Consider the following 288,358-nt stretch of genomic DNA (forward strand, 5'->3'; position numbering starts at 1 on the left):
TTTTTCTTTTTTAAAAAATTTGTATGAGCTATTGATGGACCTTTGTTTTATTTATTTATTTATATATGGTTCTGAGAATCAAACCCAGTGCCTCACACATGCTAGGTAAGTGCTCTACTACTAAGCCACAACCCCAGCCCTCATTTATTTATTTTTTATTTTTTGTTTTTTGTGATACTGGGGATTGAATCCAACCACACCCCCAGTCCTTTTATTTATATTTTATTTTGAGACAGGGTCTCACTAAGTTGTCCAAGTTGACCTTGAATGTGTGATCTCCCTGCCCCACGCTTCTAAGTAGCTGGGATTAACAACATGTGCCACCACACCCAGCTGTCCTAGCCATCTTGAGGGCTGCTATCACAGTGACCTCATGGAGCTGCTGAACCAAACTTGGACTAGAAGTCAGTAGCCGACTTCTGCTACATAGTCTAAGAAATTCTGGTGTTATTGAGCTACAGATAGCCCCAAAGTATTCCTTCCAAAGTTTCTTTTTGCTAAGGTAACCAGTGTTGGATTCTATGATTGACAACCAGAGCCCCAGACTGAGGCTAGAGAGGCAGCCAAGACCATCATCCTGGGTTGTGGGCACCCTCCCTGACTCTCACTCTGAACCTCACAAACCTGGCCTGGTTTTCTAGAGCTAAAGAACAAGCACTGCGAGGGAGAGGAAGTCTGGCTTTTACATGTGTAAAAAGCTATGGTTAGTTAAAATTAAAAAGGAAGCAAGAAAAATGCTTGCAGTAATGATATGACTGGTTCTGCTTGCTTCTCCAGCTGGATCTGTGGCTGAGCTCCTACAGAGCAATGGAATTCTTCTTCTTTCTTTCCTTCCTTGGATTCCCAGATAAACCTGGGGATTGGGCAAACTCCAGTAGATTTGTCCATGCTTTGTCATTGGGATGGCCAGTATCTAGAAGAATCTCTGAGGTTCTGACCATGAGCCAGGAGGAGGAAGAATTTATACAAATTTGGTCTCCTATCAAAAGTAGGCTAGAAGATCAGGATACACTGAGCTTTCTGTTGCCTGCATGCGGGCCCTGGCATGCTTTCCCATTTCAGAAGAAAGGGAGCCTTTCTAAACTCACACCTCTGATCTTCTGGATCAGCTAAAGCTGGGAACATAGTAGCTGGGTGGCCACAAAAGCTGGAGCATCATTATTGCCAAGCATGGTCATTATGTTCTGGGGAAATTAGCACACTGCCCCGTGCCCAAACTTGTGTCATTTGCTGGGTCCCAAAGGCACACCTTCAGAGGAGTAGGCTGTGGAGTGGAAATTTATCTAATGAATTATGTTCATTCAATCTTATATTCTCTGCAATGCAAAGAAGCAGCAGGTAAATGGGAAAATTAAGCATTTCCTAGAAATTTCTTAGAAATAAGATTTATTTAGCAATCAACTCCATCATTGTCTTAGGTTTGGACAAAAGGGTGGAGTGGGAGAGAATGCAGCAGAATTCTACATATGTGGCTCTGCACACATATGTAGGTGTGATATTTGACAATTTCTCTCTTGCTAAATCTCAATTTTCTTCTTTGAAAGAAAACAAATTGCAGGGAGCAGTGGCACATGCCTGTAATTCTAGCAACTTGGGGTTGATGTAGAAGGATCTCAAGTTCGAGGCCAGTCTGGGTCACTTAGGAGACCCTGTCTCAAAATAAAAGAGAGCTGGGGATATAGTGCAGAGGTAAAACTCTTCTGGGTTCAACTAGTAAATCAGTACCACAAAAAATAAATAAATAAAAATGTTAAAGTAAATTGAAAGAGAGAGAGGGAGAACAAATTGAATCACAAAATGTCAGATGTAAGAAGGACCAAGAAATTTGTTTGGTGACTTAATATGTAAAGTGGAATGCTTTTGGCAGCAGGTAACAGAGGACCCAACAAAAAAATAGCTTGAACAACAAGAATATATTATACCACACAATGAACTGAGATGCTGAATGGTTCCAGAGTTGGTCAATTCAGCGGGTCTGTGATTGTACTTCTGACACCATGATGACACAGGTTCTTTCCATCTTTCCACTCTACCAGCCTCAGGTGTTGGCAACAGTGCCTCCTGGTGGCTACGTGGCTAAAATAACTCCAAGTATCACTTTTTCACCCAGCTAGTTGAGGAAGAAAATGGTTAGCTTCCTTCCTCCTTTCCTTCTTCATCTCCTTGCTTCCTTTCTCCCTTTTTCAGCATATGGAAAACTTTCCCAGAAACCTCTCTCCACACCACCCCCAGAATCCCCCCTGCATCTCACTATCAGGTTGTGTCACATGCCCATGGCCAAACCAATCCCTGATATGGAGAAAGGAGTGACCATGGTTGGCTGAAACCAATAACCTTCACCCCTTGGGCATGGGAAAAAGTTCCATGAAGCCCAGGGAGAAAAATGGGAAGAAGTGTGGATGGGGATGACTGGATGCTGGTTGGGTAGGAAACAAACTCTGGCACAGCTCAGCTCTTCCTCTCACACAAGAGGACCTGAGCCTGAGAGACATTTCCTCTCACCAAGTTCCACAAGAAATGGTGGCAGGCAGTTGGAGTGAACTCAGTTCTGACTTTTGGACAAGCCAGCTATTATAACTTGTTGCTTTTAATCTCAAAGGGCTCAAGCCAAGAACTAAAACTCTGATTCTCTGTGAATTTTTTTCCTTTTAGAAACATCTTAAGTCCATGGTCTAAGAGGTACTGAGGTTCCTGGGGCTGACAAGGGGTGCTCTACCACTGAGCTACATCCTCAGCCCTTTTTATTTTTTATTTTGAGACAGGGTTTCCCTCTGCTGCCTGAGCTGGCCTCAAATTTGTGATCCTCCTGCCCCAGTCTCTTGAGTTGCCTGGATTATAGGCATGTGCCACTGAGCCCAGCAGAGAGGTAATTTTCTAGAGCTGACGCAAGCCCTTGAAGCTTGTATATCCCCAAGCCCAGGAGAACACTAGCGTGAAGTTGGTATGGTGGAAGAAGCAGACAACAGGTTCAAATACCACCCCTGCCTCATCTGCTGTTGGCTGATCCCAGCAGAATACCCTGGTAGACACTGGCAGTGGTATTTCTGCTGTGAGAGTAGCAGCCCCTAAGGTACCTTGTTGGTGAGATTGTATCAATCAGTGGCCAATCAGGAAAATGGAAACCACAGTTGTAGTGAAGAAGATTAGTCACAGAGGTGTTGAAGACCTGGGGGAGCAAAAGCATGATAAGGGTGTAACCCAGGAATTAGGAAGCTATATATCCCAGGAGCCTACACACTCCATTGCCAAACTGCTAGAAGTATCTCCCATGACCCTTACCCACACTACTGCTGCCATTAACCCAACCAGAAGGTCTTATTTATTTATTTGTAAAATAGGAATGATAATACATGTATTTCAGAGTGGTGCTGTAAAGACTCAAGAAGAAAAGTACTATAAAGGACTTTAGCACAACATCCAGAAGCTTAGAATGATCACAAACCCCCTTCATCATCATGGCCATTGTCAATTACCCCAAAACTTCTGACAACGGCTTTTGCAACAAGTTCTTGGGCCCCTTTGTATCAGGGTCTCACAGTACTCTTCTGTGGGCCAACTGGGGCTTTTGCAGATCTTTTACTAGGATTCCCAAAAGTTCTCAGATTTCCACGATACCAGTTATGTTTTCAGTCTCATGAGAGAAAATGTAAAATGACAAAAGCTTGCAAGAATTCCATCACACCTGTGACTGCTTTCATAATTGATTGAGCTCCTTAGAGACTAATAGATTCCTTGAAGCACTCTCCTCTGACCCAGGGCCACCTCCTTCAGACTGACAACCTTTCTGCTTGTGTGTAGAACCCCATTCTTCTGAGCTAAAGACTTAGTCATGGTTGGCAAGGTCCTGCACGCTCTGACTTTATCCCTTGCTCATCCCTCCACCTCATTTTTGCAACTTACTGCCATACTTTCTTTTCTTTTCTCTTTACTCTCTCCCCACCTCCCTTTTTCTCCCTTTCTTTCTTTTTCTTTCTTCTTTTTCTGAGGCAGGGTATCACTAATTTGCCTAGGCTGACCTCAAATCCTGGACCCCGAAGATCCTTCTGCCTTACGCTACCACCAAGTCTCTGGAATTACAGGCACAGCACCACGGCACCCAGCTCCAAGCTTTCTATTCTTTAGACACACATCTAGGTCCTCTTTCATTTCCTTGAACACACCTGCTTCTTCTTCCCATTTTGATCTTTGTACTTTCTCTTACCTCTTCCTGGAATGTTTATATATATATTTATTTCAATACTTCTGAATCATCCTCCTGGTATAGATGTTTTTGGTTGCAAGAGATCAAAACATGGACCCAAGTGACTTAAGCAAAAAACAGAAGTTATTGCTTATTAAAGCTGAAAATTCCAACTATAGTTCTAACTTCAGGTATGGCTTGATCTCGGGCCCAACCAATAACATTAATACTTGTTAACTCTGAATTGGTTCTTGTGCCCATCTCAACCAATTGCTATGGCCACCCACACTAAACATCCCATCCAAATAATTTGAGCTGATAGTTTAGGTGACTGTGGTTTCCCAGAAGAAACTCAGGTACAATTATAGAAGGATGAATGGGTTCAGGGCATGAAAAATAGTTGTCTTCTCGTGTTTCTGCTCAGGAAAAGCCTTTTGGATGCTCACTCTTTCCTTGTCCAAGATGAAGTCATTTCCTACTGTGATACACATTCAGAGCTTGTACATCACGGCACTCATCAGCTTGTAATTACATTCTTGTGAAATTGGATGATGCCCACCTTCCATACCAGACGTGAGCTCCAAAAAGACAGGGCTATTTTTTTCTTTCTTTCTTTTCTTTGTGGTTGTGAATGGAACCCAGGGCCTCATACATACTATGCAAGCACTCCACCCTTGAGTTACACCCCCAGCCCAGACAGGGCTGCTGTGTCATCATTGCATTCTTGGTGTTGGCCTGGAACCTATCTGCTCAATAAAGAGTCTATACATGAAGAGATGAATCTGGAAGCCTCGTTGGGACTAGAATCAGCCTACTTGAGTTTCCAGCTGTGTCATCACCTAGATATCAAGTTTTCCATCCCCAACTAGCAGACTTTGGGACATTTACCCAGCACATACCTCCCCTGGGAGAATGACAATTTTCCCATGGGACCTGTTCAGCCTGAATTCCACAACTTAGGATGGATGATTCAGGCCAGAAGAGGGGACTCGGTGAATCAGAAGAAAACTGGGGGAAAAGGAGGTTACTCTGGATTAAGAACTTTAAAAAGAGTGATTCATGATCATTGCGGCTGACATTTTAAAAGGCCCAAATACTTTTGGTAACCAGTGTGCTGCTTTGCAGTTTGCCTCCCATTTATTCTGCGAATGAAGCAGCCCACAGTTGCTCTGGGGTATATCATATTTCACTTTCTGCTTCTCAACCTTCAGTGATGTTTGGCTCCTCAGTTTCCTGTATTTAACTTACCATTGCCAAAGTTTATTTTCATGGAAGCTCTTAGATAGTGTAGACACATTGGGCTTTGAGATCAGATAGGCCGTAGCGGGCAACTTGCTTCTGACATCTGCCAAGGACGAATTACTGAACCTCTCTGAGTCTCCATTCCCTCCCCAGTGGAGTGAGGACAATAATGTCAACCTTGCAGGACTTTTGGGAGATTTAGATGCAGAGGTTTCTATGCAGTGTGAGCTCCAGGTTTAGCCTATGCTATGGGGGGATGGTAGAAAGAGTGAAAAGAAGCATGTGTCTTGTGTGAGGGAGGAGAATGGGGAAAGCAGCCCAGCTCTGGTATCTCTCTGTCCTGCCATGGTGTGGGTGTTAGTCTGAGTCCTCAAGAGGAAGTCTGTGGACAGAGCTGGAAAGGCTACTTGCCCAGATGTAAATTCTGCAAGATCCAGGTGTGCAGGGCCTGGGAAACACTGTGGGACTTCTAAATGGGACTATAGGGGAGGGAGGCTGTGAAGGAGGTATAGGGTGGGCAGCCATCCTGGTTTCCCTGGGACTGAGGAGTTTCCTTTCAGCATTAAAATGGAGACACAATTGGCCACCAGTTGAATGTGTTATTTCCAAATGGTGCCTGGAACTGAAGAGCTTTAGCCCCTTGAGGACTCCAGGGCCTAAAAGATTTCCTAGCATAGAGTCAGTGCCTGGGGCCCAGCCACCAAACTAGTATGGGCCACCAGGGATGGGGATAACAATTTGGGGGACAATATAGCAATCTCCTTACCTCTTCCCAGTCACACCCAGAAATAATTGGCTGAAGTTTTGCAAGAAGTCAGAGGCCTAGGTTAGTAGATGGGGGAAGACCTAGCGAAATTTGGGTTATGAACACTATGGTGTCATCAGGTCAGGCCTGAGGAAACTTGGGTTCCATATAATAGTCCACATAGTGGTCCACATAGTATTTGGAACTTACTGTGAGTTAAAAAAATTTTTTTGGTAATATGGATTGAACCCAGGGGCATCCTACCATTGAGCTAAATCCCCAATCTTTATTTTTTACTTTGATACAGGATCTCTCTAAGTTGTAGAGGCTGACATATAACTTATGATCTTCCTGCTTCAGCCTCCTGAGTTAGCTTGGATTACAGCATGTGCCACCGCACTTAGTTGATTTTCATTATTATATTTACCAATTCGTTATTTCTAGCGTACAGGAGCAATAACAAATCCTTTTTTTTTTTCTTTTTACTTTGAATCTGGATTCTTTAGAGAAATTCTTTACCTTACCTCCTGAATTGTTTCCCAAGAATCTTGGACATAAAGCTGTATCAAATGCTACTAATGATAAATGCTATCTCCAGGGCCCACTCATGTATTCTAGTTGCTAGAGTACAGTCATGTCTCATTGTACTTGTCAGAACATCTAGACAAAATGAGATAACAGTGATAGTTGTTACACCTTATTTATTTCTGATTCCATTAGCAATGCTCCAGTGAAGTGTTTCTTGGTGTTGGGATACTCTTCAGAAGTAGTCCTGCTGAGTTCCAGCTCTGAGGGGTGATCTAGTGATTCCCTATTAATAAACGTCTCAAAAGCTCTTAGCTGGAAATAGTCCTCATTGTATTATCATTGTTGTTGTTGTTATTATTATTATTATTATGTATTGGGGATTGAACCCAGGGGCACTCTATCACTGAGCTACATCCCTAATCTTTTTATTTTTTATTTTGAGACAGGGTCTCCCTAAGTTGCAGAGGCAGAGGCTGGCCTTGAACTTGTTATCCTCCTGCCTCAGTCTCCTGAGTCACTGGAATTATAGGCATGCACTACAGCCACTGGCTATCTTTTCTGTACTAAAGGAGCATCTCTCTCTCTCTCTCTCTCTCTCTCTCTCTCTCTCTCTCTCTCTGTCCTTTCTTTCTTTCTTTCCTTCTGGACTGAGGATCAAACCCAGGGCCTTGTGCATGCTATGCCAGTGTTCTATCACTAAGTTAGACCCTCAGCCCTTTTTACCTTGAGATAGGGTCTTACTGAATTGCCCAGGCTGTCCTTGAACTTTCAGTCCCCCTACTTTAGCCTCCCAAGTTGCTGGGGTTATAGACCTGCACCATTGTGACAAGAGGCATCTTTTATTTAAAAAAAAAAAAAAATTGTAGTTGTAGATGGACAGCATGACTTTATTTGTCTGTTTTTATGTGGTGCTAAGGATCAAACCCAGGGCCTCACATATGCTAGGCAGGTGCTCTGCCACTGAGCTACAGCCCCAGCCCCACATCTTTCTATTTTTAAGAGTCCTTATAAAGGACAGACACTTGGATTTTTATTAAATCATCATCCCTGGTCCTATAAAACCTCAGTGTCCTTCTCTATAATACAGGGTGAGGGGAATGAAGGAGTGAGAGAGATAAGAACAACCACCTGACACGGTTGTTAAGAAGAATGAAATGAGCTATACACATGAAGTACTTGACAGGGAGTCTGACACCATCACACTGGCAGGTGTCACTGCTATCCCAGATCCCATATGGGGGCCATCTTAACTTCTCCTCCAGGCCAGGAAATCTTGTACCTCCCCTCTGCTAATCTCTTCATAGAGGAGTGGCCAGCAGGGAACCTAGCCCCCAGAAGCCAAGTTTCTTTTCAGGTAGCATTTGGTGGAAAGCTTCAGGTTGGCCAGTTAGAAGACTGGAGAGGTGGGGGAAGGAGATTGCCCTCAGAGAAAGACCAAGAACTGGAGGAGTGTGGGTGTCTTGCCTCTGCCTATTCAGTTGTAGGACCTCAGTGCCTCACTGCCCCATTGTGTGGCATGTTTCCTGAAGAGGTGGTCTCTGAGGCCAGGCCCACCCAGCAGGGTCAGCTCAATGAGGTGCAATGACTGGGCTTGGTGCAGAGTGAAGAGAGAATTCTTGATCTTAGATCCAACATGACTTTCCTGAACAGACCCCATGAAGGTCTTCTGAATCACCACAGAAACCTGCATACTGCTTCTCTTTCCTATATCCACTTTTGAGTTGGGGGTATACAGGAAGTAGGCAGGACCTGCTACATAATTTGTGGGATCCAGGGCAAAATAAAGACATGGAACCTCTGTGTTCAATAATTATTAAGAATTTCCAAGATGGTGACATCAGAACATTAAACCAAGAGTGGGGGTTCTTCTAAGTGCTTCTGACTGCACAGGTGTCACACCCATGAAGCCAATCCCAGGCGGCAGAGATGGACATGTCCTGGAACATTACATATTAAGAACTTGGGATAAGGAACTTCCTTTTTGGAGTGGAAATCAATAGTGTAGTCATGGGACTATGCATATGAAGACCTGGGGCTCCTAAGGCCATGGAGGAAAGGGTAGATGGAGCCACAGAGCAGGGCATGTGGGCAGGTATTAGGGACAGCACCTTTTGCTGGAGGTAGAGGAGTCTGAGACTGTGGGAGTTAAAAAGGCCATTCTGAGAAAGGGAGTCCACACTGAGTTGTCACAAGTGCTCCAGGCAAACTATTAAGAACCAAGGTCTGGAGCCAAATAGAGGAGGTGATACACATACACATATGAATTTTGGAGGTAGATGATACATCCTCCTTCGATCTTACCTACCCCACCATTCTGGCCTCCAGCGGGCACTGCTCCCTATTTATGGTTTTGGCCTAAAGGTGGTCTCTCCCAGTCCTTTCTTTACCTGAGAAAGGCTGGAACATTCAAAAACATTTTATAAAGGCTTGGGGATATCGAGAAATAAATATAAGAAGGCTAATGAATCCGGAGAAGATGACCAAGAGAGACTTGCCTTTGAGGTTGGTTAGACCCCTTTTTCTGGGGGCACAGAGGACAGCCAGTCTCTCGACTGCAGTTGGACATTCTGATTTTATTTCCCCTTATGTCTTCTGGAGCTTGGAAGTGGGGTACACACCCTTCACTTTAAAGAGTTCACAGAATGACATTCAAGAATGTTCACTGCAGCCTGGTTTGTAATATCGTAATAGTTACATATGTGCGTGCACGCATGTGTGTGTGTGTGTGTGTGTGTGTGTAAAACATTTAATATTGTGACAGGTCTGGAAGTGTACAGTCCAAACTGTTAACAATAATTATTTCTATGGGGGGGGGGAGGGAAAGGGAAGGGAGAGAGTTTCCTTTGCTTCTGCACACTTAATATACCTTTGCTTAGTTTGAATGTTTTACTATTGTTCCATCATGTATTCATGTGTAAATTGTAGGATATGTCATTTTAAAACAATGATTTAAAAAAAAATTTTTAAAACAGAGTCCAAGTTGCCCAGATTGGTCTAGAACCTGTGGTCTTCCCACTTCATCCTCTGCACTAGCTGGGATTATAGGTTACTGCCACCGTGCTCAGCTCTAAAATAATGGTGATTTTTAAAAAATATCACATTATACAAAATTTTGAAAGTTAGGGAAAAGAACCTGATGAAGTTGGAAAGCATAGATTCATAGAGATATAGATCCTCACGGTAATTTTATTTTTTCCAATGGTTTTTAGCAGTCTGGGGTCAAGAAGGTGATGTTGAATGAACCCAGAGGAAAGTGGGAAGCAGAGATGCAGGGGGCTCAGTAGTTACTCTAGGCCTTTGATATTGGCTAGCCTACTTAATCTCTGTGAGGTAGATATCATTAATCCTAGAATTAGGGCAGAGAAAAGCAGCTCAGAGAGATGAAGTTAGCAACCCAAGGTCTAGGAGAGGGCAGGTTTGGAATTCAGACCTTAGTGCCCAAGAGTTCCTCCTTGGGCAGCCTCTAGTACAGTTCAATGGGGTCAGGTGTGGGGGGACAAGTGGCAGCATAGGGAAGTGGTACTAAGACTGTCTGGGACCCAGCATTCTCATGTGTCTAGTGATCTGGCCAAAGGGGACTTTGAGCACTGAGGAGTCTCCTGGGAGTGGACTGACCTGTAACATACAAAACTGAGACTATTAGCTGGGCAGTGGGGGATGGCCTAGGTCCCATGGTTTGTCTCCCTTTCCAGTCCCACTGGCCTGAGTCCTGGAGTAAGAACTGAAATAGACATTCAGTCTATTTGTGGGGGGTCAAGCTGCTCTGTTTGGAGTCCCTACACCCAAGTGAAATGGATTGGGACTGCTGGTGGAGTGTACTCTCTGTGTGCTACAGAAGTTGGAGGCATGGGGGTGGGGATTCTTTATCTGGCCTGGGAGGCCTCTGGCTACTCAGGAGGCTCAGTTAGTTGGGTGGTGCTACATTCAGGGAGGCTTGGGTTAACTTTTGTCAGTGTGATTCTTTGTGGTAAAAGTCACTGAAGCCAGTGGAAACTCCTTTCATAGGGTAGTGTGCTGGGACCTCCAGGTGTGTTTTTGTGTGTCCCCAGAAGCAGACAGATGATTCCTACCTTTACTAAGTCTGGGGTCCCCACTGCAGAGCATGAAATCAGTAAACAGGCTTTCTGGGAACAGAGGATAAATGACCAGCTCAGGAGGGCAGAAGGCAGCCAGGTAGTCAGTGAGGTGAGGGGCAGAGCACAAGCTGTGCCAGCTTAGCCCACTGCCCTGCCCTGGGCACCACTCCCATCAGTAGCATAAGGCTCTGGGACAGAGAGGAGGGGAGACAGGAACCCAGGTCCAGCCTGGGAGGGGAGGGCCAAGAGGAGTGGAGATGCCTGGAGCCTCAGAGGCTTCAAGGTCAGTGCCGAGTCCTCAAGGCCTGACTTCTAGGTGGGGAGGGGAGAAGAATGAGAGTGCGCTTGACTTCTATGCACTTAAGTGACTCAAAGCATTTTCTGCAGGAATCACTCTTTACAGAGATCTAGACTCTACCCGGAAAAATTACCTCTAAAATGAATGGTCAAAGGCAGAAAACTCTCTACAATTTAGGTGGAAAAACGGGGTGACATTAAAAATCTTTTCCTGTTTTTAAGACATCTTCATCAAGCTAGTGGTACTTTTATACGATAGGGAAGCATAAATATTATTGCTTAATGTGGTTTAACTTGATAATGGAGCCACGTGCCGGTGGTTTGGGCCAGTCTGGCCAGTAAAGAGGGATAATTGCATAGGGCTGCCCTCGGGCTGACCTTTTTACTCTGCAGCCGTCGGAAAAGTTCGGTGACCTCTTCAGGCTGAGAAGAACCAGGATCGAGGGGCATCAAGTTTGCAGCGGGATACTAGGCACCAGGACCCTCTGACAATTCCCGCACCGCGGCCTCAGGGTCTTTACAGGAACGGGTCTGGTCCAGGGCGGCGCAGAAAAACAATGTGAAGGCCAGAGACGAAAGCAAGGGTCCCGTGCGCTGGGGGTGGGGTCCCAGCGGACCCAGAGCGCAGGGAAGGCAGGAAGCTGCCGTGAAATACAAGATGGACATCCAGAGGCGCCTCCCTCCAGCCAGCAGGAGATGAGCCCCAGTCACAGAGAAGTTAAGTGACTCGCTCAAGGTCACACAGCTAGTTGGTGGCAGCGTGTGTAGGGTGCTGTTCTGACAATGCCTCTGGGGTCCTCAGACGTCCCAGTCCTGCACAGCGGGAGCCTCTACCCTGGTTCTGATTCTGCAAGCAAAGGAGCCCCGGGGGTCTCCTACTGCAGGCCTAGTTCTTTGGTTAGGAGAGGACCGCGCACCAACCTGCCACGAACAGTAGTTACCCAGTCCCGCAGCCACCCGACGCCAGTGCAAGCATCAAGCGTGGGGATCCGTTCTGGGCTTTCCGAGCAGCGTGCAGAAACAGCACCAGAACCTGGAGTGCGGCGCCCTCACTGACTACTCACTACCAGCGCTAGGGAAAGTCCTCCCACTGGTTTCGGTCGAATGACAGCTCCAAGGCTCAGAAAGTGACATGATCGTCACGCAGCCTTGAAGTTATAAGCAGGGACAGAACCTGCAGGTCTGGGTTCTGATAACCCTGAGCCAAAGAAGAGTGTGTATCCTTGGGCAAGTCTCTTCCCATCTCTGGAAGTCAGGCAAGTGCCCCCGCGGTCCGGGCTGCGCATGCTCAATCGCGGGCGGGGCCCAAAGAAGCGGCGGGCGCCCAGCTGCTTTGCATTGACGCCAGCAGCCGCTGGAGGTCACCACTGGGGGCTGGGCGCGGTGTGCTGACTGCAAGACCCGGCCGGGAACAAACCGGAGCCGGAGCCGGAGCCGAAGCCCAAGTCCTGCCGCCCTCAACTCCCGCCGCGCGCAGTCGCTCTGCGCTCCTCGACGGCGCGGCCCCAGGCCCCGCTGGAGCCAGCTGCTTCCCTTCCCGCCGGGCCGCCAACACTGGCCTCTCAGCCCTGAAGGCAGCAGCGTGTGAACAGCCGTCCCTCACCGTCGCTAGACCCAGGGGCACTTTTCACGGGGCAGCGGGCCGGCAAGCGGGGTCGGACCCGGCGGTGGAGGCGCAGTGACCGGCGAGGCGGGAGAGCATCTCTTCGGCCTCGCGGCTCTCCGGAGGGCGGCGTTGCCAGCGCGGCGCAGGCTGTCCGCTCGAGCTGGGAGAGCGCGGATCTCCTCCCCGAAATTCCCCGGAAGCGCGGCGCGTCGCGGCTAGCACGGCGATGTGAGGGAGGCGGCGGCTCCCGCCTCAGGAAGGGCATGTTCGGAGGGGCGGCCGCGGCGCGCCGCCCGCCCCAGCGCCCCCTCTCCGCTGCCGCTGCCGCCGCCGCCACAGCCGCCGCGCCCGCTCCGCGATAAAAGGGCGGCCGCTTTCCCTGACACGAGACCCCGCTCGCCGCCGCCAGCTCAGGCGGCGATGACACGGCGCCCGCGGCGGCCCCGAGGCGCCGGGCGGGCCGTTTGCTGACCGGACCGCGGCAGCCGCCAGCGTGTCCGCCGCGCCGCCGCCAGCATGGGCTGTGCGCCGAGCATCCGCATTTCCGAGAACCGGGCGGCACACAGGGGCGGCAAGGAGGCCGAGGACGCGCCGATCCCTGCGGCGCCGCGGCAGCCGTCCGGCCGACCGCTCCTCCCTCGCCATTCGAAGACAGACGCCCAACCCGGGCCCCGCGGCACCGGCCGCGCGGAGAACGAGGCTCGCGACGGCACCGGCGCGCAGGTAAGGGACGGTGGGCCGGTGCGCGGGGACACTCGGGCGGCGAGCGGCAGCTTTCCGCAAGGGTGGGCGGGCGCCGTCTCATGCCGCCGTGCTTCTGCCGGGAGTGGGATGGCCTCGACGAACCGCAGCGCCTAGAGGACCCACCGGGTTCCCGGCCCGGGATCCACGGGGTTGCGCCTAGGACGCCACCCGAAGAGCGGCGTTGGTTCCTGGGTCGGACCCGACGCCTGAAGCAGCAGGGCCGGCGGAGGCGCCAGAATCAGTTCCCCCCTGGAGGGAACGCTCAGGGTATTCTGGCGCGCCCCGTTAAATCAGTGCGAACTTTGTTCTTGAGGTCCCGGTGGTAGAAAGGGAAGGGCGGCTGACCCTGGGAATGGTGCAGGACCGTCACCCTGAGTTTTCCCTCTGTCAGCTTGGACATGCAGTTGTAGTTTTCCATTTTCTTTGGGACTATTAAAATGTAATCTGGAACATCAGTTTTGATTTATTGCACATGTATATGAAGTTCGTGTTTATTAGCATACATATTGTATTTAAAGCGTGTGTAATTAGAAAATACTATCCAAAACGCGATTTTTGAAACATTCAGCAGAACAAAGTTAATCTTTTATTAAGCAGTCTCACTGGGACATTTTGTGACTGTTTTTTCTTCTTTTTTTCTGCCTTTTTTTTTTTTTTTTCTTTTAAAATTATTGCGTGTCTTCTCCACGTATTGTCTTGGCTCGCGCTTTGTCAAAGTTTCTAGACTTAAGGTTTTCTAAAGGAAATATGAAAGAAAAAGAGGGGGAAAAGTTCATTAACGCACCAAGCAGCAGTTTTTCCATTTTTCTGATTTGGAATTTTAGAGCTAGCACGCATGCATTGGTTTATGTTTTATTAAATTAGTAAAACAGAAAACTTTGGTGTGCTTGTGACTGCAGATGGTTGACAATCATCCGTCTCATCATTACCCATTTTTAAGAGTCATTTGCAGACGTTTTAATTTCCTTGATTACCTAGGACTGCTGATCTCCCAAATTGAAAGGCTATAGTTTGATCTACTGTCTTCAATTTCTAGTAGTCATCATACTTTCTCTATGAAAAAGGAAAGTTTTTTTTCAGTGTTGCATAACTGAAGTGATTTCTCACTCCTCCCTTACTCTAAGTGAAAACTCTACTTTGTTCTCCTTATCAGAAGTTGAAGTCCCTCAATAGATTCTTTGAAGAAACGTGTGATTATTAGATTATTAAGACACTGCTTTTTATATCAGTGGGAAGCTTTTGCATTAAGCCTAACTAACTGGCTTTGAAAGAAAAGCATTACACAGGTGAAGTTTAACATGAAAACTTTCAATTCGAGCTTTTGACCCAAAAGCATGGTTATTTTGCATCAAGTAATATTGAACTTTTAGATTACCAAAGTAGCCCTTTTAGTAAGAAGCATTTGGTTCTTACAGGTCTTTTTATGGCTGCCTGGATGTCCTTAAATTCACTTAGTGTCTTGTAAGCCTCTCCAGTCCAGCAGTTTACTCTACATGCCGGTAGGTCCCTGAGTTTCCAAGAGTCTTTATTTCAGATATTCTGCTTCCTTGACAGACCATTTCCTTCTTTTGGGGCCAGAAAATAAATTCATCCTTATAAGTGCCTCATCTGGTGGCATGTGTATAGTAGGTGCTTAACAAATGTTTAATTTCTTTTTATTGTTCACTGAATGATGTTACTTTTTCAGTCACTGGAATGTAAGTCCATAAAGTCTCTAAGATAGAAATTAAGATTTTTTTCAGAGGAAGAGTCAAATTACAAATAACATCACAACCCAGATGTAACAGTTCCTCTTGAGTTGTACACATTGATGCCACATCTCAGTTATAGATATTCGTGTTTGAGCATATCAGGCAGTTATAGCAGAGATAGACTTTTTAAAAATTCAGTATTTTTTCAATTAAATTAAGATATATGTGTACTCAGGAAATTGAGAATTACATGTTAGAGAAGAAGATAAACTTCTAGAAATTTACCAAGATCAAATTGTTATACAATTATTTTGAGTTTCTTTATATTAACATTCAAGACCCAGTTTTAGTTTATTTAAAAGTTTCTTCTTAAAAATGCAGTAAGTTGGACTGGGGTTGTGGATCAGTGGTAGAGTGCTTGCCTGACCTGCATGAGGCACTTGGTTTGATCCTCAGCACCACATCAAAATAAAGGTATTATGTCCATCTACAACTAAAAATATATTTTTTGAAAAATGCAGTAAATGAGTATATATTTGAGTGGATTTCAACAAGAAATTCAGTGGGAGAAATTTTTTTCCTATTCCTGTAGCTTATAGTAAATGGCAGTTCCTCAGTGGTGAGGAGATTGATAATTAAATGCATTTTCAGATTAAACAGTATGTGCCCTATACTGTAATGTATTCCATGTATGTTCCATGGAGCAGTTTGTGGTCTGTTAAGTATTACATGACAAAATGGTTCTATAGTCAAATCAGTTGGAAAATACTGGCTTCAACTGTTTAGCCAAAGTTCTTTCATGCAGGACTTGTCAGAGAACTTAATTTCTTAAAATAGCTTGTGAATCTCAAGTGGTGTTTAGTGTGTACAGCATTTCCCAAACTTGTTTGATTATAGAGCCTTTTTCTTGAGTTATATCTTGGGTAGGCCCATGTTAAGACCTGATTCCTTACTTGAGATGCCAATATTCAAAGTACAGGAAATATACCTAACAGTAAAACTCAACAAATGTAATTTACTTCTTAATGATTCCAAAGGTACTTTAGGATCTTATAGTACATTAGGCTAAGATGGCTCTATGAACTTTTTAAAGTATTACTAAAAATACTCTCTGGCTGTTTATTCATTTCAGGAGTTATAGTCTGTGTGGTTACAGATAATGAGTGCTGTGTTCAGTTTGAACACTTACAGTTTTGTTTATTTTTAATCAGTGTGAGCTTTAACTGTAACATTTCAATATTTTCTTGTCAGTCTGTGATTTACTCCATTTCCCTTTTCCTTAACTGGGACTCGAATTGCCCTTGAAATGTTCACGTGTGGGGGGAGGCCTGCTAGAGGAGACCCTGGGCTCACCCTCCCTTGATTTTTACAAACCCTCAGTGCACTACTAATGGTTGGTTCCCCTGCCCTAGTTACACCAGTCAGCTCAGTGAGGTGGCAGTCACAACTGTTTTGCTGTGTCCCCCAGGCCTGGAGCATAGTAGGCCTTCTGTAAACCTTCGTTGAACTGGAGGATTGTGTGAACCAGGCTGTCCAAGTGGAAAAATCTACCTAGCTCATCTAAAGGAGAAAGAGAAACCAGTTTTAACTAGAGTGAAGGCTGTAAAGTTTGGATTTGTTTTGTAGAAAACACTCTTCAGTAAAATCTCTTATTCCACCCTGGTAAGCAACATTGATTTCTCTATAAAGATTTAAGGATTAGCCCGGCTGAGGGGCAGCACACCACAGGTGACTGATAAGATGCAGAAACACTAACCTCTGACCAAGTGTTCGAACGTTTGAGGGCTCAGAATCCTCACTCTTGTTTGTCATACTATGTTCCCTTTTTTTTTCACTGTCTCCTACTGTCTCGCTAGTCTTCCTCCTTGCTTTTTCCTACCATCTCCCTTTCCTCCACAAAACGGGCCAAACTAGCCATTTTATTGAAGAAAGTTCAGTGGTTTCTCAGTGTTTTTTAGCTATCAAATACACTTTTTCATTTGATTTTTAAATTTTATTTTATTTTGAGACAAGGCCTCACTAAGTTACCCAGGCTGGCCTCACACTTAGAATCCTCCTGCCTCAGCTTCTCTAGTTGCTGAGATTGTAGTTGTGTACCATCACACCTGGTTGCCTGATCTGATCGTTTACAAGTTGATTAATCACATTTTAATATTCACCTAAACTAATTTTTCATGTGTGTGCGCGTGTGTGTGTTGTGTGTTTGGGGGGGACTGATTTTGTTCCTCAACCTAGAGATCTTTTGACATTTGATAGGACTGTGGAATTACTGAAAGCTTTTTTCTGAAAGTGTACTTGAGAAAATGATATTTAATTTTCTTCTTCTGTCATAAATGTCTATAATATATCTCTGGAGCTCATGGTGGTGAGTTTTATCAGTGCATTATGCCTTTCAGTATATAGGATCAACTATCTATCACGCTTAGCTACAAAGATTTTTTTACATTTTCTTAAATTCCATTATATATATAGAATGTTTGCATTTGTATCACATATGTTTTTAGTGCTTATTATCATTACCACCAGACCTTTACGTTTGATTTTTAAGATAGACATTATGGCACAATTCTTTCAGCTCAGACCTACCCCAGTACAACCTGGACTCTTTCCTGTTGAAGTGAGGGTTGTGAGGGAGCCTGTGGTCCCTTCTTGCACCAGTGTTCCCTTTGAAGTGGCTCTGACACTGGTTTTCCCTTGGTTGGCTTGCCCATTTGGACTGGATTCTTAAACAGGGAAGGTTCATGATGTGAGGCCACAGAGTGAGGCAGATGTCTCAGAATAACCTAAAATGCCTTAAAGGACAGAAAATACACGCACATGCACACACACTCACATACATACATATAATTAAAATAAACAAAACAGAAGAAGTTACTTAGGATATGAGTAAGTTCTTAGTCTTGCCCAAGGATTGTGGCTTCAGCCTGGTTTTGCAGTATAGTGAGGCAGTAGGAGGAAATGGACTCTGAAGTTCTTAGAGTGCAGACTATTTTATTAGTAATACCCACCATTTCTTGGATGCCCTTTATATTGTAAGCACCTTGCTAGATTCATCTCAGATGTTCTCATTTAATCCTTGAAACCCTATTTGTGGCTGATATCATTTCCCTTTTGCAGATGAGGCCCCAGAGGTTAGGTACTTACCCAGGGTCATACATTTAAGCTGGGATCAAATCCATTGTTCCTGGCCCTCATCCTTTTGGTTGTGCTGTTAAGTACCTAGGTTGCATTGCATCTTCCATTCTTTGGCCTTCTGTTAATCTGTAGGTATCTTAGATCACCTAGCGTTTTAAGTAGGCATTCGGAACTTGCATCACCAGGATTTTAAGTCTTCACTTTGTGGAGAATTTGGCTATAACCCTATCTTAGGCTCCTGTGTTTGCGGAAGTTGTAGCATCTTCAGCCCTATTCCAGTTAACTCCTGAAGTTAGCCATCTTGTGACACACTCTGGTCTGTCCTCTTTGCTGTCTGAAATGGGGAATCCCTTGGGACTCTGCCTTCTCCCTCCTCAGGCTACAGATAGCCTTCCTTAGCCAGGAGCTGGTTCTTCCCACTGTCCTCTGCCAAGTGTGCCTTTCCCCCTCGGCCTGCATGTTGGCATCCTCTAAGAGTAATTAAAGTCCAGCTGGAAATTTTCCTGAGTCCCTGGTTGGGCTTGCACTCTTTTCTGTGTTCTTGAGCCTTGGACCTTCTCCTGTAGCCTTTGTAAGCTTAGAGTTTCTATTTCAGGTCTTCTCCTGGATTGTAGGCTGCTTGAGGGTAAGGGCTATGTCCTGATTTCATTTCAGTTTCTAAATTCTTGGCATACTTAGTAAATATTTGAATAAATATATCAGTTTCTGAGGCTGTCAGTGCTTCATATTCCCCAGGTCTGTCTCACCTTGTTTAACAAAAATTGTGAGGATGTGTTATATGTGTTTTAAGAAAAAAACAAAATATCCTTGAGCCAGTGATTAATCTACAGGGTTATTAGAAAAGCTTTTGCCTCTAATTTTGGCAGTGTTCAGGTTAAGCAATGTTCTTAGGTCCCCTCCTCTGTTCTACTTTTGTTCTGCTCGTTTGGTAAGAAGAGTGGTGAAATATCATGTTAAGAGTGTTGTTTTGACAAGTTTTGTGCTGCAGTTTCTTAGCTACAGCCATGATGTGCAGTTTGACCATCCACGCAGACCAGAAGGATATTGCAAAGTTTCCAGAACTTTGTGGATGACCTCAAGGAACTCCAGGATGGTGGGTTGGAAATGCATCTTTGGTTTGTTGAGTTCATCTCTGTCACTGTAGAATGACTGCTTCAATTCCTTTCACTTTGCTAGTGGGCTCAAAACAATTTCCATGTTGTTCTGGGATGTTTGGAGTTTGCAGCAGTTCCCCACTGAGCTGTTGAAGAATACAGGAAGAGGAGCCAGAGACTTAGGTTTAGGTCCATCAGGCATTGGCCATGTGATATATGGCAAGTTCTGATCTTGAGTTCTCTCAGGTGTAAAATGAGGTTAGAATACCTGAATTGTAATGAGGATTACTTAAATAATCTCTGTGAAAGTGTTTTGTGAATTCCAAGACATTATCACACATAAGAATTGATCATTTTCTCAGTCACCTTTCTTTTCTTCTTCTTTTTTTTTTTTTTTGTGGTACCAAGGGATTAAACCCTGGGCCTCTTGCATGCTAGTCAAAAGCTATACCACTGAGTTACATCCCCATCCCTTTTTATTTTTATTTTGAGACAGGGTCTCCCTAAATTTCCCAGACTGACTTTGAACTTGTGATCCTCCTGCCTCAGTCTCCCAGAGTAGCTGGTATTACAAACATGAAACTACCCAGATATAGTTACCTTTCTTGTCTCAAATATATCTATGTACACTTAAAAAATTTTTTTTAGTTGTAGATGAACACAATAACTTTATTTTGTTTATTTATTATTATGTTGTGCTTGGGATCAAACCCAGTGCCTCACATGTGCTAGGCAAGTGCTCCTACCACTGAGCCACAACCCCAGTCCCTCTATGTGTATTTTTAAATGGAAATCTCATCTTTTGTGTATTTCTCTTTGGATATTTTATTGCAAAAAATTTCAGACATACAACAAAGTTGAAATAATTATACACCTGTATACCCACCTAGATTCTACTGGTAATCTTTTTCCATATTTGTTTTATTTTATCTATCTATCCCTTTATCCATCAATCCATATTATTTTTGGGTACATTTGCAATTAAGTTCCATTTATCAGTATAAATGCACTTCAAACAGTTCAGAATGCATATAATTTACTAGAGTTCAAATTTGTTTTTTTAGATGAAGTTACATAGTAAAGTGTACAAGTCTTATATGTACCATTCGCAATTTTGACATACATATGTGTATACTTACATAGCACAAATCTTTGTTGAAATACAAGTGTATCATCACCCTGAAAAGTCCTCTCTTCTACCCCCCTCTTGGGACCAGGGATTGAACCCAGTGCCTCTTAACCACTGAGCCACATCCCAGCCCTTTTTATGTTTTATTTTCAGACAGGGTCTTGCTAAGTTGCTGAGGCTGTCTTTGAACCCACTAATCCTCCTGCCTCAGCCTACTGAGTAGCTCAACTGTAAAGTTCTCTTATGCTCCTTCCCTAGTCCTACTCCTATTCACCAGAAACCACTGTTCTGAGTTTTTCCATTATAAATCATTTCTGCCTATTCTAGACTTCATATAAATAAAATCTTAAATATGTATTATTCTTTCGTGTCTTATTTTATTCAGCAGTGGTAGAGCACCATCCCCTTCCCCCTAAAAATGTTTGGATGCCAGCCTGGGCTGTATAATTAGAATTGTCTCCAAGAAAAAAAACAAGAATAATAATAAAAGTTCAGTTGCTCCCCATTCTTTCTCCTTATTTGATATTACCAGCCTTAAATTTAGCCTTTCTAGTAGGTTTATTGTGGTATTTCATTGTGGTTTTTATTTGCATTTCCTTGAGTACTTTTTCACGTGCTTATTGATCATTTATATAACTATCCTTTTGAAGTTTGTAACACTTTTTAATCTAAAGGAAATGTAAATATCATAATCTCTGGGTAGGGAAGGACTTATTCATGAGCAAGTTACACAACGGATTTACCATAGGGAAGTTCAGCTACTTTAAAATAACTTCTCGTCAAAAAGTAATGGAAAGGAGAGCCACTGACTGGAAGGACCATATTTTCAGTATCTAACGTCAATAAAGGATTAGTTTTTAAAATGCATATGGAATTGCTGGGTGCAGTGCACACGCCTGTAATGCCAATAACTCTGGGAGGCCGAGGCAGGAGGATTGCAAGTTCCAGGCCAGCCTCAGCAATTTAGACACTGTCTTAAAAAATAAAAAGGGCTGGAGAGCTAGCTCAGTGGTAGTGCCCCTGGGTTCTGTCTTTAGTTCTAAAGTAAACCAGTCAATTAGTTAGTAAATAAAGGAGTTCTTATAAGTCAGTAAAAAAAAGACAAGACTTGGAGAGACATTTCTTTAAAGAGGAAATCAGATGGCTAAAACTTCTGTGAAATTATGTTAATTGGGAAATGCGAATTAAAACCACAGCAAAATAGCATTTTACATCCACCAAATTAGCAAATAAAAACCTGACAGTATTTTGAGGAACTCCTGGACACTGTAGTTAGAGATTTACATTGTTTGAACCGCTAAATTGAACATGTGACTCTGTGGCCTAGCAAGCTTGAAGTCCATCCTAGAAACACTTACACATCTTTACTGGAACTGTGTCCTAGAATGTACATAGCAGCATTGTTTTAAGTCTGAAACTTTCCCATAAAACTAAAATGTCCATCAACAAAATAAAGGATAAAGCGAGTTGTGATATGCTGTAAGAAAGGAATACTTTACCACTGTGAAAATGGATTAAAAGTTCAGGTATAGTTCTAGATTCATCTCAGTAACTTAATGTTGAGAGAAGGAAGAAGTTATGGAAGAATCTATAAAGTACAATTATTTTTATTTAAAAATTTCTTTTTTATTTAAAGCTTAATAACTAAACAATACATAGGAATATGTGCATACATAGAGATGTTAAAACTATGAAGAAAATCATAGAAATAATTACTGTAAAATTCAATTAGACAAAGTTTATTTTAAGGATGTAAGTGGTTAACAAGTTGAGTGCCTAATATAGAGGATATAGAATATATCAGACTCTGCCTTCAGGGAAGAATTTTGTTCTTTTTAGGAAAATGGGAGAGGTCTCTGACCTTAAATTGACTGATGGGCCCTGAGGAATGGAATTGATGTGTAAGGAGGAGGCAGAAGCTTGGTCTGAATTGGTCATAAGGTGCAGAGAAGGCAGATTTTTGATTTGAACTGAGAAGACTGGGAGGACCTGGGTGAGTAGAAAATGAGGGAAGAGGGTGTCAAGGGAAGTGGTGGCTGTGGAGATCATGAGGAGGCTGCTGGAATAGGAGGGAAGTTCTGAAAGCCAGGATGAAGAGTTCCAAGTCCATCCTGTAAACCTCAGAGAGCTCCCAAAGGCCTTTCATTTTCAGCAGGGTGGTTATAGGATAATCGTGTTTTATGAAGACACCTCAAGCAGGAGGTATGACCAGGTGGTTTGGGAAAGGAGAATATGAGTGAAGGAGAAACAGAGGCTGGGGACAGATTGGATTTGGGCAGGAAGAGGTGGAGAAACGGGGAGTGACTCAGAGATTTGGGTTTAGCAGCTTAGAAGGACTGTGATAACAAGCCACAATTTGTACAATGCTTTATGGTTTACCAAATGCAGTTTTTGTACATCATCTCATTTGATGTTCCCCCAAGCTCCTATGAGGTAGAAAGGAGGGATTTTTATTTTCTCTATTTAAGACTTAAAGAAGCAAAAACTCTCCAAGTTTGTGGTACCAACTACAGAAACAGGTTCACTTTAATAGCATAGAGTAGATACTAGAGGAGAGAGAGTTTAGGGAGTTTTTTAGAAAACCTTTTTCAGTTTTTCTTTCTTCATTCATTTTATAAAAGTAAACATTTACTTTTCCTCATTTTGCTCATTCCACCATGTTTATTGCTGAAACTTGAAACATACAGGAAAGAACAAGGATCACTTAAGTTGTGAAATTACTTGAATTGCATGGTCAGGAGACAACCTCTCATAAAATGGCGTGTTTCCTTCCATTCACGTATATTGCTTTAAATAACTGTAATTAAAAACTTTTAAAAACAGTTTTGTTCTTTAGTTTTAGGAAACCTTTAGCTATTATTTCTTCAAATATTTTCCCCTTTCTTTTTTTCTCATTTCTCTTCTTTTGCAGCTCCTTCCCAAAGAGATTTAGACACAGCTTGATCTGTCCTCCATGCCTCCTGCCTTTCTTTTACTTCCCCTCTTGATGCTGTCTTTGAGAGGATTTCTTAGTTCAGTCTTTTAGCTCACTAATCCATTCTTCAAGGCCTACTCAGTTCCTTAGCCTATTGGATTTTAAATTTGACTAGTTTTGTGTTCAAGATTTATGGTTCGTTCATTTTTCATAATTTTTCATTATTCATGTTTTATGGTTACAACATACTTCCTTATCCTTGAGGATATTAATTATACTCACTTTAAAGTCCTATTCTGATTGCTGTTTATTTAAAACATTTTTTATTGTGGTGTAATGTGGGCAGCAAAGTATACAAAGTCCTTAAGTGTACAGCTTAATGAATTAATACCTTTGTATGCTCCCATGTAACCATCACTCAAATCAAGACACAGCATTTCCTGTACTCCAGAAGGCTGCCGGAGGGCTGCGCAGTGGTTTTTAGAATTTGAAACATTTTATTATGAAAAACCTTAATTATAGGGCATTCTTCATGAAATTTCTCTGTGTACTCCTTTATAGCCAATGCTTATATTTGGCATTAGAATTTTGTTGTAATTGCTTTATTGCATGTATCTAGCCGTCCTTTTATTGCTACACTTTTTCTTTGACACTTTTTTTTAGAAATTGCAGATGTTAGTTTTGAGATAAAGTTTATATACAATGAAATGCACAAATATTTAATATTTATTTGCTGAGTTTTGACAAATGCACATATATATTTGTGTAATCCAGACCTCTGTCAGGTACGTGAAACATAGATGAATCTCATTCTTATTAAGCAAATCTTTTTTCCTCAGGATTCTTTTCCCTTTTGATGAATGTGTTATTTTCTAAATTGTACTCATTTTGTATTTTTATGTAACTGAATCTTCCTCCTCTCGCTTTTTTCGTTTGATTTCTAACATATCTTTTTTCTCTTTTTTTGAGACATGGTCTTGCTAAGTTGCCCATACTGTCCTCAAACTTACGATCCAGTTACCTCAGCCTCCCAAGTAGCTGGAATTATAGGCATGGATGTTATTTATTCATTTTTTGCCATTCTGGGGATTGAAATAAGGATCTTGTGCATGCTTGGCAAATGCTTTGCCCCTGAGCCACACCAGTTACACTTTAAAAAAATTGTGGTAAAATAAATTTATCAAAAGTTATTATTTAAACTATTTTTAGGTATACAGTTCAGTATACCTTAAGTATATTCACATTTTTATGCAAGCATTGCCACCATCCATCTTTGGAACTCTTTCATCTTGTAAAAACTAAAATTGTATACCCATTAAACAATAACTCCTAATCCTCCCTTTCCTGCCCCTGGCAACCTCCATTCTACTTTTTGTCTCTGTGAACTTGACTATTCCAGGTACCTCCTGTAAGTGGAATCTTACAGTTTTTGTTCTTTTGTGACTGGCTTATTTTACTTAGCATAATGGTGTCAAGGGTTGTGTGTCAGATTTTTAATAGTCCAGTTGCTTATTTTAATGTTTAATTTTGTGATTATACCGTTTTTATCATCAGTTTCTTTTTAAAATTTTTTTTGTAGTTGTAGATGGACAGAATGCCACTATTTTGTTTATTTTTGTGCTGTGCTAAGGATTGAACCCAGTGCCTCACACATGGTAGGCAGGTACTCTGACATTGAGCTACAGCCCCAGTGCTGTCATCAGTTACTTTTGAAGACTAAATAATGTTCCACTGTATGTATGTACCATATTGTTTTTTAAAAATATTTTTAGTTGTAGATGGACACAATACCTTTATTTATTTTTGTGTGGTGCTGGGGATCAAATCTAGTGCCTCACACGTGCTAGGCAAGTGCTGTACCACTGAGCTACAGCCCCAGCCCACCACCTTGTTTTTTCATCCACTGAAGGACACTTGGATTGCTCCCACCTTTTGACTATTGTGAACAGTGCTGCTGGGAACATGAATTCCCTTAGTTCTTTTGGAAATATATCCAGAAATAGAATTGCTGATTTTAATTTTTTGAGGATCTGCCGTAAGTATGTACTATTTTGCAATGTTTCGGCTAATTATACTTTTCCATTTCACTAATAATAATAATTTTTTTGTACTGGACATTGAACCCAGGGGTGCTCAATCACTGAGTTACATTCCCAGTCCTTTTAAATTTTAACTTTGAGACAGGGTCTCACTAAATTGATGAGGCTAGCCTTGAATACATAATCCTCCTGCCTCAGCCTCCAGACTATCTGGATAATAGTCATGCACCACCATGCCTGGCTCATTTCAGGAATTTATAAAACATTTATCTAATATTCATATCATACCATATAAGTATTCCCTATGATCTCAAAAATGTCTTGCATTTCATTTGCTTATGATCCTTCTATTTTTTTTTATACATATCCTTTTTAAAGAGACCTGGCCAATTAGATCACAGCTTGCTTCTTTGAGCTGTCATTTAGCCTTCTACTTGCCATATTTCTTGTAAACTGGTAAATGTATTTAAATTTCCTCATCCAGTTAAATATTCAAGTTAAATATTTTGGCTAGACTATATCATTGGTCATTCATGAATAACATCAGAAGACACACAGTATCTGATCAAGCCACCAGTAACAGATGTTCAGATTGAGGAGGTGAGGAGGATGATAGTCTGACCCCTCTGTTGTTAAGTACCTCTATGGTTAGGTGAGTATTCCTGAAAGGCACAGGTGTTAAAGGCTTGTCACCAATCTGTGGTACTATTGGATGTGATGGATCCTTTAGGAGTTGGGCACTAATGGAAAGAAATTAGGTCATTGGGGCATGCCCTTGGAGAAATTGGGACCCTGACCCCTGCTTTTGCTTTCTCTTTGCCTCCTGGCAGCTATGAGGTGAGCAATTTCCTCCTCCATTGCCATGCTACTCCATTGCCATACTGCCTCTTCTCCAGCTCAAAAGCCAAGGTGCCAACAGATCATGGATTAAAACTTCTCAAACTGGGAGAGAAAATAAACTTTTCCTCCTTATAAGTAGTTTAGCTCAAGGATTGTGTTAAATTGAGAGAAAGTTGACTAATATAGTTCCCTTCATTTGACCTGAAAGTGATCTATGTGCCATTTGTCACTATACAAAGATTCAATTCACCATAGACTGTTCACCTATGGCTTACTTACTTTCTTTCTTTCTTTTTTTTTTTTTTTTTTTTAAGAACCAATTGGTAATCCTTATCTAAAACAACAATTTTGATTAGAGTTAACAAGTAATATTTCCTCATCCAGTTATTTTCTACATTTAATAGTTGATGTTCTTTTGTACAGTAGAAGTGTCCCTCATAAGTTGGGTGGTTTGATGACAGTAAACTATCCCTATTGGAAAGGCAAGATTAATATTTTTTTTTGCTTTAATTAACAATTTTAATAGTAAGGGGTTATTGCCTCAAATGGTAGAGTATTATTTTTTTCTGAATTTCACTTTTCTTTTTTATTTAATTGTGGACATGAATTTATATTGGTTGGATGTATTTAGATCTATTACAATCTTCCTTTTTTTCTTAAGACTGAAATTGTATTAAAGTACCTTTGGCTAGTCGGAGCTCCTTCAAGTTGACTTCTGTTTTTTTTTTTTTTTTTTGACATAATCCTATTAATCTTTGAAAGCATAAGCATCAGTTGTCCTAGTCTCAATTTGTATCTTCCTTGTCCTTGACCAGGAATGAACTTTTCTCCACGGTGTCCTGGTTCCTTTCAGTGGGAAATGGTGTTGAAAACTATACATAGGTGCAAGGGGTACTTATTACTCTAGAAGTGTTATTACTTGGGGGGCCATTTTAATGGCTGGATCTGGAAAATCTATATAGTAAGACCTCCTTGAAATATGTATTTATATTTCAATTTAGGTTAATAGTTCAGTTGCTTATTTTAATATGTTTGATTTTTGTAACGTGTCATTTTTTCTCTTACATGAACTTTGGGTTTGTCTTCCTTGGCTTTTAAACTTAAGTGCTTGTCTATCAAGATACATAATAGTTAAGTATTGGGTTATATGTTTTACAGTTTTTGTTTTATTTATTTAATTTGTTCATATAGTTTTTATTTGAAATTTGAGCATATGATGTGAGGGAAGGATCTTAGCTCTTTGAAATAACTAGTTATTCTAGCCCCTTTTATGTGAACTGTTCCTTTTTTTCTCCAACAGGTTTGTACTTTTATATTTAACACTTCTTTGGGTTATCTATTCCTGTATTCTTACTGAAGTGATTTCATTTTTATGACTTTATATCATGCTTTAATAGTGTCTGATAAGGTTAATCCCTTTACTTATACCCCATTTAAATTTTATTATTAACTCAATTCTTGTTTATACTTCTTCCATGCCAATTTTATTTAATTATTTGGTGCTAGAGATTAAACCCAGGGTCTAGTGCATGTATGCCAAGCATGTGTTCCACTACTGTGCTTACACCCTACCAATTTTATAATAGTTTTGTTTTACCTGCAGATTTGTTGGTGATGGGGGAAGATTTTTGATCGTGTTAAAGTCAAACCCACTGTAATTTGGGAAGAATGAATAACTTTAAAGTTGTGGTAGTTGTGTAGTTCATTTTCCATTGCTGTAACAGAATATCTGAGACTGAATATTTTATAAAGAAAAGAGGTTTATTTAGCTAACTGATTTAGAAAGTCTTGAAAGTTTGAGATTAAGTGGCTCCCTTGATTCAGCTTCTGCTGAGGGCCTCCTTGACTGTATCTCGTCATGGCTGATGGCATCATGGTAGGAGTACATGTTACAGGGAGAGATCACATGGTAAGAGAGGAAGCCAGGAACTAACAGGATCCCACAGAAGCTACAGTGAGGGTAGTGAACCCATGACCAAATTGCCTCCCAAAGATTCTACCACTTCCCAATGTTACCACATTGAGGATCAAGCTACCAACACATGAACCCTTAGGGGATACACCCACACCATAGCCAAACCAATAGTATTTATTTTCCTGTCCAGTGATGTGACATTTATTATTCATTTATCTTATTTTATATATTTTCATATGACCGATATCTTTTTAGGATGCTTTTATGTGGTCAGAATAGTTTTTCATTAACCCTTTTGTTTTGTTAGTTAGATAAAATATATTGATAGTGTTGAAAAAGCTATTTTCTAAACATCCTTATAGTTTTTCAGCAGATTGTCTTCATTTTTTGTGAAATGCATACATAGTGTAAGTGTATAGTATTTAGGATTATTAGGATCAATGTTTATGTTATTACCTGACTGATAGTTTTGGGTCTTTCTGAAGGAATACTTTTTTAAATTCTTTTTTGTTTTTTTATTAGCATATTGTAGTTATACATAATATTGGGTTCATTTTGACCATTATACAAGCATGGAATATATTTACTCCAATTCAGTCCCCAGTACTTCCCTTTTCCCTTCCCACTTCCCTCCCCCTGTTCCTTTCCCTTTGCTTTACTGGTCTTTATTTATAGTTTTTAAAAATTAGTACACTAATTAATACACATAAAGGTGAAATTCACTGTGCATATTCATATATGTACAAGGATAGTTTGTACAGTTTCATTTCACCATCTGAAGGAATTTTTTTTATTTTTTATTTTTTGGTACCAGGGATTGAATCCTGGGGTGCTTTACCACTGAGCCACATTCCAATCCCTTTTTATTTTTTATTTTGAGACAGGATTTTGCTTAGTTGCTGAGGCTGGCCTCAAACTTGCGATCCTCCTGCCTAGGCTTCATGATTTGCTGGGATTACAGGTATACTCCACCATGCCTGGCTTGAAGGAATACTTGTAAATCTCTGTTTTCTTACTTTATTACTTTAGATTTTTAGAAGATTGTTAAATAATGGAGTTATTATTATTATAATCATCATGTTTTGTCTCAATGATATTGTGTTCAGTTCTTCATCTTAAGTATGTGATATTATATATCATATGATTTAAATACAGATGATATGATGTGTTTTATGGACCCTGTTTCCTTTCTTCCTTCCTTAATTTCTTATTTTTGAGTTGGGGTTTTGTTTTGTTGCCCAGGCTGGCCTTGAACTTGTGGGCTCAAAGTGATCTTATTACCTCAGCCTCTCAAGTAGCTGGGATTGCAGGCATTGGCCATTGTGCCCAGTGTGGACCCTGTTTTCTATGAGCAATTTTGAAGTCAAGTGCCAAGTCTAATGGGGTGCCTTTTTTTGCTTATTAATGAGATAATCACATGCTTTTTTGGTAATTATTGCTGTGACATGGAGTATAAATTGATCTTTTGGTACTAAAAATGTGTGCATTTCTGAAATAAACCTCCTTTACTTGTCACAGATAATACTTTAAAAATTTTGAAATGTACTGTTGAGCTAGGCACAGTGGCACTTGCCTGTAATTCCAGCAGGCTAAGGCAAGAGGATCTCAAGTTCAAAGCCAGCCTAACCAAAAGCAAGGCACTAAGCAACTCAGTGAGACCCTGTATCTAAATAAAATAAAATATAAAATAGGACTGGACATGTGGCTCAGTTGCCGAGTGCCCCAAATTCAATCCCTGGTACCCCCCCCAATATTGTTGAATTCAGTTTGTAATGACTTTAGATACAGATATGCAGTTTTCTACATTAATGAATGAATGCAAAGTTATCTATAGTTTCACATTCTAGCAGTAAACCCTTACTAATATTTTATTACATTAATATGTATATTGTTGATAATCCCTTGCATTCTTTTTTCCTGAGCATGTATAGTTTTTTTTTTTTAATATGGGGGATTGAACCCAGGGGGTTTAACACTGAGCTATCTCCCCAGCCCTTTTTATTTTTATTTTTATTTTTGGTACTAGTGATTGAACCCAGGGGGGTTTAACCACTGAGCAACTTCCTAGCTCTTCTTATTCTTTATTTTGAGACAGGGTCTTGCTAAGTTACCTAGAGCCTTGCTGAGTTACTGAGGCTGGCTTTGAACTTGTGGTCCTTCTGCCTCAGCCTCCTGATTTGTTGGTATTACAGGTGTGTGCCATCACACCTGACACATGTATAGGAATTTAAAATTAAATTTTTTTTTTTTTTTTTTTTTTTTTTTGCTGTGCTGGATATTAAACTCAGGGCCTCAGGCATGCTAGGCTAGTACTATACCACTGAGTTATACCACTATACCTAAACTTAAATTTTTAATTATGAATTTTAAACTAATTTTTTTTCATATTATTTTATATCTTGATTTTTAAATTTAATAATAAATTGTAGCTAGCTGTTTTCAAGATCATTAAAATTTCTTCAAAACAATTTATATGATGCTAACGCTGCCATGTATATCTTCCTACAAAAGTATGCACATATGTGATCATTTTCTTGAATTTATTCTTAGAAGTTGAATTTATTTTTAAATCTTTGATTTAGAAATCAATTCTGTTAGGTCAGGTTTTACAACATTTTGGGGCACTCTGCAAAGAAAATGGATTATATTTTATTAAAATTTATTTATAATTCTGGCTCAGATAAGTTATATTTTCTTATTAAAATCTTTCATTTTCTCAACAGTTTTATTCCTTAAGATGACCTTGACTTTACCATATCCAACTTCCTTGTTTTGTGGAGTAGGGACTTGAAAGCCTAAGGCATTTGGAAACATGTCTAAGATCACACTGCAAGTATTGGCAAAACCAAGACAAGAACCCCAAGCTAGCACTTGCTGCTTATTTCCCTGGTACTGTTTATATTTGTGAGAAGTAGATTAGAGATAGGTATTTTCTCTGGTCATTTCATGAGATGCCCAGGTGCCAAACTGCATTGCTCTCCTAATTCAGTTTTGGGAGGTGTACTGTTGTCCATTGGTTTTGCTGTATCAGAGGTGATAAAGAAATTGAACACCTGGAATTTCAAACTTGGCCATAGGGAATTTCTTCATTATTACAAAATGGCTCTGTTTTTATTTTAAAGACCATTACACATATTTGTTTTTCCTTTTAGTTTGCAGCCTGAGTGTATGGAGTTGGAGTTGGCATGCAGTGAAACCTACAGCTTTACATAATCATTCACTGGATATTTGGCCAGCTCTTTTACTGCCTTAACATTTTAGATAAAAGCAGGGAGTCTTGGTTCCTTTTTCTCCCTTAACCCTTTAAGCCATGTCTTTTAATTTTTCTAAAGTTAAGAAGTAGGATCTTGAAAAGCCAAAAGTTCCAAAGGAGGTGAACTTTGCCTTGAGATAAGGAAGGTAGGTATGGCATCAGTTTGGCCCTGTGGTCCAGCAGGATTATCAAAGTCTCAGAAGACCTCTCTGGCGATCATTGATAGTGAGCTCTATGACCTCTAGAGATTAGTTTTCAGAGGCGGAGAGTTAGAAAGTATTCAAGTGGTCTTCTAGTTTCACTTCTTGAACTCCATTATAGGTATTCTTTCTTTAATTCTCCATTTACACAGAGAACTCTAGTTTGGTAAATGTTTGTGATAAGGAGGTCACTAATTCCTTATTGAATAATAAAATATTTCCTCATTCATTCAGCACATATTTTTTTAGTGCCTACTGTGGGCCAGGAACTGTACTAGTCATTCGCTGGCCAATGTGAATATGAGTAAGATGTGTGCTCCCTTTTTAGATGATCTACTCACTGGAGGATAAGCTCACCTCTAATTGTATGTGTCTCCTTTGCCCCTGGGTTCCACAGTGCCTGTTCAGAATCTGAACATACTGTTACTATCATATTGTCACAGGGGGCAGGGGAATTGGAATCATAAGATTTAGGTTTGAATTTTGGTTTTGGTACTTTTTTTAAAAAATATTTTTTTAGCTGTAGATGGACACAATGCCTTTATTTTATTTATTTATTTTTATGTGACACTGAGGATTGAATCCAGTACCTCATATTTGTGAGGCAAGCATTCTACCACTGAGTCACAACCCCAGCCCAGCTTTGGTACTTTTTTTAACTGTGTAAATGCATATAGTTCCTTGTATGGAAAATATGGTTGAGATAATGTATGGAAACATAACTTCTAAGCTGTTATTCATCATAGGAATGATAGACTTTTCTTGAATTATCCAGAATTGTTTTCTCACCAATGGGTCAGTGGAGAAGGAAACTGTTATAATTCTTTCAGTACTGCTGAATATACTGATAATGGAAAAATAAACAGGGGTTGCATTGCTTTTCTGGCCTGTAAACCAAAAAACAATTTTCAGTGCCAAAAACTTGTTTGTCTTGAGAGGCCAAGAATGTTTCTACAGTGTAGGACAGTTCAGATCCCACGGTGAATCTCTTGGATCATCACAGTTTGGGTTTAGGTTGGGTTGTTTATGAGCTAGCTTTTCTACGATGTAGTTTGCTTACTGTCTTCATTTCCTGCTGGAAGTGGTCTCAGATCAAGGCTCCTATGAGCCTGCGCTTTCTGTGTGCAGACACTTGCCAGTCAGGGCAAGGTGCCTTTCCCATATCCAGGCCTGGACAGACCTCTGAGCATGGCACTCCATAGTGGGCCTGGCTCTACCCCATCAGGTCAGTGTAGAGCCACCAGCTTCTCAATGATGGCTGTGAAGGCTTTGCCCCTGTCCTCAGTATTCTTAGCTTTCTCTACTGCTATACAGCCAGTTTGCTAAAGTAATTTGTCTTTTTTTCTCTTTGATGAGAACATTTTCTGTAAGCTCTATTCTACTTTATCTATTTTTCTGAATAGTATGTTTTCAGATCTCATTTCTGTCAGTGAACCAGAATCTAATGCAAAGGTTCAGAAAAGGAACAGAGTAAGCATTGCAAACATGGTTGTGCCATAGCCCTGCTTAAAGCCCTCTGTGACTCCACCTTGTCACAGTCATTCCTCTCTTTGTCCTCCGGGGCCCAGCCTATTTGGGCTCCTGCCACCTGTCCAGCTTTATCCTGTTCTGCACACACTAAACACCTCAGGTACTCCACAGTCAGTGATTTCTGGACATTTCAGCCATTCCTTTCTCTGCTGAGAAATTCTCCCCAACTTAGCAGAACAACAAAAGACCCTTGGTGAAGGTAGGGCTCTAGGAAAGAAGTAGGTAACTGTTAGAGAAGTGTTTTATGGTTGGAACAAATCCCTTTGAATTTTGTATTTGTGTCATTTCTGTACAGAAACAAAGCAAGACTAAAATAGGATGAAGGGTTCTGCCGGGCAAGGTCAAGCGTACTCAGGATGGGGAGGACCTGGGGCTGCTCTGGGTGTTTGTCCCTCCTAGCTGTTTGGCTATGGCCCAGAGAACAGATGGATGTTGTAGGGGTCAGAGGAGGGTGTGGATGGCATCTCTCTGAACTGGTGTAGTCTGATGCTGCTGATGTGGCCTACCATGTGGGGCACCTAAAGAAGTTTTCCAGTCATTACAAATCAGAGATCTTCTGGAGTGAATGGCACATTGCTGAGTATTGAGTTATGAGATTACTGCATGAGCATGTGGGACAAATAGACTTTTCTGTGATGAGCTTGACACCAGTTTTTATCTAGCTGTGACAACTTATTAAAGCATAGACCACTAACCTGGAAATATGTTAGAACTGAGATAATTTACCTCTTTTTTTTGGGTTCAATAATTTGCTAGAGTGACTCAGAATCTTGGAAAACAATTTTCTTATTAAGTTGGTAGTTGATTATGAAGGAAATATTAAATCATACACAGAACAGGCAGATGGAGAAAATATATAGGGCAATATTTGGAAAAGTCCCAAGCACAGCAGCTTCTGTCCCTGAAGAGAGTTAGGTGTGCCACCCTTCTAACACATGGTGTGTTCATTTTCAACAACTTGGAAGCTCCTTGACCCATCTTTTTGGATTTTTATGGAGACATTATTACAGAACATTATTGAGTAAATCCTTGGCCATTGATCTTCAGCTCAACTTTCAGCCCCTTTCTTCTTTTCTCTCTTGTCTTTTGGGAGGGGTACCTGAAAATTTCAGCCCTCTACTCACCTGGTAGATTCCCCTGACAGCTAGCTCACCAACCTATGATTATCCAAGGGATTTTTATAAATCACCTCATTAATAAACTCAACTGAGGTTGAAAGGGGCTTGTGATGAGTAACAAAGGTGCTTCTACATCTTGATTTTTCTGGAGTTGCTCCAGAGTTGTTTCAGGACAAAAGGCTAAATATTGTAACAAAAAGAAGTTGTTAGGTAGGAACTGTACTTATTTCTTATTATATCCCAACTATACTTTGGTATGTTTGTATTTTTCATTTTAATTTTTTGAGTTTAGTGAGATGTCACACGATTTTTTTGTTTCTTTTACATGTTTTAAAATTTTAATTCATGTCTGGTACTTAATAATTCTGGTGTATTAAGTTGTGCCATAACTGGAAATATATGGCCAGGAAAAATAATAAAATGTATGGAACTGAGAGTTACACAGTCGATTATGTAGCGTAGTCTTTTTAAAAAAGTTCATGACTAGTTATTATGAAAATCATTTAACTAGGAGTGATTTCTAAGGCAGCATCTTGAGTTTCCATAAAAAACTTAGAACCTTCCATCTCAAAAGAAGGGATTATCAACAAGAGGACCACATTCCTCTGTATCCAAGTACAGTGGTTTCTTCTGTTCATAAATCAGATTTGAACTGTCTTTCATTTGCTTCTCTTACTCTTCTAACTCCAAGGGTTTATCTGAGACTGGAGTTACAGTCTCAACTTCATTTTCATGTAGAAAGCTACAAATCATGTTGGGTCTATAGGAGAAATCAATAGCTTTCATTTGTAGCCATTCTGCCCCACCAATGTTTTCTTCTCTTTCCTTCTTTTCTGTCAGAAGAGTTCTTGTCATGCTGCACTTCTTCATTGTATGGTATTTAATATTTTAGCACTGCGTTATTATTGCCTTCTGCATCTGCATTTTCAGTGTTTTCTTCAGATATAACATAGGTTCTAAGAATATTTTCATATTCCCCAGCAAAGAACATAGCTATCCAGTTGTAGAATGGGCCCATTAATGTCAGTTCCCCAAATCTTGCATTTATTTTCACATTTGTAGAGAAAGTTTGAATCAGTAATTCCTAATAATTCCACTAGAACAAACTGCTTCTAAGGTACCTTCCCAGCACTTCTCCATTCTTACTGTGATGGGTTTTTTGAAACTCTTCCTGATTACATTTGTCTCTCAGTATGCACAGGAGAATTGGTTCTAGGACTCTTCCCCCAGAACAATCTGTTTGTGTTCAAGTTCTATATATAAAATAATACAATATTAGCATATAATCAACACATCATTAATCATGTCTAGATTACTTATAATACTTGTACATGCTGTGTAATAGTTGTTTTACTTATTGTTTAGGGAATAATGACAAGTATCTGTACACATTCAGTACAGATGCAGTATTTTTTCTTTTTATTTTCTATCCATGGTTGGTTGAATTTGTGGACACAGCCCACAGATACAGAGGAGGCTGAATTTATATTGGTCAGGATTCTTTTGACTGCAAGTGACATCACTCCAGTGTGTTCTGAGGCCAGAAGAGGAATTTGTGGGCTGTCATAGTCTGGCTTACATAAACAAACCAAGGGAAGGACATGGGTTTGCTGGCCCCGAGACAAATGAAACCAGGATTTGCTCCATCTTTCCCTTTTAAGTTGTCTTCTTTTTCTTGGGCTGCTTTTTTTTTTTTTTTTTTTTTAATTTTTATTGTAAACAAATGGGATACATGTTGTTTTCTGTTTGTACATGGAGTAACAGCATACCATTTGCATATTCATACATTTACATAGAGTAATGATGTTTGATTCATTGTTATTTTTTCCTCCCCCCCCACCCCTCCCACCTCTCTTTTCCCTCTATACAGTCCCTCCTTCCTCCATTCTTGTCCCCCTCCCATCCCCCATTATGTGTCATCATCCGCTTATCAGTGAGATCATTCGTCTTTTGGATTTTTGAGATTGGCTTATCTCACTTAACATGATATTCTCCAATTTCATCCATTTGCCTGCAAATGCCATAATTTTATTATTCTTTATGGCTGAGTAATATTCCATTGTATATATATATACCACAGTTTCTTTATCCACTCATCAATTGAAGGACATCTAGGTGGGTTCCACAGTCTGGCTATTGTGAATTGAGCAGCTATGAACATTGATGTGGCTGTATCTCTGTAGTATGCTGATTTTATGTCCTTTGGGTATAGGCCAAGGAGTGGGATAGCCGGGTCAAATGGTGGGTCCATTCCAAGTTTTCTAAGGAATCTCCACACTGCTTTCCAGAGTGGCTGCACTAATTTGCATCCCCACCAGCAATGTATGAGTGTACCTTTTTCCCCACATCCTCTCCAACACCTGTTGTTGCTTGTATTCTTGATAATCGCCATTCTAATTGGGATGAGATGGAATCTTAGTGTAGTTTTGATTTGCATTTCTCTTATTACTAAAGATGGTGATTGGGCTGCTTTTTGCTGTACAGTAGGAAACAGTTTCATTTTGTAGCTTATGAATGGAGATGCTCTTTCATAAATTCCAACTTGAAAAGTCCAAAGGAGGAGCCAAGATGGGCCTAGCATGGAACACCTACCTGCCTGCCCCAGTGGCCTGTGGGTGGCTTCCATGATAGGCAATACCTTTCACAAAACTGGGCATTTGGAATTGGGAGGAATACCCAGATGAAGGAAGGGTCAGAGAGAACAAAGCTGCCCTTGCACTGGGATTCTGCCCAAGCTCCCAAATGCTTCTCAGTTTAAGAATTAATGCCACTTTTATGTATAATGACAGTCATTCTTTATACTGACTCAGATAGTTTGCATTGTTTGCTAAGAGACAGTTAAGGATAACTCAGCGGAAATTTTCATCAATTTTTTGACATAGAAGCCTTCTCATTTGACCTTATCTCTTATCCCGCATAGTTTGCCTAAAAAGATATTTAATTACTCTGTTCTTCATTACTTCTTTTTTTACTTGGTACTTTCATAGTTATTATTTGTTCCTAATTCTTTTTTTTTTTTTTTTTTTTTTTTTGGCATTCCAGTGAAGATCATTGCATCCTGTGTTCTAATTCTTAAGCTAGGTATATTTTGGGTGGGTCATCTACCCTTGTGGATTTTAATTTCTTCACCTGTTAAGAGAGGCTGACTGTAAGAACAGATTGAAAAAAAAGACTCAACCTTGATACAAGTCTCGATTATGTAAAGTTTAAAATAGGTATTTCAGGTAATCATCTGTGGCTCTGCTGTCTTCAACACATGGGTCCCAAAGTCACTGTGCTTCTCAGTCTCGGCAAGCTCACAGAAGGCCAAAGAGCATGGAGGGTCGTGGGTGAGAGGTTTTCCAGAACCAGGTCTGAAAGTGGTCCATATCAGTTTGTTCACATTCTGTTGGTCACATGGTCATACTAACTTCACCAAAGACTGGGAAATGTGGTCTAGTTGAGTGTCCAGGAAAAAGAGGAACTGGGTTTGAATAGCTAGCCAGTTTCCACACTTCTTGGTAACATTTGTTATTTTCCCTCCTTTCCCATACATGGCAGTTGTGTAGTTTGGGTGGAATTGAGCTCACTTCCAACTCCAGGGTGCATGCTCACATTCTCCTTGCTCCAGTTGTTGGTTCAGTAATAGAAACATGACCCAGGCCCGGGCCGGGCAGGGCATGGAAAGCCTCTGGTCCCAATTAGTAGTTCAGGGACAGGCATGTGAGGCAAAATGTCCCAGTTGCTGTGAAGTGGTGGAGGGAAACACCACCACACCACAATGGCCGAACCAACTCTTGGAGAACAAGCTTAGAGAATTGCTGAGTTAGAGTTGGAGTCCTGAAGCCCACAAGATCTGATGCAGACTTCGCATTAGCAGGAGCCATTAAATCCACTTTATCACATGATAATTTGAGGTTAATTTTCTTTGCTTGCAGCCACAAGCATTCTGATTGATACAGTTGTCTTATAAAATGGAAAGGGAGAAAGGATAGAGCCTAGGTCTTAAGTTCCATATTCCTTTTTTTTTTTTTTTTTTTTTGCGGTGTTGGGGATTGAACTCAGGGCCTCACAGGTGCTGTACAAGTGCTTTACCACTGAACCACATCCCCAGCCCCCATATTCTTTCATGGCTGACATTTCTGTGGTGGTTTCTGAATATTCGAACATACCCAAGCAAGGTCTGAATTGATGGTGTCTGAGATACCCACATCCTTGGAATTACAAGCAGGGATCATTCCATTATTTAAAATTCTTCTTTTAACAACCCTTATATAATGATTTCTCTTTGAGTAATATATAGTTCTTTTGAAGAATAAATTATGACATTTCTACCAAAATGAGTGGAACATAGACACATGATTTTTTCCCCGGTGTTTTGTTTTAGCAGCTTCTCTAAAATTTGTCTTTTCATCCAGCAGGTGTATATAATAGACATATCATACACATTGCAGAATGCATTTGGCGTATAGCTGTATATTATCTCTGTATTAGTATAGGAATTTTAATTTTTTGAGTTGAATGTTCCAAACCCTTTTGAATAGTTTGTCAAATTTGTTGATTTTATATAGGACCTCCTTTGGGAAAGATGCCCCATGTGGTTCCTGAAAGAACATTTGGAGAGAATCATGTTGTATTCAGTAAGGCAGTTTGAATAACCTGCAAAGTGTCTAGGGACTCTTGTCTAAGAAACTCATATGTACAACCAGAAGCCCCTGGCTCAGCACACAGACACATCATACACCTGTGGTAACAAATATATGCCATCAAGATTTAGCCTGACTCATTCCTCAGAGCATAGAGAACAGCAGAGAGGTGACACCTCAGCAGTGGAACTCCCTTACCTGGCTTTGTTTCAAAAAGGCTTTGAGGTAACTTCAAGAATACTTATAGTAGGATTAAAAATAGAAAAGGGAATTGGGGCCAAGGGAACACAATGGGGGCTAATCAGTGCAGTCAGGAGTTAGAGCAGTCTGTGGACGTACTTGCCACAGGGACATGTATGACTGTCACATTTGGCTTTGAGTTTCCCATAGCCTCACCAAAGAGGAAACTTAGCAGTAACTCAGGAACAGTTGTTTCTGAGCTGAGACCCAAAGAAATTGTTCTCTTGGGTCCTTTTTGCGGGACAGGGTGCTTACCAGTGTTCCCCTAATAAATATGTGTTTATGAGGAAAGGAGTGATCAGGAACATGGAGAGAGCACCCAGGCAGGCTTGGTGCTCAGCCACCATGGGACATTTTGCATTTATGTGCTGTTTTACAAGGTTGTGTGATCTCTTTCTTCAGCAGTACTTGGCCACCCTAATGTCCACTAGCTATTGACAAGGCAGATGAGAGAACAGGAGTGAGGGGACTGGATTTGACAGAAGTAACAGGCATTAGAAGGCACTTAGGGGCCTAGGAAAACAGGTGAAGATAAGGGCTAGGAAGCATCATTTAAAGGGGACTGGAGGTTATGGGCTTAGCACAGTGCCTAATAGCTGAGCACCTTTAATTCAGTGTGTGGTAGTGAAGACTGCAGAAGCAGCCAATCACAAAAGTGCAGAAATAGGCAAAACTGAGCTGTGCTGTTAGAAGTCATAGTGATACTGGAAGGGGATTCTGGGGACATCTGGTGTGCTGGTGATCTTGCTTCTTGATCTGGGTGGCTGCTGGTTGTACAGGTGTGTTCAGTTTGTGAAGATGCATCTACTAGTATACTTATGACATATGTACTTTTTGTGTATATTAAATGAAATGTAAAAAAGGGAAAGAAAGTAAAAAGGAATGTACACTTTGGCGCCAGACCACCTGTTTTCATGTGCAAGCTCTTGTCACTTTATATCTGGGGCTTTGGGTAAATTTACTTAACCTCTCTGGCCTCAGATTTCAAATCATGTAAAATAAAAATAACACATACATCAGAGGAGTGTCATCAGGATGAAATGAGTTGATACATGACAAGCATATGAATAATGCCTAGTTACATGGTAAACACTCCCTGAGTATTAGTGTTTATTAGTTATTTTTGTTAATAATGGTTATTATTATAAATGAGAATGTTTGAGGGAGAGCTGATGAATTGAGAGATTGTGGTCAGAGATTGCTCCTTGACATTCTGCCAATTGGTATCTGGGGTGTAACTGTGCAGGGGTGCCCAGAGTGGGATTGGGCTGCAGTCACAATCAAAGGTAAGAAACTATGAGGGGGTGGTGTTGTGATATGAACCTTGATGTTGCCCAGAATGATGGTCAGAGTTGGGGTGGAGAAGACTGAACTTGGGGTACTCAGGTCCTTAATGAATGTGAATGGCCTAGAGGTCAAGGGAAAGTGGTGAGGGTGGCATTCCTGGGTGATGTGACTCAGAGGGCCAGGAGTGGAGGGCCTCTTTGAGAGTGGTAGTGGAGTGATCTGGAGGAGTAAGTGTAGCTGTGGCCTTTGCAGGGTCTGATTCCAGGACTTTCCCAGGAGTCTCTGTGCCTGTGTAGTTAGTAAGCCCAGGGTGGTGTCAGAAACCAGGAGACATTTGCTTTTGTGTCATTGAAATATGGGTAATTACATCTGTTTCAGTGTTTTCAGAATTCCATTCTCCATCCTCTGATACCTGTAATGGTCTGCCTGGATCCCTGTTTCTACCTTTCCCTGGAAATCTTGGCTAGATGTTTCCACCAGATACTTTCTCCATATTCTGTAACTCCAGTCCAGCTGGAGGGAGTTAGTCACTCTGGTTCCACCCACTGGGCCTAGCAGCAGGCCTTGTTTCTTATACCCTGTCATGACTACCTGCCAGTGTTTCGCTTTCCCCACAACTGGGGTCTTCTTTGCATTTGCCCAAACCTTTTCTGACCCCAGACCCCAAGAATGAGATCTTATCACCTGACAAGGACTTCCTCTCCTCCTCTGACTCTTGTGACTATGCTGCCACCCTCACCCCACCCTGCCCTACCCTGACTGCTGAGCCATCACCTTTTTCTGACTCTCCCTGAGGCAGTGTCTGCTGCATTGTCTGTGGATGCTGCCTCTCTCCTGCTCTGAGTAATGAGGCGGGACTGTACCTTAGTGAGCCTCTGGGGCTTCCTGGGTACCCTGCTCCTAGGCCAGCCTGTCCTTTGTCTATAAGGCTCCTGTTCTGATGGTGGGCACATTATAACAAAAAAAGAAAGAAAAAGAAAAGAAAGAAAAGGGAGGGAAGTACCCTTCACTCAACTTCTGCCCTTTTTGCCTTATTCTTCCTGGGTGTATGTGTGGGATGTCGGTTTAGGGAATGAAAGCATTTAAAGTGGAGAAGGGTAGTAGGAGAGTAGAAAAGTAATTTTCATTTTGGGACTAGGCACAGAAAGTCTAAAGAACCAACCTATAGACCAAGTCTGGTTCTCTTCTACTTATTAATATGGTACAAATGATGTAAATCTAGGCCTCTTTTCTTTTGAGAGTGGTTGTTTAAAAAATCATTTGGTGGGGGGCTGGAGTTGTAGCTCAGTGGTAGAGCACTTGCCTAATGTGTGAGGCAGTGGGTTTGATTCTCAGCACTGCAAATAAATAAATAAAATAAAGGTCCATCAATAACTAAAACATATTAAAAAAACATTTGTGACTGTAGGTAATAGAATATTTTATAATCAGACTAATGAAATTCTATTCCCTCATGTTTTTTATGACCTGGGAATAATGAGGTTACAAATCATTCTTTGTAATGGGATTTGCTAAAAGCTTACCCTTTGTAAAATTTAGGAATTTGGCGGGTAAATGATGGAATTATGTGAAGAAATACACACAAAGATTTTAGTTTGAAGAGGGACCACTGGCCGTCACTTTTTCCTGATCAGTTTTATCAAAAGTTTAGATTTTCTCCAGACTGTGGTAGGTTATCTTGTCTATTAGTACAAAAGTCAAGTATACACAAATGTTATAAACTCTTAGGAATGTATATTAGTAAGGATTAAAAAGTTGTTGATAATATTTACTTAAGTTGAAAATAAGCATATTCTCTAACCACCAATTCTACTTCTGGTTTTGCAGCCTACATGTGTTCACCAAAAGTCATGTAGTACTAGAATGTTCATTGTACTTTTTACTCACACTAGCTAACAACTAGAAATAATCCCACAATCCATCAAAAGGAGAATAAGTTGTGGTATAAGCAAAAAATGAAATGCTTTATAAGAATGGAAATGAAAGTACCATTGCTAGGTGCAACAGCATGGATGGATTTCATAAAAGTTGAGTAAAAGAAACCAGAGAGCAAGAGTAGGTTATATGATTTGGTTTCTATGAAGCTCAAGCTCAGAACTGTGGTGCCTGATTCAGGAGAATGCTGACTTCTAGGGAAGAGGGAGGGGTAGTGATTTGGAGAAGATGTGAGGACTCTGGGTACTTACTGGTAGTGTGCTTGTTTTTTACCTACTGGTAGTTGTACAGGTGAGTTCACTTTGTGATAATTCACCATGCTACACACTTATATTATTTGCTGTATGTTAACCTTCAATAAAGATCTCTATTAAACCCCACCTCAGTATGTATTGTACTTGAGCTAGAGTTTTCATACGTTATCTGTGTGTTCCTTCTGGTCTTAGGGACTTGACATGTGCTTAGTCTTCCTCCTTGTCACCCATCCTTTGGGCAGTCTTCCCTGAGCAGTTCTTTTCCTTCCTTCTCCACACATGCTGGGTATAGTTTCCCTGTTTGATGTGCTGTTGGTGGCACAGCTCTGATTTTACCTGTTAATCTGCTCTTGGTGTGTGAGTTTTGGAAGAGCAGAGGCTGGGCCAGTCGAGCTAGTCACTGTGTTTTAGGCACTACTGTGCCTATACTCACAGGTACTGTCAGATGAATGAACCAAATTGCCCTGTTCCAAAGAGAACAACAATCCCTCTCTGTCCTTTGATTTATAGTTCAGGGAAGTGAGAACTTGAAGGAGCTGTGAAGTTGAAGCCCTGTGAAGGTTGCCTGAAACATTTTTGGAGATTATCATAACCTTAATAACCTTAAAGGGTGACTTATAGGAAAACTCAACTGAGAGAGGGAAGTAATATTGGCTCATTGGTGTCCCTTAACCTAGTTCTATGCCCACTAGTCACATTTCTGAAAATGAGCAGTTTATATATGATGACTTCATTTGTTCTGGCTTTTCTCATGACAGTCCTAAGGTCAAGTCTATTTTAAGCCTGAGAAATATGTCCTGGAAGCTAGTTCCAGAGTTCTTATTTCCTTTTTCTTTCCTTAGTATTGATGTATTGGCTGTCCTCTCCATCCCCTCCCTGAGAACAGCTTTGCAAGTATTATAAAAGTTCTCAATTTTGCTTTTTCCCTTAACTAAAGTTTTTTCTTTCAGCCAGATAAAGGAAAATGGCACATTCTTATTTACCATGCTAATGTGACAGCTTTTAGCCAAAAGCAGTGCTCCTGCTAACCATACATTTACATTTAGACTTTATTTCTTGGATGATTTTTGTTGGGCTTTTTCCTTCTTGTGTAATGTGGTTAGGAGACATGTCTACAGCCAGATACTACTAGTCCAAATCCCAGACTACCACTCCCTATTTTTTGACTTTTGGCAAGTCACATAACTCCAGCTTTTTCTTATTTGTAAAATGGGAGTAGTTATTAAGATTTAATTAACTTTTGAATGTAAGATGGTCTGCTTAGTGCCTAAAAAATTATGAACACTCAATAAATAGAAGGTACCTAAAATGGAAGATTCACCTTTATTCTTAGAAAAAGAATGGTTTAAATCTGTAGTACTGGGCTGGTGGAGTGGTAGCTCAGTGTTAGGGCACTTGCCTAGCATGTATGAGACATGGTTCAATTTATTTTAATAATGTTTTCCTGATTGTTTCTGGACTTTGAGTCATAGTAGACAACTTTTCCTCGCTCTCATGTTATAAAATATTTACCCTTGCACTCAGTGATTTTTCACATGTAATTCTTTGATCCCTTTGAAACTTATCTTGGTGTATTGATATGACTGTGGAATTCTTCCCAGCACCATTTCCCCTACTAATTTATTTATTTATTTATTTATTTTTATTTTAAGTTCCTTTATTCTTTCTGTCAACCATATGTGAACAGAAAGGGAAAATATTGTCTAAACTAAATACGCACAGAGTCAGACACAGAGACATATCCCTCTTATCCCATCAGCTGGGGAAGCTAAGGCAGGAGGATCTCAAATTCAAAGCCAGACTCTGCAACTTAATGAGGATGTGTCTCTGAATAAAATATCAAAAAGGGTTGGGGATGGGTTCAGTGGTTAAGTGCCCCTTGTTCAATCTCTGGTACCAAAAAAAGGAAAAAAACAAACAAACAAAAACAAAAACAAAAAAAACACTTTAGGATAAAGCTGGGAATACACAATGATATATCAAAGAAAAATTTTTATTTATCAATTTATTTATTTACTTATTTTGGTACTAGGGAACTGAACCTAGAGGCACTACCACTGAACTTTACCCCCAGCCCTTCAAAATTTTTTTTATTTTGTTTTGAGACAGGTTCTTGCTAAGTGGCTTTGGCTGGCCTCAAACTTGGGTTTACCTGCCTCAGCCTCTCACATAGCTGGGATCAGAAGTTGTACCATCATGCCCAGACAAGAAAAAAATTTTTAAGTGAGACTGGATAATCAATTTTCTTGTTTCCATAACCTTTACCACCTTCTCTTAATATCAGAGCAAAATTGTACAAATGATTATATGATATAAAAGTGCAGTTTTCTTTGGATCAGTTTACACTCAGGGTCAATAATAAATGCACTGTGTGCGATGAAATGGAATTCCTTTCATATCTTCCCTGTGGTCACGGGCGTAGTCCCATAAGTAAAAATCCAGAAAAATGGAATTGATCTCTCCATTAGGCTTTTCACCCTTTCTTTTGATAAGTTCCAGAAGACAATCCCGGATCAGCTCGACACACCACAGGGAACACCCTCTGATTTCCACCTCTTGCTTATCCCCATACAAGAGCATTTCTCCTTTGAGAAGCTTCTTCAGTAGGTCATTTGAGTATTTTAGGGCTCCAAGGTGAACAAGAATCTGAGGTAATCTATAGTCAGCAAACATAGTGATACTGGAGATATCCTTAAAGCAGCCATCTCCTTTTCCTTCTAACACACTCCAAGTGTCTGCCACAAGGATTTGAGCCCGTTTGTAAAAAGAAATTCTTTTCCCTTTCGCTCGGGCGCGCGCCAGGCCTCGCTTCCGGTTCTTCCCCTACTAATTTAATATACTGCCTTTATGATAAATTTCATACACAATTCTGTCCATATCTGGATTTTTCTCTTCTGAGAGTCTGATTAGTCTAGTGTGCACCATTACTACCTTGTTTTAATTATGAAGCATTTATGTATGTTTAATATGTAAAACTAGCCCTCATTTATTTCCCTTTTCAGGATCTCCTGCCTATCATTGCCTGTTTTTTGTTTGTTTTTTAAAATACATGTGTGTGTATATATATATGTATATATATAGATATATATACATATATATAATATCTATATATCTATATCTGTATTTAGTTGTAGGTGGACACAGTACCCTTATTTTTGTGGTACTGAGGATTGAACCTAGGGCCTCTCATGTACTAGGCAAGCACCCTACCACTGAGCCACAATCCCAGCCTCTTGTTTTTTTTTTTAACAGATGAACTTTCTAATCAATTTGCTCAGCTCCAAAAAGAAAATTGGGATTTTTATTGGGATTATGTTAAGTGTATAAATTTGTACAGAGAGAACTAATATCTTGATGATGATGTGTCGTGTTATCTAAGAATGTAGTATGTCTTTAAATTTGTTTAGGTCTTTTGTTTTAGGGAACTGTTTTTAACCTCTTCCCATAGTTATACTTATTAAGCTTATGCTTAAACATTTTTTGCTTTTACAATTAGGATTTTCTTCCCCATTAGATTTTCTAACTGATTTTAAAAAAAAATGAAGCTGATTGATTTTGATATGTTTATTGTATAATGTTCTAAATTCTCTGATTTGTAGTACTTCTTTTATCAATTCTTTAGGGTTTCCCAGACATTATATTATTTTAAAATTGAGTTTATCTCTTTTCCAAATTTTAGATCACTAGTTGCAGTCTCTTATCTAATTGCATTGGATAATATCTTCAGTACATGTTAAAGAGAGGACAGTGTTTTGATATAAATAGTTTTGTTTATAATTGTGTCAAGAAAGTTCTAGTTTTTTTTCCATTAAAATTTACCAGATTTTATGCTGAATAAAAGGAACAAGGAAAGAAATTATGTGGAGAAAGTATTTATTTATTCATTTTGCTTCTTTTTGAAGTGTTGGGTGAGATATACTCAAGAGTGGTAGAAGTAAATGTTGCTGCTATCCCTCTCTCAACTTTGTAGTGTAATATCTTTATTTTCTCAATAGTTGATGAGCTTTCAATAGTTATTATCAGCTACTTGACGATAGGGAAAATATTTAGTATGTTGAGGTAATAAAAAAAGGTAGTATTCTGTTACTGTGTAATTTTAATTTTGAAAATGCATAGAAGAAAGATAAAAAGGGGTTTAACTAAAACTCGGAGGCATTACCATCTTATGATGTTGCCATCTTAACACTTACTTCAATCCTTATTGTGTCAGAGCAGGAAATACTGGAGGGCTTGCACATCCTCAGCTAAATGCTTCAGTGACTGCTCAGGCTCTTTGGTAAAACTATTCTGGTGGCCTAACTGCAAGGGGTGGGGAAGGGTAATCCTCTTGTGGACCTGGAAAGGAAGGAGAACCAGACAGGGATGTGTTGAGAGTCCTTGACCGGTAAGTCTTTTTTTGGTGTTAATTTATTAATCATTTTAGTTTCTTCCATTGGGTATTATTCTACTATTATAAATTTCAATTTGTTTCCAGGCCATTCTTGAGATTTAAAATATTATTTGCAACATATCCCGAGTAAGCATGGTTTGAAGGGCATTTCAAAATGATCACTTCAGCTACTGAGTGGAAAAGGAATTATAGGGGGCACAGAAATATCAGTAGGCTAAAGGGCCTTTGCAGCTGTTCAGAGAGGTAGCCTGGGTTTGGCGGAGAGATAGAGAGATGCAAGCAAACTGGGGGTATGTTCTGGAGGTCATTTGTAGTAGTGCATTCAAAGTGGTCATGTAGGCAAACCATTTCTTTTTAATTTTTTTCCTTTTGGGGAGGTACTGGGGATTGAACTCAGGGGCACTTGACCACTGAGCCACATTTCCAGCCTTATTTTGTGTTTTATAGAGAGACAGGGTCTCACTGAGTTTCTTAGTGCCTCGCTTTCGGTGAGGCTGCTTTGAATTTGCAATCCTTCTGCCACAGCCTCCCAAGCCTGCCACCACTTCAGGCAAACAAACTGTTTCTTATAGTTTCAGGACAAAGTAAGGAACCTGTGCCAGATGTAAATTAATGCATTGATGACTTCATCCAGAATGTCTTGCTGTTAAAAAATGTTTGTGATTGATTCACATTCTGGTTTAAACTCTATATTTCATTGTAGACCACAACCCACCAGTCCAGGGGCCACACTTCCAGCAATGTCTAGTATTTCCATCTTAGGGACAAGCCATGAATTATTTACTCATTCTCTTACTTTTGGACATTTAGGTGTTTAGCCTCCATATCATCTTTTTTCCCCCTATATTATAAATAAAAAATAATATTGCTAATAAATTCTTATTGATATGACTGTGTATGTATATCTTATAATTTCTTTAGAATAATTCCTGGAAATAGAATAAGGATCTTGGAACATATTGACAACTTGTTCTCTAGAGAGGTTATACCCATTTATAGAGTCATATTTTTGCCATCCCAATTAAAAAAAAAAAAGCTTTGCTAATTTGAACCACAAATAGCAAGTCATCATTTGAATGTGTAAGTATTTGATTATAGTAGAACTTTTAATGTATTTTTGGAATTATTATTTCTATTTTTGCCATATATTTTGCTTATGCTCTTTGGTCATTTTTATTTTGAGGTGTAAGTGCCCTTTACCTTAAGGAATTTACTCTTTGGTTTTATCATGAAAACACTTTTATCTGTTTTAAAACCAGATTTTGACATTTTTCATCATGTAGAATTTGTTCTGTATCCTGGACTCTCATAGTAGCAGGTTCTTAGGGTAGGATTGAGGGCAGTCCAGGCTTGCTGCTTCTCTTCTTCCATATCTAAAAAAGCAGCAAGGTCAAAGTTGGTTCATGATGCCAGGTTAAAACTTTGTTGTGAAGAATTAGAGTCAAAAGCGCTTGTTTTAGGAAAATTTGTTTGGATTACAGATGATATACAGGATTATTTTTAATTTTGTTAGGTATAGTAATGGAATTGTGTCTGGGTAGATAAATCTCTATGCACAGACTGAATTATTTATTAGGGGAAAATGTTGAATTTTCTTGAAAAAATTACAGGAAAAGGAAAATAAAAGTATGATAGTTACTGAATCATCTGGGTGATGCGTAGGTGAGGGTTTTTAAAAAAAATTTTGTCTTTTCTTTTTTAATATCTTTATTTATTTTATGTGGTACTTAGGTTTGAACCCAGTGCCTCACGTGTGCAGAGTAAGCACTCTACCACTGAACTACTGCCCCAGCCCATGAGGGTTCTTAATATTATTCTTTATTTTCATGTGTGTTGGGAAACTTTCATTTTAAAAAGGTCCTGGGTTCTTTGGAGGGCTTTTGTGTGTGGGGGTGGTGGTGGTGGTATTTTCTTCAGCTTCCCTGTGGTAAGTGTTGTCTTCTCAGGCCCTCTCACTGGCACTCTTCACCAGAAGGATCCATAAAGACAGGAAAGTCACAGGAGACTCATTACCTCCTTATATAAAATGCTTTTGGTCATTTGCAAATGATATAGTCTCTCTCAGGTACATGTTTTGAAGCATACCAGTTAAATCAACTTGCTACTTTTCTAGATCCTGCATCCGTGTTTATTTTGTATGTACCCTATCTGCAAAGGCATTTTGAAGTCCTTTACCAGAATTGTGATTTCAGCCAATTTCTCCTTGTAGTATTCAAAGCTCTGTGCTTGTAAAAAAACAGAGAAAGAACAAAACAAAACAAAAAGAAAAACAACTTTTAAAACTTTGAAATATTTTTAGGCTTATAGAAAATTTTGAGAAAATACAATACAAATAATTCTTACATACTCTTTACTGAGATTACTGAAATGTTATTTTACTGTCTTTCATATTATCTGTATCCATATTATTTTTGAACTATTTGAAAATAAATATATCTGATGTCATTTTTTAGCCTTTTAAAGTACAATTAAGAATCCAGAGTGTATGTAACAATAATCACAGTTCTGCATGTGTTAACAAAAATTAAAAGATAGCCTTAAATCTCTTATACATTTAGCAAATGGCATTAATCATCAGAAATTGACTTAGTCAAAGCAAACAGATAGATTTAAGACAGGTCTTCAAATGACATTGTGGCCCTTCTATGTCATTTACAATGTATAAAAGAGAGCACTTATTGGTTGTCTTGCCAGTAAACTTACATAAACTTTTATTTTATAAACTTTTACATAACACTTAGACAAAGGCTGACAATTCTCAAGTGTATACATATACCTAGTCACAATATTGTTATAACCTAAATAACAGTTGTTTAACAAGTTCCAAAGTAATCATTTAAGACTTTAAAACAGGTACAAACCTTAATTCCTTTAAGACTTAGTTTCCTCAAGTAATAAAACCTAATATAAGAAAACTATTGATAGGTAAGAGCAGATCAGTGTTTTAGTCTTTGCTTCATATCAGTATATTAAAGTTCAAATAACTTTGACTGTGCTAATTATAACCAATTTAATCAGACACAAACTTTTTGAGATTTACTTTCCATAAACCTTTTGTGACTTAACATAGACATTCACAAATTTACATCCTTAGTTTGTTCTCTTTCATCTTGAACTTTAGCCCAAGAATATTACTTTACCAGACAAAATACTTTCTCATCAAGAAACATTTCTTTCACCTTTTAATTTTGCATACTAAAGTATTTTCATACCTATAACTTTCTTTTATCTTTTTAAATTTTTTAACCGTAAGTCAATTGATGTGATGAATTACATTTATTGATTTCTGGATGTTGAACCAACGTTGCTTCCCTGGGATGAACCCCACTTGATTGTGGTACACTGTCTTCTTAATATGTTTTTATATGCTATTTGTCAGAATTTTGTTAAGGATTTTTGCGTCTTGTGTTCATCAGAGATTTTGTTCTAAAGTTTTCTTTCCTTGATGTGTCTTTGTCTGGTTTTGGTATCAGAGTGATACTAGCTTCATAGAATGAGTTTGGAAGGGTTCCCTCCTTTTCTGTTTCATGGAATACTTTAAGGAATGTTGGTGTACGTTCTTCTTTGAAGATCTTGTAGAACTCAGCTGAGAATCTGTCTGCTCCCAGATGCTTCCTCTATTTCATTGCTTGAAATTGATCTGTTTAAATTGTGTATGTCCTCCTGGTTCAGTTTGGGAAGATCATATGTCTCTAGAAATTTGTCGATGTCTTCAAGATTTTTCTTTGTTGGAGTATAGATTTTCAAGGTAGCTTCTAATTATGTTATATATTCCAGTGGTAACTGTTGTGATATTTCCTTTTTCTTCATGAATTTTAGTAACTTTAGTTTTCTCTCCCCTCTTCATTAGTGTGGCTATGGGTTTATCAATTTTGTTTATGTTTTCAAAGAACCAACTTTTTATTTTGTCAATTTTTTCGATCACTTATTTTGTTTCAAATTCATAGATTTTTGCTCTGATTTTAATTATTTCTTCTACTTTAGGGGTTGATCTGTTATTCTTTCTTTAGGGCTTTGAGCTGTAATATTAGGTTGTTTATTTGTTGACTTTTCCTTCTTTTATTGAATGTGCTTCATGCAGTGAATTTTCCTCTTAGTGCTGCTTTCATAGTGTCCCAGAGATTTTGATATGTTGTGTTGTCCTTCTCATTTACCTCTAAGATTTTTTTTTTTTAATCTCCTTCCTGATGTTTTCTGTTATCCATGCTAGTCTCCAGGTGTTGGAGTAGTTTCTGTTTTTTATTTTATCATTGGTTTCTAATCTCATTCCATTATCATCTGATAGAATACAAGGTAGTATCTCTGGTTTTTTGTATTTATTAAGGGCTGCTTTGTGGCATAACATATGGTCTGTTTTAGAGAAGGAGCCATGTGCTGCTGAGAAGAAAGTGTATTTGCTTGTTGATGGATGGAATATTCTATATATGTCTGTTAAATCTGAGTTATTGATTGTGTTATTGAGTTCTATGGTTTCTCTGTTTAGTTTTTGTTGGGAAGATCTATCCAGTGGTGACAGCAGTGTGTTAAAGTCACCCAGAATTATTGTGTCATGGTCTGTTTGGTTCCTGGAATTGAGAAGGATGTGTTTGATGTACATGGATGAGCCATTGTTTGGGGCATAAATATTTATGATTCCTGATTTATGGTTCCCTTAAGCAGTATGAAATGTCCTTCTTTATCCTTCTGACTAACTTTGGCTTTAAGTCCACTTTATCAGATATAAGGATGGAAACGCCCACTTTTTTACTGAGTCTGTGTGTGTGGTATGTTTTTTCCCATCCTTTTAGCTTTAGTTTGTGGATGTTATTTTCTATGAGATGAGTCTCTTGAAGGCAGCATATTGTTGGGCCTTTATTTTTAATTCAATCTGCTAGTCTATATCTTTTGGTTGATGAGTTTAGGCCATTAACGTTCAGGGTTTTTATTGAGATATGATTTGTATCCCCAGTCATTCTGGCTTATTTTTGGTTTTTAACTTAACTTAGTTTCTCCTTTGATTGGCTTTTCCTTTGGGGTAGTTCCTTCCTTTACTGACTTACATTGGTGTTTTTCATTTCTTCCTCATGGAATATTTTGCTGAGAGTGTTCTGTAGCACATGCTTTCTATTTGTAAATTCTTTTAACTTTTGTTTATCATGGAAGGATTTTATTTCATCTTCAAATTGGAAGGTTAGTTTTGCTGGGTATAAGATTATTGGTTGGCAACCATGTTCTTTCAGAGCTTGAAATATGTTGCCCTTTTGGCTTTTAGGGTCTGGGCTGAGAAATCTGCTGATATCCATATTGGTTTCTCCCTATATGTAATCTGATGCTTTTCTCTTGCAGCCTTTAAAATTCTATCTTTATTTTGAATGTTAGGCATTTTCATTATAATGTGCCTTGGTGTGGATCTATTATAATTTTGTACATTTGGTGTTCTGTAAGCCTCTTGTAGTTGATTTTCCATTTCATCCTTCAGGTTTGGGAAATTTTCTGATATTTCATTGAATAGGTTGTTAATTCCTTTGCTTTGTATCTTTATGCTTTCCTTAATCCTGGTAATTTCTTAAATTTGGTCTTTTCATGGTATCCTATAGTTCTTGGAAGTTCTGTTTATGATTTCTTACCATCTTCTATGTTTAGTCAACTTTATTTTCAAGATTAAATATTTTGTCTTCATTGTCTGAGGTTCTGTCTTCCAGGTGATCTAGTCTGTTGGTGATACTTCCTAATGAGTTTATTTGGTTTATTGTTTCCTTCATTTCAAGAATTTCTTGTTTTTTTTTTTTTTTTTTTTTTCCAGAATCTGTCTTTGTTGAAATGATCTTTTGCTTCCTGCAGTTGCTCTTTTAACTGTTTATTGGAGTGATCATTCATTACCTGCATTTGCTCTCTTATCTCATCCTTTGCTTCACAAATCATTTTAATTATGTATATTCCGAACTCCTTTTCTGACATATCTTCTACCATATTGTCATTGAATTCAATTAATATTAAATCTTGGTTTGTTTGGAACACTTTCTTCCCTTGTGTTTTCATGTTGTTCATGTATCCCCTAGCAGTGCGGATCTTAGGAGTTGCAGTTTCCCCCCTATAGGCTTATAGTGACCCTGCAGGTTTTCAAAACATCTTCTTTAAGGGGGAGATTATTATTAGCAGCACCCAGAAGACAGTATGCAGCCCTAACCAAAAACCCCCATGAAGATGTTAACAGTATTGTCATAATAAAAAGAGAGGATGAATTCACTTATTATCTACAGTATAACCAATAGATTTGCAATGAATTCTATAGTTTCTAATGGTGGACAAAGAGGATGGGGAGGGATATAGGATGTAACTGTTAATGGCATAAAAGAAGAGTAATTAGAAGTACTAGATCATAGGAAGAATGAAAGTGGAATCAAAAGATGTTGGTTGTTAGTATGAGAAAAGGGAGAAACAGACTCTGAGGAAACAGGTGAACAAAAGGAAAATAGAGTGAGGAAAAGTAAAGAAATAAAAACTTTAAAATTTTCACAAAGGAGAAAAGAAAAAGAATCTTCACTGTAACAGTCATATATTATTCAAACCTCCCAGGCTACAGTAGCCTGATGCTTGAGAGGTACCTGACAATGAGCTTCTAGTCTCCACCAGGTGTCTTAGGATGGGATTTGTCCCACCTAAAGATGGCAGCTTCCACTTCCAGGATAATCCAAGATGGCTGCACTGGCTAACAAACATGTTGGCAAATGGGGAGCTGCAGTGTGGGGCACAGGTGCTGAGTCCAAGTGGGGCATGGTCAGTTGGGCCAGGGGTCTTGGAGGCAGGGGGTGGTCAATTGGACTGGGGGTCCTGCAGGTCATGACTGTTATCCCAAAATGGTGGCAGCCACATGTAACCAAACCTGTGGATTTACAGGTAACAGTGGGCAGCAGGTGATATGCTGGGGGTCTGCAGGCTACCAGTGGATGATTAGCAGGTGAACCTTGGGCGATGGGTGATGGGTAGGTGAAAGGCAGGCTATGGGCAGGTGAGAGGCAGGCAAACAGGCAAATGGCGGATGATAGGTGGCAATCAGTGAGTGATCTGCACTCAAAAAGTAGGTGATATACTGGCAGATGCTGGGTGATCATGATGGACAAATGGGGTAAACAGCAGGGGATCAATGAGCAGCAAAGACTCCCTCACAGAGAAACAGATTTCTCTGCTTGAAACCTGAGTTATGGATCAAGTGACAAGGAACACAGCCTCCCTGTAGTCCGTCATCTTGAGCACTGAGCTCAGACCCTTTCTTTTTTATATTATTTTTAATTTTTTGTTTGAATATCCATATGTGTTTTCACATATATTTCTATATATGTTTGTGTTTGTATATGTTTACATGTGTATGAATATACCCTAATGGCAGCCAAATTCCTACTTATGCATTTTTATATATATTCAGCTACATAATCATAAACTATAACTAAAACAAGTTGTAAACATTCATCTCAAAAGAAAATAACTATATACAAATTTAAATTCATTTAAATATTTTCATGTATATTTTTACATATGTATTCATATTTGTCTTCCTATATATGGATAAAAAAATTTCAATCCCTAAGCTAACCCTATTTTTCTGTTAGTGCTCTACCTACCAGTACACCTCAGAAACACATATAAACCATAACATTTTACAATGTACCTATATATTTAGGGATATAAATTCACATAAAAACCCATAGACATTATATATATATATATACTATTTCCATATGCCTAACCCAGATTTCACATGTAATATAACAATATTGCTTACCTTAAAAATATCCATAGATAAAAGTATATGTAACTTTTGATATATAACCTCAATATTCATATTTATATTCATATGTATTGATATATATATTTCAAAGGTAACCCATCCCCTAAACCAAATCTGTAATTCAGAACTAAACCTAACCTTACCTATAACCATGAGCCTTTTAAGCAAAAATTATAAAGATTGCTTTGAATATCCATATATATTTTCACATATGTATTTCATATATGTTTATAAACATTTTTATATATATGTACCCGAATGGCAACCAAAATTCTACCCCTAACTTTTCACATATATTGTTACACAATTATATCTTACATCTTACAAAATGTAAACATCATCTCCAAAGAAAAATAATTATATACAAATCCATACCCATTTAAATATTTTTATGTATATTTTTACATATGTATTCATATTTGTATTCATATATATGGATAAAGATATTCAAACCCAGTGTTATTGTGTTGTGGTCTATTTGATTCTTGAAGTTGAGAAGGGTTTGTTTGATGTATGTAGATGCTCCATTGTTTGAGGCATAAATATTTGTTATGTCTTGTTGATGTATAATTTCCTTAAGTAGTATAAAAAGTTTTTTGTCCCTTCTGATTAACTTTGACTTGAAGTTCACTTTATCTGCTATGAGAATAGAAACTCCTGCTTGTTTACACGACCCATGTGATGCATTTTTTTCCCATCCTTTCACCTTCAGTCTGTGGATGTCTTTGCCTATGAGGTGAATCTCTTTGAGACAGCATATTGTTGGGTCTTGTTTTTAAATCCAATCTGCCAGTCTGTCTTTTAATTGATGAGCTTAGGCCATTTATGTTCGAAGTTATTTTTGAGATATGATTTGTGTTCCTGGTCATTTTGGTTTATTTCTGATTTTTAATTTGAATTAGTTTCTCCTTTGATTGACTGTTCTGTTAGTGTAGTTCCTCCCTTCGATACTTTTTTACTTTTTTTTTTTTTTTTTCCATTTCATTTTCATGGAAGGTTTTGTTGAGAACATTCTGAAGTGCAGGCTTTTTGGATGCAAATTATTTTAATTTTTGTTTATCATGGAAGGTTTTTATTTTCTAATCTGAAGTTTAATTTTGCGGGATGTAGGATTCTTGGGAGGCATCCATTTTCTTTCAGAGCTTGGTATATGTTATTCCAGGTCCTCCTACTTTTGAAGGTCTGGGTTGAAAAATCAGCTGAGAACCATACTGGTTTCCCCCTGTATTTAATCTGATGTTTTTCTTTCACAGCCTTTAAAATTCTATCCTTATTCTGTATGCTAAGCAGTTTCATTATTATGTGCTTTGATGTGGCTCTGTTGTAATTTTGTACATTTGGGGTCCTGTAAGCCTCTTATACTTGATTTTCCATTTCATTCTTTAGATTTGGAAAATTTTCTGATATTATTTCATTGAAATGATTGTGCATTCCTTTGGTTTGTATCTCTGCACCTCCTTCTATCCCAATACATCTTAAATTCGGTCTTTTCATATTATCCCATAATTCTTCGAAGTTCTCTTCCTGGTTTCTTAATGTTTTCTCTCTGTGGTCAACTCTGTTTTCAAGAGTATATATTTTGTCTTCATTGTCTGAGGTTCTGTCTTCCAAAAGGCCTAGTCTGTTGATGATGCTTTCTATTGAATTTTTAATTTGGTTTATTATTTCCTTCATTTCAAGGATTTCTGGTTTTTTTTTTTTTTTCCAGAATCTTTATCTCTTTATTGAAGTGATGTTTTGCTACCTGTATTTGCTCTCTTACATCATCCTTTACTTCACAGATCATTTTAACCATGTACATTTTAAACTCCTTCTCTGACATTTCTTCCAATGTGGTGTTGATGAATTCTTTTTATTTTATTGCTTGGGGTGATTTGTTCCCCTGCTTTCTCATGTTGTTTGTGTATCTACCCATCTAACAGTATGAATTTGAGGCAGTATAGTTTCTACCCTGTGGACTTGTAGTATCCCTGAAGGTTTCCAGTACCTCACTGTTTAGGGAGACAAATAATAACAACAACCAATGCAAACAATTTGCAGCATTAAACCAAATAAGACCTACTATGATATCTACAATGTTAATTATCACAATAAACAGAAATAATATGATCAGTTATTTCGTATAATAAAAACAGCAAGTTTGCAAAAGGATTTATATTTTCAAATGGTAGACAGGGAGAGAACAGAAGTGATATAGGATGTGATGATTATGAGGGAGGAGGAAAGAAGACAAAAGATTAAAGGAAGAGTGAAAGAGAGAACAATAGAGATTGGCTGTTAGCAGAAGAAAAGAAACAAGGGAAACAGGTAAGAGGTAAATAGCAAAAATTTTAAAAATTACAAATAAAAGAATACAAAATAGAACTAAAATATACTAATCAAACATCCTAGTTCACAAAAAAACTAATCCATGTAAAATAACTGGCTTCATGCTAAAGATGAGAAGAAAAAAAAAATTAAGAAACTGTATAAATGTCCATTAAAGTCACAATTAAACAGTGAAAAAGAATTTTAAAAAGAAAAGAAAATAATCTTGATGAAAAGTTAAAGAATTCTTTCTGCTGGGTTAAAAATATTCTCAGCTTCTCTTCTCAGTGGTTTTAGATGGGGTCTTCTGGAGTGTGATGCTCCACGCTCTGGATTGCTAGAACGAGAGAGGTAATCCCATAGACAGAGTTCCTGGAGGCAGAGGTTAGCTTATGTGGATTTCACACTCTCAGTGAATGCTAATTGGTTTGGAGATTTTAACTTAGCACACCTCCAGCACCCAGTACTTACTGGTCCACACTGGAAGACTTCACCCCAGGGATCTCCCCTGTGTTCCACTCATGTGGTGGGGGAGCCAATTCTTAGTCCTATATGTCACCCACAGACCTCTTGTTTCCTGGTCTTAGTTTCAGTCTCCAGTCTCTCCTGCCCCCACTCTTCCGAGTTCCTGGCCAGATGCATGTTTCCCAGCTTATCCTACAAGCAGCTGGGTTGGAGGGCACAGGTAAAACTGGGTGGGATTCCATGACAGTTGTCCCCTGTATAAACCTCTCTCCACATTTGATTTTCTTCTGGTCACTTAAGCATGCTCTGTGTTGTGCAGTATATGTTTACTGGGCCTGTATTTTGTGCCAAACTCGGGTTTGCCAGGAATCAGCTTCCTCAGCTGCTGGCCCCCTCACACCACAGCTGCAAAATGGTTCTTTACTTTGCCTTCCATAAACTGCCTAGAGAGATGGTGACTTCTTTAACCTCAATGGATATTGTGCATTGAGTCCTTTGATTTGTTGGGCAGTGTTCTTGGTCTCTAAACACTCTGTACCTAGATACATCTTGAGCCTCCCATATATGCAGGCTCCTTTAATTCCCTTATCCCTCTACTATGCTCATAGAGGGACCTCACTGGTTGGAGCTTCTGGCTTGGCTGTGGCAGCAACTGTTCCCCTGGGCACTTTTTCCTTATTTCATTATATCCAATGTCCTGTGTCTCTGGTCTGCTTTGACTGTCCAGTTTTAGGTTCCAGTAAAGTTCCCCCTGTCTTTTTTTGTTCACCCACCTTGCTGAGAAGCTGCCTGCTTTCTTGGTTTCATGCCACAGAGCAGCCAGGTACATGACCTCCTCTATTCCACCATCTTGGATCTCCCCCTGATGTCCTTTTATAGCCCTTCAGTGTTAAAAACAAGGATAGTCTATTGTCAATACAGCTGTCAAAATCATGAAATTAACATGATTATAGTACTGTTAGCTAATTCACAGAACTTATTCAAATTTGTATTTTGTCCCACTAATTTCCTTTATGGCTGCCAAGTTTGAATATTTGTATCCCCTCTGTAAAATTCTTATGTTGGGCCAATGCAATTGTATTAAGAAGTGCAACCTTTAGGAGGTGGTTAGGACATGAGAATGGGATTCTTGCCCTTATAGAAGAGGCAGGCACCATCATTGAGGAATGGGTCCTTACCAGACAATGAATCTGCTAATTCCTTGCTTTGGATTTTTCCAGTCTCCAGAACTGTGAGCAGTAAATTTATATTGTTTATAAATTATTCAGTCTAAGATACAAACTGAACATCACTTATTCAAAATGCTTAGGACCAGAGAAGTTTTTCAGATTGTGGATTTTTAAAAAAAATTTTGGAATATTTATATAGACTTCACCTTATTGAGGGCTTTTATTATTATTATTACTATTTGTGTGTGTGGAGATTGTACTAGGGATCAAACACATGGCTGTGCACATGCTAGACAAGCATTCTGTCATAGAGCTATAGCCCATATCTTAATTTAAAAAAATGTTTCTTTTTGAGACAGAGTCTTGCTATTTTGCTCTGAATGGCCTCAAATTCCTGGGCTCATGTGATCCTCCCATCCCAGCCTCCTTAGTGACTGGGATTATAGGCCACTAAACCCAACTTGGATTTCAGATTCTTGGCTTGGGGATACTGTATTTTAAAGCAGCACAAACTCAAATAATATCAAAAGAAAAAATTATAATTTTCTGATCAGTATCCAGTCCACGATTATGCATTTAGTTGTCATGTCTTTTTAGTTTTAATCCGAGACAGTTCCTCAGTATTTATCCATTGGGATTTGGACATTTTTGAAGAGCACGGACCAATTATTTTGTATAGTTTTTCTTATATTAATTCTGTCTAATGTTTTCTCACTGTAGATTCAGTTTGTATGCTTTAGGCAGGAATGCCACAGAGGTGAAGTCGTGTCCCTCAATGCATCACAGCAGAAGTCACCTTCTGTCTGTTGGTTCCGTTACTGATGATGTTCCCTGTGGTCGCTGGATTAGGGTGGGCTTTTCTAGTTTTCCTCACTGTTTTAGTCTGAAATGAATAAATACCTTGGGGGAGAGGATAATTTGAGACTACGTAAATACCTCTTTATTTTTTAAACTTCCCACAACTAGTTTTAGTATTCATTGATTTTTGCTTGAAACAAAACCATGATGGTTACCAAATAGTGAGTTTTAACTCCTGGGTGGTGCTTTTGGACAGCTTGTATTTTAGCTTGTCTTTTAGGTGTCTGTCTCAAATCTTTTTTGGTTGAGATACACAGCAGATTTATGGAAAAGAGCAGCAAGATCTCAACAGTGGTTTAGACTCATGGTTACTTCACCTTTCTTACACCTCTTTAGAGAGGACTTAATGGAGTTCAGCTCTTACCCCCTGCTTGATGGTTTGGACACTGTTTGCCTCCACCCATTTGCTGCCCTCTAGCCCTAGCCGTAATCCATGGTCCACTGCCAAGATGATGGGCCAGGGCATTGGTGGAGGGGTGTGACTATGTTCCAAGTGTTCAGGGAAGGAGGAGAGGTCAGCAAGAATGAACATTGTAATATTAAACATGCTTTTTTTTAAAATGTCATCTGTGACACAGATTATATCAACTAGAATAAATCAGTCAAGGCTTCTTTTTTAAGACGGGGCTTTAGCATGGTAGCATGTCATGGATTCTGTATAATAAAGAGAAGATTTTGTTCATTTTGTTGAATGGAAAATACATGAACATGTTTACACATTAAAGGGAGAGAAAGAAATGAATGAGAAGAAATGAATGATCAGGATAAAAAATTATTTTGAGGGATCCCTGAAAAGGTAGGCTTATGTGGTAGGATTAACTCTGAGCTAGAGGAAGAACACTTATTTTAGGGAGACACTGGAAAAAAGGAAGTGAATGTTATTATTTTTGTAGGTGGTTTGCAGGCATGAAGTTACTGCATGGTTGCCTCATTTTTCTTTGTGAAATAGGAGTGAGATCATATCCTAAGAGTAAAGGAATACAGGCCTTGAAAGACGTCATTGATTAGGGAGAGAGTTATGGGGAGTAAGTGATTTGTCGGGTTCATCAAAGGATAACCAGACAGCTGGTGATAGAGACCATTTATTCTTCATGGCCTTAGTCTACAAGGCCATGTAATTTTGTCCAGCAGTGTTCAGCAGTCAAGGTGTAGAAGCAAAAGGTGGAACAAAAGAGTGGGACTTTGGAGAGGTGGTTGAGTGAAGTATCATAGTTTCAGACTCCAGGGTCTTTACAGGATGGGGAGTTGGACTGGGGAAAGAGAACATGAGTGCAAGGATCAGAGGTCAGAGAATTAACAGAAGAATAGGGCTCAGAACTGCCAGTAGGATAGGTAAGTTTGTTGGAGACTAGGGTATTAGAGTTAGCATTTCCAATGTGGGACACTTTTGGACTGTGAGGGTTTGGAGTGAAGTAGAGTGGAGGTGAAGATTATTGATGTGGGATGAAACTTGTTGACATTGCTAGCTGGGTTATTTATGTGGACAGTGACACCCCCAAGTTGATGGCAGGTCATTGGTGGAGGGCCGTGACTGTTCCAAATGTTAAGGAAAGGAGGAGAGTCCAACAAGACTGAAGATTAGGGCTGGGGATATAGCTCACTTGGTAGAGTGCTTGCCTTGCAAGCACAAGGCCCTGGGTTCAATTCCCAGTTCTGCAAAAATAAAATAAAATAAGATAATGAACATCATATACAAATGGCATAAACAACCTTCAAGGAGGGTGGTATTTTTGACTTCCAAGGAATCGGAGTTTGGTGGAGTTGGCTGTCCACAGCCAAAAAGTTGGTAATTGGATAGTTATATTATTTCTTTTTCTTGTAGTCACCTTTCCTTCCCTCTTTTCTTTTCCTGGCTCATTCCTGCTGGCCCTTCAAGAATGAGCTGTGAGATCACTTCTTCCAGGAAATCTTTCTTGACCTCTGTGGTCTTTCTATCCCCATCACTCCTGTGCCTTCCTCTAACAGCAGGAAGCACACTTTGTAATCATCACTGTTCTTGCCTCATTGAGATTGTAACTTCCCTGTTGAAGACAGGAGACTATCTTTGCATTTTTCACATATATTTGACTGAATAGTAAGAAATTGTCATTTAGTAAGTGAATTTGTTCCAGTTTGTTATTCCTCTGCCTAATAAGTGACTTTCCTTTGTCAACTCATCATCAGTCTTTTTCTGAAGTCTCAAGCCCTGTTCTTAGTTTGGCTTTAGCCAAGTTTTGTGCTGATGAACACAGATGTTTCTTTCTCAGTGACCAACAAATGTTCATGTGGACTACAGTCAACCTCTTCATCCTACTTAGGGTTTTGTTTTGTTGACTTCCTTTTCCTCTGGATTTTTCTGTACTCTATAGAAAGGGCCAAAAGAGAAAGTTTTCCCCAGTTGCCCCAGTTTCTCAGCTCTCTTTTCATGCATTTCATCCTCCTTTTGATTCTTAGTGAGTTATCTAAGTGCCACACAGAAATCAGGACTCAGTCTAGCTATTCTCCTTCTGGTGTGTCCTATGCTGCAGTTTGTTGGCTTAAATGTCTTGATGGAGCTGCTACTGCTCCTGTGCTTGTAAGTCACTCTTTTAAAAAAGTGGCTTTAGTTTACCAGTTGTTCCAGGTACAGTTTTCCAGAAATTTAATGATCTGTGTGCATTATACAATAAAAGGAGCATTGAACAACAGCAGCATATCCAAAATTCAGGTTTATCTAGTATAATAGTAAAACATTTCCCTTTATGGATTGGGGCAGACATGCTGTGTGTAAATCAGATAAGTTAGTTTAGGCATTTTCAGTAGATTCCTGTTCCCCTTTCCTAGCTGATTTTCTCTTTCACTGTCTCAAACACAGAGTTGTTTGTTCTTGCTTTTGTGGTTACCAAGAAGGTAATGTAAGTATGTTCTTCATATCCCAGGTCCACCATAAGTTATGCTTCAGACCTCTTCTCCTTGAAGACAGCTGAATTTTTATTGGAGGTTTCTTCCAGTCCCTACTCCCACTACCTCTCTGAATTGGACCTTCCATTTTGAGGGGCCCTCCCTGAGGTCAGTTCTCTGAGATGATCTATTTTCATGAGGCACTTGCTTCAAGAACTTCCCCTTCCTTGGGGAGGAGAGTTTCTCAAAGCCACCATTTCCAGGCTGTTCATGGGGTCCTGTTCTAGCCATGAATTTTCCTTTTTCAGAGCCATTTTTGTAATTGTAGCATGATTAGTGACATTTAAAGAAAGAAAACCCCATGAGCCAATTTCACTTAAGTTGTCTGGTCTGCTGGGCACTCTGCATCCACCAGAAATGCCTCTTACTCCCCAGCTCACCCCTGTTTAAACTCTGGTAATCCTTTAGCAGGTTAATCTGAGTTTATATTGAGATGAAAGTTATCCATTAACAGAAAAATCTGACCCTGAAGAGGGGCTGACAGCTTTGAAGGTACACTGGCCTCGTTTAGACCAAAAAGTCTTTGCAGAACATGGGGACTGTAAGTATCTATTTTGGTAGATAGTTGTGCAGGGGTATCTGACCAACCTTAGGAAGGCAGGAACTTCTAGAAGCCAGGATAACATGTCCTATCTTCGTGCTTCAGGCTTTTAACCTAGTGTGGGTCTCAAGTCTTTTTAATACTGGTGTGCGTGTGTGTTTATATATATGGCGCAATACCCCACATTCTCCTTTGTGCCATTCCACCTTTCCCATCTGTTACCAACTGCAAAAATACCAACCCGTCTGAATATGTACAGACTTTGTGGGAACTTCACACTATTGAATGCCAGGCTCCAAATATTGAATTAGAGTTCTCTGAACCAATGTTTGCCACACTGCCCACTAATGAGTCATGACATCAGGTTAGCAGGTTATACCTAGTACTATTGTTCTGGTTACTACTGCTGTGAAATAAACCACCTCAAATTGAGTGGCTTTAAACCATAGCTATTTTATTACGCTCTTGGATTCTGTGGTCAGGAATTCAGGCAGGGCGTGATAGAGAATGGCGTATCTGCACCACAATAATGGGGTGGAAATGGAATCATTTGGAGGCTCTTTAATGCACATTTCTTGTGCCTGTGCTGGGGAGTCTTGAAGGCTGGTTAGATCAGTTGGGACTGATGGCCAGTGCCGGTAGTTAGCCTCTTCATGTTGTTGGGGCGTCTCACCAGCTTGGTGGCTGGGTCCAAGGGAGAGCCCTTAGAGGAAGCCTCTAGAGAGCTAGTGTTCTGAGAGCACAAGGTAGAATATTTGCATGACACTTAATAACCTTGTTTGAGAAGTCACATGATCTTGATTGGTGAGTGCCTACCCATATTCCAGGGGAGGGTACACAGGTCCACATCTCTCAATGGGTAGAGAGTCAAAACATTTGCAGGTGTTTTGAAAACGGTTTCAACTTTGTTTTAAAACAAGATAGAATATGAAAAAACAGAGTACTTCATGTGCAGTATGAATAAGTATTATAAGACTTACACTTAAGTTATAATGTGTGTCTGTATTGTGGTTATAATTTGTTTTTCTTACTACAGACAAAAATATTTTTAATTGCTTAACTATAGCTAATTTGGTTTATTAATGCTAGATTTTAATCTCTTGATACTTTAATAGAGTACAACTAAAAACCACTCAGTAGCAAAGATCATAGGTATTTATAATTCTTAGTTGTAAAGGTGAGAACCTAAGGAATTGATTGAATACTTTTGTTGAGACAAAAGCAAGGCCTCTCTTTTTTGCGATCCATTTTTCTTGCCCATTAAGAAGTCCTCAAGGCTCTGTTGGACCAGACTTGGAGAGTCCTTGCACTGCAGAACAGGCTGGGGTGCAGACCAGCATTCACATTATACCTACAATTTTGGCCTAATCTTTGCCAGTTTTCTACAAGAATAACAAACAGATATGAAGTAAAGAGGGCATACTTCTTTTTTTAGGCAATCCAAAATTCTCTAAGCATCTAGAAGCAGAATCATGGCCCATAACAGACAGTACCCGGCCTGAGGAAGGTGTTGTTTGTGGTGAAACAATTTCCAAGAAAGGCTTTCCACCCTTGGTGTGTAACTGGAATGAAATATTGAGATTGGGGTCTGTTAGAGAAGACACACTTGTCAAAACTGTTGCCTCTACTTACTATTACTTTCTGAGCGTACTTAGTTATTTTCACTCTTTTCAGGGAAATGTATAAAAATGACTTAGCAATGTCATTCACTGTAATCTTACAAAACATTCCATTGCAAAACAACAATTTTTGTGGAATGGTCCATAAAATGACTAAATGTTTGCTAGAATATTTCAGAAAATTTGCACAATTTCATGCTTGTTATGAAAATGATACCTATTTATTCTAGAAAACTATATATAAATACAAATAAGAAGAAGCTAGAAAATAAAAATCATGTTGTTTTGTCACTTAGAACCACTGATTTCTTTCTTTTTGAATATCCTCCCTTTCACTTTTCTGTGAATATATATATACATGTACACACTTGAAAAAACAAATAATGGGCTCTTGTACTGTTCTGAAACCTGCTTTTTAAATGTATGTGAGCACATTCTATGCCAGTTTACTTCTATTATTACAAACACTTCATAATTTTACTTGTATAGAAATAGTATTTAAACACAACATTACTGACAACATTGAACCATCATAACCTCTGCTACACGGAACATCTATATAACTCTTTTCCCTAACCCTTAAATTTAAATAAAAAATATGTAATATACATACATGGCACAAAGTATCTTTTCTTTAGCAGATGTCTCTGTTGAATCAAAGTGTATGAACATTTTTAAAACTTTGCATATTTACTGCTAAATTGTTCTTCACAAATGTATTCATTTATACTCCTACCCAAAGGGGAAAAAATTCATTCTTTGCTTGCTTAGTGTGTCATTTATTTGGATTGTAATCTCCTTTTAGCCTTTTTTTTTTTTTTTTTTTTTTTTTTTTTGGTGGGAGGGAGGGAGGCTCTCAAAATTCTACCTGTCCTTCAAGGTCCATCAAGGTCCATCTCAAGTACCAACTCCTTCCTCTTGGCCCCTGCCTCCCACCGCCCAGGACAGTGAAGACTCCCTTCTGATCTGTGAATTTGTCTCATCCTCTCCTTTCAATTGCAGTTTTCTTTGACAGCATTAAGCTCTGTGTCTTACTCATTTCTTTAACTCATTTTTAAATCTTCCTTGGCATGCAACATATTTCAGTACATTTAGGACTCAGTAAATATTGAATTAAATTGAAATCCACAAAAAAGATTGATGGCAGCAAAAATTAACCTGTCAAGAGAGAGAAAGAATTAAAATGTTTGTCAAGTTGAAGACTATGCAAAGCTAATCTGGAAAGGACATCATTCTGGTATTTCATTTAGGCAGCCCAGCCTTGAGACTCCTTTTAAACAATAGCTGACATTTTGTCATTATTCTTGTTTTAACCATGGATAGAAGGATTCTCCCCAAACCAGGATTCTTTTTGAATGTCCTGATTTTCTGTTGAAAGATATATTCCCAATAAGTTAGTGTTCTTTAGTCAGAAAATTACATTTCTCTTATTGCCTTTCTCTTCCCTGCATACCTTGTATTTATTCAAAAGTCCTCCAGGTCTGTTCTGTCCTTATGAGTTGTTGTTTATTTGTTGAAAATAACTTTGTTTAAACTTTAGAGTATCATTCACAAATTTGCAGAGGCAATGGGCAGGGTTTTTTTTTCCTTTTTTTTTTTTTTTTTTTAAACCAAAGGCTGTTTTCCATGTTTGTAACATCCATTATGTTCTGCCTTATATCCTTCATCTTCCCAAATATATAGAATTTTACTTTCATTTACTCCTTTTGTCCCACTGGGTTGTGTGTGTGTGTGTGTCTGTGAGAGAGAGGTGAGGAAGGGAGAGGGAGAGGGAGAGGGAGATGTGCTGAGTGAAATTAGAAAATGCAGCCTATAAAACCCAGAGATTGAAGCCTGACTTTTTGCTGCCAAGCCTTTGCCATAACCTTTTCTGTGAAGGTGCACATTCTGTCATTGTTCATCTCTGAGGTTTAGAACTGTCAGCGAGGACTCCTCAACTGCAACCGAAAGCATTCACTACTAAGACGCTATTTACTCATCTCACATAACAAGAAGTCTTAAGGAGAGAGGTCGAAGATGATGAGTTGGACAGCCCTGGGACAACTTCTCTCTGGGTATCAGGTGGCAGCCATATTTTCTTCTTTTTTATGTTCCAGCTTTTTTTTTTTGATTCATTGTACACGAATGGGGTACAACTTTCATTTCTCTGGTTGTGCACGGAGTCACACCATTTGTGTAATCATACATGTACATAGGACAATGATGTTTGTCTCATTCTCTTTCCTTCCCTTGCCCCTTCCCCACCCCTCTTTTTCCTCTGCATAATCCATCCTTCCTCCATTCTTGCCTTACCTGCCCCCCATTATGTATCATCATCCACTTATCAGAGAAATCATTTGGCCTTTGGATTTTGGGGATTGGCTTATTTCACTTAGCATTCTCCAATTCAATCCCTTTACCTTCAGATACCATAATTTTATTCTTTATGACTAATATTCCATTGTATATATATCTGTATCTATATATCTATATATATAATCATAGTTTCTTTATCCATTCATCTATTGAAGGGCATACTATTGTGAATTGGGCTGCTATAAACATTGATGTGGCTGCGTCACTGTAGTATGCTGATTTTTAAGTACTTTGGGTATAGGCCAAGGAGTAGCTATATCAAGTGGTAGTTCCATTCCAGATTTTCTAAGAAGTCTCCATACTGCTTTCCAGAGTGACTGCACCAATTTGCAACCCCACCAGCAATGTATGAATGTAGCTTTTCCCTCACATCCTTGCCAACACCTATTGTTGCGTATATTCTTGATAATAGCCATTCTAATTGGGGTGAGACTAAATCTTAGGGTAGTTTTGATTTGCATTTCTCTTATTACTAGAGATGTTGAACATTTTTTTCATATATTTGTTGATTGTTTGTGGATCTTCTGTGAAGTGTCTGCTCAGTTCCTTAGCCCATTTATTAATTGGGTTCTTTGTATTTTTGGTGTTTTTTGAATTTTTTATAAATACTGGAGATTTGTGCTCTATCTATAGTGTATGTGGCAAAGATTTTCTCCCACTCTTCACGTTGTTGATTGTTTCCTTTGCTGAGAAAAAGCTTTTTAGTTTGAATCTATCCCATTTATTGATTCCTGCTTTTATTTCTTGTGCTTTGGGAGACTTGTTAAGTAAGTCTGGTCCTAAGCTGACGTAATGAAGATTTGGGCCTGCTTTTTCTTCCATTAGGTACAGGGTCTCTGCTTAATTCCTAGGTCCTTGATTCATTTTGAGTTGAGTTTTGTGCAGGGTGAGAGATAGAGGTTTAATTTTATTTTGCTGCATATGGATTTCCAGTTTTCCCAACACCATTTGCTCACATGGCAATGTCTAAGGTAGGCAGGTTACTTTAACAGGGAGGAAGAAAATAAAATAATAATAAAACCTTTCCCCTGTCAGCAGCCCTTTCCTCCTGTCCCACTGGTCAAGGGTTCTGTTCACCCATGCTCTGCTGCAGAGAAGACTGAGCGGAAGCATCTGGTGGTCTCTGCCGCCATCAAGGGTGAGGGTGAGGAGAAGAGATGCAGCTGAGAAGATGACCTTTAGAGGCTGTCAACAGGTGCGATTCTCCCTGATGTGGGCTCTAGCTGCTCCCGTTACTCCACAAGCGAGCTCTAGTTGTACTGAGCTCACATCTTTTTGAGCTCTTTCCTTTTTTGATATCCTAGAGATGTTTGAGAGTAGCTCCTATGACTTGTGCCTGGATTTTGGCTTCAGCTGTGACTTCAGTTCCTTGAACCTGTGCTGTGGTTTTTCTTGCCTTGCTCTCCCTAGCCACCGTCACTGGTTTCCTTCTCCTGTGACAGGCGAGAATTAGTCACTCACTTTTAGCACTGGCAATGATCAGAGTGGTGGTTGAAGGATCACTCTGCCTTTGAGCTAGCAGGGAGTGTCTAGAATGACCTTTATTGTTTTAACCTGATATTTGTGCCTGGACACTTGAGTGCTCACCTGACTAGAGCACTATTAATTCCTGAGAATCACCAGTGAAAAAGCCCTCTATCATCTGACCCTGCCCTCTCTGCAGCCTCAAGTAATATGAAATCTTCCATCTCAGCTAGACTTGGCCTTGTAACTGAGCTTCACCCCTCCATCCCTTTGCACATAATTCTTCTTTTTCTAGAATGTTCTTCATACCTAACAGAGCCCTGATTTTTCTTCAAGATTTACCTCAACAGGCAATACTTTACAGAAAATTTTTGTGATTTTTTTTTTTTTTATTTTTTCCTTTAGGCAAAGTTAATTAGTTACTTCTCAGTCACACTCTGTACAAGTTTTTGTTGTTAAACATTCACAGGGTGTTGTAATTGTCTGTTTTTATATATATATATATATATATATTTATCTTTAGCTTCTGGAAGATCAGATCTATGGTTTTATTTCTATTACTTAAGTGCTCTGTAGGCTTAATTCATAAAAGGTGCTCTGTAAATATTTGTTGAAATGAATGACAACTTCACATCTGAAATTATTCTCAGATAGGAAATCAATGATATATTAAAATATGATAAAATACACAAAATATTCTGTTATTTAAAACTGAACCTGATAGCCCATTATTTTCTTACTTGGCAGCCTAGACTGAGGCCTCCACTGGATTAGCAGTTAGCTTAAGACCACATAGCAATGAGAGGCGGAGCTGGGACCATACCTCTAGATCTTTGTCTCTTATGCCTTGCCTTCCAGTTGTTAATACCATCTAACTAACTAGATGAAGTAGATTTGTAATTAGCAATGTTGCATGGCTGTCCAAGGCTTGTCTTTTTCCTCCTCTCCCCTGAACTTTATTTGTGTGTGTTTGTGTGCGCTCAGGGGGAACGGGGATTGAACTCAGGGACACTCAACCACTGAGCCACATCCCCAGCCCTATTTTGTATTTTTATTTAGAGACAGAGTCTCACTGAGTTGCTTAGTACCTCACTTTTGCAGAGGCTGGCTTTGAGCTTGTGATCCTCCTGCCTCAGCCTCCCGAGCTGCTGGGATTACAGGTGTGTGCCACCATGCCTGACTCCCCTGAGCTTTTGAAACTCTTCTGGATCTTTCTGTGCCTCTCTGCTTGCCCAAGTCCTGCCTGCCATTCTGTACCCAACCTGATAATGCCTTTTCTGACCATCTTAGTCAAAATTTCCTGCAGCCTTTTCTGGGTTTCCACAACTGGTTAGCACATGAGGCTGTGCAGTGTAGTGACTGAGTGACCCTTGCGGGGCACTCAGGCCTGAGTCCAAGTTCCATACCCCCACATATTAACAGTGTGACAGGTCAGCCTTTCAGAACCTGCTTCCAGATCTATGGTTAGGAATAATAATAACAGTTCCTACCCTATAGGATTGATATGTAGTAAACACACAGACATCATGGGCTATCATTGTCAGTGGTGACTTCCTTATGAGTTGCCGGAGGCTAATTACTGGCCTTTTCTGGTTCCAGGTCTTCTTGTGCCTGATTGCTAGTTTGCTGAATCAGGGGTCACTCAGTTTTGAAAGGTGCATATCCCATCCCTCAAACACTTGTTGGAATATTTTTGTAAATAACATTTATTTATAATTTTTATTCCCTGTCACATGCCAGTGCTTTGCCATCTGGAGGTTTGTTCATTTGTGTAGGGGATGTTTCTTTGAAAAAGTTGTTTCTAAGGTCTGCTGAGGGAAAGAACAGAGTGTTTTCTCTCCTTACTTCACAGCTTCAGCCAGCTTTGCAGTTCCACACTTGTATAGCTCTGAGTCTCTGCTAATTAAAGAAATGGATTAGAAAAGACAGGCTAATGAAAACTCACAGACTACAGGCAATCTGCACAAGTCCTCCTGCTTGACACCACAGTTCAAGCTCACCTGTTGATGTGAACAGAGTGGTCTGTAATTATCTTGGCTGTCTTTCTGATTAATGACCTGTAGAGACTGTCCACCCATGGTATAAGACTTGGATCATTTTGTTTGGATTTTATCCATCTTGTAAATGAGAAACCAGGAAAACACAGCATATTTATTAAAGAGGAAACAAAGGTCATGGAAACGGTATCTTTTAAAAAGAACTCTTGGTTACCTAAATTTTAAGGACGTATGTATGCTTATTTTATTTCTAAAGGCCTGTGGAATAAACCCCTCATTTTCTCTGATTTACCAGGAAACTAAAATGTGGAAAATGTGATCTTTAAGGAGCATGACTTCTGGTTTATAGGGTTGTTTATTTTAAAGTTTAACATTTCAGTGTCTTATTATACTCTTGGTTAAAAGGAAGTTCTTTTGACTATCATGTAATTATTAAAATTGTAATTTAGATCTGTGTGTCCAAGAAAAGACCCAGCTTTAACTGAAAAAAAAAAAAAAAAAAAAAAAAAAAAAAAAAACACAGGAAAAGGATAAATTCTATGCATTGAAAAAAAAAAAAGGGATATGTATTTGTATGTTAACAGGGATTACTTTAGAGTAATAAGATTTCAGGGAATAGCTTTTTATTTTTTCCTCTTCTCTATATTATGTGGATTTTAAAGTGACCATATGTTATCCTGTATTCAAAATAATTTTAAAGCCATTTTGTTCTCAGAGGGAAAAAAGTAGAAAAACATTTGAATATGGTAAAGTCAGTCTTTTTCTACCTTCCCAGGGAAATTACCCCAAGTACCTAGGAGAAAAAGTCACAGGAATAAAAACTCTCATCTGTGAAATAATTAGATGTCTAAAACCCCAAGCCAAAAAATAATTAGAAAGGAGTTTTAACAGATTAAACTAGGAGTAGGAGAGGAAATAGACAAGAAGGCATGTGGAGCTACAGTTCTTAATAAAAAAAGAAGCAAAAACAAAGACAAATTGGCACATAGTGTTTTCGAAGGTGAGGGATATACCCTGGAATTCAAAACCAAGATCCTTTGTTCAAAATAAAGGAAATAAGTATACAAATTGGTGGCAGGAGCTTCCCTAGATCCCATTTGATTGCACAGTGCAGCAGAGGCAGAACTGAATGAGGATTGAAGTAGCACTTGGGGGAAGTGGTCTGACCATGAGTTAACAAGAAAAAAGACTCCACAACTGCTTTTGGTTGGGAAGAGCAACTCAGGAATACCTGCCCTGCCCTACTCGCACACAGACACAGTCCCACCTGAAAACATGGCCCTGACTCTTTTCCCAAGTGAATCTTCAAACAGTTGGTCAAAGAGAAACTGTCCTCAAAAACGAGTAATCTGAAAATGCATACAAATTCAGGATCTAGTCAGACATAAGAAAAAAGATGCCTAAGAACAGCACTAGAAAAGATGTTGGCACAGAACAAACAAAAAATCATAACCAAATGCTTTACCAGTTTTTTTAAAAAGTGTTAATCCATTGTAAACAAACAAACAAACAAACAAAAAAAAACTAGAGCATAAATTAAAAATACAAAAACTCAGGGACCAGATGGCAAGCTGGGGGAAAAAGGAACCTGAGTTCAGGGAAGGGGAAAAGAAAACCCTTAAAGAAGAAAGGCATAGGACAGTGTATGGAAAACAAGAATGAGTAAGTGATATGGTTGAGAAGTACAAGAATTTTAAGTTATAAATCAAGAAAGTTTCTAGAAATAAGAGAAAGCATGAATCTACACTTTGAAAAGACACACTGTGTTCAGGAAAACAACATAGATGGCCAGCCTTGCAGTGGAGCTCAGTGTTACTGGACTTCAAGCATAAAGAACTAGGGTGACCTGGCTGAAAGACCAAGGCCCTGTTGTAAAAGGGGAAATTTCCACTGCTTCATATTATCAGGCAACACAGGAGGATTCTGAAGCAACAGTGACAAAAATCCCTGTGACCCAAGGATTTTATATTCAATGAAATAATTTTTTTAAGTATAAAAACAGCAGGTGAGTTTTTAAACATAAGAGATTGAGAAAAAGGATATTCTCATGAAACTCTTCTTGAGGAATCTGTTCAAAGACAAACTTCAGTCCAGCACGAGATAACTAGAAAAAATTTATAGCAAAAGAATAGTGATGAGCACTCTATTCAACTGTGGGTTTAACGAATGTGGAGCTCAGTGCCATAGAACAGCATTTAAAGCTTATGTGAGCCGACAATGCCATCTTTAATAATGAGGGTTCAGAAGGTACCGTTTAAAGCTGTCAGATAAACTAATGGAGGTGTAGGTTTATTTAATAGGACAAAGCTAAATAGTAAAATATAGCAGATTGAAAAGTAAAATAGCAGAGGGATGGTGCAGGTGAGGAAAATGTTTTGAGTCCACCATTTTTCATAGGGGATTAAATAGATGTCTAAAGAAATGAAAGTTTTTATAGTTATTAAGAAAAGTAATTGGGTTGGAGTTGTAGCTCAGTAGTAGAGCACTTGCCTAGCATGTGTGAGGCACTGAGTTCGATCCTCAGCACCACATAAAAATAAATAAAGGCATTCTGTCTATACAACTGAGAAAAAATTTTAAAAATGCTTCCCTTTAAGAAAAAAAATAATTACCAGACAAAAAGAGAAATCAAATATGAAAATATATATGCAAATGAAATCAAACAGACTCTACAAAGGGTAACAAAAGTAATTGATAGAACTAAAGCCAATTCCTGTTGTATCTATAAATATAAATGGGAGTTGGGGGTCATAGGATGGCATCCACCGGCTGAGTCATCAGGAAGTCAGACCATGTACTCCACCAGTATGATTCCTTTGCAGAAGAAACAACTCAAAACCTAGTGTTTCAGAGCTTTGAGGTTAACAGGAGCACCATCTCACCTTCAGGTGTTCACTTTAAATTGATCTTTTCACTCATCTAGTTATAGTGAATGTACTTAGTGTTTGGTTTAAGGTGATTAGCTTCACTCCTTTGAAGAAATTAAAAATCCAAAACTAATAAACCAATGAATTAAATTTAAAAAGACCAAATTATGATTTATTTTGAGTAGTTATATTAGAGGTTTTGATGAAGTTTTTTTTTCTCAAAAACTTATCTCTGGGTCTAGCACAGCAGCGCATGTCTGTAATTCCAGCAGCTCAGGAGTCTGAGGCAGGAGGATTGCGAGTTCAAAGCCAGCCTCAGCAATTTATTGAGGCCCTAAGCAATTCAGCAAGACCCTTTCTCTATTAAAATACAAAAAGGGGCTGGGGATGTGGCTCAGTGGTTAAGTGCCCCAGGTTCAATTCCTGGTACAAAAAAAAAAAGAAAGAAAGAAAGAAAAGAAAAAGGAAAAAACCAAAAACAAAAAAACAATCACTGGGGACTAGAAAAGATATGACATTTTGCTTTGAGAAGCTTTTGGAATATAAACAGGCCATCTGCCCAAAGTGTCAATAATATGTGGTCTGGTAGAGTATATGCCTAATGTGTTCTTTGAAATAAGAACTAAGTCCTTATTTAATCCTTGGTTTCATGGGAATAGTGTATGTATTATGTATATATAAATATAAATATACACATTCTAGTTTAAATGACATCTAGCCATTACAAAATCTTCCCAAGTTGCCGTCTTGATTATCTAAAGTTGGAAACTCACAATACTAAAAGCACAGGCTTAAGGGAGGCACCTATTGAGGGCAGATGGAATTAATTTGAAAAACACAAATTTTACAACAGGTTTATCACACCTGCCAACTTGAAAGAGGATAGGAAGACTTACTGCCTTCCTTGTGGTCTGCCTCCTGGTTAATGTTTTAGCTATCCAAACCCCTTTGCTTATGTGAGTGCTCATTTTAACAGCAGTCAGGTTTTGCTTTCCCTTTCTTTCTCTTGCTTCCTTTTGATTCTTTATGCTATATCCATTCAGACTTCAGCTGTCAGCATACATAGAACAGCAAATGGGAATGCCTTCTTAGAGCCCTCCACAAGTGAAATGGTGGGGTAACAGGAAGCACCCGGTATTTGACCATGAACTTTAAAGGACAAAGTACTCAAGCCAGGCAGGCACAGCAACTTTACCCTACAGCCTAGTGGACTTGAACCTGGATATATCAGCCTTCCCTCCTACCACACAGTACACTGTACTCACTCAGAGCAGGACTGTGAGCATGCACACTTGGCATATGCTGGACCTACGTAGACTATTAACCTGGGGTCATTCTGAAAGAGTTCTTGCCTGTTACCCTACCAGTTTGATGCAAACCCAGCACTAAATGTGGGTTCTATATTTTGGAAGAAAATGTGGAAGGATTCAGGAAAACCAGCTGTAAGAGAGACACTGACCATCTGAATGGAGCGGCAATGGGAGGAACACAGTAGGAGAATCTCCAGAGAAATCACAAAAATGCTCCGTCAGAGAAAATATTTTAAATATCCATCAGTCCTCAAGAGTGACAAATCTTTTTCATATCAGTCAAAAACTTCTCTGGCTCTTTTCTGCCCTCCCTACGTCAGAAACAGCAGCTGGCAGGTGGAAGAAGAAGTGAGGAAATTGGAAGCAGTCCCCACACCTTTTTCCCCAACGGCAGGTTGTCCTGGCAGCTGACCTTGCCCATGGAGAGTTTTTTTCTTCCAGGGAAAGTTGAAGAACTCCTAAGATATTGAACTGTAATCCCAGCTATTCTGGAGGCTGAGGCAGGAAGATTGCAAATTCAAGGACAGCCTAGGCAATTTGTGGAAACCTGTCTTAAAAAAACAAACAAACAAACAAAAAAACAAAGATCTAGGGTGTAACAGTGGTAGATTGCCTTTGAGTTCAATCCCCAGTACCAAAAAACAAAAAAACTTTTAAAAGTGTAACATAAATAGCAATTGATGCATAAATTTTAAGTGTACAACTCAATGAATTTTCAAGAAATGTTAACCATTATCCAGATCGAGAAATTAGAGCGTTATAGGACCCCGTAAAACACCCCGTAGTCTCTCAGTCACCCCCTCACCCCTTAAAATACACTCAAGATTAATTTTGCCCAATTTGAACTTAAAGAACTGATCATTTTTTTTAAAAAAAAATTTTAGTTGCAGATGGACACAATACTTTTTATTTATTTTTATGTGGTGCTGAGGATTAAACCCAGTGCCTCACACTTGTTAGGCAAGTGCCTAACCTCTGAGCCACAACCCCAGCCCCTGAACTGATCACTTTTAAGAACTGAATTGGGCTGTGTCTGTGACTTAATTTGTCTGCTGGATTAAATAATGTCTCCCTTCCAATTCATTTCCCCCGGAACTTCAAAATGTGACCTTATTTGGAAATAGGGCCTTTGCAGATGTAATTAGTTAAGATGAGATCATACTGGGTTAGGGTAGGCCCTAAATCAGTGAGTGGTATCCTCGTAAAAAGGCAGTGTGATGACAGAAGCAAAGGTTTGAGTGATGCAGCTACAAGTTAAGAAAACCAAGGATTTCTGGAAAACAACAGGAGCTAGGAGAGACGCATGACACAGCTTTTTCCTCAAGCCTCCAGAAGGAACCAGCCCAGCATATGCCTTGATTTTGGACTTCGATCTCCTGAACAGTGAGAATAACTTCCTCTTGTTTTAAGCCACCCAGTTTGTTATAATTTGTTACAGCAGTCCTAGAAACTAATACAATGCTTCTCTGGGAGTTTGTATTAAGAAAGAATGGGTAGTTGGGTAGTGGGATGCAGTGGTGCACACCTGCAGTTTTAGCTACTCAAGAGGCCAAGGTAGGAGGATCTCAAGTTTGAGGCCATCAGCGGCAACTTAGTGAGATCCTCTATCAAAATAAAAAATAAAAATGTCTGGGGGTGTGGCTCAGTGGTTAATCACCCTGGGTTCAATCCCTAGTACTACACACATTCAAAAAGAAAAAAAATAGTATACAGAAAAGTTATGAGATTTGTTCAAGTTTCAAGAGTAGAGGAAGCACTAGACCCATTAAACAGGTTTAAAGTGGTGGGAAAATGACTTAAATGTTTGTTTTTGTTGCCTTGCAAGAGCTTTATTTACGTAGTTTACTAATTGTGGAAGCAAACTGTTGGCTAAACAGAATATTGGATCTTGAGTGTTCACTCTCCAGTGGGGAAAAGCAGTGAATATAAAAGATTCCCCAAATTTATTTCATGCATTGTCATTCATTATCAAACTTTTTTCTAAATGAGTCAAATGTCCCCAAGCACATTCACTCCAAGTTGGGGAAGTTCAGTGATGCCTAATGAGTCCTGGCCTGTCCTTATTCCACCACAGTTCAAATGCTGCCAAGTGATTGCTCTGCCTGTGAGTACATAGAGCAGAACAAAGTTAAAAGGCTATAAAAACAAAACTGCTCATTCAAACTTCTTGTTCTTTTCTGTCAGTGGTCTTTTTACACACACCTCTGACAAGATGAATTAAGTTAGCCCTATGGACTACCTTTCTCATGAGACGTCATCACTGTGCTGGGAACCTGTGAACTTCCCTATTTCCTTCAGCCACCTGTTTATAGAACACTATTTAGGAAAAATTAGCATGTAGTAAGTGAAAACAGTCCCTACAGAAATAGTGTGCCATAATTTCTTTTTCTTAGGGTAATTATAAATTCATGTGTGATTTTTATTACTTGGCACCACTATGTATGTTCAGTCCTCTCTCCATTTCTAATAACCCCTTTCTACTAATTTATACTATTAAATCTGCTTGATGAAATTCAGATTTTAGTTTGATATGTAAAGATATTTTTAATGTATATGTATACTTTAATATTTTTGCTTTTATTTCTTCCTGGTTGTATAAATTTTCCTACAAAACCATGTGATCCATATCCTAACATTTTTATATGAAAATTGTGCCTTTAATTGGACTGGATGGCTTAAACTATATTGTGCATATTGTGCTTTCTTTTCAGAGTCAGTTATGTATGTTCAAAACCAGTGCTGTTTTTCACTTATAGCTTATGATTTAAATGGAAAGCAGTTTTTCAAAAGGAGGTTAAGCACTTTCTATGATAACTGAACAAAACACAATTGAAAATTTATATGGGGGTGAAATGCCCAAGAGTGGCAACAAGATAAATATCTAATCAACAGAACTTTGAATATTTGGTTAAGCAGAGAATATGCTCAACTGTAACAAAATTAAAGATTGCATCATTTCCTTGGAGACTTTTGAGAATGAGGTAGAATATCCATTCATTTGGAAAGATTTCACAGTGAAATTAGAAAAGAGCAGAATGATTTATAATATAAGCCTGTCAGGAAATCTGGCTAGTCTTCATTTTACTCTGACAACTGGGATTGCTTATCTTTTTTTTTTTTTTCTTAGAAATTTCCTTTAGAAATGTTCATTATCAAAATATGAGGAAATGGTGGGGACTTCAGTTCTTCACTAATTGGTTCATTCAGCTGGCAATTATGGAACACTGCACTTTACTAGAAAGCTTTATGCAAGTGAGTAGACCCTAGAAGCTTAGTCTGGTGGGAGAAACATATGATGAAGACTAGCCAAGGGTGCCTTGGGAACACACAAAAATGGACCCTCATCCAGACGGAGGTTGAGGCCAGATGCATAGGAGCAGCTTCCCTGTGTTTGAGTCTTAAAGGTTGAGGAGTTAGGAAAGAGGAAGAAAGCAAGGGTTTGCCAGGCTCAGTGAGCCACACAGCCATAGTACCACAATGAGAGTGAAGCTTTCAGGTTGTAAGTGGTTTGGGGAAGTTGAGACCCAGGCTTCAAGGACTACTATGAGCATTGAATGCCATATCAGGTTATCTAGGCTTTAGCCAGGGCGGTGTGGTACCCCTGAAGGATTTTACCTGTGATTTATTTATGTATCATATGTTTTAATTCTTTTCAAACTTAACAGTTCGGATATTTTTGTGGTTTGGATTAATAAATTCATGCATGTCTCCTCCTTCCCAAGTATACAGCCTGTCTGTTGAAATCAGGTAATAGTGATGAAGGAAAACAGAATTGACTTGTCTTGCTCTTCAGACTATAAGAGAATGCTTAAATGTAATAGGCATGAAATATGTCACTGTGTTTTATGTTGGCTCTTTATGGTCAGTATTTTTGAACATCTGTAGGAATGTGTCATTCCCAGTATTTACAGGCACTTATAAGATTTTGGGGGTATAAATTCCTTTTAAGAACTTGTATAAGATGTGTTCTTATTATTAATTATTACTGAAGTAGAGGAAATGATATCAGCAGATGTGCAGAGCTTTTATTCACACTGAATACACTATTCATGTAGACAAAAAGATCATTTCTCAATTCAAATCAGAATATTCTAATTTAAGGCCTAAATCAGTTATGTCATAATCTTTATGGAAACAAAGCTTTCTACTGTGTAGTAGTTGCATAAGTAACTCTCTTCCCCCTCTAGATACACAAATTGTAGCTTCTTTTTCCAGAATTCTCTTAAAATAGAAGAGACCTTAGCCAGTGACATTTGTTTGTATGTTTTCTAAAATTTAAAATATCTGTTCAAATTCCCATCTTACATACATTCTTATAAAATTGGTAAAACATAAAAATTTTATATGAACTAGCTTTATTTTTCAAATTGAATCCAGATGCAGAGGATTGAATTGTCCTACTCTGTTCCTGGCATCTTCGCATCATCTGTCTGTGCAAGGCTCTCTCCAGTGGGGTTATTTACTTTTTCTTATTGATCTCCAGGCATTCTTTATATATTGTAAGTCTGAATCCTTTGTTGGTTAAATATCTTGTAGATGTCTTCTCCAAATTTGGGGCTTACCTTTTCATACTTTTACCTAGGGTCTTTTAGTGAATAGGAATTCTTAACTTTAAAATCCAGCTTATCTTTTTCTTTTTGATTAGCACTTTTTTTATCTGGTTAAGATTTTTGTTGCAGTGAAAGGAAAAATGAGGCAAATGGAATTGCATCAAGCTGAAAGTTTCTACATAGTAAAGGAAACTTAACAGAACAAAGAGACAACATGCAGACTGGGAGAAAATGCGTGCAAATTCTCCATCAGATAAAGAGCTAATATCCAAAATACACAAGGAACTTATGCTATGCAATGACAAGAAAACAAATAATCCCCTTGAAAATGGGCAAAAGACGTGCATAGACATTTTTCAAAAGAAAGTATTGACCAGTAGATGAATGAAAAAAACAAAACAAAGATAATGATGATTCATTATCTTGAATCATCAGAGAAATGCACACTATAACCACAATAGTTATCACATCATACGGGTTAGATTAGCTATTACCAAAAACATGAAAGGTAGCAGATGTCAGCAAGGATGTAGAGAAATGGATTGTATGCTTTTGGTGGCATTGTGAATCATTACAACCACTTTGGGAAACAGTATGGTGGTTTCTCAAAAACTAAAAATAGAATTAACCACAGGATCCAGTGGAATTGAAATTAGTATTTCGAAGAGATGACTATGCTCCAGTGTTCATTGCAGCATTATTCATGATAGCCAAGATTTGGAAGCAACCGAAGTGCCCATCAGTGGATGAATGGATTAAAAATATACAAATATATGCATATAATGGAACATTATTTAACCTTTAAAAAAGCAAGTAGTCACTTGTGATAACACATATACACTTAGAGGACATTATGCTTAGTGAAATAGGGTAGAGAGAGAAAAATACTGTATGATCTCACTTATGTGTGGACTCTAAAAGAGTTGGACTCAGAGCGGAATGGTGGTTCCCAGAGACTAGGTGGGGATAGATGAAAGAGGCCAGCCATTAGTCAAGGTGTACAAAGTTTAAGTAAATAGGAGGAATGCGTTCTGGTGATTTGTGATACATTATGGTGACTATAGTCAACAGTAATATATTTCATATATATATATGTATTTTTTAGTTGTCAAAGATCTTTTTATTTTATTTATTTATATGTGTTTCTGAGTATCAAACCCAGGGCCTTGCACATGCCAGGCAAACACTCTACCACTGAGCCACAATTCCAGCCCTCTATTGTGGAACTAACCTAGATGCCCTTCAGTAGATGAAAGGATAAACTGTGGTATATATACACAATGGAATATTACTCAGCCATAAAGAAGAATAAAATTATAGCATTTGCAGGTAAATGGATGGAGTGGGAGAATATTATGCTAATTGAAATAAGCCAATTCCAAAAAACCAAAGACTGAATGTTTTCTCTGATAAATGGATGCTAATATGTAAGAGGGGGGAGGAGGAAGAAATGGAGGAATGTGGATTGTGTAGAGGGAAATGAGGGGAGGGGAGGGGTTGGGAGGAAGGAAAGATATTGGAATGAAACAAACATCATTCGTACATGTATGATTACAGGAATGGTGTGACTCTTCATGGTGTTCAATCATAGAAATGAAATGAAATGAAAAGTTGTACCCCATTTGTGTACAATAATCAAAATGCATTCTACTTTCATGTATAACTAAATAGGACAAACAATAAAAAAACAAAGAAATGAGCTTTTGAACTTAAGGATATGATTCGAAGAAAGATTGCCAGTCACTCAGACTAGCAAAAGAAAACGTAGTAACAGTTAATTCCACTAAATATAGAATGTGATGAGGCCATTAGAATCTGCCACTGAACTGAATTATTCAGGAAATAACTAAAATAAACCCTCATATATGGGAAATTCAAAACTTACAAAGTTTAAAATAACTCATGTTCATAGACTGGCTTCAGCATACTTTCCAAGTTATTTAAGTTTCCTTAAGAATTGGACTTAATATTTATTAAATACTAGTACATTTATTCTCAGTCCTTCAGAAATAGCTAAAGAACAAAGAAGAGACTTACTTAAATTAGTTCCTGAACTAGGATAAATCTAAATAACTATGTATAACAACAAGGACATTTCAGGCTTACTAATAGTTTTTGGTTAAAAAGTATTCTCATGCATATTAAATATTAAGTATATCTAGAAGTCCAGAAAAGAATTTCTGACTTGAGATCACTTTAAATGCTCATGATCCATTGGGGTCAAGTGACCAGTTGGGACAAGTGAATGGGTTTAGCCAGGGCTGGACTTGACCAATGGACTTGATAGACCGTGGGAATTGATAAGTGATTTTCCCTAGTGTTATCACAGAAAGAACCTCAAGGCCAAGAACGTGAATGATGTGCAGAATTATTGCTAAGTGTGGAGGAGCAAAGTGTGTGCATTTCTCTCTGGGCAGGCTAACAAGAGGAACAAGACATCTAGCGTGCCTCCTTGAGATGTGAGGAAAGCAGTGGGAAGCTATACTTACCTTCATCTTTCTTACATGTCTAAACTTTTCCCTTATTATTGGCTGTTTTAAGAGTGAATAAAAATAAAACAGCATTGAACTAAAAAATGTATATTTCAAAAGAACTGAGAGTGTTTTAAATGTTCTTAGCACAAAGAAATGATAAATAGTTGAGGTAATGGATGTATTTAAAAAAGAAATGTTTGCCTTGAGGTTCCTCTCTTCTTCCATTGTTTTGTTTCTGTCCGATCCTCTGTTCCTTTTCCCTCCCTGCTTCCCATAGGCATCTGTTTGAATGTGCTTAATGTATGTTATTTTATGTGTTCTTATAAAGTATATATTTTGTACTTGGGTATTTTTTAAATTTTTATTTATTCTTTTACTATTTATGACACTAGAATCATTTTGATATATTTATACAAGCTTGGAATACATCTTATTCTAATTAGGATCTCAGTCTTGTGGGTGTACATGAAGGTGAGATTCACTGTGGTGTGAGATTATGTGAGTGAGTGAGTTATGTGATTATGTGAGTGGTGTGTGAGTTATGTGAGATTCATTCCACTGTCTTTCCCATTCTCATGCTCTCTCCCTTCCCTTCATTCCCCTTTGTCTTTTTAATTTATATAAATGGTATTATATTATGGACCTACCTTATTCTTTCTTTTTTCACAATAGCAAATTTTTTAGATGTTGATAGACCTCTATTTTACGCATTTATTTATATGTGGTGCTGAGAGTAGAACCCAGTGCCTCACACATGATAGGCAAGTGCTCTAACATTGAGCCACAATCTCAGCTCCTCACATAGCATGTTTTTTAAGGTCTATCATATTAGTGACCCCCAATTAACTATACACCAAATGCCTTCAGTTGCTTGCTGCCACCCATAACCCCAGACAGACATTTTTACACATGTCCCCTTCTATATCTTTATGATTAGACCCAGGCTAACTACATCTGGGTCACAGGGTAAGGCAAGTACAGGCATTTCTGACTTAATCTCAATGACTGGTCCCTTAACATCAAATGCTATAAGTGAAAATTTCAACCTGTAGCCATTTTTTATTATTTTTAGTGGGAAGAATTCATTACAAGTCAACTCAAAACCCTGAAGCTATTTCCTAAAGCATAACTGAAACTTAGTAAAAGCTATATGTAAATAGCATCTAACAAGTTAAGATTTTAAATGCTTAAAATATCATTTATTTATCATCAAACAATATGGTTATTAACACATTGGTTGGAATACCCTAAATGCAGTTTGCCTGCCCTCTCCTAACTGCCTAAGGCAGGCAGAGCAACCCCTTGGAGGATGGTGCCAGATGTCCCTCTGTTCACCACATCTTCTGGGATGTCTATCTCCTTTGACATAGTATGCTCTTCAAAATGCTTATGCAGTTATGACTACTGTGATCATCTAACAAGTATATCTGGATTATAATTTGAGACTTCCTGCCCATGGTTTTGTTAAAAATGTATTGAGTGGTTTTCTTTGAGGATGTAAATATACATTTTCCCCACATAAACACCTAGACAATGTCTGGTCAAGATTTCACCTTTAAATCCTTAGGAAGAAAGGTCTCCCTTAGTAGCGCTTTAGATTTCCTAAACCTGTAGTCCAGGCTTTTATTGCTATCTGCAACTAAGGGGCTGGCAGTGATTATCCAAGGCCAGAGCCTTACCTCTACTCTCACCCTTAGTCCCCCATTCTTGAACAGAAGACCTTCATATGCCCCAGGACTTCTAACATTCTCTGTTGCTGTTACTTCTTTTACTATATACTTTCCTGTCTTTCCTGTAGTTTCTCCTCTAAAACTCAATGTTGTTTTCCTATGACATAAAAAAAGACTCTGACTTTCTAAGATGATTTGAAATTTAATCATAATCAGTAGCAAAAAAACAAAAACAAAAAAATCCCATGAAGAAGCTTTAAAGGAACCAACATTGTTTTAAAAGATAGCATAGGCCTGTTGCTAAGAATACTTATGTATCTTTCATCAAGGAATATTGAGAGATGGGTTCAACAGCAGAGCCTTAAGTAGGGGACTGCATTCAGATTTCTCATGCTTTCACACAGGAAGAGGATTGAACAAACAGTTTGTTAAGCTTTTTCAAAGAGTATTCAGCCTGAAAACCTACTTTCTACCAAATGCTGTGATGAAGATAAAGTGTTTAGCCCCCACATACCTGGTCAATGATTTCTTCCCTGTTTTAGAGCTGAAGGAGGGACTTGGTGAATCGTCATGCCTGTCCTTCCATTAATAGTGGCTCCTTGTAATGGAGCACTGAACTGTGAGCCCAGCGCTGAGCAGGGAGCTACATATCTGTTAAATCATGTAATCTTCTAAATCACTTTTCCAGGTGAAGCTTAGTGAAAGGAAGAAATTTGCCTAAGGTCACATAGTTTACCAAGAAAGAGGGGTCCAGCCTCTGGAATACTGGTTATGAAAACAGTGGATGATTTTAGATCATTCTGTTGTGTGGATTGTCATTCTCAGTGTAAACCTTTTGGATCTCTTTAAGGTTCATTAGCTAACCGAGAGAAACCTAGGATGGCCTTTGTAGTCAGGATGCTAGTAGTGACCAGATAGGCAGGCAGGCAACTGTAGAACCTCTGAACAAAGCTCCCTGCTGTCTGAATGTGTTTTGTCATTTCATAAACATGATAGATAAATGTGAATATGCCTGAGAGTATCATGAATTGAGTTATCCTACAGTTAGATATTCACATCTTTTATGGATTGATTCTTTTTTTGATTTTTTGATTTTTAATTTTTTTCTAATTAGTTATATATGACATATGGGTCAATTCTTAATAGTAAATTTCACATTCAAAGGTAATTTTATTTTAGTATTTCAGGAAAATATTTTTCCCTTGTATCAGATACTTAATATGATATTTAAGAACTAGAACCTACTTTGTATAACCTTTCAAGTTATGAACTTAATGGTTCTAATTAGAGATTATTACCTTAGTGCTCTGAAAGAAATGGCTCTCTGGGAAAAAGTAATTTTTAAAATGCCTTATAATGTGTGTGCATATAAATAATAGTTTCATAGCTAAAATCTTTGCTGTAGATATTGAAAATTTATTGGATATTTATTCAGTGTAAGGTAGAAGCACTTGAAATAGCTCATTTTGTCCAGACACTATTTTTTGCCCAACACTATGGGTTTGGGAAAAGACCTGAAAGGTTTCACCCTAGCAGGTAACCCACCTGGCATTCAGTTGGGGTAACATAAAAGGCTCTTAGTAAATTATGCTATTAAAATTGATCAAAGGGAAAATTAGGAATAGGTAATGGGTATGACTATCTATGGGAGGTCCCAGGAAAGCATTGCCTCGGGGTAGATCTTGGTGCCATCTTATGGGTGGATCTGGAAAGGACCAAACAGACCCACACCGTCCTCTAGGGTGCCTCGCACAACACCAGTCTCAAATTGCAGGTTAGGTGTCAGAACTTTGGTCTAGGAATCAGTGGGTCAGTCAGATTGTGTCCTGTTCATCAGCAAGTCCTTACCATTCTGCCTCCAAAATGCATCCCAAATTCATCCACTCATCTCCATGGCCACTGCCCTCTCTTGCTTGGACTATTGCACAAGCTTCCTTTCTGGTTTCCTGCCCTCCGTTCTCACTCTATCATAGCCTATTCTATATAGACAGCCAAAGGAATCTTTTAAAAAAATAAAAAGCAGATCATATTACCTTCTTGAATAATTCCTGTGGCTATTGATGAAATTTAGAGTAAAATCCAAATATCTTGTCCTGGCTTACAAAGCTCTCTATTTTATATGGTTCCTGCCTAGCCATGACTTCATCTTTTGACCCTTTTTCCCTTCATTTCTTCTAGTGTCCTTTGTTCCACTTTAAGTCCCTTATACCAGCTATTCCTCTCCTGGTGTTCCTCTCTTGGCTGGCTCCATCTTGTCATTCAGAGCTCTTCTTCCATACTGCTGCCACAGAGAGACCTTCCTTGACTCTTTCTTTGAAACAGCAGCCCAATTACTCTCCATCATGCCTCTGGCTGTGGTTAAACTGTGGTCCTATCAGTCCTAGGAAACCATTTGGCATACTATGGGTGCTTGGAAAAGACTTGTCAAATGGATGAATGCTGTTGTCCAGTTTCTTGATCTTATTTCGGCTAGATAGAGATCAGAGTCAGGTGATTTTAGAACTTTTGTAATAGGACAGGAAAGGGCCACAGGAGGTAAATTCAGACAAAACCAAGTCCCATTCCCACATCGCTGTGTATCAGCTGTTTGAATATTCTGTTCAGTGTTAGTTTTTACATCGGTGAAATAGAGTTAATGGTCTAACTTACTCATAGAGTCAGAACTAAATTGCATTTAAATTTGGTTAGAAACAAAGTATTTAGAACATAGTAGGTAACTTTTCTGTTAAAGCTGACTGCATTGTCTTGTTAATTATATTTTTTTCCAACCTACTATTCAAGGACAGGTCTAGGTACCCCCAGTAGCCATCATTGTGCTTATTTTCTCACATAGTAATAGGCAGTCCACAAATGTCTGCATTAATTTAGACAACTCTTACATACCTAAGAACTGTTATCTCCTGACTCATCCAGACCGAGTCTGATTAAGTTATTTGTCCTTGGGAGAGATGGACTACTGGTGTTACAAGCAAAACCTGAAGGGACAGTATGGCTTAGGCCAAAATTTTATTTACATACACAGTTAACCCATTTTTTTCCCATTGTTCCAGTTGTGGAATAACTATAAGAGCTTAAAGTGAGCAACAAATATACCACTTATGGTAACTTTGAATATTTATTATGTTTTCAGAATTAAAAACTTGGGACTTAATTTAAATTGATTACTAGCAAAACCTTTTGTTTCTAATAAAGGGGATATAGGGGAAAAAATCACATGATTCTTTTGTGGTTTCTACTTCTTGGACTTGTCATAAAGTTCTTGTTCCTTAATGAAATAACGTGTATATGAAATTACCCTGAAAACTGGAAATACTCTGTTACATACATGGAAATGTATAATTAGCTAGTATAATTTCTAGATACATGATTGGCTTAGAAAGATTAACTGTTGAGTAAACCTTCATTTGAAAATATTTTTTGAATGCCTACCATGTGCCAGGCCCTTTTTAAATTTGTTCTTTTTAGACATACGTGACAGTAGAGTGTATTTTGATATATTATACATACATGGACTATAACTTATTTTAGTTAAGATCCTGTTCTTGTGGTTGTACGTGATGTGAAATTGCACTGGTCGTGTATTCACATATAAGAGGATAGGAAAGTTATGTTTAATTCATTCTGCTGTCTTTCTTTCTTTTTTTTTTTTTTTTTTTTTTTTTTTTTGCAGTGCTGGGGATTGAACCCAGGGCTTTGTGCTTGCAAAAGCGAGCACTCTACCAACTGAGCTATCTCCCCAGCCCTCTGCTGTCTTTCTTATTCCCATCTCCCTCCCTTCCCTTCATTCCCCTTTGTCTAATCTAATGAACTTGTATTCTTCCCCTCCCCATCCTCCCTCGTTGTGGGTTAGCATCCACATATCAGAGAGAACATTTGGCCTTTGGTTTTTTGGGACTAGCTTATTTCACTTAGCATGACAGTATCCAGTTTCCATCCATTTACCAGCAAATGCCATAATTTCATTCTTCTTTATGACTGAATAATATCCCATTGTGTACACACACACACACACACACAAACACATATATATGCACCACATTTTCTTTATCCATTCATCTGTTGAAGGGCATGTAAGTTGATTTCATAGCTTAGCTGTTATGAATTGATATGGCTGCATCACTGTAGTATACTGATTTTAAGTCCTTTCGGTATAAACCTTGGAGTGGGATAGCTGGGTCAAATGGTGGTTCCATTCAAAGTTTTCTATGGAATCTCCATACTGCTTTCCATAGTGGTTGTACCAATTTGCAGTCCCACCAGCAATATATGAGTGTACCTTTCCCTCCACATCCTCACCAACATTTATTGTTACTTGTTACTTATTATTCTTGATAATTGCCATTCTGACTGGAGTGAGATGGAATCTCAGTGTAGTTTTAATTTGCTTTTCTCTAATTGCTAGAGATGTTGAACATTTTTTCATATATTTTTAATACTTTTATTTATTTTTAAATGTATTTTTTATGTGGTACTGCTGAGGATCAAACCCAGTGCCTCACATGTGCTAGGCAAACACTCTTCCACTGAGCTACAACCCCAGTCCCATATATTTTTTGACTGTTCCTATTTCTTCTTCTGTGAAGCAGGCACTATTTTGGGTGTTGGGAAGACAACAATAAATGAAGCAGATAAATTTCTCTTGTCACAGAAGTTAACATTCTAGTGGGAGAAATTGACAATAAAGAAAATAATAATAAAACATACCTCCTATTAAATGGTGAGTGGGAGCTAAGAAGAGAAAACACAACAGACAAGGGGACAGGGAGGGTTGAGGAAAAATGGGGATTTTAAATAGGTCGGAATTATACAGTATCTCTCTTTCCCACCTCCCATCCTCAGTCAAAACTCACAATAGTAACTTTGCCTTTTTGTGTCATATCAAAACATAAGGCCACTCAGGCAATCGAAATAAAGTGGTTTATCAAAGCTTTCTAATAATAACTTGATTCATATTTTCTTCAGCCATGTTTACAAAAAAAATACTTTAAAATATTAAAATGCAAATCAACATCCTTACTATCTGATATTCTAATTTTATAATCTTTGTAAAATAATAAATCTTAATACACAAATATTTAAAAATCCAAAAATCTAAACAACTTGTATAATTACTAGTATCCTTTGAACCTATTGTAGTTTGTGTTATCTAAAAATATTAGTTGCTTTTGATGCTGTAAGATTAAATCAGAGGTACATTATTAAAATTGATTTGAAAATGATTATTCCCTTTTAAATACTAACATGAAAAATAAGTTATTACTAAGAGGGCTATGACCTAATGCATTAGGTTAGTTTGATTCAGATTTCATACACAAAGAAAGGGTGAATGCTAGAATTCCAGTAGTTCCAGTCCCCTTATCCAGAGCAGTTGGGAAGTTGTTTACTCTTTTGAGGGCCCACTGCTGACGTCCGCTCACTGAGTAATGTCATCAGATTTCCTGGTGGTGGTTATTTTGGGGGGACAGTGGTAAGTAGTTGTCCGGCTGTGCTGAGATGCTATTCCATAGAGGTCCTGAGAGCCGGATATTTCCTGTAGACAGGATGTGAGGCTAAATGCAATCTAGCTAAGTAAATAAAGTGAGTGTTCAATGATAAAATAGACTTGCTGAAACATGAACATTTTAAAATGATATCGCTAAAATTATACTGTGGCAAAATGTGTTGTCTTAAATATTTTAAAAAAGAATCTATAACTTTATTTTCTTAAATTAAATCCAACAGTAAAGTTATTTTTGTAAATTGAGATCACAAAGGTATGTTTTCCTTTGTAAAAGTTATCTCACCAACTTTTGGTGTAGACTGTGTTCTCAGTAGTGTTTTCCTCAGCAAGGATGACCCTTTTGCCCTGAACTATCCATTTTATTATCTCATCTCTCAGCTTGTGACCAACACTATAGATTTTATATATACATGTATTTTTTTCTCACTCTCATCACTAATATTTAAGCCATTTATTAATTATTGCCTTTAACTTTATTTTTCTCGTGCTAGTTTGTTTTTATTTTTGACTTTCTCAAACTTGATGATTTGAAAAAGCTTAGTATCGTTATTTAATTCTTGTTTAATAATAAGAAGATTTTAGACTATGAATTTTGCCTCTGTATATAATTTAGCAGTGTCCTCTAAGTTTTATTACATGGTATTCTCACTTATTATTTTCCAAGTAATCGTCAGTATAGTTGACATTTCCCTCTTTGATTCAGCAATTGTGTGAGTTAATATTTTTAAAATTTCTATGGATAGGGAATTTTAAACTTCTGTTTTTAATCTCTGGTTTGTTGCATTGTGGCTGAGAAATAAGAACTACAATTTTTACTCTAGGAATATATTTTATGTCGGGATGAACCATAAAGCTCTAATTAAAAAAAGGGAATATGTCTTAAGGTTCTTTTTTTGACCTAGTATATCATATGATTTTATAATATTCTTACATAATTTCTCTTTCTTTCCATTTAGGCTTTTTTTTTTTTACTTGATCCTTCATAGCATATTTCATTAGTATCTTATCAGAAGCTGAAGATAATATTCTTAAATAATTTCTCTTTCTGTTTAGGCTTTTTTTTTTTTTTTTTTTTACTTGATCATAGCATATTTCATTAGTATCCTGTCAGAAACTGAAGACCCTAATTCATATGAAGGACCCAGGTGCTCTCTAACCACTGCTTTCTCTTAGGCATTATTAGCAGCTTCCTCCTCTTATTACTTTTTTCTGCTTTCTGTTATAAAACTGTACCGCACACCATAGAAAATCAACAAAATGATTTTTCTTTTCTTCTTTCTTCTTGAGCAATTCTCTTGTAATCCCAACACATAGGCCTGTTTCCTTCCTTGTTCTTTCATTCATTCATTGCTTTCAATTTTGTTCATAAGAAACAACTGAAAAAGCCAGGTGCAGTGTGGCACATGCCTGTAATCCCAGCTACTTGGGAGGCCGAGGGGAGGATTGCAAGACCAGCCTGGACAACTTAGTGAGACCCTGTCTCAAAGTAAAATAAAAAGGACTGGGAATGTAAGTCAGTGAAGAACCCTCTTGGTTCTGCAAAATACAAAAACAAAGCAAAAACTCAGTTCAAATCAGTCTCAGTACCTTTTGCTTCTTGCTACACTGTGAGAATATGATTATATAGGCCAGATCTCTCCATGCCCCCACCTTTATTTTTAATGATTTGGTAAATACACAAAGTGTACAGGTATATTTATATGCATCTATCCCCAGAACTTTCATTTTGTAAAACTGAAACTCTACCTAACTTTCCCATTCCCCTGTTTCCCTAGACCCAGGCACCCGCCCTTCTACTTACTCTCTCTGGTTTTGACTACTCTAAGTTCTCAAACAAGTTTTATCATCCAGAGTTTTTCTTTTTGTGACTGACTTATTTCACTTAGCACAATGTCTTTAAGGTTCATCCACGTTATAGCATACATCAGAATTTCCTATTTATAGCTGAATAATATTCTATTGCATGTGTGTACCTCATTTTGAACCTTTTCATGTACCTTATCCATTCATCTGTTGATGAATGAGTTGCTTCCACATTTCAGCTATTGTGAATAATTATGCTGTGAACTTGAGTATGCAAATATCTGCTTTCAGTTCTTTTGGGCTTATACCCAGAATACCCAGAAGTGGAATTGCTGAATCATTTGGTATTTATATTGTTTTTTGATTGTTTGGGTGTTTTTTGTTTGTTTGTTTGTTTGATTGTTGTTTTTTGTTTTGTTTTGTTTTGTTTTTTCGGTGCTGTGCTAGGGATTGAACCCAGGGCCTTGCACATGCTAGGCAAATGTTCTACCACTGAGTCACATCTCTTAGTTAATTTTTTGCCAAAGTACCATACTGTTTTCTGAAGTAACTGTATCATTTTATATTTTATACCAACAGTGCTATAGGTTCTAGTTTCTCTATATCATTGCCATAGTTGTTATTTTCTGTTTTTTGTTTTTTTTTTTTTATACTAACCATCCTAATAGTGGTGAAGTGGTATCTCATGGTGGCTTTGATTTGCACTTCCCTAATTAGTAATTATGTTGAACATCTTTTCATGTGCTTATTGGCTATTTTATATCTTCGGAGAAACGTCTGTGTATTCAAGTCCTTTTTCTATTTTTGAAGCAGGTTGTTATTGAGTAGTGGTAGTTTTCCATATATTCTGTATTGATTCCTTATTATATATATGACTTACAAATGTTTTTGCCCATTCTGCAGGTTGCCTGTTTACTATATTTATACTGTCTTTTGATGCACAAAAGTTTTAATTTTGCTCATTGTCTATTTTTTCTTTTGCTCCCTGTGCCTGTGCCTTTGGTGTCACATCTAAGCAATTATTGCAGAATCAAGTATTGCCCTCTATAAAAATTGGAAGAACTCTTAGAATAAGAATTTTGTATTTTAGATCTTACATTTAGGTCTTTGATTTTTTTTTTTTTTTTTACATTTATCTTGTATGCTATTTCTGTTCCAAAAGGGCGAGATAGGGGCATAGAAAGAAGGGATGGGACTAAAGACAGACTGAAACCTTGTTCTCCATGTCCAACATCTGGGATATGTGACATTGTGATTTTTTCTCTCCAAAGGGCTTGTGTAGATTGGTCCCTATGGCCTTGCTGATTGCAACCCACATGGCCTCTCGGTTTTTTCCTGCTTCATTCCTGTAGCTTTCCTCTGTAGATGTGCTTGTTACTGGTATCTCTGAAACACAGGGTTCATACTGCAGTTTCAGCTTCTTCTCACTTCTTCATACATCACCCTCAAGGGCAACCCACATGGACTCCAACCTTGCTACACTTTGCCTGTCCTCCCAGGCCTTCCTTTGAAATCTCAGTGAAAGCCTCCTTGACCCTCTGACTCCACCATCTTGCAGTCCTTCAGAACCAGCACCATGTGGTTGGTATCAAGATCTGCCTCAATCTTTTTTTTTTTTTTTTTTGCGGTGCTGGGGATTGAACCCAGGACCTTGTGCTTGCAAGGCAAGCACTCTACAACTGAGCTATCTCCCCAGCCCAGCCTCAATCTTGAGCAGTAGCCAAGCCTCTGAGTGGCAGCCTTTGAGTCCCTGGGTGGCTTCCTAGGCTGTCTTGTACAAACAGTGTGCCCCCACAGTCTCTTCCAAAAGAACTTTTACTTTTACATCCTTGAGCCTACGATGGGTGTCTTCTTGACAATTCCTGGGATGCCCTCAAGCCATCTTTTCTGTTGCCCCTGGGTAGAGTACTTAGCATCTCTTTAGTGGCTTTAATCTCTTTAACAGCCACAACTGCCTTAGTCCCAGTTTTACTTGCACTTTTCTGACAAAGTGAAAGTTTTTCAAAATTTTCTGCTGTGTTTTCTCATTCTGATTATCATAGTAAACTCAGCTAAAAGTTATTAGCAATATCCATGCCATTGCCGAATGCTGTCTTGCCTTGAAATTTCCACATCAGATTAATTAGTATATTACCATTAAATTCAGCCTCACAAAAAGTATTAGGACATGAGTAAACAACTTATTTGCCAGAACATAATATGAATAACCTCTAGTCCAAGTCCCAATAGAGTTCTCTTCTCCTCTGAAACCTCATGAACCCAGTCTTTACTGTCTGCAGTCTTGTCAGCATTCTGGTCTTCTGAACTCCCACCAGAATTACCTGATAAGCTCTGATTACAACATCCTAAAGCTTTTTCAGCCTGCATCTCCAAACTTCCAAACTTTTTTCACAAACTAGTTCCCAAATGATTCCAAACCACATGGTCAGGTTAGACACAGCAACAACCCCTCTTCTCAATACCAGTTTCTGTTTTAGTCAGCTTTTGTCACTGTGACCAAAAGACCTGACAAGAACAACATAAAGGAAGAAAATTTTATTTTGGCTTATGGTTTCAGAGGTCAGTCCATAAAATGGTTGACTCTATTGCTCTGGGCCCAGGGTGAAGGAGAACATCATGGTGGAAGGAATGGCATGGCAGAGGAAAGCAACTTAGGATATTGCAATCAGGGAGCAGAGAAATCCATTTTGAGTTAATTTTTCAATATGGTGTTAGGTATATTCAACTTCATTTTCTGAATGTGGATATCTGGTTTTCCCAGCACCATATTTTAAATGGTGGGTTATAATTCTACATTAAGTAAGATTCATTGCATGCATACAACACAATTTGGTCGATTTCATTCCCCAATACCTCTCCTTTTTCTTCTTTCCTCCCTTCCCTGCACTCCCTTCTACTCTCCTAGTCTCTCTTCAATTTTCATGAGTTCCCTTTTTATTCCTACCCCCTCAGCTTCCACATATGAAAGAAAACATATAACCCTTGATTTTCTGAGTCTGGTTTATTTCATTTAGCATAATGTTCTCCAGTTCCATCCATTTACCAGCAAATTACATAATTTCATCTTTATGGCTGAGTAAAACTTGTGTGTATATACTGTATTTTCTCTCTTTGTGCAGTGCTGGAAGTCAAACCCACGTCGATTCTCATGCATGCTAGGAAAGTGTGCTACTACTGAGTTATATCCCCAGCCCTGTATACTACATTTTCTTATCCATTCATCTATGGACAGATAACCAATGCTAGTTCCAGAATTTGGCTATTGTGAATTGCACTACTTAAAAAAACATTGATGTTCATGGATCACTATAATAGTCTAGCACCATTTGTTGAAAAGTCTGTTTCTTCCCCCATTGAATGTTGTTAGCACCCTTGCTAAAAATTATTATCTATGCAAGAATTTTACTTCTGGGTTCTCTGTTTAATCTCACTGGTCTATATGTCTCTGTGCCAGTACCACTTTGCTTTATACTAAGTTTTGAAATCGGGAATTGTAAGTCTGTCTGTTTTGTTCTTTTTCAGGATTGTTTCAGATACTCAGGATCCCTGATGATTCCATATGAATTTAAGATAGATTTTTCTATTACTGCAAAAAGTATCATTGAGATTGTAATAGTGATTTTACTGAATATATAGATTGCTTTGGAGAGTATTGACATCTTAGCAATATTGTCTTCCAATTTGTATACATTGGGATGTGTTGCTGTTTACTTATGTCAAGCATTTTTTTTTGATACTATGTTGATGGAATTTATTTTTGATAATTTACTTTTCAGATTGTTCATTGTTAGTGTATAGTAATGCATTTGATTTTTGTGTGCAGATATTGTATCCTGCTGTTTTACTAAATTCATTTATTAGTTCTGACCTTTAGGATTTTCTCCATATGGGATCATATCATTTATGGCCAAAGATAGTTTTACTCATTCTTTTCCATTTTGATGCCTCATGTATTTTTCTTGCTTAATATCTTTGGCTAGAACTTTCTAGTAGTGTTTTGAATAGATGTGGTGAAAGTAGTCTTCTTTCCTTGTTTCTGTCTTAGAGGAAAAACTTTCAGTGTTTTATCATTGAATATGATGTTAGCTGTGGGTTTTTCATGTATGACTTGTTATATTGAGGTATTTTCCTTCTATTCCTAGTTTGTTGAGTGTTTTCTGTCATGAAAGGATATTGAGTTTTGCCACATGCTTTTTCTGCACTAATTGAGGTGATCATGTGGATTTCCCCTTTATTCTGATAATGTGTGGTGTATTATGTTGATTGATTTCCATGTGTTGAACCATTCTTGCATACCAGGAATATATACCATGATCATCATCATTTGGTCATATATTATTTTATTTAGTGTGCTGCTGAATTCAGTTTGCTAGCATTTGTTGAAAGTTTTTGCATCAGTTTTCTTAAGGACTATTGGTCTATTGTTTTCTTACAGTGTCTTTGTTCAGTCTTGGTATCAGAGTAACACTGGCCTCATCAAATAAGTGGGGAAGTGTTCCCTTCTCTTCAGTTGTTGGGAAAATTTTGAGAAGGATTGGAACTAAATTTTTGGTAGAACTTGCTCATGAAGCCATCAGTCCAGGGCTTTTCTGTCATGGGATTTTATTATTATTAATATTACTGATTGAGCCCTGGGTTCAATCCCCAGTACCGCAAAAAACAAAAACAAAAACAAACAAAAAAAATTACTGATTGAATATCTTTGCTAGTTTTAGGTCTGTCTGGATTCTCTATTTATTTGTGATTTAATCTTGACAAGTTTTGTATTTCTAGGAATTTGTCCATTTCATCCAGGTTATCCAATTTGTTGTGGACAGTTGTTCATAGGACTCTCTTGTAAATATTATTTCTGTGGAATTGGTAACAATGTCCCCACTTTCACTTGTGATATAGAAATTTGAGTCTAATCTCTTTATTTTCACCTAGCTAAAGTTTTTCAACTTACTGGTTTTTTCCTAAGAACTAACTTTTGGTTCCATTGTTTTTTCTGTTATTCATATATTCTCTATTTCATTTATTTCTGCCATAATCTTTATTATTTCCTTCCTTCTGCTAGATTTGGGTTTAGTTTGTTCTGTTTCTGTTTCCTTAAGTTGTAAAGTTAATTTGGTGATTTGTGATCTTGATTTTTAAAAAATTTTGTTTAACTTTATTATCATTATTATTACTTTTTGGTAATGGGAATTGAGCCCAGGGCTTTGAGCGTGCTAGGCATACCCCCAGCCCTCTTGCTTGATTTTGATTGTAAATGCTTATTGCTATTCATTTCCTCTCAACACTTTTTGTTGCTGCCTGCTTCTTGGTCAGCATATCTGATTAGAAACACATTCAGTGAGCAGAGCACAGATCTCTTGATATTTACAGAATGGAGTCCTTTTTGCTGGACCCCAGTTCTGCCAAGTTGTGTTCAGGTTGCTCCTGGGAACATGTATATAGCTGTATAGCTGCCTGCTCTAGGTTGGGCTGGGCAACTGCAATGTTCTAAGAGCTGAAATTGACTGAAATTAATCTCAATTTAATGTCTAAGCTTCTTCTGGAAGTTGCAAGTCAGTACTAGACCCCAGAGTTTCCCAAACAGTTGTATTAGACATATTCTACCAGGACAGAGATTGGCGATTCCTCCGTCTTCCCCTACATAGATCTTTTTAGACTCCCCTAGGGCTCTTAGACCATCTTCTCCTTCAGAAATTCTATCTTTATTCAACTATGCCTCTCAGTGTGAGCCTGGCTCATAGTTCCACAGTCCAAGAGGATATTCAGTGCCCCCCGCTGTCTGTTTTCCTCACTCTGCCTCCTTTCCGAAGAGTCCTCCTTCTAGCCTTAGGTCTGAAATAGTAGAGAACCTCATTCTTTTTATGCCCTTTGAGAGACAGAATTATTACAAAGAAAATTGGAAACTTAACCAGGGGCCCATAGTTAAGAGATTAATAAACAGCAGCTTCTTGTAGTTAAAATTCTGTGCGGGTTCCCTATCCCTAAGAATTTTGTTACACATGCTTACTATAGCTTACTGCTTATAGAGGGAGGTAGGAGTTGGAAGGAAGGAAGAGGTAGGAAGTTTCTTATGGATCTAGTTCTTTTGTTGCTGCTCTAGGTACAAAGCCTGCAGAGGGCTAGGGTGATATGTTCCCTTCAACACATGCAGATTGCAAAATGTGACTGCTCCTGTGTTAGAAGCCCAGTGCCAGAGTTCATCACCTGGGGCTGGGTTTCCCTATCTTGGATTCCTTTATGCAGAAAACAGACTACCCAAACCTTCTGGTTGCTCTGACTTTGCAGCATGGAGTATGGTACTAAACAGACCTGGATTAGAAATCCCAGCAACACCACTTGCTGACTGTGTGGCCTTAGGCAAGACACTTGGAACCTTGGATCCCCATATTGCCGAGAGAATTGAGTGAAATAACATAGTTCAGCCCTTTGCACAGTGACTAGAACAGGCAATCCCTGCATTGGTATTATAGCTACTTACTGCGGTCGGGTATGTCATGGTATGTTTTAGTAACAAGTTCTTATATGAATAAATGCTTATTGATAAGAGCTGTTATGCATCTCTGTAAAACAAAGCATCAGCTATTTTTCAGAAGTTTCTTTGATATTCCATGGTTTTGACTGCTAGATTGCATTATTCATATGCCATTTTGGGTAGAAGATTTCATTGCTATCAGGAGAAAGATAGAAATAGGCATGGAGGGAACCAAATTTTATTTGGTGTCTACTATTTGGGTGGATCTTTATATTGTAATGTCATTTGATCTTTATAAAACAAGAACTCAAGACTGAGAATGGTTGAGTAATTCACTTAAGTTGCACACAGTAAAAGGCAGCACCAAGATCAGATTAATTTTATTTCTCCTTTCCTACTCCTAATTTTCCTGGGGGCTATAAGGAAATTCTTAGGAATTCTCTTAATAATTTTTCTATTTGCTTTATGTAATTGTTTTCTGGAGTAGACATTTTATTTTCATCTGTAGCATAGGTTAAACAGAAAATTTAAGCAAGATTCTCTCTCCCTTGTTAAACAGCAAATCTCTTTCTTACAGGGAGCAGTGGCTGATGTACAATTTGGCCCCATGAGATTTCATCAAGATCAACTTCAGGTACTAATGAACCATGCTGTGATTTTCACATGTTGACTTTCATTAAAAAATAAAGTTATACATTTAAATATAGCTGGGTATGGTGGTACACACCTGTAATGCCAGAGACTTGGAAGGCTGAGGCAAGAGAATCGTGAGTTTAGACAAGTCTCAGCAACTTAGCAAGACCCCCAAGCATCTTAGTGAGACCCTGTCTCAAAATTTTTAAAAATGTAAAAAGGACTGAGGATGTGGTTCAGTGATTAAATGCCCCTGGCTTCAATCCCTAATACAAAACAAAAACAAAACAAAACAAAAAACAGTGTAAAGTATAAAGTCTTCTCTGTTAGGTAGCAGTATTGGATCAATATTAAATTTTCTGACCTTGATAACAATACTATACTTATGTAAGAGAACATCCTTAGAAATGCACATTGAGATATTTAGTGATAAAGATGTGTCTGCAATCCACATTAAGCTGGTTTAGCAATATCTATCATTTGTTTAATCCAAAGCAGGAAACAAAACATTAAATTAAAATTTAACCAGATTATCTGGGGCTTCCTGCACACATGCAAACACATGATCACTATTACATTTTTTTTAAATATGGAAAGGGTTGGTGTAAGTGTATGCTCTTAGTTCCTTGCATTTGTGGTATTTGTGTAGTGGGTAAACTTGAAGGAAGTAAGCCTTGGGGAAGAGGGTTGCTGTCAGCTTTATAGTCTTTGAAGAAGCAGTCCATAGCAGGCAGACAACCCCGCTAGAGAGATCTATAGGGAGATGGACACTTATAACAGCTGTTCCATCTCCACCTGACCCATTACTGTGTCCACATTAGTGAATCTGGCTCTGAAGGGATTGAAGCCAAGCTGCTCCTAAACCAGCTCTGGTTGGGGCCTGCATGGAGAGGGAAGAGGCAGCAGATCCAGGCCTCCCTGATCTGGGGCTGGAGCTGGCACAGCCAACTCTTGTCCAGTCATCCACACAGATATTGCCTATTGTACTTGGTACTGTTCCTTTGTCACTTAACTGGCAGGCTTTGAAATGTAACATTTCACTCTACCTATTTTAACTTCCCTTTTGTAATCAGTGATTTTTTTAACTTGAAGGAACTATATAAAATTTTGAGTCAAACATTTAAATACAATATTGAAATAATAAAAAGTGTTCCTATACTTTCACTGAAATATTAGCATTTGTCATCAGAGGAATGCTCCATTAAGTTTCTGTTCACTAAAATAAATATTTGTGTGTTTTATTTACTTTATTCTAATTAGTTATACATGAGAGTAGAATGTATTTTGACACATCATACATAAGTGGAGTGTAAGTTCTCATTTGTCTGGTTGTAGTTGTGTGTTTTAATTGATTCAGTTTCAAGATAAAATGCTTTATCAAGTCTTTGTTGAGTTCTGCCACTGGGTTTATTTAAGAAGTAAGTATATGAGCCATGCACTTGAACTTCTAGATTAAGAGCAGATAGATAATAGCACTGATTTGGGGGAACTGAGGGAGAATACTCCAAGTTATGAATAGAAGAAGGATTTGAATTTGATTGTTATGTTCATGTGTGTCCTTGCCTTGAAAAGAGTTGGGAATTTTCTGTGGCTGATTAAGAAATAACGATTCTAACAACATCTTTAAAAAAAAAAAAAAAAAGAGTGTGTATGTGCTTTTTTTGATTCAGGTACTTTTAGTGTTTACCAAAGAAGATAACCAGTGTAAGGGATTCTGCAGGGCTTGTGAAAAAGCAGGGTTTAAGTGTACAGTCACCAAGGAGGCCCAAGCAGTCCTTGACTGTTTCCTGGACAAACATCATGACATCATCATCATAGACCACAGATATCCCCGACAGCTGGATGCAGAGGCATTGTGCAGGTAAGCCCAAGACTCAGGCCTAAATAAGTCCCACTGGCATTTGTAGCATTAAGTGTATCCTGGAAACATACTGAATTGAATTCAGTCTCTCTTTTCCTACATGGAAAATAAGCAAGACTTTAGAACCTTATTATTTCTAAGACTAATCTCTCTTGTTTTGTGTTGCTTTGCCATGTTTAAAAAAGTTTAAAAAATGTGAATGAGAACCATTAAGAGTTAAATCATGAAACGCAATATTTAATTAAACATAGTTATCACCTGCATATTACTGTGACAAAAATAAGAATAATTTTCCAGATTGTTTTTTAAGTTAAAATGTCAAAATTGTCTTCTAATATTAGATGAATGTGCTTCATTTATAATGCATGCACAATATTAATATCATGAGAGAATTCTGAGTTGCAGGCATAAATCTAAAAAAAGTGTTTCTTAAAATTAAAAGTCTTTTTTGCTGCTGATAGATGCAAAGCAAAGTAAAATACCCATTTTATTTAATAGGGGAAAGACAAATCATAACTTTAATATAATGTAAAACTATATAACATAGTAATTTTTAGGATATTTAAAATCTTGACTCTTCTTTTTGGGGGGGGTGCTGGGGATTGAACCCAGGGCCTTGTGCTTACAAGGCAAGCACTCTACCAACTGAGCTATCTCCCCAGCCCCAAAATCTTGACTTTTGATAGAAAAGATTTAAGCCAAATATTAAACAGTTAAAAATTGATATGACAAACAAATGACATTATATCAAAAGGTTGTTTGAGAGATACCTAGTGATTTCTGCATGTCCTTGCTTCCTTGGTGGCAAGAACCCACGTTTCTGATACTAAGACCAGGTGGCTTTCTGACCTTGATCTAGTGCCTGAAGTGCTGCCTGTCCCTTGCCAATTGACTCTTCAGCAAGCCATTATCACCATAGTCCAGAACTATTTGACATCTTGTCTGGCCAAGGGAAATGGAGAGAGCTCAGGCCAGGGCAAAGGGAGGCACAGGTCCTAACTCAACTCTTCCCCTGACCACCTGCTAGTCTCTGGGTAACTCTCTGTTTTCTCTGGGGATGTTTTATCTCAGATCTAAATTTGGAACATGTGCTTTCCAAGATCCCTTATTTCCCTAACATCCAATGGGTATCACTCAGAGGAAGAGAAGAAAATATCTTAATTATGTGATGTTTGAGTGTCTTGGTGGAATGCTGCAAGGCAGGAGAGATATCTGAGGAGGGACAAAGGGATGCCAAGTTAGAAAAGCTGAGGCAGGGGATGGGAGGAGATGCTGAGGAAAACTTAGCCTCTTTTCGTCTTCTGCAGGCCCAAACTTAGCCACTGGTAGGTATGTGCTGGACAAATGGAAATTGATCTTCATAAAGGTGTCTGCTAGATCATCCTGTAGTATGAAAGAAAAACTAAGTTATATTAGCTATACTCCACTTTTTAAATGATGGTAAAATATATGTAACATACTCCACTCCCCCACCCCTTTTTTTTGGTACTGAGAATGAACCACCACTGAGCTTCACCCCTACCACCACCACCACCTTTCCCCCCACCCCCAAGACAGGGTCTTGCTTGCCCAGACTGGCCCCCAACTTGCTATCCTCTTTCTTCAGCCTCCCAGCTAGTCAGGATTATAGGTGTGCACTGCTGTGCCTGGCCTCTGCTCCACTTTTTAAGAGAATAAAATGTACTATTGTTACACATTTTAGGAGTATTCTAAACACACAAGGTTAATTCATTTAACAAAATTTTATTGAGCCCTATATAAAAGAATTTTGTTGATCCGGTATATAAAAATAAATAAAATGAAACTCTCCTCTTTTATAAACTTAAAAACTAGAGGAGTTGAAGTATTTAAATGAAAAAAGTATGTTACATAATACTGAGTAAAAAAATACAAATACCAATTTCCATAAATATTATAGTTAATCATTTTTTAATTATATAAAGGACAATTTTATTCAATTTTTAAGCAAAGAATAGGAACTAAATTGCCTAACATGATTCTTGAGAAGCACAGAATGTCATCTATGACATTCACTTCTCCAGAGTACCCACTCCCTTCATTCAGCCTCTCTTGGGGCCTTCAAGTTTCCCAAGGGAAAGCTCCCGAGTTTCAGAAGTTATCCTTTATATTGAGCACAACTTTGTCCAGATTTGGGTTGCTAAAGCAGGTCTATTCCTCTTTCCCAGAATGAATCTCCAACATTTGAAGACAGGAATTGTGTTCCTTCAAGATGTGTCTTTGCTGAATTGAGCACATCCTCATTGTTGTCAGCGGCCCCTCACAAGAGTGGTTTCAGATTCTCATCCCATCTGAAGACCCTCTTCCAATTAATAGCTCTTGTAAGCCTGGCTCTAGAACTGAAAGTTCACACTAAGTTTGGATGGACCAGTAAAGAGCAAACAGAACAATATTCTCCTTTCCCCTGCCAGAGAACAGACCTTTACAAATGCAGTCTCTGGTCACATTCCTTTCCTGATGACTGCATTCTAACCCTGACCAAGAATCTCAAGTCTTTCTTGCTAGCTCTTTCCTACCACAGCATCTTTATCTTATTGGGTGAGAGTTTGGGGTGAGGTTTGGGTCTTTGTGCCATTCATAGTGAGTTTTCTAGAGGCAGGAGCAGGCCTTAATTTATTATCCTAAGTTAGTTTCATCTTGATTCTAGCCCTTACTGGGTTCATCTCCCTAGAAGGGATGCCTGCCTGCTATGGACAGCTTCTTTAAGAACTCTCTCCAGACTCTGCTCCTTAACTGGCTTGCTCTTTCTCCCAGGAGATCTACACAGCCCATGAGACTTTATCCCTGACAGAGGACCATCCTTCCCTTTTAGGATGCCTAATCAACACCTGTGACCTGTGAAGGATTTTTATCAGTTACTGACTTGTTCAAATATCTGGGGGCATTTGGAACTCCTTATACTTCTTATAAGATGCCTTCCTGAAGGTCAAATATTCTCTACTGTATTTCCAAATTCACTGTTTAGGGACCCTACTTTTTAAGTTTCAATTTGCATTCTGTACTAGAGCTATAGAGATGAATAAGACATGGTTTCTGCCTTCGAGGAACTAATTTTCTAGCTGGAGTGTGTCTTTGTTTTGCACTGCTATAACAAAATACTTGAGACTAGGTAATTTATTTATATATTTTTAAATTAACAAAAATCATATGTATGTATGTGGTACCTTATGATAGTCAATACATGTATACATTTATAATGTTTAAGTCAGGTTAAACGTATTTATCATCTCAAATGTGTCCTTTCTTTATGGTAAACACTTCCAAAATTCTTTCTTATAACTTTTTGTACATTATTATCAGTACATTATTGTTACCTGTGGTCACCATACTGTACACCAGAAGTTTTTGAGAAACCTGGTAATTTACAAAGAACAGAAAATGATTTTTCTCATAGTTCTGGAGACTAGGAAATATCAGATTAAGGGGCTGGCAGGTTTGGTTGTCCCTCTTGTAAGAGCCTTCATCCCATTCATGGGGAGGAACCCTTATGGCCTGAGCACCTCTTAAAGACCCCGCCTCTTACTGCTGTTACACTGGGACCACTTCAATTTTGGAGTGAACACAGTCAACTCATACAGGAGGACGAGTGAGTGACTTCAGTACAGGTTTATGAGTACCCATAGAAGAGGTTTTTACAGAGTGCTCTGGTTGTCCATATCAATGAGGGCTTCACAGGACATTTGAATTAGAGTCCTGAAGGGTGAACACAAGCTTTGAAAGAGACCTTCTGGTAGAGGTAGCTTCTCCAGGTAGGAAAAGGAGGGCATCTGGGCCTCTCTGCTCCGTGCAGATGTGGAGCATGGTTCAGCAGACTGGAGCAGCAGAAAAGAGCCAAGTCACAAAGGCCCAGTGTGCTAAGCCAAAGGCTCTGGAGTCTACCCTTTGGGCAGTTAAGACACTAACACATTCTGTGCAGGGCAGTGCCAGGGGCAGATGGAAGATCACTTGGTGTAGAGTAGAAGTTAGTATGGAGAACAGGAGGAGTTTTGAGGCAGGTGAGCCTGTGGTGGGGCTGCTGGAGGTCATTTTGTCACAGTACTTGCTATTAGTGCCTCCTCCCATTTCCTGTCAGGAGACCCACAAAGATAGCAAGAGAGAACAAAACTGACCACGGCAATAAAAAAAAGTAAAGATAAGACAATAGAGACATAAGAAGCTGGGAAAGCAGAAAAGGGCAGGGGTTTCCACTCTTATCTGTTATACTGGGGAAAATAATAAAGAGTGTATTCCTGAGCTGTGTCCCACATACTTTAGTTTCTGAAGCTTAAGTACCATTAGCCCTAAAGGAAGGCAGTGGAAAGAAGCTTTGATTTTCTCCCACTGCATTCTGCTAAGCTTGGGATGCAGGAGTTGCACTGGAGAAACAAACAGCCAAATCCCCAACTAGGCAGCAAGGCTTCTGCAAGCTGGCCAGAGGCCCCACTGCTGCCCCTGTTGTGGCTTTTTTACTCACATTCTATATGTTTAGAAATCTGAGATGGATTAGACAGAGCCATGATTTTTCCTGTTGTGTTGCAGAAAGGGACAGAAGCACAAGGAGACTGAAACAGTCCTTCACATACTGCAGTTTTAAAATAGCAAACTGCACCAGTTCTCATGTTTAGTTTGAGAACAGGGAGAGCAGTCCAGGAGCCACACTGCGTGCAGTAGATGTGTGCACCCACTGCCAGCACTTGCCAAGCCCGATTGCACCTTTCCACCTGACCTGCAGCCCAGACCTCAGAGGGGAGCTGCTGACACCCAGGGTCCAGTGCAGGGGTGCTAAGAAACATTGACCCTCTTCGTTGACAAACTGTCAGCCTGGATAGGTGCTGCTTCTGTTCAAGGGTGAGTAAGCAGGATGAAGCACAGGGCCTATGAAGAGCTGCCTCAGTATAATGGATGAGGAAGAATAGCCCTGATGACAGCATCATTTTTTTATAAGAAACTGAAAATATTTGGGGAGACATATGCGTAGTGTACTATGAAGAAGTGAAGAAATGATTCCTTTGTGCCATAGGAGCAGGGCTTTGTAATGAAAAGGAAGGTTTCATATAAGGAGATGGAAGGAACACTACATGGAAACCCAAAGTGCATTAACAGAATTAAAATCTGTGTTGAGTGCAAGATTGACTCAGTGCCAGATGCTTTCATGTAATTTCTTGATTTACCTCAGTCTGCAGATCCTTTTTACCATTGGAAATCCCGTTCTTTTCGATCTGAAACTCATTCCACATGGCAGAGACCAGTAGCAAAAGCACAGTGGAGCTATGCTTTTGCAAAATTGAACTCTGCAAAGGGCTTCACCTTATTCTTATTGTGAGCCTCCATTGTGGGGCGGTTTTTCCAGTGTTTTGCCAGGACCATCAACAGAATTATTTGTACTTGGCCCAGGTGACTTGAGACTGGTAATTAGTTGTTCCCTGTACCCATTTCAATCTTTTCCTAATAACATAATTTCTGATATTTAGCTAGGTATATGGCCCCTGAGAAACAATATTGCATTTGTTAGCTTTTCTTGCAGGTGGCCAGTGGAGCTATCATGTGCATCTTCTGGAAAGTTTCCTTGAAGGGAGGGAACACACCCTTTTTCCAGCTGTCTGTAGTGTGGACATTATGGCTAGCACTCAACAACTCTTGGACTATAAGGAAGAAACCATGTATAGACAATATTAGAGAAATAACCAGTGGAAGGGGCCGGGTTCCTGGCTATACAGCGTGCCATGGCAGCCCTGGACTGTCTCCCTGTACACATCTTTCATGTGTGAGACAGGTAGGTCTATTTAAGCCACCTTTCTTTGGGGTTTTCTGTCATGTGTAGCCAAGTTGACTCCTAGTAGTACACCAGGTAGCATGGTTTCCAGAGCACCCCACCATGCTTGCTTTGCTTTCAGAATCTCATGCTGCAGAACAGTGCCCCTTTTTAAATCTGCCTCCTACTGTCCAGGTGTATTGACTGGGCCGAGTCATTTCTTTCCTAATTTTTATGATTCTAAAGGATGTTATTTTTCAAGCCAGGTTCCTGGCATGTCCAATTTCTAGCCGGTTCCTCCTTATGCACTAGAAAAAATCAAGAGTACACCTCTACCTTCTTTTCACTTTTAGAGCTCCCTTGAAGGGCTTGTTTCCAACTAAACACGGCCTTCCCTTCCACTTCTTCCTTAGCCCAGAGCCCCTTGTTTGTGTATCTCCAGTTATGGGCAGGACACCCAAACTTTCTTACTGATATCATTTGTGTGGTTGCCTATGTACCATTCCATCATTCAGATATCTGTTTTTCTAAAAAGCTGAGAGCTGGTTTAAATAGCTGGCTGCATACTTAAATCTCTTTTTCCTCCCTCTAGATCTCCGTGATATGATGGAAACATAAACACAAGAACAGATACAGTGTTCCTTGAAGTCATGGAAATAACCACTCTGTGACTGTGTCTCTTGGTCCTTGTTTAGGATGAGTGCTGGGATGGACATTAGCTTTCAGGAGTATGTTGGTATGGCTGACTGAGTGTCTGCCATGTCAGCAACCCTTCCAGATGAACCAGGATTGGACACCTGGTCTGCAAGCCCTGCAGTGTCCTGTTTGGATGTCCTATAGAGCCATGCAGTTAGGTTGTCTCCATCTGCACAGGCAGATGGGAGCTAGAGGAGTCAGTCTCTAGAGCTGTTTTCCCATTCCTGAGCAACTCTTCTACCACAGGGATAGCCTGCATCTACATTATAGCAAGACTTTCTCAAATGGGACCCCCAAGGAAATTCAGCCTGAAGGTCCTAAGGTAGGGGTCCACAAAGGAGAACATAGTCTTGCCCATTCATTTGTGTATAGCCTGCGACCGTGTTCAGTGGCAGAATTAGGTAGTTGGGACAGAGTCCATATGGATCCATATGGCTCACAAAACCGAAAATATTTGCTTTCTGGTCCTTTACAGAAAGTTTGCTAACACTGAGGCATCTGGTGTATATGTAGAATCTCTTTCGCATCTAGAATGCTTATGTTATATACTATCTTTAAGAGAATTGAGAAATTTGTGTTCTGTGATTTAGAAGTGGTTCTAGTTCTTGAACTAATGTCTGAAGTTTTGTTATCAGCCTCAGCTTTCTATACACATTCTCTAGGAGGCCAGCATGCTTCCTGCTTGGCTGGGACAGTCTGGGTACTGTCCTTACCATTCCCCTCCTTCTAAAATTCCCCCAAACATGAGTCCTCTTCCTTTGTCTGGTCTGAGTTCCTTCCTCGTTTGGTGGCCTGGACCTTCTCCAGACGGCCTCGCTGGAGGATGTGTTTAGAGCTGATGCAGGCCTCCAGTGGAGCTCTTCCTTTTCCTTCTTCTATTCTTCTGTGTTACATTTATGTCGCCCCCCTCTGATCTTTCTGCTGTATTTTTATCCGCAGGGCCTCTGAAGCTGCTTCTGCAGAAGAGTTGAGTTCCTCTCAAGTGGGAGCCTTACACTCTATGGGTACCTTCAGTGGAGCAGTCTTTGAATTTTCTCTACCAGACTTCCATTCTTAACCTTTGCTCACAGGTGTTGATGCTCTTCTTAGAACCATATCTTGCATTTCCTAGTTTTAGATTTTTGGTGGTATTAATTTTGCCTCCATTTTACCCAGGAACTCTTCCTTTCTTTTGCTGCTTAAAATACAGAGAAGAACTGGCCTTTGAGCTCCTTCATCCCCACAGTCTGAAAAGCCATCAGCTTGTGGTGATACAGAACTGCAGCCCCTTTCACATAGGGTAAATTCTCCATCTAAAACAACCTGGTTAGCAAAGACTAAAGTGAGTAGACAGCACATCACCTCATCTCTGCTGTTACAGTTAGACTCCATAATTGTTATGGTATTGCTGTTCACTGATTAGGACTTTGTCTCCAAAGAAAGATCAAGTAGCTAAGATGGTGAATCCATAGTATGGTGGGACCTTTTCTTCCCTTGTAACCCTCACCCTGAACTTTTAATTGCTCTATCAAATTTGTTTGTTTTTTTAAGAATTATTTTCATATTTAATTTTTTTTTTTAAGGTCTATCAGAGCATCAAAACTCTCAGAAAACACAGTTATTGTTGGTGTAGTACGCAGGTAAATTTTTGTTGTTTTATTACTATTTTTTTATGTTGAAATTTAGGTGTCAGTTAATGCTTCCTCTTTTCAGATAGCCAAGTTAGGGCCAACATGCTGTGACTGGCAAACCCCTTCGAAATTTAACTTTTTCTTTATTCTTTTGTATTTTATTTTACTTCTCCAGTTAACTTTGTGGAGCAAGTTCTGCTCTCAAACAACGCATTCTGATTTTGCTTCAAAAGCAGGCAAACCCTGAGAGAATTCCATTCCTAAAAGTTTGGAGGTTTCTGGGGTATCTTCCTAGGTCCTCTACCTCTAGACCTCCCTGGGAATTTGAATTATACACAAATGGGAGCCTTGTGTGGTGGCATATACCTGTTATCCCAGCAACTTGGGAGGCTGAGGCAGGAGGATTGCAAGTTCAAGGCCAGCCTTGGCAACTTAGGGTGACCCTGTCTCAAAAATAAAAAAAAAAAGGACTAGGGATGTAACTCAGTGGTAAAGTACCCCTGGGTTCAAGGCCCAGTGTTTAAAAAAATAATTCTACATAAATGGGGAGAATTCTAATAAATTGGAGTAAGGAAAGAAGGTAATTATATAAAGAGGAGAGAAATATTCAAATAGATTTATTTATCATGTATATTTTTGTAGATAGAAGAAATATTTCTGTATCTTTTAATCTTTTTCTCTGAGCTATAGGAGTAAGCGCATTTTTTTTTAAAAAACAAAGTAACAGAAAATCTAAGAGAATTTAATTTTGTTTAAAAATTTAACATTCCATTTGTTATATTTCAAGTATTATACCAGCTGGGCATAGTGGTATATGCCTGTAGTCCCAGCTAAGGCCAGAGGATCACTTGAACCAGGAATTCAGGACCTGCCTGGGCAACATAGCAAGGGAAAAAAGCATCATATATACTGCCAAAAAGCAAACTATAAGATTAAAACAGAAAATGATTTTCAGTTTTACATCAGTACATTAATCTAATTCATCTAAAAAGTACTTGTTAAATGACAGTGAAAGTATGTAAATTAGTGAATAGTAAAATAAGAGATGTAATTGATAAAAATTATGTCTAACCCTTTATGATATTCTTTTGAAGGGTGGACAGAGAAGAGTTGTCTGTAATGCCCTTAATTTCAGCTGGCTTTACAAGGGTATGTATCCGCTTTTTTTTAATACACATATAATTCATTGGGGAGACTTGACTTTATCTCTGCTTAGTGCCAGCAAAACTTTGGAATTTGAAGAAGAAAATTGTTGTCCTTGTGCTGTTAAAATTTGGTTTACCTTTAACTTGCTAATCTAATGTGTAATACTTTCTTAATCTCTCAAACCTGTGCCTTCTAGACTTTATAGAGAATCCTGCACATTAAAGAAATACTCAGTAAATATGCTGTTTATGTAATACATTTTAAAGTGCTCATGATTCAGAGTTAAAATAAACATCTATGGTTATTTATTGGTACAATTTATTTGGGAGTTCATTTATTGGATTCTCCATTTTTGCTTTTTCTCTTTCATCTTGGAAAAATACCTCTTTGAAAATAAGTTTTGCCAAATTGACCACTGTTGTCCCTGATTTAAATCAATTTCAGTTGATTCGTTTTATTTAAAGAATATCTTCTTGCCTATTTCAAACAAACTAACTTAAACAAAAAATGGTTCCTATTTTAGGAAAAAAAAAAAAAAAAAAAAAAAACTATGCCTGTTAACAGAGTCATATAAATATAATAAAATCTCCTATAATGGCATATTCATTAAAAATTCTACCGTAAAAGTGTTGTTTATAATACTTAAATGTATACATGCAGTTTTTAAAGCTAGGTCAAAGGTTCAGCTGAATTTTGACCCTAGTTTGTATCAGTGAGGTAGTTCAGAAACCTTAAACCATGACTTTAGTTTACAGTGGTCTACATGGATGGTGCCCCTGGGAACTGGCAGAATTAAATATACATCCTTCCCAGAGGAAGACACCTTCTTCTGTGGGAGGTTGCAAAATGAATTTTGAGGAATAACTGAAACTTAGATGGCAAGACAAAATTACCCAGCATGTAGCATGGTGATAAGACAGGTAGTAAGTTAAAGAGGTTAAGAAATGTGAAGGACAGAGTGTGAGCATATAACTCAGAGTGTGTATATAAAGTTCCAGTGGAAGAAGAGGAAGAATGGGAAGGAGGATAAATTAGAAGAGTAAATGGCTGAGAATTTCCCAGCACTTGATTAAAGACTAGTCCACAGATTTAAAAATTCCAACAAATCCAAACTTAAATGAATTTAAAGAAGAGATCATGGACTGGGGTTGTGGCTCAATGGAAGAGCGCTTGCCTAGCACGTGTGAGGCACTGGGTTCGATCCTCAGCACCACATAATTAAATAAAAGCATTATGTCCATCTACAACTAAAAATATTTTTTAAAAAATAAGAGGTCATGTCATAGTGAAACTACAAAACAAACAAACAACAACCAAAGAGAAAAAGAGATCTTAAAATCAACCAGAGAAAAAAAGATGACCTTTAAAAGAATGAAGGACTAATAGCTAAATTCTCAGCAGCAAGTGGAAACCAGAATCTAGTGGAATAATATTGTCAATGTTATAAAAGAAATTAACTACCAGCCTAGAATTTTATACCCAACATGAATATCTTTTTAAAATGAGGATGAAATAAACTCGTTCAGAGACATGGAAACAGAGTTTGTAACTAGCAGATCTTCATAAGGAAATTCTAAAGGATGTGCTTCATCAAGAAAGACTGTGAATCTCAGGTGGAATGTCTACAAAGCAAGAAATAAAGAGCAAAGAAAATGGTGAATGTGGGGTAAATATAAATATGTATTTAATGTATAAAATCGTAATAATATGCGAGGTTATAGAGAGAAAAGTAAAAATATTGAGTAAAGAATTCTAACAATGCAAGAAATGAAGTAACAATATAAGAACAGAAACATCAAGATGAGGGAAGATGAAGAGGACAGGAAGTAGTAGAGAGCAATAGTCCCTGCCATGTGCCTGCTCCCCTTCTCTGACTTTCCCTGCTTCCCTCCCTCCCTTCATGTGTGCATGTGAGTGCACACACACGTCTGTTTAATTTACGTCTGTCTATTTATAAAATAAGTCCCAAAAGAATAAACATAGTGTGGAATATATAATACTCTCTAACAGAAGAGACATACTCAAAGAGAAATTTTAATAATGGCTTAATATGTAAATCCTAGACTGTGGTAGCCAACCCCACGTGTTTGTAAGTTTGTGGGCAGGGGGGAATAAATACATTCTCATGGCCTTATCTAGGAGGCATGAAGATGGGCCATGGAAATATTTTAAGGTTTTCATCTTTGTGGGAAATGTGCAGAATAGAGCATCGTTCTGTGGAAGATACTTTGTTCTTGGGGTATTTGATATCTGGGTTTCAAATAATGTTAACAAATCTGTGTGCGTTTTAGATCAGTGAAAAGAAAGATAATCTTATTAATAGAACAGAAAAGCTTAATAAATCTTCCAAATTAACCAAAGGAAATACGAAGTTTATAGCAACTTGGCGAACACAAGGAGGAAGAAACAACAGTATATAGTCAGTTTTAAACATAAAGTGAGATTGGAACTGTGGACTGGATCCTTCCTTCAAAGATGGGAATTATACAACACATGAAGTGATAAAAAGGAGCTTAATAATAAAGGATCAACAAGGTAGCAAGTAAAAGTAGATCACAAAGAACACAGAAATATCAATATCCTATCAGATAACGTGGAACTTAAGGTTTTACTTATGTATGTACACAATGTACACATTACATTTACATTATGTATGTAAAATGTACACATTATCTTTGCATTATTTTTGTGACTTTTTTGTTTCTCCCCTTTTTTTTTGACAACATGCAACCTGTTGTAACACTGCCCTATCCCCTGACCTCCATTAATCCTTATTAAATTGTGTGATAACAACCTAGTCTCCACCTTCATGAAGGTGACTTTTTTAAGCAAGGAGTCGCAGGTTGGGAGTTGTTAACCGCCTATTCCCTGTGGATCTTCAGATCATCCCTCATATACTTCTTAGGAAAGCATTCACACCAAGAAACAAAAAAGGCTTTCCCAGGTAAATTTGAAGATCTTTTTATTATTACCCTGAGGCCACAAACTTGGCTATTACTTTTAATAAGGCCCTTAGAATCATCCATTGTCTAGTGAAACTTTGGGGATAGATTATTCCCCCTGCCTTGGGGTTATTTGCTTAACTGCAGCCACCTGAGATCACTAACTCTTGTATTGTGTGAGTTCACTTTGAAAATACATAGATGCAGAATTGGAAATTTGTGTGTTCAAAAGTCTGTATTTAAAATTCTACATAAGAAAGGCCATCAGCACAGCTGGGTGGATGGGAAGGAGCATCTCAGTAGAAGATCTAATAAACCATGGTCCTTGTATTTCTCAGTAAATTGAATTACCATGGAGCTGGCTTGAAAATTCATAAGTAACTCACACATACACTCTCTTCCTGCCCCATGGCCTGTACCACTAATCAGGATGTTCCCTGAAACTTCTATCTGTACCACTGTTAGGTGCATGCACTCATGAGAACACTCCATGCAAAAGCACAAAATTTTTACAGTAGTTTAAAGGTATCTGACAAGGAGACCAGGAGGTATGTGAGGCTCACAGTTTTGTAGGCAAGGAATCCAGGTGGGTGACTAGTCCTCAGAGACCATGAGTACTAACTAATCTTCTCATCCAGAGTTCCGCATATTCTTGTAACAAAAGGGTGCTTAGGTTGCAGACAGCAGCTAGAGCAGGGAAAAGGGATTCTTCCAGGTCTCCTGGCCTAGAGGCAGTGATGCTGAAGCTTGAACTGAAAACACAACACCACCATGAGCTCTGGTATTTGGAGGAAGTCAGCTATTTTGTGCATTAGCTATGGCTCAGGATGGGAAAGTAGATGGAGGATGCCTCTCCAACTTCAGATGAACTTGGTGATTGAGCATTTGCTGACTGAAATCTCTAGGGTTGGGGTTTGGTGCCTCTCTCTGCTGATTAGAAGTCCTTGCAGAGTTCTCTAGAGAGTCTGGGGAGGAGCCTGTGTGCTGTATTGTCTTCCAAATTGTGGGTTATTTTAACACAGTTAAAACATAGTGTTGAGAGCCACTGGGTGAGGCCTACCAAGGTGGGGCTTAGGTCCAGCAGGAGTTTGCCTTAGGAAACTGAGACCCAGTCAGCTCAGGAAGTTCACGGGATTTACAGCCCCAGCCCTTCTCCTAGGATAGAACTGGGGAGAGAATGAATAAGTTGAGGGAATAGCAGCCTGCTTCCTGAGGGACCCCTGCTTCTTCTCCACCTACTGTGCCTGTGGGGTCCTTGGGACAGAGTCAGTACTTGGAGAGGGACAGGAAAGATGAGTTGTTTAGACACACAGAACAAAGGCAGAGGTAATAAAGGGGAAGGATAGACCACTGGAACAAGATGCTTTATGTATGTGCAGGTTTGTAAACCTTGACTTCTGCCTTTGGGGTAAAAAAGTCTGGATATTTAATATTCATATCCAGTGAAACATCTGGTTGCATGGGAAGCCCTTTATTAAAGTGGATAAATACATGTGCCCCAGCTGTCCTAAGGTCTCATCCCCATCCCTTGTCTGCTTGAGTGGCTTAATCCCTGTGTCCTTGTCCTTCCTCCCTGTCCTTGCCTGGTCAGCATTGAGAGCCTATGTGGACGGGCAGCATTCTTGGATGTTCCCGTGGAGTCCTGACATGAATAGCAGGTCCAGCACTCTCTGGAGCTGGAAGGCATGTCATGTCACCTCCACCAGTCCTCTGGATGAGAAGGGCTGTGTTTTGGCCCACAGACTTGGGGACCAGCATGCCCCTGGCCAACAGTCTTCCCTGTTTCTCCTGGGGATTGTACTCACCATTCTGTACATTCATGCAGCGCTTTATAGGTGCAGTACGTTTTCCCATCATCACTTTATTCTTGTGGTGATCTGTGGTCACAGCAACAGAATTACTTTGTGATACAGATGAAGAAGCAGATTTAGGAAGACTAATTGCCTCATTTAGCTTTTAACACATGAACTAGCTGAATATTTAGGTTGCTTTATACCCAGAGGAGACTCATGATTGCTGTTGAAATGAAACAACTGCCTTCTCCAGGGCAGTAGAGGAAACTCCTTGAGGAACCACGTACCCAGATTGATCTGGCTGGGGCTGGTTGATAGTGACTTGCAAGAGGCTTCCTCTTAGGCCTCTGCTTCCTCCTTAGATATTGTTCACTTATTGTATGGGTAAAGGTGAAGAACCCTTCACAGAAATAGGGGGTAGTAAATATTCATGAATATTTTAACATCTGAATAAAACTACAGTTGGCCTTCAGTGTCCATGAGTCCTGTATATGCATCAGCAGATTCAACCATTTGCAGATTGAAAATATGTGGGGAAAATTTTTTGTTTGTACAGAACACACACAGACTTTTCCACTACTATATCTAAGCAACAGAGTATAACAACTATCTCTATCGCATTTATATTGTATTAGGGATTATAAGTATTTTAGAGATGATTTAAAGTAACAGGAGGATGGTGTGGGTTATATGTAAATACTATGCCATTTTATATAAGGAATTTGAGTATCTGTGGATTTGGGTGTCCTGGAGGGGTGGGGAGACATGTCTTGGAACCAATTCCCTGTGGATATTGAGGGACAACACAGTGATGTCTAAGATGGTTTCATGAAATACATCGTTCAATGGTGAAATGGGTCCATTTTCTCAACACTGTGGGCTTTGCCTTGGGATGTTACCAGCATGTAGAGGTTATTATACAAAATACTGTGTCCACATCAGTAAGAGACTCTGGGCAAATCCTTGGCTCCTGCTATGGAGGATAGTCATCACCAGACTCTTTGGCAGGTAGTGTAAGAAAATATTGCCTAAGGAGGAGTTTCCTTTGTGAACTACAGGTGCAAGAAACATGCTTTTGCTCACCATGAGCTTGTCTGACTAAAGAGGTCAAAATATTATTCCCGAATTTACTCTGAAAACCTAACATAAATGTGATATTATTAACAAATTTCCTCCTCAATGTATTGTGGCCTCTGCTTTGTCAGTGACATGCAGACAACCAAAGTGCTTTTGAGGCCCTGAAAGAAAACATTTTTTTAAAAAACTGATTTGGTTTCTATACATTTCATCTCTCACTTCCTGTTCATCATTAATGACAAACTATTTTTCAGATTTTTTTTGCCAAATTCAAAAGTTTATTTAGAAGTGTTACTTTTTATTGGCCTACATAATTATTTAAAAATGCTTCTTTCTTTATCCACAAAATTCCCCTTTCTGTTTATAGAGGTATATAGAAAACCCCAGCATCATGGCCTGTTACAATGAACTGCTCCAGCTGGAGTTTGGAGAGGTGCGATCACAACTGAAACTCAGGTAATTCTGTCACTTCTGGAAAGCCCTCCAGACCATGCAGGATGGTGTTGTAAGTGGGGACCTTTTGGCCATAACTGACCTGCTAAGACCAGATGGGGTGATCAGGTGATGACTGCTTATCCAGGCTTCCTGGTGTCCACTTGGATGTCTAATAAGGGGTCTTGTTAGTGAATGGAGACTCACAGTAAAACATGGGGCCCTAAAGTAATAGTAAATGAGGAAAGGTAGAATTCAAAACTGCAGATACCAAATGTTCTGCTTTGTGTTCTAAGGGGAAAATATTTTAATTATACACACATACCCAACCTGTTAATAATGTTATCTCTGGCAGGTATCATTTTTTCTTTTCTCCAATAGGCATCTTTTACTTTGCTCTTGACAAACAGTTTGTTGTTGTTTTGTTTTTGTTTTTTAAAGTGAAATTAGCTGAAGCCTGGCTCTTTGTAAAGCAAGGAAAGCAAAGCAGAAAAATTAGTTAGATTATGTCAGCTTGACAGAAGGAGAATAAAATCAGCAGTTCCCTGTCATTCTAGGTTTATTCCTTTGATGTCCTACTGTTTAACTTTTCTTTCACCAGGGATCAAAGAGAATTGGATCATTCTGTTTGTTTATACCCCAGGCAGAGAAAACAGGGAACAGAATTGGAGTGTTAAGATTAGTAAGGACCAGTACAGGGCTCCACATACAAGGAAGAAAAGTACTACGTACACCAAGCAAAGTGAATGGCTAGCACGCAGGACATGAGGTGGTGGAGAAGTGCTGCTGAGCAGCAGTTGTGTGAAGGCTGGTGTGGTGTACAGAAGGGCCCCTTTATTTATTTTTTGGTACTGGGGATTGAACCCAGAGGTACTATACCACTGAGCTACATCCCCAACCCTTTTTAATTTTAAATTTTGAGACAGGGCCTCACTAAGTTGCTTAGGCCCTTGCTAAGTTGCTGAGGTTGGCCTTGAACTGCCCAGCTAGTTACCAGACTTTTCAAGGAAACTTGAGGTAGCCCATGCCGTTGGGCCTATGAACCTTCTCCCTGCTGAGCTATCTGCAGCCTGGTGGGGCACACTGCGGTGCATTAGGCTACCAAACTCTCTCAGAAAAGAGTAGAATTAATTTTGGAGCAGTAAATGATGTTGGAGCTTATTTTATCCAATCAAGATGCAGAAAATGAAGTCTAAGGAGGTTCTCTAACTAACCTCAAACCTTTCTAAATACCTTAGCTTACTGAACATCACCTGCCTCCAGACATAGATTGAAACCCCTATATCTCCTTCATCCACACAAAAGGCTCATCCCTCACCACATACTATTGATCTTCTGAGTATCTCTGGATTTTTTCTACTTATCTTCATCTTTACTGCTGCTTTCTTAGTGTAATTATGGTCGTGTTTTTTACCTGGATTATTGAATCCATCTAGTCTTGACTCCTTCTTGTCTATTCTTCAAGTAACATACAACTTCATCTGTTTCTATCCTGCAGTGCTCCACTGCCTTCAAAATAAAATCCAGATTCCAAAATGCATTTCCAATGCTTTCCACAGTTGACCACCACTTGCATTACTGTTTGTATCTCCCATCATGTCCTGCTCCAGGTGATAACCAAATGAAGATGTACGTTAAAAAGGAAGAGAGACAGATTGGAAGGGAAATGGAAAAGTGAGCTGGAGACTTGGGAGAAATAGGAACTTCTTCTCTCAGATACCAGAAAGCAACTTCGTGTTAACGATAGATCAATAAGCTAGAATATAATGTCTAGAAATAAACTCGAGTATATTTAAAGATTGATCAACATGGCAGATTAGCCTGGGAAAGGGTGGACTTTTCAATGAATGGCACTGTGACAACTGTTTTCATATAGGACAGTAGTAGGCCAATCAATGTTTTAAATAAGGAACTTTGATGAATGAATTAAAAAATGGAAACACTCCAGTATAAAAAAATTTAAAAGACATACACAAGCTATTCACAAGAAATATTAATGGAAAATAAACATGGAAAGATGTTCAGCCACACTAGTAATAAAAGAAAGCAAATGAAAATTATGTAACATTTTTTAATTTACCAGATCTTTTTTTGTTTACCAGATTTTTTTATTTACCAAAAGTTAGAGAAGAATGATAAAACCTAGTAGGACTTCTTACAGATCTATCTCTTCTTACAATTGCCATATCAGAGATGAGAAGTAACGTCTCATTGTTTGTTTGTTTTGATATTGGGAATTGAACCCAGGGGCTCTGAACCACTGAGCCACATCCCCCACCCTTTTTTATATTTTGTTTAGAGTCAGGGTCTCTGCTGAGTTACTTAGGGCCTTGCTAAGTTGCTGAGACTGGATTCGAACTAGTTATCCTCCTGCCTCAACCTTTTGAGCCTCTGGGATTACAGGCAGGCACCACCACACCTAGCTTATTTTTAACTTTTTTGAGGTATAATTCACATTGTCTCTTGATTTTTATATTTCCAAAAACTAATTTTTATTGGCTGAGGTGTTTAATCTTATTTAACAAGAGAGTTTAGTAATACAGAAAATAATGTAAAAGCTTTTCTTTTTTTTTTCTTTTGAGTACTAGAGTTTGAACCTAGGTCCTGCTACTAGCTACCACTGAGCTACATCCCCAGCCTTTTTTATTTTATTTTGAGACAGGGTCTTGCCAAGTTGCCCAAGCTGATCTCAAACTTGGGGTCCTGCTGCCTCAGCCTCCTAAGTAGCTAGGATTACAGGGAGGCACCACTCTGCCTATCTGTTGTTTTTCTTAAAGTTTATAATTTACTCCTTAATATCTCTGTACTTTATGAACAACTAGCCAGGAACATTGCACCCTGACCTAATCTGAGGCAAGAGCGCCTCCTAATTTGGGGGATTTCTTATACAAGAAAAAAATCCAGAAGCAGCATACATGTCTGATCAAAGGGGATTTGTTGAATTAATTATGGTATGACTTTACAATAAAATATTGTATGGTTATTTAAAGTGATAAGCCAGGTGCAGTGGTATACACCTATAATCCCAGTTACTCAAGATACTGGACAGGAGGATCACAAGTTTGAGGCTAGCCTCTAAAATTTAGAGAAATCTTGTTTCAAAATAAGAAGGGCTGGGGATGTAGCTCAGTGGTAGAGCACTTTCTAATTTATATGAAGCTCTGGTTCTATCCCCAGTATGCACCTAGCCCCCAAAATAACTGTAATTATCGATTAAAAAGATATTAATGTATGTTTGGTGAGAAAAGGAGAAAATAAAACTATGACTTATGATTCTGTTTTTATAAATACATATATTACACACACACATATGTATATTATACCTATGTATATGAGAAAATTCATAGAATGCCAATTGATATGTCTGGGTATTGATTTCAGATGTTTTGATTTCATTTATTTATAAACAGCTTTGTTGAGATAATTCATATACCATACAGTATACCAATTTTAAGTGCATAATTTAATGGCTTTTATTGTATCCACAGAGTTGTGCACCCATCACCACAATTTTAGAACCCTATATCACTAATCTACTTTGTCTGTAGATTTGCCTATTCTGGACATTTCATATTAAATGGAATCATATATGTGGTCCTCTGTGACTGGCTTCTTTTACTTATCACTGATCTTTTCAAGGTTCATCCATATCATGGCATATATCAGGACTTAAGTTCTTTTTGTGTCTGCATAATATTCCATTATATGGGCCTACCAAATTTTGTTTATTCATTCTTTAGTAATGGACATTTGAACTGTTTTATACATCTTGACTATTATGAATAATATTGCCCTGAACAAGTTTTTTTGTAAACATGTTTTTATTTCTGTTGGTTATACACCTAGAAGTGGAATACCTGGATCATATGGTAGTTCTATGTTTAGCCATTTGAATAACTTCTAGATGTTTCCCAAAATGGGATTGCACCATTTTATATTCCCACCAGCAATGTATGAGGGTTTATTATAGCACTTGTTATTCCTCTCTTTTTGATTGTTGAAGTAATGAGCTATCTTGTTTATTTTTATCTGTATTTTAAAATTTTTATTGGTTACTTGGGTTAGAAAATGCTCACAGTATAATCTTTAGTAATAAGAGAAATGCAAATCAAAACTACACTAAGATTCCATCTCACCCCAATTAGAATGGCGATTATCAAGAATACAAGCAACAATAGGTGTTGGAGAGGATGTGGGGAAAAAGGTACACTCATACATTGCTGGTGGGGATGCAAATTAGTGCAGCCACTCTGGAAAGCAGTGTGGAGATTCCTTAGAAAACTTGGAATGGACCCACCATTTGACCCGGCTATCCCACTCCTTGGCCTATACCCAAAGGACATAAAATCAGCATACTACAGAGATACAGCCACATCAATGTTCATAGCTGCTCAATTCACAATAGCCAGACTGTGGAACCCACCTAGATGCCCTTCAATTGATGAGTGGATAAAGAAACTGTGGTATATATATACAATGGAATATTACTCAGCCATAAAGAATAATAAAATTATGGCATTTGCAGGCAAATGGATGAAATTGGAGAATATCATGCTAAGTGAGATAAGCCAACCTCAAAAATCCAAAGGGCAAATGATCTCACTGATAAGCAGATGATGACACGTAATGGGAGGTGGGAGGGGGGCAAGAATGGAGGAAAGAGGGACTGTATAGAGGGCAAAGAGGGGTGGGAGGGATGGGGGGAAGGAAAAAATAACAGAATGACTCAAACATCATTACCCTATGTAAATGTATGATTACACAAATGGTATGCTGTTACTCCATGTACAAACAGAAACAACATGTATCCCATTTGTTTACAATAAAAATAAATTAAAAAAAGAAAGAAAGAAAGAAAAGAAAATGCTCACAGTATAAACCAAAGTGGAGAAAGCAGGGAACAAAGCTAGTTGTTCCAGATGTCCCCAATTTTGTGAAAATAATTTAAAATAATTTCATAATAGCTACAAATGTTTTACTATCTCCTCTCTGACAGACTCAGTGTGGCATTTTTTACTCTGTTCTTCTCATGAGGACTCTTTTGGTATTGAGAAGGGACACTATGTGGGGTTTAGTCACTTGCCCAGGTCCCACAGCTGCTGAAGAGCTGTGATCTGACACTGGTGTGACCGTCTGGGCTCACTGCCCCTTCACATGGGAAGGAAAGACAACAGCGTCTGCAGTGGTGGTCTGAAGTGCTGAAGCAGCAAGCACTAGGTGTCTTCTGCATGCTTTTAATATTTCCCCTTTCCTTTTCTTGAATGAGCACACATTGGACAAAAAACACCTTAAATAAGCTAATATAATACCCCAAGATTGTATTAGATTTGGTAGTATTTACATTAATCAGTTCTTTTGTTTCTATCCACAAAGGGCTTGTAACTCAATATTCACTGCATTAGAGAAAAGTCAAGAAGCAATTGAAATTACAAGTGAAGACCACATTATTCAGGTTTGTTATTTTGGAAATTTTTCCTTTTGGATTTCCGTTTTATTTGTTCTCATTTTTAGGATTGAACCCCTCCAATTTGATTGTTTTTTGTTTTTGTTTTTGTTTTTTGGAGTTTAAGAGACTGGATTTTCCTTAAGGGATTATAAAAACAAAAGGAATATTTAATTTAAAATAAGCTTTCTAGATAATAATTACTTATGGTTCTAGAAAATGTCTATAGAAATACCACAGTTACATTCATTATTTCTCACTGGAGAGAGAGAGGGCGTGTGTGTGAGAAAGAGAGAGAGAGAGAGAGAGTGTGTGTGTGTGAGAGAGTGTATGTGTGTGTGTGAGAGAGAGTGTGTGTGTGTGTGAGAGAGAATGTGTGTATGTGAGAGAGAGTGAGAGAGTGTGTGTGTGAGAGTGTGTGTGTGTGAGAGAGAGCGTGTGTATGTGTGTGTGTGAGAGAGTGTGTGTATGTGAGAGAGAGTGAGAGAGAGTGTGTGTGAGAGAGTGAGTGTGTGTGTGTGAGAGTGTGTGTGTGTGAGAGAGAGCGTGTGTGTGTGTGAGAGAGTGTGTGTGAGAGTGTGTGTGTGTGTGAGAGAGAGTGAGTGTGTGTGTGTGTGTGAGTGTGTATGTGAGAGAGAGTGTGTGTGTCAGAGAGTGTGTGTATGTGAGAGAGAGTGAGAGAGAGAGTGTGTGTGTGTGTGAGAGAGAGAGAGAGTGTGTGTGTGTGTTTAGTAAGGGGAGGATTTTTATTTTGTTTGTTTGTTTTGCAATACTGGAACCAGGGGCACTCTACTATTGAGCCACATCCCCAGCCCTTTTTACTTTTTTATCTTGAGACAGGGTCTTGCTCAGTTGCTGAGGCTGACTTTGAACTTGCAGTCAGTCTTCTTGCACCCGCCTCCTGAGTCCTTAGAATTACTGTCATGTACCACTGCACCTGGCAAGGAGAGGCTTCTATTCAAGAGGATTGTTGCTTGGTTGGGCAGGACTACTACAGTTGGGGCAGTGCTCTGACCATCAGCCTACAAGCCTTCCTCGCTGTTCTTACACCTTTCTCATTGTTTTTGAAGATAGTTCGTACTTGCTGAAACTTAACTAGCAACAACTAAAAATGTCAAAAACAAGAGGCCTAGTAATTACAGAATGAACACCTTATTAGCACAGTGAATCACTTAAAATAGCATAGCTCATACTTTGGATACCAGCAAAAAGGGGAATTGACAGAAAAACATTGCTTTTGTCCAAGAATTAGCTCCACTTTGATTTTACATTTGGGCATACCGTAATCTCACTTTAATCTAACTTGTGACTCCTTTGTTGGTGCTGACAATTGGGAATTGGTGTCTCGAGGGACAGGATAGGCTAGTGATTGAGGCCCAGGCTTTGGTTCCCCTCCACCTCAAATGAGCAACTTGGGGCAAGGTCCTTAATCTGACTCATTCTGTCTGTATGGAAAGGATGCTATGAATAATAATGCCATCTACATTTGGTAAGGTGGTTTTGAGAACTAAATGAGTTAATGTGTATAAAGTGCTTACTATTGTGTCTAGCAGGAAAACATCTTGATAAACAGTATCAGGTACTGTCTTTATCATCATCAGCACATCACAGCTTTGCCATATATTTTTCTTCCTCTTGTAGTTGTTTTTGAAACTTAAACTGTAAAGTATTGTATTTGTAAACACTTCCCAGTTCATGACCTGCTTTCCACACACAATTCATTTGAATTATATGAGAGATGCAAGAGCGATGTTTCCTTCCCATTATCTGGAGGGGGAGGTAGATTTTCAACCGGGTGAAGTAACTTGCAGAAGCCCAGCAGTGTGTGGAGGAGAGTGGAGCCTTGTGCTGCGCATCCCATCCTGGTGTTTTATTCGACCATGACACTGTCTTGGCAGCCCCTCTCTGTCCCACAGCAGCAGTCTTCCATGACCCTTGCTGACCTGCACAGCAGAAAGCCCAGCCAGATACTTTTCTTCTCCAGGCTCTGCAGTTCTTCTGGGGTCGTACTTCTGTGGCTGTAGAACCACCATGGGAGGTTCTAGTTCCTGAGCTTTCTGGGGAAAACACTGGCTGCCTAGGTAGAAGACCTTGATTATCCTCTTTTCAAAATGCTTTTTTAATTCACTTAATTTTTTTTTCCTTTTGTCTCTCCTCAGTATGCAAATCCTGCATTTGAAACAACAATGGGCTATCAATCAGGTGAATTAATAGGGAAGGAATTAGCAGAAGTGCCTATAAATGAAAAAAAAGCTGAATTGCTTGATACTATAAATTCATGCATCAGGATAGGCAAGGTAAGTAGGAGTCAGTGCCTTTGTAATAAAGAGGGAAGGAGGGTGTGTGTTCCCTGAATACTTCATGTGTCAGGTGCTTGGTCTTACGCTTCCGATAGCCCCAGAAAGTGTAGGTAGTGTTGTCCCTGTTACCCCATTTGCAGCTGAGGATCCAAGGCCAAGAAAGCATATATGAACAGCCTGTAAGCAGAATAACTTGAATTAACACTTAAAATCATTGTTCTTGTCTTTGTGATAGGTGAATAAGTTGATCTTTCTAATTATTAGTTTTCTAATGGTAGATGTTGTCACATTGTTCTGGGTAAGGGTTGCCAGTGAAACAGCACTTTCTCAGAGCGTATCTGAGCCCCACAGTTCTCTGGCTTCAGTCATTCATTTATCATTTTTAAAATGCCTACTGTGTATCAGGTACTATACTAGCTGCTGGTATAGAAAGAAGAACAAAACAAGAATTCTTCAGAGAGCCCATTTTCCAGAGTTGGAAATCATTACACAGTAATGTGAAAGGTCACATAATATTACATGGGGCTGAAGGAATAGACAAAGGGCAGACTCCGTCTGAAAGACATTTCTTCCTCTGATGTGCCTCACTGTCACCAGGCTTTAAGGTGAAATAAGAAGGAAGAGTCTACTGCTGCTCACAGTCACTTCTGCTGGATTTTTCTTCACTTTTAAAAGTTGGGTAGGGACTATTAATCTAATTATTTGAAACATTTGCAAAATGGGAGACCTATGGATGCTCCAGGGAAAGTAATGCCCTCTCCCCATTGCCATTAGCCAGTGTGTGCCCCACAGCACAACCTTGCAGCCTGCTGTAAGGCAGGTGTTATGCCAAGCTTACCCACCTCGGCCTGGGCCTCTTTCTCTTTGCTTTCCCCTACATAAGAGCCTACCAGATTGCCTTGACCTGAGAACAAGGACGGACAGTGAGGCACTGACAGGAGAGTGTCAGAAGCAGATGCTGCATGAGTTCTGTTTGCTTTCAACTTTTCTGTCTAGGATAGTATTCTTACTAGAAGGATTGGGGATCTTCTGGAAAGAGAGAAATGAAGGTTGAAATGTATGACAAGATACTAAGGTGCACTGTGTGGCTCAGATAGGTGGTCCCTACCATGACTGAGAAAGATGTCCTCAGAAGGAAGCCACAGAGCACCAGTCCTCCCAGACCATAGCAGCTGTGGAAGGGGCTTTACAGTGGTCATCCCAATCCTAGCATTTTTGGTCAGCCTGTGGTTTTGATGCAGGTGACCAGGATGACCATATACACCTGTGTCCCTCTCACTGAGGAGGACAAGTCGAGGTAGGGAGGGATGTTCAGGGGATTTGCTATAAGTCCTGGGATGCACCTGACCTCTGCTAAATGAGTACTATTGGGTACCAGGTACAGACAATCTCAGACTTGACTTGCAGGAGACCTGTTTTCTAACCTCCAAATTTATTATGAGCAAAGACTAGGAAAGATTATCTTTACTGCCCCTGTACTGCTTGGTTTCTAAAAGGAGTCTGCCATTTACATTGTGTATTTCAGAGTTCTAGGAGAGTGAAAAGGCAGCTCTTTGTCCTTTGTCAGTGACCTGCTGTTTTGCTGGCAACACTAGCAGATCAGGTCTCTTATTTTCCTGAGGTGAAAGGCAAGAGAATAAATGGCCTTTCTAATTCAGCCTCTCCAGGAGAAGGGGTCATTGAGTGGGCAGGAGCCTCACGGATCCACAGTGCTGTGATCGATGGGGAGGCGTCCACTGAGGATTAGCAAGCATGGCAGAATGGAGCAAGTGGTCAGATGGTCATGGCTATGGACACTGGAACTTCAGATTCTAGGTGTTGATTTTCTAAGTCAGATGCTGTTGAGGCCATAGGGAAGATTCTGGTGCTGCTCAAGCAGAGAACCATGTAGACACTTGCCACTCTTCCTGTAACCCTCTGCCCATTGTTCCCAACTGGCTCTCTCTGGGGCATAAATAGAAGGCACCTTGATTTTCAGCCCCACATACATGCTTCCTCACATCCTCCGTTTATATTCCTCGACTTTTCTCCTTTTTATTTTTCCCCAAGACTTCCCCGTCAGGGTTCTAGGACCCATAGTCTCCTGTCCTCTCAGACACCTAAGCCTTCTTTTCTTCTAGAAATCTTGAGTATTTTCCCTTTTGTTGTTCTTCCCCCTACAGGTGCAGGATAAATGACTGCTTGTTTACCTTTCTCTGATAATGTGTTCAGCTGCAGGGCACTTTGGCTGTTCTAAACTTTGACCTTCCTTAGCTCCTGTGATTCTTCCTTTTTCCTCCCTTGCCAGTTTTCCCTTTCCTACTCTGTACCTACACTTAGTCCACCTTACATTGTTGTCTGGTTAGTCTTACTAAATCATCATTTTGTCACATCACTCCCTCAATATAGAGCTCAGATTCCTTAGCCTGGTGGCCAGGATTCTGTTGTTGACCTCAGCTATTCAGTAAACAAAGCCCCGAGTGTTCCTTGATTGTTTACCATGTGCAAGCATTGTGCTGGCCCTGTGATAGGACAGCTGGGTGGTGATGATTTAATTCTCAAGGCAGTTGGTGCCAATAGCCAGAGAAGCCCAGCTTGGTGACTAGCTTGTACTGGACAAAAGGGAGGTGTGGACCTTACTGCTGTGCTGCAGAAGGTTCACCACGAGGGAGAGTCCTGTGCAGAACCATTTGCACCTGCAGCAGGCTAGTTACCAAAAGCTCCTGGTGCATGAAGACATGGCAAGGAGCTTGTGTGTATTACTCAACTAAATCTTTATGACAGCAATCCAAGGTAGTAGTGTTGTTGTTTATAGGAACTAAAACATATGATACTCATGAAAAGTATTTTTATATATTTATGATAAGTAAATAAGGTTTATGCTAAGGAAATATCTTTTCGTTTCCAATCAGAAGACTTAGAACTCTGTCACCCAAGCCATGTTGTTCACTCTTCATCCTGCTCCTTTGGGTGGGCCATGGAGCTTTGAATGGTACAGCCTATTATACCTTGGCTTGGGATCTGTCAGCTGCATTATTAGTCAGAAAGGACTAGAGAAGAAAATCCTGAAAAAAAATGTATTTCTTTAAAATTTTTAAATTTTTTATTTCTAGATGTTGATGAACCTTGATTTATTCATTTATTTATATGTGGTGCTGAGAATCAAACCCAGTGCCTCACACATGCTGGGCAAGCGCTCTACCACTGAGCCACAACTCTAGCCCCTGAATATATATGTGTTTTAAAGTACTGACTGCTTGATTGAATTCAGAACCTTTTCTGCCTTCCTCGAAACCCCAAAAGAAGTGGAAGCACCAGGGGCTGGGGAGATAGCTCAGTCGGTAGAGTGGTTGCCTTGTAAGCACAAGGCCCTGGGTTCGATTCCCAGCACCCAAAAAAGAAAAAGAAAAAAAAGAAGTGGAAGCGGCACAGCCTCCTCACATACTGTTGCCCCACCTGCACCGCCTTTCCCTACTGAGGGAATCACCAGGCCCATCTGACCTTGAGGGCATGACAGACATGGTTGCAGCCCTTGATTTTGAGGTTTCACCTGTTTGTTCTACCCAAATTCAGTCCTGGTTGACTTCATCCTCCCCACCCAGTCTGCAAAGGGACTGAAACCCTCCCACATCCCTTGGGGGCCCTGAGACTTTTTTCCTTTCCATATTCAAGGGCCAGGCCAAGCTTCCTCCTCTACTATAGTGGTCGGAATTCAGAGGAGGGGGAGTACTCTATTCGTGGGCCCAGAATCACTGAAAAAAATAGGACCTCGCAGATTGAGGTGATTGACTTTTATCTGTAGTGTAAGAGGAGGTTGTTTTTGGAGGCTAAGGAAGAATTGTTGGATTATCTGAAATTAGGTTTGGGATTGGGATCATTCTTTATCCTAAATGCTTTAGCAATGGTAATGAATCAAAACTGAAGTGAAAAATGTTCATGGGCTTATGTTTTGAACACAAGTGTAATGATGCTTACATTCCATTTTTAGGAGTGGCAAGGAACTCACTATGCCAAAAAGAAAAATGGAGATAATATACAACAAAATGTGAAGATAATACCTGTCGTTGGACAGGGAGGGTAAGTGGGGGGTCCTTTGGTTTTCCACTTTTTCCAAAGTGTTTTGGGTTATTGCAAAATTTGCTTTGAATATTTAAGTTTAGAGCTTCTTACAGAACTTAAAAGCCTGGTAACAAGGCCAGGTGTCACCAGAATGGTCTTCCAGGGTTATGTTTCCTTGATGACTTTCTTATAGCTGTAGTCTGACCCTGCACCTGCCGCTCAGAGACACCAGACTTTGGACGGTCTGAAGTATTTAAATCAGCATGTCAGGTGTTTTGTTTTTGTTTGTGTGTTTTTTGGGGGTTTTGGCTTATTTTCAATATTGGGGACTGAACCCAGGGGTGCTCTACCACTGAACTCTATCCCCAACCTTTTTTATTTTTTTATTTCAAGACAGGGTCTTGCTGAGTTTCCAAGGCTGACCTGGTACTTACCTCAGCCTCCTGGGTAGCTGGGATTATAGGCATGTACCACCACATTCATCTAGAATGTCAGTTTTCAAAGCTGTGTGATAAGAATGCTGACTGGTAGGCTCCCTGTATTTAAAAAATTTTTATCTAATTTGATTATAGCACATGTACTATTTCTGCACAGGCCCATCAAATTTGTTAAAAATTTATGGAAATTCTTATGTAAAACAGATATGACTACAGATTGGAAATCATTATGTTTTAGGAACCAAAAAAAATCAAATGGTTCATCTTGGAATGTAACTGAAATAATATGGAAAGTAGAAAATTGTGAATATAAACTGTGGAACTCCCAACAGAAGATATGTAACTATTAAAAATGATGATCATAGAACATTAATTATACAGATATATATATCATAGAGCATTATATTATTAATTATATAACGACATGATATTATGATAAGTCAAATGCAAAAAGCAAAATGTGAAGTCAGACCTAGTGTGTGATCAGTCATAGATAGGAAAGGAGGTGAACAGGAGAGGCTCCGCTCTGGGAATTCCAGCCTTACCCACCCCCCAGGGTCCCCACTCCTACCCAGGCCCCCTATGTTGCTAGACAGTCACTTCATCCTAACTACAGCCCTGTGAGGCTACCACCATGATTGTCTCCATTTTACAGGTGAAGAAACTGAGGCTTAGAGAGATTCATTTTCTGGCCCTGGTGTGGGCTTTCGTGTGTGGTGATGCCAGGCACAGTCCTCAGCACTGACTGCACAGCTCACGTGCTTTGTCACCAGGCTGTGCTGCCAGTTAGCAGTCGCCTCAGGGAGATGGATCTGTGTGATTTTGTTCTGTGTGATTGTGTTCTGTTCTCTGTTCTGATTCTTTGCCCTTTTATGTCTTCTCCAATTTTTTTTTATGATAAGTGTATAGGGATTTGATTATCAAGGGGGGGGAGTAAAAAAACTGAAGGAACAATAAATAAATGAGGGAAAGAGTCAGCAGCTTCTGAGCTCAGCCCTCATTGCTTTGTTTTAGAGTCTGGTTAACTGAAGTCAGTGGGAACCTTGGCCCCAGTGTGGCCTCTGGCTGTTTTCAGAGTGACTATGAGCAGATTGTCAGAAGTCGGAAGAAGGGCATCAATATAAAGCGTCGTGAGATCCACAGCATGTTGGGAAACTGAAGGCTTTTGGTTGGTCAACATGCAATACATTTTTAAAACGTGTTTTTTACTGTTTGTTGTGATGACTGGGGACAAATTTTGTTTTTACTGAACTCACTTCTTTTCTCCAGAGATACCAGAGGATGTTTGTAAATGCTCATTCATTTATTAGTGATCTTGGCCAAAAAAAAAAAAAAAAAAAAAAAATGCTGTCAAAGCATTTTTTTGTGTTGTGAAAAAGAGGAGCTTTTTTCATAATGAAAAATTAACCGCATGGCCACCAAATTAATGTCAGGAGAGAAATAATGCATTGTTTTGTATTTGCAGAAAAATTAGACACTATGTGTCCATTATCAGAGTGTGCAGTGGCAACAATAAGGTAGGTAAGGAGAACCGTGGGATCCCAGGCTCACCCCAGCAAGATTTCCAGGCAAATCAGAACTAATGGCTTTTAAAATTCCTTTTTAGGCTGACAAAGTACCTGAAGGTGTTCAGTCTGACATTCATACAGGTATTATACCTTATATTCTGTCTTAGGGTTTGTTGAGCTTTTGGGAAAAAAAAAAAAAAAAAAAAAAAAAAAAAACAGAACCTTCCTGGTGGGACCCTATTTTTGTAGCACCATGGCATCCCCATGGTGGGTTAGGAGTTTAAGGACTAAGCGCCAGCAGACATTCTGACAGATACCTGCCAGGGGTAGTCTCAGCCTGCAGACTGGTTGACACAAACACAGGACTTACGTGAAGATGTGTTGAGTGAAGTATGATGTTATAAACCCAATCTGTGCTTTAAGAGGCAGACTGGATTGGTGTCACACCCAGAACTTTGGAAGGGACATCTTCACCTGACCTCCCACAGTCACCTGACCTCACACAGTCCCCCCACCAGCCCACAGGATGGTCACTGGGCCTTTCAGATTTGCCTCATCTACTGTCTCCACTCACTCCTGGGACACCGTGTGATTATCCCCACATCTGTGTTGCTACAAATGCTTCTCCCTGGCCTGGAGTCACCTGTTTTCTTCAGACGTTCCATGGAGTCAGCAAGCCCCTTCCTGCTCTGTTCTCATAGATGGGGGCAGGGGCGAGTGGCTGTCCATCAGGTGCTTGTGTGGACACTGCACCACCCCACCAAGCCCAAGCACTGTGCTTTGGTTGCAGCTAATCTAAGGGCCCCCAGGGAGAAGACCACCTTCCATCCCTTTGCTGTTAGTGATGTGCTTTCTACAGCACCCCGAGAATTTATTCATGCATTCTAGGAGTGTTTACTGTGTGCTTTTCTGAGCACTCACTGTTCCAAGACGCTGTACTAAGTGCTTTATGTGTGGTTTATTTAACTGAGTCCACGGAGTAACCCAAGGAGGTAGCAGCTGATAATGAAGTTCCCTTTTCACAGGTAAGAAAATGGACAGGCTAAATAATTTGCCCAAGGATATTCATGTAGGAGGTGGCAGTGGTGGATCTTGACTCCGGAATGACTGACTCCAAACCTCTGAAGCACATGCAGAGACGTCTAGTTGTTATAGGGGCCTCAAGATCACACAGCTTTCATCTGAAAAGAAGAGACATGGGAAGTGATCAGCAGGGATGGGAAGGGGCCAGTGGAACCAAGGTGGTTCACAGAAAGAGAGGATGTTCCAGATTGAGAGAGACAGATTTGAATGAGAATACGGATGTGGAAGGAAAAGCATTCCAGCAATAAAAACAGGCACAGAAGAGGGAAAGTACAGGGTGTGTTCTAGAAAAACCAAGTACTAAATGTAGACTAGAATAAAGGGGCAATGGGGAAAAAGGAATGTGGATCAATTATGATCTTAAATGCTAAGTAGGAAGTTAGCTCTTCATCTGTAGGCAGCAGCAGTCTGAGGATGTTCAAGCAGGGGTGGGCTCAGAAAACATGTGAACTCTAAGAAGTCCTTAGATTGTGCCTGTTAAGACAGTTCACATGGAAGGAGGGACAGAATCACTGTGGCTGAGAGGAAAGAAAGCATTGGCAAGGAATAATGACGTGATGGCAGTAGGTAGAGAGAGGAGTGACCACATCTGAGGCTGCTGTGGAACCAGGGAGCAGTTGAGAAGACCTGGCTCAGCCTGGAGACTTAGGATGTGGTGACAGGTCTGGGAGGTGAATGTGGGATGCTTTATGTGTGAGTGGGCAGCTAGGTGGGTGTGTTTATTCACTTCTCTGTTTATTCACTGTACAAATTTCTTTGAGCAGCTACCTGCTGGCCACTGGTTCCTATGCTCTGCCAAAGATGTGGGGGTTAGAGGTGCAGATGTTTGAGACCAGCAAAAGCATTAGCAAGAAACAGCCGTGGAACAGATGAGATGGAACCCAGGGCTGGTAAAGGGGAGTGGAAACTTTGAGGTTACTGTGGAAGAGAATGACAGGAAAAGGAGCAGAGGGAGGGGTGAGGCAGCATCCTGGAGATCACCTGCCTCAGAGGAGGAGGAAGCCGGGCACAGAGGGGTGGAGGAGGGAGTGTGCAGGGAGAAGGGAAGAGTGGTGAGGGCTGGACAGCAGGGAGCAGGGAGCCAGAGATGCAGGCTTTTGTGTTCAGGAGCTCATGTGACCAGTACAAGTGCAGTTTTAGGAGAAGAGCAAGTGCAGACGCCAAACTGTAGGGGACCGAGTAGTCAAAGCAAAAATGACACACGCGATATGGCAAGAGTCCTACACTGCAGGCTTACAGGGCGTTTCTCATGTTTTTTTGTCTGTTTTAATTCTTCAGAATAGCCCTGTGAAGTGGGCATGGCTGTCATTAACACTATTACAGAAGAAGAAACTGAAGCTCAGAAAAGTTCAGTGACAGCCCAGAGTTGAGCAGCCAGGAAGTGACAGAGCTAGCAGAGTCAGGGACACTGTTGCAGGAAATGTTGGGCCAGGGTAGAATCCGCCCCCCCTCCCCGCCCACACACAAAAAAGCGCTGCTCTGGCATGTCATTTGGTTATTTCACTTGAGCAGCATTCGTTTAGGCATTAGGAGTCTTACTCATCACCCAGTTGAGCCACCCTCCTGCCCCATCTGTGTCCCCCTTGGCAGCATAACCAGCTTTGTTTGAAGGTCCTAGCTGGTTGGCCTTGGCAGGGCAGGTAAAGCTCTTGTGGACCAGGTAAGCTTCTCAGTTAGATATAACAAAAATTAATTCTTAAATAGAAATGGAGTTTATTGGAAGGAGAGAGAGTAGCTTTCAGATTGGACAGGATAGTTTAGCCAGTTTTGGAAAGGGGGTGGGAACAAGGAAACGGATCAACTGTCCCCACTGTCCTGGGCATACCATAGGAGCAGCATGGTTGCACACCACTGGCTCTGGTGAGGTGTGGGATGGGTGTTGCTGCCACCACCGTGGGCAGAATGGTTTCTTGACTCCCTTGCTTCCCTCACTCCAGTGCAGACTGGGAGAAAGAACTCACTTGACTGGTTTAGGCCACCTGCTTCTCCATCACTTCCTTGGCGTGGATCTAGGGAGCCTCCAGCTCCTCCCTTCTGTAGTGGGAGCTTTGGAAGCCCCAGACATGGGAAAGAAGGCTGAGTCTGGGTGTCCAGAGAAGTAAGAAAGCCCCAGAACACCCCCCTTCCCCTGGTCTGAGTGATGCTTCCACATGACACTATCTCACTGATGGTCTCGTAACAATGGTCTATTCTCTAATCCTGGATTTGTTCTGGGTCAGGCCCCCACCCTGGCTTTAGGGGGACAGAAATGAACACAGGGTTCACTGCCTGATGGAAGATTGAAATAGTCTGAACACACTTTACCTTGTAATACTGCCCTGGGGGGAGATGGGGGCACTTCTAGCAATGATGATGGTTGAGCAGGTGTCTGTAAGAGAAGTGTGGGTCAGCCATAGGACAGTCGGCGGAGGGGGAGCATATGCACAAAGGCACAGAGTCAGGTGAGGGTGTGAGTCAGTTTGGGGAAGCTGGGGGGAAGGCTGAGTCTTCACAAACAGATAAGTTAAAGGGGTCAGGTCTTAGAAAGTGTGATGGTATAGACCAAAGGCAAAGAAACAGTGGAGTGACAGGTTGAGGAGCTCCTTGGGGTAGTCAGGGGGCCTTGGGACCTGGCATACTGTAAGGGAGAGAGAAGATTTGAGGATGACACCAAGACTTCCAACTTGACCTGTGGATAACACCGATTAAAATAAGAAGTGAAAATAAGACAGTCATGAGAAAGAGCAGGTTTGCACAGGGAGAGGATAGTAGGTTTAGGTTTGAACTTATTACATCTGAAGTCCTGTAGCATTCCAGTGGAGATGTCTCGTGGCATTTGGTGATAGGCAAAACTCCAGGCCCTGGGCCAGCTCTCCTAAAGAGAGGGGAAGTGAGGCAGGAAAACCAAGTGCTAGGAGTGGCACCTGGCAACAGTAGACATTTAAGGGATGGGAAAGATGTGGAATTCATTCACTCAGCCAGCATCTGTCTGCTTGGGAGGTACCTGCATGGTAGCTGAGGGGTGAGATCCACAGTAAACAAATAGTACATCAGGTGGTGCTAAGTTCTATGCAACAAAATGAAGCAGCACATGAGGAGGTGAGCAAGGCCTGCTAGTAACCAGGCAAGCTCTGGTTCTGGTGGCATGGAGTGGGGCCCAGGCCTCAGCATGTAGGTCTTATCAAATGTTGCAGGGTTGGGATCGTTGCTCTCAGCCCCACAGATCACTGGAGGCTTGGAAACTCATTCTTCAGGGAAAGTGAGCCTGCTCAGGAAGAGCAGGCAGTCAGCGTTCACCAGTGCTGTAGAGAGACCAGGGAGGACAGGGTGGCAGAAGGATGTGCAACTGTGTCCACAGGTGGTCCTGATGCAGAGCAGCATTCCACATGTGCCTGCACTCTCTCCCATCCCCCACTACTTTTCCAGGGTTTCATGGATTTACGCAGGGGGCCAAAAACATGCTGCTGATGTTTCTGTACTGAAAAGATGGGCAGAATTTAACCAATTAAGTCCCAGGTTTCCAGTTCTGCAAATATTTCGATGAAATTGGCAGAGGTGCATTAAAATAGGTTGGAAATCATAATCTAGAGCTCATATCTTTTATATATTTTTCATATGTATATGAAGTATATCTTAAAATGCTCTAATAATTCATCTGTTACTTTTCTCAAAAGAATAGAATTTAAAACACAGTATTTATTTCAAAAGTTACCAAGCAGTATATTTATTGCTCAGTTTGAGTTTTTATACATGTCCCACACCTGGGATGATGGGACTTACCAGGTTAAGGATCCCATTTTACAGGACAGGAAGCCAGGAGCAGGGAGGTGAAGTGGCGGGTGGTGCTGGGCCGAGACCACAGCTGTAGAGTCCTCTTCAGTGTTCTCTCCACTGACAGGCCTGGTACTTCAGGTGGGTCTGGATTTGTTGAGCACTAAGCATGTGACCCTTCAGGAGCCCGCGGTCATAGGAATCAAAGGTCACATTCCTCATTTATCCCCTGGTGTTCAACTTCTAAGACCCAGGCATTGGGTCAACAGAGTTGAGGTGTACATGGCCCATCTCCATCCATGGGGTGAAAATTGCTTAAGAAGCATATTTACCATGCTACAGGGACTCAGAGGGGAGCAGCAATCCTAGTAGGGCTGTTGGAAGCAGAAGGATTTAGTATTTACATAATGTAACTTTAAAATGTCTTGGTGGAAATCAAATTTGCCTCTGCTTCTTCCATTCTTGCCCACCCGTGATACAACATTGCTTTTTGCTTCTCTCCAGCCTAGTTCTGCTCTGTCAGCACAAGCAGTTTCTTCCTCCATTTGGCTTTTGCTACAAGGCACAGATCATCTACCTCCTCTCTGTCCCCACTCCCAGAGGACAATCTGCCACTTCCCCTCTGGGCTCCTCCTGCCTTCAGAATCATTACTCTAACTCTTGTTTTACCTGCCCTTGCTCTCCACCAGGCCACCCCCTTTTGAGGACATGGACTACATCTTACTCGTCTTCATATCCCTAGTGCCGGGTGTGTTAGCTTTCCCTCATTATAACAAAATACCTGAGAAAATTAACTTATGACCTGAAGCCCTCCCACTAGGCCCTAGTTCTTAAAGCTTCCACCACTTCCCAGTAGTGCCACCCTGGGACCAAGCCTTTAATCACATGGGCCCTTGGAGGACATTGAAAATCCAAATTATAACACCAGTCTTAGGGCCTGACACAGGATGGGTGCCCAGTAAATATTTGTGAATGGATAAAAGGTAACAGAACATCCTTGTGATAAGCTCACAGCCCGGTCTTGGTAGACAGTTGTGAAGCTCAAGAGACGTTGGACAGCATGTGGTTGAGAGGAGGTGCCCTTTGAAGGAGTGGCATCTAGGGAGGGTGCAGTGTCATCACAGACAGGAGGAGCAGTTGTCAAGGCTGCTCCAGAGATGGGGCAAAGCACACACCATAAAGACCAGTGTGAGGGAGAGGGAGGCCTTCACAGGCCTTGAAGCCATTCTGTAATCTCTGAGGTACTGGAGGATTTCATAGAATTGGCACTTTTATTTAACAGCACTCTTACTTGTGTACAGAATGTGTAGGCGTTTTGGCAAAGCAAGTGCATGTTTATCGAGCATCTGTTGGTATGTGCTAGCATAGTACTGGCCACCTAGGGAACACTGTCCCTGTTCTCAGGTTGTTCACAGTTGGCAAGGAAGACAGTACAGCTGGCCATCTCCCTGCACTGCTAGGGTGGTATGGGAAGGTTTCCCATAGCTTATGGTTCCTGAACTGCCTCTTCAGACCAGAGTTGGGGAAGAGGTTCATTCCCAAGCAAGCAGTTTGTACCAAGGTTTGTGAGATGATGGTTTTAGAGAGGAGTTCCAGATCTTGTGGAACTCTGGGTGCCACACTGAGGAGTTTGAATCTTACCCTAAATATTGGTGAGCCATTGAATCCAGGCTTGCTGTGCTGCCAGTAGAGAATGGACTGAAGGGGGAAAGGTTAGGGCTGTGGAAGACACTTGTTACTACGACCAGTGTCTGAGCTAGGACAGAGATGGAGCATGGGTAGAGAAAGAGGTATTTAGGAGGTGGAGTCCATGAATTTGATTGACCAGTTGAAGGAGAGAAGGGGGAAAAGTGATGGATGACTTGCCTCCACCTTAAACAAAAGTTAGATGCTGTTCAATGACCTGGGATAAAGAGCAGATTCAGAAAAAGTGGTAGTCCATTGCAGTACCTGAAGAGTGTTCAAATGGAAGTGACTGACATCAATTAAAATGTAAGTCTGGACCTCAGGGGAGACAGATAATATGGGAATTGATTAAAGCTGTAGGAAGGAGTTAGATCTTCCAAGAAGTGTTTCTTGAGAAGAGAAGAAGGGCTAATGCAAGAACCTTTGGAAAATAACCTTAGGAAATAGCAGAGGGCCAAAAAAAGAATAAAGGAGGAATCAGTTAAGAGGTAGAAGGAAAACCAGGAGAGTGTGGATTTCATAGACAGGACTGTCTAAGGGGGATCAGTTTTGTCCGGTCAGGTTAAGAACTGAATTATGGCCTTGAGAGTAAGTAGGTCATTGGTGATCTGGACAAGTTACCATTTGTGCCCAGAGAGAAGAGAATCAGGCTTACATTCAGTTGGGGAGCAAAGAGCAGGTGAGCAATTTCTTGATGGTGCAGGAGGACCAAGGGCTTGACTGTGAGTAGGGGATTGAAGGGGTCCAGATGAGGATGCCAAGTGAGACAAAGAAGCCCCTCCGTGGGCATGAGGAGAGCCAACCCAGAGTTCCTGCCCAGACATATAAACCTTTGTAGCTGGGTTCCATTTCCTCATCTGTGAAATGGAGATATGAGGGTGACCAGGAAGGTTCCAGCACCTCATGGGGTACCAGCAAGTGCACAGAGGAGGGACAGGAGGGATGGAAAAGCTTGCCTTGTCAGGGACTAGCACCAAGTCAGCGCTGGAGAGAAGTCAAAGACAATCTCATTTGGAGCCTAGGAGAACAATAGTGCCTCTCACAAAAAAGTGGGGGAGTCGGAGAAAGGTAAATTGTCTTCAAAACACAGACCAAACAGCATTCTCCACAATGCCCTAGGAAAGAGAACATTCACAGGGATATTTTGAGCTTATGTTGTAGAGAAAAGATATTTTTTTCCTCCCTTAGGGCAAGGGTGAATGGGAATCAAACTTTTCCCACCCCACCCCCTTTTTTTTTTTTACAAATATATAATGTAATAGAAATGTAATAGAAATTCTCATTTCTGCCAGTTGTTACTTTATATCTTGAGACTGCAAAGCTCTTGTTCATGAGTGCCCCCAGTGGGATATTTTGAGAATGTCCCCACCCTCTCAAGACTAGATTTTTCATTTTTCTCTATGCTGTGCTGATTTGGGGGGAAATCTCAAATGGTGTTCTAGTTCTTAAATTTGATGTTGTAAAAGAAATTCAGCTTGATTTCCTTTGCTAATACATGTTAACATCTGTGTGAAAAGACGATTTATAATCTAATTGTTTCCACAGATAATCAGACAGGCAAACATAAAGACAGGAGGAAAAGCTCACTGGATGTCAAGTCTGTTGCCTCTCGAAGTGAAGGTGAGTAACAAAGATGAGAGAAGAAAATAGGATCAGGCCCAGCCTGCCCTCCCAGTCTTATTACCTGATCACCTTGCACTCAGCTTCCACAGAAGGGGTCCATCCCCTCCCACACCCCTGCCAGTGGGCTCCATTTCAAGCTTTTAATGGAGTCGGGGAATAAGGAAAAAGAAAAGAAACATTTACTACATATTCTATATTGGTTTTCTAAACTACAACAGCAGATGTCAGTTAATCTCTTGTATTTACATAAGTGACACTTAGTAACTCCAGGATTTCCTTTGAACTTTCAGTTTGCCATGGAAGCTTACCTTTGGGGAACTGGTGAACTCGATTTGGAGATTGTGAGAGACTCTCATTAAGCAAATATTATTTATGTTCTAAATGAACTATAATTTTTAAAAGGTCATGGAGATGCATTGCCTGAATATCTGGTGTTTTTAATGTAATGAAACATTACATTAAAATTTACGTTGTTCATAAAGAGTGAGGAGGCAAATATGGCTGACTGCTAGCTATGTACATTCTTTGGCCCAAAGACAAATAGGGAAGGAGACAGGGCTAGTTGTTACTTATTCAAAAGACAAACCAAGTCAAGGCGATAGCTAGGATTATATCTGCCCTCATGTCTCCCACAGGTTTGTTGCACAGCTCAGATGACATGCTGAGGGTTGCTTGCACTGGGAACACTGTACAAATTACTTCCCTGCTGCTGAGGGCAGGGTTGGGGCCAGCTAGGAAGCAGTGTGGTGCTGTGGGGAGGAGCATGGGCTTAGGCATCAGAATAACCTTGGTTCAGTCCCAGATTCATCTCGAGAGTGGACTTCTATGCATGGTTCCACTGCTATTCCTGTATGCTAAGGATGATGGTACTGTCCAAGGACTGTGAGGATTAGATGAATGAGTGGTGCCTGGGAATAGAGGGGAGGGGCCAGGGTCAGCTGCCATCATCATCTTCAGTGTGGCTATCATCATGATATTCCCATGATTCTCTGTGGTCCTGGGGCAGTGCAGAGCAGAGCTGAGGCCACCTCCATAGTCACCACTCTGTCACTTCTGACCCTTGAAGGCTTTTGGGAAGCAGCACTTAGCCTGACAGTGGGTATTCAGAGGTACATGGGACTCTGAATCTGTTTTTCCTGCCTATCCATTGCCCAGGCCTTTCCCACCTCCAAGGAGCCATGTCTTGACAGGAGCAACACAGATTAACTTTAGAGCCTCATTGAAGTTTTTTACCTAATCAGCCTAGATTAAGCCCAACAGTATAGAACATCAGAGGGACCTACAAAAATTTAACCAGAAATTCATTTATTTCAGTTAACAGTGAGTTGAATATTGTTCCTGACATAATTAAAACAAAGAGCCTGTGTGGCATTGTCTTCCAGAACATTTTTACTCCTGGAGAGCAGCAATCAGAAAAATTATAAAGCCTATTGTTATAGATACAAAAAAAGGGGTTGTTTGGCCTTGATGTGCTAGATTGTTTTCTCTCTGGCCTGTGACATCAGTAGTTCAATCCATGGGGACATATGTGCATCCTAGTGCCTAGAACTGCAGGAAGCAGAGTGGGCTGTGCCAGAATGCAGGGTTGTTGGGATAGGAAGGAAGCTCCACAACTCTGCAGCTCTAGTTGTGTCCCTTGCTACCTCCGTTATGCAGCTGAGCACACCGAGCACACTGAGGCCTGGGGAGGGAAGGAGGTCACAGATCCCTGGGCTGTCAAATGCCCAAGGCTGTGCACACCCTGATTTCTGATCTTTCCTCCACAGTTAACAACCAGAGACGACACTCCTCCCTGGCCCGGATACATTCCATGACGATCGAGGCACCCATCACCAAGGTGAAGCACGGTGCTCAGTCTCCACTGAGCAGAAGCCCTTGTACTCGCAGGGCATTGTTACCCTGACTAGAGACAGGGACCCACAACAATAAGATGGCTCTTAGAGTCGTGTGGTGCTGAAGAGGATGTGTTTCAAGAACATTTTAACTAGTCTTAAGTTAGTGTAGTGGCATAATTAAGCACTGTCAAGCTTGACTCTCTGTTGCTCTCCAATTGTTTTAAGGTTGGAAACTTAGGTCTTTTCTTTCCATAACATAGGTAATCAATATCATCAATGCTGCCCAGGAAAATAGTCCCATGCCTGTGACAGAAGCCTTGGACCGTGTGCTAGAAATTTTGAGAACCACTGAGTTATATTCACCACAGTTCGGTGCTAAGGATGATGATCCTCATGCCAATGACCTCGTTGGGGGCTTAATGTCTGTAAGTTTATTTGACCAGGGTACTGGCTAAGAGCTTGTTTCTCAGAGATTATTTAAACAAAGTTCTCTAGAAAGGGAAACAGGGCATCATGTGTGGGGCTCATCAAGGCCTAAACTCCCCTATATCTGGGTTTATCTGTTCTCCTGCGCAGCTGTTACCCACCTGCTGCTCACCTCCTAGGGAACCTCAGCCTGGAGCAGAGAAGGATGGAAAATATTCTAGACAGTTTACTGATCCCAGTCTCCAGTGTCACTGAGGTTTTAATGAGTAGTTTATTTAAATAAAACTTTTTATTAAAGTCTTAGAAAACTGGGACAGAAAAACACATATTGAATGTTGCATATCAAATTGCAAAACAGGAAGACTGTCTTTCTCCTGTCATGTGTCTAAAAAGGTGCCAGTGTGTGGGGCAGTTTCCCCTCAAAGCATCCCACATCAGTTTGGATGACTTCACAGGAAAGAAGGCCTTAAGAATGGAACCACCATTTGACCCAGCTATCCCACTCCTTGGCCTATACCCAAACGACTTAAAATCAGCATACTACAGTGATGCAGCCACACCAATGTTCATAGCTGCTCAATTCACCATAGCCAGATTGTGGAACCAACTTAGGTGCCCTTCAGTTGATGAATGGATAAAGAAACTGTGGCATATATATACAATGGAATATTACTTCGCCATGAAGAATGATAAAATTATGGCATTTGCAGGCAAATGGATGAAACTGGAGAATATCATGCTAAGTGAGATAAGCCAATCTCAAAAAACTAAAGGACAAATGATCTCGCTGATAAGCAGATGAGGACATATAATGGGGGGTAGGAGGGATTAGTGTTAGGGTTAGGTTTAGGGTTAGGGATAAGGAGGGTGGTAAGAATGGAGGAAGGAAGGACTGTATATAGGGAAAAGAGGGGTGGGAGGGGTGGGGGGAAGGGAAAAAAATAACAGAATGAATTAAACAACATTGCCCTATGTAAATTTATGATTTTTAATAAAAAAATAAAAAGACAAAAAAAAAAAAAAAAAGAAGAAGAAGAAAATGTCACTAGAAAGGGGACATTGTGTGTAAATTCCTGGAGGGCCCTGGACGCCCCCTCCTGCTTGTCTAGGGTGGAGCTCTCACAGGAACACCGTTCATCCCATTCCTCTCAGCCTGCTGTTTCCTTGGCTAGGAATGAAATTCACCTCCCTCCTAACTCCTGCTTTCTGAGGTTACTGGATTTCATAAAGATAGGGTTTTAGGCCATACTGCTGGAGGTAGAGTGTCTTGCTAACTGGAGCCTCACCTATTTGGGACACAGGCTTTTCTAGACTGTAGGCCAGGAATGAGAATGATCGGGGCGGGTGGGCAAGTGCCCTGGAGGTTAGATAAGAAAGACCCGTGGACTGAAGCGAATGGGTGCCCAGAAACTAGGCCCCAAGCTCTGGGAGCAGTGGGGAGGAGCCCAGGAGAATCATTGGGGAAAACTGAAGTCACTCAGAAGGCAAGAAAGGATCTAGTGTTCCATAGAGATCTGGTGTCCTTAGGGTGAGGAGAGTAGCAAGAAAATGGTGGGCAAGGACTGAGGTCAGAGGGGAGTTGTCTTAAGATACCCCAGCAGCCCCAGAATGAGGCAGGAATGCTGGGCTTCCACCACTAACCTCCCTGGTGTTCAGGAAGGGGAGGGCTACCCTGAGCTGTCCCTCTGGGGTTGACCAGACAGAGTTTTCACAGAGGAAAGAACATCTGTGACTTTTCTTTTTCTTGTTTCCTTGTTTTTTGTCAGGATGGTTTGCGAAGATTATCAGGGAATGAATATGTTCTTTCAACAAAAAGTAAGTTTTTTAAACAAATTTTTGGATTACCTTCTGTAATACTACAGTTAAGGTTTAAGGGATGAAAGTAATTTTTCTCCTCAGTAAAAAGTTTCTTGGTGTATCATAAAGCCTCAGAAACAAAGCAGCCATCCTTGATGCAGTTATGTTCTCCCTAAGAAACAGTGAATACTATCCAACTACTAATTTTGATCTCCACATTACATCACTTTGCAGACCTTCAACAGGCTTCACATAGTATAATCACTCCCATCTCTCTTCACGATGTCCCATCGAGGATTGCTCGGGGCCTGGAAAATGTGGAATACTGGGACTTTGATATTTTTGAACTGGAGGCTGCCACCCATAGTAGGTGAGTATGGGGAACTCCACAGATGGAGAGCCGCGTTCCAGAGGCCAGCATGGAGGAGGCTGACCAAGGAGCGTGGATTGCATGCAGAACTAGGCACTGGTCAGGGAGGGAAGCTGAAGAAGGGAGTCACTTGGGCCGGGGGAGCATGTACCTCCATACCAGAGAGATGGCAGGTTTGTGGACAGGTGCCCTCACATCTCCAAATAGTGTGTTTTTCTGTGAAATAGGATACTGATTTCTTTTGTGGTGTAATTTTTGACATAACAGCAAAGCCCCCCACCCCCCAGGCTAAAGCCAGCATTGATTAGGAACACACACAGGCACATTTTTAAGAGCTGTCCATGGGGACACTCAAAATCCCAGTTGTCCTCATCTAGGTGTGATCTCAGAGCAGAAACAGGAGTGGGATTTTGCTTCATTTTGTACCTTGCTGGAGGAGAGGTACTAACCAGAGGGGTGAGCTTGGCATGCAGAAAAGGGGTATCCACAGACTGATGCCATCAGGGCTGCTGGCAGGGGTCTCAGGAGAGGTGACCTGGTGGGCCATGGATGATGATTAATCAGGTCTCATCCCAGTCTGGATGAACTGTTCCCCAGGAGGCCCCTACTTTGCTCATGCTCACAATCAGTTCACCTTCTGATACTTTCTACTTTCCTGAGCCCTAGCACAGCCAAGCAGAGTAGAGAACACTCATACAGTTCTCAGGAAATTGTTTTCTTCTAGGCAGGACATCTGACTAATAGCATAGGTCTAGCAAATCCAAATGAGAGGACAGAGTTCAAAGTGGCATAAAGATAACCTGGACAAAGGATTATTTTGAGGAATCCAATAGTGCAAGTGGATATCTGAATCAGGAAGAACAGGTATCAAACCCCCCCCCCCCCAGCATATTGTGAGTAGCCAGCTCTCACCCATGAATCTCATCCCCTTGAAGTTAGAAGCTGCACAGGGTTGTCGGCTGCCGCAGAGAGAGGACCGCACAGCCGAGGCTGCTCTAGTTTGCTGCCCTGCATACTCTGCAGTCTGGTTTGGATTTGCTTATTGGATCTGAAGCTACTTGGGGCTCAGAACACTTTGCCTGTTTCTTTGCTTTGTTAAAATTTGGTGTATGTTTTTCTCTGTAGACCTTTGATTTATCTTGGTCTCAAAATATTTGCTCACTTTGGAATCTGTGAATTCTTAAACTGCTCGGAGTCAACACTGAAATCGTGGTTACAAATTATTGAAGCAAACTATCATTCTTCTAACCCCTACCACAATTCTACACATGCTGCTGATGTTCTTCACGCCACTGCCTTTTTTCTGTACAAACAGAGGATAAAGGTGAGCCCGTGCTTGTACTCCGTTTTTAATGGCAGGAGTAGCAGGGGAGAATCTAGTGTTTCTTCCTCCACCAAGTGATAGGCAGAGTGACCGTGCAGGTGCAGCATGGCCTACCCAGGAAGAGACCACGTGAGAATTCAAGCAGGAGGCAGCATTTTAATTCTGAGAAATTGCTATGTGAATTCATGACCTACTCCCAGCCATTCTGTGAGAGTATAAGAAACAGGATTTGATCCATGAAGAGAAAGCCAGAAAGGACAGGTTCTTGTGGGGGTCACCCCCTGAGCCTGCAGGTGCAGCCACATAACTGTTGCATAGCATCTCTTGGTCGGTGGGGTCAGAGCCCAACTCTGCCATCTTTGCTCCAGCACGGCTCCCACCTGGGTTATCTGCCTGCTCTAGGGTCCGTTATCCAACCAGATAACTCAAGCCAGAAACTTGGAGTCATCCTTGGTACTTTGTGCTCCTCAAACCCTCTACCCCTTGACATCTGGTTGCTCATCTGATCCTACATACCTAAAGGGTCTCAGAGTCATATCTCCTTCCTCCTGTCCCCATCATTTCTCATCTAGACAGTTACTCCTGATTACTACTGGAGAGTCTGTCTGAAGCAGCAGTTCCCATCTCCTTCAGGGATTTAAACTTTAAAATTCCACCGAATGGGTGAAGTGATGACTCCTCTCAGACACCCAGGCCACGTTTGGGCCTTGCCAAAATACTTTAGTGTCTGAAGCTTCTGCCTAGGACCATGTATGGCCACAGCCCCACAGGACTGGTGCCTGCTGATCACACTGTGTCCTGCATAACATGAGACTAGTATGTGGAAGTGAACAAGGTAAATGATGATGTTCTGGCACGTGGGAGCCTTGAGCAAAAGGGAATTCCTCTCTGGAAGGCAGACCTTAGAGTGGGATCTTTAAGTTGCCCTTTCCCCTCAGTTCTTCTGTTCTTTAAAAGACCAAGACCACAGGTAGAATAAAAGTCCAAAGAGAACTATTTTACAAATTATGAAAACAAGTAGCAAGGGACATCTGTGTCAGTATATAAAGCATATAAAGACCACCCAATTTCTACTATAATTTATTGCTGTGGAACTACTCTATAAATATATATTCAGAGATAATTTACAATAGTTAAAAACATATTGAAGTATAATTCATATACCATACAATTCACCCATTTAAAGTTAAGACTGTTGAATTTTAATTTAAGTTAAATTAACCAACAAAGCTGATTTACTAGATGTACACCTTCTTTTCAAGTGTCTGAAGACTATTTTCAAATATGATCTTATAGTAGAACATATGTCTCGATAACTTCTACATTTCTTGGTCAGTATCACAGAAATAAATGTTAAATTATCACTTTCTTCAAAACCAGTCTTTCTTCTGATCCTCATAGATGGGTGAGTTCTTTGGTCCTTTTGTGCAGAACGTTTCCATATTTCCCCAATTAATGTACATTTTAAAGTTATTTTTCTTACTGTATTAGAATATGTTAGTCTAACTAAAGATCTCTAGATATCTTTTTTGTGATGTTCTGGAGAAAGACTGGCTGAGGAGGTGACAAATGGAGGATACCCTCCATTTGGTTAAGTCCTTAATTTGTTGAGCCTGAGAATAAGTGTGTTCCTTAGTAAAACATATGAAGAGAGATCGCTGTTTCAGAGTGGAGAGAGGAAAATGCTTGTGCTTTTCTCAGAAATCTGAGGTATTTTTACCTTAAAGTAATAGGGCAGAGGAAGCTATGTATGACTTCAGTTCCATACCCCAGTTTTAAAAAGATCTGTTTTTCAGGAAAGTTTAGATCCAGTAGATGAGGTCGCTGCCCTCATCGCAGCCACCATTCATGATGTGGATCACCCTGGGAGGACCAACTCCTTCCTGTGCAATGCAGGGAGTGAGCTGGCCATTTTGTACAATGACACTGCTGTGCTGGAGAGCCATCATGCAGCCTTGGCCTTCCAGCTGACTGTTAGAGATGACAAATGCAATATCTTCAAAAACATGGAGCGGTAAGAAGAATGACATGTTGGTCACTTTGTTTTTGTTTTTGCTTTGTATTTGTGGTGCTTGGGGAAAGAACCCAAGGTATGTATGTTAGGTAAGTGCTCTACACTAGCTATATCCCAATTCCTGTCTTTTTATAAACAGTATTATTGAGATACAGTTCACGTACTCTAAAGTCCACCCATATGGAGTTACAATAGGCTTTGGTGTAGTCACAGAGCTGTACAACTATCACCCCAACCACTTTAGAGCACTTTCATATCCCCTACAAAACCCTCAAACCTACATGCAGCCCCTCCCCACCCAGTTCCCCACCCAGTTCCCCACCCAGCCTCCTACCCCTGAGCATCCACATTGATTTTCCAATTTAGGACACTTTGTATAAATGGAACCATATGCAGTAAGTGGTCTTTTGTAACTATCTTCTCCCACTTAACATAATGTTTTCAAGATTTGGTCGCTTTGTGCACTGACATTTCAAGAAAACAATATAACACTGAAATCTTGAGTTCTTGGCAATTCAGAAAAGTGGCATCTTACATGTCTGCCTGGAGCACTCCCTGCCCACCTGTGCCCTTGCCATTGTTCGTTTACGTGTCATTTCCTTGGGAGGTGATCTTCCTTCTCTGGTCTCTCATACCCAGTTAAACCTTGTAATTATTCACCCTAAGTTCCTTCAGAACATATATCATATTTTTATTAAATAATTTAAAAAATTATTTATATGACACCTGATTAGATTCTCAAGCTCTAGAAGGTCTTGGGTATCATCTTCTTTGTCACTGTACCTTCCTTGTCTAGTCCAGTCCATGCCTAGTACATAGTAGGAACTTATCAACCACATATCAACTGAAGAAAGAAAGTGTTTTAATTTGAATTTTTAAGAACGTTTTATATGGGACAGGCCTTGTTCACCAACTATGTAGTGTCTTAGTCATTCTGAGGACTAATATGCGCTGTACTACAGAGAGATAATAAGATGAACATTGCAGCTCTACAGCCCTGCCCATAATCTTCTGATTTGAACTTTTGTTTGGGTTCCCTTGGCTAATGACGTAGGCACTAACCCATAATTTCTGCATTCTTTCAAAGTGAGACTTGCAGTGGCATTGCCCTTGGTAGCCACAGTGGATATACATCCTGAATAACAGATTGTTTGCAGGAGTACCTGTCTGGATCAGTAACCTGTAGCAGCCTCTCATTTCTCATCTGAAACAGGAGCGACTATCGGACACTGCGCCAGAGTATTATCGACATGGTCTTAGCCACAGAAATGACAAAGCACTTTGAACATGTCAACAAATTTGTCAATAGCGTCAATAAGCCCTTGACAACACTAGAACAAAATGAGGTAAGGAAACTTACTCAGAGGGGGCCCATGTCTGGGCCTCCTAGGACTTTGTGTTGTGTACAACATGGGTTATGAGTCCCTGAGCCATGTGAGGGGCCCCTCAGAGGGCTCACTGAATTGTTTTTTCATTTTTGCAGTACTAGAGAGTAAACCAAGGGCCCCATGCGTTCTAGGCAAGCACTCTATGGCTGAACTACATCCCCAGCCCTAACCTGGTTTTCATTGGTTAACAAAATCATTGAGTATAAAAACTTGCCAGAAAAAAAAAAAAAAAAAAAAGAGGTCATTGATAGTTGTGTGAAAGCTCACCACTCCTGTGCCCTTTCTCCTAAACACCCCCGCTTCTCTTCTTGGGTATTCTAGGGTCAGCTAGAGCCTCTGAGGTCTCACTAACCACTCCCCAATGAGGCACATTCATTCCATGGTAGCAACAGCTCTCCTAACAGTAGGATGAGGTTGGGAAGGACCCTGTATTTGGGTTACAGGGTAACATTGTTGTCATTTCTGGATTTGAAATCCACAGCTACCTGGAAAGAGTAACATTAAACATCTGGCCAAGCAGGAGACTCCAACTGTGGAAGCAGGCATGGCTGAATGCCTGCCCTTGCTTTCAGTACCATTTCCATGTCTGTAGAATGGGAATGATGAAGCTCAAGGCATAGGATGGATGGGCACGGTACACAGCAGGTACCTATCACACCAGATCCACTGTGCGAGCAGCAGTCTGAAGCCCTCAAGGGAGAAAGCGGGCCATCTCTGAGTGGAGAACAACAAAGGAGACAATGCTATCTCCAAATTTATTACTGTTTTATGGTTGACTTGAAAACTTGGTTCCTCCTTCAGCATGTTTGCCAGTCAGGTGTTCAACTCCTTCACATTGGGCAGTGGAGTTTTTGACTTCACTTCATCCTCTCCAGAACTGTCACGGCGGCTGCCTTATTCAGTAGCTTGATCAGAAATTACCTTAGTGCACTGGCACTACTAAAGGAATCTTTCTTCCCAGATTGGTGGAGAAACTTATAGCCATAATTTCTAGCTTCATGCCAACCTCAACAGACCTGTCAAGAGTCTCATTAATCCTTTTATCTTCATGTATTTTCCAATTAGCTCCTTTGCTTTTATTTTTTCACAGATTACCTGTCACCATTTGCTTTTTCATCCACTTTGAGAGTAGTTTAAAGAAGACCCTAACCTAATTTAAAGAACACTTGTGACCTTGCTAGCTACTACTTAACACCTTGATGGTAGGTCTGTGCCTACTGAGAGGAGACTGTCAGGCCTCCTTAAACTGCTCTTGCACATTAAAATTACATGACTAAATCAGGGAACACTGCTCAAAAGGGAGCAGACTTGAGTGCTGTGTCACTGCTGTCTGCCCTGGTGCACTCTTCCAGCCCAGATTCTCTTCAGAGGGCCTATAACCAAGGAGTCCATTACACTATGCACCAGAGCTCCATGTGAGTGGAAAAACATGGGACTAAAGGTAGAACTGAAGTTCTTATCCTGGCTTAACTGGGTAACTTTGGACTGGTTCCTTCACCTCTGAATCCCAGGTCGCTTTGGACTGGTTACTTCACTTCTGAGTCCCAGTATTCTTTTATAAAATGTAATAGTAAGCTTTCCATGTTATCCGTAAGATATTCTTGTGAGTAGGAATTAAAAGAGAGTGCCTTAAGTTCTTTGTACATCAAAAACTTTAGGCTGGGCACAGTGGCATGTACCTATAATCCTAGCGGTTCAGTAGGCTGAGGTAGGAGGATCAGGAGTTCAAAGCCAGCCTCAGCAATGCCAAGGCACTAAGCAACTCAGCGAGATCCTGTCTGTAAATAAAATACAAAATAGGGCTGGGGATGTGGCTCAGTGATTGAATGCCCCTGAGTTCAATCCCTGGTACTGGACTCCCTGCCAAGAAAAAACAAACAACCAAAAAACTTCAGAGCAGCATAATGGAATATCACTGTATCTGACATGATCTAGGTATACTGAAGGCTAACTCCCCAAATCACACCTATCACAGGGCCATGTTATAAGAAATAGGGAGCCTGAGGGACCACAAGAGCCCCTTTGTTATGAGGACAGAGAAATTGTTTTATTTTTTTTCTAGTTCATACTCTTTTTTAATAAGTATAATAAAAAAATAAAACTAATCTTGAATTCTTAACAAGGGAGAAAGAGAAATAGTGGAATGGAAAGAAAAAGGCAACTGTGAAAGATTTAGGCATGAGAGGAAAAGAAGAGGCCAGGGAAAGTGTGTACACCAGCCCCTGGTCCTGCCGAGCTTTTTTGTGGGACCCTTAACTTTGTGGATCCTGGCCAGAGCCTTTTTGTGCTTACAGTGGGACCCCACCAGTAAGAAAGGGCTTGGCATAGTGGACCCATTTTGATCACTTTGAATTCTTCTCATGTTTCAGGAAACTGAGAAAGATCAGGAAGCCATAAACACTATGCTCAGGGCTCCAGAGAACCGGACTCTCATCAAACGAATGCTGATTAAATGTGCTGATGTGTCCAACCCCTGCCGGCCCCTGGAGCACTGCATTGAGTGGGCTGCACGGATCTCAGAAGAATATTTTTCTCAGGTAAGATGCTGCCTCGTAAGTGCCTTGACACACACACAGATGGAAATCATAAATGATAATGGACTTAAAACTAGGAAATAGGAATTCTTAAAGAAATCCCATCCTTGAAGAATATTTCTTGTATTGCACATTTACCGATAATGAATTCTATTTTCCCTTATCTGAGAACATGTTTATTCTGTCTTAATTTTTGCAGGCATTTTTTCTGGGTATGGAATCCTAGGTTGATAGATTTCTCCTAAAAATACTTTAAGGGGGCTGGGATTGTGGCTCAGTGGTAGGGCGCTTGCCTAGCATGTGGGAGGCACTGGGTTCAATCCTCAGCACCACATATAAGTAAATAAATAAAATAAAAAATCAACTACAACTAAAAAATATATATTAAAAAAAACACATTAAGGGAGTCATCTGTCCTCCATATTCTCTTGGGACATTAAAAAAAAATTGGAACATATAATGTCTTAAGAATTTTCCAGATTTGGTAGAGGTCATGCATACAGATTTCAAAAGTCTGTTGAGGACTAACTTGTGAGGCATGTGATAGGCAAGCCAAAAATTAAGAAAAAATCTTGAGGGACTGGGGTTGTGGCTCAGTGGTAGAGTGCTTGCCTAGCATGTATGAGGCACTGGGTTCAATTCTCAGAACCATATATAAATAAATGAATAAAAATAAAGGTACATCAACAACTAAAAATATATATTAAAATTTTTTAAAAATCTTGAAATTGGCAAGAGAAAAATGACACTTGACTTAAAAGAAAAAAATGATTATCATGTTTTCTGACTTCCTGTCAGAAACTGAGAGGGTCAGAAGACACTGAAACATCTTTAAACTGCTGTTTGTTAGAAGAAAACTGTCAACCCAGAACTTTATATCCAGTGAAAATATCCTTCAAGAATCAAGGAAAGGGCTGGGACTGTAGCTCAGTGGCAGAGTACTTGCCTAGCATGTGCAAAGCACTGGGTTGGATCCTCAGCACCACATAAAAATAAAGGCATGCTGTCCATACACAACTACCAAAAAAAAATGGAAAAAAAAAAGAATCAAGGAAAAATATTTTTAAAAATTCTCAGGTAAGGAAAAACTAATAGAACACATTATCTGTAAACCTACAAAACAAGAATTGCTAAAGGAAGTGCTTAATGCTGAAAGGAAATGATATGCCAACCTCGATCTTCAAGGAGGAATTAAAAGCACCAAAACAGGTGACTTTTACCTGGGTGGCTTTTTTGTTCTCTAAATACATAGGGTCATTTTAAGCAAAAGTTCTAACATTGCCTCATAGGGTATATAACATATATAGCTATAAGGTATATGACATCTATAACAAAGAATAGGAGAAAGAAAATTGACTTACAAGGGTCCAAGGCTTCTAGATTTTACACAAAGTATTACAGAATTAGCTCAGTGGAGTCAAATGTGAAGGATACATATTGTAATCCCAAGAGCAATCACTGTAGTCTAAAAACTAATAGACATATTATAATGGAATTAAAAACATATTAAAATATACAAAGGAGGCAGGAAAGGAGAAACAGAGGAACCAAAAAAACAAGGGAACCAAGAAAACATAAAATACTAGCTCTAACAAACAATATCAATGCCATTAAATTCAGTTCCATTAAATGTTTGTGGCCAAAACACTCCCCTTAAAGGATATTCTTCAGGATTGATTAAAAAAAAAAAAAAACCCAACCACACAGTTTAGAAGACTTATTTTAAATATAAAGAACAGATAGGTTTAGAATAAATAGAGGAAAAAGATATATCATGTAGATTATAAGCATAAGAAGACTGAACTGGCCATACTAATTTCAGACAAAATGGACATCAAAACAAAGGATATTTCCAGAGATAAAATGGGAGACTTTGTAATGATAAAAGATTCAGTTCTGTAGGAACACATAATAATTATAAATGTATAGAAAGCTTAAATCAACTTCAAAATAAATGAAGCAAAAATGACAGAATAAAAGAGAAATAGACAGTTCTACAATCAAATTTTAAAACCCTCTTTCATCCATTGATAGAACCAGATTAAAGTAGCAATGAAGACACAAGAGATCCAAACAAGGTCAGCCAACTGACCTTAGTTACTACTTAGAGAACACAGAGGCTGTGTGCAGGACACACAGCCTTTAACTAAAAGGGTGCACTCACCAAGATGGAGCACATGCTGGGCCTTCAGAAAGTCTAAAAGGATTAAAATCAGATGGAGGAGCAGAGGCTGGAAGACAAGGTGGGAAATCAGGTCCCTTGCCTCCTCCCTTTGTTGCTGAGGGTGGGCTCCAGGGAGGCTTCCCCAGAAGATGAACCTAGACACGTTCGAGGTGTACAACCTTGACCTCTGAATCTCCATTGTTAAAATTCTCCTGGAAAACTGACATAGAGAAATAGGGGGCAGGGGCTCATTGCCTCATTCATGCTCTCATTTCCATGTGGACATCTGGTGACGAGCTTCACCACTGATCTCGCTGTGGTCCTCCTTCACAGTATACCTAACTGTAGCAGCCCTGTGATCACCCCTTAGGACCAAGTGTACATGCGGTTTAGAAAGGTCCTACAGTCCTGGCCCTCACCTTATATGAAATAATCGTCTTTTGGAGTCTCTGAAGAGGAACAATAGAGCTAAGGATAGAGCCAGCAATAGGGTGAACTCAAGAGTTTGGTTGGTTGGTTTTTGCTTTTCACTCAGTGTTTCAAAGCAGGAGCTAAAGCCCATGTGGTGATGCCTATCTGTAATCCCAGCAAGTCAGGAGGCTCAGGCAGGAGGAGTGTAAGGTCAAGGCCAGTCTAAAATAACTTTCCTGTGTTCACCATAGTGAATCCTGCCATTGTGTACATCCATAAGAGTTGGGTCCTAATTAGAATAGGATATAGTCCGTGCTTATATAATTACATCAAAATAAATCTGTATATGTATAACAAAAAAGACCCAATAAAAAAGTTTGAGGCCAGCCTGAGGGGGGGAAAAAACCAGATGGAATATGTTCTCTCACCACAGTGCAATTAAATCAGAAATCATTAAAAGTAAGATATCTAGGAAAATACCAAACATTTAGAAGTCAAACAGCACACTTCTAAATAACTCATGGGTTAAATATAAGGCAAATCAGAAAAAAATTAGAATTAAATGATAATAAAAATAAAATTTGGGGATGCAGCTTAAACAGTGCTTAGAGGAAGATTTATAGTTTTAATTTATTATTGGGGAAAAAAGAAAGTCCTAAAATTAGTTTAAAAAACAGTAAAAATTTAAAGCCAAATTTGTTTCTTTAATAAGATTAACTAAATTGGTAAGTACACCTAGACTAATCAAGAGGAAAAGAGATAAAAAATAACCAGTATCAGAAATGAAATGGGAGGAGCTGGGGTTTGTGGCTCAGTGGTAGCTCACCTAGCATGTGTGAGGGTTTGATCCTCAGCAGCACATAAAAATAAGTAAATGAAGGTATTGTGTCCATCTACAACTAAAAAATTTTAAAAAGGAAAGAAATGAAGGGGAGATTGTCACAATAAACCTCAGACATTAAAAGGATAATAAAAAGTTGTGAACGTTATACCTACATTTGACAAATGGACAAATTTACCTACATTTGACAAATGGACAAATTCCTTGAAACCTACCAAAACTAACTCCTGTAAATCCTTCTTAAAGAAACTGTTTATTAAAAAACTCTCCCACAAAGAAAACTGAAGAATCTTTTTCAACCTTTCAAGGAAGAAATAATGTCCCTTTTACAGATTATAACAAAAAAATGGAAAACTCATTTTATGAGGCCTGGTACTTAATCCTGACAGATAAAAATACCAGGAGAAAATCACAGTTCATTATTCTCATGAACATAGATGCAGAGGTACTTAATCAAATAATATGTAGAGGGGATAGTATGTTGTCACCAAATAGGGTTGTTCCCAGTAATGCAAGGTTAATTTACTACTAGGAAGACTAATTATTCTAGATTATCATACTAATCGAATGAAGGAGAGAAAACATGAGATTGTAGGTGCAGAAGAACATGTCAATTCAGCATTCACTCATCTTAGAAACGATTAGCAAACTTGGACTAGAAGGAAATTACTTTTTAAAAAAACTTTAAAAAACCTAACTAACATTATATATTTAACTGTGCAGTATTGAATCCCCAAGATTGGAAATGAGGCAAGGGTGCCTATTCTTGCCATTGCAATAAACAAGGAGGAAAAACAGGGATAAAGAACAGATGGTAATATAAATGTTTGTTTCTGTTTACATATGACATTATTTTTTATGTAAAAATTCCAAAGGAATTACTAGCATTAATAAGTAGATTTGATTTAGAAACATCATAGGACCATAAGCTAAATATACAAGTCAGTTGCGTTTTATATACTAGCAGCAATCAGAAAATGAAACTAAAAACATTCCTGTTCATAATAGCAAAAAGCAAAAGTTACTTAAGAATACACTGATGACTAGACCTTGACAATGAAAACCACAAAACATTGCTGAGAAATAACACCTTAATAAATAGGGAGGTATACCATGTTCACATATCTGAGCAGGTACAAATGGTAAGATTTGATTCCTCCCAGATTGAAGTCTCAATTGGATGCATTCCCAGTCACAGTCCCAGTTGGAAAAACTGAATCCGAATTGTATACAGAAATGTGAATGACCTTGAATAAGTAAAGCAAACTTGAAAAACAAAAAGTTGGAAGACAATATCTGGCTTCAGTACTTAGAGAAACCAAGATAGTGTGGTACTAGTGTAAAGATAGCAGATACATCTATGGAACAGAATAGAAACAGATCACATTTATACAAACAGTAGGGAAAGCAAATTTTTTCAGCAAGTGTTGTTGGAGTGAGAGGATATCTCTGTGCCAAGGAAACAAAAGAACCACAACTCTTCCTATCTCATGCCATAGAGAATTACCATTTCACAGTGAATCACAGACCTGAATACAAAAGCTAAAACCATGAAACTTTAAGAGGAAACCACAGCAGAATATCCTCAGGGACTTGGAAATAGACAAAGATGCCTTAGGTAGAGAAAACAATAGCCATAAAAAGAAAATTGGACTTTGTCAAAAATTACACTCATCCAGGACTGGGGATGTAGTTCAGTTGGCAGAATACTTGCCTAGCATGCACAAGGTTCTGGGTTCAAGCTTCAAGACCCCTCTGCTACCGCCACCACCAAACAAAACAAAACCAAAAAAAAAACAAGAAAATGAGTAGGCAAGCCACACTGGAAGAAAATATTTACAGATCTTTTCTGACAAAGGACTGTATCCAGGTTATGTAAAGAACTAGAACGTAATAATAAAAGGCAAATACCAATTTAAAATGGGCAATTATTTTACTAGACATTTCACAAAAGAAAATACTATGAATAGCCAATAAACATATGAAAAAGTACATCATTATTCATTAGGGAAATTCAAATTAATATCACCATATATCCAGCAGAAAGGCTAACAATTTAGAAAACTGACCAAATATTAGTGAAAATGTGAGGTAACTAGATTCCTATCAGTGACAGGTGTGTAAAATTCTACAATCACTTTGGTAAGCAGTTAAGATTTCTTTCCTTTTTTTGTGGTAAAATTTGCATAACATAAAATTTACTCTTTTACATCATGTAGGGTTTTTTCTTTATTCTTTTATTGAAGTATATTGCATTGATTTTCATGTGTTGAACCATCCTTATTCCTTATTCCTTATTGCAGGAATAAATTCTGCAATCATGGTATATAATCCTTTTAGTAAATAAATTCATCCTCGTATTTTGTTGAGGATTTTTATATCAGTATTCATAAAGGATACTGGCCTATCATTTTTCCTACGAAAAATGTCTTTGTCTGGCTTGTTGATAGGGTGCTGTTCACCTCCCAGAATGAGTTAGAAAGTATTTCTTCCTATTCAACTACTTGGAAGAATTTGAGAAGACTCTTAATTATTTAAATATTTGTTTTGGTTTTGGTGGTGCTGGGGATTGAACTCAGGGCCTTGTGCCTACTAGGCAGATGATCTACCACTGAGTTACATTCCCAGCCCCTTAATTCTTTAAATATTTCATAGAATTCACCAGTGAAGCCATCTGGCCCATGGGTTGCCATTGTAGGGAGGATTTCAGCCATTGATTCAATCTCCTTACTGGTTGTAGCTCTGTTTAGAACCTTTTCAAATAAGATAATTCAGCTGTAGATGAGAAGCAGCCACTAGGTGCTTCTCTGTGAATGGGGCTGTTTCTCACTCTGGAGCCCAGTTGTGGGGCGCTTTCAGCACTTGGATGGGAGGGTGGCAGGGCTGGTATGGCAGCAGAGGGTGCATGACAGCAGAGAGCTGGCTGACTTGCAGATACTGTTTGAAACTCTTACCTAAAAGAGACTTACAGATGTTAAAAGTGTTGATGGGATTGAGTTGGGGAATCCTCAAGCCCCTCGGCATGGAATCGTTCTCACTCAGAACAACGTGGCATCCAGTGGCAGATCTAATTTGCTTGATAAGTGCCCTGTGGCTCCTTACCACAAAGCCACCTGGGACCTCCAGTGGAGGGCTGCTCAGAGATGGGATGGAGCCAGATGTGGATCTGGAGACCAGGACATTTTTCTGCTTTGCAGACTGATGAAGAGAAGCAGCAGAACTTGCCTGTGGTGATGCCGGTTTTTGACAGAAACACCTGCAGCATCCCCAAATCCCAGATCTCTTTTATAGATTACTTCATCACAGACATGTTTGATGCATGGGACGGTAAGCATGTCTTCCTTTAAAAAACAAGGGACTGCATATGAAATAGCAAATAGTGCATCTGAATCCAGAATACACTTGGGGGCCTAGACTTTCAAGTGGGGATGAGAAGAAATGAACCATCATGGAGGGATGGATATTCTTTGTGTCTTTCCTCACTAATGCCCCAACCTTCAGGTGGGGGCAAAAAGTCTGTCAAATAAAAGATTACCAGAGAAGAGGATCCCAATGATATTCCCTGGGCTCCTTGTGCCCTGAGGGCTGCACAACAGATAAACGCCAGATCCAGGGAAGCTGATCCCAGTGCTAGGGCTAATACAGGAGTTAACTTCATTCCAGCCGCTGGGTGTGTTTGCCCACATCTCCTTGGCATTATGTGAGTGCCTAATCTCTTCTGTTCCTCTTCCTTAAAATGCTTTCCCTAGAAAGCCTAAATCTAGGGGCTAGGGTGTGGCTCAGTGGTGAGCTTTTGCCTAGCATGTGCAGGATCCTGGGTTCCATCCCAAGTCTGGGGGGAAGAAAAGGCAAGCCTAAGTCTATTAAAGTCACAAAAGGACGTTGCATTCCTGTCTTTCTCTCCAGCCTTTGTGGACCTGCCTGACTTAATGCAGCATCTTGACAACAACTTTAAATACTGGAAAGGACTGGATGAAATGAAGCTGCGGAGCCTCCGACCCCCTCCTGAATAGAGCAGGAGGCCACCTGGGCCCTGAAATCTTGTGCCTCCAGTCATTTGGAATTCCTGAGGGCAGCCAGAGTTCCTTAAGCCTTCAGTATTAGGCAGAATCATTCTCTCATCTGCAAAGCCTTTGCAAAAGCACTTGGTGACATCAGTAACCACCTGCAGCCACCATATGTAAACCATGGCCACTAGCAAGAGCTGCAGGGGCTCTTCAGAAAAGCACCTCAGAAGGAGTTTGCATCAGCCTCCTGTTCACATGAGGCCTGGGTGTACCTGCAGAGAGGACTGATGGATTATCCTGCTACTGACAGACTGGCTGGCTGCAAACAGTTGCTCTCAATTATGTTCAGCGCTTCGGAGCAGCTAGTGGCAATCAGATCTTTAGCAACTTTTTTCACATCATAGAAGGTGCAATCACTCACTTTGGAACACTACTGAAAGTGACCTCTTTTAAAATTGAGTAGCAAATAAACATAAAAAGAAATTTTGAAGTTGATTATTAATATCAATTATTAAAATGTTTATTTATTAGTTCATATTTTCTATGAATTTAAAAACACTTCAAAGCCAAAGCCGACTTTAAATGCCATAATCAAATTTACGCGATTCATATTCATTATGCACTACTTGGTGTACAGACTTATTTTCATAATGCAAATTTAAAATGATACATTTTTACTGCACTATAGAAATATTTGTGTATGTTAAACTCTTTTCTGTTTGATGCTGCTTGGAAAAAACTGGTTTTGTTTGGTCTTGTAGTAGAGAACTAAAGGAGAAGGCTGCTTCCATCTATAGAACCCAGGCTCTGAACAGGATAACTGATGTGCTTTGCAAGTGACACCCCAAAATAAAGTTACACCCTTCTTGATTTGCAAAGAAAAATTAGGACTTACCACTTTTTCCTAAAATTTTATAATTGAATTTCCAAAAGTCTGCCTTATTTTGTACTTTTTCTAAAAAATATTCCTTATAAAAACAAAATGCAAACATGGAATATTTAATGAATTGACATTTTATAACCAACCAGTTCTCATCTGCAGTGGGAATCTTTGATTCCAGAAATTTATAAAGGTTCTATATCTTCACATTTTGAATAAGCATAATGCTATAAAAAAATGACACTAGATTACATGTCAAAGGGTTAGCTGTTTCATTTTAAACTTATTTTTTTCCAGATAAAAATGAAATTAAACTATTTGTTTTTAAGAAATAATTTGTTGCCCTTTCTTTGGAGTTTTATGATACTTAAAATACTTAATATTTTCTCAACAAATCTTTATTTTACAGACCAAATTAGTAAATTATTTTTTCAAGGTGTCATGGGTCCATATGAGTATGTTGAAAATTACTGGAATTAACTTTAATTCAGCACCTGGTGCCCATTCAGAGGCCTAGGGCACACTGGAGAGCCAACAGAGGAACTCTCAAGGATGGATCTTGGAGTACCCTATACCTATTCATAGATGTCAGGACACTGGAAGGCCAATAGAGTCAGCCTGAAGGGGTCTCTATCTAGGGAAAAAAGGGTCCTTTTTTTTTCCCTGTATAAAGACATTTTGACCTAAGTCTGTCATTGTGGACTGAGCTGGGTAAAAAGTGTTCTCCTCCTCCAGGTGCTAAGAATGAAAAGGAAATAAAGCACATGAGCAACTTGGTCATCAAGAGGTTGGAGACAGCAGTGCATACAATATATGGAATTTTCACAGGGAACCAATAGTAATTGAATAATCTGAAAGAGAGGTCAAGCTGCATATACTTAAGATGTTAAAGAGATAGAGGAAGCAATAAATTACAAAGTAAACCAAGAGAATTTTTTTAACAGAATAAATTTGAAAAATAACCAAATAGATTATCTAGAAATGGATAATATAGTCAAATGGTATATATAGCTTTAATGGGAAACCAGACATGACTGAAAAGGGAATTTGTAAATTTGAAGACAAGAAAAGGACTCACTTAGAACGTGGCACAGAGAAATATCTCTAGTAATAAGAGAAATGCAAATCAAAACTACCCAAGATTCCATCTCACCCTAATTGGAATGGCGATTATCAAGAATACAAGCAACAATAGGTGCTGGAGAGGATGTGAGGGAAAAAGGTACACTCACACATTGCTGGTGGGGCTGCAAATTAGTGCAACCACTCTGAAAAGCAGTGTGGAGATTCCTTAGAAAACTTGGAGTGGAACCACCATTTGACCCAGCTATCCCACTCCTTGGCCTATACCCAAAGGACTTAAAATCAGCATACTACAGAGATACAGCCACATCAATGTTCATAGCTGTTCAGTTCACAGTAGCCAGACTGTGGAACCAACCTAGATGCCCTTCAACTGATGAATGGATAAAGAAACTGTGATATATATATACACCAAATTAGTAAATTATATAATTGATTTATTATATAATTTGTTATATTAATTTATATAATTATATAAATTATATAATTTATAATTATATATACACACACAATGGAATATTACTCAGCCATAAAGAAGAATAAAATTATGGCATTTGCAGGCAAATGGATGAAGTTGGAGAATATCATGATAAGTGAGATAAGCCAATCCCAAAAAACCAAAAGACAAATGATCTCACTGATAAGCAGATGATGATACATAATGGGGGGTGGGAGGGAGGCAAGAATGGTGGAAGGAGGGACTCTATAGAGGGAAAAGAAGGGTGGGAGGGGTGGGGGGAAGGAAAAATAACAGAATGAATCAAACATCATTACCCTATGTAAATGTATAATTACACAAATGGTATGCCTCTACGTCGTGTACAAACAAACTAGATGTACCCCATTTGTTTACAATTTTATAAAAAGAATCTTAAAAAAAAAATGAAAAATACTAAAAGAAAACTTAAAATATGAGGGTAGGATGAAATACTTTAAAATGCATTTAATTAACAGATCCAGAAAGGAGACTAAATGGGGAGAGGCACTATGCAAAGGGAGATCGGGAGTCCTTCATGATTTGATGGACACATGTTCTCAGGTTTAAAACGCACATTGAATTCCCAATATGATATGTGTTAGCTTTCCATTACTGTAACAAGTATCTGATCAGCTTATAAAGTGAGATGTCAATTTTGGCTCACACTTTTGGAGATTTCAGACCATGATCCATAGGCCCTGTTGCTTTGGACCTGTGGTAGCCAATCAAGGGAGCCCATTCTGGAGCAAAGCTGCTAATCTTGTGGTAGGGAAGCGAAGGAGAGGAAGAGGAAGGACGGGGATCCCACTGTCCCCTTCAAGGGCATCTCTCAATGACCAGAGGATCTCCCTCTAGGCCCCACCTGTTAAAGTTTCCACTACCTCCCAATAGCACCAAACTGAGGACTCAGGTTTTACAACATGGGCCTTTGGAGTTTTTCATGTATTGCAATCCATAAAACAAACCCACACACACAACACAATTAAACCATGTAACATTGAGCACAAATAGTAGAACTTAAAAACTGTGAGAAAAGACAGATCCCTTACAAAGGAAGTCAAATGCTATCAGACATTTCATCTGTAACAACCAGAAGAAAAAAGAATAACATTTTGAAAATACTGAAGAAAACTGTCAACCTAAAATTACTTACCTAACTAAACTGTAATTCAAGATGAAGGTAAAATAAAGATAATTTCAAACATACAGTTCATCACAGATCCCTATGCTAAGAGATGCACTTCCACAAGATAAGTCCTTTAAAAAAATGTTAGGTCGCAGAAAGGTAAGTAAGTGGAGACCTGTAAACATCTGGACAACACTATGTATTCTGAGGGGAAAAAAATTAGCAGGGACAAGCAGAAATGAAGGGAAGCAGGTATACAGAACAGGTAATCTAAATGTTCAGGAGGTCAGGAGATATTTGTTTTAGATATTCAACAGGAAAGTTTAAGGAAATTGTCAAAGTAATAAAGTACGGAACTCAAGATCAGTGAAAGGAAAGCAAAGCACAGAAATATAATATTAATGCACCCAATTAAAGACAGACAAAAAGAAAAGGCATGAATTGCAAAAGATAATGGCAGAAATAAGTAGAAATAAAAACAACAAAGATTATAGATTAAAGATTCCTCTGTAAGAAAAAAATCCTTTTAACAATTGAAATGTAGGGCTCAGTGGTAGAGCACTTGCCTTGCACACGTGAGGCGCTGGGTTCAATCCTTCGCTCCACATATAAAAAAATAAAGGTATTGTGTTCATCTACAACTAAAAATATTTTTTTAAAAAACAACTGACATAGAACATTCCTAAAGTGACACCAAAGCTTTAGCACAAAAGAAGTATAAAATAAAAGTTCCATATGACAAAAGATATAAACCAAGCTTAAAAATATGCCACCAATTTGGAGATGGCCTAAACAACTAATAAAATATTCATAGCCAGAGTTTATATTAAAATGCCTATAAAAAAATAAGGGCCCAAAACAAACTATTTTTTTATACCCTTCAGATTAGCAACAGTTTTAAAGTCTGATCATACCAAGTATTGATGGGAGTGTGGGAAAAGGAGAACTTCCAAACATTAATGATAGGAACATATGATTGGTTCAACCACTTTGGAGAGCAATTTGAAAAAAAAAAAAGTATAAATTTTCCCAATCAGCAATTTTATTTTTAAATCAAATAGGATCTTATAAAAGTGCATTAGAAGTCATGTTCAAGAATTTTTACCCTAGAATTCTGTCATGGTGAAAAAGTAGAAACAGTCTAAATATCTTCAATAGAAGAATGGATAAAGAAATTGAATGGTATTCTGAGTGGGGCATGCTGTGGTAGACAGTTCCTAAGATGAATCCAATGATCCCTGCTCCCTGGTATTCACAGCTTTGGGCTGGACCTAGTGACTTCCTTCCAGCCAAAGAATAGGCGAACGTGATCGAATGCCACTTCCAAGTGTTGACTACAAAAGATACGTTAGTTTCCAAGGAATCCTTTAACAAATTATCACCAACTGGGTGGCTTAAAACAAAGTAAATGTATTCTCCCCTTGTTCCTGCAGCCAGAAGTCTGAAAAGAAGGTGTCAATGGGCTTGGTTCCTTCTGTAGTCTCTGAGGGAGAAACCATCCCATCCCTCATTCTTAGCTTTTGGTAACCGCCAGCAATCCTTGATGTTCCTTGGCAGTTAGATACAACATTCCTATCTCTGCTTCCATGTTCACATTGCCTTCTCCCCCTTTATTTCCCCCACTTTTTTTTTTCCATTCTTTTTTTTTTTTTATTGTAAACAAATGGGATACATGTCGTTTGTTTGTACATGGCGTAAAGGCATACCATTTGTGTAATCATAAATTTACATAGAACAATGTTGTTTGATTCATTCTGTTATTTTTTCCCTTCCCCCACCCCTCCCACCCCTCTTTTCCCTCTATACAGCACTTCCTTCCTCCATACTTGCCCCCCTCCCTAACCCTAAATCTAACCCTAACACTAACCCTTCCCTCCCCCCGATTATGTGTCATCCTCCACTTATTAGCGATATCATTCGTCCTTTGGCTTTTTGAGATTGGCTTATCTCACTTAGCATGATATTCTCCAATTTCATCCATTTGCCTGCAAATGCCATAATTTTATCATTCTTTATGGCTGAGTAATATTCCATTGTATATATATATACCACAGTTTCTTTATCCACTCATCAATTGAAGGGCATCTAGGTTGGTTCCACAGTCTGGCTATTGTGAATTGAGCAGCTATGAATATTGATGTGGCTGTATCTCTGTAGTATGCTGATTTTAAGTCCTTTGGGTATAGGCCAAGGAGTGGGATAGCTGGGTCAAATGGAGGGTCCATTCCAAGTTTTCTAAGGAATCTCCACACTGCTTTCCAGAGTGGCTGCACTAATTTGCAGCCCCACCAGCAATGTATGAGTATACCTTTCTCCCCACATCCTCCCCAACACCTGTTGTTGCTCGTATTCTTGATAAATGCCATTCTAATTGGGGTGAGATGGAATCTTAGGGTGGTTTTGATTTGCATTTCTCTTATTACTAGAGATGTTGAACATTTTTCCATATGTTTGTTGATTGCTTGTAGATCTTCTTCTGTGAAGTGTCTATTCATTTCCTTAGCCCATTTGTCGACTGGATTATTTGAATTCTTGGAGTAGAGTTTTTTGAGTTCTTTATAGGTTCTGGAGATTAGTGCTCTATCTGAAGTATGATTGGCAAAGATATTCTCCCACTCTGTAGGCTCTTTCTTCGCACTGCTGATAGTTTCCTTTGCTGAGAGAAAGCTTTTTAGTTTGAATCTATCCCAGTTATTGATTCTTGCTTTTATTTCTTGTGCTATGGGAGTCCTGTTAAGGAAGTCTGGTCCTAGGCCGACATGTTGAAGATCTGGACCTACTTTTTCTTCTATAATCTGCAGGGTCTCTGGTCTGATTCCGAGGTCCTTAATCCATTTTGAGTTTAGTTTCGTGCATGGTGAGAGATATGGGTTTAGTTTCATTCTGTTGCATATGGATTTCCAATTCTCCCAGCACCATTTGTTGAAGAGGCTATCTTTTCTCCATTGCATATTTTTGGCCCCTTTGTCTAGTATGAGAAAATTGTATTTATTTGGGTTTGTGTCCGTGTCCTCTATTCTGTACCATTGATCTACCTTTCTATTTTGGTACCAATACCATGCCGTTTTTGTTACTATTGCTTTGTAGTAGAGTTGAAGATCTGGTATTGCAATACCCCCTGTTTCACTCTTCCTGCTACGGATTGCTTTAGCTATTCTGGGTTTCTTATTCTTCCAGATGAATTTCATAATTGCTTGCTCTATTTCTGTAAGGTACGTCATTGGGATTTTAATTGGAATTGCATTGAATTTGTATAGCACTTTAAGTAGTATGGCCATTTTGACAATATTATTTTTTTTAATTTATTTAATTTATCATACTTTATTCCTTGTATCAATAGGTTAAGAAAGTAAAATTTTCCCAAGTACTGATTTATAGATACAGTTTATAAGTGGAATCAAAAAGTTCAGTTTCACAAACAGTAACATTCAGTGATCTCTTTAAATGCAATTTTAATCCTTATTTTAAGCTAAGGTAAATAATTTAATGCAATAAGCAAACTACACACAAAACCTGTATATTCTGAACTACAACAGTGTTTCCTGTAGTTACATATGGTTTTAGTCAACTACACATTTCCATGAGTACTTACAAATATGTTAATAACGCTACCCCAAATGCTTATCCTGCCATTAACTCATTGAACATTGTCATTCCTGCTACTGAAAATAGATGATCGTGAAAAATGAGTTTTAAAACTTAAAAAGTAATATAAGTCCCAAAAGGTTTTAAATCAAAAAGGCCTTTGAACATGGAAGCATCAACATGAAACTTTAAGTTTCTAAAAAAATAAAATAAAAAAATCACTTTAGAAAAGAATATTAAAACAAATTATCTTTTAAGACACATAAACATTCTTAGAAAAACTTGTTTCAAATATCATCTCCTTAAAAGAAACACAAACCAGTTCACTATCTTTACTAACCTCTCAGACCACAGTTGTCTAAAAACTTTAGAATATGTAAGGCATATGTCTCAGCTGGCACAGTCGAAATGACATTTAGATTTCACATATTAAATAGCTGTAGTATAGCTTATAATGGCATAAATATATCTAATACATAAATACTGCTTCATCCTTTAGATAGTCAAAAGTCAGAAGGAACTGCATAATTTTCAAGATACTTTAACGTATGTGTAGTCATTAAAACCCAGTAAGTAATTCAAGTATAGTTGTGTAAAGGCAGGCAATTGAAGGCTCAAGTATCGATCTAAAATCAAAGACATGAAAATAAAGACTGAAAACTTTGTTTCTCCATCTTTCATTCACATGCCTAGATATTAGAACATTACTGTAGAAAATACACAATTATTTTATATGATTTCCACAGAAGATAACAAAATTTCATAAAGTACAAAAAGTATCAAGATCCATAGTTTGCTTCATCAAATGCTTTTCTAGCTCGTTTCAACTCTTCATTCATAGTAAGCAAGTCTTTAACCCTAGCAAACTTCCTTGGGTCCTTTCGAATCAAGAAGACGATATCTTCAACTTGTACTCGACCTTGTCTTCCAATTGACATTGCCTTGTGAGTCATTTCGGTGATGAACTCTATGACAAGGTCTTCAAGAATATCCACTGACTCAGTGTAAGGGTTCTGGTCATCCCCAAACCCATACATCATACATCGTAATTCTTTAGAAAAAAGTCTCTTTCTTTTACCCTGCCCACCTTCTGCACCTCCTCCAATTTCTTCATTTTCCTCCTCAAAGGTCGGGTCTTCTTCCTCATCTGCCATCCCACTAGCCCACCAGCCTACAGTGCCCCATTTTGACAATATTAATTCTTCCTATCCAAGAACATGGAAAATCTTTCCGTCTTCTAAGGTGTTCTTTAATTTCTTTCTTTAGTGTTGTATAGTTCTCATTGTAGAGGTCTTTCACCTCTTTTGTGAGATTGATTCCCAAGTATTTTATTTTTTTTCGAGGCTATTGTGAATGGGGTAGTTTTCCTAATTTCTCTTTCTGAAGATTCATCACTTATGTATAAAAATGCGTTGGATTTATGGGCATTGATCTTGTAACCTGCTACTTTACTGAATTCACTTATGAGTTCTAAGAGTTTTCTGGTGGAATTTCCAGGTTCCTCTAAATATATAATCATGTCATCAGCGAACAGGGATAGTTTGAGTTCTTCTTTTCCAATTCGTATCCCTTTAATTTCTTTGGTTTGTCTAATTGCTCTGGCCAGAGTCTCAATAACAATGTTGAATAGAAGTGGTGAAAGAGGGCATCCCTGCCTTGTTCCAGTTTTTAGGGGGAATGCTTTCAGTTTTTCACCATTTAGAATGATATTAGCCATGGGCTTAGCATAAATGGCCTTTACAATATTAAGGAATGTTCCCACTATCCCTATTTTTTCTAGTGTTTTGAGCATGAAGGGGTGCTGTATTTTATCAAATGCTTTTTCTGCATCTATTGAAATAATCATGTGATTCTTGACTTTAAGTCTATTAATATGGTGAATTACGTTTATTGATTTCCTGATGTTGAACCAACCTTGCATCCCTGGGATGAAACCCACTTGATCATGGTGCACTATCTTTTTAATATGTTTTTGTATGCGATTTGCTAAAATTTTGTTGAGAATTTTTGCGTCGATGTTCATTAAGGATATTGGTCTGAAGTTTTCTTTCCTTGATGAGTCTCTGTCTGGTTTAGGTATCAGTGTGATATTGGCTTCATAGAATGAGTTTGGGAGGGTTCCCTCCTCTTCTATTTTATGGAATACTTTGAGAAGTATTGGAATGAGCTCTTCTTTAAAGGTTTTGTAGAACTCGGCTGAAAACCCATCTGGTCCTGGACTTTTCTTTGTTGGTAGGCCTTTGATGACTTCTTCTATTTCAGTACTTGAAATTGGTCTATTTAAATTGTTTATGTCCTCCTCGTTCAGTTTAGGCAATTCATATGTCTCTAGAAACCTGTTGATGTCTTCGAAATTTTCTCTTTTGTTGGAGTATAGATTTTCAAAATAGCTTCTAATTATGTTTTGTATTTCAATCCTGTCTGTTGTGATATTTCCTTGTTCATTCCGAATTTTAGTGATTTGGGTTTTCTCTCGTCTTCTCTTTGTTAGTGTGGCTAAAGGTTTATCAATTTTGTTTATTTTTTCAAAGAACCAACTATTTATTTTGTCAATTTTTTGTATTGTTTCTTTTGTTTCAATTTCATTGATTTCAGCTCTGAGTTTAACTATTTCCTGTCTTCTACTACTTTTGGTGCTGTTCTGTTCTTCTTTTTCTAGGGCTTTGAGCTGTAGTGTTAGGTCGTTTATTTGTTGAGTTTTACTTCTTTTATTAAATGCGCTCCATGAAATAAATTTCCCTCTAAGTACTGCTTTCATAGTGTCCCAGAGATTTTGATATGATGTTTCTTTGTTCTCATTTACCTCTAAGAATTTTTTAATTTCCTTCCTAATATCTTCTGTTATCCATTCATCATATAATAGCATATTGTTTAATCTCCAGATGTTGGAATAGTTTCTGTGTTTTACTCTTTCATTTATTTCTAACTTCAATCCATTATGATCTGATAGAATACATGGTAGTGTCTCTATCTTCTTGTATTTGCTAACATTAGCTTTGTGGCATAATATATGGTCTATTTTAGAGAAGGATCCATGTGCTGCTGAGAAGAAAGTGTATTCGCTCTTGGTTGGATGGTATATTCTATAAATGTCTGTTAAGTCTAAATTATTGATTGTGTTATTGAGATCTATGGTTTCTTTGTTCAATTTTTGTCTGAAAGATCTGTCTAGTGGTGAGAGAGGCGTGTTAAAATCACCTACTATTATTGTGTTATGGTCTATTTGGTTTCTGAAATTGAGAAGGATTTGTTTGACGTATATGGATGAGCCACTGTTTGGGGCATAGATGTTTATGATTGTTATATCTTGCTGATTTATGCTTCCCTTAAGCAGTATGAAATGACCTTCTTTATCCCTTCTGACTAACTTTGGCTTGAAGTCCACATTATCTGAAATGAGGATGGATACTCCAGCTTTTTTGCTGAGTCCATGTGCATGGTATGTTTTTCCCCATCCTTTCACCTTTAGTCTATGGGTATCTTTTTCTATGAGGTGAGTCTCTTGCAGGCAACATATTGTTGGATCTTTCTTTTTAATCCAATCTGCCAGTCTATGTCTTTTGGTTGATTAATTCAGGCCATTAACATTCAGGGTTATTATAGAGATATGATTTGGTTTCCCGGTCATTTGGTTCATTTTTTGAATTTTATTTATTTATTTGTTTGACACAACTTGTTTCCTCCTTTATTTGACAATTCCGTTAGGATAATTCCTCCCTTTGCTGATTTGCTTCTTTGTTTTTCATCTCTTCCTCATGGAATATTTTGCTGAGAATGTTCTGTAATGCTGGCTTTCTTTTTGTAAATTCTTTTAGCTTTTGTTTATCATGGAAGCATTTTATTTCATCGTCAAATTTGAAGGTAAGTTTTGCTGGGTATAAGATTCTCGGTTGGCATCCATTTTCTTTCAGGGCTTGAAAAATGTTGTTCTAGGCCCTTGTAGCTTTTAGGGTCTGGATTGAAAAATCTGCTGATATCCGTATTGGTTTCCCCCTGAATGTAATTTGGTTCTTTTCTCTCACAGCCATTAAAATTCTGTCTTTATTTTGTATGTTAGGTATTTTCATTATAATGTGCCTTGGTGTGGGTCTGTTGTAATTTTGTGTATTTGGAGTCCTATAAGCCTCTTGAACTTGATTTTCCATTTCATTCTTCAGATTTGGGAAATTTTCTGATAATATTTCATTGAATAGATTGTTCATTCCTTTGACTTGTTTCTCTAGGCCTTCCTCAACCCCAATAATTCTTAAATTTGGCCTTTTCATGATATCCCATAGTTCTTGTAGATTCTGTTCATGATTTCTTACCATCTTCTCTGTTTGTTCAACTTTGTTTTCAAGGTTAAATATTTTGTCTTCAATGTCTGAGGTTCTGTCTTCCAGGTGTTCTATCCTATTGGATATGCTTTCTATGGAGTTCTTAATTTGGTTTATTGTTTCCTTCATGTCAAGGATTTCTGTTTGGTTTTTTTTCAATATCTCTAACTCTTTATTGAAATGATCTTTTGCTTCCTGTATTTGCTCTTTTAACTGTCGATTGGTGCAATCATTCAATGCTTGCATTTGCTCTTTCATCTCATCGTTTGCTTCTCTGATCATTTTAATTATGTACATTCTGAACTCCTTTTCTGTCATTTCTTCTGCCATGCTGTCATTGGGTTTTATTGATGTAACATCTAGATTTGTTTACAGCATTTTATTTCCTTGTTTTCTCATATTGTTCAGGTTTCAGTGGACTGCTGAGATATTGCAGATTTCCTCTATTGACTTACAATGTCCCTGAAGATTTCTAGTATATCCCCCCTTAGCCTTCAGTAGGCTGAAGTCTTGAAGGAAGTTGATAATGCGGTGCTCCACAAGGAAGCTGCCTCTCTAGGAGTGGTGGCCTTCAGGTGGGGTATAATCCCTGCTAGTGGGCAGAGGTGCCTCCACTTGTTGACCAATGGTCATCCAAAGGGGACCTAGGCTGTGGGCTGAGGCAAGGCCTGTTTGGGCCTGAGTCTCTGGTTTTACCGTCCTTGTGGGGAAACCTCACCCGGCAGGGAAGACTCACCCGGTGGGGAGGTCTCACTGGTCAGTTCCTTCCTAGAGGTTCCCCTCAATTTACAGCTACCACCTGGGCTGGGCTGCCTTCCTCTGCAAAGTTCCCAGGGGCCCGGCCCTACCTCCTGGGCCTGGGAGCCTCACCCTTCGCAGGTGAATCTCCTTAGGCTGCCCCTCCTCAGAGAATCTGCCCGCAGGCCTGGAACCTTCGCTCCACCCTAAGCCTGTCTCTGTGCGGCTCTTCCACCAAGAAGCCTCCTAGATCCTGGGACCCTGCTCTGTACCTAATCGCCTGGCTATGCGGCCCTTCCTCTGAGCAGCCGCCTGGGGCCCCGTACAATCGCTCTGAGTCCCAGAGAGCCGCCACACGCCTCTTCCTCCAGACAGCCGCCCAGTATTCCGGTGCAGTCACTAGGAGTCCAAGAAACTCACTTCGTGCCTCCACCTCCCACCAACCACCCATAGCTCTGGGCAATCAATCACTCTGAGTCGATGTGACCCTCCCCGTTCCTCCTCCTTCTCCAGATAACCCCCCGGGTGTTCAGGAGCGGTCGCTCTGAGTGGCTCTGAATCCACGTGACCTGCTGCACGGGTCCTCTGGGCAACCACCCGGAGCTCTGGTGCGGCCACTCAAGAACAAGCGACCCACCATGCTTCTCCTCCAGGCAGCCCCCCTGTGTTCAGGAGCTGTCACTTTAAGTCCAAACAACTCACCACTCGCCTTCTCCTCTGAGCAGCCGCCTGGAACGCTAATGCAGTCACTGCGAGTCCAAATGACCCGCCGTGCTCCTCCTCCTCCTCCTCCTACTCCTCCGGGCAGGCCCCGGTGTTCAGAAGTGGTCTGAGTCCAAACAGCTCACCACGCAGCCCCTCCTCTGGCAACCGCCTGTAGCTCTGGTGTAGTCACTCTGAATCCAAGCGGCCGCGCTCCTCTTCCTCCTCCTCGTCCTCAGGGCAGGCCCCGGTGTTCAGAAGCAGTCGTTCTGAGTCCAAACAGCTCGCCACAGAGCTTCTCCTCTGGCAACCGCCTGTAGCTCTGGTGCAGTCACTCCGAATCCAAGCGGCCACGTTCCTCCTCCTCCTCCTCAGGGCAGGCCCCAGTGTTCTGAGTCCACACAGCTCTCCTCGCCACTCCTCCCATGGGCAGCCGCCGGAGCCCCAGTGGTTGCTCCGAGTCGAGGAATTGCATTGAATTTGTATAGCACTTTAGGTAGTATGGCCATTTTGACAATATTAATTCTTCCTATCCAAGAACATGGAAGATCTTTCCATCTTCTAAGGTTTTCTTTAATTTCTTTCTTTAGTGTTCTGTAGTTCTCATTGTAGAGGTCTTTCACCTCTTTTGTGAGATTGTTTCCCAAGTATTTTATTTTTTTTCGAGGCTATTGTGAATGGGGTAGTTTTCCTAATTTCTCTTTCTGAAGGTTCATCACTTATGTATAAAAATGCGTTGGATTTATGGGCATTGATCTTGTAACCTACTACTTTACTGAATTCACTTATGAGTTCTAAGAGTTTTCTGGTGGAATTCCCCCACTTTTTGATGGTGCTGGGGATCCAACAGGGCCTGGTACATGCCGGGCAAGTGTTCTACTACTGAGCCACACCCAGTCCCACAAAACTAATGAGGTTTCTAATCAAGACCAGAAGCATACACTCCAACTTCCTGATGGCAGTGACCTTGGAAGTTGGAGAGGGTTTCAGTACTGAGGAGACCTTCAAAAGCAACTATCTCTACATTTTTTGTTCTCAATGGGGGGGAAAAAAAAAAAAAGAAGACCTAGCTGGGCACAGTGACACACACCTGTAATTCTAGCAGCCTGGGAGGCTGAGGCAGGAGGATCGAGAGTTCAAAGCCAGCCTCAGCAAATGCAAGGTGCTAAGCAACTCAGTGAGACTCTGTCTCTGAATAAAATACAAAATAGGGATGGGATCTGGCTCAGTGGTTGAATGCCCCTGAGTTCAGTCTCCACCACCAAAAAAAAACAAAACAAACAAACAAAAAAAAACTAAACTAAAACCAAACTGAAGCATTGGTTTTTGAGAGTATTTATTGCTATACTTTCCTACATGCTGAAATCATAATTTTTAAAAAATACATGCCTGGTAACATGCATCTAGGAGAATGTTTTGTCTTTCAATATGGAAAGTCTTTCTGAGGGCTGGGGTTGTGGCTCAGTGCTAGAGCACTAACCTAGCATGTGTGAGGCACTTGGTTTGATCCTCAGCACCACATAAAGAAAAGTCTTTCTGAGTAGTATATAAAACATGGAAGCCTAATATCCACTCATGATAAAACCTCTCAGTAAACTAGGAATAAAGGGGAACTCCTTCAGCTCAATAAACAATATTTACCAAAAACCTATAGCTAACATCATGTTTAATGGTGAGAAACTAGAAGCTTTCCCACTAAGCAGAAAAATGTAAGGATATCCTTGCTTCCACTCCTTTTCAGGAAGTCCTAGCTAAGTAGTAAGACAAGAAAAAGAAACAAAAGACAGACTGATTGGAAATCAGGCACAGTAGCATGTGCCTGTAATCCCAGCACTTGGGAGGCTGAGGCAGGAAGACTGCTTGAGCCCAGGAGTTCAATACTAGTGTGAGCAGCAAGATCCCATCTCTGTAATTTGATGAACTTGGAAGTCTGAGGCAGAAGGATTGCAAGTTTGAGACTAACCTCAGCAATTTAGCAAGACGTTGTCTCAAAATAAAAATTAAAAAGGACTAGGGAGGTAATTCAGTGGAAAAGTACCCCTGGGTTTAATGCCCGAGTACAAAAAAGAAGAAAAAAGATATATTGATTGGAAAGGAAAAAAATAAAACTTTGTTTGCAGATGACATGATCATCTAAAAGAGCTGAAAGAATCAATTGCAACAACAACAACAACAACAACAAAAAAACTCCTGGAACTTATAAGCAATTATAGCAAGGATACATGATACAAAGTAAATATACAAGAGCAAGTAGACTTTAAAATTAAAAACAATAACCAGCCTGATGCACACAAGACATGTTGGGTTAAATCCCCAATACTACAAAAAAAAAATTTTTTTTTCAATAAAAAAATAAAAATAATAACCATTTATGGCAATATCTTGGCACACAAAGCAGTTAGACTGTGGATCAATTTATATTATAAGAATTGTATCCTTTGGAGGTAGCAACAGAGAAGGTCAGCACTCTATAATCTTTGACTTAATAATTCAGCAGGAAGACCTATAAGTGGATAGAGCTGCCCATTCAAGGCTGAGGGAAGAACCCTTGGATAAATTCATTCCAGGAAAGAAGTCAGCTCTAGACCTGGGACTCAGAATCTCCATCCTCCCATCTGTCTACCCACCCATCCTTCCATCCATCTATTCATCCATTCAACATGTAGGACAGGCCAATTAAGAGTAAGGTAGAGCTATTTTTTTAAAAAACCTTTGTTGGTCTCCATCCCTTAAACTTTTGGGAGCCCCAACCATATCACACATACCTGTTCAACTACATCTATATCCCACATGTGTAGTGTGTTATTGTAATTTATTTTTGCAAAGGATTTTATAGTTTTGTTTTTGGCATTATTTGGTTTCACATGAACTCATTTAACTTACAAGTTACAATTTGTTTTTAGATGTTGACCTTTATTTTATTTATTTATACGTGGTGCCAAGACTCGAACCCAGTGCCTTACACATGCTAGACCAGCGCTCTACCACTGAGCCACAACCTCAGCCCCATGACTATTTTTTAAAGCAGTCATCTTGTATCCTTCAGAGGGTCATGGGTTGAGAAATTCTAACCTACAAATCCTTCTCAATTGTACCAAAATCTTTGAGTGTTAAATTTCATAATAAAGTCAATAACATGGGTTTATTCTAGAAAAAAAATTTATTATTTGCATTGTTCCCCACCATCCAGAAATGAAATACTTAGGTATCAACCTAAAAAAATATGTATAAGACTTATATGAAAAAAAGCTACAAAACTCTGGTGAAAGAAATCACAGAAGAACTAAATAAATGGAGATAATAGTCCTGTTCATGAGTAGGAAGACTCAATGTTGCCAGGATGTCATTTCTTTCCAAGTTGATCTATAGATTCGAAGCAACCCCAATCAAACTCCCAGCAAGTAATTCTGTGGATAGTGATAAACTGATTCTCATTTTATTGAAGGAGCAAAAGACCCAGAATAGCCAATACAAAGTTGAAAGACAGGAACAGAATTGGAAAACTGATATTACCTGACTCACTATAGAGTAATCAAGAGGGTATGGTATTAGTGGGAAAAAATTAGATAAAATGTATTAATGAAACAGAATAGAAAGCCCATATTCATACAATCAACTGATCTTTAACAAAGGAGCAAAAGCAAAACAATGGAGCAAATATAGTCTTCTTAAGACCTTCCATGTTCATGGATAGGTAGAATTATATTAAAATGGCATTAATTACCAAAAGTAATCCATAGATTCAGTGCAAATCCCATTAAAATACCAATGACACTCTTCACAAAACTAGAAAAGACAGTCCTGAAATTCATATGGAAAAACAAGACCCAGAATTGCCAAAACAGTTCTAAGTCAAAAAAGCAATGTTGGAGGCATCACAATATCCATTTTCAAATGTATACTACAGAGCCATAATAAAAAACAGCATGATATTGGCATTAAAACAAGACATGTAGACCAGTGGAACAGAATAGAAGACACAAAAACAAACCCACAGATACAGTCATCTGATCCTTGACAAAGATGCCTAAAACATATTGGAGAAAAGGAAGCCTTTTTAACAAATGATACTGGGAAAACTAGACATCCAGAAGTAGAAGAATGAGACTAGAGTTCTATTTCTCATCCTGCACAAAAGTCAACTCAAAATGGATCAAAGACCTATTAGTAAGACCAGAAACTTAGCAATGTCTAGAAGAAAACAGGAAACACTCCAACATATAGGTACAGGCAACCACTCCTCAACAGAACTCCTATAGCTCAGAAAAATAATACCAAGAATCAACAAATGGGATGACATCAAATTTAAAAGCTTCCACACATCAAAGGAAATGATAAATAACATGAAGAGAGAGCCTACAGAATGGGAGAAAATCTTTGCCAACTACTCTTCCGACAAAAGATTAATATCCAGAATACATAAAGAATTTTAAAAATACCGATTTTTAAAAACTCAATCAATAAACAGTCAAATGAACTAAATACACTTCTTGAAAGAAGTAAAAATGGCCAACAATCAAATGAAAAAGTGTTTAACGTCTTTAGAAACCAGGGAAGTGCAAGCAAATCAAAATTACACTGAGATTTCATCTCACTGAGTTAGAATGATAATCATTAAGAAGACAAATAATAAATGCTGGAGAGGACGTGGGGGAAAAGGAACTCTTACAACACTGTTGATGATAAATTAGAGGGATTCTAAATTAGTACAACCACCATGGAAATCAGTGTGACGGTTCCTCATAAGACTAGGAATGCAACCACTATATGACCAGCTATACCATTCCTTGGTATTTATCCTAAAGAATTAAAGTCAGCATACTATAGCGATACATATATACGCATGTTTATAGCAAGCATGTTTCACAATAGCCAAACTGTGGAACCAGGCGAGGTGTCTGTCAATAGATGAATGGATAAAAAAAATATGGCATATATGTACAATGGAGTTTTATTCAGCCATAAAGAACAAAATTATGTCATTTTCAGGAAAATGGATGGAACTGGAGAGCTTTATGTTAAGTGAAATAAGCCAGACTCAGAAAGTCAAAGGTTGTATATTTTCTCTCATATGTGGGAACTAGAAAAAAAAGAAAAAAGGAAATGATAAATGGGACCTCATGAAAATAACAGAGAGACTAGGAGAATAGAGGAAAGGCATTAAAGGGAAGGGCAAGGGGAAGTTCTGAGGAATAAAATTGATCAAATTATGTTATATGCCACAATGAGATCCACTATTCTATATAATCATTATGCACCAATAAAATTTTTTAAAAGTCTTTTAATCAAATGGGGCTGGAATAGTTGGACATCTACATGCATAAAAGTGAAACTAGATGCAGACCATATACCATATACACAAAAATTAACTCCAAGTGGATCATAGGCCTAAATATAAAATGTGAAACTATAAAACACTAGAAGATAACATAAAAGAAAACCCAGATGGCTTTGGGTATGCCAATGACTTTATTTTTTTATTTTATTTTTTATTTTTTGCGATGCTAAGGATTGAACCCAGGACCTCGTGCTTGCAGCCAATGACTTTTTTAGATACAACACCAAAGACATAATCCATGAAAGAAAGAACTGAAAACTTCCTACTATGTGAATACAGTATCAAGAGAATGAAAAGGAAAAGAACAGAATGGCATAAAAATTGCAAAACACACACCTGATAAAAGGCTATTATCCAAAATATATAAAGAACCCTTAAAATACTATAAGAAAACAACCAACCTGACTTAAAAGTGGGTCAAAGACCTTAACAGAGCCCTCACCAAAGAAGATATATAGTTGACAAATAAGCATACATAAAGATGCAGGCCATCAGGGAAATGCCAATTAAAATAACAAGAATGTCTGCATTTGGAGTGGCCAAAATCCAGAAGTGGCATCACCAAAAACTAACAAGGATATGGAACAATAGGAACTCTATGCATTGCTGGTGGTGGGAAGGCAAAATGGTATACCACACTGGAAGATAATTTGGCAGATTCTTTGAAAACTAAACAATATTTTTACCATAAGCTCTAGCAATCATATTCCTTGGTATTTACCCAAAGGGATGAACACTTTTGTCTACACAAAAATTTTCAGATGGATATTTATGGCAGCTGTATTTGTAATTGCCAAAATTTGAAAGCAACCAAGATGTCCCTCAGTAGGTGAATGCATGAACTAGTACATCCAGACAATGGAATTTTATTCAGCACCAAAAAGGGATGAGCTGCCAAGCCATGAAAAGACATGGAGGCACATTCGATGCACATTGCTATGTGAAGGAAACCATTCAGAAAGGGCTATAAACTGTGCGATTCCTTGTATATGATATTCTGGAAAAAGTAAAACTATGGAGACAGTAAAAAGGTCAATGGTTGCCCAGGATTGGTGGGATGGAGAGAGAGTAGGTAGAGAAGAGAGGGGTTTTAGGGCAGTGAAAATATACTCCTATGATTTTATAATGGTGGATTCATGCCATTGTACATTTATCAAAACCCATAAAATGTTTAAGACCAAGAGTGACCCCAAATATAAACAATGGGTATGGGTGATTAGGATGTGTCAATGTAGGCTCATCAGTTGTAACAAATGTACCACTCTGGTGGGGGACGTTAATAACGGGGGAGCGTCTTGTGTGGGGTAGCGGGGGAAGAAATAATGAGAATTCTTTGTACCTTTGTACCTTCCTCTTGTTTTTGTTCTGAACCTGAAACTGGTCTAAAAAGGTTATGTTGTTGTTGTTGTTTTTGGATTTTAATCTCTTTTTAAAAGTTATGTACCATAGGGGCTGGGGATATAGATCAGCTGGTAGAGTGCTTGCCTCGCATGACAAGGCCGTAGGTTCAATCCCCAGCACCCAAAAAAAAAAAAAAGTTATGTACCATAAAAAAGATTTTTCATGTGCAGATATTCAAAAAATACTAAGGTAAATTGATAAGTTGGGGGAAAGCATAATTCAAAACAATATACATATGTTAACATTTTAGCATTTGTTTAAATGCTAAATAAGCTTAAAATGAGGTACTCATAAGAAACAGGTAATGCAGATTGCCTGTGGGAAGGACATGGTGACCAGAGAACATGGAAAGAAGAAAGAGGGGACTTTCCTATACTCAGGCACATTTGTTCATTTTGAATTTTGAAGAGTGCTCCTGAAGACTATGAAATACCTTATTTTCAGGATGAAATTTTATCAAAATGCCTCTCCTCATCCAAATCATTCTAGAAATTTCATGATTCCTGGTTGAAATAAAGAACATAATCTAGTCAAGTGTTTCTAAAGTTCATATAACACAGGAAGGTAGGTAGAAAATAAGAAATGCATATTTTGGTCTTTGCCACTAGTTTCCAACACAGAGCTCCCAAGTTCCTTGGAATTCTCTGAGTGACAGAAGCAATGAGTTGGAAAATCACCAACACAATGGGGAGCCTTAGAAGCTGTGTTATTAGTGAAAACACGTCTGCAGAACAGCATATATGGAATGACTGAAGATAGAGAGGGAAGAAATATGTGATTAGGAAAAAGATGGGAAGGAAATATTTATACTGGTTCTTTCTAGAGGCTGAGATTTCAGGTGACTTATTTCCTGCTTTGTACTTTTCTCAAACACATGGGGTTACTTTTGTTATGGTTTAGATATGAGGGGCTCCCCAAAAGCTCATGTGTAAGACAATGCAAGAAAATTTAAAGGTAAAAAATGACTTGAGTTATGAGAGCCTTAACCTAATCAGTGCATTAATCCACTTGAATGGATTAACTGGGTGGAAACCGTAGTCAGGTAGGGTGTGGATTGGAGAAGGCAGGTCACTGGGGATGTGCCTTTGTCCCTAGTAGTGCATGCCTATAATCCCAGCTATTTGGGAGGTGGAGGCAGGAGGATCACAAGTTCCAGGTCAACCTCTGCAATTTAGCAAGACCTTGTCAAAAAATAAAAGTTAAAAAAAAGTCCTCTACTAAAAAAAAAAGTTCTAAGGTTTAAAATCAGAGTAACTGTGAAAGTGGTGAGTCACATAACAAGGCAATGCTAGACACCTATCCAACTTTCAAAGGAAGAGCATCAGTTCAGATTAGGACCTAATTGCAGGGCCTGTGGACATCCAGGGAAAGGAGCCCACTTGGAAATAGATGCTGGGTCTGTAGTAGACCTGCGCTGTGTTTAGCTCAATGAACACGGCACAAGCCTTGAAAGAGTGAAGCGGAGGGAAGGTGCGCTGTTCTAAGTGCACGTGGCAGCCATGGAGGCCCCCAGAGCATCCCAAAGTTTTAAGGGAACAGACAATGGTGTGTCTCAGATTTCCTACCTCCCGGATAAGCACCCTCAGAGGGGATTTGAACTCTGGCCTGGGAAGGACAACAGTGAATGAACTCTTAGTGTGTCCTTCATGAATGAGAGACAGAGTAATGACATTTTAAAAAGAAGCAAAAGCTTCCAACCTGGAAAAAGACAAAGGTTTGTACGCCTACCTCACTTGGGCTGAATCTTTCCATAACGGAGAAGGAAAAGTCAAAAAAAAAAAAAAAAAATAGGAAGCAGTTTGCTCCCCCTTTTCTTCAAAGAAATAATTGGATGTGGAAGAACTGGCTTCTGAGTCACAAGGAAGCCTTTTCCCCATTGGGAGCAAAAACAATGAGGACAGGGAGTATGAAAGCCACCAGCTCACAACAAGCTCAGGAAGAAGCTGAATAAACTTTTGAACAATTTGTCTCATCCTGCTATACCAAGAGGAAATTTCAAAACATTAAGAACTATCATGTGTATAGAGTTACACACCCTTTTACTTCACTTAGATGAGTTGAGTCACAAAAGAAAGAAATGCAAAGAAAATGCAAGAAAAAGCAAAGTCTTGTGGTCTTCACTGCTCAGAGGAGACTGCAGAGCACCAGCACTGCCATCGGGGACCAGCGGAGCCTGGCATCTGGAGCTTGCACGCACCACCACTTGGGAAGCCTGCCTTACCCAAGGCCTTCTCTGCAAAAGAAACAGCCCAGCCCAGAGGTGTTTTCAAAAGCCACCCTTCCCGTTTCCTCCCACCCTCAACTCACCAAAGCCTCAAAACCCCACCTGAAAAGTCCCATTTTTGTCCCATGGGATAGGTCCTATTTAATCTAGAAAGGGAGGAAGCACACTCGGCAGGCAGGAAGCAATAGCATTAGTGGAGGAGCCAAGAACAACACTGAGGCTGAGAACAATACAGGACGATTAGGGCAGCTTCTCCTGCAGGTTATGGTCTCTAGAAAAGAAAGGAGACCCGGGTGCAAATTCCAAAAATGGGGGGGTGGGTTGTGCAGTTTTCTAAAAATAGGAGTGATGGTTTAACAATGTATCTGAGGATTTGCAGTTATTAAAAATGATCTTCCTTCTTTGACAGAAAGATTGGCCTTCAGTATGGCGTCAGTGTCTGACTTTATTTTAGCTCAAATCATCCCCAAAGTATCAAGTGATGTGGCCGTGAACCTTGGTTTAAGATCACTGCCCGCAGGTGGCAGGGAACCTCCAAAAGGAAAACGACTTCAGAAGAAAACAATTATTTTCCTTCCACATGATTTTATGAGTGGTGATTTTATGAGTGAGACTTGGGTTTCCCTTAAAGAATATTATCTTTTGAAATAAAAAATATTACTTTTAACATGCTCTATTGAATGACACACAAAAGAGAGAACAAACTTATGCAAAGATAAAACTTACTACAAAGTCTCAAAATTACTGTAAAAAAACAGTACATTTAACCTGGAGTTTCCTAGCAGCCACAGTATTAACAAAACAAGATCAATTCAATAATAATAATAATAATAACTGTAAGCCAGTTGTCTAGAAGTCTTATCTTGGTAGAGATTTTAGAAAATTTCCCTTATGTGGGATATTCTGTAAGGTAACTCTGGGACTGTAACTAAATTCTTTACTTGTACTGTGATATCAAGACCCTAAGAATGGTCGAGTGCAGTGATTCATGCCTGTAATCCCAGCAGCTAGGGAGGCTAAGGCAGGAGGATTGCAAGTTCAAAGCCAGCCTCAGCAACTAGGCAAGGCCCTAAGCAACTTAGTGAGACCCTATCTCAAAGTGAAATATAAAAAGGGCTGGGGATATGGCTTAGTGTTAAGCACCTGGGCTCAATCTCTGATACAAAAAAACAAAAACAAAAAACAAGACCCTAAGAACAAAGATTCAAGGCTGGATTTATTATTGACACTCACTGCCCACAAGAAAGCTGCCATCTCACCAACTGTGGGTCACTGTCCCCAGATTGACAGGTAGACAGAAGTAGGAACATGAAGATAAGAGGATAATTCTATAGACTAGGCCTGTGAACTGGCATTCTATTTTCTCTTAAAAAGCAATTTACTCAAAAAGCAATTACCTAAGACCAGTCTGGCCTTGTGCTGGCTTAATAGGATATGTTACATACCCTGGCAAACAACCTGTTATCTGTAGAACTACTCTTAGGGTGAAGGAATTTAAGATTCCTCCCTGCTGATAAGAACATGAATTACCCTAAAGAGGGGACTTTTGTAATCTTTATACACACCAGACATTCCAAGATTCAGGTAGACAGAATAATTAGAAGCAAAACTTACCAACCATAAAAGCTATAAAAACACAAGTTCTGATTAAAACCAGTGAGCACAAGCCAATATGACCGAGAGTTGCCTTTAGATCTGTAGCATGCCATTTTAATCCTATTTGACCCACCCTCATAGATTTTGCTTGGGTACCTATCAGTATCCAACAAGAACTTTCTTCACCTCAGCATGGTTTGCTATAAATAACTCTAAGGTCAACTTTGATTATACATATCACTCTTTTTTTTTAAATTTTTTGTTTTTAGTTGTAGATGGACACAATACCTTTATTTTATTTATTTATGTGGCGCTGAGGATCGGTGCCTCATGCATGTGAGGCAAGTGCTCTACCCTTGAGCTACAACCCATTTATCATGATCAATAGTTATACCCTAATAGTCACATGGGTTATATCTTCAACCCATTTGAATGTATTTTTTTCTAATGACATATTTCTTCTATCTTTGTTTTCTTAGCTCTGGTTTATACTTATTCCTCTTACCCCCTATTCTCCCTCTTACACCATCTGCTACTGGCTCAAATCCCCCATCCATCTTTTTCTCCTTTTTACTTTGATATGTATCATTCTTTTCTATCTTTTCTTTTTTCAGTTTTTTCCTCTCCCTTTTGCCTAATCTTTCTTTCTCCTTTTAACCCCCATAGAATGTTACAGCAATTTCACATATATTAACTAATTTTTCAGCTTATTCCAGAACTTCACTACAAGTTTATATCTGGATTAGAGGGACTGACGAGAATAATATCAACAAGTTTTTAAAATTTTTTTCCATAAGGTTGAATAGTATGTGGCTTCGCTTTGAAGTGGCTGTAGTAAATAGGGTTCAGTGGCTTCTCTCACAGTGGTGCTGATGCTAGAATCAGCGGAGGCCATACATTGAGTTAAAGTATCAATAACTGGATATTCATCCAACCCAGGGCTCTTACAAAAAAGAAGCTCATGAAATAGTCCCTTGCTTAAAAGAAGCAATAGCCCTCCCAATAAACAGGTAGACATACAAGCAATATGAAAAAGTAAGGGAAAAAAATCACCCCAACAGCCCATAACACTTCAACAACTGATTCCACTGACACCATGTGGAGGAAATGTCAGAGAAAGAATTTAGAAAATTCACAGTTAAAATGTTCAACAAACTAAAAGAATAAGTAAGGAGTGAGATTACAGAGAAAATGCAGGAAGTAAAAGGTCACTTCAATAAGAGATTCTGAAAAAGAACCAAACAGAAGTCCTAGAAATGAAAGACTCAATAAATCAAATTTAAATTCAGTGAAGGGCTGGGGTTGTGGCTCAGTGGTAGAGCATTGCCTATCTCAGGAATAGACTCAGAAGTGTGCCATGGTTACACTGTCAGAATAACTCGAATGATAGCTGGAATACATTTTGTTTTATTTTAAAAAATCAGCTTCTTTTCTTTTATTCCTGCTACCAGGAATTGAACTCAGGATTACTCTACTACTAATCTATATCCTCATTATTTTTCATTTTTTATTTTTAGACAGAGTACCTCTAAGTTGCCCAGGTTGGCCTCAAACTTGCAGTCCTTCTGCCTCAGACTCCCAAGTTGCTAGGATTACAGGCATATGCCACTGCACCCAGCAAAAAATCTATTGTATTTCTATACACTATTAATGATCAAATACAAAAATGAAATTAAGAAAACAATCCTATTTACAATAGCATCAAAATGAATGAAACAAGTCAGGAATAAAATTGTAAGACTTGTTTAGTGAAAACTACTAAACATCACTGAAAAAACATAAAGATATACCATGTTCAGACTGGAAAACTTAGTATTATTAAAATGGCAATAGTCTCTCTTATGGTTTGAATTGTTTTGAATTTCCCCAAAATATGATATGCTTAAGTCTACTATGGTCTGCATACGGGGGCATAGTTCATGTGCTGGAAAATTAATCTCCAGTACAACAGTGTCGAGAGCTAATTAAGAGGTAATTAGGTCATGAGGACTCTGCCATGATGAAGGGCCAACTGTCATTGCAGGAGCTTGTTATCATGAGACTGGGTTGTTATAAAAGCACATTTGGCCCTCCTCTCTTGCTCTTCCATCTTCCACCATGGAATGATGGATAAAGACCTTACCAGATGCCAGCATCAGGTTCTTGGACTTCCCAACTTCCAGAATCATGAGTCAAATAAATTTCTGCTTATTATAAATTACCTAGTCTATGGTATTCTGTTACAATAACATTAAATGGACTAAGATGAAGTCCTAACTTCAGTATCTCTAAATATGACCTCATTTGGAATAGGGCTATTTGTAGATATAATTAGTTAAGATAAGGTTATACTAGAAAAGGGTGGGCCCCTAATCCACTATGACTGGTGTCCTTGTTTAAAAAAAAAAAAAAACATGTGAAAACAGACACACAAGAATGCTGTGTGAAGACAGAAGATGGCAGTGATGCATCTATAAGCCAAGGAATATCAAAATTGCTGGCAAAACACCAGAAACCAGAAAGAAACAAAAAAAGATTCCCCTACAAATTTCAGAGGGAGTATTGCCCTAGATACCTTAATTGTGAACTTCTAGCCACAAGAATTCTGGTGAGACAATATACTTAAATAGATTTAAACTATATTCTTTGCATCAACAACCCCAAGAAGATAATAAAGTCCCCAAATTAATCTACAAATCCAATGCAATCCCTATTAAAATCCAGTTTGCCTTTATTGCAGAAATTAGCAAGTTAAGCTGGGTGCACTGCTATAGTCCCAGTTATTCAGGAGGCTGAGATGGGAGGATTACCTGGGCCCTAGAGTTTAGAGACCAGCCTGGGCAACATGGCCAAACCCTAAGGGTGGAGAAGTGGGAGAGGGGGGAAGGAGAAAGGAAAAAAAAAAAAAAAAACATAGAGAAAGAAATTGGCAAACTGATGCTAAAAATTCATATCTATTATTAGTTCAAGGCCAGCCTCAGCAATGGCAATATGTTAAGCAACTCAGTGAGACCTTGTCTCTAAACAAAATACAAAATAGGGCTGGGGATGGGTGGTTGAGTGCCCAAGTTCAATCCCCAGTACCCCCACAAAAAAGATCAATAAGGATATAGTAGCTTGAACAATACTAAAAACCCACAAAGCCTCAAGATATAAATAGAGGCAGATTCAAGATGATGGGTGAGAGGAAGGCCACATTCCTAATAGCTCAATGGTTCACGATTCAAGCAGTGGAGTACTGCTTCTCAGTGAGAGCACTCATATGAATGAGTTCAAGCCAGTCTACTGGAAGATGAGGAGCCACTTTGAAGCACAGATGGACTATGACATTTGTGCATGAACAACAGGCACATGGTGACTTGCTTGGCAATGAAATGTGAATGGAAATTGTATGCATTCCTCTTGGTTGGAAACCTTTGGAACCAGGAGATGATCTGTCATATTACTTTTTTCCTAACCCACCAATAAGAAACATGTCTCAGTTGATGTAAAATATATGTCAGCTTGGATCCCTGATTGAGGAGTCATGGAGCAGAATTCCACAATAACCCAGGATGAACATCTATCAGGAACAAGAACAAGTCTCTGTTGTCATATGAAACCTCCAACACTTTTTTTTACTATGGCACAGTCTGAACTATCCCATCTCATGCACCTGGAATCTGATTCTTCTAATTAAACTTGATATTATACACTTTTTAAATAAAAGAAATAAATAGAACATTCCACCCAATAATAGAATATATATTTTCTTAAGTGTACATGGAATACTCTCCAGGACAGACCATACATTAGATTACAAAACAAGTATTAATACATTTAAGTCTGAAATCATACAAAGTATTTTTTCTGATCACATTGAAAAGAAGCTAGATATTAATAATAGAAAGAAAATCAGAAAATTCATAAGGATACAACAAATAAACAACACATCTTCAGACACTTAATAGGTCAAAGAAATCACAAGAGAAATTAGAAAATACTTGGAGAAAAATAAAAATGAAAACACAACATGCCAAAACTTAGGGATGCAGAAAAGGCAGTGTGATCAGGGGGATGATATAGCTGTAAACGCCCACATAAAGAAAGAAGAAAGAGCTCAGGCCAATAAACTAATTTTACACAGTAAGCAACTAGAAAAAGAGCCAACTAGCCAGGCGCTGTGGTACACACCTGTAATCCCAGCAACTTAGGATGCTGAAGCAAGAAGATTGCAAGTTCAAGGCCAGCCTGAGCAAGTTAATGAGACCCTATCTCAAAATAAGAAATAAAAAAGACTGGGGGTGTAGATCAGTGGTTTAATCCCCCGTAAAACACACACACACACACACACACACACACACACACACACACACACACAGAGGCTAACTAAGCCTAAAGCTAAGAAGGAAGAAGGGGAGGACAGGAGAGACAAAATGGAGGAAAGAGAAAAGAACAAAATAAAATAGATCATGGAAAAACAAGACAAATCAATGAAACCAAAAGTCTATTCTTTGAAAAGTTCAAATTTGTCATATCTTTGGCTAAACTGTCAAAAAAGAAAAGACATGAATAACTACAATCAGAAATAAAAGCAGGGCCGGGCATGGTGTCTCATACCTATAATCCCAGAGGCTCAGGAGGCTAAGGTAGGAGGTTCACAAGTTTGGGAGCAAGGCCCTCAGCAACTTAGCAAGACCATGTCTCAAAATTTTTTAAAAAGTAATGAAAAGGGCTGAGAATGTAGCCCAGTGGTAAAGTACCCCTGGGTTCAATCTCCAGTACCAAAAAAATTAAAATTAAAAAAGAAAGAAAAGAAAGCAGGAACATTGTTACTGAACAAAGAAATAAAAAGAATTACCAGAGAAAACTATGAACAAATTTGAACCTAGATGAAATGGACAAATTTCTAGAAACATACAAATTGCCTAAACTGACTAAAAAAAAAAAAAAAAAAAAAAAATAGAAAATACCACCAGACCTATAATAAAAAACATTGAATCAATAATTCAATGAACAAAAATCCAGCACAAGATGGATTCACTGGTGAAGTCTTAGAAATACCGAAAGAACAATATACAAACTCTTCCAAAAAAAATTGAGGGAACACTTCAGAACTTACTCTATGAGGCCAGTATTACCTAGATGATATTATGATATCAAAGCAGAGCTGGGGTGCTGCTCTGTAGTAGAGTGCTTGCTTAGAATGAGTGTGGCCCTCAGTTCCATTCGCCACACAATAAAACAAAGTCCGCTTGTTGTATTTGGCTTTCTTACTGTTTCCTGACATCCAGCTCCTAAAATTCTAGGAACTTTCAAAGTAACAAGCAACTTTTGAGATGCTGATGATTGATGGCTGGCAGAACCTAAGGGGCGGGGGAGACGGGCTGAAGGTAGGTTGATCACTAATGCCAGGGATTTTATAGTCATATCTGTGTAATGAAGTCCCCATAAAACCCCAAAATAACAGAGTTTGGAGAGTTTTACAGCTGAATATGTGGAGTTTCCTGAAGGGCAGTGCACTCATAGAGGGCATGGAGGCCCCATTCCTTTCTTCCGTAGCTCACCCTATACATCTCTTCATCTGAACCCTTTGTAATATTATGTATAATAAACCAGTCAGATTCAACCAGTCTCTGAGTTCTGTAAGCTGCTTAAACAAATTAATCCAGCCCAAACAAGGGGTTGTGAGAAACCAGATTTATAGCCCGTTTGTCAGAAGCACAGGTAAAACAACTCAGGATTTGTGACCAACACCTAAAGTGAACAGGAGACAGTCTTAAAGATTGAGCCCTCACACAGTGGGAACTAACGCTATCCAGGTAGAGAATGTCAAGTGTCAGAATTGAATTGAATTTGAGGACACTAGCTGGTGTCTGCTGCTGCAGAAATGATTGCTTGCTTGGTGTGTGGAGAAAAAAAACCCCAAACGTCTGGTGTCAGAAGTGATCTGTGTTTTGAGAGTACAGATGGAGAAACTGAGTCTGAGTTTGAGACTGAGCTTGTTTTTTCAATGACCAGTGGAATTTCTAAGGATGCAAGGGTAGTTCAACATAAGTACATCACATTAATAGAAAGATTATCTCAATGCAGAAAAGACATTTATAAATCGATACTTTCATGATAAAACTCAGAAAATTAAAAGCAGAGGGAAGATTCTATAACATAAAGGCATTTATGAAAAACCTACAACTAACATCATACTCAATGGTGAAGGACTGAAAGGTTACCCTGTTGCTTCACAAATGATACAGGAGTGCCTATTTCTACAACTGCTGTTAACACTATAGGGGAAGTCCTTAGCCAGAGTAATTACACAGGACATAAATCCAAATAGTAAGGAAAGAAAAATATGTTTACAGATTATGTATAGAAAATCCCAAAGAATACCTAGGAAAGTGCTTAAGGCAAAGAAATGAATTTGGCAATATTTCATGGTATAGATCAATACACAAAACTCAGTTGTGTTTCTGTATACCAGCAGTGAACAACAAGAAAAAAAAAAAAAAAAAAGGAAATTATATGTGCAATATCCTTTAAAGATTAAAATACCTAGGAATAAACTTAACCAAGTATATCTTATGTGCTATTATGAAATATTCCTGAAAATTATACAAATAAAATGCAAGCTATGCTAATGGACTGTAAGGCAATGTCAGAGATGTCAAAAGCCATGTAGAGTCAATGCAACCCCTAGCAAAATTCACAGCCTTTATTACAGAAATGGAAAATCTAACTTTCAAATTCATATGGAATTGCAAGAAGCCTGTGTTAAATTATGTTTCTACACAATTTGTATTTTGAAATCTCTAACTCTAGTACCTCAGAATGTGACCATATTTGGAGATAAGATCTTTGAGGAGGAAAGAGGACAGTAATTCAATCTGACTGGTATCTTCATAAGGAGGAGGAGTTTGGACATATTTAGAGACACCAAAGATGTGGGTACAGAGAAAAAGACCATGTGAGGTTGAAGCAAGAAACTGGTCACCTGTCAGCTAAGGAGAGGGGCTTCAGGAGAAAGTATACCTGCTCACACCTTTATCTTCAACTTCTAGCCTCTAGACCATGAGAAAGTAAGATCGTGTTGTGTAAACCACTCTGTGTATCCACTTGTGATAACGTAACCCAAACAGTCAAACAAAAAACAAAAACAAAAAACTTGAAAAAGAATTTGGAAGACTCAAATTTCCCATTTCTAGAACTTACTATAAAGCTATAGTAAATTGGCATAAGGAAAGGTATACAGACCGTGGAACAGAACCGAGAGTGCAGGAAAAAACAAACAAACATCTATGGCCCATTGATTTTTTTTGACAAGGGTGCCAAATCCATTCCATGTGGAAGGAAAAGTCTCTTCCACAGATGGTGACAGGACAACTGGAGTTCCACATGCAGGAGAATTAAATTTGACCCCCGTCACACACCTTACACAATATGAACATAAAATTGGTCAAAGACTTAAAAATAAGAGCTAAAACATAAAATTCATAGAAAGAAACATAGGTGTATTTATTCATAATCTTGTCTTGGCAATTGATTCTTAGATATGACACCAAAAGTACAGACAACAAAGTAAAAAACAGACAAATGGGACTTTACCAAAATTAAAAATTTTTGTGTATGAAAGGATTCTACCAACAGAGTGAAAAAGGCAACTCACAGAATGGGAGGAAATATTTGTGAATCATGTATCTAATAAGAGATTAATATCTAGAACACACAAAGAATACATACAACTCAACAAGAAAATCCAATTCAGAAATGGGCAAAGAACATGAATAGACATTTCTCCAAAAAAGATATGCAAATGGCTAATAAGCACATAAAAAGATACTTGAAATCACTAACCATAGGGGAATGCAAATAAAAACCACAATGAGCTGTGCACACATCTGTAATCCCAGTGGCTCAGGAGGCTAAGGCAGGAGGATGGAGAGTTCAAAGACAGCCTCAGCAACTGTGAGGTGCTAAGCAGTTGAGACTCTGTTTCTAAATAAAATACAAAACAGGGCTGAGGATATTGCTCAGTGGTTGAGTACCCCTAAATTCAATCCTCAGTACCAAAAAACAAACGCAACGAATATTTTCACATCTTATCCATTATGATCAGAACACTATTAAAAAAAAAAAGTTTTGGCAAAGATGTAGAGGAATTGGAAGTCTAGTACATTGCTGGCAAGAATATAAAATAGTATAGTTGCTGTGGAAGAAAATATGGTGTTTCTTAAAGAAATTAAACAGAATTACCATATGACCAGCAATTCCACTTCAATACCCAAAAAATTGAAAGCAGTGTTTCAAATAGATAGTTGAACAAGCAATACAAATGATCAACAGAAATATGAATAAATGAATTGTTCCATATACATAAAATTAAATATTATGCAGAGATAGAATATAATGCCAATATATGCTAACAATATGGATAACCCATGGATGGAAAATATTTTATGCTTAGTGAAAGAATCCTGGCACAGGAGGACAAATATTGTATAATTCCACTTATATGAAGTACCTGGAATAGGAAAATTCATAGAGATAGAAAGCACTAGAAGGTATCTGTGGTTGGGGAGAAGAGGAAATAAATGAAAGGGGCTGGGGATATAGCTCAGTTGGTAGAATGCTTGCCTCTCATGCACAAGGCCCTGGGTTCAATCCCCAGCACCAAAAAAAAAAAAAAAAAAAAAAGAGGAAATGAGAAGGAAATGAGAAGCTATTTAGTGAATCAGTTTTTACTGGTGATGGGGAAAGTTTTGAGTATAGCAATAGTTATATATTATGAACGTATTATAATGCTACTGAATTGTACACTTAAACTTTGTTAAAATTAGTTATACATTTTACTACAATTTAGAGAAGTTATCATCAAATCCGCAAATTTCATTAAGTCCATAAGAGTGAATGAAATTTATTGTTCTTAATACTATACATGGTAGATTTAGATATTTTCCATAGACTATTTGCCGCTGAATAATACAATGAATAACCATAGGTTCTAAACACCTTACACTTTTACAAGCTGTGAAATTTCTCCAAATAGGCCTTTTTTTCTGCTGCACATAAATTTTTACTACCATCAGTTTTAATATAGCTCAACAGATTCCCACTTCAGGGTAAACTAAACTGAATTAGTGATTTATTGACTATTTTTTTTTTATTTTCGGGGGTACTGTGGATTGAACCCAGGAGTACTCTACCTCTAAGAAGCTATATCCCCAGTCCTCCCCTGCTTTTTTAAAATTTTGAGAGAGAATCTTACTAAATTGGTGAGTCCCATATTAAACTTGCAATCCTCCTGCTTCAGCCTCCTGAACTACTGGGATTACAGGCATGTGCGATCACACCCAGCCTATTTCTCATCTTCAACAATATTCTCACTTAAAATTCTTTTATATTTCTATATTGTATTATTCTATAGTTATTCTATAAAGATCAGTTGTACAGGCTAATTCTCCACCTCTTCAAAGTTGGCACTGACTCCTTGAATGAACACCAGAGATTGTTTTGTAACATCTTTTGATCAGTCGAGAGCAAAAGAAACCAGTCAAAATCATTTGCCTTGTTTCTTAATTGGCTATTATTCCCAATATTCTTAACACCCTCCCTTTTTTAGTTGTAGATGGACACAATATCTTCATTTTTATGTGGTGCTGAGAATCGACCCCAGTACCCCACATGTGCGAGGCAAGCACTCTACCACTGAGCTCTAGCCCCAACCCCATATTCTTAGCTCCTGAGGCAACTGTTCTCCAACAGCAAAGTCGTAAGATGGGTTTATTTTCTCTGGACAAATTTCTTCCAGAAAAATTAATTCACCATTAATAAATAGCTTTCTCTGCTATCCAACCAATAATCCATTCAAAAGCATGGCATTCCAAGTTCAGTTTTTTCCATTTTGGGTAACATGACAAGGATTCAGCACTTGTTTGGGGGGTGGGGAGGTTCCAGGGATTAAACTCAGGACAGCATGCTAGGCAAGCACAGACCACTGAGAAAGCAACTATCCACTATCCTAGTGGTAGTTCATTTTTTAAACTTTCATTGATTTTTTTAAACTTTCAGAAACAAAAAGCCATTCTATGTCAAGGCTCACACACAAACCAGCCAGTTTGCTGACCTCTGCAGTTGTAAATAAAAAGAAAATAACGTCTAATTAAAAAAAAAAAAAAAAAAAAAGCAACTTCAAGTGGAAGGTACTCAAGTAAAGGAGAGAAGAAAGGGGAAGTGAGAGGAAGAGAGAGGGAAGGGAGATGAAGTATAGGTTCTTTGATATTACCAATAAAATAGTCAAGCATTTGATTAGTTTAATTTAGAAAATAAAACATTAAAAATGAGACATGAGACAATGTCAATTACAAGAGAAAACTAATAATTATGTAGGTTCTATTTACTATTATAGTAAAATTAAAAGTCTTGATGACATAGGTAATACAGAGCAAATGAATTTACAGATATGGGGGAAACATGCTTCAGTGAAACATCATGCAAAGTCAAGCAATAACCTGGGCTGCAACTGGGATTCAATAGGGGATCTACAGCTTTCATTGCCTTTGAGCTATTTTACAACTGTTAGTTGTAGTTACCTTATAGCATGTATGTAAACAATTCGTCTAGATCCATGCAAATAAATCTTCACCTAAAGTTTCAGTTGATGCCCTCACTGAGGAAGAAGTCAGTTGTATCCACTACATTTATTTCTACATCCCTTTACTGTGCACGCCCTTCTCCTTTGAACAGATCACAATACCTTCTCATTTCCCTCATTGAGTTTTAAAAAACATATACATATTTAACTTGCATTCATTTTTTTTATCTGAGTTTGTTTTTGTTTGCTGAAAACAACCAAGGACGATATAGGTAGTAAAGAAACATTACCTAGAAAGTTTCTGGGGCACTTTCAAATCTTTAAGGAGCAGAGTATCTCTGACACAGAAAGCAGAAAACTCTGCAGCCCATATTATGCCAGGAGCATTATTCTGACCCAGAGAATCTGGGAGACAGCACTCCTGTAGCTCCACACCAAGACACTTATGTGCAGCAGGTCTCTCCATGGGACCCAGGGTGTGGGGCCTAAATAGCTGCTTAGTCAACCAGTGACTTTAATAAGCACTATTATTAGTCCTGTTCTACAGGAAGAACTGAGGCCTAGAAAGGTTATCCACTCTGCTGGGGCACTGGTAACAAGCTGCCTCCACCTCCCCCAATGCAGTCACTGGGTCCCTATCCTCAACTCCCTACCTTGCAGCCAAGGTTTTACAGGTGGAGCCAAGGATATGCAAAATAAGTGATGCTGCCCCCCAGTGGAAGAGCAAGGCAAGAATCAGCAACAGGTAAGTTACGGGTTTCACATTTTATTGGTATTGATTCAGCCCTCATTTCTCTCCAAACAGGAGACCACTGACACCAAGACCTAGTGGGGTAAACTCCTTTATGTATTTAGGTGGGAATAGTTGACCTCCACTGCCCCCCCAAAAAAGAAAAAAAAAATGTAAACCAAAGCTAGCTGTGAATAAGTAAGGGAGAAAGCTCATTACAGAATACTATATAATTATGGAGTTGGAATATCAACAGGTAGCAAAATTAGTGAGTAAAAGTTGAACAGGATAATTAGCCTCAAAAATCTCACAATTTACCAATTAAAAAGGGAGTAAGTTTACTGTGGAAAATCTGCAAGTTTACCTCAAACCAAGTGCTCAAACATCATTAAACAGGTGACATTCTGTGCCTCTCAACAAGTGCACCAAGAACATTATCTCTGTGGGCATTCCTACAGGCAACACTAATCTACGTCTTATTGTGAGGGAAGATTAAACATGCCCAAATTGAAGGATATTCTACAAAATTGGACAATATTTTTCATCTGATGTCAATCATGAAAGACAGGAGGCTGAAGGGACATGAGAACTAGGTACAGTAAGCGATGGTGGGATGAGGAAAACCATCAATGGAGGAAGGACTGTATAGAGGGAAAAGGGGTGGGGGGGGAAGGAAAAAATAACAATGAATCAAATATCATTAAATGTATGATGACGCAAATGGTATGCTGTTACTCCATGTACAAACAGAAACAACATGTATCCCATTTGTTTACAATAAAAATAAATTCAAAAAATTTTTTTGAGAATTGTAGCTACATAAATGGTCTTAGCAGAGAGAAATATTTGGGGGGGCAAATGGGCACATCTCCAACTTAAAATTCAAATAGGTCTGGTAAAAAAATGTATACACGTGAGCTGGGAACAATAGTGCATGCATGTAATCCTGGGAAGGCTGAGGCAGGAGGATTGCAAGTTCAAAGCCAGTCTCAGCAATTGAGCAAGCCCTCAGCAAACCGTCTCGAAAATGGGGGAAAAAAAAGGGGGGCTGGAAATGTGGCTCAGTGTATAAAAGTGCCTCTGGGGTCATTCCCCAGAAACCTGCCCCAAAATGCATGCATGAATATGATAAAGCAATCATGGCAAAATATGAGCAAATGTTTCAAAATACTTTAAAAATTATTTTATCTGCCTGACAAGCAGATATACAAGATCAGTGGGGAACAGCTTTAGAGCCTGCCTGACCTGGATTCAAATCCATTTTGCCATTCCCTTGCCAGGTAATCTTGGCCACACATAAATGATTAGCCTGGCATCAAACTGGACAGCTCTCCCACACAAGGCCCAGATCTTTCCTTATACTTGAGCACATACCAGCCCAGTTCAGCCACCTTGACAGTTGGGACTCAGTTTTAGATCTACCAAAGCCCACAGACAGAGCAACCCAGACTGCAAACCAGTGGACACACCCTTTCCCCCTGCTTAACAATCTACAGGACACAAAACAAACCAACCTCACTCAAGTCTAACCCTGGTGTAAATTACAGTTGCTACCCTCTGAAACTGAACAGCCTAGCTCAAATTATACGTACCCAGAAGAGAGACCCAGGGCATGAAAAGAGGAAACTGACAATAGCATTGCAGTCTGTAGCTGCATGCCCCAGACCACGCTCCATGCTCTCTAAATCCTGCATCAGTACACACACCTTTTCTTGGTCCTAGGGATCCAGCTAACCCTTTCTCCTTCACTGAACTCAGCTGAACCCACTCCTGAACCACAGGACATGGCTCCTTGAAATCCCAGGCAACTGCCAGTAGTCATTCAGTTCATGTATCCTGTTGGAAAGAACTCCTGGCCTCAACTCCACCCACACCCAACCCCACAGATGACACAGGCAAAGTTGTTGTTCCAGGTTTATTGAAAATATTACAGCATAGCAGGAAGATTCAAACAGCTCCACGTGGCGTTTTGAAATTCATCCCCACAGTAGGCTGAGTGACCTGCAAGTTGGAGAGACTGCCGAAGTCCTGGAACAACAAAATGGATTCAATGTGAGCTGAACAGGTGAGATCTGTGGTCTGCCCCACAGCAGCACTTCCAGACTGTGCTTTCGGTTCCCATCAGTATAGTCAGACTGGTGGGACTTAGCACAAAGAAAAGTCTTCTGCCCCTAGGACCACAGCACTCAGGAAGGTCTAGAAGAATCCCTCTTCTCCAGCAGTTGGCCATTAGGGGACCTCCACTTTCCACAAGTGGCCTTTGTTCAGCAATGCCTGGCTGCTTGATATCTCTACTTAAACCACTGTCTCTAACTTTCCAAACCTGCCATGGGGTTCTTCTTGCTTTCACAACTCATTATCATTCCAAAGCAGTGTTTCTTAAACTTGGCACTACAGATACACTGGCATGGATAATGTCAGAGGGTGCAACTCTGCACTGCAGAAAGTGTGCTGATAACCCCGGCTTCTATCTACTATATGGCTGACTTGTGCCCTAGACAAGACCCATCCTTTGAAAACAGGGTTGGCTCTCCATATCCATGGATTCAACCAAACGTGGTTAAAAATACTCAGGAAAAAAATCCCATCATGTGTCTGAACATGTATGCTCTTTAGGTCATTATTCCCTAAACAATACCATGTAACCACTTACATAGACTTCACACTGTATTAGGTATAGTCTAAAGATGATTTAAAGTGCAGGAGAGAATGTGTAGGTCATATGGAAATATGCCAAGCATCCAGATTTTGTTCTGATGGAGGGATACTGGAACAAATAAATCCTCCATAATACAAAAACTTCCTTTTCAGGACTAGTTTCAGGCAAAAGTTCAACATTCAGGAAGGGACCAGAAATATAAGTTACCAAGGAAAGTTATCTGGAAGCAGGACCAGATCAGGGTCTGTCATGTACTTAGAGCATAGGTCCTATTCCATTCTCAAAAACCCATTTTAAAATTCAAACAAGGAAAAACAAAGCTGCCTTCTAACAATGGTTATTTCAGAAGAAAAAGATTCACAGCCCACGGCAGGCGGTTTTTTGGAAGCTGGGTGATAGGTACAAAGGAGTTCATTTTTAAACCTTTTTGAATGATTTAACCTTTAAAAATAAGAAGGGGAGGGAGAAATTGCTCAAAAACACCAACAGCACAATAGATCTTGAGGCCCATTGTTACTTTCACCAACATATATAAAAGGACATAGATAAGCTGAAGAGAAACATCATCAAACTATATTGAAAATACCTGTCAATCATCTAAGTATTGCCTGCTGTGTATCTGAAAGTGAGATCACAGCTCATTTCTTAGATGAGCATTCAGTCTCCCAAGGAGAGAGCCAGGACTTCAACAAAGAAGATATATGTGAGAAGTCAGCCATAGAACCAAAAAGAAAAGGGAAGAACTAGGATAGAAAGGGTGTACTAGATACCACTGTACTGGAATTACCTTGTGGCAAGCAATCAATCTCAAACCACACAGCACTCAAAAACCAGCAAAACTATTTTTAAAAGCACTCTGTTTAGTACTATTTACTACTGTCATTACAAGTAGCAGAACGCTACTATGGCTCTTGACCAGGAGCTTCTACTTTAGAAATCTAAGGAACACTCACCAAAAGCTTCAGCATTTCCTTAGTGTCAGGATCTACTTCAATGATCTCCTGATCCAAGGCAGAGACCTAGAAGAAAAGGCCATAGGCCCAAAACATCAACCACTGAGCTCTCCCTCACCTCCCCTGCACCCCATTCTTTAAATTAGCACATAGGAAGAAAAAACAAACCCCTCCCTCATACCCAGAAGAGGGGCCTGGACAGAAGGGTTAGGATCCCATAAAGTGATCAAGTCTGTTTTAACAGTAAAACAGGCGCAAAAAGGCCGTTCTGGTTGTATCTTCCTGTGCCCCCACTGTCTATTCAGAAAACCATTAAGACTGAACTTGCATTTTAAAAATACTATATTAGGGGCAGGAGACATATCATTGAGGGCTTTCATGTGAAAAAAAAAAATGGACTTAACCTGGTTCCAAGAGGTCAGAAAAAGGCCACCAAACAGGAGATTATAGGCACCTACAGCTGGTGGAGGGGTGCATAGGTTAAGTGACCTCCTGAAACTCTCACTGGAGGTCCCTTTGGGAAGCCAGAAGCTTAAAGACCAAAAAACTTACCTCAGGAACATAATTATCCCTCCTTTCTCTCTCCTCTTCCTGCAGCTTAATGGAGATACCTCTCACAGGGCCTCTCTGAATCCGCTTCATCAGATGTGTGACATACCTGTAAGGACACACTGGGTTTTTACTGGTACCCAGAACATCTGGGCACCTTTCCCAGGGCGGAGAGAGGACTCCCCATCTTAGAACCTCCACACTCAGATCCCCTTAAGTATTTCCGTTCCTTTGGTTTCTCTCACACAGTTCTACCAATTTCTTCAGTAATAATAGCAATAGTGACGGATTCTTATTAAAAGCAGATAAAAAGCAACCGGGATTTAAGGCCAGAGATGTAACTTCGATTACCTTTAACCAAGTACGACAGCCAGTCATAACACGAATATCCCAGCAAAATCTGCAAAAACCTCCAACTCCTCTGGAGTACTCGGGAGCTTAGCGCTAACGAAACCAACAGGAAGCCAAGTTTTTCCCAAGTCCGAGGGCGGCAATTCCCACCGCCAGTCAGCGGTCACGTTCTGCACCTTCTTTCAGGCCTTCACTCACCCTGCGATCTTGTTGCGGAGCTTCTTGCTGGGAATAATGGCGATCTCCTCGCACACGCGCTTGTTGGTATGGAAGTCGTTGCCCAGGCGCGTGTAGTACTTCTCGATGATAACCCGGGCGGCCTTCTTCACAGTTTTGGTGCGAACGCGGCCCTGCGGACAAAGACGAGGTTACTCGCACCTTCTCCAGGACGCGGAGCACTCCGCCTACAAGCGCAGGGATAAAAGACCAGGATTCCCGGGGCAAACCGGTCGGGCAGGAGAAACTATCTTTCGCCGCAACCCCAGCTCTACAAGAACCGCGCCCTCCGCTGTCCCAGCCTGACGGGAACACGCGCCCGGCCGGCCCAATGTCTCCCATTGTGGGCAGAGGGTCGGGAAAACTGAGGATGGACGATGATTGAGGATGAGCAAGAACTCAAACTAAAACACCTACCATGTTGGCGGGTCCTGGTAAAAGAGGAAACAGGAAGTACAAGATGCCTATTAAAGCGCCGGCCAGAAAGCCACTTCCGCCCATCAGAGAAGCGCTGAATTCGCTCGCGAGCACCACAGCGGCCCCTGGCTGTTCGGGGCGGAAGCCGGGTGTTCCGTGTCGGGCTCCATTGGGCAGCGCTCCCGACTTCACTCTGGTCCTAGTGGTCCAGGCCCTTCTCTAGCTGCTCCAGTGAGCCCTGGACCCGGAGAGGTGCTTCTCTCCCACACGCCAGGTTGAAAAGAGTAGGCTTCGAGACATTGGGAAGCTGAGGAAGGATGGCATGGCATCCCTCCAAGGGACCTCATCGGGTCCGTGGGTCTTATTTGTCATGTCTAATCTGGTGGAGAAACGGGTGCACGAGAGAATTTTCTCATTTCTTCTGGGTGTTAGCTCAAATGTCAGTTTATCAGTCTTTCCCCTACAATTTATGTACAACACTCCTTTAATACTGCTTTTAGTGCTAAAGCATCTGTCAAGACTGTTTTCTCAACAAAGGCATGACAGTAAAGGCCATTTTGTTTAGCTAATCCCTAGTGCTTGAATAGTGCCTGGCACAGAGCAAGCTCTCATTTCACTACCTGCAGCACTACCAACAAGTGATCGTGCTTTTTTATTTCCCCACCCACCACTGCAGACTTCAGGCTGTTCCTGCCATACACATGCCCAAAAGGCCTTTATGTAGCCACCAACACAGGGTGTTTTTTTTGCCCTTATCAGCCTAGGAAGGGCCCTGCCCCCTTCCTCCAGTTTTGCTTCCTGGGCTGAAAGGAGTCCCTAGGCCACACCTAACTTATACAAAGGCGGGATTTGTCCAGGGCTATGCCACTTTCCTCAACTTGCCTCAGCCACTCCAAATATTCAATTGATTGGGGAATGGAAGGACGAAGGGCAGGAAGCCTTAGGGCCTGGACAAAACAGGGGCCGAGGAGAGAGATGCCTCTATGTAACAGGAGAGTTAAGGGGATACCAAAAGAAATAATCTCAGAATTGCAGGAGCTTCCTTTATCAGTAAACTTCCAATGAAGTTACTGTTAAGACCCAAAAAGTTCCACCTCTCAGTCTTGATTGAGGGGTCTCCCCTACTCTACCCAATATAAGCTCTTCCACCTCACTGAAAGGATGCTGCAGTTTGCAGGATTCTCTGTACCTCAGAGTAAATCAGTCTCCCAAAGAATCAAACAGATGGGCCCAGCTCACACTATCTAGGGGGGGAAAAAAAAAAAAAAAGGCAACAGAGGACGCTGTCCCAAGTTCTGGAAGCCTGTTAAGAGTCCAGTGATATGGCTCCCTGAAGAACAGCAAAAAGTTGAATTATCAGCATAGACAAATCCAAGAGGATGAGAAGTCTCCCAAGAAGAAACATGCAAGGGCTCACAGAAGCTAAGAAAAAGTGGCTCTTGACACCTCTCAGATGCACCTGCAGTCTCCAAGCTGCATCTGGAGGCTGCAAGAAGCTTCAGTGTGAGAGCTTCTTACATGAAACACCCACCCATAGTAGAGGCATCTCCAAAGTACATTTGGCTATGGAAGAAACCCAGAACTCACAAGAGCATGTTTCCCACATGGTCCCAACCATCAACCTGGGCTGGAATCCCACCACAGAAAATGCAAGCATGCAAGTTTTTCTTTGGAATCTATCATCCCCTTACCCACTTGCTTCCACATCTCAAGATAGAGAGACAAAACCAGAATTCTGCTGCAACGTGTTTATTATGTGCCAAAAAAACTACACCACAGCTTACTCCACACATCTGTTGTAGGAGAGTGCAGTCTTGCCTGCATATACTACAATGAGGTAGAGACTTCACACACAGCTTCACAAAACCCACAGAGTAGCTGGGATATGCAACAATGCAACATCAGCTCAGCAGGAGGGAGGAGGGGAATTATGACACTGGTTCTTTGGCACACAGCTTCCCTAAGAGGGGCAAGTAGTATTAAAATAAAAGAAGGAAAGAAAATAGTCAAGTTTTCAAATTCCAGTAGCATTTCAGTCAACTGCAACTGTTGATTCATACATTCCTCAAATGAAATATATTAAGGAAGGGTACTTGTCCCCTCTAAAAGAAAGGGCTCCTGTGAGCCTTCATCTGCCCCCACCAAAAAAGCAGCCCTTTTTTTTTTTTTTTAGCTCAGTTACAAAAGAAAAAAAGTCCTGTGATTTTGTGATTAAAAACTTCTATCAACCCTCCCCCCCCATGTAAGTGCAACTTAAGAAGGTGCAATAAACCATTTAAAACTATATACAGCAGCCGCTCTAACACCGTTTTTCCAGTCCAGTTTCAAATAAAACAAAATTTTTTTTCTTGGTTGCAAATGCTTTGATTCGCAACTGTGAGAAACAGTGACCAGCAGTCCCCCAGACACAAATTTGCTATAATGTTAAAAGCTGCCAGGAAAGAAAAAAATCTCTTGTTCCAAACGACTTAAAAACTGTTTTAAGGAGTGTAAAAAGGAACCGGTAAAAACCCTCGAGCGTAAAATATGAAATATGATTTTGGTTTAAATGAAGAGCAAAGTCTCCTTGTTGTTTACAGTAAAAAACACCAGCTGAACACTCAGTTTATGCCGTTCAGGTGGGGGTTAAATAAATGGAAAGGCACTGTATGGCAACTGCAAGAATGAAACCAATGAGACCTGTGCATCATCACCATCAGTATTGCAAGGAATGTAAAAAAGCGCTTTAATAAATAAACCTAGATGTAGGCATCCGTGTCAATACCTTCTGGACATATAGTTGTTTTTTTGTTGTTGTTGTTTGCTTTTTTTTTTTTTTTTTTTTTTTTTTTTTTTTTTGTTTTGTTTTTTTTTTTTTTGTTTTGTTTTTTTGGTTTTCATCTGCAAAATGAGGAACTAAAATCTGGGAAAACTACAGTCGCTTGAGGGGTGATCCCAAGGGCCCTTGCCTTGGTGCACCCCCTGAAAACAAAACCCAACAAAACTCATTGTGCATTAATTAGTGCAGAAACAAAGACAGATTCAGCAAGTGCAAAGGTGACTACGATTTTCCCTTGTCCATGGGAAACCAGCTCCCTGGTCGCCAGTGGCACAGTGGTACAGGCTAATGCCTGACCTGCCAGCCTTGGGCTCCACAGGCCACTGGGCAATGCCAGCTCCTCTAGCTGGAATCTCGGTTCTTCTGGTTCCGCATCAGGGGGCTGTGGTGGCGCAGGCCTTCCATGCTATGCCTCCAGTGCCAGCAGCTCCGGCAGAAGTACTTGAAGCAGACCTGGGTTGCGGGGATAAAAGAGGAATGTCATGTCTATTATCAGCACTGGGCACAGGGGCTGTTGCACAAGTTGCTTGTTCTGCTTGGAGAGGACATTAGAGATCCCTGTGGCCTCTGTGAGGCTAGAAAATATGGTTCCTGCCAGCCTTCTCACCCAAACAAAGCCCTGGACCAACCACAACAAATTCAGTCTTGTTTCTGTGGATACTCTTAAGTAAACATGCTGGGCTCCAAACACATACCAATACTGTACAGCTTTCCTTTCCCCTCACCACAGCATCTGGTCTTCTCTTCCCCTGCCCTTCTCACCTACCACAGAGTAGCTCTATCACATGGCTCCTAATATGGAAGAATGTCTGAAAAGCTGACTATAGATTCTAATGCCAGGCTCACTTCCAAGTGAGGAGAGGTGATTGGTTTGGACATCAGTCTCAGCCCTACCTCTTGCTAGCTGGTAACCTCAGGAAAGTCATTAATTTTTTTTTTTTTTTTTTTTTTTTTTTTGTACCAGGGATTGACCACTGAACCCCATCCCTTTTTGTATATTTTATTGCAAGGCAGGGTCTCACTGAGATGCTTAGTGCCTCGCTAAGTTGCTGAGGCTGGTGGAACTCAAAATCCTCCTGTCTTACCCTCCTAAGCCACTGGGAGGCTTACAAGCTGTATAATGGCAAAAGACATTAACTTCTAAGCAACTCTCTGGAAATGAAGATCACCTGTGAAAGATTTGATCCATAAAAGACCTCCAGAGGAGACTGATCAGAAAGACACTCATGTTTAGGTTCACCTAACTATCCAAACTTCCAACTCTCACTTGGGAGCCTTAGTTTGGTTAGTTACCCAGAGACTCCAAACTGAGTGAAAAGTATTACTGCAAAGCAAGCAAAACTGAGCCTAAGAGGCCCCAAAACTTCTCCCAGAACTTGTCAAAATGTGATTTAAACCAGTAATGCAGGCATCACTTGGAAACTTGTTAGAAACATGAACTATCTCAGGATCTACCCCAAACCTACTGAATCAGAATCTTAATTTCAACAAGATTCTCTGGTGAGACACAGAATTACTTCTAGTTTGAGAAGTAATGCCAAACACATGGAGAAACAATAGAAAGCTGTCATGCTGCTGTTTCTCACAACTATGGGTACAGCCCAGGCATAAATATCAAAGCAGTCCAGATGTTCAGAGGTAAATAAGGGGGTCCTTGAGTTGTGAAAAATCAGTCCAAAGGGTCTCAGAGCTAGAGCAGCAGTTCCTGGCTCACAAGTACTATTGAGCCAATCACACAAGGTGCCTTCAAAACCACCCACGAGCAAGTGACATTGCATAGCAGCAGCCCAGGAAAAAGGCTTAAGTATCAAAATTCAATTCAATAAGCTTCCTCAAAAATCTGGATTCAACTATCTATAGTGTATCCCATGACTGCTGTCTCCTCCTCTGTGCTCTCAGACATTATGAGGTACCTTCAACACTCAATGTCACAAATATGGCTTAATTTTTCATTGAAGGAGGGACTTCAGACATTGGTGCCCAGGGCACTCACCTGATCTCGACAGAAGAAAGGACCAGGTTGAGAACTGCAAATATGACACAGAGAATCTTCTAGGTAGGGGTCAATCTGAACCTGCAGAAAAGCAACAGAGGAGGATGAGTGACTCTTCTCACCAGGCCAGATGAGCTGCAAGGACACATTATTGGGCACTTAGGAATGCAGGATATCTGTTTTAATGGTGGCTAGAAAGAATTATGAGCAGAGAGCATAGACAGCGGTACTAGAGTGCAGATTCACACCATGCAGAGCCAAGTGGCTGCCTCTAGGACTCAGGCAACCACATACCTTATTGGCCTGGTCTTCTCAGAAAGTTGTACCTCAGCCCTCTATCACCTAGTAACAGGCAATTGTTCAAAGGATTTAGGTAAGGTGGGATAAAGGGAAATCAGCTATTTAGCAATGCCAGATGAATAAGATGAGGGAACCCACCCACTCTCTCAGGCGGCTCAATCATCTTAGTTCCCTTCCTCCTGAGCCTATGAAACCAGGCCCACCCAAAGGTTATGTTAATTCTGTGGTTTGGTTCACTTTCGTAGCACAGGCCTGCCCTGGGTAGTAGCTAACACAAGTCCCTCTGAGATACCCCAAAATAAGGGCATTCCCACTCACCTTCTTGGTGAACTTGGTAGTTTTGATCTCCACAAAAGCAGCACTGACTGCTTTCAGGTAACTACGTTGGTTATTGAAAGTCACACGACCAGACCCTAGGAATAACAGACACAGGCTTACCTTCTAGCCAAATTCTCTCAAATGCCATTCTTCAACACTCAAGAAACCCTATTTCTATACCAGTGCTGTCCAACAAAAATGAGGTGCTTACATGGTTTTTAATTTTATAGTACTCACACCAAAATAAAAATGGTGGAATTTTAATAATATATTTTATTTAACCTGATGCATCCAAAATATTTTAACATGTGGAAGAAGTTGCATTTCAAGTGCTGGATAATCACATTTAGCTGGGAGCTACCATATTAGGGCTCTTATAGACCATGTCAGCATAAATCATTCAGAAAAGAGGAAAGGAAAAGACTCTTCCAGTGTAGGGAAATGCAGAGGCAGGGTAAAGGTTCAGAGTGGAAACCAAGATGCAGGCAGAACATGTCTCTGAAAGGCAGGTCCAAAAGTCACGCACACCCCTGGCCTGGAGGTAACCTGAAGTCCTAGCAGAAGAACTGCAGAAGCCCCATCTTGCCAAGTGCCGCCTCCGCCTCTGCAGTCTCTGAAGTCCTTGTTCTCAATCTGTGGCACAGCACTGATGAGCACATGGTGCTCCTTCCTGACCAGATTCAATGTGGGTGGGCAGATTAAGCATCTGGGGAGGTGGGTTACCACGTCTTGATCAGAGTTCAAGCTCTGCTCTACCTCCCAACCCATCAGAGGGATTAATCAAAACCTAATGATCAGATCCACAGACTCCCCTAACCTGGGACAGCAGGCCATGACTGCACTGTTACCCAAGTCACCCAGAATGTTCTCCCCCAGCCTGACCTGGTCTCTGACCTAACAACAGAGTTTTTCAAGAATTTTTAATAAAGGAAATTGGGTAAGTTCAGAAAACTGTGTCCTTTTAATAAAATATTACCCTGTTGTCTGCCCCAAACTGGTTTGGCTATGAACTTTGAGCTCCCCCCAAAATTCCTATCTAATGCTCACTAATCATCTTATAGAGCCTCTGATCACTTTTTCCTTCTTTGTGTGAGAAGCAGGGGTAGAAGGCTGGGTGCAGAGGGTCTAATACTGGTGACTTGTCTAGGAAAGATGCTATGCCACTGAAATAAGCTGATCCACAGACCTACATCAGGCCTCTTTCTCCACTCCCAAGAGAAAGTGCCAAAATCTTGACCTACTCCCAGTGGCCACCAAGCTTTCCAACACAAAAGTAGGACACTTACCAATGGGATACTTGTGCTTATCTGTGTCAATCCCAGCATACACCACTCCTCCAAATAGGTCATTCAAGATGGCAGCCAGGGCCTCAGCATTGAGCATCCCATGTAGGGCACCAACAAACACTGTTCTGCTGGGGTCCAGCCTCTGAGATGGGCTCCGGACAAAGTTGCTGTCAGCCAAGACCCATGGGATCACCTGCACCTGAAAACCCCCCAAAAAAGTGTATAAGCCCTGGCAGAAAGCCGCAGAGGGGGGCTCTTGTATGGCAGGGAATATGCTCTAAAAGTACTACAGTTGGGGCTGCTGAGGCCCGTGCAGGGGTGAAAAGGCACCCTCACCCATTTCAAGCACACAGGCATCAGTAAGGCACCCTTACCCATCCCAATTTGAATTTTACTGAGTTCATGTGTCCAGAATGGTGAAAGTAGATGGAAGAACAGCACTCACTCATCCTGGAGAGTAAGCAAAAAAGTTCCAAAATGTCATATCCAGAGATCCAGCAATCTGTCACAACCTCCAACTGTGTGTTCCAATCAATGGCCACATAAACTAATGAACAGAAAGTGTGGGTCCTCAAGAAAAGAAGTATTCAGAGAGAAACTAAAAGCTAGAAGCCTGAAGAACAGAGGGGTGAGGATGCTAATGATATGTGTGAGATGGTTACTGGCCCAACATATGCATCAGAGGACTTGTGGCACAAGAAAGTTAGACTGAGAAATGGTGCAAAGTCACACACAGAGATCCCTGAGATCTTAAGTAACACTAGGTTAGGAGTTGACAATGTCCTCTGCCTCTGAATCCCCTGGGTCCACAACAAAACCTGGTAGAACAGGTCTGAGTCCACATAAAGTGAACTAACAGATAACCAGATGTTTCTGGAAAAATTAATCTGTGGAATCTTTTTTTTTTTTAAAGTCTTGAAACAAGAAAAGATGAAGCAGAAACCAACAAAAACAAAATAAATACAGCAAATTCAGATGACAGATGATTAACATCTGGACGAGGGTGGTGGCAATAAACACAGAATAGGTCAAGACCAAGTAGATTTTTCAACAGAAAAGTCTTCAAATCTTCAGAACTCAGATTACCTGAGCATGGTAGGCAAATAGGGAAGAATCAAGACTAATGGGATCTAGGCCTACGTGACCCTGGGATGAGAGCAGCTGGCAGAAGTTACCAGGGCAAGCCAATTTCAATAGAAGATGAAAAAGCCCACTTTACACACAGAAGAGTTTGGGATTATAGAACACACAAAAGGAGGGCCCCCAGAAAAGTGGGGCTCAGACAGAACGGGAACCTAGAGAGGTCAATCTGGGTCTAAATGTAGCAGAGCAGAGTACATAAATTATTTGAGATGAGAAAGAAGTGAGGGGGAAGTCAAATACTGACTGTGTTTATGGGGTGGTGAAGAGTCAGAGAGAGAAGAACAAGGACAGCCTACAGCCAATGCATCAGAGAAAGATACTAAATCTCTGCAAGGTGACAAGAAGGGAATGGGAGATGGGGAAGGTGTCAGAAGGAACACTAGGGGAATGATCTGTGGTGTGACCATCATAGTCTCAAGTGTGAAAGCAGGACACACATAAGAAGAATCATGTGAACTAAGTCCTGGAATGTAATGAACTCATGCTTGCTGCCTGAGAGCCACACAGCAAGACAGAAGGCGGCAGGGGACCTGGGGGTCACTATGGGCAGCCAAAAGATGAACACGCCCCGTCACTAAGAAAGTCAGTGATACCAGGGAACACCCACAGAATAGAGTCATATTTTTAAAATATGATATGCTCATCTCAGCAAAATAGGTATTCCCCCATACCATAGATCTTCAGAAAGTAGATTTTACTTTTACTTTTTAGAGAAGTTTTAGGTTCACAGTAAAACTGAGGAGGAAGTACAGATATTTCCCATATAGTCTCTGCTCCCTCCACACATATACCTAGCTTCCTTCACCAATATTCTACATCAGAAGATACATTTGTTACAAGTGACTTCATACACCACAACATTAAATCCATAGTTTACACTGGGGATTGAACTCAGAGGGGGTTTTACCACTGATCTCTTTTTATTTATTTATTTTTTTGTTTTGAAATAGGGTCTCACTAAGTTGCTGAGGCTGGCTACAAACTTATGATCATTCTGCATCATGGCCCCAAGTAGCTGGAATTGCAAGCATGCACCACCACGGCTGACTAGATTCACTTTTTTTTTTTTTTTTTTTTAACTACTATCCACATTATGAAGCATTCTTTCTTTTAATATCTTTATTTTTTATGTGGTTCTGAGGATTGAACCCAGTGCTTCACACATGCAAGTAAAGTGCTCCACCTCTGAGCCACAGCCTCAGCACCAAGATTTACTCTTGATATCTGTTGAACATTTTATGCGTCTGGACAAATATGTAATGACACGTATCTACGATTACATGCTGAATTATATGCATTATCATGCAGAATAGTTTTGCTGTCCTAAACTATGCCTATGTATGCCTCCCTGATAAACCCCTGCCAACCACTGATCTTTTTAATAAAAAGGGCATTCTAACTTCCCATGTTATAGATGAGGAAATAAAATTTCAGAAATGTAATCCAATGTTACAAAAGTGATATGTTTGTGAATCAGATTTTTTAAAAACTCTACAATGATCCCTGCATGCAAAACAAATTGTTCTCAAATTCCATCCACTGGAACCACTTGGATAGCCTATTATAGTCAAGATTCTTAAACTCCACCCAGAATGACTCAGTAAGCCTGAGACAAGGATCTGCTTTGAGATCCCCCAGGTGAGATAACTCCATTAATGCCAAGAACACACAGACTGAAACAAAACAAGGTGTAAGGAAAGAGATATATGGATAAAACTCCCTAACTAATAAAGCCCTCAATGAGAATGAAGAATTCACAGGGTGGTGGCAGAATTTACCCACCACACACTGGGAGGTCAGAAGATCCTGAGAGCAAAACTACAGAAAAAAGTACCTGTGGTATTACTAGTTAATCCAAGAAAAGAACAATGCTGTTCTTAATTTCATCTCTAAGAGGTTTGGGATGGAAGTGTGAGCTAGATAAGGAAGAGTTGGAGGGCTAGGGATATGGCTCAATGATAGAGCGTGTGCCTAGCATGCACAATACCCCAGATTTGATCCCCAGCACTGCAAAAAATAAAAACAAAAATAAGGGGGGTGATGGGAAGAGGGAATGAACTGGGAGATAATGTCATCTCTATAGGCAAGAGTGTATATGTGTACATGCATGCACTCCCACACCATTAAGGTATAAAGGTTGGTTGTTAAACATGTAATTAGAAGATATTGTTGTATTTATTGTATGACAAGAAGAACAGACCTCATAGCCCAGCAGAAATGCCTTTTGCCTCTTGCAGTCGGCATATTTACCCATCCCAAGGAAATCCAGTGCCTCTATCTGCCAATTACACCCAGAAGGGACACCATGCTAATAACTCACCTCCTTACAGCGCATCCTTCGGCTGGACATCTTGAAGTAATATTCACTCAGGCCATCTGGGCTCAGTGGGTCATGAGAGCAAGCCTGAAGCAAGGCCCGGACTGACTTCTCTAGCTCAAAGACCAGATACACGTACCCTATTCCCAATGAGAGGAAAAATTACATTAACATTCCTCAGGTGATTACACCTCAGCCTTGGCTTTGCAGCAGCAATTTCTCCCAGGAGGAGGCCTTGAATACAATGTAATTTTTGTTCTACTCCTGAAAAGTCTTGTGGAATGGAAGCACTTGCTGTGCTATATGCCAGGCCAAGGGAGAGAGATATACCATCTCCCACCAGAAGGAAGGGAATGGCAAGCTGAGACAAAGGACCCCACCACTGCCCCACAGCTCTTTATGCCAGGACACAAGAGTATGCTCTGGTCAGCAGAGCCAGGCAAGAATGGCAGGTCTGTATCCAGTCTGCCAGGAGATGCAAGTATTGCTTTAAAAGCCTAGTTAAACCATTGGTTCAGTTTAGTGAAGAGGGGCAGAGTGAAAATAGCACCTTCTCCTTTCTATAGGGAAGGGATCTCATTTCAGACCAGTGAGTAATCAGATGCTTGGTCCTCATTCCTGCCAAATCCATAGAGATCTCAGAATTAGGTCAGGCAGTGACATAACTGGGCAGAAAATGCAGGGAAGGGAAAGCTTTTCAAATGTCTCATTCTGAGAGAGAAGACCTACTGGGATTCAAGTTTGGACGGAAGTACACAGGAAGGGGATTCAGAGGCATCTCCCACTGCACTGGAGGTTTAGACAGATGGAACATAAGCCCAGAAGAAACAGAGGGATGGGTCAAAGAGGGAGTGCTGACCACTGGAAGGTCTGTGCCCTGGAGTGCCCACCATGTTACCAGCATGCGGCTGTGACATCCCAGCACCCTTTGGTGAGATTATGTACTAAGGAGGGGAAATAAAATTTCCTACCATGTCTTTATTACCTTTAGGCATATTACCTTTGGGAGGACACCGGGGGTGCTTGCCATCCTTACCAGGCCACTCCACACTTAGAGAGCCAAAAACACGGAAGGTGTTAACCAAACCAGCTGCAAAGAGATGGGAAAGAAAGCAGAAACTGAGGCACCATTCTCCCCAGGAAAAGCACAACATTGGCTCACCTCTTTTGATAAACAATTTGGAACTGACTGCTGGTGTCAGGTGACAGGTGTAAATACCAGAAACAGAATCACGAAGAGTCTATGAAATGCACCTGTCCCCTCACCTGCTCTAGTAACACACTGTGCTGAGGCAGAGATGCATCCCCTCATCTCCTGAAAGACATTCCCCACCTTCAACTCTCGCAGCAGGTCTTGAAGGCAGCTCACCTTCCGTAATATCCCAGGGAACACCTCCTAAGAACACCTTGCAGGAGTAGATAGGGTTCTTATAGTTGCGGGGAGGAAGCTGGCCACTCCAGGTACAGGTGGCTTCATTCACAGCTTTGGAAGAAGATAAAGAAACAGACAAGGGGTCAATGAATTGACAAAGTCACCACCCTTCCTCAGAATAAACTTGTGAAGGAAGAAATAAACTGGACACAATGTTAACTGGATGCCTAGGAGAACATCCATGACTATTCTGAAAGGCAAGAAATGTCGTATCGCACCATTCTACTCAGCTTAGTTGGGTAATCCTAATTTACCAATTTTATTCCCACTAAAATTGAAAGGAATACCAAATCAGACACACAAGGTAAAAATTATCACACCCCAAGCTATTTTCAAACATGTAAGTGATAGTGCTAACCACAAAGCAGTTTTATCTAGTTATTATGCTTTTAGTATTAAATTTCTAATTACTTGAAAGTAAATAAAGCATTTTATACACAATGTCCTATAGGCTTATTGGTCCAAATAGGCCTTCTCCACAATGTTTGAATGAGAAACACTGTTCTATTATTAAGTTCAGACCAAGACAGGATAAGAATAGAAGTTAGAACATTGCCAATATACCACCATTAGCAATAACAAATCAGGAAAGTTATACTGTTCCCCAAGTCAGAACCATGACACAGGGCCTTCTTTGATGCCCAAAAATGATGCACAAAAATGGATCTGGCACTTCCTATATATACCAAACACAAATACCTTGTTAAAAGCCCTTCCTGCTCTAGGGGAATTATCTTCTGTTTGGCCCACCCTTAACATTTCTAGAGACCTGTTCTTGATGACCAATTCACTCATCTATCAGTCTGCCTGTCTCCACCCAGTGTGTGCCTTTCCTGACCAAAAAGACTGAACTAGGTGGGGGTCTGTGGCTAGTCCTTACCATAATTTGCCCCATTTCTTCAACAACAAGGCAGACATTCAAAAAAATGAACCAACGTTTTCATGTAGGACAAGGATATGGAAGTCCTTTCCCTAATAGGCACAGGCCCAACTGTCGCTACAATAAGAAAATGGGCACAATCAGCAGTATTTTATAATCAAAATGAAAATCAATATAATGGCCTCAATCAAAAGCGTAGTAATATCACTTCATGGAAAAACAATGGCACCAAAGAAAGTAAAAAGGTGGGCTGCCAAAACTATTAGGTGAATAAGGTGGCAGCACTCTTAGGGGAGAATGCGAACTGGACCAGCTCTGTAAGTAGAAAGAAACTGAAGCCTACGAAGACAACTGAATGGAGCAACTATCATGCACTTAGTCATCAACTCCAAGACCTCACAATAGAGGTTGGTGAGCATTTCCTTGAAGCATTAGTAGTCAATAGCATATATAGCTCATTTACTTCAAAGTACTGGTAGAAAATGAAAAAAACTATTTAGTATGTATCTAAGATATATTAAGAGACCAGGCACTTGATGACATCTCATACCTTAGACACTGACAAAATGGACCACCCATCCCCAGTGCATCCCTTGGGGAAGAAAGCCCCAGCATGCATTGCAGCTGTTAAGTCTTTGAATCAGAAAAGGGGTAGGGAGGTAGACCAAATTCCAGGCATCATTTCCAAGGTCTCTCTGGAGCCACCCACTGTTTAAAGAATCAAAGTAAGGGTACCACAAAGCTATCTCGATGGAAGCACACATGTGAGAGATGGTTCTAAGCCCTCATGCTTGGCACAGCTTTGTGTACCAGACTATCCATCTCCTTCCACTCAGCCTCAAAATTGTTCCTTATTCCACAGAACAAATGGTTCTTTGCATATCTGGAGACTTCACCATGCAACCAAACCTCTTCTAGACAGTTCATCACTGTGTGAACCAAGGTCACTTTCTCTCTATTCCCAGAATAAGGCCACAGGTCCCAAGCATGCCCAAGCCACACTCACCTGCAGCTTGCCGGTGCAGCCTGGCCTCCCTCTCTATGCTGAAGGGGTCTTTGGGAGCTTCAAGGAGGTCCCAGGATGGCCACACAGAAGCTCCTGGCCATCTCTTTGAAGCACTGGTTGGGGAGGGACTGACTGCAGCGAGAGCAGCTTGCTCTTGGTCCATACGGGACCCAACCCCCATCTTTAAAGGGTCTCTGGGACCACCCCCAGTCAGAGACAGGAAGGGCAGAGGAGGGGAAATGCGAAGGCTTGACTAGAGGAAGAAAAAGGAGAAAGTTTAAAGAATAGTTTTGTTATAAAGTAATAATCATACTAAGAAATAATGAAAAATACCTTATATTTGATATATTTTCTCTTAGACTTTCTTCCTGTGCATTTTTAGGATGAACTGTAGGTATACTATAATTAAATTCTCTTCCTTTTCCCATTAAACATTTTTCCACATTGCTAGATAGTTCAATGAATTTATCATGTTTTATTTAGGAAATAAGCTACATCTCACTGACCCATTTGCCTACTGTTAAATATTTAGATGCTCTTCGAGTTTTCAGACTCATCAATAGAAATTTAAGATGTTGCTTCTTCAGGGCTGGAGTGTTTTAACTTAATGGTAGAGCACTTGTCTAGCATGTACAAGGCCCTGGGATCAATCCCCAGCACTGGGGACAGTGTAGGGAGGGGGTAGCTGCTTTATTATTTTGTGTTTTCTTTGGTCAAATTCCCAGAAGTAGAATGCTAAAATGCTTTATACAGGGACCTGTGTCCTATCAAAAAGTTGGAACACGAGTTACATGGCATGCTTCTGTTGAGGCTTTTAAATTCTGATTTAGGTTAAATGATACCACATTATCGGGAAAAAAAAAAAGGTCGAAATAAGTGACAGAATATTTTAAGTTCTACTGTCTCTACATTCTCTTCTGTGTCATTCCTGTTTTTCCCATAATTAGCTCTTGAAGCAGGGTATTTGAGAAAGTTCTTTAAACAAAATCCCAAATATTAGTCTTGAGGTAAATTCCCAAGTACTTTAGTTCCATCTCAAGTACATAAACAGAACTAGAAGCAGCTCAGAACAGGGCAACAGATTGCAGCCCAGAGAAGGAAAGGGACTATTGTGGCAGCCCTTCTAGAAACAGTCTGAATAGATAAAACCAATGGGGCAGTGGGAACACCAATGACAGCTTTCCCAGTCTAAGACAGACTGACAGAAAACAGGATGGGCTCTAAAAGCCATGAATGTGAAACCATGACCATAATATCACTAAGCCCTAGGTATGGAAAAGAAGAGGGTGAGAAAATGAGCCATTCCGTATTCATTCAACATTCAGCTCAGGGGATGTGGAAATAGAAATGCAAGGCTCAGAAAGTACCTGAAATTCTATTTTATTCAGGAAGATGCCTTACTGCCAATCCCACATATATTTATTTCTATCCCTTTTCTATATTTCTATGCAATTCTATCTATACTAGCTATATCCTCCCCACCTACTCTAATCCATTTGCCAACTCTACTTAGCATGGAAATCAGACATGTCATACATAGATAAAGAATATGAGATGCATAAATTAACTGAGGCAATATTTTATAGATTTACCCTGGCCTTAAATTGAGAGTGGGCAGGGGTCAGTGGAAAAACTTAAGAGCTACAGTCAGATTTGGATTAAAATCCCAGTGCTAACTACTAATGTGATTTTTTAAAGTTATTAAAATTTTTGAGATATCATACAAAAAGGTACAATATATGCTATTGTTTAAAAGCTACACACCCAAGTGGATCAAGAAATAGGGCACTCCAGGACCCCCAAATTTACTTTTAAAATGAACTATTTTCCAGCTTTTGGAGTAACTAGTAAAAAGTCTTCAGTCTAGGACCTGAAATGTATTGCTCATGGACACTCAAAGGATCCTTGGTTCTGTTGAGAATAAAAGTCTCTACAGATGTGCACAGTGACCTCCATGCCTCTTATCATTCTACCTTCCAGCTTGCATTCTGGCACACTCCACTTCAAGCTCTAAGACAGACACTGCATGCTCCTTCCACTTGGACACACACAGGCAACACCACTCTCAAACTCCCTGAGTACATACAATCAAATCTGAGAGATGATCTGATCCAGAGCTGAAGCCACTCGTGTCTGAGTCTGAGGGGCTGCTAGAACGGGAGTCCAGGATGGGCCGAGTATCCAGGCGGGATCCTCTAACTGAAGGTGCTGGAAACTTGTCCAAATCAGACCCAAGGGGATCCAGAGGCAGGAAGCTCAATGGAGGTTTTCCTAGGACGTTTCCCAGTGGATTATGGAGCATACTCAGTACTAGAGACAAAAGAAAAAAAAAAAAAAAAAAAAAAAAAAGGAAGAAAAAGAAACCATGTGATCTCTTATTTTTCCAGCCAAAAGTCCTTTTTCTCTCCAATAGCTACCCAAAATAGGACACAGGACCACTGAAAGCATACCAGAAACACAGAATATAATTAACAAATAACCATCCATTTCTGAGACCCTGCCATCTAGAGCTCATGAGAGGCAGTTAGAGAATGACTTATCTGAAGACCAGAGTTCCTGCTCTTGTAGCCTGCTCTCTGCCACAAGATTTAACGGTTAGTGCCAACATCTGGGCAACAGTCACTCGGGACCCTGATCTCAAGTGCTTATAATGTCTGGATACACCTCAGCACAATTAGGAATTCCAAACCATATTCTTTTTCTGCCTGCCAATGTGCTTATTAGAAAAGCACCTTTCTAATGCCACACAGCTGAAATTCAGGAACACATGCTACATCCAAAAACTCTGGTACAGTATAATTTCTCACTGGACAGGTCCCCTTTTCTGCAAACTTCTAACTTACACATAACCTTTCTTTTCCATATACAAATTCTCTTCTATGCACCCCTTAATTTGAAACATTTAGGTTGGAAGAGGAATGATAATGGTTAGTCAAGCCCATTCTCTGACTTAAGATGAACCCAGGATGAAACCCTGGGCCTAATAACTACTGCAGATGTTATGAGCTCTGGGAGGTTCACTCAACACTCTGAGCCTCCACTTTCTCACTGGCATCTTCAGTGGAATACCAACTATTTCCTAACACTGCTAGGAGGACTTAATCAGACAGCAGATGGAAAGTGCTCAGTAGAATGTCCACCACACAATATTTAAATATCACATATTGAAAAAGAATGGTATTTTTCCATACATGATCTTGGGGAAATAAGGGACCTGAGCAAAGCACACCCTTTGACCATGAGCGTGAAGCCTAAGAGGGCTCTGACATTGAGCTATGGGGCACTAAAGCTAGAGCAGAACCCCTAATTTGATTATTTTTTCAACTGAATAACTGAGAGAACATCTTTCAAAATGATCTAGGTGAAACCAAAATAATATAAGTGATCGATAAATAGGGGCTTTCGTTGGGTCTCCTTTAGCCTGGAGTAGAAATTAAGTGAAACACAGGCCACCTAGAGCTTGTTTCTTTCCTGATCTCCAAGTCCACCTGAAGGTTTGGCTGAGGCTGGAGTGAGTCCCAAAAGGCAGGAATATACCAAAGTCAAGACATGGTCTAAGGGTATCAAACACACTGCCATTCATGACAGAGCATATGCATGTACAAGATCCAAAACAGCTGTTACCATGGGATCAGACCAGCCCAATCTCCTTGGCATGCAACCTCCCTCTCTAGATATAGTAGATGTATCCTTAATTTTTTTTTTAAATGCAGGGGACACTGAAGATATATTTACACAATTGTTATTCTAATAAAAGTATTTTTAATTAAAAAAAAAAGTAGACATACCATCTTACAGTCCCATCAGCAATGATGACTTTCAGTCTCCCCAAAACCTGGCCAATATCTGGTGTGGTCAGTCTTTAATTTTAGCTAGTCTAATACCTATGAGGGAGAAGGGAAACCATACCACATCTGCCAAGCAGTTTGTTTACTAATTTTTCAAGAAAACATTCTTTTACCTTGGCCTTTCCAAAGCAGTTTTCTAAGCACTAGCTCTTAACTGTACGCATGGAACACTTAACTGTATGCTGAAACTAAGTGTCTTAAAAAACTTGGATTCTGATGCCCATCAAAAATAATCTTGATAAAACTTCAAGTAATCCTTGACAAACCCCTGCCTGAAAGAAATGGAAAATCAAAGCCCCATGAATGCATGCCCTGAAAAGGCAGAATATGTGAACATTTATTCAAGGTTCTTTCCTGATGCTGCAAAGCCTAGCCAAAAAAAAAAAAAAAAACTGAAAAACCCACAGATCATGTGCATCAGTCTTAAAAGTACCAATGCCTTAGGGGGCCTTGTCCTCCTTCACATTTTATAAAAACAAGCTCACGGAGGTGCACAATGAGGTAACAATCAAATCATAAAGAGCCTTGACAACCAGGTTAGAGTTTTGATTTTATCTTAAGGGTAACTGAGAGACACTGAAGAGATGATCTGAAGAGCTGCTGAGAAGATGGCAAAGGAGGCTGCCTAGGAAAACTAAGGTAGACAGTCACAACTGCCTAGCACCCAGCATACAGGGAGACTGAGTATTTAAGTTGGACTTAACAGCAGAGCTCAGGTACCCAGATGGGCACTGGACCCACATAGGGCTGTAATTCTTCCCCAAGATGGTGTGAAGGAGAAAATGGGACAATACAGTTGATAGTGACATCAACAGAGGAGATGAAGAGAGGGTCAGATTTTGTAGGCTAAAGTGAGAAAAGATATATTAGATTGGGAGCAAATAAATGGAGAAACAGCAAGTTCCAAGGACTGACAGCTTGAGAAAAATGAAGAAGGTATATGGATGAACAGGAGGAGGTGGGACTGTAACTACAAACTAGTGTGGCAAAGTTCAGTGTATGGAACTTACAGGTGGCTCAACTGGAATGGGTAATCTGAAATATCAGACATTATGTTCAATGTCCATATGGATATTAAAGGGATCCATGGTGATAGATGCAACGAGGGTTAAAACAAACAAATGAAAACCCAGGGGTTGAAATCTTTAGGAGAAAGTTTGGAAGTTGTAAGGAGGAACAAAAAGAATAACCCTATGGTAGATAAGGTTTGGGAGAAAGAGTAGGTTCTGCTTGGCAAAGCAGCATCTTAAAAAAAAATCCTTCAGCTAAACCAGAGGTCAGAAGGACAATTTACCAGTGATAAACATGATTAAAGGTGGTTCATTAATCCTAGAAGAGGGGCATTTCATGCAGTACGTACAGACTGGCTTTGAGAGTTACAACCAAGACCCAGCATACAGCACTATACAAAAAAATGCTGAAGAAGGGCTGGCTGGCCCATAAGGTTTGAGTCTAGGGGATCCAGGGAGACAAATATGGGCTATGGTAATGATGTCTTCACCTACATTTTTAAAAAGGTGCGTTGGAATTTCCGAGTCAAAAAGCAACCTGGTGGACTCTACAGGTCACTTTTCTCATTCGTATCAATTTTTTAATTTATTTTTTATTTTTTTGTAGTTGTAGGTGGACAGAATGTAGTTGTAGGTGGACATATTTTTATGTGGTGCTAAGGATCAAACCCAGTGCCTCACACATACTAAGCAAGCACACTGCCCAGACCCTCATGTCAATTCTTATTTGCTATTCCACTGATTCATGTTTTACCAGTCATAAATCCATCTATGTCAACTAAATTGTAAATTTCTACTGTGCCTACATAGCTATCTTGAGGCTTTGTCAAGTACCTGGGTTAAAGCAAGGAATTTTAAGTATGCAGCATTTCTCTACTATGGTAACAAGCCTGTTTAAACAGAAAATGATATGACAACCATGGTGGTCACTAATAAATTGTACTTCCTCCAAGTGCTCACAGCTCATGATCAGTCATTTGTTCCACAATCTGTACCATGTTCAGTCAAGTCCCTAACACTAATAGCAACTTTCACTTATTGAACATCCAACACATTCCAGAAGTACTTTAAATAATTTTCACCGAACCCTAAAAAAAGTGGGTATTACACCATCTTAATACAGGAAAACATGGGTCAGGGGGGTAGTCAATATGTGTAAATCACAGTTCATGAGTGACAGAATAGGACCTGATCCTTTCTGACTCCCTGCTTCATCTTCTGTAGTACACATTTATTAGTTACTTAAAAAAAAAAAAAAAGATGTCAGGGGAATGGGGATGCAACTCAGCGCACTCAACCAGCATGCATGAAGCTCCAAATTCAATCCTTAACAATCCCCTCAACCCCACCCACACGCATAAACTGCCAGGATCCCTCATCTCTTTGTCTTCATGAACCTGGCACCTCTCCTTTTTGTTCAAATTCTTTAAGATCATCAACTAAAACTGAGCAATCTCACCTACCAAAAATTGGTGCTATGGGATCCAAAGCATCCTGGTCTCAAAATTTAGCTAGGGCCTTGCCATTGTAGGAACTCATTAAAAATGTGTCTTGGACCCGACATAAATCAGAATCTGCATTTTAACAAGATCCCAGGAGATTTGCATGTACATTAAAATTTAAGAAGCACTAGTCTAGAAAAACTGAAGCTTGTTACTTCAAGTTTCTAATCAACCCCTTTACCACACCCAAATATTTTCATATGTAATTATTTCCCTTGATTTAAAGACTAGAGATTGTAATGTAAATATAGTTCTTAGGGCAAAATAGTAATTCACACTGGAAAGGAAAAACAGAGGGGAGGGTAACAAATAAAGCTATCAATGTGGCTATACAGGACTTCCCCTCAAATAGTGTGTACAATGAATCAAAATGCAGTCTGTAAAAAATAAATAATTTAAAAAATAGTGTCAACTCTGGAAACACTGGGTGAGGTGGAGAGAGAAGAATAATATAAAAACAGTGGCGAGGAATAGTACAATACTTTCAGGAAAAGTATGTTCAAGACAATTAAGGGACTTTGTAAGCTCATTCTGAGCAAGAACAAGGAGAGTTAGGGCCTAATGTTTGGGGCAGATGCACGTCAAGACAGAAGGAAGAGAAAAATGCTAAAATTGGAATATAAGTGACAGTGTAAGTATTGTATCAATTTTAAGGTGACTGAAATTCATTAACTGTTTTGTTATATTCTTAATGGTTCAGAAATGCATGTCAACAATGGAATTCTGAGATTTCCTTCAACCCACAGAATGAATCAAGTTTCTGGAAACTCTGACCCTGGTCAGATGCCCTAAAGTGACCTGACTGTCCCTCTATAGCCCAACCTGGCAGAAGGTTCCAGCTCATTAATGCTACCTCAGAGACTACAAGAGACCAAATCAGCAGTAATATTTTTAGACTGATTGTTAACTTTCTCTACTTTCACCCTTCTATGCCAGCTCCTGTGGGTTTTAGAGCTGAGTCACTGTTCAAATTTTCTGAAGGCTTCACCAAGGGTACAAAGGCACCCAGAGTGATGGTAGCATTGGCAATGGCATCCTGGCCCTGGATGCTTACACTGTAAATTACTATTTTAGCGTGAGCTCAGCTGAAGTGGAGATTAGGTCTAAGACACTAAAGTCAAATACATGTTTTCTAATGGGAGCAGTCATGGGGAAAATTCATACCAGGAGCCATTACTTCTAGCTTAAAAGGCCACAAACACTGTTCTTGCCCATCTCCATCCTTGATTCTGGGCTGCTTACTGAGAATCTATATGAAGGTACAGAGGCAGGAAAGAGGGGAGGTAGCATTCATTCCAGGTATGAAAACAGGCCACATTTTGATCTAGGACTCCAATTTTGCAACTCTAAAACATACCCTAACTCAAGTGGTTGAATTTATGAGTATGGGTTCCCTCTATCGACTCTAGATCCCACAGGCCTAAACTGTATCAAGCACAGTCTTCTTCCCAGTGTATCCATAATCTTGATCACTGAGCAAGTTTCATTATTGCAGGGAAGACATACTGCAGTCCTACGTAAGGTCAGCATATATCCAACCACCTCAACTTCTTTCTTACGTAAGAGGCACCTGCTGTCACACTGCTTCCTAGGTTTTCCCTCCTCTGTACACTAAAAGTCGTTCCCAAATTCTTGGTTCCATGATAGAACTTGAGCTTAGCTGTATGATGAAAACACTATGCAAGTGCACTATCATGTTCTAGAAGCTATCAGGGTCTAATGACACTAACTTTGAAGAACAGGTTCATCTAAGTAATCAACACAAGTAGGAGGCAGAATGGGAGAGATCTTGTCTGAACTATGCACTTTAAAAACACCCACAATGGGCTAGGGATATAACTCAGTGGTAGAGGGCTTGCCTTGAATGTGTGATGCCCTGGGTTCAATACCCAGCAATTGAAGGCGGGGGGGGGGGGGGGTTCACCCAGCATGAAGAGAATAAAATACAGTGGTTCAGAATTCATCATTCATTCAGCAAATATCTATTAAGCAGACACAAGCCAGGCACTGTTATATGATGGAAACAAAGTAGTGGAGAATTAGGAGTTGAGGCAGATTTACAAGGGACCTTGGTTGGGCAAGAAGTCCAGCTACTACATAGGAGACACCTAATCCTATTTTAAATTTTGCCTCAGAACTTTGTTTGGAAAAGGATGGAACTAAAGAAGCAAAATGCTCTAAGATTTCCCTCTCATTCCAGGCTGATCGTGTCCACAGATCAACAGGGAACCTGCAAGTGACATAGCACAGGGAACATTCTATTCACTGGTTAACAATTGGGTAGAAACCTGAGAGGGCAAACAGGTTAATTTCCATGGGACTCCTAAAGGTGGTGGGAAGAGACAGGATGTGTCATCCTTAGAATTGAGGATCTGGTTGCCCATTGGGCTTCTTTACAAGAGTTCTTCTTTACAAGATCCTTCAAAGTAGATTCTTGGAGTTACCCCACTCTCCTGCTGAGTAACACTACACAGAGAAGACTCACAAGGGGATAAGCAGAAACACAAATCCAGCGGTGGTACAGCTGATAAGTCGATACTGAGGAGTGGGAGAGGAAGTGGGAACTATCTATCAAATGTCCTCACTGTTAGAGACCTTATCAAGGGAGTACCTAAGCTCTGGCTAATAGTCCCTTGTACTGCATATATGGAGACATCTTAAGTTTTGCTTATCTAACATTAAGATTCTCCTGTTGGAGCACAGGTTTAACAGGGAACATGGGACTTTTAGGACAGGGTTGGAAGCCTGGGTCTGTCAGTAGTTGTGTCACTTTGTGAGCCTATTTTCTTATCTATGCAAGTATTAAAATCACCTAATGTGCTCAGCATAAAAAGTTGTCAATAAATCATGGCTATTAGCCATTCCATCCCCTATCCCAGGATATTGTGGACAGCTTCTACAGCCCTCCTGTAGCATGCAGGACTTTAGACACTACAAGAAGAAATAGAGTAACCCTGGACATCTGCCAATGAAGTCTCTTAGAAAAATGCACTTCTAACATTCATCTTGCTTTTAAGGCTTCCATTCCAGCAAGGGGTATACAGACGAGAAGGGGATGAGCCTGCAGAGGAGGAGCTGGCCTTGCAGGTGCAGCTCTCAAAAATGGACTCCACCCAGGGTCTTCCAGCAGGCCTCCGAGGTCAAAGAAATCTAGAGCAAAAGCACTAGAGCTGCTGGGTGTGGTGGAGCACCCCTGTAATAACAGCAACTCGGGAGTTGAGCGAGTTCAAACCCAGTATCAGCAACTGAGCAAGGCACTTAGCAACTCAGCGAGACTCTGTCTCTGAATAAAATATAAAAAAAAAAAGGATGTTGCTCAGTGGTTAAGCACCCCTGGATTCAATCCCCAGTACCCCATTGCCCCCCACAAAAAAAGCACTCTAGCCCCTGGAGAATACTATGTACCTGTCTCAAGCTAAGAAGCCAATGAAAGAGTATCCTAGTGCAAAAAATCCTTAGAAAAATGGAAGCCCCAATTACAGTAATATTGTGCTGCATTTGGTATGCTTTCTCATGTTTTCTCTTGATAGTCATGGAGACTCTTAACAACAACAATTTATCCTATGATCAGGGTTAGGTACCTCCAGTGCCTAACAGTGGCTGGCATACTTTTGGTGCTTCATATCTGCTGAATGAATTCACTCAAAAATGTTTAGTCAAAAGCCCTGATTTTCAACCTTGCCAAATTCTTAAAAGTAGTTGAGGATGGTCAGATGAAGCCCTAGCTGCCTGGGGCATTATGTCAATAAGCAGAGTCCAAGAATAAGTTTGCACTCTGGACTCGACACAGACAACAGGGTACCAGGCTGTCTGCAAGGAAACTCCCAGACTGCCCAAAATTGCTGAAATATCTCCTCCCTCCCTGAAGAAACTGACCTAGTTGGTTTTCATATGGGAAAGCAATGTAGGCACTGGAATGTGGGCTGCATGTTCCCAAATTGCTGTCAAGGGTGCTCAATCTGGCACTGCAGCTGGCTGGTGGGAGGGCTGCATCCTACTCTAGGAGGTGGTACCCACATGTGGGCTTTCCAAGAAGGCCCATAGTTCAGGCAAAGAAGAGAGATTGTTGCCACCACAGATCTGAAAACCAAAGACAACATGGCGATTAGGGATGGGTGTGTCCTCAGCCCTCAGAAGGGAAGAAATATTCAGGCTAACACTGCCCCCAACCAGATCATACTGCTGGGACAACCCTCTGGTCCTTAAGAATTCTGAGGCTCAGACTGCAACTCTTCCCTGATCCACAAAATCATGTAATATTTATCACTAAAGTGCTTGAGATGGAAGGTGGAAAAGAAAAAAACATCTCCACAGACAAATAGTTACAAGCAAAGTTTTCAGGTGGTGGTGAGACTGGGGAAATTATGACTGGATACCAAGCCTTATTTTGTTTGTTTGACTGATTCTTGGTCTTGCTGTGTTGTTCAAGCTGGCTCTGAGAACTCCTGGGCTCAACAATCCTCTTGCCTCAGCCTCCTTAATAGCCAGGATTATAGGTATAACTGTACCCAGCCAATCTCTATTTTATAGGCTAATTTCACAGTAAATTCAGACCAAGCTCTCTAAGCCCCAAACTGGACACTTCTGCATTTCTATGGATCCAAAGGTATATTTCAGAATGTCCATGGTAGCTACTGAGAAACCAGAGCTAAAGAAGGACCACACCCTAATTTGATGCCAGTCCAAGGGCTTGATCAAACACCAATGACCCACAGATAGGGGTCCATCTCCCATGTAAACTCTTCAGTCTTTCACCTCAATCCAGTGGGAGGGATGATAGGACACAGTGGTTGGCTTCAAAGAACACACAAAGTACTATGTTCTCTAAGTCAAGGTGCAGCCAATGAACCCAACAGTGACACTATCTTCTCTGTTCAGAGGAACAGGGCTGTTACCAACCTTTCCAGAACAGCCTGAGTCAGCTGAAGGTCAGTACTTCAAGAGATCCCACCGCAACCCAGCAGTAGTTACTTAAAGCAAAGCACCTCCCTACCCACATCCAAATTAAAAAAATAAAAAAAAATAAAAAAATTAAAAAAAAAATCCAATCTCCTTACCCCAAATGGGATTTTACCAAAACAAATAGGCCTTAAAAATGCCTAACAAACACAACAGTACCAGGCTTTTGCAAAGTATTCTAAAAACAGTCCTGTGCCAAAAAGGGTGGAGGCCAGAGAATTCAACATGACAGTACCTTGCTGCCATGACTGATGGTCCCTAGATGGGGAGTTAGGAAAGGACATCAGGCTCAGTGTATCCCACTGTCAGCACCAAGAGCAAATGGATGCATGCCCACCCCCCTTCTTCTTCATATAGAATCTATTGTCACTACCTTTTATTATGTGTAACTTACATAAAGTAAAATATGTATATTTTAAGTATACCTGTGGTATTTAAGTTCACATTTCTTCCTGAGTACTCTATTAACACTTGTATCTGCCAACCCTCCCGCTTGTCACAAGAGGGAAATAAATGGGTAATGGGAAAGTCTAAATAGAAGCAGTTCAAGGGGTTGCCAAGAAGTCCCTTCGATTTGTCCCCATCAAAGCCTACCAAGACAAGAAGGGATCCTAAAGGGGAGTGGCTCTTCTTTCATCCATCTGGTTACCCTCAACACAAAGAAAAGAAAAAAAATGCCTCTGGAGCTGGGAGTTACCCCACCCTGCTCACTGTCTACCCCTTTTCAGAATCAATGCTCTTAACTTTACATTAAGGCAATTCTAACATATCAGGAATGATACCTACCCTAGCATTAATACCTACTGTCACTAGAGGTTAATATTCTTCCCTCACCATGACCCAGGGACCACCCACCCTTCATACACAACTCCCTAGTTTTGAGAGAGAGAGAGAGAGAGAGAGAGAGAGAGAGAGGGAGGGAGAGAGAACCTGGTCACCTAGTAATCAGTCCCTTAAGTCCCCTCCCCCACCTAAAAGTGTTTTGCTTCATCATCTCCAAGACAGGCCTGGGTACCAGGGGGTTAGGTGAATCTTTTCTGCATAAGGCTGCCACCTTGGGGATCCTTCTCAAAGCCACCCCAGGTGTAGACTAACTACTCCAGGGAATTTATCAGGGTAAGTGGAAAAGCCATGCCTGCCCTTACGAGCAGCCATCTGTCCTGCCACACTCACAGCTAGCATTTTCATCTCTTGCAAAACAGCTCCATGTTGTGTGTGTGTTTGGGGGGGGGGGGGGGTTGATGCAAAAGGGAAGAAAACAACTGTTGCTGTGGATATCTTCCTTTGCCACCCCATGCATCCCCCTCCCCCAGCCAACTCATTCTCTGGCACTCACCCGAGTGTGAGCTGCTCTGGGCTGAGGAGTCTGAGTCCTGGGTGCTCCAGGGTCGGTCCCAGCCGGTCAGACTGAGGGACTGCAGGCCAAGGCACAAGTCATTTGCATCTGGGAGGCCACGGGAAGATTCTTGCGCAGAGGTGGGGAAAAGCATCCTGCTTGTAAGTGTTTCTTCGGAGTCCTGGAACTCTGCTTTGGACAGGAGGGCAGCAGAAATCCCAGAGTTAACGGTTGTTTTCCCCAATATTATCAACAATAAGTATTATTAATAATAGTTTCCCCAGGCTCAGGGGCCACACATCCAAGCTGGCCGGATGCTGTAACGGCTGCCTCTGCACTTTTGGGGGCGTCGGAGCAAAAGCAGTTGCCATACAGCCCCCTCCCCACACACACACACCCCTATCCCGTCTGCATTACAGACTGGGCCAGCATGTGATCAGGCTGCTGATGCTTCCCGCTGCCAGTGACATCAGCCGGCTGAGCCGTGCAATAGAGAGCGGCATCATCCCTCAGAACGGGGGAGGAGCAGGAGGGACAACGGGGAGGAGACTTGCCTCCCAGGGAACAGACAGCACAAGAGCTACTCGGAATAGTCTGGGTGCAGTGCTGATAAGTCCAGGTTGTGAGGCAGACCCTCCACTCTCCAGAAATGGTGGCCAAGCGGCCCTCAGCCACGACTAAAGTCCTATCTGCTGACGGAAAACCAAAGCAGTCGACTGCCTGCTTGTGTGGCTCTGCCCTCCTGCCCCTCCCTCTGTTCTCCACCCCCAAACCCAAAAACACTCTAGTCCTGGACTCTCTCCAGCTGCTGGCTCAAGCCCTGGCTTTGCAACCCAATGCAAAGCTTCACAATCCTGCTAGCAAAAATCTATGTGCTCCAAGTGGCCCCTGAACAGCACCCTGACACAGCAGTGTTTACTACTGAGGAATGGGGTAACCTTCGGAAAAATACTGTGCACTTGGACCCTTGGAACAATGCCTAGTGCTTCAAGCTTCTCTGGAACAACCTTATCACAGAGAAAAGGGGTCAACTTTGGCAAAGGGAAGGAGAGTCACTAGGCTGTTTTTGGCTCAAAGGACGTGGCCCACAACCCACATGCTACAGTGAGACCTGCTCTCACTAGGATAAACTCTGATCCCAGACCCTGCTTAGCCTAACAGAAGGGGCACCGGTTATGAGCAGACACATGGACCCAGCTCCTCCCCTCCCTCCTGTGACTTAAGGCAACACTCCCAAAGCACTTACTGACACACCAAAACAAGAGGAACCATCTCAGAAGTATTTTTATGCCCTATCAGAAACACCATGTTCAGGAGCTCACATCTGGTTCTGTCAATACTATTTCTCTTGATTTTGTCCTTCCAGAAGCCCAGTAATGCCAGCAGTGAGGGTGGTCACTAACACCTTTGATTACTGAGCCTTCTCTCAGGGTCACTACCAGGACCAACGACCTATTACTGTTACCACTCTCAGCTCCAGCAACGAAGTCTAAGCAAGTTCAACTTCTGGAGCCTCTGTCATTTACTCTTCACCATTGTCTTCTCCTGCATCAGTCCTTTTCCAACATGACCCCTTGTCACTGAGCTTCTTCCTCATGCGGTGGGGGCGGGGGGGGGGCAATAGTCCCAACCTCAGCAGGAAGGCTGCTGACACCTACGCAGGCTGGTAGAACTTCATCTGCTTGTTCTCCCCGTTGCAAGGAGAAGTAGATACCTGAAGCAGGCCCACATGGGATATCCCATTGGGGTTTAAGCAGGGCAGGACAGAGCGGGGTATAATGCTATCTGACCCAAGAACAGCCAGCCAGAGCCTCCTGCAGTATATTCTAAGCACACTCAGGCACAGAGCCTAGAGGGGGAAAACGGTCAGTCTGTGGGAAGGACTCCTCCCTTTGGAGGCTTTTTTTTTTTTTTTTTAAAGGTTTGCTGCTGTGTCATCCATCCATGCTATTCCTGTCTAGCTGTAGACACTCTGCTTGCTCCTCTCTGTGTTTGTTAAAGTTGTGTTCACCACTGCACAAGCTGAGCAGTAACTCACCCATGTGGGTACTGCCCCACCCCAGACTACTCCCTCCTGTGTCTCTATGTCCACCCTTCCTCCAAGCTAAGGAATTACTTTAAAATTAACCTACGTGCATTAATTACAAAAGCAAAACACCTCCTTTAAAAACACTGATATTTAAGTATCTATTCCCCCCTAAATTAGGAAGATATGTAATCCCCTCTATCATAATCTGAGAGCATCTATGTCTAGAGGCAACCATTCTCCTCCCCCCTTTAAAATCAGAACATCTAATGTTTGAATGGCTACTTCTGTAACCCAGGAAGAATTTAAACATCAACTATGCACTTGCTATTCACAGACAATGTGGTAGACCAGTCAAAGCAGCATCACCAAGAGCCTGTTACAAATACTAAATATCGGGCCCCACCTGAACCTATGAAATTGAGCTACATTTTAAACAAGATTCCTGGTTAATACATATGAACATAAAACTCTGAGCAGTACCAATCAACACAACTACCAAACCCTTCTTATCCCAAGCTCAAAGACTGCAAGTCTGAGCAACAGGCTGGTTAAACTCCTTGAGGACTAGATGGCTCAAGCACTTAGGAGCCTGGAGGTTTACATACCACACAACTCTACCCTCACCCAATAGCCCCAACACAGACCTTACCTTTATCTTTTTCCAGACTCCCAAACCACTGTTTCTTCCTACTATTATAGGCACACTTCACTAGATCCAAAGTATCAAGGAGGCCATACCCATTAAACCTTGGTACAGCAAGTCAAGTAGCTTTAGAGGTCTTGATGAGACCTGGTGTGCAGAACAAGGACTGAATAAGGTGACAGTCTGTTCTGCTCACCAGGTCTGCCACCAGGAAACCTCAATCAAGTTACTCAGTTTTCTGAGTATCTTTTCATTTGTAAATGAAACTGAAACTGGAAACAGTGGCTACCCTTTTCAGGGGTTTTATGAGGATTAAAGGAAACACTTGGTATAATGTCTGGTGCAAAGCACTTTACCTGTAGGGTGATGGCATCATTTATTATTCAAACCGGGACATTTTCGAAAGAAAAAGGGGGCAAATATGAATACTCATACCAGGATTACAAACTTAAACTGTCAGGCAAGCTGAGAGGCATGATCACTCTATCCATAGCCACAGCCACTGATGTTCAGAAACATTTTACTCAAAAAGCCTCCTTTCTAATGGCTCCTTGATCCCATCTCTCCAAACTTATTCTGAAAGTTCTGCCCCTTTACTCTGTACTGAAAGGAAAGCTAAGAAGCAAATGGTCAACACAAGCTACCATGCAATGAGTCAAAAGGCCTAAGAAGCAAAGGCTAATTTTAATAAGCAATAGCCCACTGCACTTCTCAAACTCACATCTGAGGTTGGACAAGCACTTAGCCCTGTTTACTGAAAGACATTCTTTCTCATCCTTTGCCAAGAACCAATCAGGCAAAAACTGGTACCTAATACAAGTTGAAGTAACACTTCCCATTTTTAAAGGCAATCTACCTTGAACAATGTCTCAAACGCCTACTCCTCCAAGTTTTGTTTATCAATACCTATACAGGCTTCCAACTTGAGGCGGTTAACAATTTTAAAATTGTTTCTCTTTGAAAATATGTTATCTTCTCCATAGGTAAAATCTTCCAAATAACTGAACAACTCAGGTAAATAAGTAAACTAACTCAAAGTTCGAAGTTTGCTATAATCTTGCTATGGTTTGAATGTGTCCCCCAGAAGTTCATGTTTAAGGAATTTAATTTTCAAATTCATGTTAATGGTATCTGAAAGTGAGGTCTTTGAGAGGTAATTAGGGATAGATGAGGTAAGCAGGATGGGGCCCTATGGATGGCATTAGTGACTTTATAAGAAGAAGGACTAGAGCTAGTCATGCTCGTTCTTTCTCCCCACGTGATGACCTCCATAATACTATGATGTGGCATGAGGTCCCACACCAGACGTTGGCACCATGCTCCTGGACTCCCCAGTCTGCAGAACTGTGTGCCAAATAAACTTCTGTTCTTTAGAAATACCCAGTCTCAGTTATTTTGTCACAGAAACAGAAAATGGACAAAGACTACTCAAAAATACAGTACCCCTGGCACAGACACAAAATGCAGCCAGACAAGTTCCAGGGATTATAGTGTTACAACCTGAACCCTGATTTTTTTTTTTTTTTTCCAGTAGAAAAACCCATCTATCTTCTTTTTTTTTGTTGTTGCTGTTTTGTTTTTTGTGGTGCTGGGGATTTGAACCCAGGGCCTTGTGCTTGTGAGGGAAGCACTCTACCAACTGAGCTATATCCCCAGCACCCCCATCTATCTTCTAATGGATCCTCTGCCGCCAAAACTTAGCAAAGAATTGCTCAGAGTCCTCTACAAGTGTCATTCTCAAGCACCTGGCAAGGAGGGTAACTAAGAAAAGAAAACAGTAACTTAGACCCTCACTTATAAAACTATTGAGGCAGGGTATCATAAAGGCTGCCTTCAGAGTTAAGGACAAAGTTAGGAAAATAGGGTGTGTGACACATCAACAAGTGAAATAAGTTAAATGACAGACTAAGTTATATCTATGAGTATTACTATGTGAAAACTATTTTGATGGACAATGTTGATAAAGGAACACAAACTATGAACAGCTGATGTATGTCAGGGTAGCATGCTGCTAATAGATTTATTCCCCTTTAGTTTTTACAAAACATTATAACAATACAAAGTAAAATCTGCCCTCTCCTGACTTTCTATATTTTTAACAAGCACACTATTATAATTTGTATACCAACTACACTTGGGCTCTTTTATAAAATCTCCACTTCATACCCAAATTCCAATCCCTGGGAATAAAAAAGACAGGACACTGAGTCATTTGTTCCCATTAGATTCTTTCAAATAACTGACTTCAGTCAGCTGAGATGACTGAAATCAATGATTTATGGTTCTACTTAAAGTTCTGGTAAGCCCAAAAGCAGCACTTCTAAGAAAGAACACATGTCTAAAAAGAATTTGAATATTATTTCCTTCCCCCCAAAATCAAGAAAACCAAAATGCTAATATTGAGAGATCAATTTTGGTAACTTACAGAGAGAAAATAAGCACACAAAGTCATGTCAAAATCATGACATGTCAAGATCATGTCAACTGCTGTTTGCCCTATGGCTCTTATCCACTCACACACAATGGTGGTTCCAAGTTCCTCTACAGCATTGCTCCTCCAACTTTAATGTGAATACAAATCAGTTGGGAATCTTTTCAAAACACTCATTTCAGTGGGACTGGATTTGGCCCCAGAATTTATCTTTCCAACAAACCTCCAGGTGATAGAGCTACTGGTACGTTGACCACACTTCAAGGAGAGAAAATTTAAAATAAATCCATTTCATTTTTAACTTTCCACCTTAGATGGCTCTCTTCAAGGTTAATTTATGCCATCCTTCCACACCACCACTTTCTTCATGGTGCTCACTCTCCCAAGTTTCAATAGTTCCCTGTTGCTTCTCAGATCAAAGCCCATCTGCAGGCCCTGGCTTCCTTTTTAACCTTCTTTCACACTATTCACTGAACATAAAAGGCTAAATGTGAGTTAATCACAAGTCCCTAGAAGTTCTCACTCTAGAGAAGGATTTACTGCTAATCTCTGTGTTAATAAGGCAAACAGTTCAGAAGGCAATGAATGCATGATGATGAGAATAATCAAGGATCGGTTCCTTACAACTTTTGGCTAGGATAATCAAAGATCATTTCCTTACAACTTAAACCATATATTAAACTACTTCATTACAGATTAAGGTAGAGGGAAAGAACATTAGGTTTCTTTTGTTCTTCCCATTATAAAAATATGATCATTGGATTACTTTAATCTTGACTGCATTTAATGATCTTCAAACAAATTCTGTAAATTATTTCAAAATGACTTCTATAATAGCTCTTAAACACTAACATACTTAGATTTTAAAATGTCATAATAGCACGGTGCAGGGGCTGGTTGCAGAGGGATGAAGGGGTGTTGTTGGTCAGGGCAAGATCTGCTGTTGCTGAGGAGAGGCACATCAACAGGGGCACCACCCAAGAACCTTGAGGGTTATGGGGATCTGCCAGTCACTCAAATCAAGTACTCCAAAAATCAGGGAAGAGAGGGTCTGTGTTCACACTTTTGGTAGAAAGTAAATCTGAGTTGGAAAAGTTGACATTACTCAAGTCATTATTCCTTCCTGATTTGCATTCTCCAGAGTACCCAGGTCCTTCCCAAGGAATAAAAAAAAAAAAAAAAAAAAAAAATCAGAAGTGGAACAATCCAGAGTTTTAATCAAATAAGGTGAACACTCCAGCATCTGGAGGTACACTGGATAACAGTAAATGTTGGCAGACTATCACTGACTATGCTGATAGTAATTCTGAGAAGTGCCTAAATGCAGAACTGAGTGAAGAGATGTCAGATGCCTAATAACAGGGCACAATGTTGTTTATACTATGTCGCTACTTCAGGATATAGACTTAAACCACTGGATATTGAGTGAGAGAGTATTATTCCACTTATTGCCAAAGCAGATGCCTCATACTGAAGGATGCTAAGAGTTGACACCAATAGTTTAAAAAATGAAAGAAATCCAAGAATAAAATATTTTCTCTCACTGAATATGACAAGTAATAAAGTAAGCCTGGGCAAATAAGAAAAAAAATAATAAGCTTGTTAAAAAGATAAAAGGACTGTTTAACTCTTGCTGTGGTAAGCAGTAATAACCATCACTGAAATTAACAGCAAAAGGGTCTTTGAAAGGGTGTTGCTGAAGTTCAAAGTATTGAACACTTTATTTTACAATTACAATATGCTGATAACACACAAGATTTGAATGTTGTTACAAATAATGAACACTATGAACTACAGAAACAGCAATCTGGCAGCTGACTTACATTGGAATTGATAACAGAAATAACTAAAGAACCCTCTCAAAAGGAAGCATGCAGATCTATAAATTGTCATGAGCAGGTGTTTGAGATGAAGGTCAAAAGAAAAAATTCAAAAAGTGAAGGACTTTGAAGTTGAGCTTCAAGAGCACCATGAACATGTGAAAAATAATTTGGAAGAACAGCAAAAAGGACTAAGAGATGAAAAGGTCATATGGTTTGAGAATGAGAAAGCAAACTAGGACATTTAACGTATCTTAAAACAATAGAACTCTGAGAACCTCAAAAAAGAAAAAAAGAGAGGGAAGATCTTTTAAACTTTACTGACCACCACTTATTAGTTGCCATATGCCACCGTGGATATCAGTGTTTGTTGGGTCTATTTTACAAATTTGCACTAGTTAATGACGAATTTAACAGCGTGACAAAAATTATTTTGTTGTTTTTCTTTATGGAGATTAAGATGCCTTGAACTGCCTAGGATATTGTGTATTCACAAAGTAACAGCTCTAAACAGTTTTCTATAGTCTCTCCCCTTTTTTTAATTAAACAGGTGTCTTCAATTTAATGCAAGAGAACATTTTACTGTTGTATAATCATTGTGTGATGATTTGAGTGTTTATAAGATATTTCATAATAAAAGAAATATGGAAGGTTTTCATTTAGGACAAATTGCCATAATCTAATGCAAACTATGCTCTTCTATAATAATCGTAATACAAAGGTTCCATTCAATGCAGCATATACAATAACGACTTAGTCTAACACTATTGATCTTATTTTTTTGACACTTTCATTATTTAAAAACAGAGGAAAAAACTATATGCTTATAGTGCGCTTAGAGTTTTTTTATATTAACCTTCCATTGTTTGCCTGTTTTGGATTCTTTAAATATATATTATTCTCATTTACTGTCCTTTTTAGTCAGTATCTTCTTACTGCTTCATACTTGTAGTAGAGATTTTTCCATACATTGGCCCTGGAAAAATAGAATATAGCATCTTTTATATGGTACAAACTAACAAGGAAACTTTCCTTTAAACCCCTTTTACAACTTTATGGTAAGAAGCAGGATGGGGGAGGTACATTTATAGACAGATAATTTTTAGTCAAAATTATAAAGATAATGACCATCCTGTTTCTACCTATATGCTCTTAATTTTACTAGAAATGAGGAATTATAGTTTTTTAAAAATATTTTTTAGATGCTGACAGACCTTTATTTTATTCATTTATTTATATGTGGTGCTGACAATCAAACCCAGTGCCTCACACATGCTAGGCAAGTGCTCTACCACTCAGCTACAACCCCAGCCCAAATTATGGACTCTTAAAGAAGAAAAAAGTCACCATTCTGTACTTCGCTGTACTCAAATATTACGTTTCTGGGTTTTATGTTTATACTGTAAAAAATCCACATGACACTGCTATGACTAAAACAAAACAACCAAGTGACATACCATGTTCACATATTAGAAGAGTCAATATTGTCAAAGTTATTTTCCACCAAATTAGTATATACAGTGCAATCCCAGTAATAATAATACATGCCTTCAAGTAATTCCAATGGCAAAAGACTTAAATGTAACTGGAACAACTAGATATTCATAGGAGGGTAAAAATGAATCTTGACCCTCTACCTCACATCACATATGAACATTAACTTAACAGGTATCTGAAAGAACTAAAAGTAAAAGCCAAGTATAACTATAAAGCTTCTCTAAAAAATTATCTTTGTAACTTGGTGGGGGAAGGGAGATAAAGGGAAGCAAAATTTTTTGTTTTGTTTTGTTTTTGGTACTGGGGATTGAACCCAAGGGCGCTTGACCACTGAGCCACATCCCCAGTCCTTTTTATATTTTATTTAGAGACAGGGTCTCACTGGTTGCTTAGGGCCTCACTAAATTGCTGAGTCTAGCCTTGAACTTGACATCCTCCTGCCTCAGCCTCCCGAGTCACTGAGATTATAGGTGTGTGGCGCCACCTCACCTGGCTACAAAGATTTCTTAATTCAATGATTCTGAGAAAAATTCTGACAAATTGAAAATGCTATCAAAATTTAAACTTCTGCTCAAGACACTATTAATAACTAGGCAAGTCATGAAATGTGAGAAAACATTCATCACTATAGCCAACAAATGTATAATATAAAAATATAGAAGAAAACTTAACTCAAAAGTTTATAAAATCCTATTTTGCTGGGTGTGGTGGCACACACCTACAATCCCAGTAACTCAGGAAGCTGAGGCAAGAGGATTACAAGTTCAAGGCCAGTATCAGCAAGTTAACAAAACTGGGTTTCAAAACAAAACAAAACAAAAAAGGCTGGGGTTGTAGCTCAGGGGTAGAGCACACCTGGGTTCAATCCCAGTACAGGTAAAACAACAACAAATACTTGAAAGGGTACAAAAACCTGAAAAGCAATTACAAGGATATATAAATTGTCAATAAGAACTTGAAAGAGTGCTCAGCATCATTGGTCATTACAGAAATGCAAGTTAATAAGACACTACAACACACATACCAGATGGCTAAAATTAAAAGGACTGCTCCATATTTTGCTAACATTTGTTGCTGACCATCAGAACTTCCATACATTATCATACAATGGTACAACCACTTTGGAAAAAGTTCTGCCGATTTCTTATACAATTAAACACAAAAAATCCTATAACCCAGCAATTCTCTTATAAATTCAACTCAGAAGAATTAAAGTGCATGTCTATGAAAAGAACTGTACAAAAATGGCTGTATTTACAACCACTACAACCTGGATAAAGTCCAAGTGAACATCAACAAAACGAAATGTGGTATATGCATATATTATCATATTACTCAGCAATAAAAGGAAGAAACTACTGATACAAAAAAACAATATGGATGAATCTCAAAATAATTATGAAACAAGTCTTAGGTAAGTGTACTTATTTATGATCCTATTTATCTGAATTTCTAGATCAGACGAAACTAATATATGGTGGGAAAAAAAGCAGGTGGGGTAGACCAGAAAGGGCACAAAGGAACTGTTCGAGGTGATTGTAAGTCTGTATTTTGATGGGAGTCAGGTGCATTGACAGGATACATCCAACAATACACTTTTTTTTGAGGGGGAATGAGATATTGGGGATTGAACTCAGGGGCACTTGACCACTGAGCCACATCTCCAGCCGTATTTTGTATTTTACTTAGAGACAGGGTTTCACCGAGTTGCTTAGAATCTTGCTTTTGCTGAGGCTGGCTTTGAACTCATAATCCTCCTGCCTCAGCCTCCGGAGTCACTGGGATTACAGGCATGTGCCACCACCACACCTGGTCAACAAACACTTAAGATTCATGTGTTCCACGCTACATAAATTTGATCACAGAAAAATTCATAAACAAATATTGTACAATAGTTAATGGTACATATGCTCAAGCATTTAGAGGTAAACTATCCCCATGTCTACAACTTATTTAAATTGAATAATAAAATAGAATGTACTAATAAACAACTAGAGTACGGATAAATGAATATGTGATAATAAGCAAATATGACAGTTTTCATTGTTTAAATGGTATTATGGATGTTCACTTTATAATTCTTTCACATTAATGCTTGAAATGTTCATAATAAAATGTTGAGGAAAAAATGAACTCAGACTTTTTCTGATAAAAAAAAAAATTAATCTGACTGGATGTGGTGGCACATGCCTGCAATTCCGAGAGGTAGAAAGATCCAAAGTTCAAGGCCTGCCTCAGAAATTTAAGATTCCATCTCAAAATAAAATTTAAAGAAAGAAGTGGAGATATAGTTGAGTGGTAGAGTGCTCCTGAGTTCAATCCCAAAAGGAAGGAAAAGAGAGGAGAGGGGAGGGAGGAGGGAAAGGAAAGAAGAGAGCTAGATCTGACTGAAGTAAATTTATTTGTCTGATAGTAAAAAACTTCTAAAAATTAAGACTGTATGGTGTACATTTTCTGTAGATTAAGTTAAAAAAATGGGCCCAAGGTACATGACATAACCTACTTACTGCAAGTGACAAGACAAAAACCATTTTAAATATTTTATTGGCTAAGGTATATTTTTAGATGGGCACAGAGACACACCTATAATCCAAGCAACTCAGGAGGCTGAGACAAGAGTACAGCAAATTCAAGGCCAGCCTCAGCAACTTAGCAAGGCCCTAAGCAACTTAGCAAGACCCTGTCTCAAAAAAAGGGTTGGTGGGGGCAGAGCTGGGTTGTAGCTCAGTGGTAAAGTACCCCCTGGGTTAACTCTCCAGTACCAAAAAATGTTGAGGAAAAAAAGTTATATTTTATATTTTTAAACTAACAATATTTTAATCTTTCCCAATCCTTCAGGTAGAATGAATTAAATAAGGTGCCTCTAAATCAAAAACAAACATGGTAGTATTTTCATATGCTTCCAAGAAACTGTAATTTGATGTCTGGTATGACTAGGTAACAATCTTTTCACAAATTAGATGGTTTCCAGTTTCTTTTTTCTATCAAATATGAAGGAGGAAATGAATGGAAGTGTCATCAAGAAGATGACTAAAACTAATGACTGATTTTTTTTTTTTTTTGCAAAGAACTCAAAGAGTTCTAAGTTGAGTGACACTGCTTCACTTCCCATCTACTTATTTTATGTGAACAAGTTTACTCAGATTACAAGATATATAAAATAAAATAGAAATGTAGTCGGTGTTGAAAACCCTGAGTCATTACAGCAGAGAGTCATCCAAAAATTGAGTTTTCAAAAGGTCTCATTTATCTCATTAAGAAGTATTTTTAAAAAATAATTAATAAAACTCTTATCAAAATGTTTAACATTTAGGGTGCCTTCAATTGTCCTATCAATTATCATAACAATCCAGAACATTTACAGCATGTTACAGGAAATTATTTAAAAGTTCAACTTATTTCCTTTTTTTTTTTTTGAAGATAAGTATGATGTGATCATCAAAAGACTCAAGCACAAAACGTTACAGTAGGCTAAAACTCTGCAGAAGTGGACTAGAAATACAAGTAGAGGAGAAAAGAAATATTTACCCATTGTTAAAGAACTGATTTGCATTTTTTAAAATGTGGTGTTGAGGATCAAATCCGGATCCTCGCACATGCTAAGTACACACTCTTCCACTAAGCTGCGTTCCCTGCACCTACATATTTTTAAACAGATGATAGGTTTCCAATCTCCCTACTATTACATATCAAGTTAAATGTACAAAGGATATACTGCATTAAACTTTTATTGTGGTAAAATACATAACAAAATTTACCCCTTTCACCATTTTAAGTACATAATTCAGAGGTATTAAATACATTGACATATTTGAGTAACTATCATCACTATTCACCTCCAGAACACTCTCATTCTAAAGTGAAACTCTACCATTAAACACTAATTCACTACTACCTCTCCTCCCAGGACCCTCAGAACCATTATTTGTCTTTCTTTCTCTATGAATTTGACTATTTAAGGGGATGTCATATAAGTGGACTCATAGTGTCCATTGTGTCTTGCCTATTTCACTTAGCATAATGTTTTCAAGGCTCATTTGTGTTTAAACATGTACCAAAATTTCCTTCCTTTTTAAAGCTGATGATATTCCATTGTGTAGATACACATTTGTATGTCCATTCATCTGTTAATGGAATTCACCTTCTTCTACCATTTGGCTATTATGAATAGTGCTGTTATGAACACTAAGGTATACATATGTTCAAGTCCCTGCTTTCAGTTCTTTTGGGTATAACCTAGAGGTGAAATTGCTAGCTCATATAATTCTGTATTTAATTTTTTTAGGAAGCACCATACTGTTTTTCACAGTGGTCACAACACTACATTCCTCCAGCAAGGCACAAGTGTTCCAATTTCTTGTCATCCTCAAACTTGTTATTTTCTTGAGTTTCTTGCTACTGTTGTTTTATAATGGCCATGCTAATGGGTGCATATTAATAACTGTGGGGTGCTTTGTTTTTTAAAGATTAAGTTGTACACAGATGTTCAGATGGCTATTTCCTATTTCATCAATCTCCAAGATTGTGTTCTTAAAAATCTCACACACACCAGGTTTTTGTTAAACTTTCTGCTTATGTCATTCAAGTGACTCTAAAAGCAAATGCCATCTTTTTGCAGGATTCTATCATACTTGTCACAGTTATGGTCCACAGGTGGGTATACCAGTTCATTTTGTTACTTGTATAACAAAATTCCTGAGGCTGGTTATTATATAAAGGAAAAAAGCTTTGGAGGTTCAAGGACATGGCATTGGCTCAGTTCTGGCAAGAACCTCACGATGGATAACATCATGGCAGGAGCATGTGTGAGAGGGAAAGATCCCATGGCAAGTCAGAAGACAGAGTGAAGAAAAGGGCAGACTTGGTCTTTTCATAACAACCCTCTCAGAGAACTATTTAGAGTCCCATGAAAATTAATCCCTTTCAAGGTCAATGCTCCCAATAATTTGCTAACCTCTCACTAGACCCCACCTCTTAAAAATCACACCACCTCTCAAGATCACTACACTGAGTTCCAAGCTTCCAACACATGAACTTTTGGGAGACACTCAAAATATATCTGAACCATAGGAGTGGGAATCAGACCCTAAGCTAGACAAGAAGAAACAATTTCCATGCCTAGAGAGATCAGCCTAGAAATGAGAATGATTCAAACAAAGCTAGGAAGGAGTACTTCCTTGAGATTTCTCTAACTATGTACAGTTGACAAAAGGGTCATTTCCTAATTGTTCATAATGCAGAATATTTGATAACAGGCAAGTCTGCAAAGGAGAAAAATCAAATCCACATTGCAGAAGAGGCAAAGGAAAGACAGAGACATGGTCTTGACAATATTGAAGGTCCAGGATCCAGCATTCCCAGCTTTTAAGCAATTTCTTCTTATTTTGTGAGCTACATATCAAGAAACTTCCAACATGGCCCACATTTTGCTGAAGTCAGTTCTCATTAGGTGTTTGATCATCTGCGAATAAGAGTGCTCCCTTTAACAAGGACTGACCAAGTTATTACTATATGCAGGGTAAGAATCTCTGAAACAAAAGCCCCTACAACTTCCCAGATGAGAAAGTCACAAAGGGAAGTGGGAAAGAAACTAAAAGTTCACTAGTCAAATTTCCTCATTTCACTAGAGAGCAAACAAGGTCCAAAGAAATCTAAAGTGACAATGTAAGTGGCAGAGGTAGGATCCAAATCCAATCCTGATGGGTCACAAATCCAGGGACCAACTTACTCCCTATTTATTTCCTACTCTGGGACACTTCCCAGGCCCAGGTCTGTACTCACATATATCCCCACTCAGATTTGTCTTATCAGTAAGCTATCAACAGATTTCTTCTTCTTCACTCAGGTCCCCAAGGATTTATGTACTAAAACCCAACCTGTACTACCAGGAATTCAATTGCTAATACTAGCTCCTTTCCCCTCTCCCCTACTCTCCTCACCATTTTCCACTTACTCTGCAAAAAGACAATTTCACATTCTGGTGTTTCTAAGATTTCATTTTCATGTGCATATATTATTCCAGGGGCACTTTACCACTGAGCTGCATCTGAAGTCCTATTTTTAATTTTGAGACAGTCTCAAACTAGGCTGGTCTTGAACATGTGATCTTCCTCTGTCAACTTCCCTGGTCCCTAGGACTTACAGGCATGTTTCACTACCATCAGCTGCATATATTATTTTTGAAGGTGACAATTTTACTTCATCATCAAGAGCAAAAAGGAAGCCCAATGATGTAAGGCCAGCTTCACCCAATCAATTCATTACATCTGGTATGGGGGTTTCCAAGAAGCTATCTTGAAGATTTCAGTCCAGAGTCCTGGAACACAACATGCTATCCGGTAGTGTTCCAAGTTGAATGTAAAACCCATATGATCAAAACACAATGAAATATGATTTTACCTGGCAATACACTGTTCAGATTTTGGATCTGCAGTTCTTGAACATTACACCAAACTGGAGACCCCTTTTGGTGATCCCTTACACTGCATACTACAATGGACCTAGAGTACACAAAGTCAGTAATTAATTTAAAAAAGGAAGACAGGGTACACTTATATACTAGAGAATGTAAACTGGTACAGCATTCCTAGGGGATAATTTATTCTTAGATCAAGAAAGTTACTTTTAGGGATTTACACTATCTCCAAATAATCACAAGATGTAGGTAAAAGTTTTAGCTACAGGTACTCCTCACTAGTGCACAAAACAGACAAATATCTGTTAAACTAACTCCAAAACAAACTGAATGCCCGTTTCTTAACCTTTTTATACACCATGAGTCATTTGGCAGTCTGCTAAAGCCTATGGACATCTAAGAATATTTTAAGTAGGGCTGGGGATATAGCTCAGTTGGCAGAGTGCTTGCCTCGCAAGCATAAGTCCCTAGGTTCAACCCCCAGCACCCAAAAAAAAAAAAAAAAAAAAGAATGTTGTAAACATATAATTTTAAAATATTAACATTGCAATGCAAGTGCAAGGACTATATAGGAATCAAACATGAACTATTTGACCATCCTGTTGACTGATGTCGAAGGATTAGGTCCTGCTGACACAGTTATGATCTGTTACCTAAATTTACAACAAAGAAAAGTCAGATTTTAGTTAAACATTGATTAAAAGAAAGATGCAAGATTTTACCCATCTAAAATTACTGGACTCCATGAATTCTATCCATGTACCCAAGTTAAGAATTCCGTATTTTATCATCTACACAGTAAAATGCTATGCAAAGATACAGAAAATTAATGACACAGAGATAAAAGAAAGACAAAGGAAAATTAATATATAATGTTTTAGAAAGATTCATATATGCAGCATATATGTTAGAAAAATACTGGGGCAATAGATCAAAATGTTAACATTAGTTATCTCCAGGTACACCAATGTTTATAGTAATGCAATTCACAATAGCCAAGTTATGGAACCAGCCTAAGTATCCATCAACAGATGAACAAATAAAATGTGTTACATATACACAATGGAATTTTACTCTGTCAAGAAGAATGAAATTATGGCATTTGCTGGTAAATGGATGGAAATGGAAATCACGCTAAGTGAAATAAGCCAGAATCAGAAAGTTAAGCGTTGAATATCTTCTCTCACGTAGGGAAACTAGGGCAAAATAAGAGGTTGATCCCACAAAAACAGAGGGGAAATCAATGGGGTAGAGGGAAGGAATTAAGAAGAAAGGAGGATGAATGAAACTGGAATGAAAATGACAAAATCATGCTATATACATAAACAAATATACTACAGTGAATTCCACCTTTATGTATATCTATCAAGCCACCAATTTTTAAAATACAGTAAATAAATGAAAGATCCATGGAGAAAAGGAAGGGGAACAGGGGAGAGAGAAGGGAGGAGGAAAAGAGGAAGCACTGGCAACTAAAATGGAGCAAATTATATTCCATGCATGTATGAATGTGTCAAAATGAACCCCGACATTATGTATAACTACAATGCACTAATAAAAATGTTAAAAACCCATAGTTATCTCTAGGTAATGAGATTACATGTGATTTATTTCCCCTTATATTTGTTTTCGACATTTATTGTATAATCGACCTATTACTATAACGAAAAATGCAAGTTACTGAACAGGGTAGGTGATATATTTAACATATTCTAAACAAACTGAAATTTTATTTTTGCAAAGAAAATTCCATGCTAAAGGTGAATTTCAAACCTTACATCAGGAGTTCAATGACAAAATGAAATTAGGATTATAATACAATTGAAATACAATAAGCCACAGAACATTAAAAACAGAAGGAACTTAAGTCCAACCCACTCATTTCATAGCAGAAACATCCTCCCTAGTACCGATTCCAGAAGCCTTAACCCCTGACCTCTGTACAGTCCATTCTGCCCTTTAAAATTGCAAGCATTTCTTCTTTAATCAAAAAGATGTAAAATTTTGAAAACTGGAACATGCACTCCAAAATGGAAATAATCCTGTGATGGAGATGCAATCAAGATTGCTCAGTGGAAAAGCTCTGATATTCCAGTAGATGGGGACAACACCAGGCAAACCAAAATTTTTAGAAATGAAACATCACATTCTCTAATTTTTAAGTGAGAAAAGGGCAGAAAAGTTACTTTTGAAGTCTAAAAGGAGCTAGGCAACTTAAAACCAGCACCACAATCTTCAAAATGACCCCATAAAGAAGGAAGACATTATACGTTCTGTGTTAGGTTAAAAAGGGATAAAGCAATTTGACCATGCAGCTAGCACTCAGATCCAACTCCAAACCCATGTCCTTTCCCCTGATGCCCTTTGTCTTACAAGTTTACATTTTATTGTAAAATTTCATTTTGTTTAAAAGAATCTGGGCAATACACAAATATGAGTAAAAATAAAAGATCACTTTCACATTCCTGCAATAATTTTTAAATAATTTTAGATGTAAAATAAACAAAATACCTTTATTTTGTTTATTTTTTTTATGTGGGGTTGGGGATTAAACCCAGTACCTCACACATGAAAGGCAAGTGCTCTACCACTGAGCCACAACCCCAGCCCCCACTGCAACACTCTTCATCCTAAACTCTACTCTCCTCTGAATTAATAGCTGAAGAGATATCCATTCTATATCATTTCTATGCAATTATGAATACCTTTTACAATGCTAGAACTATCCAATTTTAAGTTCTGTCAATGTGATCAATTGGAAAAGGATCTAATAAGTGAGAGTGTGGAGTGCCAGGCACTGACTGACGAGGCAACAGAAATAAGGAAAAACAGCTGTAGTTCTTTCCTTTATGGAGTTTTAAGTCTAGTGATAGAGGATAAGCCAAATAATCATACAAATGATAAAACTATATGTGGGTGAAGTATTAAGAAGGAATGAGAAATGATGTTATGGGGTTCTTAGCCCAAAGGGAGAGTGGTGATTAAAATTTACCTGGGTGAGAACAAGCTTTTCACCAAGATTGTTAATCCCATTTATAATGTCCTTGGTTATTAGAGAGCTGAAGCATTTTCCCCCAAAGAGTAAAAACAGCCAGGAGCTATAAGTTTTCAGTTCATAACCTTTTCCATCATTTAACAATTCTTATCCTATGCATTTCCTTTACATTATTAAGTCAGTATTGTCCTCTGCAAGGTTAAGAAGAACACTTGCAAAATAATTTGATTACACTTGCTAAGCACTAGGTAATATTTGAAGCACTTTAAATTCTAGATGCATAGATGCCCTGGTTTTTTTTTTTTTTTTATCTTATTTTCCTTTTTAAAAAGTTAGATTAAACAAATTTGATGTCTTAGAGTTTTGGGTGGAATGATAAGTTCAGTTACATTTTGCCCAGATAGCCAAGATGGTTGATAAAAAGCAAAGCTCAACTGGTCTGTATTAAGCTGAAACAAGTTAGTTCGCATTTCTGTGTTAATTAGAAAAGAATCAAGGACCCAGGTTCAAGCTGGTTTCACAGCTATTCTAAATATGGATTCACAACTGCACACACCTTTATACTTAGGAATATAGAACTGCTCAGGTGTGAATTCAGGATGATTACTGACAACTTTAACTTCTTGAAATGTTAATGATAGCTAGAAATAGTAAAGTATGTTTGCTGGTATAAGTAAGCATTTTCCCCAACAGATTTTTATCAGTTAGGAATAGATAACGATAAATTTAAAACCTACATATCTTGTTTCAACTTCAACAAAGGAAGCATTCACAACTGTATTTAAGGCAATTTGATTTTTTCAGTGTGCCTGGTAGCTTTCCATACCAATTGGGGGGGGGGGGGAGATTAACAGGAAATTCAACATGGGAAAAGATTAAAAAGACTAAGAGCTAAAAAAAAAAAAAAAAAAAAAAAAAAAAATCCATTCACACAGGAAATGGGAATTAAAGTGAGAATTCTGCTTTTCAAACCAGAAAAATTAAAGTTTCAATATTCAGTGGTGATGAGTCATTTGATTAACTTTATTCTCTACATATATGGTGAGAAAGCACTCTCAAACTGTGGAAGGCACTAAAAGAGGATAGCATTTTCACACATCATCAGGAGTTTAAACATTTTAGAAGTACTTAACACCACAACTGTAAGAATCTCTTCCAAATTAATACTAAAATTTTAAGAAGGATTTGCCCATGAAGATGTTTGTCACAATGATATAATGGTTTAAAAAAAAAAAAAAAAAAACCTGAAAATATTTGTTTGCCTGAAAGGCCTTGCTGTTTACTTGATTAACATTCTTACCCCTGGTCTTAAACCAGTCCCTATGTGGCTGGCTACTTGTCATTAAATTATTCAGCTTAAATATCACTTTCTTAGAGAAGGGGACCTTCCCTAAATTGTTTCCAACACACATGAAACTGATGTAACCACAAACACTATTCTAATCCTTTCCTGTTACATCCCACTGTTTATTTTTCATAATGCTTGGCATAATTTTAGATGGTACTGTTTATGCTCCTCCCCACCATGCTCCTCTAGTTACACACACGATTCATAGCTTCTCTACAAGAGAGTAGGCACTGTGTCTGATCTGTTCACATCTGTATCCATAAACCTAGAAAAGCTTGATTAGGGTCAACTAAAAGATCTCTTCATGCGTGTCCCCCCTATACTAAAAGAATGAGCTTTTTAGTCTCATTAATACATTTTTTGGGGACAGTACAAGGAATTGAACCCAGGAACATACTGTCTCTGAACAACACTTCCAGCACTCCCTCACCTTTAATTTTACTTTGAATCTCCAAGTTGCCTAGCTGGGCTGTGAACTTATGATCCTTCTGCCTCAGTCTCCTGAGTAGCTGGATTACAGGCATGTATCACTGTGCCTGGCTTAGTCTAATTCTTAAGAACATTCTAACTTAAGAACGTTAATCCACTGTTATGCATTGTGAATATTTTTTTCCCTCTTAGTTACATATTCATCCATTTAAGTGGGATAATTCAAAGCTGATGCAGTGGTACACACCTCACCTGTAGTCTCAGTTACTAGGGAAGTTGAGTACACAGTTTAGAACAGCCCAGGCAGGCAACACAGCAAGACTGTCTCAAATACAAAAAAATTTTTTTAAATATAAATTGTACAATCCAATGGATTTTAGTATATGCACAATTGTGCAATCATTAAGTTATAAAATATTTCATCACCTCAAAAAGAAATCCAAACCCCTTCAGTCATCACTCCTATTTCCCTTCAACTTCTCCCATCCCTAGGCAACAACTAATCTGATTTCTCAGTCTATAATTTGCCTTTTTGGGCATTTAACATAAATGGAATCATATAATATGTAATTTTTTTTTTTTTTTTTGGTACTGGGGGATTGAACCCAGGGTGTTTAACTACTGAGTCACGTCCCCAGTCCTTTTTGAAACAGGGTCCCACTAAGTAGCTTAGGCCCTCACTAAGATGCTGCAGCTGGCCTTGAACTTATGGTTCTCCTGCCTCAGTCTCCCAGGTTGCTGGGATTATAGGTGTGTGCCACCATGCCCCACCACTATGTGGTATTTTTTAAAAGCTTTTTAAACTTGGCATAGTGTTTTAAGGTTCATCCATGCTGCAATATAAATACTTTATTCCTATTTATAGCTGAATAACACTCCACTGTATCAACTTTTATCTACTCATTTAATGGATATTTGAATATTGTTTCTATATTTAGGATATTATGAATAATGCTATTATAAATGTCCATGTACAAGTTTTTGTGTGGACCTATATTTTCATTTCTCTTAAGTATATACCTAGGAATAAATTCTGGGTCATACAGTAACTCTGTGCTTGACCTTCTGAATATTGTCAAACTGTTTTCCAAGGCAACTGCAACATTTCACATTAGCAATGTATGAGAGCTCCAGTTTTTCCACATTCTTATCAGTCATTGTTATTACTTTAAAAAAATATATATAGTCATTCTACTGGATGTGAAGAGGGTTAGTTGTTCAAAGATTAGATCATATGAACAACAAAAAGGATAATTTCAATGGACTCACAAAAACACATTAAATCCATGAACTCATGGTAAAAATGAAAAAGAATTTGGACAATGATTGATAATGAGCTCAGAATTATAAGGGGGAAAGAATCTAATTGCCTTTTCTAAATACTCTTTTTTAGATTAACTAAGCAGATAATGAAAGTAAGTTTATTTTTATAAAAAAGTATCAGCTAATAACTGAAAGGGAGAATTAAAAATCTATTTGACAAATGCTAACATTAATACATCAAGGTAGTGATTATCTGTGTCTGCTGTCACTTGATGGATATGCCCAATATCAACTATGAAGGATTCTTACTAAAAATAAATAAATAAAGCCTAAGTCTGCTCAAGTCTCTTTAATCACCAGTTAACAGAAAATACAGGGGACAGAGGGACATGATAAGGACTGCCATGGGAATGCAGACAATAAAATCAATACTATAGATACTATACTACAGGACAAATGACCTGGTTTTCTCAACAAATACACTGCAAAAGGGGGAAAGAGATGAAGAGGAAGAAACTCTGGACTAAAAGTGACTTGAGAAATAGCCTACCCCACAAGAATTTCAAATCCAAATAGGGCTCATTTTCACTGAAGCCCACAAAAATTAAGCACTCAACAATAGAAAGTATGGGGTAAAATTTGAACTCATACTCTTCATGGTACAGCATTCTTACCCAATTCATTTCAAATAAACTTGAATTTTTTTTTTTTTTTTTTTTTTTTTTGAGATGAGAGCTCACTATGCTTTCTAAGCTAAGCTGGTCTTGAACCTCTGGACTTAAGTGTTCCTCCAGTCTCAGCCTCCTGAGTAGCTAGGGCTACAGGAATGTGCCCCTGGAATTAGAGGATCTCTTAAAAAATCCAAACTATATTCTGCCTATGGGTCATATCTTAAAAATATAAGATCACTGACAGGTTGAAAAATATGGGAAAACAGTTATGTAATTCTAATAACAAAAGAAGAAAACTAGTATAACTGAAAACAAATCACATGAAAGATAAAGGAGGCATCTCATAAATGTTCAAAGACCAATCCAAAACAAAGATAAAGTTCTGAAAAATACTAACCATTTTTCAAAAATCTATAAAGCAATCCCCTCAATAAAAAATAAATGTGAGAGGAGAGATTGTCAAGACTACAACAAAAACTAGACATTTTAATGCATTTTTCTAGGTGATAGAACAAGTAAAATCGCCTCCAAAAAAGGAAGAATGCATAAGATATAAAATGTAAAATTAACAAACTTGACCCAACTGACACAAATGGAATACAGCATCCAGTATCTGCTTGATATACTTTCCTTATAAGTGTACTCAGAACACTTAAAGTAAAGCACATGTTGAAACATAAACCAATCTCAACAAATTTCAAAGACTGAAATCATATGGAAGATGTTCTACGATCACAGTGAAGTTAAGATAAAAATCCATAACAAAAAGACAGTTAAGAAGTTCCAAATATTTTGAAGCTCAATCACATACTTCTTCAGGGGAATATACTGAATATTAGAAAATATTCTCAACTGATAATTAAAAAGACTTCACAACTCAAAGAATATACTTAAATCCATGCTTAAAGGGAAATTATGATCTTTGGTACAGGTCCTAGGAAGACTAAAAATTAATGATCGGATGATGTCAGTGAAATGGCAGGATAATTAATACAAACTGGTTGATCATGCAAAAACCAGTGAAATACACCCTATCAATAGAGGGAAAGGAAAAAAAAGGCACATGATCATCTTGGTAGACACAAATATTGGACAAAAATCCAACGCCTTTTCATAATAAAAAACATTCAATAAACTAGGAATAAAATAAAAACATCCTCAACCTGATAAAGGTCTTCTATAAAAAAAAAAAAAACCCACACTCTACATCATATGAAGGGTAAAAGACTGAAAGCTTTCAGCAACAAAACAAGGTTGCTCATTCTACCTCTATTCAAAACTGCACTAGAGGTTATAGCTGGGGTGATTTTGCAAGAAAACAAAGAAAAAGGAATCTAGATGGAAAGGAAGAAGTAAAACTATACTCAGAGAAGACCTAACCCTAAATGTTAACAAATCCTAGGAAATCCACACACACAAAAAAATACTAGAGCTAATTATAGTTAGTTCAGCAAAATGGCAGCATATGAAAATCAATATACAAAAATCAATTAAATTTCTGTACACTAGAAATGACGAATATGAAAATAAAATTAATTGAAACAATTTCATTTATAATGGTATCAGAAAGAATAAAAATACTTATGAAGTACAAGATTTATATACTGAGAACTACAAAACATCTTTGAAAGAAATTAAATAAGTTGAAAGACATACAAAGTTCAGGGGATTAAAGACAATATTGCTAATACATCATGTCTCCAAAATAATCTACAGAGTCAATGCAATCCGTAGCAAGGGTTGAAATGCCTCTTTTGATTTTTCTTTTCTTTTTTGGGGAGACAGAAGTTGACAAGCAGATCTTAAAATTCATATGGAGTTTCAAAGGACTCAGAATACTCTGTACATCAAGTGTATAAATACTAAATTTTCATACACTTAAAAATAACCAAGAGAATAAATTTTAGATTTTCTTACCACAAAAATTAAGTATTGAGGTGATGGATATGTTAATTAGCTTGACTTAATATTCCACATTGTATTGATAAATCATAACATCACTGTGTTCCATAAATATATGCATCAATAATTTACCAATTTACAAATGAAAAAATAAAAATTGGACAATGGGTGTTGGAGAGGATGTTGGGAAAAAGGTACACTCATACATTGCTGGTGGGGATGCAAATTAGTGCAGCCACTCTGGAAAGCAGTGTGGAGATTCCTTAGAAAACTTGGAATGGAACCACCATTTGACCCGGCTATCCCACTCCTCGGTCTATACCCAAAGGACTTAAAATCAGCATACTACAGTGATACAGCCACATCAATGTTCATAGCTGCTCAATTCACAATAGCCAGACTGTGGAACCAACCTAGATGTCCTTCAATTGATGAATGGATAAAGAAACTGTGGTATATATATATACAATGTAATATTACTCAGCTATAAAGAATAATAAAATTATGGCATTTGCAGGCAAATGGATGAAATTGGAGAATATCATGCTAAGTGAGATAAGCCAATCTCAAAAATCCAAAAGATGAATGATCTCACTGATAAGTGGATGATGACACATAATGGGGGGTGGGAGGGGGGCAAGAATGGAGGAAGGAGGGGCTGTATAGTGGGAAAAGAGGGGTGGGAGGGTTGGGGGGGAGGAAAAAATAACAGAATGAATCAAACCTCATTACCCTATGTGAATGTATGATTATGCAAATGGTATGCTGTTACTCCATGTACAAACAGAAACAACATGTATCCCATTTGTTTACATAAAAATAAATTAAAAAAAAAAAAAGAGAAAAGGCTGGGGATGTAACTCAGTGGTAAAGCACCCCTGGGTTCAATTCTAATAATAAGTTCTGGCAATCTAACATATAGCACAGTGACTATAATTAATAATACTTCATTGTTTACTTGAAATTTGCTAAAAAATTAGATCATAAGTGTCCTCACCCCAAACACAGACTAAGGTAACTGTAATGATAGACATGCTTAGTAATTTGACTATGGTAATCACTTTAAAATGTACACGTATATCAAATCATCATGCCATATACCTTGGATATATACAACTTTATTTTGTCAATTATATCTCACTAAAGCTGGAAAATTAAATTAAAAAAGGAAAAAATAAAATAAGTGTTTTCATAAGTATAAAAATAAATAAACAAATAAATAAATAAATAAAAATTGGGGGAGTGGAAGGGGTACAGCTCAGTGGTAGAGTGCACCTTTTCCCCCACATCCTCGCCAACATTTACTGTTACTTGTATTCTTGATAATTGCCATTCTGACTGGAGTGAGACGGAATCTCAGTATAGTTTTAATTTACATTTCTCCAACTGCTAGAGATGTTGAACATGTTTCATATATTTGTGGACCATTCGTAATTCTTCTGTGAAGTGCTTGTTTAGTTCCTGTGCCCATTTATTGATTGGGTTGTTTGTGTTTTCACAATAACTAAGCTATAGAGCCAACCTAGGTCCCTTCAACAGATGGAGTAAAAAAAAAAAAAAGTGGTATATGTACACAATGGAATATTACTCAGCCATAAAGAATGAAATTGTGGCATTTCCCAGTAAATGGATGAAACTGGAGACCATCATACTAAGTGAAATAAGTCAATCACAAAAAAACAAAGGCTGAACGTTCTGATATGCAGATGCTAACACACAACAGGGGTGGGGGGAACAGAAATTCACTGGATTAGACAAAGAGGAATGAAGGGAAGGGAAGGGTGGTAGAATAGGCAAGACAGTAGAATGAAGAGGACATAATTTTCCTATGTTCATATATAAATACTCGACCAGTGAAACTCCATATCATGTACAACCCATAAGAATGGGATCCTAAGTTATATTCCATGTATGTATAATGTCAGAATACATTCTGTCATGTATATCTAAACAGAATTAAAAAAGAAATGGTATATAGATTTATGGTTCAACATGGATAAAACTTGAAAACACTATGCTAAAAGAAGCCAGATACAAAAGACCATATAGTACATCATTCCACTTAAATATGAAACGTTCAGAGTAGACTACTTTGGAGAAACCAAAAGCAGATTACTGGTTGCCAGGAAATGGGAAAATGGTGGAGGAAAGTGATGGCTAAGGGCCATACGGTTTCTTTTGGAGGTGATGAAAATGTTCTGAAATTAGTAGTGACAGCCCCACAACTTTGTGAACATATTAAAATCCACTGATTTTATACTTTAAAGTGGTGAATATATTGTATGTAAATTTTATATCAATTAAAAGATCAATGATTTAAGAATTTTCTTCTCAACATCTTAGAAAACAGTAAAATAAACTCAAAGCAAAAGAAGAAAAAAAATGATATAAAAAAATTTTATACAATAGAACAGAGGTGGGAATCAAAGCCAAAATTTTAAAAGATCAATAAAGCAGATAAGGGAAAAAATACTACCAATGTCAAAAATACTAATAATTCTAAAATATTAAAAGAGGCCATTACATGTAAATTTGTGCCAACAAATTTGAAAATTTCAAGGAAATGAAGAAATTCCAAGAAAAATATAGCTTATCAAAACTTAGAAGAAACACAAAGTCTAAATAATTTGATGCCTATTAAAACACACTGAATCTATAATTTTAAAAAAAAATCTCCAAAACCAAAAAGCACTCCATGCCCATATGGATTCATCAGGAAATTATACCAAAATATAAGAAATAACACAAATTTTACAGAATGTCTTCCAAAGAACAGGGGAAAGGGGAACTTTTCAATTTGCTTCAAGGGGCTAACATGACTGACATCAAGGATATTTTAAAGAAGGGTAATTACAACTTTATCTCTAATGTGCATGGACATGATCCTAAAGACAAATCTAGCAATATACTAAATGAAATATGATGAACTTAGTTTACTACAGGGAAGCAAAGTTGATTTTACTTTTGTATTCATTCCTGAATGTTATTCACATATTATAAACTAGAAAAGTGAACTGAACAGATGCAGAAAAAAATTAAAGTAATTTAAATCCCATTCATAATTTTTACCTAAATCTCTCAGCAAACTCTGAAAATAGTTTCCTTAATAAGATAAAGAATATCCACAAAAACTTCATCAGACCTAATGGTGAAATACTGAAAGGTTCCATGTCCCCAATTTCATTCCCCCAAAATTATAAACAAGACAGACGCTCATTCTTATCACTTGTATTCAACATTGCACTGCTTCATCTGAGTCAATGGAAAAAAGGTACAAAAAGGAAGAGGACTCAAAAGGAAGAACTAAAACCATCGAAATCTTCAGACAATATAGTCATATATGTAAAATATAGTCATGCATATAAAAACCCCAAAGAGTAGGTAAGCTACTAGCACTTAGAAGTAAACTTGTCATAGCCACTGAATACAGTGTCAATATATAAAAACTTTTCTTTTGGATTGTGGCTGTGGCTCAGTGGTGGAATGCTTGCCTGGCATGTGTGAGACCCTGGGTTCAATTCTCAGCACTGCATATAAATAAAACAAAGATCCATCTACAACTAAAAAAAATTTTTTTTAAATTTTTCTATGTACTAGCAAGCAATTAGGAAATAAAAATTTAAATACAATCCAAAACATTAATCAAAAGAAAACCAAAGTTTTTCAAAGGTAACAAGAGTATGTTTATTTTCTTGAAAAAGGCAATGTTTTTCAAGCATGAAATGAAAATGCTACCTGCAAAGATCAATAAACTGGAATTACCTTAAAATGAAGACTGTATGTTCATCGAAAGACATAGAAGAGCAGGGCATGGTGTTTCGTGGGAGGCTAAGACAGGAGGATCTGGAGTTCAAAGTCAGACTCAGCAAGAGACACTAAGCAACTCAGTCAGACCCTGTCTCTAAATAAAATACAAAATAGGGCTGGGGAAGTGAATCAGTGGTCCAGTGCCCCCGAGTTCAATCCCAGGTACCTCTCCACCCAACTCCCCAAAAATGTGGATACTTTTTATGGAAAGTCAGATATAATTTTCCTACAAAAATATTATATGATCATGTATCTTTTAGTTCACTCTTTTCAGCCAGTATACTACAGTTGAGAAATGCCTTATTTTGGGATCCTATCATCAACATAAAAACTTTCTGCACTTGGAATCTGTGCTTACAGAAGATGAGAATGATCATGAGCAGGTTTAACTAAAAATAGGCTTCAATGATGACAAGGGAGAGAAAAAAAAAAAAAAAAAAAAAAAAACAAGGTCTTTTTACAAAGTTGCAAAGTGAGGGCAAAAGAAGCAGAGTTAGTAGCTTCCAAAAGACTTAACAACACTGACAGGGTCCAGTCCATGCTTCTTGGTTTTAAATCAAAAAACAGAAGCCAAATTCTTTATGTAACCTCCCCACACACACTCACACCCTGCATGCTTCTGGCAAATTCCCAGAGTCAGTTCAGCTTAAGACACTGCCTAGGAAAAGCAGATTTGCAGAACAGGATGAGATTATAACAGCTCTTCCATAGTAGAAAAAAATAATTTGCTATTTGATGCCATGATTCTTTTACTGCCTCCACCACCATCTACTAAAGACAATTGTCTAAACCCTAGCCCTAAATAAAAGACAAAATAGGACTGGGGATGTGGCTCAGTGGTTAAGTGCCCCTAAATTCAATCCCAGGTATTCTCCCCCTGCCAAAAAAAAAGAAGAAAACAAAAGTCAAAGCAAGAAATGGAAGATATTGGCAATGAAATGCATATATCTGACAAAGGACAAAATAATTAAGAATGCCTACAGGGCTGGGGTAGCGCAGTTGGGAGAATGCTTGCCTCGTAAGCACAAGGCCCTGGGTTCAATCCCCAGCACCGCAAAAAAAAAAAAAAGGAATGGCTACATATTCATGTAATAGAAGATGTACAAAGGACCTACAGAGAAGATTGGAAATGGCCAATCGAGATGTGAAAATGCTAATGCTCAACGGAGGTAGAAATCAGGAAAATAAAAAATTAAAGTTACATTCCACCCCAAAAAACTAAAGGCTAAATGTTTTCTCTGATGTTAACTCACAAACAGTTGTGGGGCGGGGATGCAAGGCAAGAATAAAGTTACTTTAGATTAGGTAGAAGGGAGGCAGGAAGGGGAAGGAGGATGGGGGTAAGAAGGATAGTAGAGTGAAAAAGACATTACCACCTCATGAAAATAGATGACTGCAAGACCAAATGTGATCCTACAATATGTACATAATGCACTAAGCAGTTAGATAAATGAGAAATTATACTCTATGTATGATTTATCAAAATGCATAAATGCACTCTACTGTCATGTATAACTAATTAGAATAAAAAATAAAAAACTACACTCCAAAAAATAGTACACAAGGATATATAAACAATATGTTCACTAAAATCCTGTTTGTAATAATAAAAATTGGAATTTATCTCAATATTCACCAGCACAGGGATATTTCATATTTATGTGAAATATTACTACAAAGCAACTAAAATGTGTTGACTTACAAACACCAATATGTACACATTGCAAACATAACAATGCATGAAATGAAGCAAATGCCAGGAAGATAATACAGGTTGTCCTATTTGCATGAAGTTTTAAAACACATGACAATTAGGAGGGGGACTTCCTAAGGGCTGGTAATATTCTGTTCCTTGATTTTGGTCATACAGATGTTATGTACTTTATCATAATTTACTCAACTTTTTTTTTTTTTTCTTTTTCGAAGTTCTAGGAATTGAATCCAGGATCATACATGCTAGGCAAGTTCTCTACCCCTGAGCTACTTTCCCAGCTTCCCAGTTGTATAATTATGCATGTTCCTGAATGCCTATCTTATTTACACAAAAAAGTAAAATACAAAAAAAGATGTTTATGGACATATATGAGAAAGTATAAAAATATAAAGGAAATAGACCAAGAGAGTTGTTACTTCAAGGAGTGAGCAGGGGAAAGAAAAGAATTTGGTACAAAATATTTTATCTGATGTTTATATTGCTTGGAGATTAAAAAAAGGTCTGAAATACATCAAAATTTTGTCTGTTAAAGTTGGTAGGTCTAATTATCTTTATGTACTTTCTTCTATTCTTAAATATTTAAGGGAAAACTCTTGTAAACACATCAACATAAGAAATTAAGTCCTACAACTCAGAATACTGTTTAAAAACTTTAAAAAATTTTTTTAGTTGTACATGAACACAATACCTTTTTTAATTTACTTTTATGCTATGCTGAGTTTTGAACCCAGTACCTCACACATGCCAGGCAAGCACTCTACCACTGAGCCACAACCCCAGCCCTGTTTAAAAACTATTAACGGTAGCTAGGCGCAGAAGCACAAACCTATAATATAAAGGAGGCTGAGGCAGAATGATTATAAGTTAGAGGCCAGTCTCAGCAAATTAGGGAGGCCTTGTCTCAAAAAAAGAAAAAGGTCTGGAATGTAGTTCAGTGGTAGAGCGCCCCTGGTTTCAATACCTGGTAAACCACCCCCCAAAAAATAAATCATCTTTATTAAGGCATAAGTGTATTTAAAGTACAAAATTTGATGTTTCAACCTATATATTCACCCATAAAATCATCACCACAATCAAGAATTGATTAACAAACATATCTATCATTCCCCAAAGTTTCTTCATGCCCCTTGCCTTTCCCACCCCATCCCTGGGGTTCTTACCCCAGGCAATTTAAAGAATTTGGTGCAAATGGAATTATATATTATATATTTTATATATATATATATATATATATATATATGAGAGAGAGAGAGAGGTCTGGCTTCCTTCACTCACCGTAACCATCTTGAGATTCATGCTGTAGCATGCATCAATAAATTATTCTTTACTGCTGAGTGTTTGTATAGACATACTATAATTTGTTTATCCATTCACCTGTTGAACATGTGGGTTGTTTTCAGTTTGGGGGTCTTATAAATAGATGTTTGTGTGTAGATAGATGCTTTAATTTCTCTGGAATATAACTAATGCCATTCAAAACGGTTAAAGTGATCAAAAACAAGGAGAGTTTAAAAAACTGACAATCTATAAGAGTCTAATAAATAGTGATGACTAAATGATAAGTTTTATCCTGGCCAAGATCCTGGTAGAGAAAAAGGATATTAGGTTAAAAGTAAGGAAATCCAGCAGGGCACAGTGGTGCACCCCTGTAATCCCTTAGCTCAGGAGGGCTAAGGCAGGAGGATCAGGACTTCAAAACCAGCCTCAGCAAAAGTGAGGCACTAAGCAATTCAGTGAGACCCTGTCTCTAAATAAAATACGAAACAGGGCTAGGGATGTGGCTCAGTGGCTGAGTGCCCTGAGTTCAATCCCTAGTACCAAAAAAAAAAAGTAAGGAAATCCAAATAAACTATTGACTACAGTATCAACATTGTGTTCATTAGGTGTGACAAACTCACCATATTAATATAATGTGTTGGCAACAGGGAAAACTTTATGCAGGATATATGTGAAATCTATATCTTTTTAAGTTTTCTATAAATTGAGAACTATTCTAAAGTAAAAATTCATCTTAAAAATATCTAAGAATTGGGTTGGGGTTGCCTAGTTAAGTGTAAGGCACTGGGTTTGATACTCAGCATCACATAAAATTAAAGGTATTGTGCCCATCTACCAATAAAATTTACATATATATGTAATATATGTAAAATCTAAGAATCATTCAGTCACGTGACAGGTAAACATTAAAATTTTTTAATACCCCGCCAAACTGTTTTCCTAATAGTTGTACCATTTTGCATTCCTACCAGCAGTGTACAAGAGTTCCAGGTCTTCAACATTCTTACCAATTCTTGGTAAAGTCAGTCTTCCTAATTTTAGTCATTCTAAAAGGCAAGTACATTAACTTTGCAGTATATATTTCACTGATATGTATAGATACAGGTGAATATACATAGATTTATATGTCTTATATGTGTATGTTGTGTGTGAATATATGTACTTTTCCAGAAAAAAAAAAAAAAAAAATCAGACTTTCTGGTTCTTACAAGAAACTGGTAGCTGCCCAAATCCAAATTTCTCCATACAGCCTCCAAAACATACACAGATCAACAAAAGCAATACAACTACTCTCAGAAATACTATGATCTTTGCTTGCATGTTAACAGGTACCCAACTGTCCTAAACCTGCTTACCCAGTTTTAGAGCCCATCTGAGAGGACTGCCAGACAGAAGAAAAAAAAAAGACCCTAAAAATTCAAACATTAAACAGTATCAAACCTAGAAACAAACTTAACAAAAGATGTGAAAGATGCCTACAAAATAAGGATAAAAATTAAGGATGACCTAATAAATAGATAGGCCAGCTTCATGTATTGGAAGACTCGTCAACATAACACACATCTGTAATTATTTCAGAGATTCAATGCAATCTCAATCAAAATTCCCACAGAGGTTTGGGGTTATGGCTCAGTGGTAGAGCAATCACCTAGCATGTGTGAGGCACTGTGTTCGATTCTCAGCACCACATAAAAATGAAGATATTGTGTCCATCTACAGCTAAAAATATATTTTTTTAAATCCCCATAGAAGGCTGGGTATGTGGACAGGCATGACCAGCTGAATCTATTCACACAGAAATGCAAAGATCTAAGAAAAGACAAGAATCAAAAAGGACAAACTGATGACTTCACTACCAACTATCAAAACCTATTACAAAGCTATAAGACATAAGGACAGATATGTAGATTAATGGCGAGAACTGAGACTTCTGAAACAGATATGTACTACACTATGCGTATCTGATTTATGAGAAGGGCAACAGGATAGTGTGATTAACAAGGAATTTTCACCCCCAAATGCTGCTGGATCAACTGGTTATCTACACACACACACACACACACACACACACAGCACAAAATGAATCTTGACTTTTACCTTGCACAAAACTAAATTTCAGGTGGGCTGCAAATCTAAGTGTAAAAGTTAAGTGTAAAAGGTAAAGCACAGTTTTTTAAATGAAACATATCTTGGAACAGAAAAATATTTCTTAAACAGGACACAAAACATTAAGTAAAATTAAAAGGTCAGTAAATTCTTAATTCAAAGTCAAAATTTTTCTTATTTAAAAAAAATACACTTTAAGAATATAAAGGCTGGTGGCATGGACCTGTAGTTACAGCTTCTCAAGAGGTTGAGATGGGAGGATTAGTGGAGTTTGAAACGAGTTTGAGCAACATGGTGAAACTCCATTGCAAACAAATACAAAAAGCATAAAGGCAAATCAATGATTGGGAGATTGGGAGGAAATATATTAGGAGAAAATATTTGTAACGTACATTTCAAACACAGAACTCATGTACAGAATATATAATGAACTGTTATAATTAGAAAAAAGTAGGTAACACTGAAAGAATGAATGTAAGACCTAAGAGGCACTTCAGGAGAGAGGATATCCAAAGGTCAATAAACATTAAAAGGTGCTCAACTTCATTAGTCATAAGGGAAATTAAAAACTACAATAGAGATACCACTACATACTGACCAAAATGATTAAAATGAAGAAGACAATTGCAGTAGTTAGTAAGGATGTGGAATATCCCAAAGTTATCATGAATTACTGCAAGCATAAACTGGCTTAACTGTTGTGAGAAACAGCCACTTCTTAAAAGCCTGTGCTATGACCCAACAATCCCACTTCTAGTCTTTATCTATTTGGTATAGATGTGAATTCAACAAAAGGCATGCTTAGAGCAGCACTATTCATAATGACTCCAAACTGTGGAATACTCAAATGCCTATTAAAAGAATAAATGAGCATTCATCTATATTCATACAATGGGATATTATATGGCAATGAATGATCCATAATCACTGATTGCAATATGGGTAAATTTCATAGCTAATGAGTATGTATTCATGATTCCATTTATATAAGCTCAAAATCATCTATACAATTAGACATCAGCATCGTGATTTCCCTTCACGTGTCAGATACCAAACAGGAGGCAGGGGGGTTTCTGGTATATTGTTAATTTTTGTCTCTATGTCAGTGGTTATAAAAGTTGTGTTCGGTTTATGAAAATTCATTGAACACTACACTTATATTTGCATACTTTTATGTATGTGCAAAATGTGTGAGAGAAAGAAAGAAAATGTATCTTTTCAAACAAGATCAGATTTTCTGGTTCTTATAGGAAATTGGTAGTAATCTGTTAACACTTCAATAAAGTTACACTTTATATTGAAGTATGTTATGCTTAAATAAAATGTTAAATATCACTTAACTGTTACAGCCATATATTAATGTTTCATAAAATTTTTCTATTTCATCAGAAACTAGACTTGCTGAGAATAATTTCAATCATCTCACTACCTGGAACAAAATTATTAAACTTAGTTTTGGAATAACTTTACAGATTATTTAGTGATGACACTGTTTATGACCCTGCAGAATAAAAAAGGAAACCAGAAATTAAGTATCAGACTACAGCTTTACAATTATTTTGGTCTCAAAATTTGGCAGACCATTTAGATGTGGGTACTGGCTGCAGTAGATTTGATAAAGTTAGAGCTCCTTGCCTATGATATGTACTTCCCATGTGTATCATACTCAGAAATCAAAACAAAACCTTTAGAATCAGCCTTAAATCTTACTTTGAACAACTCTGGCTAATCAATTCCTTTTTTAAACCATCAAGCCCTTTTAACTGGTTACTGAGGAGTTTCAGTGAGATAACATGAATTTTTTTCTCCAGTTGGTGCCCCCAGCCATCCTATAAATTGAATGGTCCTACTTATCTAGCAGTTAAGTGATATCTTGCTAGTTTACATACCTTTATAGACACCATTACTAAAAACTCCGTTCATTAATACTTTATAGCTCCCTTCCATCCTTCCCCAGAGTTCAACAGATTCATGCTTAAAGGACAGGGAATGTGAAGAGTCCCTCTAGGTGGCAGGCAACCTTCTCTTAAGAAATGTGTACATTCCCATTATACTGTTGATTGGATAGGAGATCCAGCTCTGACTAGGCCTTTCAGTCCCACACCAACTCCCATCACCCTTCATGCAACATGCACTCTTTCTTAGTGGGATTAATAACCAAAAAGTTTAGACCTTTTGCAGACCTCTCCTAAACCACAGGTCACAACTTTCTTCTGTCAACTGGGGAACTCAGACAACTTCAGCTACCCTATTCTGTCCTACATCTCTAAATTTTTCAATTCATCTTTACTCAGTCAGGGGCAGATAACAAATCTGCTACCCAAACTCAATCCTGCCTTCACTCCTGGAAGCACCTGCAATCTATAAACATACTTCATACTTCTCCTGAAAGAGACTCCCCCTTGCTTGGCTTACAAGGGGAAGTAGTATCCACTCCACTCTCCTCTTATTAAGAGGATGGGAATCACTTCAAATCTATCCTCCCTCTGTGATCTTTTATTCTGTGCAGACCAGGGAAGGGCTGTGATGTTTGTGGCAGGAGAGACTATCTGTTCCCATTCTTTTGTTTGTTTTGGTGGTGGTGGGAATCTAAGGGTCTCATGGTGAGCTATACCCCCAGCTGGCCCCACTTCTTAAGGGTTCTCATTACACTACAGGTCACAACTTTATTCTCAGCTTTGGGCCCTCATGGCCAATTTTAGGGAAACACAAAAATATATATACTCAATATCCAGCTACACTGAAATAATTTTAATTCTCTTTCAAGATATTTCAAATGCTCTGCTCTCAAAAAGTGTTTCTAGTTCCCTAAGCAAACTCCCCCTACTTGATTCTATCACATCACTTTTTCAAAAACAGTTGGTCAACTGAATTTTTCTGTTGTTGTTCAGTGCTACAGACTGAACATGGGTTCAGTCCATGGGTGCTCTACCACTGAGTTAAATTCCTAGCCCTTTTTATTTTGAGACATCTCACTAAATTGCCCAGGTTGGCCTTAAACTTGTGATCTTTCTACTTCAACCTCTAGAACTGCTGGGATTACAGACGTGTGCCACCACACCCTTCGAGTACACATTTCTGTTATCAATCTCATTGCATAGTATGCCATGAAGTATTTTATCATATCTAGCATACAGCCTTGCAAGTAACTTACACTCAACTGTTCAAATGGAAAAAAAAACTTAGATAACTTCTGCAAAGTTAAATATACCTATGTGAAACAAGTTAACTGTGCCATGTAATTTCTGACAGATGACCAAGTATGAATAAAATGTTAGTAAGACAATAATAAAAAAAGAACATTACCTTGTGCCAGAGCCTAGTGAAGAAATGAAATGTGATCAATGCAAAATGCAAACAACAATATGAAACACTGTGTTCAGGAAATAACATTTTTAAAAACTTTCATTACAAAATCTTTATTATAGAAGAACTAGTGAGGAAAAGTACACAGGAACAAAAGGTCCATAACAACTTCACTATTACATATAAATCACTCTAGTCTTTTTTCTACTCATATGTATATCCTTAAGGCCATGCTGTTCTATACTTTGCTTTCTTTCATTTAAGATACTGTGATTATCTTCCTTTGCCATTAAGTAGTCTTCAACAAACATGATACTTAGTGGTGCACAACAGCCCACTGCATGGCTGTGCCATGATTTACTTAACCTGTTGATGACAAATTTTCCCTAGTTATAATGCTGCCATAAAGAATATTATTCTTAAACTTTTATAGTTCTGATCATTTTTAAAGCAACAAAAAATTTTTTGTTGTTGTTGTAGATGGACACAATACCTTTATTTTATTAATGTGGTACTGAGAATTGAACCTAGGTACCTCACACATGCCAGACAAGTGCTCTACCACTGAGCTACAACCAACAAAATTACTTTGATCAAGCTGTTTCTTAAGATTCTTCATGGAGGGGCTGAGGTTGTGGCTCAGTGGTAGATGACTTGCCTAGCACACGTGGGTTCAATTCTCGGCACCACATAAAAATAAAGGTATTGTGTCCTTCTACAACCAAACACACACACACACACACACACACACACATATGTATGTATATATGTATGTGTGTATGCATGCAGGCACGTGTGTGTGTGTGTGCGTTCATTCTTCATGGAAAAGTTTTCCCTGGTTTACTTCCTCATTAAGCACAACAGTGGCATTTCTGTGACCTGGTCCTTAGGGGGTTCTTGCTGGGGAAAAGCAGGGAAGATGCTTTCCGTAGGTCAGGCATTCCTGTCACTAATCAAGAACAAAGGTCCACAGCCCTGAGTTGACATCTTAGGTAAAAGGCAGAGAGAGCACTAACTATATAGAGGGACTAGGTGTGTTATGAAAAGGGCTCAAACCCCAGCTTCCTCAGTGGGAACCTTTTCTGTAATCCTTGAGCTCCCTTAGAATCTGCAGTCTTACGTTCTCATCTAAGCCCCATAAGAAACCTGTGAAGCAAGTCAGGCAGGTACTTTTCTGCTCTACAGGTGGGAAAACTGACCTCTTTATCTTACAGCCCAATGTCAAGCTTAGAAGCTACGTTTCCCAATTTTTTTTTTTTTTAAGTATTCATCCCACTGTACCTCTTAGATGTGTGCCCTGAGAAAGGTCTAAAGAACATCTTCATTATAGTTCGGCTGCCCACTGTCCTTAAAAGAGTGTTATGACAATACTCTCACTAGATCCTGACATCTCACCAGTGAGAACACTGGGCTCCCTAGTCAACTGCAAACATATGATCACTCCTGAAAGTTCTTTGCTCATTAAGCATAGGTCCTGTCCCATCAAGACAACATAGCACTAGCTGAAAAATACTTTCCTATAAACTAGAACAGTTTTCAGGATGTCTGACAGTGTGGTTTAAGCCACTGTTGAGTGTTATTCTTTTTTTTTTTTTTCCTTTTGGAGGTGGGGAACGAATCCAGGGCCTTGAGCAATGTAAGTATATGCTGTACTACTGAGCTACCTCCCCAGCCCAAATGTCATTCTTTTTTGGGGGGAGGGGGTACTAGGGATTGAACCACTGGACCACATCCCCAGCCCTATTTTGTATTTTATTTAGAGACAAGATCTCACCGAGTTGCTTAGCACCTTGCTTTTGCTGAGGCTGGCTTTGAATTCCTGATCCTCCTGCCTCAGCCTCCTAAGCTGCTGGAATTACAGGCATGCACCACAGCACCCAGGCCAAATGTCATTCTTATTGGGATGAAATATATGCAATTTTTTTTCAGACAAGAAAAATGGAACATGTGTTCGAACCAAGACAACTACCTGAATTTTAAACTTAGCATAAGCTAATTGAGAGGAGGGTTAGCTCATTACTTATATCATACATATACTCTTTTTTGGAACTTAGGAAAGACAAGCCCCCAATACCTCTGTAGTATGCCCTTTTCTCGTGTGCCTTCCCATAGAATTCAATAAAAAAAATTCTACAGATGGAACAGATCAGTCTCTTTTTTCTTTTTTTTTTTTTTTTATACCAGGGATTGAACCCAGGTTACTCACGCACTAAGCCACAGTCACAGCCCTTTATTTTTTGAGACAGGGTCTCACTAAGTTGCTCAGGACCTTGCTAAATTAGTGAGGCTGGCTTTGAACTTTCAATCCTCTTGCCTCAGCCTCCTAAGCAGCTGGGATTTCAGGTATGCATCACGGTGCCCAGCTCAGTCTCCTTATTAAAGAGACTCCCTCAAATATGAGGCTACTTAATAATCACACACTCCCTGAATCTTTGCAATAATTACTTCCAAGGTCAAGTTAAAAACTAAATCAAATAATTTATAACTAAGAATGGTAATTATTAGTCTTTGTACTGAGAAAATTTGCTGCTGCCACATTTTTCAAGGTCCATTTTAAAAATTAAAAATATATTCATTCATCTAAAATAACTCAACAGAAAACATTCCATCAACCTTCTTAAAACATGTTGCAACTTCCACAAAAAATCATTGAACACTGTTAGGACATCCACACTTCCCAGGCAAAAGTCTTGGGGAGATATTGCCCTCTTCCTCCACTAATCTGTACAGTATCCCACGTACTATAAAAATTAGAAGCCTACTGACATGTATCATGCTTAAAAGCTATTAAAACATTCAAGAGCTGCATTGTTCAATGTAACAGCCACTAGTCACATGGCCACTGAGCACACGATATGTAATAGTTGGTCTTGTGATATGCTGTTTCCAGTATGTAAAACAAATACTGGATTTTGAAGTCTTAGTACTAATTAAAAGATACAACTTGTAAGTTTTTATAGTGTTGTATGTTGACATGGCAGTATTTTGTATATATTGGGCTAAATAATAAATTCATTTAATCTGTTTCCTTTTACTTTTTTCATATGGCTAGCAGAAAATGTATAACTTGTGATTCACATTATATTTCTGTATTTAAATACTCTTGTTACCTTTGGCCTATCCTTTTTTCCCAATCTTCCTATGCATCATAAAATAAATTTCTATATTTTAATCATAGCGGTCTTCACCCAGAGGGGCATCCAATCCACAAAGTAAACCATAAAAGGAACAAGTGCTACCAGAGACCCAATATTATTCTCCAAGGCTTCCCAAGTCAAGAGCTCCTACATGCACTGCCTAGAAGCAGTTCTTGTCACAAACCTAGGACATCCAAGCTTTCAATCTAAATCACCTGGCAAATGATCATGAATTCCTCGGTTTAAGGGTGTAGTGCAGACTTTACTGAAATCCAGAGAATTGTCCAATATGGCATTTATCCTTCGAAAAATATTGGCATTGCTACACGTGGAGAGTGCAGGTGCTTCCTGGTTGTCCCAGCAATCTTTTATCCTTCCCACTTCTTCGTCCTAGACACAGAGAAAAAATACTTAGGTTTTCTGCACTCCTTTCTGGTAAGCACAGAGATACTACACTACCCCCTCATAAGTTAAAGTAAAAAGGGTTTGACTTTCTTCACTCTGTAGCAAAACACTAAATAAGTGTTTACTATGAACAAAGTACTCAGAACTGTAAGAGTACTAACCAAAATATAAAGTTCTCAAAAACTTCCTTGTTGAATAGGATACACAGAGGCATTTGCATGACAAATTAGCAGGAGCATAAGCTAGAGAACCAGACAGACTTGATTCAAATATTGGGGGATATATGCATACCCTGGAACATTGTTTGACATAAAGGAATGTAGTACTGAGAGCTACAACATGGATAAACCTCAAAAACTACACTAAGTGAAAGAAACCAGTCACATAATACAACATTTCATTGCACAATGGTTACCACTACATAATTTTCCCAGTTTTTTTTAGTTCAAAGACTGGTTTATAATCTTCATCATGTAATTATTACATAGATAATTCCGTTTGTCATGCCACTTAAAAGTTAAACAGAGCAGCAAAGTATTCACTAGTGGCACATAGATGTGCATTTGTCTTCTCCTGCACTGCCAGCCATGAGCCTAGAATTCTCAGCTTATGGTCACTATTAGTGACCAACTTGTGTGGTTTGTTTAAAGCTCTACAGTACTAAAAGTATTGTCACTCAACTCAATGAGGAACAGTAAACCCAGGGGAGCAGGTATACAGCAAAGCTGCCATGAGTTAAGTCATGTGATATGGTAAGACTCAGATCTTCCCATAATAGTTAAACCATACAGTTCATCGGCCGGCAATACATTAACAGATGAAGCATTTCTTTCTGATTATGGGTCAATATAAAAACTATTCTGTAGGTTTCAAGATGAAAATGATTATGTTCACTGAACAGCTTGGAAATAGCAGTGGAAAGAGATTTCACAGAACAAAAGGTTCTTTTTTAAAAAAAGGCTTCACTGGATTGGGGTTGTGGCTCAGTGGTACAGCGCTTGCCTAACGTGTGAGGCACTGGGTTCAATTCTTGGCACCGCATATAAATAAATGAATAAAATGAAGGTCCATCAACAACTAAAAAAAAAAAAACATTAAAAAAAGAAAAAAGAAGGCTTCACATGCCAGATGTGGTGGCACAGGCCTATAATCCAAGTGGCTCGGGTGGCTGAGACAGGAGGATTGCAAGTTCAAAGCCAGTCTCAGCAACGGCAAGGCACTACAATTCAGTGAGACCCTGTCTCTAAATAAAATACAAAACAGGACTGGGGATGTCGTTGAGTGCCTCCAAATTCTATCCCCAGTACAAAAAAAAGGCTTCACATAATGATCACACTCAACTTTTTTGTTAGGGGGAAAAAAAAAAAAACCTGGCATAAAATCCACAATGATTATGTAATAAAATATGGTAAATGTTCTATGAATCAATTTAAATAAAATAACCAAAATAAGAAATTTGAAGATAGAAATCTGATATAACTTTCCTATGTACATATATGAATACACCAAAGTGAAATCTCACAGACATGTACCTCCACAAGAAATTTTAAAAATAACTATGGATAAATGGCAGAAAGATCAATAGAGAGAAGGGAGCAGCAGGTGGGGAAAGGGAGGGGAGAAGGGGTGGGGAAAGAGAAGGAGAGGTACTAGGGTCAGAATTAGAATAAGATATATTCCGTGCTGTATAATTATGTCAAAATGGATTCTACTGTTGTGTATAACTAAAAAGAATCAATAAAATGAAATTTTAGAATTGAAATTTAAAGATAGCTGGGCATAGTGACATACTATTAATCTTAATTTGGGAAGGATACCAAGTTCAAGGTCAGCCTGGGTAACTTAGCAATACCCTGTCTCAAAAAAAAAATATTAAAGTAGGGCTGAGGATGTGGGTTCAGTAATATAGCACACTCCTGGATTCAATCCCCAGTACCAACAGACACATAGATAGATAAAAAGAAATCTGAAGATTACTTGCCTACAATTGGAGGGATGATTAGGGAGCAGTGGCTTATGAGTAAAAGGTTCCTTTTTGAAGAAATAGAAATACCCTAAAATTACATTATGGTGATAGTTGCACAGCTCTGTAAATATACTAAAAATAACCAATGAATTGTGTGTTGAAAGGTGAACTTTATGAAGGATAAATTATATCTTAATACAGCTATCTAAAATTTTTGTTTCTCCCATTTACTAGCTATGTTATATTGGTTACTTAAACCTTGTGCCTTGGTTTCCCTATTTGTGAAATGGGAAAAGGGTACCCACAACTTTTTTTTTTTAATGACATGAATACAGCATTTAACCTGGCACCTGCCAAATAGTAGTTGTTATTTTTACATCTGAAGATATGATTCTAGGAGAGGATCGGGTAAGTATCAGGAGTGACACATCAAGCAACTCATATTAAGATAGGAGGATGCAAGTTCAAGGCCAACCTGGACAACTTAGCCAGATCCTGTCTCAAAAAATAAAAAGGGCTAAGGGGCTGGAGTTGTAGCTCAGTGGTAGAGTGCTTACCTTGCACATGGGAAGCAATGGGTTCAATCCTCAGCGCCACATAAAAATAAATGAGTAAAAAAAGATATGGTGCACATCTACAACTAAAAAATTTTTTTAAAAAAAGGGCTGGGGGCTATAGTTTAGTGGTAGAGAGCCTATCTAGCATGCTCAAGATCCTGATTCAACCCCTGGTACTGAGAGAAGAAAAAAAAAAAAAAAAAAAAACACCTCCAAGATATAGAATCATGAACTGAACCCTACAAAAACACCATTATTTTGGTCTTCTTTATCTTAATACCACTGCCATCCAACAGGTTCCCAAAGATATCCATTCTTCATTCTTCATCCCCCTCACTTTCCACATCCAATTCCTGATGTTATAAATAGTGAAACACTGGTCACCAGACTGAATCTTCTAAGGGGAGTCTGCTTTACCAGTCCAATCATTCCCAATTATCTCAGGGTAAACAAATGAACACAAAGCAGACCCCTTTTAAAATCCAGATAAGCATGAGAAATGACCAAATGCATTTATCAACTTTGCAGGAAGACTTTAGAAGGACAACTTGAACCCAAGACTGGTATTCCTTGCAAGCCACAAGATAACCAGAATATCATGTAATCTTGTTTTCCCAAACCCTCTGAGAGGTACCTTATGGCCCTTTTTACAACTGCTCATTTCTAAGATGATTCTCAACTTCACTAAAGCAATTTTATAAAGGCTAAGCTGCAAGCATTTAGTCCACAGATTTTGTTATTACTGTTGTTGTGGTACTGGGGATTGGACCTAGAGGTACTCTACGACTGAGCTTTTTATTTTTGAGACAGGATCTGGCTAAGTTGTCTGGGCTGGCCTCCAACTTGGTACCCTCCTACCTCAACCTCCCCAGTAGCTGGGATTACAGGTGAGTGCCACTGGCTGTAGTCTGCAGATCTTAAGGCTACATGCCTCATTCATTCACTGCCTAATAAACATGAACCAATTGACTGCTATCTACAGTGAGCGCCACAAAGGTCAGCAGATTAGAGAATCAAAACAGTTTTGAAACTGAGACAAGAATAACTGATAGCATTGTAAACAACCACACTATAAGCTACAATGTGCTGTAAACAAATGCCATCTGCTAAGCCAAGGTGGCGTGAAGGCAAAACATTGTGCCTAGAAGTGGGGTAAAGAGGAAGGTCTGAAGAACAGAAGCAGCAAAGAGGCATTAGAGTGCTCCAGTGTGGTAGAGCATTAGGTATAGGAGAAAAGACAGACACTGGAAAGGCAGCCTGATATGCCAGGTTAAGGAGTTAGCATCGTTTTACAGATCAGATTACCAATCTGTTAAAAGCCCCTTTTAATACACACACATACACTCACTCACACACACACCAAATTTTTTATTTACTATAAAAGAAGTACTGTATATATGGACTCCCAGATTCTGGTTACATCTAAAGTCAATTAAATGACTACTATATGTAAGTCTTAGGAGACTACTGGGAACAACAGGAGAGATGAGAGAAGGACCAGTGAAAAAAGTGTCACAGTAGTCTAGAAACAAAGGCAGACTTGGAGGCCTTCTGGGAGAAATTTATTCCTCAGGAAGGAATATCTTATCTCAAACAGGATGAAAAAAAATCTAATTTGGGAACATATCTGACCACCCTGCCCTACTTCTAACCCCATTAAGGAACATGCATCATATTCCCAAACTGGGCAAATAACATCTGGCATGCTTCCCCTCCCCTTCTTTCATGTATACCAAACCAGAGATCAAGTATAAGATGACAGTGTAATTAGGATAAAAGTCAATGAAGTGTTCAACTTATATTCCAAACTGCTTGATCTTATCAGTAAATGCAGTGTTTGCCTTGAATGATCAATTTTGGAAGCAAAAAAAAAAAAAAAGGTCAAAGTCAGCACTGTACAATGAAAAACAGTTCTCTCACTTTTCTTACATGTACAATAGGGATAAAGTAGTAACACAATCTCAGGGGGTTCTGTGAATCAATGCACATACTTGGTACTTGCATATACACAGTACTGAGCACAGTGCTTGGCACATAATTATGTGCTGAGCAAATTAATGTTGTTTATCAGTGATATTATTAGTACACCATGGGGTCAGAGGCTACTGCAGGGATCTTTGAGGAAAAGGGAGTTATTTGTACTACCTAGGGCAACTATTCCTCTGATGATCCCAGGCCCTTCTACTCATAACTCTTCCTCCTACTCTTGACTTAGAAAGCTTAATTAAAATACTGAATACATGATACAAGTAGAACTGCCTAAACAATCTACTATATTTATTGATCATTTTAATTCTCCAGTTAAATTATTTTCAAAATGGAAATTATAGTTTCAGTATGGAATCTGCCTAAAGTCTGAATCTACTATGGAATATACTGATCTTTGTAAATTCTCCATTTAAAAGAATTGTTTCTGGGCTGGGATTGTGGGTCAGTGGTAGAACACTTGCCTGGCATATGTGAGGCACTGAGTTCAATCCTTAGCAACACATAAATAAATAAAATAAAGGTATCAGGTCCATCTACAATTAAAAAACAAAAAATGAATTCTCATTTTCAAAATGGAAACCCACAAACCACTCCTATAATCATAGTTGCATTTTACATAGTCTACTTTATCAATAGTTCTGAGTTCAAATCAATGTTTTAATATGATGAAAAATGTTTTCTTGGTTATTCTATAGCTTAGTAGCTTCTGCCATTACTTTTGGCATGTTGTGCCATAAAATGAGATCTTTTTTTTTTTTTTATTTTAATTGATCTTTTACTGTGATCGGGAAAGTAGGCTTTAAGATTGAGCAAAGACTTAGAACACAAACTTTAATTCTACTGAAAATCACCAGTCAACAGAAAGAATTATTTTGCACTGCCAGAAAAGATCAAATTTAATGCCAATAGAGGGGGAAAAAAACCCTCAAGATAAAACTAGTCCAATCTACCTGCCTGCTATCAGAATGGCTCATGAGGAACCTTGACAAATTTTTTCATATCAATTTTCTCCTTTCCAACAGAGTTGATACTCCCATGGTAAGAGAGTGATCATCAACTGGGATGTAGGGTAGAGTAGGGGCAACAGTCTCTAAAAGAGCATTTCATTTTCCACAAGAAACCCCCCCCACCACCAAAAAACATGAATCACTATTTCAATAAGCAGAAAGAGCACTGGTTCTGCAGTATAAATCCCAGGTCTACCACTTAAGTATCACTCTGAGCCTTAGTTGTCTAAGATATAAAACGGAGTATTACTCACTCTGTAGTAATTAGAAAAAGTGCATGGTTATGCTCAATAAACAACTATTGGCAGCTGTCCAAATTCACAGAGTTGATCAAATCAACCGAGCCAAGTTCACCAAGAACCTTATTTACTTGTTCTAGCTTATACTTGTGTTTCTTCATTTCTTTCTAATTTTGAATTTTGGAACTATCATTCATATTGCTTTCTTTAAATTTCTGAACCCATCCCACATGAATATGTTTGCTAAAAAACTGAGATTTCATTTTTTATGTTTATTTATACTTATTTGTGTGGCAGAACAAATCCAGAATTGCCTAATTTAGAATGCCTGACCCTGCCTTCATACCATACTCTTTAAGCTCAGCATGGTGATGGAATGGACTTCCTCGGTTTAAAATCCTGGTTTGGGGTTATTCATTTGCCACAAATGAATGCCAACTGTATCAACTTTTGTTTTTCTGACTGGAGAGTGAACCCAGGGGTGCTCTACCACTGAGTTATATCCTCAATACCTTTTATTTATTGTTTTTTTTTTTTAGACAGTCTTGCTAAGTTGCCCAGACTGGTCTTAAACTTGTGATCCTCTTACCTCAGCCTCCCAAGTAGCTGGGATGACAGGAGTGTGCCAATGCATTACTTCTGAATTTTTATTCAGGTTGGTTTTAATCTATATAATATCAACATTATAGACTCCTTCAAGATTATGGCTAATAATCTGTGGATTCACAAAAAAAGATGAGAGATTTACTATGGAAGATTATCTGGGGTACACAGTTTATTACTCCAGATGAGATTTTAAAACTGGGATTCATGGATTGGAATCTAGTGAATCCTCTGCAAAACTGTGTTCACACTAAAAATCTTTCTGAGAACAAGATTTTCTTCCATTTAGTTTTTTAGTTAAAAGAATTGGTATTGAACATTTAGACTGTTTTTTAAGTAAGCCAGAGCAACAGAAAGTAATATACTTAGATGCTCTCAAAGAAGTGGTTCTACTAAGATGTAGTTTGGCAATTTGCCCTTTGTTTTATACTACATAAGACAACTGAACAAAATCTGTATAACATTTGTGTTCATGATTTTGAACATATTGTTTACTATCATTTTGAACAGCCCTTATATGAGTAACCATATAGAGGAGTACCACTGACAAGAGATTATAAAACTCTAGTTTTTTTCTAGTTTTCCATGAAGAATTGTTTTCCTTATAGAAGAATATAAATCCTCTAGCCAAATTTCTGTTTGTTTTAAGTTACCAGACTACTCAATACCAAATTTCTGGCTAAACTTTTATTAACTACGGTTATTAAGAATGTTTCTCTATATTTCACTTTCTCCTTGGTTCTCCATCTCAAATCTTCCACGCAAAAATGTAAGGAATAAAAATATATTCAGCTGGTCCATAAGAAATTGTCAATATTCTACCTTTTCCAAGCAAGCTCAATCTAATACTTCAAGAATATTGAAAAACTGCTAGGTTAGATGTTGAAATTACAGAAATGGATAAAATATAATCCTTGTCTCACAAAACTTCATTAAGTGAGAGAAATAAATCCAGTTAAGTAAAAGGAGAGCAAGGGAAGCACAAAACTCTATACAAAGAAAAAAGAGAGAAAATCGAGGTGTCTGGAATGGTTTTACAATTCCAACTCCTAAGCTAGAGAATAATGCAAAAGCAGACTTTCAACAAGAAGACATGAGAAACAGGCAGAGGACAAGCAGAGAGAATACAGAATATGGCATATTCAAGTCAAGAAGTGCTGTCACAGGACTGGACAGGAAGTTTCACAAGGATAAAGGAGACAGGGCTGCAGGTCCTTATTTTCTGCACATATCAGAAAGATAGTGAATCATCAACAGATACAAGATGTTAACTCCTTTTCCTTCCTGGTCTTTCTTCTTTTTCTCCACTGACTCCTTCCCCTCACTCTTAAGTATGCTCAAGATTTTTTCACCTTAAAAAACATGTCTTCCTTGAATGAAAACATCCTCCTCTAGTCACTGACTTCTTTATTCTGTTCTAAGACCAACCTTCCAGAAAATATGCTATCTTTACTTAACCTCCTGGTTCATCCACTCAATTCACAACATTCTGCCAGCAGGCTCCCACAAAGACATTACACAACTACTCCTAAATTAATAACTTCCTACTTGCCAAACCCAACCAAGTCTACCTTACTTGGAATCTTTGGGGGATCTGGTCCTTATCCACTTTCCACTCAATCAAGAAGCCACTTTATTCAGCCAAAAGTTATTCTCACATTTCTATTACCCAATATTATTTGAGTTTATTAAGTCAGTCTGAAAAACGAAATACTATTATTTTCAGAACAGACTTATGAGAACATTAAAGAAATATTTAATGAGTCTGCTCAAGAATATCAACAACACATGGTCACCACAATTGCAGCTTCTGTCAACACTTGGCAGTGATACTGTTAGCTGCATGTACTAAAAGCTCTCACAAATAACAATGAAAAGTGGCATGCTGACCTTTGTTTTTCAAATCTCTTAAATATCTACCTTAATAAAAGATAAAGGGATTTTCTTATCTGCTTCTATATTTAATCTGCTGCCATGTATTGTTTTGGTTGAAGTTTATCAATAAAATCCAATCTCAGATAAACAAGTGGGAAGAGGAATATTGAATAGCCTTTTCAGAGAATTGTGAATATACCTCTTTGATACTACACCCAAACTCTCAAGAGTGGAAACTTTTGTGGAGGGGTACTGGGGATTTAACCCAGGGGTACCTTACTACTGAGCTATATCCTCAGTCCTTTTTTTAATTTTGAGACAGGGTCTAAGCTGCTGAGGGCCTTGCTAATTTGCTGAGGCTGGTCTCAAACTTGGGATCCCCATCTCAGCCTCCTGAGTTGCTGAGGTTACAGGCATGTGCGCCTCTGTCATTTTTTTTTTAAGTGACAGACTTATTTTATTGACTTTTAAGAAAATGTATGTGAAATGTGCAAAGTTCAATAACCATAGTTTGCCGGTTCAAGTATGAAAAGATGTTTCATGAAAAACAGAGGCTTATTCTTCTTGAAACTTAATCACATAAGAACTTTTGACAGTCACTGTATTGGGATATGAAGCATTGACTTCCCATTTGTCACACACAATTTTAAAGGCATATACTCAAGGTTTTTGATTTAATAAAATTAACTTACACTGCTTCCTCAAGGACATTTATATGTGAAACTGGTTACTGCCTTGATTCCTGCTAAGGTACCAGCAGTTTCTTCCACCCCCATTAATTTTGCACCATCATTGCAAATGTCAACACAGTTAAAAAAGCAACTGATGTCTTAAAATTATGAAAACTATTTTGACTTTGAATCCTTAAAGGCTTATGGGGATTTACAGAGTCCAAAGACCTAGCTCTTGAGACCTGTGGTCAGAATAAAGGTTAGGTTCCTTAGCCATAACATATAAAACACTCCCTTTATTGTCTGGCTTCAACATAGTGGCCAAGTTAAATCCCTATTAGTTTATTCCTTTTTTAATGAGGGGGATAACAAACATGCAGTAAAGAGTGCTAGTTCTAAGATATGGCTTGATCAATATTCATGTTTGTACCTACCTAACTACCAATATGTCAACATTCAGAACATTTCTATGCTCTATAGGTTCTCCTGTGCCTTTTCCTGCTCCTGATACCCCTTTTAAAAAAGATTTACAGAAGATTTCTGTTGTCACGTTTTTTTAACTTCTTATAAATGGAATCATGTAACAGGTACTCTTCTGGGTCTGGCTTTTTTTTTTTTTTTTTCCTACTTAGTATGAGATTTCTACATGTTGCAGTGTAGTTCAGTAGTTTTTTTATTACTGTGTAGTGTTACCGATGTAATGAGGGTTTGGGGATTTAGCTCAGTGGCAGAGCATTTGCCTAACACACACAAGGTCTTCTGCCCTAGTGAGAGGGGAACAAGGAAAAAAAAAAATCCAACACACAAGGTAACAGATGTCATCATAGATATATATCTTTTTTTTTTTTTTTTTTGCCATACTGGGGATTGAACCCAGGGCCTTCTGCTTGCAAGCACTCCACCAACTGAGCTATAGTCATATAGATTATAATCTATAATCAGATAATTTATCCATATTCCTGCTTATGGGTATGCAGGAAAGAGTTAAATAGCAGGCCTTACTACAGGTCTTTTGTTGGCATCTGGGAGCTTGGATTTTGAGTACCCACCATTCACATTACTGATAAAAGTGACCTACTATACGTAAACTAGACAAACAATATGGTGTATGCCAAACACTTTTCTCACTGGAGCTTGGGATCTGGGTACATTCTAGGCAGAGGCTGCCTGACTGACCAGACCAAAACAAATGGAACACGAACACACACACACACACACACAAACACATCAAGTTCTAACAGGCTTTGTTGTCTGGCAATAATCTACATGTACTGTCAGCTGTCGGGATTAAACGGAGTCCTGTCTGATTCCCCTAGCAGAGGACTTGAACCTGCTTTCCAGACTTTGCCCTATACATCTTTTCCCCAGGAATGTTCTTGGGGACCCCTAACACAATGGGCATTTGTTTTTGTTTTTGAACATTTCGAATGTTATAAATTGCTGCAAATATCCTTATATCTTTTTAGTGTCATATACACTAACCTCTCTTGGATAAGGACACAGTGCAACTGGTAGGTCTTAGGATAGTAACCTCTGCACTTAAAATTCTAGCAATACTGAAATTAGTTACTTAAATGCAGTCCTCTATTTTATACCTCCCTTGTCTTTGTTCATATTGTTCCTTTTGTCTAAAATGTTCTCCCTTGTTCCTACTAAAATCTGTTTGGGCAAACCTTTAATTCTTTTACACAGCTATTACCCATGTTATTTCTGTATATATCTATTGCTGATTTACAAGATAGCACATAACTTGTTCATGTGCTTGTGTTCCTATTAGACTATTAACTCCTGGAGAGCTGGATCGATCTTATTTATCTGCAATCCCCCAGTATATGTTGAAAAAGCAACCAATAAACATAATGGTAATCTTCAGATCCTCAATTATATAATCTATTCATGGGGTCTTTAGGTTTGTTTTGTTTTCATGCTAAATTATATCTGGTCCAAACTTGAAACCCCAAATTCTGAAATCACCAAGTAGCTAAGAACTTTGACAACAGGTGGAACTGATGTTTATCTTTCTCTTGGTGTGGGGGTAGGGGATGGAGACAGGAAGGATTCAGAAAAAGGCTCAATCAACTGGAACTCATGTCCAGCTTGGGACAACATTCCATGTAGACAAAGGGCCAAAGGGATAAAACCTAGTGAGCAATGAGAACACTAGCATGGCAGAGCTCCCCAGAGTGGCAGGTGTGACTGAATAAGAACAATTAAAGAGGATGATGGAAAAAGCAGATGGGGAAACAAATCATACAACAAGAGTCCAACTAGAACCAGCAATGGGCAAGGAAGAAGGAATGAAAGGAGACACAAAGATAGGATCACATCAAGGCTTTGTATTTACACAAATTGGAAGAAGTTTCCAAAAGGAAAGCTAAAACCATGTACTTACCTAGCATCCTTCTGTAGCAGAACCTCTGATGGGAAAAAGCAAAGCACCCAAACACAGTTTTTGCCCTAAGAGGGCACTCGAGTTTAACTGGGAATAAAATTACACTATTTGTGTACAGAGGATAGAATCAGATTAGCTCCAAGAGATGAGAAACGAGAAGACACAGATTCCGTTTTTACACTAAAAAACTTGCTCAGTTTAATATGCCTCAAACAGATACATGTATTAAGTGGCCCAATGAGACCTTTAAGTCTTGACAACAACCAGGGGTGAAATGGTCAACCTAAAACTTGGTCACACAGAAAACTGGTGCAGAATACATGCGCTCTCTGTATAAAGGCACAGGAATTAGCCAATAGACTGAACCATAGAGAATGTAGCATGGAGGGAGAAAAGGAAGCCTGCAAATGCCAAGACAAGTTGATCAATAAGAAAAAAGAAAAAGCAGAAATTCACAGTCTTGTGAACCAAATAGAAATTTTAAGTGAAATGAAATAATCGGACACCAACATAGCAGAGATCAACTTGTGTGAATTCTAAAACTAATACTAGCCCAGAAATGAGGAAATAAGGGTTACAGTTTTGGCTCTATCACCCATTCACTGTATAAGACTGAAATAATTGCTTTAATTCTAAGCTTAATTCTCCTCTGTCCATGAAAAGAGGGACTTGGTATTAGTTCCAAATTATACCTGGGAGACAGATCTCTTACATGTTTTAAGTTTCAAAACAATTTCAAGATTAAAACAATTTCAAGCTTTAAAAAAATGTCTCAGGAAACAAAGCCAACTCATGAAACAGACAGATGGTGTCAGAGCTAGAATCCAGGGGCACAAACCCAGAATTATGACAGCACAGGTGTTAGGTAGTAAGAGATTAAGTGTTCTGTCAAAAGACACATAAAAACCCCAACCTGTTCTTCAAGGTAATTGCTCTCTTCCAACAGAGAAAAGCTATGCTCATGACTTTATCAAAGGAGATGCAGGCAACGGCACTAAACCCATCTGGATGATACTATATCAGCATATTATACTGCCTAAGAATAAAGAAACCAGTAATAGGATTAGTCAAGTTATTCCCAGAATCAACAGTGGCCCATTTTTAGCATGCAAATCTTTAGACCTACCCTTCGGGGATTCTCCAGTTACCTCAAGGGAAGTCAGCACAAAACATCTTACAAAATCAAGACAAGAAGTATTAACTCACTATAATCTGAAAGGACTGTTTCAACCACCCAGGAATACTTAAGGCAGACAAAAGGTAGAATTCAAGGGTAATCCATGCCAAAATGTTCTCCTGAACTAATGAAGGTAAAGCTCAACCCCATTTATCCAGATACACCTCCAATACATACCTGTTACTTAAAAGCACCTACCTACCAAAAAGATCCCTAACAGTTATCTTTTTAAATCCTAATAACAGGAGTTAGAGGGGTAGCCCAGTGGTAGAGTGCTTGCCTAGCATACACAAGGCCCTAGGTTCCATTCCTAGCACCACAAATAAGATAAAGCTGCATACAGTTTCAATGTGACTAGTGAGCCCTAATTAGCCTACCCCTATTTTTAAAATAAACAAATCCCAGCAACAAAAAGTCACTGGAAATTACCCCTACAATGTTGGTTTAACATAAAATTTGGATACTTTTAGCCAGGTGTGTTGGCACATGCCTGTAGTCCCAGAATCTCAGAAAAGCTGAGGCAAGGAGGATCAGGAGTTGGAAGCCAGCCTCAGCAAGAGACACTAAGCAACTCAGTCAGACCCTGTCTCTAAATAAAATACAAAATAGGGCTGGGGAAGTGAATCAGTGGTCCAGTGCCCCCGAGTTCAATCCCGGGTACCTCTCCACCCAACTCCCCAAAAATGTGGATACTTTTTATGGAAAGTCAGATATAATTTTCCTACAAAAATATTATATGATCATGTATCTTTTAGTTCACTCTTTTCAGCCAGTATACTACAGTTGAGAAATGCCTTATTTTGGGATCCTATCATCAACATAAAAACTTTCTGCACTTGGAATCTGTGCTTACAGAAGATGAGAATGATCATGAGCAAGTTTAACTAAAAATAGGCTTCAATGATGACAAGGGAGAGGAAAAAAAAAAAAAAAAAAAAAAAAAACAAGGTATTTTTACAAAGTTGCAAAGTGAGGGCAAAAGAAGCAGAGTTAGTAGCTTCCAAAAGACTTAACAACACTGACAGGGTCCAGTCCATGCTTCTTGGTTTTAAATCAAAAAACAGAAGCCAAATTCTTTATGTAACCTCCCCACACACACTCACACCCTGCATGCTTCTGGCAAATTCCCAGAGTCAGTTCAGCTTAAGACACTGCCTAGGAAAAGCAGATTTGCAGAACAGGATGAGATTATAACAGCTCTTCCATAGTAGAAAAAAAATAATTTGCTATTTGATGTCATGATTCTTTTACTGTCTCCACTACCATCTACTAAAGACAACAGTCTAAACTGTTTATGTCTAATATGTTTGGTGTATAATCCTATCCAAACTTTAAACCAGAAGTATAAACCCATTAATTAATTTGCCCTTTGAACAATTTTAGGGAATGGTCATTTTGCTAAGGGACCTGAAACCAGTGAATGAGAAAGCTGTACACACAACACAGCATAAAACAAAAAGACACCAGCAAAGTCAGAAGTCAACTGCCATCCCTCCCCCAGCCACCTTCCTCCCCCCACAAACACATAGTCCTTTCCACTCCCAGAATCTGCAAACATTGAACTCATAGCTGACTGCCTGGCTGGTAAAGGATGGTAGAGAAGCAGGTAGGGACAGGTAACATTTTAAAATTCCTATTTTTCCTAAAACTTTCCAGGCCACAGGTAAGAAAGCAACCCAGTTATCTGAGTTGCAGTCTTACAGAAAAATTCCTTTGGCAAAGGCTTTTGAATATGCTCCTTACTGCTTTAAATTCTTAGGAGTAAGGTACAGAAATGTTTATATCCCCTTTACATCTACCTGTGTAGCTATGTATAAAGCTGAGGTCTTAAGTTTTACCCAGAGCTAAAAAAATCTAGCTTCTTATTCTGGGCAGGACTCTTTTATGCATTCGGGGCTTATACCTGAAGATTTTACCACATACTGTCAAAAATCCTTTATTATTAGAGAAAGTAGGTGTTGCTAAGTGGTATATAGCATGTGCCCAATATGTATAAGACCCTGGGTTAAACACTCCAAACCTAAAAATAAATACACACATGCACCCTTTATTAAGTCTTCTCAGAAATCAAACACATTATGGTGATTATTTAACTAAGACAGAAAAAGTGAGATTTAGTAAGCTTGATTCTATTCATATAGGTCTTAAAACAATTATATAATTTTATGTTTGCCTTGTCTCCAAAGGAGAAAAGGACTATTGCAATTTTAAGTCTCTTGAAAAAGTAGGGCTGGGGTTATGGCTCAGTGGTAGAAGCGCTTGCCTGGCATGTGTGAGGCACTGGGTTCAATCCTCAGCACCACATAAAAATGAATAAAGAAAGGTATTATGTCCATCTACAACTAAAAATTTTTTTTTAAAGAAAGAAAGAATAAAGTCTTTTGTGCAGAGGATTGGGAAGGTCATCCTCACAGTGGGAGGAGCCTGCTTTCTCCAGACCTCTGGCTCTCAGGATCAGCTAACTGCTCTCAGACATATTATGGAATGATAGACACAGCACATTCCTCCTGACATCAACACTGCTGCACTAAGGCTCAGAAGACCCACACTGACTTCTACGGCAACAGATTTCCAGGAATGCAGTTAAGGTTCACTTTCCCTAAAAAGGGGACCAGTTCATAGACCACCACTTTTTTTCTTATGCTGTGGACAATCAATAAAATCCCCATACCCCAATGCTCTGATATACCAGAACACACATGTTAATAGGTTGAGCTATGGCATCAAAAGGATCCCAAATGTTATTCTACTAATTAAAAGCCTTAAGACTTGACATCTGAGCTGTTTCCTCATCTGCAAAACTGGAAGGAAATTTAACAGGGATGACTTAAAACACATCCCAAACTAGCTCTCAGGTTAAATATGACATTAAATACATGTTACAGCTGGCCCGTACAGTTCATAATTTTTAAACTGTTACATTTAAAAATCTGGGAATTCATCAAAATAGAAATGTCCAGCTTAACTATGAAAAAGTCAAAGATCCATCAACTCTGGGCCAACATTTCTGCTTGGCACCAGCCAACTAGTGGCTGCTCCCTTTAGAGAGCAGCAATAGGTATTTCTCTTCCTTTCCTCCTCTTCAGGAGCCTGTTACTTCAGGCTCCTGTAGAATTTGGTTTGCCACCCATTTTAATGATTAAAAGCGAAATAGCTTGGGGCAGTCACTATCATTATTACAGCTTTGGTGTTGAGCCTGGAGTCCTCCATTTTCTGCCTCATGGTCATTGTTATGTGTACCATAGTGAAAGACAAGACCCCAGAATCATTCCAAACCAAATTCCCATGATAATTCACCACATGCACTAGTTTTTTGTTTTGGGTTGTGTGGGTGGGTACCTAGGGGACTGAACCCAGGAGTGTTTTATCACTGAGCTATATCCCCAGTCACACTTTTTACTTTGAGACAGGATCTCACTAACTTGCCAGGCTGGGCTCCAATATGCGACCCTTCTGCATCAACCTCCCCAGCTCTGTGAATTGGAAGGCATGCCCCACTACTCCTGACCACGCATCAGTTCTCTAACCTGAGGTCTGCTGTACAGGTTGGCAAAATCGACCTTCCACACACGAAAGCCTAATTATAATGAGATGTTTATAGGAGAACCATTGGGAAGTTGAAGTTAAGTATTTTTATATCAGAAAAGCTGACTTACATATAGGGTACTCAACTTTCAAATCCTGTTTCTATAAATGAAGCATGCATTATCAGGCCACCCAAATTTAAATTAAATCACTATGACAAAAAGAAAAACACAAAGCCTCCTCCTCCCCACCAAACTCTACAGCAGCAACATTCTCTGGGAGTAGAATTTAGCTCCAGGCAAGCTGAATAATAAAGGACAAACGACTAGTGGTGAGCCCTGAACACTTCAGTTCTTAGGGGTTCCCAAAAGCAGAATGCCCATCCCTTTCTACCTGATACAAACAAATCCAAAAACCAATTGCCAACTTGTATTTCCAAGATTTTGTTGTTTCGACTGATTCCTATGTTTTAACCCAGAGCGAATCCCTGGACTCAAAGAGAACCTGAGTCTAAGGGTGCAAACTATCCTCAGTGGACACTCTTCCAGTTGGCACAGGTCAGCCGTCACCTGAGAAGTACCAAACAGAGCATCCAGTCCAACCCACTTGCCCTGACCCCAGCAAATGACGAAAGCCAGTAGTTTACTTAGGTGCCTAAAGAGCGTGGGGAGACAGCATGGTAGCCAGGGAGACGAAGGAAGCAATTGCCAGAGAAATGCCAGTTCATCAGAGCCGACCCGGGCAGAGTCAGGGAGGGCACAGTCATCCTTGAGGCCTGGCCCAGGCAGTAGACTGCTCCAGAGAATTCAGGATTTCCTGCGCATCTTCCACAGGCGGAACCCTACTTGAGAGCCCCGTGAACAAGAATACCACCTACAAGGAGCAAAATGCCATCACAAAAACACGCACAACCGAGGCCGCACGTCCCAGAGCCTGGCTGCCCGCGAGTTCTTAGCATTCTTTTGGCAGCTCTGGCAACTTCCGGGGATTGTGGTCTCGATGCGTCCTCTAGGCAAGAGGCACAACGTCATGATCAACTTGACCGACAGAAAGAAACCTAGACAAGGACAACAAGTGAGACAACCACAGCGAAGACCTCTTCCTGGTCTGCACCCCCTACCCCCGTGTCCCCATGCCCGCGCAGCCCTTCTATCTCACATCTCCGTCAGCTGAAGCGACCAGTGAGACCCACCCTCGGCACCCAACACTGCTTCCCAAACCTGCAGCCAGGACTGGAGCCGCACTAGTCTCCCCTGATTTCCCCCACCTCGGGGCTCCGAGACCTGGCCTTGTCCCCGCTGAGGAAAACGCGTCGCCCCCCAGACCATATGCATACATCTCACCAGGACACGGGGAAATGGGCACCTTCGCCTCTAGGCTGCATGGTTCCCTTCCTGTCCACGCCCCAAGACCTACCTGGAGTCCGCCAAATTTGCAGGCCTCCTGGCTCAAAGTTGAGTCGCGGGCTCAGGACCTTACCCGCGCGCTTGCCGAGACTCCTCCGTGAGCCTATCGAACGTGTGAAGCCACGTGACCCCCAGGCCAAGAAGGCGCGCCTGGCACGAGGGCCTGATCCCTCCGCCTTAAAGGGGCCGCGCCCGCGCCGTCGCGGCACTCCCCACGTGGGGGGTCTTCGCCCCAGCTGCTCCGTCCTCCCGGGGTCCCCCACTCCCTTGAGGGTGCACGGGAGGCTCACGGCAGGGAAAAGGGGGCGCGAGGTGCCAGCACCGGCTGCTTTGGGCCTCACGTGCGACGGCTGAGAAAGAAGCAAGTATTCTGGGCGCCAAGGCTTCCTTCCGTCAGTCTGCTCAGGACCTATGCTCGCTCGAGGCCACCAGCAGAGTAGCTCAAAGGCCCAGGCGACCGCCCCGGAGGGCCGCGGCGCCTTTAAGCCCGAAGGCCCTGAGTCACGGGAGGCTCCCTGCCCCCTTGCCGCACGCCCCTCCACGCGGCCCCACGCCAGCCGCATGTGACCCGCGCCAGCCCGGGACGCGGGGCGGGGGAGGAGCGCCGGGGCTGGCGAGGCTGCGCGCGGACCGTTAGCTGCTGCGCTCGACCGGGCCCCGCCCCGGCTTGGCAGCGGCTCTTACCAGCGGGAACGCCATGGGGCCGGCGCGGCCCTTCGGGGCTGGCGGACGGGCCAGCCGGCGGGCGGGCACGGATGCGCGCACACGTGGGCACTATTTTTGCAGCGAGCCGCGCGCAGCTCCGCACCCGGCGGCTTATAAAGCTCTGCGGAGCCGCCCCCCGGCCGGATGCGGAGCACCTGTGTCTGCCCCGCCCGGGCCCCCGCCCCGCCCTGCCCTGCGACTCCCTCTAGCAGGCCTGACCCGGCTCCGCAGCCCACCCGAGCCTGCGCCGGCACTGAGACGCGGGCGGGCTATTGGTCCGCAACACCTCTGGAAAGCCAAAGGTTCACGCCTGAACACGCCACTCACCTAGTGACCCTGGCCAAGTCACCATCTTCCCTGGGCCTCAGTTTGTAAATCGTGAAATAAGGCGCGATTTACAAACCTCTGCGACTCAGCGGTGATGTGCTTTGTCAGGAAAGTGTCCACGCCCCTCCTCCTTCAGTGACCGCTCCAGGGCGAAAGCCAGCCGTGCACGCCGCCGCTGCTGTCAGAACCTTAGCCCCGGAGCTCCAGGAGGCGTGCTCACTTAGGATCGATCGCTCCGTGAGCTGGGTAGAGGAGCGCTGCCCTCTGGGGATTCCGGAAAGTTCCAAAGACTCCAGTGATCCTCTTTGGACTACAGTTCCCTAGGGAAATCGCTTCCAACGCTCCCGCCAGGCTGCGATAGGAAGCTTTACAGAGAAGGGACAGGGTGGAAGCCACGGGGTGCGATCGACTACTGTGGGCCTCGCTGTTGATGAGGACAAGCCTGGGGCAGTGGGGGCAGAAGCCGACCGGAAGCCCGAGCCTAGCGCCGAGGCGGAGGTGGCATTCCGGGCGGAGAGATCAAGAGAAGGCGGAGAGCGAGAACTGAACAGAGCTACTCCAACAAGCCAGGGATAACGCGTTCTTAAAGTGCAGGAGGGAAGGCTAGTTTCAGTTTGTGATGGACCTTTATTCTGCGTAAAGCTGCAATTTAGTAAAGAATTATAAACGGGTTGACAGTTGTCAGTTTTAAGACCTGTCTGACTGGAGACTTTAGAGTTTGGACAGGGAAAGGAAAGAAACAAAGGAGTGCGGGGGTGAGGGTAAGGGACTAGAGTTTATATGAGCATTACTGTTTTACATGCTTTCTCATCGTATTTGTTAAGCGTTTACTATATTCAAGGCCGCTCCTGGCACTTGGGCAAGTTGGGGCTGCCATCTTGTTGGGAGGCTTGTGACGCTGGCCCGGATCTAATGACCAAGGGTATGGTAGCTGGCAATTGTGGGTTCTGCCCAGGGCGATGGAAGGAAAGGAAGTCTCTGGTTTTAGTCTGGTGTTTCAGAAAGATCAACAGGAGAGAAGATGAGGAGGATGAAGATGAAGGAGTAGGAGTTAAAAAACTGAGCAAAAAATGGCAGGGTTGGTTAGTCTCCATCCTCCTACATGCAGAAATTTCCTGCAGGAACTTCCTCGGGTTGTTGAGGTCTTGAATAGAAAGGGTGATGACCAGCAGGGGCAAGGCAGGAGCAGTTTCACTGCCCCCCCCACCCCGCCTTCCTGGGGTCGTTTTTCTCAGGGAGCAGCCCACCCCAGGTCTCATCCTGGTGAGCCAGCAGCATAGGAAGGCTGCTTAAAATACCTTCTGTTTTGCTTGTCAATTGGGGTGCCACTAGAGCACAGCAGCGGAAGGAGGGTGAGTGAGAGCACTGAAGGCTCAAGGCACATCTAAAAGGGCTGTTAACTGATAGGCAGCATGAAGGAATGAGGTCCCAGTTCAGCTCATTTTTCAAGGAAAAATGAAAATACGTATTTTTAAAATGTGACATCTTTAATGCAGTCTTCAAATCTAGGGGCCCCGTGCAATACAGTGGCTTCCAATTTGTAATCCCTTACATGACCCGAAAGGTGAGCTAGAAACCTGAGTAATACTGGGTGCCTGAGAGCTCTTTCATATTTCAAAGCTCCCATAAGAAAGTAAAGGCATCTTTTAGGCTACTTGAAACAGGAATTTCTGCTACTTAAAATTCCTCTTCCTAAACTTTCTGTTGCAGATAATAATACTCGTCTTCACTAAGCACTCATTATTGCTAAACAGTTCTAAGTGCTTTATCTATGTTAACTCATTTTGCAAATGAGGAAAGGGAAGCTCAAACAAATTAAAGTAGCTTATTCAAGGACCACCAGCTAACTGTGTCAGAGCACCCATCCAAACCCAGGCAGTCTCCTATTTCCATAGCCTGATGCAAACAAAACTTTCAGCACTTTTATGTGTGCATTTCCCATGAATGAACCCAGAGCTCACTGCAGATGGTAAGGGAAGAGGTGACCAAATTCAAATATAGCCATAGCCTCAGATGTGGATGAATCCTTGCTCCCTGCATTCACCTAGTTTGGCCTGTAGGTCATAGGGGAAGGATAGTCCCTCTGACTAGGTATCCACAATCTACAGGGCAGGGTGTAGAAAGCGGCAAGGGTAGAGCTATTAAAAGAGTCTTAAAAGAGTCAGTCAAATCTGCACAGCTGGTGGCTGGCAGAAGTAGCAGGAACAGGCAGTATTATCCATTCTCCCAGTCAATAAACATCCTTTGAGCACAGTTATACCTAGCAACATCTCTGCAGTCAAGTCCCAGATTTATAATACAGGTTTCAAATATAACTTAATTTGATCTGATTAAATTTTAAATACATGTTAGGGGACAGGAGGGACCCTGTAGTCCCTGTGTGTGTGTGTGTGTGTGTGTGTGTTTCTGGGAATAGAACCCAGGAGCCTCACAAATGTTAGGCAAGCACTCTACCACTGAGCTTTATGCCCTGTAGTCTTTTATATGCCCCGGTATTCATTTCTTCCATAGCAGAGAGCTGTAAGAAGAATGGAAACTGCTGGGAGAAAGTGATTTCCTGGTTGCAAAAGATAAAAAGGGGGATTCACTTAGGAACTCAAGACCTCAAAGGAAAGTAGGCACATGATCTCCACTCAGGTTTTGCCAATCTCTGTACAAAAAACCCCATGTTCTCTCCACCCCATGTCCTTTTAAGTGAGTTAAAAGATAGTGGGTCAGCCTCACTTTTCATCATACACAAATGTAAATTTATAGTGTGTTAATGATGTAACTGTGAAAAGCTTTGCCTGAGTTTTTTTTCCCCAAAGAATAAAAGAGCATTTTTATTACCTCAGCCTATGAATAAATATTATAAATTAGAAACATTAAGAACTGCACTATCAGGACGGTTAGGAAAATTTAACTGGGAATGTGAGCTTTCTTTAGTTACAAAGGTGCTGTAATACTGGTTTTGGTTGGTTTGGTAATAAATATGTGAAACATTTTGGAAAAAAAAAGATGTAAAAAACAAGATGATAAATTTGACTACAATGGAATTTAAAATTTTGGTTTATCAAGAGATATTGTTTAAAACTTGAAAAGGCAAACCATAGACTAGAAGATGTTTTCGAATGTCTAGTTTTGAGGAAAAAAATTACAATTCCATATAAAGACAAAAAGAAGATGAGAACAGGAGGGGCTGGGGTTGTAGCTCAGTGATAGAGCACCTTGGGTGTGACCTTGGGTTCCATCCCCGGCACCACATAAAGATAAATAAGAGTATTGTATCCATCTACAATTAAATTTTTTTTAAAAAAGATGAGAACAGGCAATTGATAGTGAAAATAACTTGTCAACAGATACCTAACCTCACCAATAACCAGGGATATGCAAATGATCCCATAATTGGATGTGATCTTATGTACTTCAAGCGGGTAAAATGAAAAGATATCACTATCCCAATCTCAGGATCACTGCTAGTGAGGTTGGAAACTGGTTCAGACATATTAATTTGTTTTATTTTTTACATTTTGACACCATACATATATAGTAGAGTGTATGGGTGCACAAATCTTTTTAAAAATATTTTTTAGATGTTGATACACCTTTATTTTATTCATTTATTTATATGTGCTGCTGAGAATTTAACCCAGTGCTTCACACATGCTAGGCAAGTGCTCTACCGCTGAGCTACAACTGCAATTCCCCCACAAATATTAAGTGTAAATTTCAGTGACTTCTTATCTCCATGTACACCCAGGTATCTACCATTCACATCAAAACATAGACTCTTGGGTCAGGGTTGTGGCTCAGTGGTAGAGACTTGCCTAGCATGTGTGAGGCATTGGGGGTCAATTCTCAGCACTGCATATAAATAAATGAATAAAATAAAGGCCATCAACAACTAATAAAAAAAAAAAGACATAGGCTTTCTCCCCCCCCCCCCCACCCTCAACCCCAACAAGGGCTTTTATCATGCTCCTCCCCTGCTCCTTGAGGTAACTGTTATTGCTTTCATCACAGACCCGTTTTGCCTGTTCTGAACTTCACATAAGTGTTGACTTCTTCCACTCAACGTATCTGTCGAATCCATCCATGTTGCTAAATGGTATTCCGTTGTATGGAAATAAATTATTTCTTCATTCTTCTATTGATTGAAATTTGAATTGTTTTCAGTTTGGAGACTATTATGACTGAAACTTCTATAAACATTCTTAACAGAGTAGTCTGGTGAGCAATTTGATATTAACTAGTTCAGTTGAAAAAGTGTATTAGTCTATGACCTACCACTTCTACTCTTAGGAGAATACATGAAAGAAGCTTTCACACATGTTAAAAGAGGCATGAGTAAAAATGCTCATAACTGCCAAGTGTGGTGGCACACACCTGTAATCCCAGCAGCTCAGGAGACTGAGACAGGAGGATCGCAAGTTCAAAGGCAGCCTCTGCAAAAGCAAGGCACTAAGCAACTCAGTGAGACCCTGTCTCTAAATAGGGCTTGGGATGTGGCTCAGTGGCCAAGTGTTTCTGAGTTCAATCCCAGCTACCCCCTCCAAAAAAAAAAAACAACTTATAGCTGCTTTATTATAGTTGCAAAAACAAAACAAATTAACAGACTTAAATATCCACTAACAGGAGAGAGGATCAATAAATGGTGGTATAGTCATACAATGAAGTTAGGCAAGTGTGCACACACACACACACACACACACACACATACACATAAAACAAGTAAAGCTAATCTTATCAGCATGTATCAATATTGGGTGGAAAAAAAGCAAAGATTCAGAATACACATTTAAGATGCCATTTATATAAAATTTTAAAACATGAAGCATACCACTATCACAAAGCACACACACACACACACACACACACACACATACATATATGGTCTAGGAACACATTCATATATACTAAAAGTACTAACAAATTCATGGCACTGATAACAGAAAATCCAGAATGATAATTTAGTTCAGGTCAGAAGAGAAAAGCTTGTGAAATGGTGGCGGTGGAGGTGGGGGGGTATTGACTGAATTGATAAGTGCTTCAGTCTTAAATTGGGTATCAGTATAAAGTGGTTATTTTATTCTTTAAACTTTAAAATATAACTTTTTAAGGCTGCAAGGGGTGGGAGTCATTAAGGGCAACAAAATACTGGTAAATGATAGTTGGCTGGGGGAAGAAGGACTGGTTTGTAGTATTTGACTCCCTTATGTAAACACTCCCACCATGCCTGATTTCAGATTGCCAGTGTGTCGTCATCCAGCTTATAAATTTCTAAAAACTAATAACTGTTGACCTCATGAGCCAAGATGAGCCAGCTCCAGAATACCACTCAAACACTGACTGTGGAAGCACTTTATCTGCAGGCTGCAGTGTCAGACTCCCTCTGAGGACTTTTCCAATACCCTTGGAGGTGGGTTGAAGGCTGGACTACATTAGTTCTTTATTGCTATTCCATTACACATTACACCAACACTAAGCAGCTTAAAACAATAAAAAAATATTTCACTATTTCTGAGAGTCAGGAATCTATGAATGGCTAAGCTAGGTGGTTCTGGCTCAGGGTCTCTCATGTTAGCCAGAACTACAGGCATTTTCAGCTTTATCTAGGATTTGAAGATCTGCTTCAAAACTCATTCAAATGGGTGCTGGCAAAAGCCTCAGTTCCTTGTCATATGGACCTCTCTGTTGGGCTGCCCAAGGCATGGCAGTTGACTTTGTCCAGAGCAAATGATCACAAAGAGAAAAGGGTGTGAGACTGAGATGAAGGTACAATGTTCTTTTTATAACCAAATCTTAGAAATGATATACCATCACTTGTATTCTGTTGTGTGCACACACCAACTCCAATAAAAATGTGGGAGGAAATGACGTAAGGGTGCAATACCAGGAAGCAATAATCACTGGGGTCATCTTGTAGATTGGCTACCACACTGATCACAATTGAAGGTGAGTGTAGAATAAAGAACCATAAGGAATTCTTTAATGGTCTTTGTTCTCATTTCTTAGGAAATCTCTACCCTCTTTCTCAGTGCCATTTCAAAGGCAAAAGTGAAAAAGTGTCCACCATTCAAGTTCCATCTCAGAACATGCAGTGACAAAAACAGTGATCCCTGGGAGACTCTGGGGCCCCAAAGCTCTCAGAAAAGCAGCAGCTCCAGCTGCTCTCTGGTGCCACTGTGCCCAGCAAGTCCCCAGAGTCAGAGGCAGGGCTGTCCCCTGTCACTGCTTTTGTTCCCTCTTAAGAGGAGGCCCACACCTGCTTCACGCTGGTTTATCCCTGAACAGACAGACTCAAGAATGCTTACATGACAGGGCTGTGGGAAGGTATGGCTAAGGACCTAGAACCTTGGTCATGGAGGATCAGAAGCTGAGGTACCACACCTCAAGCTGTCACTGGAGTGTGTGTGTTCCTTGTAACCCAGTCAGCCAAAACGTTCTGTTGAAAAAATAGTCCAAGGTCAAAACCAAGCTTAGGTACACTAAAAGCTGTAGCCCCATTTGGGGGAGAGGGGTGGTCATAATGCATATTAGCGTAGTAAAGCCTCAGAGAAGGTGCATGGAAATGTTCACTTAATTTCACTTAATGTTTCCTTCTACTTATCTGATCATAGACCTTTTTTTCTTCTTTTTTTCTTTCTTGTTTGTTTTCTTGAGGAGGGGCAAAACATATGGTAATGGAATGCCTCTTACACTACTCACTCAACCTCTTTTCTCAACAGGAAAGGTGTCAGGAGGGCCATGAGGTTTGTCACAGATATGGAGGCTCTAATCCTTAGTACTCAAGTGCGTCCATGGAATAGCAGCATTGGCAGCTGGTACCTTGTTAGAAATGCAGAATCTTAGGCCCCACCCAGGAACTACTGATCAGAATCTGCTTGTTAATAGGAACCCTAAGTGACAAATGCAAGGCAATTTGAGAAGCATGGTTCTATATCTTCTGTTCTTTCCCCTCTAAGATGGCCAGTTGAGTCATCTTTCTAGCCAGGTGGGGCTTCCAGGTTCTGTATCCAGATGCAATTGACATATTTTGAACTGCACACCTATGTTTAGGGTCTTTCCCATGTTATATGTCCTTTCTACCCAAGGGGCCATGAAGGAAACAAAGGGACATGAAAAACACTGAAGAGGACTTGCTTCTGCACTGACTAATAAAAGGACCAAAGAGTAATTCTAGTTTGGCCTCCTCATCTCTACCCAGATGTCCTTCTACAAAGATGCCTACAGACGCCTAATCTAGAGAAGGTCACTTTGGGGATCTAACCATACCTCCCTTACAAGATCACAAGAGCCAGCCACTCTTAAAACCTCTGCCCCCAACCCCCTTAGAAGGAAAGATGAGCCAGCATCTAGGGAGAAGACATTTTATTGAGATTTTGCTACATAAATAGCTACAGAAAGCTGGGAGGGCTGAAGACAGCAGCTGCTGTCTCCCTCTGCACAGGTCACTGAGGAACCCATGGGGAGGGAGTTTGGGAAAGGCATGGTAAAGACTAATGAGGGAGAGAGGACCCCATCCCAGATGCTATCTGGCATGAGGAAGCCGATAGGATAGAGAGAAAGGGAAAGAAAGGGACTAATAGCTTAGATATCATGGTGGAAGTGTATGTGAGGACAGAAGAGGTCACAGCATCACAGCATTTGGGAGTCACTGGGTGAGAGCTTGAATAACATCCTTCACCAACATGGTACCAATCACCATCTTCTCACTGTTAACAGTCAGCTGGGCAGTTCCAGCTGGCCGGGCATCCAGAGTCAGCAGGACAAGGCTTCCACTAGTCAGTGTCCTCCCTGCAAACCTGAGGTAGAAGTAGAAGAAGGTGACTAGGAATGATGACTGTGAATGGGAATAGTGACAGTGTTTGGAAGGGGCTTAGCCCCTAGGGCTTGGGATCCCTCCTTCAAGTCATACCCCACAAGAACCCTTTTTTCCCTCTCTACCAGTACCTGTATTCATCAGATGTCCCACAAGGAACACGACCCAGGTTGGCAGTGGCAGTCACTTTCTGTACCACTATGTGGTCACTCCGACAGGTATCTGGCAGCATGAGTTTCTCTGTGATCTCATTCATGCCAGTCAGCTTTCCTGGGGGCAGAGGTCATGATGATAGCACAAAGTGTGGTGGGTACTGAGGCTGGCACCTGCATCTACTTGCTGATTATTCTTATTCAGTTCTTCCAGGTTGGGCAGGGCTCATGCTAAGGGAAGTTAAGAATCTCCCTCATTGGCTTTAGGGAAGAGGTACTTCCCTTGGGGACCTGGCATAGCCTCCCTGCCCCAACTCAGAGCTTTATCCATGGTGCTGACTAAAGACCATTGGTGCTTCCTGCTATCAGATGTCTGGGCCACAAGTTCCTTGGGAGTAGCCACTGAACCTGGGGGCCAGAAAGTTCTAGAGGTTTCCTCCACCCTGAGTCCCACACTTTTGGGGCTTTCCTATGTGGCCCTCCAACTCAATCAACGCTTTCCAGCTCTTGGAGGTTGAGCCCTCGCAAAGAGATGACAGTGGCTATTAGGTTCCTGACCAGAATCCAGTAGTCATATGTAAGCCTCATAGATTGTGCCTTAACTGAACCTCTATAGAAGCAGCTCCTGAAACCCCCAGACCCTCACAGCCCTCCTCACTCTACAAAGGGATCTCTCTCTCCCCTCACAAACTCTTGGCCAACTTGTGAGC

At 39.5% G+C, this 288,358-nt stretch overlaps 5 protein-coding genes and 1 pseudogene across 24 annotated transcripts in view; 1 reads left to right on the plus strand and 5 right to left on the minus strand.

Moving 5' to 3' along the window:
- The first annotated feature begins 13,049 nt into the window (after window positions 1-13,049).
- Window positions 13,050-158,126, plus strand: PDE8A (phosphodiesterase 8A). 3 transcript variants are annotated; one of them, XM_079126810.1, is made up of 23 exons: window positions 13,264-13,397; window positions 14,834-14,917; window positions 97,684-97,740; window positions 99,410-99,600; window positions 107,608-107,664; window positions 108,750-108,804; window positions 114,981-115,069; window positions 120,419-120,497; window positions 122,648-122,785; window positions 126,756-126,844; window positions 128,729-128,780; window positions 128,870-128,912; window positions 136,836-136,910; window positions 138,680-138,750; window positions 139,009-139,173; window positions 140,941-140,989; window positions 141,206-141,341; window positions 142,467-142,665; window positions 144,462-144,679; window positions 145,893-146,025; window positions 148,437-148,604; window positions 155,215-155,344; window positions 155,924-158,125. In XM_079126810.1, the coding sequence occupies exons 2-23, from the start codon at window positions 14,912-14,914 to the stop codon at window positions 156,028-156,030; spliced, it is 2,307 nt and encodes a 768-aa protein (XP_078982936.1). In that variant the 5' UTR covers window positions 13,264-13,397; window positions 14,834-14,911; the 3' UTR covers window positions 156,031-158,125. The 3 variants fall into 3 exon arrangements, with proteins under 3 accessions (XP_078982934.1, XP_078982935.1, XP_078982936.1); XM_079126808.1 differs by lacking the exon at window positions 14,834-14,917 and having other exon boundaries at window positions 13,050-13,397; XM_079126809.1 differs by lacking the exons at window positions 14,834-14,917; window positions 107,608-107,664 and having other exon boundaries at window positions 13,050-13,397; window positions 155,924-158,126.
- Window positions 24,593-60,103, minus strand: LOC306653715 (general transcription factor 3C polypeptide 6-like; annotated as a pseudogene). The gene is made up of 2 exons: window positions 59,936-60,103; window positions 24,593-35,388 (listed from the first exon to the last, which is right to left on the minus strand). The product of its transcript is annotated as a general transcription factor 3C polypeptide 6-like (transcript).
- A 4,802-nt stretch (window positions 158,127-162,928) lies between the features above and the next one.
- LOC306653515 (transcription initiation factor TFIID subunit 13) lies at window positions 162,929-164,352 on the minus strand. Its single transcript, XM_079126526.1, has one exon. The coding sequence runs from the start codon at window positions 164,328-164,330 to the stop codon at window positions 163,956-163,958; it is 375 nt and encodes a 124-aa protein (XP_078982652.1). The 5' UTR covers window positions 164,331-164,352; the 3' UTR covers window positions 162,929-163,955.
- A 28,227-nt stretch (window positions 164,353-192,579) lies between these two features.
- RPS17 (ribosomal protein S17) lies at window positions 192,580-195,647 on the minus strand (the record flags this gene model as incomplete). The annotated part of the gene is given in 5 exon segments (XM_079129707.1): window positions 192,580-192,714; window positions 192,718-192,795; window positions 194,380-194,445; window positions 194,932-195,037; window positions 195,478-195,647. Coding segments are annotated over 5 exon segments (540 nt in total), but the record flags the coding sequence as incomplete, so codon positions are not given.
- Window positions 195,648-197,645: 1,998 nt separating this feature from the next.
- On the minus strand, window positions 197,646-280,376 carry CPEB1 (cytoplasmic polyadenylation element binding protein 1). Of its 17 annotated transcripts, none has more exons than XM_079126818.1 (12): window positions 279,772-280,376; window positions 261,067-261,241; window positions 222,061-222,249; window positions 211,492-211,715; window positions 209,406-209,658; window positions 207,457-207,570; window positions 207,073-207,177; window positions 206,091-206,227; window positions 202,628-202,826; window positions 201,342-201,436; window positions 200,724-200,804; window positions 197,646-199,183 (listed from the first exon to the last, which is right to left on the minus strand). In XM_079126818.1, the coding sequence occupies exons 3-12, from the start codon at window positions 222,212-222,214 to the stop codon at window positions 199,073-199,075; spliced, it is 1,473 nt and encodes a 490-aa protein (XP_078982944.1). In that variant the 5' UTR covers window positions 222,215-222,249; window positions 261,067-261,241; window positions 279,772-280,376; the 3' UTR covers window positions 197,646-199,072. The 17 variants fall into 17 exon arrangements, with proteins under 17 accessions (XP_078982944.1, XP_078982943.1, XP_078982952.1 ...); XM_079126817.1 differs by having other exon boundaries at window positions 279,696-280,376; XM_079126826.1 differs by lacking the exon at window positions 279,772-280,376 and adding an exon at window positions 279,348-279,663 and having other exon boundaries at window positions 222,061-222,252.
- A 6,660-nt stretch (window positions 280,377-287,036) lies between these two features.
- The window catches only part of AP3B2 (adaptor related protein complex 3 subunit beta 2), a 33,816-nt gene continuing 32,494 nt past the window's right edge, over window positions 287,037-288,358 (minus strand). Inside the window, exons 25-26 of the mRNA XM_079129081.1 lie at window positions 287,628-287,766; window positions 287,037-287,479 (exon numbers count right to left, since the gene is read on the minus strand). Of these exons, the coding sequence (XP_078985207.1) occupies window positions 287,329-287,479; window positions 287,628-287,766 (290 nt within the window). The 3' untranslated portion in view covers window positions 287,037-287,328. The remainder of the gene's footprint in view (window positions 287,480-287,627; window positions 287,767-288,358) is intronic.

The sequence above is a fragment of the Sciurus vulgaris genome, assembly GCF_902686455.1.
Source record: "Sciurus vulgaris genome assembly, chromosome: 2".
NCBI classification, from domain to species: domain Eukaryota; kingdom Metazoa; phylum Chordata; class Mammalia; order Rodentia; family Sciuridae; genus Sciurus; species Sciurus vulgaris.

Coding starts and splice junctions, on each gene's coding strand:
- PDE8A (XM_079126808.1), top strand. CDS start 13,191: ATGGGCTGTGCGCCGAGCATCCGCATTTCCGAGAACCGGGCGGCACAC. Junction 97,741..99,409: donor TTCATCAAGATCAACTTCAG/GTACTAATGAAC, acceptor TTTTTGATTCAG/GTACTTTTAGTGTTTACCAA. Junction 120,498..122,647: donor GTGAAGACCACATTATTCAG/GTTTGTTATTTT, acceptor GTCTCTCCTCAG/TATGCAAATCCTGCATTTGA.
- CPEB1 (XM_079126814.1), bottom strand. CDS start 279,226: ATGCGGCTGGCGTGGGGCCGCGTGGAGGGGCGTGCGGCAAGGGGGCAG. Junction 222,250..278,673: donor GCAAATTTGGCGGACTCCAG/GTAGGTCTTGGG, acceptor TGTCCAAAGCAG/AGTTCCAGGACTCCGAAGAA. Junction 207,571..209,405: donor GCTGCACCGGCAAGCTGCAG/GTGAGTGTGGCT, acceptor CTTCTTCCAAAG/CTGTGAATGAAGCCACCTGT.
- LOC306653515 (XM_079126526.1), bottom strand. CDS start 164,330: ATGGCAGATGAGGAAGAAGACCCGACCTTTGAGGAGGAAAATGAAGAA.